A 215,988-nucleotide genomic window follows, 5' to 3' on the forward strand; every position below is an offset into this window, starting at 1 on the left:
TGTTACAGTTGCCATGATCTGCTTCCTCTCTATAGTGCATGCTTGATAGTTTTCTAAGCCCCTGTCCTAACTGGACCCAGTGTGGTACAGTAGTCAGAGTGCTGAACTAGGATCAGGGAGACCAAGGGCTGAATCTACTCTCTTCCATGGAAGCTTGCTGGGTGACCTTGGGCCAGTCACACACTCTTAGCCTAATCCACGTCACAGGGTGGTTGTGAGGATAAAATAGAGAAGAGGAGAATGATTCAAGTCTCTTGGGGTCCCCTTTGGGGAGAAAGGCAGGGGTATAAATAAAGTAAATAAAATAAATTGTCGAAGGCTTTCACGGCCGGAGAACGATGGTTGTTGTGGGTTTTCCGGGCTGTATTGCCGTGGTCTTGGCATTGTAGTTCCTGACGTTTCGCCAGCAGCTGTGGCTGGCATCTTCAGAGGTGTAGCACCAAAAGACAGAGATCTCTCAGTGTCACAGTGTGGAAAAGATGTAGGTCATTTGTATCTACTCAGGAGGGGTGGGGTTGAGCTGAGTCATCCTGTAAGAGTTTCCCAGGGTGTGGAATACTAATGGCGCAAAGCAAACTTTCAGTTAGGTCACAAGGTCTACAGGAAACCAACTCACACTGATCGGTACCTACACAAAAACTCCAATCACCATCCCCGACAGAAAAGAGGCATAATGAAAACATTAGTGGATCGTGCAAGACGGATATGTGAGCCGCACTTGCTAAATGAGGAAATTAATCATCTAAACCATGCACTTCAGGCAAATGGCTACTCCAGAAATGAAATCCGAAGAGCAATCAAACCCAGGATGAAGCAAACAACCAAAGAAAAACAGTCTCCCACAGGAAAAGTGTTTTTGCCATATATCAAAGGAATTACTGATCAGATGGGAAAGCTTATGAAAAAGCATAACCTTCAAGCAGTATTCAGACCCACCCGAAAAATACAACAGATGCTACGATCAGCAAAAGACAGTAGAGACCCCCTAACCTCTGCAGGAGTATACCGTATACCCTGCAGCTGTGGACAAGTTTACATCGGGACCACAAAGCGTAGCATCCAGACAAGAATAAAAGAACATGAAAGACACTGCAGACTTGGACAACCTGAAAAATCAGCAGTGGCTGAACATAGCCTAACTCAAACAGGGCACAGTATCTTATTCCAGGACACCAAAATACTGGACAACACTTCCAACTACTTTGTCAGACTGCACAGGGAAGCCATTGAAATTCACAAGCATAAGCAAAACTTCAACAGGAAAGAAGAAACCTTAAGAATGAACCGAGCATGGTTGCCAGTTCTGAAAAACACCAGGCTAACAAAACATTCTATCCTTGACAATAGCCCTGCAGAGAAGATTAGCACATCAAGTACCAATCCATATGCAAAAGAACCTCCTCAGGATACAGTGAAGCCTCCCGCCATTAGCATTCCACACCCTGGGAAACTCTTACAGGATGACTCAGCTCAACCCCACCCCTCCTGAGTAGATACAAATGACCTACATCTTTTCCACACTGTGACCCTGAGAGATCTCTGTCTTTTGGTGCTACACCTCTGAAGATGCCAGCCACAGCTGCTGGCGAAACGTCAGGAACTACAATGCCAAGACCACGGCAATACAGCCCGGAAAACCCACAACAACCATAAATAAAATAAACTTGTAGTACCGACATGAGGTTGCTTTCCAGCCAATAGGCCATTGGTGCGCAACAGTCGCTTTTCTCATTTTTTCAGCTTCAAACATTCTTGACAATTAATAACTATGTTGAATGGGTGACTTGGAAGTACCCGCTCTTCACTTTAGATTGCATGTGTGCTCTTGCCAGTTCCAGGCAGTCTCCTTTCCATGTGAGAAAGGGTCTCGTCGTCACAGTGAGAGCCTTTCATCTCAGACAAACAACTGTATAATCACATTTCACTCAACCTTTCCTGCGCCGTAGGTTAGGCTGCGAAACAAGAACAGGCCCAAGGTCACCTAGGCAGCTTTAGGGCAGAGTGGGGGTTTGAACTCAGCTCTTTCACTCCTTGCTTGAAATTGTAAACATTAGGCTGCAGCAAGTGAAAAAAGAGGAGGGATTTATATTTTTGTAGTATTGGCCCTAACCAGGATAACCTGGGCAAGCCCAGTATTGCCAGATCTCAGAAGCTAAGCAGGGTTCGCCTTGAGTAATAGTTGGATGGTGTTAGAGGATTTATTTTATCCAAACTTATAGTTCAAGGAGGTTTTCAAATCGGTTGTGTTCAGTCAGACTTTATTCTCCTGAAGCGTGCTGGGATGAGCCTTAGCTGCTTCCCTCCCTTACCCCTCACTTCACCTGCAAGTAACGATCTTGTTGAATTAGCAATTCAGCTGGAGATAGGGGGAGATGGAGATGTTCTGGAGTACTATGATTAAGAAAAGGAGATGGCCACGAGACTGAGTAGTTGTTGAGACTTCGTACTCCCCTTATTGTTTCTTGAATGTTCCCCCGTTTGTATGCAAAATGATAACAAGAGGTGCCACAAGACTGTCAAATGTTACACTTAGTAGAGCCTTGCTGTCTGTCAGTCTCTTAATTATTTTAAATAGATGTGTTTGCATTCTTGTAGAAGTAACTTGATAGTCCTATTTTCTGATTGTTTGTTTGTAAGAAGGTATATAAAATAGTGACTGGACTTGCCCCGCATGGCATGCACTATCAGAGGCATCTGTGGCGCATCAGTTTATTTGGGCCCTCTACTCTAATAAACTCTATATAGTTTGCCAACATTTCTTGCTTTGGTTTGATATTGGGGTGCTGATTCCTTCTAACAGGGCAGCCCAATATTGGCATTTGGGCGAGTCCCCTCCAAGGAAGACCAGGGATAGACCTCCAAGGAAGACCAGGGTCCTATGCAGAGGTAGGCAACGACAAACCACCTTTGTCAGTCTCTTACCTTGAAAATCCCGGCATGGGTCATCATAAATCAGCTATGAGTTGACAGCACTTTCCACCACCACCATTACTTGAGCAACTTGTTTAAATGACAAAGCCTGAAAAACATTACATCCTCTGCTTTATACACAAGCCAACTGAGAACGTGCTCTATAGAGAGTGGAATACAATAATATTGTTACAAGTAAGATCTCAGTGTTGTCCAAAAATCAGAGCAGAGTGATCTTTAAGGCATGAGATTTTTATTTTTTAATCGTTTTAGCTTTGTGGAAAGTGGTTCAATGGCGCCACCTGGAGTGAAAACATTTTATATGATTCCCTGCTGCTTGTTATAACCTAACTAAATGTTATGAGGATGAACTAGCAGGGATTTAATATATACCTGCTAAAAAACATTAACCACCAGTGACATAAATTTAGATGCATTCTCCCACTTTGTTTTTGTAAGACATGCAAAAGAAATACAAGAATGTTTCATTGAACTGCTTATAATGACGATACTGGATTACTAAATCTGCAACCCAATATCGCAATCCAAATCTGCAATCTGCAGTCCAACATTAGAAAGCAGTGAAGAAAATGTTATTTGCTACTGAGAATGACATTTGAGAATAAAAACCCAGAATTAAGCATAGGAGAATCTATCATACTAGCCACCATAGGAGAAACACGCATAGGAGATTTCTCACAGACAGAAAATAATACATAGATGAGGATGAGGAGCAACTACATAAAATACTGTATAAACATACTGTGCAATCTTTTCCTCGGAGTAAGCCACATTGAAGAAAATGACATTTATTTCTGAGTAGACTTCCTTAGGCTTGATCTTATACTAGCCAAAAAGAATTAAGCACGTTAAAAGTAATTACAATAATCAATTACAATAATAAAGATACTTATCAAAAATTGTTTGCTTTGTTGAGTAGTTGATTGTATAGCTATAAATGGGATCTTTGAAAAAGGCCTGGCAACTGATTCTTGGATGTATAACTATTACTAATCTGTACTGAATCTAGTTACAGAATGGTATAATGCAGATAAAGTGTGGTCTTGAAGTTGTGTTTTTAAATCTGCCAAGGAACAAGCGTTGATTCATTTATTGCAAATGTGAGGGATAGATTTTTGTAAATCACATGTATAGTTCACACATGCAGCTTTTCAACTGACAATGATGCTCAAATGTAATTCATCTTTTTATTCTTACAATGTAGCTTTTTTTTGTAGATTACACGCCTGTTTCAAACAGTACACATGAGTTTCACAGCAATCAAACACTTCATAAAACTTCATTAAGCACTTCTGTATAAGGATCTATAAAGCAGCTCTTCAGAGGACCTGTTCTGATCAATACAAAACATATATATGCATATGCCCATTGTAAGATGGATGAAAAAACATTAGGGAGAGAATGATGCTTAATTTGGATATCAGCTAAACTGGCCAGATTTATTTTACAAACCACATGATTACAAGAAATAGAAATGAAGAATAACCAAGATTGTGTGTATCATGAAGTTTCATAGGAATGCAGAAAAACCATAGAATGTGGTTTCGGGCCCAGAATTCATCTTCCTCAGAATCCCTGATGTCATTAAAAAAAATAATAGCTTCACTTCCGGTTTGGGATTCATGGAGGTCTAACGCAGCTCCATTTGCGGAGCTGACCGGATTGCCGTTTTAATCGGCCGGAGGGGTGAAAATAACCCGCGGCCGACTGCTCTTAGGCGGGGAGCAGGCAAAGAACGCTCAAGACCCTAGGGTGAGCTAGATCTCGGACGAGGGGGGGCTCTACACAAGGAGTCTCCCCCCCGATCCTTGAGGTCCCACCTTGCGACGGGTCGGCTATAATCTCTGCGGCAATTTTGGGGCCAATTCGGCTGGCATAAGACCTACATACCCAAGCTTCGATCGGGGAGGGAAGTCGAGAGGAGAATTTAAGATCGAAACAGCGATTACAACCCGAGAAAGTTGAAGAGAAGGTAAAGATCGCTATCTCTTGAAACGGGACAGATTGACAAAAACAGAGAGGAAAGAAAGTAGATTTTTAAACTGCAACAGACTAGTGAAAAGGAGGCGAAGACTCGGCAGGAGTTGTATTTTAAAAGAGATTAAGTTTAAAGAAGTTATTACAAAAATCGGACTATTGTTTTGAATACCTGTGGTTTTGGAGCTGTGGGAAAAAGACACCATCGCGAGACCTGCTGTGGGAAGACGGGAGACAGGAAGTGCGTAACAACAATAGAGTGGCTGGAGGGAAGCGGCCCTTGCCAAGGGACAGGAAGTGGGGAATCGCCATTTTTGAAAGTGGAAGGGTCGTGGCTTCAGCGGAAGAGGAAGTAGGCCATCTTGGATTATAATAACATAGAGAAACCATAGAGAAAAGACGCCCGACATTTTGGATATAAAAAATTAATTTTGGCAAAGATTGGGACACTTGAAAAAAAAGGAAAACGTTTAATTATACGCCACGGAGCTGAGGAAGAGAGCAGATTCGTGGGAGCGAGCTAAAGCAAGCCCCACGATGTCGAAAAAAGAGTGGCAATCGGCAATAGAAAATTTGGACAAAAAACTTATAGACATGATGAAAGAACTTAAGGACACGAAATTGGAGCTTATTAAAGAGGTCAAAGAAGTTACACAGACAGTAAAGTCGGAGCTGTCAGAAGTGAAAAAAGGCGTGGAAACGATTAGCAGTGAATTACAAGGAACGAAACAGAGAGTCAAAACAGTAGAAGACGCGATGGAGAATTTAATAGAAACGCAACAAACAGAGATGAGATTGGTAAAGGGGAGGATGTCAGTTGCAGAAACTAAACACATGGAGAAGCAGCTTCGTTTTCGTGGTCTGCCAGAAGTTGAAGGGAAGTCAGCGCAAGAACAGATGACTGAGGTGTTGGCTGAATACCTGGGGAAGGAGGAGGAGGAAATTGTGGCTATCCTAGATGTGGCGTATCGTGTGAACTCGAGAATTGCAACCCAGAGGAAACTACCAAGGGATGTGATTGTGCAGTTTACAACTAGAAATATGAAAGAGAGGATTGTGACAAAACAATTTCAAGATCCATTGGAGATTGATGGCAAGACGATTATCATAATGAAGGAATTGCCCAGATCAGTGCTACTGGACAGGAAAAAATATAGAGTGCTAATTCAGACTTTGAAGGACATGAACATTAGGTACAGATGGGAGTTACCGGAAGGAGTGTCCTTTGAGTTTGGAGGGGCAAAAAAGCGTATCAGATCTGAGCGGGAGATGGAGAGATTTATTAAGGACAATGAAAAAGACTTACCAACAAAATCATGAATATGGAGTGTAAAGTATTATCTTGGAATGTAAATGGACTAAACTCACCGAATAAGAGGAAAAATATTTTTCATTGGCTACTAAAACAAAAATGTGATATTGTTTGTTTGCAGGAGACCCATATTAGAAAACAGGATGTAAAATATTTAAAATCTGGAAAATTGGGCAAAGAATTTGTAGCGGCTTCCAACAAGAAAAAAAGAGGAGTGGTGTTGTATATAAAAGAGGAGCTGCAGCCAAAATTTGTTATGAGAGATGTGGAAGCTAGATTTGTAGCAGTGGAATGTAATTGGAATTTAAAGAGAGTGTTGGTAGTCGGACTTTATGCACCTAACGGTGCAAAGGAAAGCTTCTTTGAGGACTTAAGGAAGCACCTGGACGATCTTGTATATGACCAGATAATTCTTGCTGGAGATTTCAATGGAGTGACAGATTTGGAACTAGACAAAAAGACTACAAAAGCACAAAAGAAAAGAGGACTATTGCCAAAGCTTTTTTTTGAGTTGATTCAACAAGAGACTCTCGAAGACGTATGGAGGAGAGAATATCCTAAAACCAGACAGTTTACTTTTTATTCTGCAAGGCATCTTACATTATCAAGAATTGATATGATCTGGGCCTCAAAGGACTTAGCGTTATGGACTAAGGAGGTAGAAATAATGCCGATGGTAGGCTCAGATCACAACCCAATTATGTGGAAATTTGGTAAAAGGAGAAAAAGGAAAGCCTGGAGAATAAATGAGGACTTGTTACAGGAAAGTGAGAATATGGAAATATTGAGAAGAGAGACTAAGTTTTTTATACAATACAACGTGAATAAAGAAGTACCAACCAGTAAAGTTTGGGACGCGTATAAGGCGGTTGTAAGGGGCATACTAATGGACTTAAATGGTAGAGCAAGGAAAAAGAAAGAGGAGAAAAGACAAGAGATTGAGGAGAAAATAAAGGCCAAAGAAGTACAGTTAAAAAAGAGACCAGGGAAAAAGAAAATACATCAGGAAATCAAAATTCTTCAAGAACAGTTAATAGCAATGAGTAATAAAGAATTGGAGTGGAACCTTAAAAGACTGAATCAAAAAGCTTTTGAGGGTGCTAATAAACCTGGGAAATATTTGGCATGGCAATTAAAGAAGAAAAGGGAAAAGAAAATAATAAATAAAATTTGTGAAGAAAACAAAACGTATTTGGAGCAGACTACCATTAGCAGAGCCTTTTATAAATTTTACGCTAAGCTGTATAATAAAAAAGAAGTAAACAAAGAATCAATAGCATCATATCTGGAGAAAACCAAACTTCCAGAGATCTCGGAAGCTTGGAGAAATAAGTTGAACAGTGAAGTAACTGACGAGGAAATAAATATGGCAATACAATCCGCAAATCTAGGAAAGGCGCCAGGGCCAGATGGACTTACGGCTAAATTTTATAAGACAATGGCCAACGAACTGGCACCATTCCTAAAAGAGGTGATGAACGGAGTTTTTAGGGATCAAAGAATTCCAGACACTTGGAGTGAAGCGAATATATCACTGATCCCAAAAGAGGGCCAAGATCTGACTAGCGTGAAAAATTACAGGCCTATATCATTACTTAACAATGATTATAAAATTTTTGCAAAGATATTGGCGGAGAGACTGAAGGGGTGGCTCTCGGAAGTTATAGAGGAAGAACAAGCAGGTTTTTTGCCGGACAGACAAATAAGAGACAATTTAAGGACAGTGATCAATGCTATTGAATACTATGACAAGCGTTGTGATAAAGAGGTTGGTTTCTTCTTTGTAGACGCTGAAAAAGCGTTTGACAACTTAAACTGGGATTTTTTGTTTGCCACTATGGAAAAGCTACAATTGGGAGAAAGATTCATCAGAGCAATTAAAGAAATATATAGGGACCAGACTGCAGCAATTGTAGTGAATGATGAACTGACCAAGAAATTGATGATTAGTAAAGGAACAAGACAAGGTTGCCCGTTATCTCCATTGTTGTTCATATTAGTATTGGAGATTCTGATGATACAAATACGACAAGACGAGGAAATACGAGGAATAAAAATAAAGGACTATTCATATAAGGTTAGAGCATTTGCAGATGACATAATGTTAATTGTAGAAGATCCATTGGAGAACATGCCAAAAGTGATAGATAAGATCAAGGAGTTTGGTGACTTGGCAGGTTTCTTCATTAATAAAAAGAAGTCAAAGATACTATGTAAAAACATGACTAAGCAGAAACAACAATTGTTAATGGAAACAACGGACTGTGAAGTAACAAGTAAGGTGAAATATTTGGGAGTTGAGCTGACTGCAAAAAACATAGATTTGTTCAAGAATAATTATGAAAAATTATGGACTCAGATAGAGAGAGACTTGATCAAATGGAATAGACTGAATTTGTCATGGTTGGGCAGGATTGCAGCAGTTAAGATGAATGTGTTACCAAGAGTAATGTTCTTGTTACAGACAATACCAATCATCAGAGACTCTAAACAATTTGAAAAATGGCAGAGGAAAATATCAGATTTTGTTTGGGCAGGCAAGAAGCCTCGAGTGAAAGTAAAAGTTCTACAAGATGCAAAGGAGAGAGGCGGAATGCAACTGCCCAATCTGAGACTTTACCATGATGCAATCTGCCTAGTTTGGCTAAAAGAGTGGATGACATTAAAGAATAAGAAACTATTAGCCCTAGAGGGATATAAAAAAATTTTTGGATGGCATGCATACCTATGGCATGACAAAGTAAAGGTCAACTCGATGTTCCTGCATCATTTTGTAAGGAGAAGTCTATATACAATCTGGAAGAAGTACAGAACTTACCTACAAGAAGGAACCCCCTTGTGGGTGGTTCCATATGAGGTGATAGATCCGAGAGCTGTGGATAATGAACAACAATGTTTAACGTACAAAGAAATAACTAAGATTGAAGTATCTAAACTTAGAATAAAGACGCAAGAGGAACTATCACCTAACTATGATTGGTTCCAGTATAGACAGATTAGAGACTTATATAACTTGGACTTTGCAAAAGGGGGCATACGAACAGAGAACTCGGAACTAGAGCAGACCCTTCTTAAAGAAGACAAGAAAAGAATATCCAAGGTATACCAAGTACTGTTGAAATGGTATACTGAGGATGAGATAGTTAAAACACAGATGGTGAAATGGGCTATAAATTTCAATAAAGAAATAACAATGGAGGCATGGGAATACTTGTGGAAAACTACAATGAAGACAACGACATGCATTAATATTAAAGAGAACATTTTCAAAATGATCTATCGTTGGTACATGACACCAAAGAAGATTGCGCTAGGGAACTTGAATACTTCTAATAAATGCTGGAAATGTAAGAAACATGAGGGCTCCCTCTATCATATGTGGTGGTCGTGTGAGGTAGCTAGGCAGTTCTGGGGGGAAATAATAAGAGAAATGAGTGAAATTTTACAGTTTCAAATAAATAAGAACCCAGAACTCCTGCTGCTAAACTTGGGAATGGAGGGAATTCCAGCCCATCATAGGACGTTGATTTTTTATATGACTGCAGCAGCTAGACTTTTGTATGCGCAGAAATGGAAAGTACAAGAAGTGCCAACTATTGAAGATTGGATCTACAAATTGCTGTATATGGCTGAAATGGACAAGATGACAAGAAAACTGAGAGATCTGGACTCAGGGCAGTTTAACACAGACTGGGAGAAGCTGAAACAATATCTGGAGAAGAAATGGGAGGTGGGAGGAAAACTGTGGCAGTTTGAGAACTACTGAAGTATAATAAAAGTATAAAAGAGAGGGGTGACTTTACCGGGGGAGGAAGAGAAATGTGAATTTATAAGCAGTTAGATTAATTGATTGAGATATATATAGATATGTATAGGTTAACTGATAGAACATTGATAGAGAATAATTAATGATAAGGTTTAAACATGAGGATTGAGTAAATAACAATATTTTCTTTCTTTGATAAGATTTATATGCACCAAACTGAATGTACAGAAGAGTTAAATTGATTGATTATGCGAGGAGTTATATAGAATTACCATAAAAAGTTGAAATGAGTAATATATAGAGAACAAATCAAATTGTTTGATTTAAATGTGGGAAATTTTTATGGTTTATGATATATAGGTTTATATAGAAATATTCAAAACTGGAAAATGGGATAAATTGTTTATCTAAAGATGTATAGTTTGGGTGTATAATAAGTAAAGGAGTTAAAGATGTACTGCTTAATATAATGGAGAATGTATATCTGTTTTAGACAGAGGAATTTAATAGAAGTAAGGGAAAAGGGACAGAGGGTGGGAAAGCTGTTGGAAGTCAACAAAAGGGGGGGAAAGGGAGGGGGTTAGAAACGAAAAATTAGGGGAAAATTGATTGTAATGTAAAAATAAAAATGTTCTAACTCAATAAAAAATTTTTCAAAAAAAAAAAAATAATAGCTTCTAAACTATGAGTGTGGGCCCTGCCTGCCGAAATTTCAGAAACCAGAAGGGTCACTAAATAAGATTTCCAGTGGTGAAGAGGTAGACCTTCAGTGTCCTGTATAGCTAGCTCCTTGACCCACCCCATGAGAAACTATCTTGGAGGATGTATTTCCTTAAATTGCTTAATGTCCATGGCCTGTATCCAACCATGTACACAGAGAGTGCACAGAGTGTTTCCACTTTCTTTTCCATTCTGGCAGCTCCTCCTGAACTTAGGAAATGTGAAATATCTTTCTGAAACATATTTACAGTACAGTCTTATCATTTATGTAGAATGGCACCCATTCTGTGGTTGGCTCCACCTCCTATGGCAGCCATGTTGTGGTTGCAACCTCTTGTGTCAGAATTCCAAAGGTGCCCTCAGGCTGAAAAAGGTTGGGGACCCCTGGATTAGAGTGTTGGATTATGATGTGGGAGAGTCAGATTTGAATCCCTACTCTGCCATGGAAACTTGCTGGGAGATCTTAGGCCAGTCACATACCTAACCTACCACAGAGGTTTGTTGTGATGATAAAATGGAAAAGTGGAAAATGTTGTAAGCCACTTTGGGTTCCCATCAAAGAGAAAAGTGGGGCATAAAGGGAGCAAATAAATAAATGAATCGTGTATACTAATAGCCAAATGGCTATGATCTGAGGATACTTAAATCTGGATATCGGACCCATGAATGGACAAGACAGATTTATTTATTTATTTATTACATTTCTAGACCGCCCTCCCCATCAGACGGGCTCAGGACAGTGTAACAACATACAATTTATAACATACAGTTTAAAACAATAAAAACATTATAAATAAACATTTTAAAACATCCATGTGCAATAAAATTTCTCAGATGGCGGATATAAGTATGCGTCACACTTTATGAGCTCCTGCATGGGTGGTGGACGGTCTTCAGTGGTATGGCTGGCAAGAGGACAGCCTAGCCCCTACCAAATGCCTGGCAGAACATCTCCATCTTGCAGGCCTGGAGGAAAGATAACAAATCCCACCGGGCCCTAGTCTCCTCAGACAGAGAGTTCCACCAGGTCGGAGCCAGGACTGAAAAGGCCCTGGCTCAGGTAGAGGCCAGACAGACCTCCCTGGGGCCAGGGACCATCAGCAACTGCTTATTAACTGATCAGAGCAACCTCCAGGGAACATATGGGGAGAGGCGATCTCAAAGGTATGCTGGACCCAGTTCGCATAGGGCTTTATAGGTCAACACCAAAACTCGATCAAGAGCAGGGAGCCGGAGTCCCGCACCCATGGACCCCAGACCAACATGCAGGACCTCCATCTTCATGGGATTCAATCTCAGCCGGCTCTGCTTCAACCATCCAGTCACAGCTTCAAAAGCACATTCCAGGACATCTGAGGCAGAGTCAGGCCAGCCGTCCATCATCAGATACATCATATCTTTCTGCACACCTGAAAACTGCCCCAGATTTGCAGAAAAATCCAAAATCCAAACAAAAAATATATCGGGGTGAAAAAAAATGATAATAGGAGCACCCATAGCTTTAACCAGATGTCCTCAGTGTCTGTTGCTAGGCAACTATAACAGTTTAACCAGTTTTCCAAGCTTGGTTCCTGTCAAGAAAAGGGAAGGGGGCAGGGCCCTTTCCAGGGCTGTTTTGGCCTTTGAGGGGGGACTCATTGGGGCCAGGCCAGGGCTGTCAGCCCCCTGGTGGGGGCAGGGATCCCCCACTCCCAACCTCTGACCCCCCACCACCACTCACCTGACCAGCGGGGGGGAAAGGCACAGGGAATGGATCTTGGAGGCAAAATACCTCCAGGGCAAGCTAGCCACAGGTGCATTCCTGGTGGGGCATTACAATGTCATTTCCAGGAGTGATATCATTGCACTGGCCATGGGAATGCACCCACGCTTCACTTTGGGCAGATTAAGAATAGGCTCTGCGAAAAGCATGGGAGCATTCCCAAGGCCAGTGCAATGATATCACTCCTGGAAGTGATGTCATCACACTGGCATGCTTGAAGAAGATCTTCCATGTAAGTGCCAGGTCCCCCCTTCCCACTGGGAAGGTAAGGGGACCTGGCAACCCTAGGCCAGGCACAACAGCAACTACCAGTCGACTTGATACCACGTGACTGGCAAGACTCACCAAGGCCTGGCCGCTTGCTAATGTTCAAAAGCAGTCCTCCCTCCCAAAGAATATGTAGCATAGTAGTTAGTGTTCTACAGTAGGATCTGAGAGACCCAGGTTTAAATCACCACTGTGCTGTGGAAGCTCACTGGATGACTTTGATCCAATCACACACACTCAGTCTAACATACCTCTTACGGTTGTTGTAAGGATAATATGGAAGCAAGGAGAAGATGTAAGCTGCTTTGGGTCCCCATTGTGGAGAAAGGCATTATATACATGAAGTAAATTAAGAAATATAGATGAAGATGGGGGACAGACAAAAGGTAAATTGTTTAATGGGTTTGAAGGAGAGAAGGATGTAGGGAAAGATGAGTATATGGAGGCTGCCAGGAAGAGGTAAAGAAGAAATAGTGTGAGGAAGGAGATACAGGGAAAAATGAAATACCTCCCCAGCATGTCCTTGTTGGTTTCCCACCATGAAGCGGGGCCCAGTTCGGCCAGCACCATGCGGCTGGACCATAGGGGAGAGACTGCTGGGAGGGAGGGGAACAGGTGAAGACAGGAGGACAGACAGAGGGAGATGGGAAGAAGATAAGGAAACAGGAAAAGGAGGAGAGGCTATGGGGCAGGGAAGGGAAAGAAGACATCGTGTGGGAGATGACCCCCGCATAGGGTTGACAGGTTCCTATACCCTCCCAGTGGGAGGTGGGGACCCGGTACTTACCTCATGCTGACAGTGTGGTGTGTCCTTGCATGTGCACTTCTCACGCATGCAGTCTAGTGCCTGCACAATGACATCACTCCCAGAAGTGATGTCGTTGCACCAGCCATGAGAGTGCTCCTGCGCTTCATGCAAGGTCCCAAATGAAGCATGGGAGTGCTCCTGTGGCTGGTGCAACAATGTCACTTCGGGGAGTGACATCATTGCACCCCCTGGGAGGGCACATGCTGCGCATGTTCCTGGAGCGCCTGCCGGTGGTAGATTGGCAGGCAAAGGTGCAAATCGAATTATATATATAAAAATCCTTGGAAGTTTGCCTGTCACCAGTGGGCACCTGGAAACCCTAACCCCACAAATCCTTGTGGGTCTCCCACTTGTAATAAATAATAACTGCATGAGTCAGGGTGCTACAGTGATAAAGGGAGGGAAATCATTCCATTTTCTCTTTTTTGTCAGCAGAGTTGCACTTATGGAAGATATGGAAGGAGCAATTTCACTTCCTTCTTTCTCCTTCCCACAGCCCCTAAAATGGTCTTTCTGGTTCTCAGAATGTAGGAAAATTAGCATTCTTTATACATATGGCTAAACATATGCCATAGAATCCAACTTTTCTTGAGGCAGACTATATCTTAATAAAAATTTAGTGTGCACAATATAATTTATTTATTCATTCTAATAGTCACACCTGTTTTTCTTAAAGATTTAGGACAACTAACAAGATGCATCCCCAAAATGGCAAAAAATAGCGACAACGCACTTAGTGTAAAGCACAACAACAAATAACAAATAAAGCACAACAACAAATAAATATCATTGTGTTTATTTCAGTCTAAATCTTAGTAACAGATTAATTACAGTTAAAATTTTGGAAGAACCTCAACTAACCATCAGGCAGGCTCAACAAAGCACTCTTAAAAAGAGTGGCTTTGTAGAAGGGGTGGGGTTGCCAGGTGTCCGGTTTTTATCCAGACAATCTGCTACATTCTTGGACTGTCTGGGGAAAATGTAGTGAAAATACTGGACATATAAAGTAAGCAAAGCAAAGCAATCGATGTCCACAGTGGCACCAGGCTAGCTGCTGCTGTGCTTGGATGTGCACAAACTGGTGGCAGCACCAGCAGGCCCTTGCTGAGGAGAGTAGAACTCAGATTTCTGCTCCACCTTCCCCTTGTTTCCTTCCCCCTTGCTTCCAGGCAGCATAGTCAGTCAATCAGTGCTGCTGCTGCTAGAGAAAGTCCGGGCACAGGGCTAGGGTTGCCAGATCCAGGATGGGCAATTCCTGGAGATTTTGGGAGGGGAGCCTGGAGAGGGCAGGGTTTGGGTAGATAAGGGACATCACCAGGGTATAATGCCATATAGTCCTTATTCCAAAGTGGCCATCTTCTCTCTCTTTTTTTTTTTAATAAAAATTTTTATTGTTGAGCCCAAATTAAAAAATGTATACATACATTCAATCCCCTAATTAATTAGTTCTGACCCCCACCCTTTCCTCCCCCCTCCCTTATCGACTTCCAGCAGCTTTCCAACCCCTAAACCCTCTTATTACTCAACTTAATTTCATTAATATTCTTCTCTAATATATATCATAACTCTTATTCTAAGCATATTCAAATTATAATATATACTGTATTATACTGTATTCTATAAAAATCCATTACAATATTTATTATACTTCTCATTGATTAACTACATATTCTAAATAAAATTTCCTTACACATAATACTGACTTATATATATCCCTTTAACTCATATTTAATTATTCTATCTAGAATTTTCTTTAACATAAAGCTAGCTTAGATTCTAATAGTTAAATTCTCCCTTAATGGTAAAGTCACTTCTCTCTTTCATTTACAATATCACATTTTAGTAATTCTCAAACTGCCACAGTTCTCCTTTCACATCCCATTTTTTTCTAAGTACTGTTTCAGCTTCCCCCAGTCTGCAGTGTATTGTCCTGGATCAAGGTCTTTCAGCTTTCTTGTCATTTTATCCATCTCTGCCATGTACAGCAATTTGTAAATCCAATCTTCTATAGTTGGTACTTCTTGCACTTTCCATTTCTGCGCGTACAAAAGTCTTGCTGCTGTTGTCATATAAAATAGCAATGTCCTGTGCTGCGTTGGAACACTTTCCATTCCCAAGTTCAGTAGCAACAGTTCTGGGTTCTTGTTCATTTGAATTTGTAGAATCTCATTTATTACTTCAATTATATCTCCCCAGTATTGCTTAGCTACCTCACAAGTCCACCACATATGATATAGCGATCCTTCGTGCTTTTTACATTTCCAACATTTATCTGACATATTTGTATTTCCAAGCGCAATTTTCTTTGGCGTTAAGTACCATCTATATATCATTTTGTAGACATTCTCTTTAATATTAGAACATGTTGAAATTTTCAGTGTATTCTTCCACAAATGCTCCCATGCTTCCATTGTTATTTCTTTATGAAAATTTATTGCCCATTTCACCATCTGGACTTTTACAGTCTCATCTTCGGTATGCCATTTTAAAAGTATTTTATAAATCTTAGAAATTTCTTTCTTACCTTCTTGTAAAATTACTTCCTCTAGTTCCGAGTTTTCCATCCTTATTCCTCCCCTTAGGCAGTCCGAATTATAAAGATCTCTGATCTGTCTATATTGAAACCATCCATAACTAGGAGACAATTCTTCTTCTGTTTTTATTTTAAGTACTGAGTGTTGTATCTGTATTATCTCCTTGTAGGTTAGACATTGCTGTTCACTGTCAACAGTTCTCGGATCTATTACTTCATACGGAACTACCCATGAAGGAATTCCATCTTTCATGTGAATCTTATACTTCTTCCAAATGGTAAAAAGGCTTCTCCTAATATAATGATGCAAAAACATGGAGTCCGCTTTTATTTTATCATACCACAAATACGCGTGCCACCCAAATATTTTTTTATGTCCTTCCAAGGCCAGCAACTTACGATTTTTCAACTTTATCCAATCCTTTAACCATGTCAAACATATTGCTTCATAATATAGTCTTATGTTGGGCAGTTGTAAACCACCTCTCTCCTTTGCATCCTGCAACACTTTCATTTTTACACGTGTTTTTTTACCTGCCCACACAAAGTCAGAAATTTTCCTTTGCCATTTGTCAAATTGTTTGGAGTCTCGAAAGATTGGAATTGTTTGCAACAGGAACATCACTCATGGTAAAACATTCATCTTTACTGCCGCTATTCTTCCCAACCATGATAAGTTCAATTTATTCCATTTTATCAAATCTCTCTCTATTTGTATCCACAGTTTCTCATAGTTATTCTTGAATAAGTCTATGTTTTTGGCAGTTAATTCAATACCAAGATATTTTATTTTGTTTGTTACCTCACAGTCTGTAATCTCCATCAGCTCTTGTTGCTTCTGTTTAGTCATGTTTTTACATAATATCTTCGATTTCTTTTTATTTACATAGAAACCAGCCAGATCTCCAAATTCTTTTATTTTCTTTATTACTTTTGGCATATTATCAATTGGATCCTCTATTATTAACATTATATCATCCGCAAATGCCCTGACCTTGTTGGCAAATTCCTTTATTTTTATACCTCGAATTGCATCGTCCTCCCGTATCTGAATCATCAACATTTCCAAAATTAAAATAAACAACAATGGAGATAGAGGGCAACCTTGTCTCGTACCTTTACTTATTTTCAGTCTTTTTGTCAAGTCATCATTCACTACAATCGCTGCACATTGGTCTTTATAGATTTCTTTAACCGCTTGTATGAACTTTTCTCCCATTTGCAGCTTTTCCATAGTGGCAAACATAAAGTCCCACCAAAGTGGCCATCTTCTCCAGGGGAACTGATCTCTAGGGCCTGGAGATCAGTTGTAAATCCAGATCTCCAGCCACCACCTGGAGGCTGGCAACTCTACTCAGGGCTAGAGATGGGCATAAACAGCAATACAAACTTTAAAAAGCCACGAACCGCCCAATCAGCTGTTTGCAAACAAGCTGTTTTTGAGGACCCATTCTAAACGAACTCTAAACGAACAGCTGGTCATTGCAAGCCTTGTTGCTGTTCATCGAGCCAGACAGTCTGGCACCTGCAATCAATTCCCTTGGCAACCAGAGGCAGAGACTGCCTGAACTCTGTCTAAACTCCTGCTGTTGCCCCGAAAACACCAATCGAAGCCCAATTCAGCTTGATAGGCAGGTCTTCCTTTCAAGTGTGGAGCTCCAAATTTGTTACAAGGAATCAAAGAGCAGGGGGGAGGGGGGCTCCCAGCTCTGGTTCTGCAGACAGTGGAGAGGGAGAGACGTTTGTTGTTGGCATTTTGAGAGAGAGACAGGGAGAGTGCATTGGAGCTTGGATTTTCTTTGTGTGTGGTGGGATAGAGTTAGGATCTACCTCTTCAAGTTCCAGGGCTGCTGCCAGGCTCTGGGCCAAGCTATTATTTATTACTGGTACCCTTCCTGCTGCCTGCTCAGGTAAGGTTTCTGGGAGTGGTGCAGTAGGGATCTTGATGGCTGGAGGAGAGCCTGCTGACCCTCACGAACAGCGAACATGTTCATGAACAGGTCATGTTCGTCAATGTTTGTTGTTTGTGGATGGCAACGAACACCATGTCCGGGTTTTTTTCTGTTCGTGCCCATGTCTACTCAGGGCCCTGCTTTGATCAATAGCATCAAAGTGATGTCATTGTGCAGTCCTGAGTTCCACCACGGAGTTCCACCACTTCTTTTCCCAGAAAAAAAGCCCTGGAAAAGACACAGTGTGAAAGCCAACTATATGCTGCGTAAGAGGCAGGCGCTGGTTGGTGGGCCAGAGCACTACCTGACCAGCGATGCACCCACCTGCTGGAATTTCACCTATGCTATGCTCTATCATCTTGTGAAGCAAAAAGCAACCTGCATGAAGTGGCCTTGGTGACCAGTCTCAAGAAAGGGTAGAGATTGATCAGCCACAGTCTCGCCGATGGTACTTTTCCTGAGGGCCTTTAAGGACTTCACTGAAGTATTCTGGTGCAACACAGTGAGCCTAGGTCAGGTAATTCCCTTGATCTCACTCAAGGAGTTGACCTCTGTTTGTGACCCAGGTTAGGCTGGCACCCAGCTCCTTCCAGCAGGGCTAGTCCTGGTAAAGAGGTATCAGAGAGGCACTGAGGCCCGGCTACTACCTCTTACACAAAACAGGGCCTACATGTTGGTGACCATGTGTGTCTCTTGGCTTAAACAGTAGAATCCTCCTGTATGAAAATGCTCTCACTAGCTGGAGAGATGAGCTCTTCCAGTATGAAGTAGGCTATGAGGGGCATGCTGGCACCTGCTTTAGAGGAGGAGGAGAAATGTAGCTGCACTCCCCCCCCCCCAAGACCCTTCTTCTGGACACTGTTGGCATGGCCATGTGGTTGCAGACCATCAGGCAGGCAGCTAGCACCAGTGGGAAAATGAGACACAGGACCAAATGACACCATTTTGCAGGAGCAAGTTTCCACTAGAAAACATGTTTTAACAGCACCACAGGGGTTCAATTCTGGTTGTGACCAGCATGGTACAGGGGAGAAGTGGGGCTCCTGCCTTCCTTCATGCTCCATTTTTCGAACCTGAAATGGTGCCAGTGTGTGTACAAGTCAGTCCATCCTTGATGTCTATAAAGAATGTTAATGGATTCAGTTGCCAAAATATTAACACTTCATTGCAAGCTCTTTGCCTGTTCTCTGACCTTCAAGTTTCCACTGTCAATCAATCAAATTTATTATACGGTCAAAGACCAGCATAAAAGAAATACTACAAAATTACAGAGTTAAAATTATTAGTAAAAATAACACAAAGTTAAAATAATTAGAGACTAAGCCCTACGAGGAAAGGCTGAGGGCCTTGGGAATGTTTAGTTTGGAGAAGAGGAGGTTGAGGGGGGACATGATTGCTCTCTTTAAATATTTGAAAGGCTGTCATTTGGAGGAGGGCAAGGAGCTGTTCCAGTTGGCAGCAGTGGGTAGGACGCGAAGCAATGGGCTAAAACTACATGCACAAAGGTACCGGCTGGATATTAGGAAAAAAATTTTCACGGTCAGAGTAGTTCAAAAGTGGAATCAGCTGCCTAGGGAGGTGGTGAGCTCCCCCTCACTGGCAGTTTTCAAGAAGAGGCTGGATGAATACTTGTCAGAGATGCTTTAGGCTGATCCTGCACTGGGCAGGGGGTTGGACTAGATGGTCTGTATGGCCCCTTCCAACTCTATGATTCTATGATTCTATAATTAAAACAGTAATATCAAAGGGTGATATTTACATAAACTCCAGTAATGAGAGCATTTGATGGATTTTATAGGCTATTGCACAAAATTTTGCGACTGAGGCTGTAGTTGTCGGATTTCCATCTTCTAGAAATAGCCTAGCATATTCCAAGCTCATTCTTCCAGGTACGCTATTGATCAAAGGAGTAATGAGCTTGAGACGAGCATCTTGATAGAAGGGACAACGTAGAAGAACGTGATCTATAGTCTCAATTTCTCCTTCATTGCAGGGCCAAAGCCTTTTCTCATAGGGAATTCTGTTAAACCACCCATCTGAAACAGCAGAGGGGAGTGCTGCACACCTTGCAAGTGTAAAGGCCCTCCTGTGACTATGCACCTCCAAGTGGGACAGATAGGCTGCCGGCTTAACTATATATCTGGTGTTCATAGGGGACAAGAAAGTAGGGACCCTCCCTAAATCAAAAGTTTCCACTGTATTTTATAACTCGTGAATTTCAAGAAACAAACTATCACATCACTTGGATGCTTTTAACATCTCAAAGGTAATTGTCTTAATTTCAAACTACTTTGGTTGTAACATCATTTAGAACAGACTTGAATATTCAAAAATCTATATTATTTCATTCATATCACACTTCTTCCTCCTAAAACTATGTTCTGTGAACTGCGACACTCTTCTAAGATCCAGCAGAAAGCACTGTTGGTGTATCAAAAGATGTCCAATTATGAGGTCCCTAACCATATACCTGTATACAGAAATTCCAGTTCCAGGTAATATTTGCATCAGTAGTTGTGACAGGTAGAACTAAAACATGCCCCAGAGATATTGATTAGCCTAATTATTTGTATACAAAATATTAATATTTAAAACGTTCAGAGTCAATCAGAGGAGTTCTACCCCAATGTTAAAATTTTTTTTTTAAAAAATTCAGACTTTGATCACCTGCAGAAAAAAAATTCATAATGACACTAGAGGGCAGCACGTATCACCTAACTTCATAATTTCTAGCATCTGTCTGTTTTCTTAGTGGTGTAAAGCAGCTAGCATCTGGAGTCCAATCATATTCTTCCCACTAATTTTGTTTGTGCTGCAAAAGCTTTAAAAAGTGTGGCACATAAGGATCATTTTACTTGTGGCTGTGCAAACAAGTTTTGTACAAACTTCCTGCTCCAAGCTAAAAAATCTATTCAGTGTGCTAAGTTCTTATGTTGCCACCTTATATTTGTTTTGCCCCTTGATCCCCAGAGAATATTTTTAAAGTATACTGGCTAAATGATTCAAGCCTGTTGGAGTTAATGTAAGAATGGTTTTTAAAACTCATAAACCTAAGTTTTAAAAAATTGTTGGGAAACTCTGTTGATGATAAGAGATTATTACAGTCAAATGGAGACCCAGATAGAGATTTTTTCCCCTTACATATACAGCAGAAACAGTTCCCAAATATAAGGGAGTTAATCCACCAGAAAATTTTCATAGCAGCTTTGGAAATCAGCATCTGCTATAAGTACTAAGAAATGTCTTTACATGCAATGCCTTCTCCTCCTCCTTTCATCCTAAAATATGGGCTGGGCTTAAATTAAAAGAGTATATGTACTGTAACCACAGCTTAGAAAGCCTCTGTATCTGTGTAGTCAGAACTATGTGTTGTCCCTTTAACAATTGGTACTCATGGGAATCTTAGTTCCCTCTCCAGCATTAGGACAGCGGGACATTTGAGAAGTTTATTGTAGATCTTCCTGTTAGAGTGTTCGTTTTATTGTCCTCTTCCCCTCTTTGTTTGGCAACTTACTCCCTCAAGCAAGGATGAAAAAGCCATCATGAATTCATCGCTTGTCTATGAATAAATCTAGAGCAATAAAGATGTACCTAGCTTCTGGTTGAACCATGTCTTGTTTACTGGCTCCAACTGTCAGTAAGGATTCCTTTAAAATCTGAGTTTAAAGAGACAGCGCATTGAAGCTACCTGGGAGTCAGCCCCTCCTTTCAGCTGCTCCCAGAATAGTATGGATATGTGGATAAAGTCATCTAGATAGCCCAGGCAAGCCTGATCTTGTGATGCTAAGCAGAGTTAGCCTTGGTTAGTAATTGGATGAGAGATCTTGAACAAAGACCAGGGGTGCAGAGGCAGGCAATAGCAAACCACCTCTATTAGTCTCTTGCCATGAAAACCCCATCAGGGGCTGCTATGACTTGACTGCTCTCTCTACCACATGGATATGTGGATAAAGTTTGGAAAAAATGAACATAATTTATATGGAATGAGGCCAAACCTTGTACTGATCCTCTTTATAACAGAAATTTAAATGGCATATGTAGCTTTGCTGAAGAGAAAGAAAAACTTTATTGTGAATTTTGCTTGCTAGTTTTTCATCAGTGCAACTCCAATTATGTGATGCAACTGGGCAGTGGCGGGATTCAAAGACCCAAGGTATGGTTTGAAGACATGAGAGCCATTGTGGTGTGGTGGCTAGAGTGACAGGCTGAGACCTGAGAGACCTGGGAGCATGCTGGGTGACCTTGGGCCAGTGACACACACTCAGCCTAACCTACCTCACAGGCTTGTTGCGAGAATTAATTGGAGGAGTGTGATATAAGCTTCTTTGGGTTCCCACAGGGGAGAAAGATAGGGTATAAATAAAGTAAGATAAATAAAAATGCAAGGAGAACTATTACTGAATTTATACTTCCATCGTAGGAGTATTGAAGGACTAGCACATAGTAATACTTCAACAAAAAACATAAAAAGATTCCTTTAATGTGCTAGAATTTACTTGACACAGAATCTTATCTCTTCTGCATTTGGAAACATGTTCTTTCTCCCTTCTATATACAACCAGAAGAATGGAATAAGCTGTAACTGTTTTAAGTGGTTGCTCTTTTAAGTGATTACTTTTCAACCCTTGTTACTTGTACATTTAAAATATTATTTTAGATAGAAAATCAAATAGTCTTTTTATAATATTATGGGAAGTAAACGGTTATAGTGATGTATTATGTTACATACTCCCTGGATGAAGTTTTATTGCACCATTTGCTTTTTGCCTGTTTTCTTATCTCTGAAGACACGCAGCAGCTCTGGTTCTGGTTTGCTTGTGTAGGGGAAACCTAGGAATCTGCTGCTTTAAGTGGCACAGGGAGGGTTGGGCTCTGCTTTCCCACATGCTCTAAAAATTTGGATCGCACTCACCCATTCTTCTCCTGTAGATGAATAGGGACAGAGCCAAGTTTGCCTCCACCAGGACTAGCTTTGGTTCTTCAAACACATTCTGTACAGTCCTTCAGTTGTTTTTATACCAAATATTTCAACTTGTTTCTTTAGTCTTGACTAATACCCAACTGGATTTCACCAGAGATTCCACATGAAGAATTTCTCCCTTTATAGCCACCATTATAGTCACCTGATTTGTACACTTTTCCCCATTTCTACAAAACATCATCCTCAGGGCAATGCCATGGCGCAGTTACTAGAGAACCGCATTATAAAACCAAAAAGATTGGGGGGGGGGGTTGACACCAGGTGTCTTAGTCAGCACTACAACTGCGCAAATGCACAGGTCTTTTTTAAAGGGGGGCTAGAATTGCACTATTCTTGTGCAATGATACAAGTGCCAGAAAAATTTAAAGGATTGGTGGAAAACGACAACAGCAGGGGGAGGGGGGTGCAACCTGTATCTGGTATGAAAAGGAAACTACATCTCATAATGCGGGGTGTGGGGGGGGACAGATATCCTTGCACTGGCAACATAGTTACCATGGGGGGGGGGAATCCTTGTGTGGAATTAGTCCCAAACTATATATTCCTCAACGAAGTAAAGCTATAAGTTCAAGATTTTTTAAACAGATTTATTTCTAACCAATTCTGCTATTTATGAGTGGTTTTCATTCATAAACGTATACATTCAATTCAGTCCAGTGCATGAATTCAGATTAAAAACTAGACAAAACAACATATTGGTCAGTTAGAGAGCTCTCATCTCAACACTGCATTACAGCACACTGCCACCACAACAGAGGCCACACATAATACTTAGCTGGATTTTCTAGATAAGTTAATGAATCTATTTTCGGAAAGAAAATAAAGGGCTTCATGTGGCAATTTTAGATTTTTGCTTGTGTTTCTGCCACTGGTGATTTAATCCTATTAATTTCTCTCAAAACGTCAAGAAGCCGTCAATTTCTTTTTTTTTTTTGCGCTATCATATCTAATAAATATTAAATCTTTGGCACTTCACGAAGCACACGCGCAACGGAACTGCTCGCCAGCGTGGATGGAGAACCGGGTCGGCGTCGCCTTGCCCCCCAGAGCTGCCGCTCGCCAGTGGGGCAGCCAAGCGGGCTCTTCGGCTGCGCTGACCCCTGCGCCGCAGGAGCGAAGGGCGCTCGCGTGTTCTGCAGCTGGCGGGCAGAAGGACTCGGCACCGGGGGAGCAGCGGGGTCTAGAAAGCGGCGGCAGCTGCGCCCGCCACCGAGACCAGCGCAGCGGGAGAGCGGCCGGGGGCGCCCAGCCAGGTCGTCGCGGCTGCGGTGGGGAAGAGGCGCGGCGGGCGCGAGAACCAGGCCGGGCAGCCGCTCCACGTGGCGGCCAGCGGGGGCGGGATCAGCGTGCTCGGCTGGGCGGCGGCGGGAGGAGGCGCGGCAGCTGCCTTGGAGCCCCGCAGCAGGCTCTCCACGCTGAAGCGGCCGGGCTCGGGACGCGCAGGCGCCTCCGGCTTCTGTCCCGCCTGCCAGGCGCGCGGCTGCCCCTCCGTCTCCGGCAGCGGCAGGGAGGCCGCGGCGGGGCTGAGCGGGGGGCCGGGCGGCGGTGGCCGGAGGGGCGGGAAGAGCAGGATGCCGGCGGGGGCGGGCGGCGGCGGCCGCTTGAAGCGCTTCCTGCGCCGGAGGAAACTGCCGTTGTGGAACATGCCCTGCGCGGCCGGGTGCAGGCGCCAGTCGTTGCCCTTGCCCGGGCTGCCCGGCTCGCGGGGCACCTTGACGAAGCAGTCGTTGAGCGAGAGGTTGTGGCGGATGGAGTTCTGCCAGGCCGGGAAGCGCGCGCGGTAGTAGGGGAAGCGGCCGCGGATGAAGGCGCAGATCTCGCTCAGCGGCAGCTTCTGCTGCGGGCTCTGCAGGATGGCCATGGTGATGAGCGCGATGTAGGAGTAGGGCGGCTTGCACAGCCCCGCCGGCGCCGCCTCTGGCGTCTCGCCGGCCCCGGCAGAGCGGCTTTCGGGCTCCTCCTGCCGGCGGAGGAATCCGCGGCGGCTCTGGCCCACGACGTCGACCTCTTCCTCCTCGTCGTCGTCCTCCCCATCGGAGCCCCGCGCTCGGAGCTGGAGCTGCTCGAAAGCGGCCTCCGCGCCGGGCGGGCTCATAAATCGAGGCGGCCGGAGAGGGACGAGGGGACGGAGCGGCTCGTCCGCCGTTGGCCTCTCTGGCTCTGCTGGAGAAGCGCCAGGGCTTTTATTGCCTGCCGTGGCCCCTGTGGGAGGCCAGCCCCTCGCCCAGCCCATTGGCTGCAGCCTTGGCGGACGAGCCACCCTCATGACGGAAGGGGGGGGCGGGGTGGCAAGTGGCGACGCCGCCTGCAAACCTATTGGCCGCTTGGGACCGACTGGGCGAACCGCAGCGAATCCCTCGATGAAATACGTGCTCTTAAACAGGGCCCTTTTCCTGAAAGGGCAGGCGCTAGGAAGGGGCTGGGACCCGGGCATCGCACGCTGCCAGGTCCCGAGTCAAAAGCTTCCTTTGTCTGACGCTCCGTCTGAGCTTTGACTCTCGGCACCTTTCACCCTGGAAGTCCTGGTGGCCTTCGAGGTGCTACTGGACTCGAACCTTGCTCTTCTACTGCAGACCATCTCGGCCGAAGCCTGAAACTATGCTTGTTAACAGTGAAGCAGGCACAGCCAGCAAGTCCTTCCCCCAAACGAAACGGACACCCCAAAGAGGGACCCTGGCGCAGCTGTGATGCCGGGCAACGGGCGACACCTTCGCCCCTCTCTTTGCACCAGCCAGTCCAGTCGAAGCGGGGCGCGCGGCTATAGCAGGGACTCGGGCCTGGCTTAACTCCGCGGCTCTCTCTGGCCAGATCGGGGCGTCAGGTTTTTTCAAGGAACGGTGAGGAAGAGTTGCTGTGATAAGAGGTGACGTCTGAAAGTATTTCGAGATGGGTCGTTTAAATCCTGCACTTCCCAAGCATCAGGGGAGCGAAATGTATTGGTGGAGTTCTCACGACTTGAATCCCAAACAAAAATTTGAAGCGAGCCCGTGCACCCACCCGCATCGCCCTTCCAAAAAATAAAAGCAGAATTACACAAATAGTTGTGCATGAGGAAACGAGTCTTCACAACTGCTTAACACTAGCACCGGCAAAGATCCGTTGTTGCTAGACAGCAAGCCAAGCCGGGCATCCATCCATCAAGCAAATGTTAAATAAAGTGCGTCCTTGACACAAACTTGTTTTTACAAATACAATTTCACAGCCCTATAAAGAAGAAGAAAACAATGGAAATTTGCGCTTCCACGGGAAAATTTACATACTTATAAGCCTTTAGGAATAATACGTGATGAGCCTTGTACAAGTATGATGGAATAATCATAGTTGGCGGCAGTGGGGAGAAAGCGAAAACAATTTAGGATGCAGAAAAATTGGGAAAAGAATTCCTTCTAAAGCAAACAAAACCAAATCCCCCTTCCATTTCCATTTCTTCTGTTAACAGCATTTTACAAAAACGTTGCCAAGTCATAATTGCTATGAATACAGAGATCAGAGCCAGAACGCCCAGCGCTTTCCATCCTAACCTAGGACCTGAATTTAGCAAAGAAAGCTGAAAGGAAGCCACTTCGAAACTCTATGTCTGTGGGCTTGAAACCCCGAGGTATGAATAACAGAGGGTAACCCTTGTCCAGTTTTCTGCTGGAGTCAACGTATTTCACTCCCAGGCACCTTAATACGCCCGAGTCTTACTCTTGGTAAGACTGCACACCTGGAAGGCATGTTTCTTTTTAATGGAACTTAGAAGTTATCTTATGAGCGGCTATCAATTGAGTAGTATATGCTATAGAAATATGTTAACTTTTAACTTCTTGATGTGGTACTTAAGAAAACAGCACACTGAGCAGGAGTGTGTATAAAAAGTAATAGTAAATGTTAATGGGGGACCCTTTTGCTTTTTGTACAAGGAATGAATCTTCAGGAAAAGGCACAAAGAAGGATCCGAATCTGTTCAATATATTTGTGTAAGATTGGTCTCTGCAGTCGAAGGGCAAGAGCCGGGTCCAATAGCACCTTAAAGACCAACGAGATTTCCAAGGTGTGAGCTTTGGAAAGTCAACGCTCCTCCCTTTTTCAGATACATGGGCGCTTTGACTTTGGAAAGCTCACGCCTTGGAAATCTCGTTGGCCTTTAAGGTGCTATTGGACCTGGATCTTGTTCTTCAATATATTTGTGTGTAACCTATACCAATTATTTACTCCCCACCCCCCACCCCTCAATAACAATACGATTCTTTGAGCAGGCACACATTTCTCGTTTTGAAATTGTTCCAGTCTCTTTACATTTCCTAATCAAAAGGCTAGGGAACAATGCTGTGTGCATGTTACAGGTAGCCATATAGTATTTGCCACGTTGCCTACAATTTCCATATGACAGCAAAGCATCACTCGCGGACCGCGATCCAGCCCTGTAACTGGAATATAAAAGCGAACGGGCGAAGCATCTCAAACGCCCGCAGGTGTCCCGGGGAAATCCTGGTTTACGTCTGAGCTCGGCAACGGGCAGCGTTGGCAGGAAGTAGCCGGCCATGCTCGGAGGAGAAAGGCTCGCTCAAAGTGCCGCACAGGCGGGATCCGCAATCCGGTGCCCAAGCCCCACCAAGTCTTTGCAGTTCTGCGTTTCTCTGGCGCTGAGCATGATTGCCCAAGCCCCACCAAGTCTCTCCACACCGGCCAGGCATTAAAACTTCCCCCAAATCTTCCTCCTGCATTATAAGTGTAGGTCGGTGACCTCCCCCCCCCCCCGCCCGCCCCCCGAATAGCACTAGGACAAGCACTTCAGGACCAGCTAAAGCATCATAAAGCAGCGATATTCCAAGTGCTGGGCGGTGATTTGCAGTGTTGGTGGGTAGGATAGGATCGGAAACCCCCAATCAGAGTAAACGTCAGGTTGTAGCAGGGCTGCACGGAAGAAAAACCGAGCGCTTCCCTTTCGAAGACGCGCGAAGCCGATCTTCGACCAGGTCTCCCCTCGGCGCGGACACACACGGTCTTCGCAGGGAACGTAAAGGTGGGCTTGAGTTCCGGTTCTGCGCTAGGGGCAGCGCGACTACGGGCAGCGTTATCATTTAAAGTCCGCCTTTCGCACTGAGACTCAAGACGAATTACAAGTATGACAAAAACTTTCAGTCGATCGGGAAGAGGATTACAAGATATAATAAAATATGATCAGGCGGCAAGACAGTCAGTGGAGGAAAACGTGTGTCCTTAACAGTCCCATTTAAGATTATTGGGCACGGTCCAGTGGAACTCAAGCGCTTCTAAATCCCCGAACTTTCAAGGGCAAATGCTCGAATACCAGTGGAATAGTTTACGCTTGCAGTCAAGCACATGCTGCACAAGCGTTTAACTTGGACGGGATCTTTCCCAGTTGTAGGACAGTTTCTTGGTGGATATGGCTGTTTTAAGTAAAGGTGGGGAGAAACGAGAGTCGAGCCTGGCGCTAGGCAGCTCAAAGTCGCTTGCGCCCGCGCTTTCTTACTTGGAGTGAACCACATTACGACTCGACATTATTTCATAGACGCCCTCGGCTCCAACGCAGCGCATCAGTACAGCCGCTCTCGGCTCCGGCGAATTTCCTCTGCGCTTTGGCGCCAAACATTACAAAGGCGTAACTTGCCCGGCTCCGGACGGTGGCAGCCGTCTCTCCCCCAAGGAGGAGCCGGGGCCGTCCCTCAGCTGGCGGGCTGCATCCCTTGTGCCTGACAGACATCAGGAGGTGCAGCCCTCGCCCTGAAAAAAGCCAGGGAAAGGGCCCTCTCAGGGGGATGCCTTCTCTCTCTGATCCTGAGGTGGAAAGCTTTAGCGAAGCGCTTGTCACGCATCTGCGACTTTACAACTACGGACTCATTAACTATTTTCGGGAGATTAAAAAGACGTTGAAAATTATAGACATTTTCTATACTAACATAAACATATTCAGATATTTATGACCTGCTTTTCTTCCAGTCCAATAGGGACCTAAAGCAGCTTTACAACACATCATTTTCTTACCTATTTTATCCTAACTGGCACCCTGTGAGGTAGGTTGGGCTGAGAGTGGCCCAAAGTCACTCAGCAAACTTCAGTGGTAGTGATGATTCTAACATAAATCTCACCAATCCTAGTCCAATACTCTTAACCTGTACTCCACAGCGGCTTTAAAAACAAGACAAAGCCATATTTTTGATACATTTATGATTATTTTTATTATACTGCCTCACCCCATGCTCAGGAAGGTGTCCAGTCACATCCTGTCACAGCCTAATGCCCGGGTATTTGTGCATTAGGGCCCCTAGGACATAAATAGGGTTGCCAACCGCCAGGTAGTGGCTGGAGATCTCCTGGAATTACAACTGGTCTCCAGGCCACAGAGATCAGTTCACCTGGAGAAAATGGCTACTTTGGGGGGGGGGGTGGACTCTATGGAATTATGCCATGCCAAGGTCCTTTCCCTCCCCAACCCCCCCTTTCTCCAGGTTACACTCGCCAGATATCCAGGAATTTCCCAACTTGGAGCTGGGAACCCTAGACATAAATGAATCTAACCATGGCAGAGATTCTCACCCTTGACCATCATAGGAAAAATCTATTAAGACAACTTCCACTTGTAGAGACCTCTTTCAAATAAGGACCATGCTTCTTGAGAAAATAGTAATAGCTCCCTCCCCTGAAACTGTTCTTTTCCCCATCCTCAAGACAGCAGGAGGACCAATCTTCTCCTGGACTAAAAAAAGTGCATCTCCCCACAGTATTTCAGATGTCAGCACATTTCCCTCCCCCATCTTATACCCTCCATATCAGTCTTATAGCAGAGGAAGAGCGGTAAGAGAGGAGGGGTTACTTCTTTTCTTTCCTCCCTGGTCTGTTGCCAATCACCCCCCAGCTGCTTTTCAGTCTCTGTGGAGAAAAATAGTCATCCCTGTATTGAAAGATTGCTGGGAAAACAGCAGCTGGGACAGCCGAGTTTGAATGGGCAAGTAGCAGGGAAGGGTTAAGAAGACCCTCTCGTCACTGTCCTGTCCCATACCCACCCCCCCCGACTCCCCCAAAAAGATCTGGGGAAAGGAATGTACCATTGTGCATAATTTGGCCTTTAAAGTTGACTTTGCTGTTCCACAGCAACATTTCACACTATTCCATACCTGCCAAGCTTTTCTGAGCTGCTCAGAGGGTTTATTTCCTCTTTGCCTCTGGAAGGCTCTGTCAGTTTTTCCCTTTTAGGAGCCAAATAAAAATAAACAAACCCTCTGAGCAGCTATCTCGCTGGCTCTGTAGAGAGGGGAAATTGACAAAGCCTTGGATCTCTTTTAAAACTCAGCTACCAGGCTAATATTGCGACTCCCTTCACGTGCTCCTCCTCGTGTAATTCATCTTTAAGTGGTCACTAGATTTGTGTTTGGGAAAAAAACTTCCGGTCGGTTACATTGGTTAGTGACTCTGTACCCTTTCTCCTCAGCGTGACTATCATATCTACTCCTTTAATGAGGTGAGCACAATTGTAAATTAATTTTCCTGGCTCTTTTCCTTCTAGTATACTATAATTAGGAAATAGTTTCATGTGGGTAGCTGTGTGAGTTTCAGGTAAGTAGCTGCATTGGGCTGTAGTAGAAGAGCAGGATTCGGGTCCACTTGCACCTTAGAGACCAACTAGATTTCCAGGGTATGAACTTTCAAGCTGTGACCCAAATTTTGGTCTTCTATAATTAGGAGAGTGTTAAGCTGTAACAGGTCTTTATAGTTCAGACAGGAGGGGGCTGTGATGCTAAAACACTTGGCTCAGCTTCTTCCTGGCCAGTAGAGGCCTTTACCATGGCAGTGGTCCACCAGAACTTTTGATTTAAGTTAAGCTGTCAGTCTTTTCCTGAGAAGGGATGGGTTTAGTGAGAAGGAGGATGCTGCTTTAATACAGGAACTCCAGTTAATCTGAGTTCCTTCTAGCTTTATGATACTAGGACAATCCATTGTGACAACCAGTATTGTATAATTTTATTTTTACTATTAGGAATAGTAGAAGTGATCTCTTTTTAATTACTAACCTTTCCACAAAAGATTCAATTCAAAGAAGCACAAGTTTCTGGTGACTTGGAAAAACAAGAGGGAATTATAGTGAAGTGTTCCTCCCTCCCCGCCATTTGCAAATTAATCATTACATTACTTAAAACAAATCCTGGTGACTAAAAAATCCCCAAAGATTTACTATTTTTATTTTAATAAGTAAAAGGAAATATGATGAACTGTAGAGAACTCCAACGTGCCACCCATGAAAAACATGGCACAGTCCAAGATTCTTCATTTTAAAATTACGTAGCATTGAAAATCTACTCTTTGGAAGGTGACATCAACCATTTTCCTCTCTCTTTGTCATAGTAGCTATAAAGGCATCCTGAAGGGTATCTTTATCCAAGTTCCTACCTGTGGAGAGGTCAACATAAAAAGAAAAAAATTATTAATGCATATTAAAGCAGAAACTCCTGATGCTTCTGGAAGAAGACAAGAGCTTAGAATCGACTAATCAGGTGCCCCTCCAATTTCATACAGGGGGGTAGGGCTGCATGGTAATTAGCTCAGCAGGAGGGCTGCCTACTCCTTACTCCCTCCCCAACTTTTTCAAAGTCACCCTCCTCCCACCACAATGCAAGAAGCAAAACTACTGCAGGGAGTGACACACACGTACAACAAGAAAAAGTAAACACCAAACACTAAATCTCACTAAAAACTGGAAATGTCTCAGAAACTGCCTCAATTTATATATTTTATGGTATGTGCCCCCAACATCAACGAACTGCTTATAAAACAAACAGATGAAATGCATATGTATCCCATTTCCCATACCTATTAAAACCAATCTATTTGTTCGTTCATCCTCCTTCCACCTTACAGTGGTGTCTTCTAGATCATACAGCTCATGAACACCTTGGACTATCACTTGATGAGGTTTATCTTTGATAGACACCAGCCCCTAATGACAAAGAATATATAAAAATTAGTAGCTGTATGTTTAATTGGGCTATGATAGAACTCTGTTTTTATTTGTACATTTAATTCTTTAACAGTAATATTTTGGTTGTTTAGCAATCCTAATATTCTTGAAGTATACTGCTCCACATTAGCAGTGATCGATTTATAATATATTTCAGGTGGGCAGAGGCAAATGTGCCTGTTAATCCTCCACAGCTTTCTTTGCTACTTAACTATCCTCGGGTAAAGAAGGGCCCAGTCTGAGGTGTAGGAGCCACTGCCTCTTTCCTGGGCTGCTAGGCTAACCTTAGGAGTTCTGAACCATATGGGAGAGAATCCATGGTGTGGCTCCTTCTCCCATGCTAACTGTTCTAGTTTTAGGAGGGCTACTATGGCTTGGGATGCAGCCGCATCATGGAATCCTCGTAAGGAGGCTGGGGGCTTGATACTCCCCAAGCAGCATCTCAAGTGTTGCCCATGCAATGAAGATAATCGTAACTGGCTCTATGTCATTAATTCAATTTTATGCTCCAAATGAATTCTGGTGGATTAGGCTTATATTTGAATTGCCACGTATGTCTTGTTCACTTGTTATGCCCAAGCAAAATGCCTCTGAAAACAAATCTCGGCAAAAACTGAACCTTGAGTCTTATGACTTCCATGGGATTACCCCTCTTGTCTTTCATAGTTTTCTCCCACAGCAAGTTCTGCAAACAGAACAGAGATGGATTTTAAGAAAGAAGTATACAGAATAATACATTTCTCTTAATAAAAAAGTCAAAGCTCCACTCCTTACTTCCCAAGGAGAAATTTCAATCTACCAAGAGCCATGGGCATACAAAATCTCTTTTCTGTCCCCTCACCATATAGAGAAAAGGATGAGTGAATCAGGTCTTCATGCAGAGTATGAAGCACTTACTTGAACAAACTCATTTAGATCTTCTTCAGTTGTGCTTCCTTGTACTTCAAATGTAGATGTGACAATGCTCTAAAATAGATATATAAAGGATTATCATCAGCTCTCCAACTGGAGCAAATATATCTTCCTTTAAAAAAAAATCAAAAAATAACAAAGCTATGCCATAACATATGCAGAAAAAAAGAGAATATTATAAAATGGAAAAATAGTAACTTTGGTTGTGTTTTCTCCTGGCATCTTGAATATTCCATATTGTATTGGCAACAATCTGAACACCCATTTACAGCCCCAAAATTATATCACTTGTATCACTTCAAATCACAAAGATACAAGCAAAATAGAAAATGTGCTACTAGTGCGTGACTTGATACAGCAGATCCATTGCGCTGAGCTTTTGTATTAACTTGAATCCCATTCTAACACATTTCTGTTAAGAGGACCATTTGATGGTGGTTATTCCAATTGTGGTATTGCTGAGAAACAAAGCTCTGTTGATGGAACACCGGATGCCATGAAATTATCAATGCTGTCAACTACTAAATCTGCTCAGTTTCATAATAATATTTTAAAATATAGTTTTTCATGAAATACAATCCCCTAGGCTGCAGCAATTCAACACATACACACACACACGTTTTGATAATGGACATCTAATAAAGCCTAACTATCCTTGAAAATAACTCTTACCCAGTTTATTTCTACTTTGTTGCCCAGTATGAACTAAAGGAAGAAACTGTTAAGTATTATTAGGCACTATTGCCTACAGACTAGTATACAGGGCTGACAAATAGCTTCCTAAATCCAGGTGCAGACAGCATCTCTCCAACATTTTTTACTACCCTTATTTGCAATTACTAATATACAATATATGTTACTGGAATTTCTTTATAAAAAACAACACTAAAGTTCTATTATTAGCCTAAATGACCCCAACAAGTAAAATCTAGCAACCTGTTTGCTAGCACACAAGTTTGGAATTCATGTTAATCAACGAGAAAATCAACATGATGAATAAATAGTTACCTTATCTAAGTGCGGTTGTGGTGCCTCTTGAATCTGCAGCTTCTGTTGCAAGCTTAGAACAAGTACAATAAATGTAGCAAAACACTAAGGGACCTTTCACATTTCCTTTTTAACTTAGTTATCAATTGTTCCCCCAACTTCCTGTAAAATGATGTGGAGGCAGCTGTTTCAAACAGTATTTAAATGTGTTTATGAATTGTATGTTCATAAACATACCATTTCAATGACCATTTCAAACAGTACCATTTTTACTAGCACAGGAAGTGGCTCTTCCCTGTCCCCAGGGCCATGATGATGCTCACAATTTTTTTAAAAATTAGCATAAAAATATCACTATAGTGTTGTAACGGTAACTGAAGGAAGTTCTCTGAAGATTGGATTACTGGTACCCAAGAGCATCTTGTTTTAATCATATTCGTTTTACTCATACTTGTTTTACTCATACTGGGGGTATCAACAAGTGAACTTTAAAATGGGCTTTCTGCGTATTCAACTCATGAGGACTAGATCTACTTTATTCATTGGTTCTAACCCCATATTACGTTGATTCTTTAATTCTACACTCTCACAAGGGAGTCAAACTGAAGCAGTGTCTGTTTTTTATTTCTGCACTAGAAAAATGCCCTGTTTCTGCTGTAGGCTTTGAGGACACCTCAGTTTCCTTAGCTGATTGGCTGAGATCACCTCAGTTTCATTAACGGATGGGCTGAGTACTAGAGGTGTGCGCTTTGGGTTTCCGATTTGAGTTTTTAACTCAAATTGGGCCCTATTGAGAAAGATTTGGGATTCCCGAATTGGCCCCAGCATTGCTGGGCTGATTCGGGAATCCTGAAGCAAAGCTTCCTGAAGCGATTCGTATCGCTTTGGGAAATGTTGGGCAAAGCAGCAGCCGCCGCAGCACTTTTCTAGCTGTTTGCATTTGCAACCAGCAAGAAAAGTTTCAAACTCTGTCCTGCTGCTTTTTTCACCTGATGGGAGGGGGAGGAGGGAACTTCCCCTCCCATAGAGTGAAAAAAGCGGTGGGCATTTAAAAGTAACACTTTTCTTGCCACGCACGAAAAGTGTTGCTGCTTTCAAACACCCACTGTTTTTTCACCTGATGGGAGGGGGTTCCTCCTCCCCCTCCCATCGGGTGAAAAAGGCGGGGTGGGAAGCTTGAAAGCAACACTTTTCTCGCTGTTTGCAAACAGCAAGAAAAGTGCTGCTTTGAAACATTTAAACACTTGAATCCCAAAGTGGCTTGCTGCTTCGTGATTTTGGTTATCCCGAATTGTTTTCCCGCTTTGGGTTTACTGAGGACTTCTCAGTTTCCTCAGTTGATTGGCTGAGGAAATTTACAAGGGATGTGTGTGTCTTTTTTAACACCCCCAAGGTAGCAACGTTGCTGTTTAATTTTTTTAATGTCAAAAAAGAATAGATTTATAAATACAGGGAGCATAGAAAACTTTAAAATATCAAGTGGGATTCAGGGGTCTCTGCAGAGTTTTTGTGTTAGCCGTATTGCAGCATCCCCCCCCCCCCCCCGGCCATTGCAATGGTAGTCTGTATCACTCATCATGGACAAAGAAAATGGATAAGCAGATGGCTACTTTTTAGAGTATCTTGAAAGGGAAACATGTGTGCTGCTTTTTAAAAAAGTACCATTCATAGTCAGAACATGTAGGTTTATGATACCAATTAAATTACAATATTAGATAAATGTATGACGAAAATTTCTAGAGGTATAAACAGAATAAAAATAGATTGGAAAGTGTAGGATTAAGAGAATAGCACACACAAATGCTATGGCTCTGTACATACGTTCTTCTAAAAGTACTGTTCTGTTGCAGAGGATATATCCATCCTAACTGCATCCACAATGCAGCCCACAATTTCAACTCTCTTTTCAGCCTCCTCTGCTATTAAGATTATTACATATAGAATGGTTACTGAACTATCATTTACTGGTTAGCACCTGTGACTTGACTTATAAAATGTGATATAGTCCATGGGTATGTGTTTTTCACGGAATCATTTGCCCTGGAGAGTTTTTCTGCCTTGCACAGCTATTTATCTAGGTTTTCTGTCCATTCAGTGTTAGGAAATAATGATTGGAACACAGATAATTATGACAGTGACTGTTACCTGAAAAAAGGAGCTCTGACTTTTGAAAGCTTATTCCCAGAAAATCTTGCTGGTCTATAAGGTGCCTCTGGACTCAAATCCAGTTGTAACTAGCCATGTGTAGAGCTTTGAGAACATAGGCTGCTGTGTGGAGCACAGCAACTACTTAATTTGCATGTTCACTGTAAACTTGGTGGGTTGTGGACCATGAAGGCTGTTTGTTTTGAACTGAGAAAGGAGAGCAGAGGAAGCTTTTTGGAAGCCTTTGTGCTTGCTCCAAGCAACTGTCATGTTGCTGGAAAGGCCTCGATTGAAGAAACTGCAGGCAGGAGATACGACAAAGCAAGTTCTACTGGACTCTCCTTCAGGACTTTGCTGTTGAGCGCATTTATTCTGGTACAAGGCTTTGCTGAACTCACTTCCTGGACAGGTCAGCCACTAGATTGTCTTTTTGGACTGGAGGTAATCGCTTCTAGTATGGGCCCTCCTAGTCTGCTGGCTGAATTCATTCCCTGAGAAGAAACTGGCCCTGAGATCTGCTCTTCAGATTGGCAGAGCCTTCAGGAAGTGAAAAAGAAATTCAGCTTCCTGGCTAACATTGTGAGTTTGCGACTCCCTTCATGCGGCGTCCTCATGTAATTCATCTCTTGTAGTTTAACTCTGAGAACTGCACTCTTAGGGGACTGTGAGTAAAGGCCCTGGGCTTGGTAGGCCATCTTTCATCCTGGGACTCTGGGCTGAGGGAGGGGCAATTTCCATATCCAGCATTACAGGTTTTATCTGTTACAATAAATAGAGTTTTCCTTATTTATTTTTCCTTGGTTTTCCTTACCAAGGTGTGTGAGTAGAAAGTGGGGGACTTTAAGAAAGGAGACCCTAGATCAGGTTGCAGACAGTGATGCAAGAATAGTTAAAAAATGACAGCATTTACCTAGGCCTTCTGAAAAACTATACGATACTAATTGTTACATAGAATGTAAAACTGATTGTTACCTTTTTCCTGAGACACTGTCAAAAGCATGCAGGTCTAAAACGTCAGATAGGTCAACTCTATGAAAAAGCAGATTTTTTTTTAATTCATGCAATCCATAGAATCAATGGGTCACAAAGAGGCAATCTGTATTTTGTGGAGCTTAAAATCTACGTCCATTCAACAGTTCTGAAAATCAAAACCAGGAACTGTGTGCCTTTGTACTTTTAATTCTTGCTGTGGTTTTTCTGCTTTTATAAGCATTTCCTATTGCTTCAACATTAATTTTAAAACTACGTTTCTATATGTCTAGGTTATGAAAAAAATGAATTGAAGATTGGCCGAACAGATGCAGCTTTTTCTTAAACTGGACTGACACTTCAGAACAAATGCTGACCTGCACACTAACTCTATTCCAACTAGCTTATTAAAAAAAGCTGTCTGCACCAGCTGCACTAGGTGTCTCAATTACAAAATCTAAAAAGCATCTAGAAAACAAAATGGTGTAAGAAAGAAATCAGAAAGCGCAGAAATTTGGTTCTAACTTTAATCCCTGTATCAATCATTAAACTCAAAGTCCAAAGATGATTTAAACAGTGCATGATACGCACCTGGAATCAGGGATCTCTATAACAACAAAGTAAAGAAGTGGAACATGTCCAGAATTTAGTCTAGCCCTCGTCCTCAATAATGAGAATTTAGTCTAGCCCTAGTCTTCAGTATACACTGGTTAAAAGTAATAAGAGGTAATCTGACAGAAAAAGCTATTTTTCTCCCCACTGGACAAAATGAGGTGAATGAGCAGCAGCATGTTTCTTGCACTTACTAAAGGTCAATTCACATGCTACAAAACCCCTGTGTTTTCCACGTGTCCTGGAGACAGACATCTTTTGGGAATTCCATGCTCTGACCTTAATTCCCAGGCATGTGTGGGTTCAATTTGGATTGGGATTGTATCTCATGAGGAAAGAGGAACTTAAGTCTCCCCCTGAACACCTGCTATTTGTCCCATTGGGGAAATTTATTTGCAACCTTTCAGTACGTATAAAACTTTCCCCAATGGGGCAAAAAGCAGATGTTGGGAGAAGGGATTAAGCCCCCCCCCCCGCTATGGTCCTGCTCCATGTGAGGCCTACATACCTGGGAATTAAATTCTGAGAAGAGAATCCCCTGAGCATGTCTGGTCAACGGGACCTGTGAGAGAAACAAGGACTTTGTAACATGCAAATCAGTTCTAATTCCTTCATGAACTGCCAAATTAAAGGAAAGGTTTTAGGCTACATATTTTTCAACACCCCTTAAAGTATGCCCTGGCTGGATGTCTTGAATAATCTAGTTTTTAAACTTTTTTCTTGTTTTGCAGGCACATCCAGATGCAGCATATTTTTCTTGATTTTTGCTTGTAGATTATGTGAATTACTTTATTAGAAATTTGGAGAACACTGCAAAATTATGCCTTACCATCCAGATGTATTTATTTAGAAGAAGATTTTGAACAGGTTTTCTGTTATCGATATCTAAAGAAAATTGATCAACAATGTATTTTATTGTTTTGGTTCTGCTATCTAAATGATGAGAAATCAAGAATAATGGCTACCTGGAAATATATATCATAGCTGTTCCCACTTACTTATGTGAAGTGCAATCTTATGCATGGTTGTTGTGGGTTTTCCGGGCTGTATTGCCATGGTCTTGGCATTGTAGTTCCTGACGTTTCACCAGCAGCTGTGGCTGGCATCTTCAGAGGTGTAGCACCAAAGGACAGAGATCTCTCAGTGTCACAGTGTGGAAAAGATGTTGGCAGGTCATTTGTATCTACTCAGGAGGGATGGGGTCGAGCTGAGTCATCCTGTAAGAGTTTCCCAGGGTGTGGAATGCTAATGGCGGGAGGCTTCACTGTATCCTGAGGAGGTTCTTTTGCATATGGATTGGTGCTTGATGTGCTAATCTTCTCTGCAGGGCTATTGTCGAGTATAGAGTGTTTTGTTAGCCTGGTGTTTTTCAGAACTGGAAACCATGCTCTGTTCATTCTTAAGGTTTCTTCTTTCCTGTTGAAGTTTTGCTTATGCTTGTGAATTTCAATGGCTTCCCTGTGCAGTCTGACAAAGTAGTTGGAAGTGTTGTCCAGTATTTTGGTGTCCTGGAATAAGAAACTGTGCCCTGTTTGAGTTAGGCTATGTTCAGCCACTGCTGATTTTCAGGTTGTCCAAGTCTGCAGTGTCTTTCATGTTCTTTTATTTTTGTCTGGATGCTATGCTTTGTGGTCCCGATGTAAACTTGTCCACAGCTGCAGGGTATACGGTATACTCCTGCAGAGGTGAGGGGGTCTCTACTGTCTTTTGCTGATCGTAGTATCTGTTGTATTTTTCGGGTGGGTCTGAATACTGCTTGAAGGTTATGCTTTTTCATAAGCTTTCCCATCTGATCAGTAATTCCTTTGATATATGGCAAAAACACTTTTCCTGTAGGAGACGGTTTTTCCTTGGTTGTTTGATTCATCCTGGGTTTGATTGCTCTTCGGATTTCATTTCTGGAGTAGCCATTTGCCTGAAGTGCGTGGTTTAGATGATTAATTTCCTCATTGAGAAAGTGCGGCTCACATATCCGTCTTGCACGATCCACTAATGTTTTCATTATGCCTCTTTTCTGTCGGGGGTGGTGATTGGAGTTTTTGTGTAAGTACCGATCAGTGTGAGTTGGTTTCCTGTAGACCTTGTGACCTAACTGAAAGTTTGCTTTGCGCATGACCAAGGTATCCAGAAATGGAAGTTTTCCCTCGATTTCTTTCTCCATTGTGAATTGTATGTTCCAGTGGATGTTGTTGAGATGATTAAAAAACCCCATCAATTCTTCCTCCCCATGGCTCCAAATGATAAATGTATCATCCACAAACCGGAACCATACACTAGGTTTGTGGGGTGCTGATTCTAGAGCTGTTTTTTCAAAATGTTCCATGTAGAAGTTTGCTATAACTGGGCTGAGAGGGCTCCCCATGGCCACCCCATCCATCTGTTCATAGAATGAACAGATTGTTACCTAACTTTCAGTTAGGTCACAAGGTCTACAGGAAACCAACTCACACTGATCGGTACTTACACAAAAACTCCAACCACCACCCCCGACAGAAAAGAGGCATAATGAAAACATTAGTGGATCGTGCAAGACGGATATGTGAGCCGCACTTTCTCAATGAGGAAATTAATCATCTAAACCACGCACTTCAGGCAAATGGCTACTCCAGAAATGAAATCCGAAGAGCAATCAAACCCAGGATGAATCAAACAACCAAGGAAAAACAGTCTCCTACAGGAAAAGTGTTTTTGCCATATATCAAAGGAATTATTGATCAGATGGGAAAGCTTATGAAAAAGTATAACCTTCAAGCAGTATTCAGACCCACCCGAAAAATACAACAGATGCTACGATCAGCAAAAGACAGTAGAGACCCCCTCACCTCTGTAGGAGTATACCGTATACCCTGCAGCTGTGGACAAGTTTACATCGGGACCACAAAATATAGCATCCATACAAGAATAAAAGAACATGAAAGACACTGCAGACTTGGACAACCTGAAAAATCAGCAGTGGCTGAACATAGCCTAACTCAAACAGGGCACAGTATCTTATTCCAGGACACCAAAATACTGGACAACACTTCCAACTACTTTGTCAGACTGCACAGGGAAGCCATTGAAATTCACAAGCATAAGCAAAACTTCAACAGGAAAGAAGAAACTTTAAGAATGAACAGAGCATGGTTTCCAGTTCTGAAAAACACCAGGCTAACAAAACACTCTATACTCGACAATAGCCCTGCAGAGAAGATTAGCACATCAAGCACCAATCCATATGCAAAAGAACCTCCTCAGGATACAGTGAAACCTCCCGCCATTAGCATTCCACACCCTGGGAAACTCTTACAGGATGACTCAGCTCGACCCCACCCCTCTCGAGTAGATACAAATGACCTGCCAACATCTTTTCCACACTGTGACACTGAGATCTCTGTCTTTTGGTGCTACACCTCTGAAGATGCCAGCCACAGCTGCTGGCGAAACGTCAGGAACTACAATGCCAAGACCACGGCAATACAGCCCGGAAAACCCACAACAACCATCGTTTTCCAGCCGTGAAAGCCTTCGACAATACAATCTTATGCATATTTATCCATAAGAAAGTCCCTCTTCATTCAATAGAGTTTATTTGCCAGTTAAGTATGCACAGGACCACAGCCTTGGATGCTTGTGTTGTTTTCAGTCAAACCCCTTTCCCCCTGTTTATTCAAAATATGTGGTAAGAGTTCAGACTTCAAGTGTGGGTGCTGATGTCATTAATGAATTTGTTTGGTTATTAAAGTTAAGTGGTAAAGAGTGCACATATACATTGGTATTTTTTAAAAAAACAAGAGTGCTGCAAAAAACAGGGAGAAAAGTCCTGTGGCTCTACCTCTTTTACATTCTTAAGTAAGTTTGCCAAAGCTTTGTTTCCAAGAGAAAACATGAATGCTCAAGATGGTGTGACTAGCTGGATTCAAACTGTCACCTCTCTGCAGTACTCCAGAAACAAATGGCAATAGAATATAGGAGCTATAAAAGCACATCGCTGCTTTGAAGCGACATGGAACTTTAGAACACCTATGAGGAGTAAGTTGCAGTTCCCCACTCCTGCTCCCTTCACCAGCACTGCACTAGTTGCCTGTCTCAGCTTTTCAAAGCTAAGATGACTGTAGGGAAAACAGCATCTTAGTCACCACAATGCTACTCAGAGAGATTCTTGCTGCCTCTTGGCTTTTAAAGGCAAAATGTTGAAAACAATTCCTCAAGTGAGTTTTGCATCTGTATACACATGAAAATTATACCATGGACCAGATTTTTAAAAATTAATTCAACACATGTAATTTCAAATTGGTCTCTGCAAATGTGAAGATTTATGGACACTTGAATGACATAGACAGATCTTGGGCTATCAACTCTATCAATTTCAATTGTTGCTGAATATTGAGTCCCTTTATTAAGTGTGAATAAGTATGTTGCTATAGCAAGTATATTAGCAATATTTTTTCAGGGTTACATGCTGTAGAAGAGCTCAAATAAATCAAAAGGCAATTAGTGGGTAATACAAGATACAACCTAGCAGAGTGCTTAAGAAGAACAAATCAGAGCACTTCATGTTGTCAACTCTTTTTAATAGAATTCAAAAGCTAGGTTGTAAAATTGTTGAAGCTATTTTAACACATTCAGCCTTCCTACCTGAACAAAAGAAATCAGAGAGAGAGTAATCTGTATTATCTAACATGACAGTCACTACAGAGAAGAATTTTCATAGTGCAACTGTTCAGCAGCAGGGCAGAAAGCCTCCAGCATAGAGCAGACTGCAAGCAGAATTTCTAATAAGTTATATCAATGGACTTGCTAATAGGATTAACTTTTTTAAAAAAGGAAAGTATTTAGCTGGTGACCTTTTTATATTTGATATAGCTGAGAAGTTCCTTAAAGCCTGACATGCTAATATGAAAGTTTGCTTTATTAAATTAGTGTGTTGCTGGTAAAATATAAACATGTTGCACATCAAAGGAAGATTCTCCTCTGCCCTTCTCTATCAAACAAAAGCCATAAAGTATATCTCCTGGCTCCATTTCATTACCAGTGATGGATGTAAGATTGTATTAGCCACATTTCTAGCATGTGGGGAACACAAGGCAGTAATAATGGACTTATATAGGATAGTAAGGGAAATACTTCTTGGAGCAAATAAGAGGGCAGATATGAAAAATGTCTCTGTTCATGCACATGAGTGATTGAGATATGCAGGAGGTATCAAGTGTTTTAGGGTCCCCACTGGCACTTCTGAACTGATCATAAGCAACAGGATAACTGTTCCAGTGTACTGTGTGAATAAGCCTGGCTGTGTTTTGCTTAAGTCCTTGCTGCTTTATATCCATTAACTTTACAGAGACAAAAGGTATGCAAACCAAAAGATTTAGCCATAAGATCCTTTATACCAATATAGCTATTTATTCAAACTAGTTCCAAAACTTAATACTTGAAAGAATATCATTAAAAAATATACCAAATGTTTTATATTTCAGGGATTTATATTTCAGGACAGCCACAAAAATTGGGATTTGGCTATAGAGAAGTACATTTCCTTGTATTTGTTTGAATCCATGAATCCCTCCATCTACTCAATTACATGCTTGTAACAGAGTAGTAAGCATGAAGATGTTTTAGGACTGCACTGATAGTACCACACTTTCCTGGGAATAAGCCCCATTGAATAGGCCTGAGGAGGATGGCACTAGCGGGGTGCAATTTGGGTTTCAGATTCGGGTAAAATACCCAAATCTGCCCTGAATCGGAAAGATCCGGGATTTCCGAATCAGGTCCAGCATGCTGGGCCTGATTCAGAAATCCCAAAGCAAAACTTTCTGAAGCTATTTGGATTGCTTTGGAAAGCTTCGGGAACAGCCAGCAGCACTTTGCAGGCTGTTTACATTTACATTTACAAACAGCCTGCAGCAAAGTGCTTCTGATTTCAAGCTTCCCACTTTTTTTTACCAGAGGGGAAGGGGAGGAGGAGTGACTCACTACCTCCTCCTTCCCTCCCCCCTCTGGTAAAAAAAGGCAGGAAGCTTGAAAGCAGAAGTTGCTGCTTTCAGAGATTCCTGCCTCATTTACTTGATGGGAGGGAGAAGGAGGGGTGAAGAGTACAAGAGGGAGGAGGGAGGGGGATCAAAGAAGGGAGAGGAGAGTTAGGATTGTCCAATCCCTGCAGCTTCTCTCCTTCCAGCCAATGGGGATTCTTTGGAAGGAGAGTGCCTTTTTTGAAATGCTGCAGGGGGCTTGGCATTTGGTCAGCTTCCATTTTCCCCTGGCCTAGAGACATTGAGACTTCCTGCTGGATTCTCTGTCTCTATGGTGGTCTGGGGCTTGGCTGGCCTTCTGGACTCATTTGGATTTACTGCCTGTGTGGATTGGTGACTCACTGCTGGACATGTGCTTCTGGATCTGTAGCTGGAGGCCCAGCTGGGCTAGTCATGGCTCTCTGGAGCTCTCTCAGCCCCACCCACCTCACAGGGTGTTTTATTGTGGGGATAATAATGACATACTTTTTAAACTGCTCTGAGTGGGCATTAAGTTGTCCTGAAGGGTGGTATATAAATCGAATGTTGTTGTTATTATTCATGTGTGCATTTGGTTGAAAACTGGTGTTTTTTGGTATAAAATGGCCCCCAAAAGTCTAATCTCCCTGAAACTTTGGGGGGGGGGGGCGTGGGAGGACAGGTAGAAGCAGGTCCCCTGAAAATTTGGTGCATTTTGCTTGCAATTAGTCACCCCAAGCCACCTAGAAAGACCCCTTGTTTTTCCCCATAGGGAACAATGGAGAGTGGAGGCAGATAGTGGCACCTGCTTGGGGGGGCATAACTTGGCCCCCAGAAGTCCAATTGTTTGAAACTTGGACGAGTTGTTAGAGGACAATTAGGAGAAGGTTCCCACCAAGTTTTGTATGATTCAGAAGGAAAATGGCTTCCCCAGGCCCCCAGAAATCCAGGAGCAGCATCCCCGTTGAAAATAATGCCCAAATCTTTCCAAATCATTTCGAAGCGGTTTAACAGGTGATTTCTGAAGCAGCTTGCTGCTTCAGAAATCACTTGTTTCTGCATCTTTCTGGCACTGCATACCCTAGATGGCACTGCAAGAATCCCAGATTCCTAAGCGGTCCTGTTTCCAGTGTTCCATTCTTTTTAGAATACGGCTTCTCTCTCTCTCTCTTCTTGCTTCATTTCAGATACCAAACCTTAATATGCTTTATTCAAATTGTTGTAAAGATTATTCACAAATGGAACCGAAATCCAGCTAAAGTGGAAAAAACCCAAGTATTTCACAGTGTTTGAGATATATCTTATGTTTAAGAGACAAAGACTGTAGGAGGCCATGTGGGTCTATGCTCCGCTCTCCAAATAGTTGTATAATCTTTCTTTTTTAAATCTGGACCAACAAAACATCACAGAACAGTGACCAAATTTTCAAGTTCCTCAGAACTCTTTATCAGTTTGGATTTTCAGTACTGCTGACATTTAATAGGATCCCCTGTTAGTAGTAAATTCTATGGGTTAACCAATAGTCTTCAAATGGAACATACAGAGTGGATGAAAGAGCAGGCTACATATATCCAATAAGCAGCAATGGCTCTGCTTACATTATTGCTAAAGAATTGCAGACTCTATTGGTCCCCCCAACCCCTATTTTCCAAGCCGTAGGAGAGGAAAGGCTGAAAGAATCCAAAACAAAACAAACTAACCAGATATTGTCTGTGGGCCATATATAGCATTCCTTAGTAAAACATTACAGTATTTAAGAACACTATATAGCAGTTGCAATAATTAATTTTGCCTTACACTACTATTACCTTGATCTTTGAGTTTCTATAATTCTGACAATTCCATTTATTGACCTAGAATCAGAGAAGAGGGGAAAAAATGAAAAAGTTAGGATGTGGAAAAATCATTTGTACTCAGTCACACATATATTTGAACCTGTCTCTCATATTTGATTAACAAAACTATAAGTGAGAAATCTAAATGACTGCTCTTCTCAAAAACCTTAAATTAATTATGAATCTTGTCAAAATGGTTTTGGATGACTCTGGTATGGCCCGATTCAGATATAAGGCATGCACTTAAGAAGTTCTAGGTGTCTAGTTAGCTTTCCCATACCAGATCATTTAATTCCTGGCAAAAGGTACATCTCAACAACTGTTTAGATTTGTTGTGGGTCTAATATACAAGTAATACAATTAAAATCTTGGCTTCCATTTTATTCTTCATTACAGTGCAACTATTTTGCATGTTTAACACTGACTAGCTCAACAGAAAATTAGACTATCCATTGCTGTTTCTCTGAAGATTAAAGGAAAGCAATTATGTGAGTCCATAAAAATTTCTCACCCAAAGATAAGAAGGAAGCTACAAGCAAGGAACTCCTTCTGAGAAGAAGCTCCCAATCATTTCAGCTTCCCATATTCATAAGTTTTTAAAATTATCTCCCAACAAAAGCTAGCTGTCCCACTTTCTTAGCTAACTAATGATCTTATAACTTCAAAGACCATACAAAGTTATCTATACTTGAAATATATAGACATTGTTAGTTTATTCTTGCTACTTTTTATCTTAAATAAAGTCTATTTAAAAACAGTGATTACAAATTTCTCATACATATTAATATATTTTGGCCCTTACATATTCTTGCGATTCTCAGACACTTCTGCATCTGTGCCTCAACACATAATACCTACTGATATGAGTTAGATGGCTTCTAATCTACAAAAGGCCATATAATTGTGTTACCCCTTTGTTTCTGCCCTTCTCCAAGGCTATTCTATTCTAAGTCTCTAATTTCCCTTTGTTGCATGCCTAGTTGAGAGGCTAGATCAGTTGTGTTTCTGTGTGAAGAAACAGATCATGGAGGATGTTTCTTCACACAGAAACACAACTAGACTTTGTTCAAGTCCAGTGACTGTTCCTCTATATGCCTAGCTATATCTGTGACAGTATGCACTTTAAAAAAAAGTAGCTACAGCTTGCAGGGAACGTAAAACATAAATGGATTTACTGTTCCATCTCTTTTGATCTCTCAGTGAAATTGCAGTTCTCCAAATCATAGGTCCAAGTGAGGGATATATCAAGAAAATGCACTCTTGAAGAGCTACAAGGATCTCTGCTGTAAGATGTGTCACTGAGAGGTTAAAAATTTGTCCTGTGTGGCCGCAGAGGTCCTGTTAAGCTTTAGGGATATCCTTCCATTCACTGCTTCATTTCTTGTACAAATGAAGCTTGCATAAAGTTACACATTGCTGAGGAACTAAAGGAAGGCTTTATCTGACTGATGTGGCCAGAATGCCAACATGTGGCTTTGCTGCTCACACAAACCATTTAATCTTGGTGTAGCTGCCAGCCCCTTCCCCACATTTCTTCTCAGCAATCCTACTCAGGGGCTGCAACCAACATGCCTGCCAAACATTCTCAACAGAGAGCATATCCTCGTCCGAATTCTGGAGAAAAAATACTGGATGTTGGACCCAGAAAGCCAGGTCCAAGGAGCAGCCTCTTCTCTCAGGAGAGGATGAAACAGTTATGCCAGATACTGTGGGAACTACTCAGATACCTCTGAGTTTACCGTTTACTGGCTGAACCCAAGACAGGCAACTTTGCTTTGTATTGCCTAGATTAGCTAGCAAGAGCCACACCACGGCCCTTCAGGTAATTCCAGAAGCTAAGCCAAGATTATAGGCAAGGAGAAACAGCCCCAGTCAGACTTAGTTGTGGCTCATGGTATATTGTAGAGCAATGGTTTGCACTTCTTAAATATGCCCCATAGTAAAATCCTATTTTTTTTTTACATTCCTAAAAAAAGTTACACCTTTCTAAGCCCACTGAAGTCTAAGCCCTTCAGAGTCCACCCAATGGGCTCAAAAGGGCATAACTGCTTAGGACTACACTGTCAATCTGCTTCTACAAGAGTGTCTTTACACTTTTATCATTAAGCCACAAACTGCTTACTCTTCATACTAAATGTCTCAGAGTAAATTGAGATCTGATAATTTCTCCTTGAAATAGTGACACTACAAAACCATAAGAATTTAGAAGGGAACAGCTACTACAAAGACTTGTCACCAGCCAAATATCAAGCGTGACACAACAGCCAACCACCACCCAAAATGAATGGAAATTCTCTATTTTGAATCCTATCACACTGTGTCACAGTAATCAAGCAATCTGCAATTCCAGCAGCTAACAGCTGTAGGAAGGAAACAGTAAATATTCAAACAAACCCACCAGATCCTATAATTTATTTATGCTTACCTGACAACCGTTCTCAATTTCATCACTGCTTCTTGTGGAACCAAATCAGTCTTATTGATTATAATAAGATCTGCTAGTGCAATCTGCCTACACAATGCATGAATGAAAAGACAAATAAATGGATTTAACTCTATTGTCTATTAGTTCAGGTTTGATTTTATGCCAGCTTTCTGACAGAAGTTCTGTTTAAGTATGAAGACAAGGGATGTATTTCTCCCCCCGTATTCATTGTTTATACTAAGCTAGAAAAAATTAGTGAGTTCAAATATTTATCATTTATATAATTATCTTACAAATCAGGGACTTAAAAAAAGAGTTTACAAAACTATGTTCAGAGTTCACAGAACAACAAATTACCATAAAAAGTAAAGCTTAGTCATGGATCCAGAGTAAAACTATGTACTTAATTAGGAAATGTACAAATAACAGGGCAAAACAAATCCCACAATACCTGTACTCTGGGTTCTAAAATTACACCAAATAAGACATCTAAAGAGCTGTTCTTGCATTCGAATGAGATCCCCCCTTCCTTTTAAATGGCAGGCTGTTACATTCAAACCCAATAGACCACCACAAGAAAAAAAGTTATATGAAAGCAGTCCACAAAACTGAACTGGACAGAACCAGCAAGATGGGTTTATGGCTGAAATTCAAATGAGCAGTGTTGTTTTTGGGGTGAGGCTTTCTTAATATGCTTTGTACTGTTCTTTCCGATAAACGAGCACAGAGAAAGCCATTCTTTGTAGTGATACCTTGCAGCTTCATTGATAAGGCCAGTGGGCTTTTCTTCTCTCATATGCTGAAAAAACAGTTAAAAAGAGAGAGGACAGCAGTTTAAATTAAATCAGTAATGCAAATATTGAAGGCATTTTATACAGCAAGTACCCAGGAGACCATTTAGCTGTTTTAAAATGTTCCAACTTCAAAGCCCATAAAATGGATTAAACAATAAAACTTGAGCTGCAACAACATACTTCCACTTAAAAGAACTTACATAAAACAAAGCTGCTTCAATGTGTATAAATAAGTTTACAGTACAACATGCGGGTTAAGATAATTTGGGGCTCTAGCTGTCCAGCTCCCTAATGCTTATAAACACTCACTAAAATTGCGACACTAATAACATCTTGACAGTGTAGTCTGTGGACAATATTTATATGGAAGACAAAATCTATGGATTGGTGTCCATGGAAAAAATCTAAGCATACACAATTTTAAAAATATTTCATAGTTTAGTAATGTTGTTACATGTACATAATTATCAATAGTCTGTAACAATGCAAGTAGCTTGGGACTCTATACCAACCTTACACAGCACAGCTCTTACTCAGTGCTGGCAGTTTAGCTGCCCCAATGGCATTCTGTCTGCCCGCCAATAGTTGCAATTGCCTAATAAAGCAAATTCAACCCAGCAACTGTTCGCTATTTCTATCTCAGAACTAAAAAAAAAAAAAGACTCAGGTGCAAAAGACCTGCAGGTTGTAATTGGTCCTGAAGGAACATATTTCTCTCTTCAGGTAAGACACAAAACATTTGTCAACTGCTTTATTTTAATACTGGGCTTGGGTACACATAATGGTTTAGTGTGTCTCTCTTCAGGTAAGACATAAATCATTTATCAACGGCTTTATTTTGGGTATACATCATGTTTTAATGTAGATAGGGATTCTTCAGCATTGTGAAATGTAAAGCAGTAAAACTCTTTTGACTAATACCAACGGTTAATGTTTCTACTGCTACAGGTCTGGGGGGGGAGGGGGAGGGGGGATATTTCATTGCATAATGTCTATTTATTTTCTGGACTTCTTGAGTCAAAAATTCTTTTCTGACTAAATGGTTTGAAGAGCTTGTATAATAACAGGAGGCCATGAAAGAGACCTCTCTTTTGACCTTTTCTCTGTAACGCTGCATTCATCAATTCTGTTGCATCAGATGCTGTCAAGCTTTGTGGATTTGCAAAGAAAGGTGACAGTGGCCCCAGTTTAGATCCACAGACTTGTGACCTGTCATTGCAGGTTGTCTAATCGTTTGCCTTTTGATTAAAACATGAATATTTCAGATTGCCGGGTGACAATCCCATTAGAGTGATAGCCCATGATATCAATTACCACATCAGTTTCAATTTGGCTTGCTAGCCACAGGGTACATTCTCTCAACTTTCCATGGACTAGGTAGGATCCCTGAAGTGTGACACCCATAAATTGCTGCCTATTATCCCAGTGTCATAGCTTGTATTGCCTCTAGAATTCTTTAATTCACAAGCCGAGGAGGAGGTCAAGGTTTGAAAGCCAGGGAATTGGACAAGTTCACAAATTCTTTATACGACACAAAAGTTATTTATCCGGCATATGACTGAGAACACTTAAAAGCTTCTATTGTACTGACACTGTGTCAAGTTTTGTACATGTTTACTGATTTAATAACACAAGAGATTGCTTTGAATTCCAAAGACACTGAACATTATATATTTATTACTTCAAAAAGTTATGGCAGGTTTTTGTTGGTAATCTCTTGGATGACTGCAAAACTACATGCTAATGTACTCATAACTCCATTCTGAAGGTTTGCATTAACTTCTCTTCACATAGTGGCTTACAAAAATTAAGATGGGATATGTGCTTCAAAGTTAACCTATTGAAGTAATCCAAAGAAGTGAAGTAGGACAAACTAAGGTGCAAATATAAATTAGTTATAAAGATATGGGCAAACTATTGTCCTCTGATTATATGGTTAACAGTGCTATCCTAGCCAGAGTTAATCTTTCTGTCCGTTGAATTAATGTGATTTATCCATAAAGTATATTGTGTGGGGCAGGTGGGGGTGGCATAGCTGTGAAAATGAGGGGATTTAATCTTGGTTTTAAAAAAAAGGTAGTATGATGGGGGGTGGTGATGGTTCAACAGGTCTTCAAATGTGACTCTCCCTGTGATGAAATTCATTGCATGGTAATAATACATTATAATTTTCTGTGAACACCCAGCGCCCTTAACAATTGGTTGCCTACTAGAAGGTAGACTGTTAACCACAATATATACCAAAATATGTCACCCTTAAGTAAGATTTCTGTTTTAAAATTCTGCTGTAAGTTCAGCATATGGCCAAGAAACGGAAATAAGCAGCAGTTGGGGGCTCTGTGCTCTAAACTCCAGCTTCTTGACCCCACTGCCTTGGACCAGCCAAGAAGAGATAACATCTGTACATATTGTTGTGCATTCCAGTGCTGAAGAAAACAGCTTTCCCATATGTAATCTCTACGTATAAAGGCCAGTTCCCAGCATCGCAAGCACTCTCTCAAGGTTCTGCCACAACTTGTAGTGATCAAGAAACAGAAGACCCAAGGATGCAGATAGGAAGGAGTTCAATTCCCTATGCCTTGCCACCAGGAAGCAGGTTTGGTCTTATTTCAAAGGTGCACCCTATTTCCATTTTCCTATATATATGAAAGATTTACTTTTCCTTCTTGGAAAATGACAAACACTGCACTTGCAACAACACTGTGGTGAGAACAGATGACACTGAGTGGGTGGCCTGTCACTCTGTGAGTCCCACAAGGATCTGCAAACCCATCGCCCACAGGGACTCTGCCTCCAAACATTCCTTGCTATGCATAAATTGAGGTTCAAACTCAAACAACAATACTTATTACTGGATGAGGTAATATGGGTGAGGCAGTTGCACTAACCTAAGAACTAAGGATCATATTCATATTTTAAATTCCTCTGTCATTTGAAAAATAAATCAAACCAGGAATTACAAGTTGAAAGTTCCATGATGAAAGACAGGAGCAAATACCAAGACAAAGTGAACATGGAAGATTATGTTACAAGACAATTAGAGTTACACCTAACTAAGCATAACAGAGCAATCCCGAAAACACTTTCCTGGGAGTATGCCCTACTGAATCTCCGCTACAGTAGGATTCTGAGTAGTACTGCTCTCTAAATAAGGATTAAATATAGTACGTTACTATGTTGTTTAACAGCCACAGCCATATTATTTTACCTCTAGTCCATACTTTGCATCAACAACAGAGATTATACCTGGAAAAAAAAGATACACAGATGAACAAGTTTTGACTGATGTATGCTAAAAAACACAGGCCAATTGCTCTGCAGATTACATTAATCCTACATGGAGACTGGAAAAGCCATTATCACTCTTTAAACTACAGCAATTGGCACAGTTACCTACATTCATGACTACAGATTGAATTCCATAGCTGCCATTACCCGTGTTACTTTATTAAGCCTTTAGTGTTCACACAAGCTAAATAAACATCTGAACATCAGGAATTATTGTTCTTACCATCCAGATAAATGTCACTTCCTAATTCAGCATCAACCCAGAACATGGAGGCAACAGCGCCTAGCAAATAAAATATAGGATACTTAAAAGTCAATCCAAGCAGATTTTTAAAACTTCCAATTACAATGTTTCAATATTCTATGTCCTTAAAAGTTTGAACAAAGCAAAACCAGAAATCCTACACATCTATTTAGGACTAATCATACAGTTTACTATGAGATAATTTGAAAAATTCTCAACTTGCACGGTCTATACTGAACACTTCTGGCAAATGGAGTTGGCACAGTGTTAGTGCACTGAAAACAGCACTAACGGGGCGAAATTTTTTGGTTGGATCCCATCAATCCTCCCAACAGTATGAAAAGAAAATTCATTTGCTAACATTTTGTAGCAACATAAACACTATTCTACTTATCATAATTACAATACTTGAAGATCCAAGGATGCAGATAGGAAGGAGTTCAATTCCCTATGCCTTGCCACCAATTCCCTATGCCTTGCTACTATACTGGAGTACCTCTTCAGGGAAACAATCATGAAAAAAAAATTCTGTAGGAAAATCACAATATTTTATTTGCTTTCTGGCTGTAGCCTTTACCCCTACATGGTGCTGAAAATATTAACATTAACATTTATCACTGAAAAGTAATGAAAATAGTCACGCTTCTGCAGGCTGTTACATTTTGAAAAATAAGACATCAAAATTAGTTTTGACATGAGCTGATTTAACATGCGCATATGCCACAACAAGGATGTGAGAAACTGACAGGTATTAAAGTATTTTATTTTTCAAATGCTCACAAATCTAGTTGATGTCCAGGCTGTCCAAAAGAATGACACACACAGGCAAAAACAATGATAGCTGAAGGCAGTCCAATGTCTGAAACTGTCTACCTGAACGGACAAGATGTGGTCTCCCAAGCACTGCTGGGTGTCAGCACAGAAATACCTGTCAGCTGTTTATAGGGATTACTCATGCAAGATATAGAAAGGGCCACAAAATCTAATGGTTTCAAGGTATTTATTGATCCTCCCCCATCATGCCTTAATAGTTTTTCAAGCTAACTGAAATAGGACTGGTGTGTAACAGTGCTGAATCAATGTCCTTTCTTTTAAAGAAAATTACTTTACCATGTCAATAATTTAGCTTCAAACTGCAGAGTGTCGGTCTCCTTAACAGGAAACAACTGAATTGCCAAACAGAGTATTCCTCACTGCTTGGCCAACAGAAATATAATTTAAAAGATCTAGGAAATATCTTTTATTCATTTAACTCTATTATTATTTTTATTATTAGCAACAAAGCCCGTTGTGGGAAAAAAATACAATGGGCTCCAGAAAGGGGAGGACAGGCAGGCAGGCATTCCCTTATCCTCTGTTACTGATTCAGCTGGTGAAGGAAGGAGGGTGGGCATTGTCATCTGCTCTATGCCTGATCTTCTAGATCTTGGCCATGTGAAGTGGTGGTGGGCTTTGCTACCTGTTCCATGCCTGATACATGCTGGGTAAAGGGGGGGGGCATTGCCTCCTGTTCTGCGCCTGACTATGGCTGGGGGAAGGGGGGAAGGCATTGCCGCCTGCTCCAAGCCTGATCCCAACTGGGTGAAAGGGGGTGGGCATTGCCACCTGCTCCCCGCTGGGTGAAGAGAGGAACAGGCATTGCCTCCTGCTCCGCGCCTGATCCTGACAGGTGAAGGTGGGTGGCGGGCCTTACTGCCTGCCCTGCTCCTGGTCCCAGCTGGGTGAAGAGGGTGTGGGCACTGCCCCCTGCTATGCTCCCGATTCCAGCAGGTTGAAGGGGGGGGCAGGCATTTCTGCATGCTTGGCTCCTGACTCCAGCAGGGTGAAGACAGGGTGGGCATTGCCACCTGCTCTGCTCCTTATCCCAGCTGAGTGAAGGGAAGAAGGTCATTGCCTCCTGCTCTGTGCCTGATCCCAGCCAGGTGAAGGCACGAGGTGGGCATTGCCACCTGCTCCACTTCTGATCCCAAATGGGTGATGGTGAGGAGTTGGCATTGCCACCTGCTCCACCACTAATACCAGCTGGGTTAAGGCAGGGGAGGTCATTACCACCTGCTCCACTCCTAATACCAGCTGGATTAAGGTGCGGGATGGGCAATTGCCACCTGCTCCACTCCCAATACCAGCTGGGTTAAAGCAAGGGGGGCATTGTCACCTGCTCCAGTCCTGATCCCAGTCGGGTGAAGGAGGGTGGGCATTGCCATCTGATCTGCTCCTGATCCCAGCTGGGTGAAGGGGGGGTAGGTATCATCACCTGCTCTGCTCCTGATCCCAGCTTGGTTAAGGTGCGGGGGCAGCCCCGGCGCCAGGGTTTTGCAGTGCCGCTGGTGGGTGGCTGCGGTGGAGCGAGGAGGCTGCACGCACGCTGCACGCCGCCCCGGCCACCTGTCGTCCCTAGCCCATGGCTGCTGCGCCTGCCCACGGGCAGGCAGCGCAGGACGCATGCCTCTGCCCCCGGCACCACCTCTGGCGCCCCCTCCGGCCCCCGCCTCACCGGTGGTGGTGGCCCTGTGTGTGTGTGGGGGGTGGGTGGGCATGGCCACCTGCTCCGCTCCTAATACCTGCTGGATTAAGGCAGTGGGTGGGCAAAGCTCTGCATCTTATCCCAGCTGGGTGAAAGGGAAGTGGGCATTGCCAAGTGCCCTGCTATTAATACCAGCTGAGTTAAGGTTGGGGATGGGCATTGCCACCTGCTCTGCTCCTAATAACAGCTGTGTTAAGGTGGAAGGGGAAATTCCACCTGCTCCGCTCCTAATACCAGTTGGGTTAAGGTGGGGGGAGGGCATGCCACCTGCTCCACTCCTAATACCAGCTAGATTAAGGGGGGGATGCGCATTGCCATGTGCTCCGCTCCTAATAACAGCTGTGTTAAGGTAGAAGGGGAAATTCCACCTGCTCCGCTCCTAATACCAGCTGGGTTAAGGCAGGGGGCAGGCATTGCCACTTGCTCTGCTCCTGATCCCAGCTGGCTGAAGTGAGGGTGGGCATTGCCACCTGCTCCACTCCTAATACCAGCTAGGTTAAGGCAGGCAGAAGGCATTGCCACCTTCTCCGCTCCTAATACCAACTGGGTTAAGGTGGAGGTAGGCATTGCCCCCTGTTCTGCTCCTAATACCAGCTGGGTTAAGGCGGGGAGAGGGCATTGCCACCTGCTCCACTCCTAATACCAGCTAGGTTAAAGTGGGGTGGGTAGGCATTGCCACCTGATCCGCTCCTACTACCAGCTGAGTGAAGGTGGGAGGTGGGCATTGCCACCTGCTCCCATCCTGCTCCCGGCCTGGGCTTCCCACCATGGCATGTTTTCTGGAGGGACATGGTGTCTTGCCTAGGCTTCCTTCCATGGCAGCGCCCTCTGGTGGTGAACCAGTATATAAAGTGAGTTGTCTGAAATACGCTTACTCAATTCTATTGTAAGATTATAAGCAATTAATGTATTTACTGACATGCTAGAAAAATAAATCATCATATCCAATGGCAAGTATCTTTTTTTCCTAACAATTTAACTATATTATAATAGGTTTTATTTCATTGCATTCAAGTAAAGATAAATTTTGTTGGAATCTTGGACCCCCCTCATCAGAAAATTAAAGTTTTTGAAAAAATTAAAATATATGCAAAACTTTCTTAACAAACCTAAGCTCATTTTTCCTGTTTTAATAACATAAAATGCATCGTTATAACGTAGCTGCATATGAAATAGTACTACTTGGCATATTTATGAAATTGTAAGTATAAATGCCAAACTGTGCAATCCTAAGAAGCGATACACTGTTTTAAGTCCATTAAAGTAAATGTGTTTAGCAGCTGCAAAATGCAGCATTTTATGTTACCTTAGCACATGTATCTTAGTTTTTTCAATTGAGAGAGAGAGAAAAATAAAGAGTTGAAAATAGAAAACTTAAAATTTTGTAGCAAACAGTTTCATACAGTCACAACAGAACTAGCAGCGTATCTGGGTATTAAGACATTTTATAACATGGAAAATGATGAAGTCTTCAATAGTATACTATACACATTATAGCACTTTATTGTGGGAAAAAGTAATCACATCTATACAACAAATGTACCCTTGAAAACACTGTGCATGTCTACAGTATATACGGGAAATATTCTGAAATCACACTATAGATTGTCTTACACAAAAATTTTCAAACTACACATATGAGTGACTGCATTAAAAACATTTAAATCATCACAAGTGAAATATTTCAAAAGAGTTTTCTTCCATTCAAATATCCAAGAAAGTGGTCAAGAAAACTTTTCTCCCCTGAAAGTTTTGCAGGCCTTTACATCTCTATACTCAAGCTCCCAAGACACAGAATTAAATTCCAAACAGTTAAGATACAATGTGTGGCTGAGCTACATAGACCTAGCATCCCTCTATGAGAGAGCAGATATATTCACATTACAATCCAGTTCTATTACAAAAGTATATTCAACTGTATGCTAGGGTTGCCAGGACCCAGCCTGGCCTAGCAACCAGTGGGAAACCAGGAGCGAGGATATGGAGGGGCAGCTGTCAGTGATGGCGTGACATCACTTCTGGAAAAACCTGGAAATGAGATCCCTCTTCTGTAGGAATTGCCAGAGACCCTATAGTTTTACAGAATAGTTCTACTTTGCCATCCCAGATTCTCATCACAGCACTCCTAATTAAGGAAAGGAATTAAGCCTACCTGGATCTGCCAACCCAGTCGTCTCTAAAAGAATATAGTCAAACTTTCCTTTCTTCTGCATTAGATTCTCAATAGCCTTCAAGCCATTGTCCCTGTGTGAAAGAGAAACATGCTTTAAAAATACAAACATGGTTCAAAGGACCTGCATGGAGTGATAGTGATGTGATTTGATGGGCTGCACTTAGGAGAGGGAAGGTATCATTTCCCCTCCTCCTCTTCAGCAGAGGTCTGCTGATGGAAGAGGCAGGAAGGATGATTTTGTCCCTTTTCTCTCCCTACTGCAGCCTCTCAACTCACTTGATCATTAATCTATATGACTGCCACAACTCTGGGAATAACCTTGCCTGGAGTCAGGAAGGGGAGGGCAGGGAGCAGCCAGGATGGGACCTTGCACAGACAGATCACTGGATCCAGCCTACTTGTTTTTATTTTAAAGCTGGCAATATTTCTAAACAAATTTAATCACATCTTAAACTTCCTTAAGCCTTAAATTAAAAAGTTACATGGCAATATGTGTGTATTTGGGTTTTTCACTTATTTCATGTCTTGCTTTGAATTGCAAACCTTTTTGAACAGCAGAGATCAATTTTAAGATTTTGCTCCCGTATGACCAACACAGCCTAAGCTTTTTTGTATCTTCTCCAGAACGTTTGTTTCAAAAAGAAATCATCAAAAGAAAGGTCATCTTTCAATGGGAATCCTAATTAAGACAATGCAACGTAGGACTCCAAATGGCCTGACTTCATCCAACATATTATGTCAAGTTTTTACTAAGTCAGCCAACCAGCCATTTTTTCAAAATAAACTACAGCCGCTGCCACCATCACCACATTCAAAGTAAATATTTTGGGTTTTCTTTTTCTACATTTATTGTGAAATACTTATTGGCCCCTGCCAGGATGATCATGCAAAATGCAAACCATGATAACTTTAAGGTCAATTTTACATTTTTAAAAATTCCTTACTTTACTGAGCAGCACAGGCAACCATTTCTGAGCTCCAGCCATTCTTCATAGAGTTCTCCACCTTGACTTACAGCCAAAGACTTTTCCAATGCACTTCCTGAAAATACAAGAATAGAACAGTAATACTAAGTCTTACTCTAAAGATTTCACTGTTTGGGAATGTTTAGATTAAACTGTTCATTCTCTACAGCCATGAGATAGTCAAAAGAGCTTGTCAACTGATCTTCAAGAGAATGAGACCCTTTTTTGATTCAGGATCATGCCTTCAGCTGAATTACAAGGGAAGGCTGAAGTCCAAACTGCATGTGAGGCAACTAACTCTTATGTTTCAGTTATTGAAAGTTGCCGATGAGAAAACAATTGAAAGCAAGAAAGGAAAGACACATCTTTATTTCATTTATACCCCACGTTTCTTCCCAAAAGAGACTCAAAGCAGCTTACTATGTCATCTTCTCCATTTTATCCTCACAACAACCCTATGAGGTGGGTTAAGTTGAAAGTGTGTGACTGGCCTATGGTTTCCCAACAAGTTTCTATGGCAGAGTGGGCATTCAATCCTGGATCTCCCAGACTGGAGCCCAACACTCTTAAGAAGTCCTCAGTTTTGCTTCTCATCTTGTAGAACAAAAAGCACTTGATCAGGGTGTCCTACCGAAATGCAAACCCTAACACAGCTAACAGAAAAATGCTGTGGTGAGAGCACTCTTAAGAGTACAGCAATCCTTTGCAAAAAGTTTCTCCCAGGTGAGGCCTGAGATGTAACCCAAGTCTCTACCAAAGAGAGCCAAATCTGTCCTGCATCAAAGAACACAGAGTTGTTTTCCTGACGTCCTCCAGCAGGCATTTCGTGAAAGGACTTACTGATGTGTGATACTTCTAGGATCTGGGAGACCCAGACTCAAATCCCCACTGTGCCGTAGAAGCTTGTTGAGCCAGTCACACCTACCGCACACAGTTGTTGAGAGGATGAAATGGAGGACATGAGGATGACGTAAATTCCTTTGAGTCTCCATTGGGTAGAAAGGCGGGATATAAAAGAAGATAATAATAAAGAATTATTTAAACTTGTAGAAATTTTCTCTGGCAATTCAAAATCTCAGAAAGGTACGCCAGAGCTGTGCTTGCTGTACATCATTAATCTACCCAAGAGAAATTCTCCCCGAAGGAGGAAAACCAAGAAGACATCTTGTTCTTGAGGATAAAAGATGCCCATTTTCTCCAAAGTCCAGACTTTCCAAACATAATGTTAAAGTACATTTAATATCTAATCTTAATTACTCCTTCCCCCTTAGGGTGAGAAGGAAGATCTAAAATCTTCCTTCTTACAAAGAGAGAAGAATAAACCGACTGAGTGCTTTCCTTTCTTCAGGAAGAAGATACAACTTATTCAGCTGACATGAACTGACCAGAGGTATTCAACTCATGCACTGAGGCCTTCGGAGGGTTCACAAGCCACTACAGATCTGTTATTTTTGGCTACCTTTTGGAAAAACTATCGTTATTACATAGAGAGCATGGATGACATTCCTCTTGCTGCTCTTTGTATGCATCCTGAGAAGAGCATCAGGCAAAGGTCACTCCGAGAGGGGATTCTTCCATGGCTCTGCCCCTGTGCTTGTTCCTCTCTACAGTACCTCTCTGAGTATTTGGCTACGGTTGCCAGGTCCCCTTACCCTCCTGGTGGGAGTGGGGGAGACCTAGCTCTTGCCTTCTTCTTCCTCTTTTCAAGAACTACTTGTGCGCACTTCCACAGCTGCACGATGATGTCATTTTCAGCGAGGGCACTTCTGGTAACATCACTGCACAGGCACAGGAGTGCATGTGCACTTTACAGTAGACTGATTGGGGCCTCAAATGAGCCCAATTTGGCCCATTTAGGGCCCAGATCAGCCTGCAGCAAAGCATGGGAGTGCTCTCGGGGCAGCACAATGACATCATTCCTAGGAGTGACATCATCACGCCACAGCAGGAGTGTGCCTGGGATGCCTGTTCTTGTTCCTCCCCCGCCAGCCAGGTAAGTGGAGACAGGAGGCAGAGGGCAAAAGCAGGGGATCCCCTGCCCCCACCGGGGGAATGGGATCCCTATATTTGGCTGATGTTTCCCTTCCCCTGCTCTCTTAGACTGCTAGCCTTAACACTGGGGAGGTAACAATGCTGTTCTTCTCTTCCTATCACATGACTCTGATATCACATGACTTCCAGTCAGCTGGTTGCACTGCAGCTCAGTGGGCTCAGGACTTGCAAACACTGAAGATCACTAAGTTAGAATAAATGCCAAAAATAAGTTCTCAACACATAGTAGGAGCTCTAGGATTTTGTTTTGCAAGTTATGGACTTGTATCAAAAAATGTATTTCAAAATACTTTTATCTTTGCATATTTTGGCTTTTTTTAGTTTTGCTTTTTTACATGTTTTTGTTTTTTACATACCTTCACCAAACTCATTCAGGATAACAGCTATTCTCTTGTTGTGTTGTTCCGTTAGAATATAGTTAAGAAGAGTAGTTTTTCCAGCACCTGAAAAAAAGGGAACAAATAATTTTTAGAAATAAAAACACTTCCAAGTTGTATTTTTAGGATTTTTTAAAACATACTGGACCATTTTAAATGATTGTATTTTATATTGCAATGTATTCTGTGTTACTCCTCAAAGTTTTGGGATGCACCACATTTCTCAGTGATAAAGAAATTGTTTATGAAATACTTATGTGTCTGGTTTATTTATTGTATAATTTTAACATCCACTGCTTTTAGTTATTATTCTATCATATATCTATCAGCATCTATAAGTTATAAATTTTTGAAACTGCTTTGGATAGCAATACCACAGAAAAGAATGTAAAAGGGCTTCATGTTAGCCTAACAGTCTTACACAAAATCTGATCAGGTCCACATCTGGTATGCAACAGAGATAACGTATGAATGCTTGATGCTAGAGTATTTATAACATTTTCCCATATAAATAATTTATATTTTATTTTTGCCAGTTAATGTGGGGTTTTGAATATACCTTACTTCAGGACTCTGATGTAAGAAGGAGGAGGACTGGATAGGTAACTGCAGTGACTAGAGGGAATTTGTACTGTGGGTGGAGTGAACTGCAGTTTTGAGACAATGCAGAGATGAAGGTTTTAATCAGTCTATGTGTATCTCAGAGAGAGATTATTCTGTCTCGTTTAGTCAATCTGTGTAGAAGTCTGAGTGTTCTACTTTGTGGATGAACATAGCCTAAGTGGCAACAGAGGGAAAGTCTAGTTCAGTCTGTGTGGAAGAGAGTCTGTGTGCATGAGAGAATTATTCTATGAGTGGAGAACTGTGTGGAAAACTAATCTATGTGCCTGGATCTGTGAATATGCATTTATGAATCTAGAACTATTTTGAAACCACCAAGCTTATGATTCTGAAACCAATACGCTTATCAATACTCAGCACCTGTCATGAATATATAAATTACATATGTTTATATAATAAGTTTATAAATAAATTCTCTTCTGGTTAAGCAAAACATCTGGAATCCCTTTTTTACCTTACAGCCCCGCCCCCCCCAGCACTGTAGGTCATCTATAACTAAGCCTTCCAATAACACCAGTTAAACTGAGGAGATTTAAGGAGAAAGCCTTTGGTGGCACCAAAAACTTTTTAACAACACTGAGGGAGTTAGGGAGAAAACAATATATAGTTCACATAAACATGGCAAATGTCACAGGGGGATTCAATCACCAAAGGGAAGGTGTTCTCTGAGTATACACCTGAGTAAGGAGAGAACAACTGAAACTTTGTGGGTATGGAGAGAAAAAAGGAGTGTTGGTTGTGACCAGGGCCCTCTTGAGGTAAAAGTTTAAGGCAACATAAGGAGGAGCTGTAATAGAAATCCAAGGCAGGCTGCACAGAAATGCTGCAGTACTCTAAAACAAAGCACCAGTCCATATAACAACAGAATAGGGTTACTTTGATGCTTACAGTGACCATTTATGATTACAACATTACCTAAGTATCCAGTGATAATAGTGACAGGAATCTTGGCAGTCTCAGTGGGTTGAACATCTCTCCTTGCACTGTCCTTAACCTCTTGCTCCTTTATGGGAACCAATTCTGGGCAATCCTCTTCTTCATCCATAGAAGGGCCTTCTGTTTGTGAGCCACCTGCCAACTCAGAGCTAATAGTTAAGAAATATTTGGGGGGGGGGGGAGAACTTAAGACTTAAAGAGAAAAGTTATAAACAGAGTATGAATTGGAAACTCTGAAAATCTAACTCAAATACACATATATGGCAGTGCCAAATACCCATCTGACAAAAAGAGCTGTAGTTCTCAAAAGCTTATGCTACAAAAAACTTGGTTAGTCTTAATGGTGCTACACGACTCTTTACTATTTTGCAACTACAGACTAACATGGCTAACTCCTCTGGATCCAAATACCTGGGTCTTAGAAACAGAACCCTGGATGAGGTGCAACATTCAGAATATTTAGTTCTCAAGGGCATCTTTCAATTGCTGGAATCATTAGAAGCACTGGGATCCCACTCACACTCCACCACCAGTGACACTTCATTAGTCATTCACCGTAGTCTGACCAATGCCACATTGAACAAAATCTGCTTTCCTAACAAGAAAATCTTGACAGAGGTAAAGGTTAAAATATGCTTATCATCAGGGTTGATTCACTAGGAGTTCTTGCCATTAACAGCAGCACAAGAGAGCTATGCAGGTCCATCTATACCTAAAGGAAAAATACAGGCTCATCTATACCTAAAGGAAAAATACTGGAAAGGTGGAAATTTAGATCAAGGCACAACAGGTCCAACTAGAAGGGGGCTTTAGCTAAATCACTATCTATTGGTTTTCAGTTTCTTAATCCACATTAAAGATGTGCCAGAAATACAAAGTACCGAGACGATAGGAAGTGAGGGGTTTCCTCCCGCCCCATTTCATGAGAATGCTACTGTGACCAAGTGACCCAAAGAATCCTTGCGTAGAAAAAGGGAGAAAGATTTGGAAGTACTTTGCTGATTTCGAGGTACCATTCTCAGGGCTACAACCCTATGCATATTTATTTCTTACTCTATTCCAGGGTCGAGCTGCCACTGGCTAACTCCTGCATTAAGGAGTTGGGAGAAATTAGGCTATGTAAGAGAGAAATTCACAGCACGATTTACTACCCGGAAACACCTACTTGCTCAGCAGCGACGAATCCCACTTCCTCCTGGTCTCCTCATACAACACTCCCAAGCGCACGCGCACTTCAGCTTCTGAAGTAGAACACAGCCCTCCGATGCTGTAGTATTTCTAGCTCTTCCAGTTTCTCTCTCTCGGGATCTACCTCCCCACCTCAAGGGCGCGATTCTACTGACGTCAGACTGACGTGATTGAAAGGTGATACCAATGAAGTAGCTTTTAAATAAACTCGCAGTCTCAGTTGGGAAGCCAGTGCGCAGGCGCTGACTCTTCGTGCTGGTTGGCATATAGAGTTAAGGTGCGCGTGCGCATGATTCTCTTCGTTTCGCGGTTCATGTCCATGATTGACAGTAACTTAAAAAAGGAACAAGCGGACTAAGGGGAAGCCGACCCATTAGTCAGAGCACACACAGAAAGAAGCGTCTGCTCTATAAATAGACTGCATCCATATAAACATGCTTCAGATTTATATCTAGAGGTTCTGATCCAGCAGGTGCTTTGTGTTCAGAAGACTGCTTTCGCGTGTGTCAGTCTCTTTGGATGGGAATGAGGAAGGGGGAAGGAGCAAGGGGTTAGAGCGGTGGGTGAAGCCGAAGTAGAGTTGTCACCTAGCTCCCTGTTTGTTGGAACAGAAAGAAGATCAGCAGTCCTAGGAGAAGGGGGTAAAAGGCACACTGGCCACCGCATAGACCATCCAGTTGCTGGAAGTCAGGGGAGTGAGACTGAATAAAAAGGGATGAGAACAAGGAGGGAGAGCCTAATGGAGACTGGGATTAGAGTGGGATGCCGGCCCACAGCATTGCTGTGTGAGGAGAGACAGAAACTTGCCTCTTGAGTCTTGCAGATAAAATAAACAAGGAGCTTCAGATAACTTCCTACCAGCTGACTTGTCTGGCAAAGCACTCAGCTCATCCCACACAGGAACATCACAGCCCTGCTGCAGTCTTGGTCGGGCCTTACACTCATCAGACTTCCTTATGTGTCTGGATTCCCCGCGGCCAAGCATGGAGCAAATCCTTCCATTTCTTTGAAAACTGGAACCAAACAGCGTCCCTTCCCTAAAGCAAATAGCTACCCCAAGCCTGCCTTCATCTCCTTCAAGCAGGCCATGCTTCTGAGGCTCCCAAGAGGCATTATCTTAGTGTCCTCACTGAGCACCCATATGGGGAAGCAGCTGCCTTGGCTGTAGAAAGATGCTTTCCTTGGAACCTCTGAACATTTTCTGATTGGGCCTGCCCACTATGGCAGACAGTATATGGTACCTACTACTCTTTCTCTAAATTTCAAAAGTGTCTAAAGGCTCAGGAAGTTTGGGGACCCATGCTAAACCATAGTTACCACACAGATACCTCCCACACGAAGATGCCACTTCCTCCAAACAGTTCCTCTTTGTGAGCACTGCCAGACAAGATGATACCAGTCCCATTTACTCCTGAACGCATCTGAAGCAGCCTCAGCCTGACATAAAATTATCAGATCCAGTTTCTCTTTAAAAATCAAGCTAGAAACATTACTATTTTTTCATTAGCACGAACTTAACAACCACATGCAATTTGTTTTCTTCCTTTCTTCCATTTTCTTAAGAAAATTTTCTTATTGTTAGTGTCATCTGTAAAGTTCACATACAAAAAGAGAAGGAAGCCAGAGAGTTACACAATTAGCTTAGTTCCTCTTTTTTCTATAGTTTGGAAATGCTGTTAGAACACATGGAAAATGTTGCGCTTCACATTTTAAAATGTCCAAGCAAACTCATTACTATGAACTATGAGCTACATGGATTTTGTTAGAGTTTCTTAATACAAAGTTAATTGAGCCAGAAACCATAGCAGGATCTTTACTGTATTATTTCTACTAGTTTGTCCAGTTAGTGGGACTGCTTTTCGAATTAGTTGCTCAGAGGCTTTATTGTTTGAATACTGCATAATGATTCTAGAAAACAGTATGAAAAAATACAGGGGCTAGAATCCATTTTAATTCATTTCTCCCAGTGTCAGGATTTTATTTGTGTCTAATATTTTAATCTTGCTTTTCAATCACAATGACTCTCATGGTAGTTGATAATAATAGAACAAAAATACAATTATAGTTAACAGGCAGGAAAGAAAGCACAGTAACAAATACCAGATAAAATAATGCATAGTCAAAGTCACACAATTATCAGATAAGATCAAACAGAAAAGGAACTATGAAACAGATAGGTCATATTTTTGAAAGATGCCAGAGTGTAATAATCACAATCTAAACTGCCACATTGATGGCCCATGCAGCAAAGGTGGATGTTGTCTTAAGCTCTTTCTGCACTGGCAACAGTTTCCTTGAAGTCAAGCCGAAAGGTATGGAATTATGTGGCTTATATGTGGCCATTCACACCTTTCATCAGAGCTGTGAAGAATCACTGGCAAAGCTCCATTCCTGCCTCCTCTATTGCCCCCAAGCATCTGTTTCTCCACCATGGGATAAAAAGAGAATCTAAAACGCGATTATTTCTGATACTAGTCTCTTCTACAATATTCCCACCAATGCCAAAACAAAAAGAATAAAAAGAGAACTTTCCCCTGTCTGCTTTCAAACCAGCTATTCATTGATCTTGCACTGGAATTAAAAAAAATTAGAAGAGGAAAGAGGGGAGGGGGGAAGAATGGAGAAGAGGGGAGAGGGTGTGGCTGGCTAGACGAGAGTAGCCAATCGCAATGCAGTGAGCTGGCAGGGGCAGGAGAGGGAGGGAACAGGGTGAACATCAAAAAAGGAATAAAGAGTATGCATAGGGAAACAGCTGACTGCAAAGCAGAGTTGGCTTACTTCAGCATGCTGAAGTAGGCCAATTTCGGCCTGAAATGGGCCTGAATCTGGCCACTGTGCGGTGCAGGAGCACTCCAAGGCCTGTTGCGCTGTCCTGGCAGCATTCCGCAGCATCCCAATTCAAGCCAAATTGGGCCTGATTTGAGCCAAATGGGACCCAATTTGGCCTGCTTTGGAGTGTGGGAACGCTCCTGGGGCAGCACATGGCCTGCATAATGACATCAGTTTCCGGAAGTGATGTCTTCTCACAGGCCGGGAGTGCACGTGTGTACTTTGCTCGAGCACAAGGGCAACACTAAGGTAAGTGCCAGTTCTCCCACCTCCAACCCAGAGGGTAAGGGGACCTGGCAACTCTTGCAGGCGGTCATGGAAAAAATGCTTCAGTACCGGAACTGAACTGGCAAAACAGATCTGTGCAGACTCAGCTTTAGTGTCTGGGTAGGAGATGGAATGCATACAAAAGAAGATGTTCCCTGAGCAGTGGTGAAAGCAAGGTGGTAATGGCTGAAAAGTGGCAAAAGTGGTACCTACTATCTTCTTTGTCAAATCTTCTGCTATGAAATGTTAAATTATTTTCACCCTGTCCCTGAAATATTAAGTACCCAGACCATAAAGATTTTTTAAAAACATGTTACCAGACACATCTAAACATAACTGTTTAAATGTAACTGGGAGAAGAAACTGATGGCTGCTGTATTGTGCATGTAGACATTAGCATCTCCTAAGGAACACCAAAAGATGTAAATGGAACATGTGATTCTGTAATGTAGTGAGGACATGTACCAGGTTCACTAAGGAGCCATAACTGCCCTTTGTAATATTGGTCCCTAAAATAAAACCAGATTTGTGTAATTGTCCAAGAAACCACTAGATGGCACTTCAGACTGATGCTTTTATTTTAGGTTTGAGGTCCGTCTTTGCACTTAAGATTCACTCACTGTTGTGTTGCTGGTAAAAATCACAGCACTCGGTGCTATGTAGTTTTGGATTAGAGAGTAGTAAAGAGTTACTTATTGCAGCCAATTTAAAATGAAACCACTAGCACAGAGAAATGGGCACTCCAATCTTAAACCCAGGTATGTTTGTTTACCCTATCGACAAAGTACGACGCTGGAATAAATTGTGTAATGATGACAACTACAAGTACCTCTTAATAAGAAATTCTGTCCACGGCGCAAAAAACATCGTTGGGTGCGAGTTTTAATTCCCTTTAAATAATTTAAAAATATCTATCAGAGTAGTTATGCAGGTGAGTAACCTGTTTGAATGCCTTGCTCCACCACTCCATCGGATCCAAGGCAGAAAGTGATGCAGGGGGGGATCTTTGAGGGGAAACAGGATGGGGGGGGGCAGACAACCATGTTGGTTTCTGTGACAGGTTGTGCAAATATCGGTGCAAGCACAATTCCACCGTTTGTTTTTATGTTCGGCCTTTCGCTTATCTGGAGTAAAAGCCACCACAAGCAAATCACCCAGCTGCTCTGGATATCTTCTTTTCCATACCCCCCCTCCCAGTACCATGCTAAATTGCCTGCAATAATTTGCTCATAACATGCCCAGATTTGTTTTCATGCTCCAGATTTAATTAGTCTCCATTTGTCTGTCATCTCTCCCCTCTGCAGCTGCTTCTGGTTGCCCCCCCGAGGCACAGAAACCAACAGGCAGGCTTTGCAAAGCACGTGCAATCTCTGCCGATCCGTCCGCTGCTTGCATGTGTGGTGGAACTGCCTCATCGCGGCCAACTATCCGTCGCGTACTATTAATACCCCGCTGATTCTCCCTCCAGCCAAGAAGCTGGACGGATTTCTTTGCCTGAAATCAGGTTCTCCGAGAGATGTCATGAAACTCTCTTCCTCGTCTGCTGTCGCTCGGCCGATCAGTTCCCAGGAATGGGTTTTGCTGCAGGCGCCAAGACTTGCTGCCGCTTGCTTGTTTCCACTGCAACGAGAGCGACACCGATCGGGGCTTGCAAACATTCAGCTTGTACAGAAAACGGGCGTGTTATCAGACCTTTCCAAACAGCCTGGGAATGGGGGTTTCTACAGCTCAGGTTACGAGAGACGATCTCATTATCTCTCCTTGCAAATGTTTGAAGAAGGCGTAGCCCCCAAAAGAGGCAAGAGCATTTTTCAGAGAGCTAAAAAAAATGAGACGAGGCCAGTGAGGGCGGAGGCCTGGATCGCTCGAGCGCCTTCTTCATGCGAGCGCGGCTTGTACCGAGCACCACACGTGGCTCGACAGGGAACAAACACAGACGGGACGCGAGCCTGCGGCGGAGTGTGGCGGCAAGTGTCCCTGGAACTGTGCTTGGCTGTACTGCTTCGGCGAGAGAGGGCATTTGTTAAACGACCTGCAACAAAAACTCCCTTAAAGTAGAAATGTCGTATTCCAGGAAGGAAGAGCGTCGTTTTCTGCTAGTTTTCAGCATGTAGGGGTATATTATTAACGAGTCCCTTTTTAAAAAAGAACGATTTCCCTTTGCAAGGTACCGCCCGCCTTTCTGTCTCAGGGCCGGACCACCTCGCCCGAGTGCACGCCTGGATGCCGCCGAGGCTCCGGGTGGCTTCCCGCACGGGCGGCGCTCGTCGCGTCGCCTCCAGCGGGGAAGGCGACTGTCAGTAACTCGCAGCTGCTGCTGGTTCCTCCCTTTTGAACTAGTTGATTTCAACAAGGAAGGTGAAAAAAAATGCGGAAGTTTCTACCCCGAAGTGGCAGCGCCGCCTCGCTCCTTTGGGCCAGATTCAGTGTATAGCCGCCCACCTTAGTGGAAAGCCACCGGCCTTTCCCCCGCTGCACCTCCGCACCGACGGGGCCGCATGCATGGCCACTTTGCCCAGCACGGACCGGAGGGCTTTTGCTCTGAAGCTCAACAGGTAAGAAGGGGCTTTTAGTCGGAGGAGGGCTTCTTTCCCCTCCGGCCGTGTAGCGACAGCCTGGTGGTTGAGCGACGGGGTGGGGTGGGGGCTTAAAGGCTGGAAACCGCTCCTAAGTCAACGAACCCAACGGCCTCCTCCTACTTAAGGACATGCAGGTTTTTCGAAGCGTAGAATTTTTCAGGGATTTACTTCAAAACAGGCACGGAGTGGGAATTAACCTGCCAGATCTCACTCGCTGTGTCACTGACACGAGATACTTGGTTGTGGGTGGGTGTGTTTAAAAGTCCTGGAAGAGTTGGTGTTAGAGACACATTGTTTGTATAGGAAGGTATTCACTCAGTGGCAGTTGGGTGTTTTTTAATAGCTCTGGCCAGTGCTTAGCCAGAACTTGTTCTGAGTGCTTTTCTAAAGGCAACAAATGTCAGGCAATTTATGATTAACCGGCAGCTGTAAAATCCCCGCTCCCTCCTTTATAAGTGTTTGTGGATGCAAATAAATTACTCTGGAGGAGCCCAGGAGATTTCATGGAGCGCTGTTGAGCCTGCTGCCTTGGTGGTTCTGAATTGCACCGTAATCGGCAAAACTGACAAACTTCCTCTTTCTGAAGTCCCTTTGAAGAGAATGGGATGAAACCAATGCAAGAGCCGCTAAGACTGGAAATGGTTTATGGTGGCAGTTTGACTGTATCACTTTGACTCTCAAAAGCTTATACCTTGGCAGTCTTGTTGGTGTTTGAGGTGCTATTGGACCAGGATCTTACTCTTGGACTGTAGTGCAGACCAACACCGCTACCTCCCTGTAACTTTTTTTTACTCTGTATGTCCTTAAGAGATGCAGGTCAGCCCTAAATTCAACATCACAGTTTTTTCATGGCATGATGATGGAGTGATGAATAAAAAGTCACCTGCTGTATATCTGGTTGTCTCATAGTTAAGGCTTAAGGCCACAGTTAAGGTACAGGAACAAAATGTTACTAAAACATTGTGCTTGGGTTAGCTCTTGTTTATTATCTGATATAACAGTCCTAAGCAAATTTACTTGGAAGCCCTGTTAATTTCAGTGGAACATACTCATGATGGATAAATTTTTCCTAAGAAGGAGAAGGTATGGATTTATATTTTTGCACACTTTTTCATTTCATCCATCTTTTTATTTTACATTATTTTTTATTGTTGTCCATGTCAACAATGTTGATGAAGGACTGGTTTAATATTTGAATTCATCCCTTACCTTGTTTTAACTTTCAACTCTGTGATTCTAATTCTTGTATCGTTTTGCTATTCAAATATTACTGCCAACATACTGTAGTTTGCCTAACAGAATGGAAAATATTTGTTTAGCATTGCTGTTTTTAGAAATCATGGTTTGAGTTCTCTGGAGTGGTTTCTTTGAAGCCCATCCATTCTATTTTAATTTCACCCTTCCTCCCCTGAGCTCAGAGGTACATGATTCCCTTGTCCATATTTTTAATCTTATAACAACACTGTGAGAAAAGTTGGGGTGAAAAGAGAATGGGAGTTTCACAGCTGAGTGGGTTTTGAACCCAAGTTTCCACAATCCTAATCCATCACTCTAACTGCTACACTACGCTGGCTTTGGACTGGAGACGCAACCAGAGGAATATTCTAATCTATTCTCGTATAAAAACATGTAACCAAGGTTTCAGTCTCCAAGAACTGGTGCTACTCTTAATGTGTTTATATAAAATTGAACAAGAGTGGAGAAGGAAACCATGAGCTGGCAGTCTAGCAAGAGAATGTTCTGAGACAGCTCTTGAGTATATGTATTCAGACTCTCTTAAAACTTTTTAGTAAACCTAATGAAATCAAATTTATTGAAAGGATGGCTTTCCCTTCCCTTTCAGTTCTTAATGTATCGAGTAATAATTCTAATCTATTATAGTGTTTGACTGCTGAACCAGAGGGTGTTATTTATTAATGCATCTAAAACATAAGTCTGTTGATAAAGGTATGCAATATAAAAATCATCAATATATCTAATTCTCAACATAGCCAGGTCTGTGGATATTTAAAATCCAGAAATTGGAGCCACGAACAGACATATCTTTCTATAAATCTGAAAATAGCTCCAGGTTTGTAGAAAAACCTGAAATCTTAATAGAACAAAATGGGGAGGTAAAAACCCCAAAGGACAAAAGCAGTGCTTGAAGCTTTAAGAAATGAATGCTGTCAGTGGCTGTTGCTAGGAAACCACTACAATATGGCCAACCTTAAGGCTTAGTTTCTGTCAGTAAAAGGCAGGGCCCTTTCCAGAGGTGTTCTAGCCTTGAAGGAGCACTCATTGGGGACAGGCCCTGCAGCAGTCCCTGGGGAAATTTTTACCGCACAACTTGCATGACTCACCTAAGACTGGCTGCTTGCTACTGAACAACTGTAGCCTCCATAAAAGCCAGTGTAGTACAGTGATTAGATGCTCAGACTAGGATCTGGGAGACTCGGGTTCAAATTCCACTCTGCTGTGGTAGCTGGCTGGATGCTCTTGGACCAGTCACACATTCTCAGTATATTCTAAATTTTTTAGCCATCTTGGTGGCTCTGTGAGAACACACACACAAAAAATTAACAAATGACCTACCTACCTCGCCAGGAGTATAAAATGGAAAATAAAATGGAGTGTTGTAAGCGGCAAGCTGCTTTGGGTCTCCCATTGTGGAGAAAGGTGGGATATAAATGAAGTAAATAAATAATAAATATAGCTGAAGATAGGGAGAGGGAAGAAAGACAGATTGGTGCATGGACAGAAACCAAGGATTGGCAACACTGTTGTGGTAGCCTAGGGACAACCACTGAGGTCACATGTTTCTTAAATCTATATGGGCTCTTTTTATCAGTTTGGGAGGTTTTAACCCCCTCCACATGTTTTTTTTATTTTAAATTTTTATACAAACCTGGGGCTTTTCTAGGGTTTGTAGAACTGTCATGCCTGTCTATGGCCCCAGTCACCAGATTTAAATATCCACAGATGGGGAGATGCTTTGAGAATTAGAGAAATTAATTTCTGCAGAATAATTGAAAGTATTAGTGACACAATTGCTGGGCGATCAGTGGATGAGGGGGCAAATCCCTGGGAGTTTTCCCACCACTGGCAGGCACCTGAGAACCCTAGGTAAAGATAGACTAGCTAGGCCCAGCCTGGCAACCAGCTGGAAACAGGGGGGGGCATAGGGGGCAGCCGTTGGTAACAGTGTGAAGTCACTTCTTGGAAAGCCCTGTAAGTGACTCTTTACTAGGCATTAGGAATGCAAGGTTTCCTTACCCTTCTAGCAGAGGGGGGCACCCAGCACTTACCTCTTGGATACTCTCATGCATGCATGTTTCTATTGTAGTACAATGATGTCACTTTCAGGACTTCCTGGGGTTTGGCTGGGACGATTTGAGCTCATAAATGGGCTGAATCGGCCCAGTGTGAAACCTAAGAGCACTCCCTGGGCCTGCACTATAACATCACCAGAACTGTGTCCCAGGAGGCCCATTCCCACGCCTTTTCTCCCACCAGCCAGGTGAGTGATGGTGGGGAGAAGGCTGGGAGCAGGTAATCCCCCCTCCCCCCCAGGGACTGGCAACCTTACTAGGAATCGCCAGAAACTTTATGATAAAATTAGGGTTGCTGGATGGTTGCAACCCAAACACTGAACACACCCCATGTTTCTTGTGCATGCACACCCAGAAATGACATCATTGCACCTTACCAGGAGCATGTTGCAGGAGGCCCATTCCCGTGCCTTTCCCCCCTCTGGTCAGGTGAGTGGTGGTGAGGCGAGGAGGCTGGGAGCGGGAGATTCTGCGGGACTGGTACCCTAGTCACCAGAAACTTTATGGTAAACTTAGGGTTGTCGGATGGTTTCAGCCCAAGTACTGGACACACTGAATGTTTCTCGTATGTATGCTTTACAGAGTAGGGCTGCCAGTCTTCCTCTGCTCCCAGCCTCTGCCCTCTGCTGCCACTCAACTGGCCAGTGAGGGTGGGGCAAAAGGCCCTTGGGAACAGGCCTGGGAGGCAAAAAACCTCCTGGACCAGTGTGCAACAGGCATGCCCCCAACAAACTTGATAGTGTCACATCTGGGAGTGATGTCATTGTGCCCAACAGGCATGCTCCTGTGAAGGGTGGGAGTATGCCCATCACTGGATGCAATGATGTCACAAGTCCTGCTTCACATTGTTTCTTTAAATGTAGGGCTGAGCTAAAAACAAAACATGGGGTGGCATGAACCCTCTAAGCACTTCTGTCAGTAAGGAAGTGTGCTCATTTAAGCAGTTTTTCAGGATCCTCTTGAAAGGGTGAAAAAATATTTGGTCTTAAGATGTACCAGCAATCATTGATCCAATTGGCTGAGCTCATCAGACATGGAAACATTGTGCTGACTTGCTATTGGCTTTGTTCGCCCTCAATGACATTGTCACATAGCAAATCTGATTGGCTACAAAGGGAAGGTGATGCTGTCATGTGGTCAGTTTGTGGGTGATACCATATTATTTAGGGTGGTTAAAACAAAAATGGATTGTGAAGAGCTCCAAAGGAATCTCTCCATATTGGGACAATGGGCACTAAAATGGCAAATGAGATTTAATATGAGTAAGTGATGCATATTGGGGCAAAAAAGCTCAATTTCATATATACACTGACGAGATCTGAACTGACTGTGACTGTCCAAGAAAGGGATCTTGGGGGATAGTCGTTAGATTGATGAAAATGTCAACCCAGTGTGTGGCTGCTGTGAAAAAGGCAAATTCCATGCTGGGCATAATTAGAAAAGGAAAAGAGAATAAAATTGCTGCTGTCATACTGCCCTTATACAAATCTATGGTGAGACCACACTTGGCATATTGTGTACAGTTCTGGTCACCTGAAAAGGATATTGTAGAAATTGAAAGGCTGTGGAAAAGAGCAACCAAAATTATCAAGGGACTAGAGCAACTGCCCTATGAGGATTGATTAAAATGCTTAGGGGCTGTTTAGGGTAGAAAAAAGGAAAGCAAGGGGAGTTGTGATGGAGATCTATAAAATTATGCATGATGTGGGGACAGTGGGCAGGGAGAAGTTTTTCTCCCTCTCTCATAATACTAGAACTGCAGGGCCATCCAAAGAAGCTGAGGGGCAGGAGATTCAGCATCAACAAAAGGCAGTACTTCTTCGCATAGTGTATAGTAAAATAGTAGACTTCTCTGCCATAGCATGTGGTGATGGCTGCCAACTAGGAAGGCTCTAAAGAACACTGGACAAATTCAGTCTCTCCCGTTTCTGGGTAAGGTGATTGAGCGGGCTGTGGTGGAGCAGCTACAGGGTTTCCTGAATGATTCCTCATCCCTAGATCCCTTCCAGTCTGGCTTCTGCCCGGGACATGGGGTGGAGACATTGCTGGTTGCCCTCATAAATGATCTCCTCAGGCAGCTGGATCGCGGCGGATCAACACTGCTGATACTACTGGATCTGTCAGCAGCATTCGATACGGTTGATTATGATCTACTGACCCACCGCCTTGCCGATGTGGGGATATGAGGGACTGCCTTACAGTGGCTTGTCTCTTTTCTCCACAGTCTGGGACAGAGGGTGGCACTTGGGGAAAAATTGTCATCCCGCCACCCATCGGTGTGCGGTGTCCCTCAGGGGACGATACTCTCCCCATTACTGTTTAATGTTTATATGTGCCCCCTCACCCAGCTGGTGCAGAGTTTTGGACTTGGGTGTCATCAATATGCTGATGACACCCAACTATATCTGATGATGGATGGCCGGCCCGACTCTGCCCCAGATGTCTTGGAGCGTGCCTTCGAAGCTGTGACTGGATGGTTGAAGCAGAGTTGGTTGAAATTAAATCCCACAAAGACTGAGGTCCTGCATGTGGGTCTGGGGGCCATGGGCACGGGACTCTGGCTCCCCGCTCTTGATGGAGCGCTACTTGCGCCGGTTTCGAGAGTTAGGAGCCTGGGGGTGATCCTGGATGCCTCCCTGACTATGGAGGAACAGGTCGCAGCAGTTGCCCAGTCTTCATTTTTCTATCTAAGACAGACCCGGCAGCTTGTCCCCTACCTATCAACCCATGACTTAACTGCAGTGATCCAAGCAATGGTCACCTCTAGATTAGACTATTGCAACTCACTATATGCAGGGCTTCCCCTGGGCCTGATCCGGAGGCTACAGCTGGTCCAAAATGCAGCTGCTCGAGTAATTGCAAATGTCCCAATTAGGGAACATATAACACCTATACTATGCCAGCTGCACTGGTTACCAGTTGAGTACTGGGTCCGGTTCAAGGTTTTGGTGTTGACCTATAAAGCCCTATGCGGACTGGGCCCAGCATATCTGCAGGACTGCCTCTCTCCATATGTACCCCAAAGGATGCTTCGTTCAACAAATCAACAACTGTTGGTGGTCACTGGCCCAAGGGAGGCCCGCCTGGCCTCGACCAGAGCCAGGGCCTTTTCGGTCCTGGCACTGACCTGGTGGAACTCTCTGTCTGAGGAAACCAGGGCCTGGTGGGATTTATTATCTTTCCGCTGGGCCTGTAAGACAGAGATGTTTCTCCAGGCATATGATGGAGGCTAGATTGGGCCCCCACTGGCCACACTAAAGATCTGTCCACCACCCTACATATGAGCCAGGGCTTGAAAAGCAGTATTTTATCATCGCCATCTGAAGAGAAGCTGTATTGTATAAAGTTGTTTTAATGTTATTTGTATACTGTTTTATATCTGTTTTTAACTGTATTTATGTAATTTGAAATGTTGTACTCCGCCCTGAGCCTGCCTGGCGAGGAGGGTGGACTAAAAATCTAGTATAATAAATAAATAAATAAATAAATAAATGGAGAATGAGTCTGTCAGAGGTTACTAGTCACAATGTATATCTACTCCCTCCAGTACAGAGACAGCATGCCTTAGTACATCAACTGCTGAGGAACATGGGCAGGAGCATGCTGTTGCAGTTATCCTGCTTACAGGCATCCTAGAGGCAGCTGGTCAGCCACTTTGTGAAGAGAGTGCTGAACTGGATGGGCCATTGGCCTGATTCAGCATGGCTCTTCTTATGTTTTTAAGTAGACAAAATGATCCCTGGTCAGTTTGGATCATTGGATGAGGAAGCCTGAAGGGGAGAAAGGAACTACTAATCAATAGCAGACCAGAAGAAAAATGCTTTTTTTGAAATATTTTAGACACCCCCCCAAATCGGCCTGCAGCACAGTGCTGACCTCACTTGGGCAGTGCAGTGGCATCAGTGGTGTCGTCACGTCGGCTCTGGGAGTGTGCCCAGGAGGCCTGTTCTCCACATTTCTCCCCTGCTGGCCGAGTAAGCAATGGCGAGGGGAGAGAGATGGGAGCGGGGAATCCCCCGCCCCCACCATTGGAATAGGATCCCTATCCAGTAGAGTGGTGCAAGCCACCAGGACAGACCCTGTTGCATGGTGAGGAACCCACAATTACGTGCTGGGGGTGGGTGGGGAGGGGCACCTCAATTTCCGTCCTATTGCCCTCTCCACACTATTTTCTGTTTCCGTCCTCCTGGCAGTCCCACATCCTCACCTTTTACCTGCTCCTCTAACTTTAGCTATTTTTATCATTTCATATATATCCTACCTTTATCCACAATGGGGACCCAAAGCCTTTCCTCCATTTTATCCTCACAATAATAACCCTAAGAGATACGTTAGGGTAAGAGGGTGTGGCTTGCCCAAGGTTCCATGGCAGAATGAGGATTTGAGCCTGGGTCTCCTAGATCCTAATCTGACACTCTGACCACTACACCACAGTTTTGTGCAGTGGCTGCTGTTGAATAGTAGTGAGCAGCCAGGCTCCGCCCCATGAGTCTTCCTTGAAAAGCCAAAATATCCCTGGAAGGAGCCCAGACCATCCCCCTACCCTTTACAGATGGAAGGAAGGTTTGAAAACTAGCAATACCACAGTGGTTGCCTAGCAACTTCAATGATGGCCACTGCAGAGGGCATTCCTAACTTAAAGCTACTGGCTTTGCTTCTGTTATTTGGGGTGGATGGGTTTAAACCCCTCCCCCAAAACCTGGTGCTTTCCTCAGGTTTATAGAAAGATATGGCTTATCTGTTCATGTTTCCAGTCTCTTGCTTTAAGTATGCACAGATGGGGCCCAGGTGAGAATTAAATATATTGGTATTTGATTTAAAGAATGTAATATACAATAAGCAAAAGGAAATATTTTTTTATCCAAAACTATTTGATTGTTAGCTTCATGCAGTGTTCTATTTACAGAAACAGAGACCCAGTCAAAGCTGTTATCCTACATGACAGATTCTTTCTATTGTGTTTCTGTGAACATGTATATTGGAGGGTTGTTTTGTTTTCCTAGTTTCTTACTTTTGTTTTTCTTTATTGATGTATACAGTTCTTTCAGGCACCTGTTTTCTTAATATAATACAAGGAAGACAGCCTGCATGATAGAAGCTCTTCTAAAGAACGTTCTCATTCTTCTTGGATGATCTCTCTGTAGCTAAAACGTGTTTGTCCTCAATCCAGTACAGCTGTGCGTGTCAAAATACTGAAGGGTGTTTGGTTGCTACCCTCTCATTAATGAATGACTTTTCCTTTTTGTTGTTAAGGCATTCCTCTGCAGAAATAAGGAGGCAGTTTGTGCATACAATTGGACAGTTCCCTCAGCGAAGTGTCAGTACCCCCGGCTTCTCTTCTAGTTCTCTGGTAAGTATAGAGATGAGTGTGAATCTTGTTTACAGGGGATAGGGCTCACTCATATTTGATGTGGATATGAAAGATCTGGAATGAAGAAATAGTGGATGGGCAAAGGGTTAATCACCCCCTTCAGTTTCTTCTCCATCCTAAAATCTATTCTCTAGAAGCTGCTTCTTTTAAAAAACTGTTCTGGAGTCCTGTTAAGGCACTTTGCATGTAATCTGTAGTTAGCATCTAACATATGTAGCTGGTTTAAACATATGTAGCTGGGCAGATGGCTGCAGATGTATTCTAAAGAACAAATGGCTAAAAATCTTAGAACCAATTCTTTTTTCCATATGTAGCATATCTGTAAAATATTACCCAAATGTAATATTAGTATATTCTGAAGTAATCAATACTGATATTAGCAGATCTAAAATATCAACCAAAATGCCATATTAAAGCTTACTGACTGTAGTATAGTAAAGCCATGTGTGAAATAAAGTGCAGGTGCCATAGATAGATATATTTTGCGAGAATTATAAAATCAGGAGACAACAAACATTTCAGATTTTCAATTAGGATTCTGGTTAAATGCACAATTTCGTTTGCAGATTGTATTTTAAGCAATTGGGATGGGAATCAGGGATGTAGGTTTCAGTACAGTATTTAATGATAAGACATGCTAGAATAGTTTTAGCCCAATCCTGTTTTCAGTCTTGCAGTATGATGTCGTCTTGCACCAGATGCCTTCTTTTTACAACCATTCTGTTTCTAGAACTGTTTTATCCAAGTGAAGACAAGTTAAAGTTATACTGTGGCTGCCGCCCTCTTGATACTGTTTAAATTATTTATTATGTAAACGGTGATTTTAATGTGGATATGGTTTTATGAAATTGAAAATTGATATTGTATTGTGATTGTGTTTTTAATTGATGTAATCTGCCCTAAGCCCATTCGCGGGGAGGGCGGAATAGAAATATAATGAAATAAATAAATACATTTGTTCTATGGAGTCACATAGGGGTACTATTGTTCCGAATAATGTCATGGAGCTTTGCTTTTGCTGGTTTGAAAGAAGGCAGTCTTTCAGACTAACTGCAGTCTTAAATTTTAGTAGAATAACATGGCAACTCTTACTGTTCAAAGATATTTTCTTGCTTTTGGTGCTTGTTAAATGTAAGAAAAATGTTGTGTCTGCAGAATTATGTTAAATAAATCAAGAAGACCTTTAGTGCTTCAAGTCAATGTTCATAAGAACGAGCAGGTACTTGGAAAGCTACCGTTTTGGAAACTGGAAAACTAAAATAGTGTTCACTTCCTGTCAAAGCTAACCATCATGTTTTACTCATTTCCTCAATCTGAGCAGTTGTGGTGTTTAACTTGTCCCTTGTGGGTTAGTTCATTGGAGTGGGAGGGGACGTTCGCGTTCTTTAAAAAAATGCTCTTCTTCAACTTGCAAAAGTTGTATCTTAATTCCGGTATCCGCCATTTTGCTTGCTGCCAAAATGTACCCGTGCTGCTGACTGTACTGTATTGAAAAGGTATGTTTGGTGTTTCTGTGGCTGTTTCCGCATGATGCTTAATTTGCTTTTAACTGGAGAAAACCCACTTCTTGTTTAGCAGTTTTTTGCCTTCATGATAAACGGTCTGATCTACATTGAGTGTTTACATTGTTAAACTTTTCACACATTTATTATACTTCTCTTGGAGGCTTGTGAAACTGTAAAAGGGAAAACTGCAAACTATTAAAGTCCTTTATTAAAGTCCAAGGTTTGCACAGTTCATTTAAATGGCCAGAATGCTTGAAAATTCCATAACTGATCCTAAAGTGATTTTTTGTTTTTTAAAAAGGGAAACAAATGTGGCATAGCTCTTGTTTATCCATCCACATGCATATTTACACTATATGTAATAATCTTTAAAAATCTTTTGCAAACCAAAGTGACTTATCACACAATGCTGCAGTGAATTCCATATGGTCTGACCAAGTGCTGTTAAGGTCTATTGTGCAAATGTTTATGTTTAGTATGTGGTGCTTTACTAATGAAGATGGGCTTAGACTGAAGTCTAGATTTCAGTGGGCTTAGACTGAAGTAACTCTGCATAGGATTGCACTGTAAGTATAGGGTTACAGTTGAAATTTTCAAAATAAACACGGTATCCTCCTATAGGATAAATCTTGTTTCAATAATGATAGTAGTAGCTAAGATGGCGATAGCTCAAAAGTGGAAAACTGACCATATACCCACTATCAAACAATGGCTATCAAAGAATCTTTTAATCTCTGACAAAGTAACTGACCAAATAGCTTTTTCTGAGAACCCCAACTATCAGTCATTCTTTATGGAGACATGGCTTCCCTTTTTAAATTATATTACAGAGTACCCCATTGAGGATTATAGTGTACCTTCGAAATATATAGATATTTGTCTTTATTGATCAATAATGACCTGTAAATATGCTCCTTGTTAGATTTATATGTTTAGTTAAGAATGTTTGGAATCTGGTTACCTTTATGTTACTGTTATTGATATGTTATTTTTATTGTTCTCTTGAAAATTCAAAAATAAAAAGTTATTAAAAAATTTTCAAAATAAGGACATCTTAGATTTCTCCCTGTGATTATAGCAAAAACAGTTACAACATCAGTGTGACAATCTGTGTTCTTGAGAGAGATTCTGTCTGAACAGTGTTATACAGTAGTGTAACATGTAGGGTTGCCAGCCTTCTTGTGGGTGTGATATCGAGCCTACAGGGATCGGTTTACCTGGAGAAAATGGTAGTTTTGGAGAGTGGAGTCTATGGCATCACATCCCTGCTGATCTTCCACCCTCTTCAGGGTCTGCTGTCAGATGGTCAGCAATTTCCCAACCCGGAATTGGCAACCCATGATCTTTTACACTGTAGTCTTACTCATCGATGGGAGTTAAGCAGCCTAGTTGTCTACAGGATTGTTGTCTCAGTAATCTGAAGTTGTATAAAACCCTCAGATGGGGTTGTGCTTCCTTTAGAAGAAAGTTTATGATCATACAATGTTTGACAAGCAGTGACAGAGAGTTCAAGAACTTTTTCTTTGCACATCTTTCCTCTTGGTCATATCTCATGAGAGACATTAAGGAAAACACATGCAGGATGAGGTAAATATATTTCAGTCTCTGACCTTTTTCACATGCATTTTTGGCTTGGTTTTAATGCTGTTGAAAAGTAGGACCCCCCCCTCTTCCTAGGCTTGCCACCCCACCCTCCCTATACAGAGAGGGGGATACCCTGCCCTTACTTTGGTGCCCTTCAGCCCTGCTTACCTGGCTGGTGTGTGTGTGGGGAAACATTGGGGGCAGATTGCATGCCTGCACTCCCCCATTGTACTGGAAAATGTTATAATTTTCTGGCACACACACAAAAAAATCATTTTCTGGCACAACAGAGGAGCTGCACGTCACACTTAAGCCAGATTCCTTAAACATTGCCTGTTTGAATGAAATTTTTAAGAAATCTGGCTTCAGTGCAACCTGCAGCTCCTCCATCATGCTGAACAATAACATTACTTTAGTTATTACTAAAGATATTTTGTGTGCTTTTACAAATACAGCTTGGTAAACCATGAAAACACCTCATGTAAGAAAAGTGCCTCTGCCTTAGATGGTTCTTATTTAGGGTACTTGGTTGGAAGTTGCTGGTGTACACATACCATCTGGATGTCGAACTCAAATGCATTTTAGGAACCTGAAAGCTGGGAGTATTCCCCCTCCAAGCATTACTATGGAATATTGAATATTCTCATCTTATTATAGATACATATCTTGTGCAACCTCTAGACAGTTCAGTATTTGCAGTCTTCCAGGCCACATGTTCCTTCTCCATCTGTTTCCTTATCTGGTCCTTCAATTTTATGTAACAGCAGAAGCCACATATGGAACTCTGGGCCCATATTAGCTAGGTTTTTCAAGATTTCCCTTATTTCAAGGGTCTTCCTTATTGCAGAGCAATGGTTTTCGAATATTATACCTGTAAAGGCCTCTTTCCCCCTGCATGTGTTCCATGAACCCACTGTACATTCTAATGAAATCTCGAGCGTGTTTTGAATCTGGGGTTCATATGAAGCAGTGAATTATCTTAGTTCATTTGAAGCACAGACTTTTTGGGCTTCTCCATTGCTCTGCATGAACTCTAGAATGCCTCTAACATGCTCAGCTGGACATTATGGAAGAAAGTCAATAACCATAAGTGTCTGTTAGGGAAACTAGTCTACTATTACGGATCTTTTTGTTGGAGGAAGCCCTGATAAGCCCTGATTTCATGTCATAGCCCTACTATGACATGAAATACAAGGTTCAACCACTTTTCCAGAGCATCATAGCAAATTCAGCTGATGGTCTCATTTGAAAACTCAAGAGCCCTGTAGATTTACACAGAACAAATACTACAACTTTGAAATGCTCTTTGTTTAGGGATCTAAGGTATAATTGAAACTGTTTCAATGTCTGATACAAATCAGGATAATTCGGGCTGGATTATGATTTCCTAATTTGGTGTCATGTTGAAGAAATTCTGTGTTTGATTCATTTTTCTCTTTTACTTGGCTTTTAAAAAAACTTTTTATTAATAGTTTTATTTATTTTGTTGGTCCCACAGAAAGAGAGGGGAAGAGAGATTTTTGTTCTGGATTAGTAGAGGTATTTAACGTGATTTACTGTGCACGAATGTGGTTATACATTAGAATGCATGTTGAAATGTGCATCCAATTCAAGCAAATGCAGTGCAGATTCTATCTGACTGTGCATCTGATTTATGCCCAGGCTTTCCAGACCATCATGTGATGTCCTTATATAGCAGGAGTAATATCATCTAGTAATAATTGTGTGTATTATGTGCCATTGATTAGCTTCAGACCTATGGTGACCGTATGAATGAATGCCCTCCAAAACGTCCTATCACTGATAGTCTGCTCAGCTCTTGCAAACTGAAGGTTGTGGGCTTACTTTATTGAGTCAATCATCTCATGTTGGGTCGTCCTCCTTTCCTACTGCCTTCCACTTTTCCTAGCTTTATTGACTTTTCAAGAGAGTCTTGTCTTCTCATGATGTAACCAAAGTATGATAGCCTCAGTTTTGTCTCTAGCTTCTAGGGAGAGTTCAGGCTTGATTTGATTTAGAACCCAATTATTTGTCTTTCGAGCCCCCCCCCCCCCTCTCATGGTAGCCTCCAGCACCACATTTTCAGTGAATCAATTTTCTTCCTATCAGGGTTCTTCATTGTCCAACTTTTACATAGTAATAAGTAGTAACAAACAAATATGCCTGTAAAATAGTTATTTTTTTTTGGATAAAATTTTATTGGATGGGTTAACATACAATCAAATTAAAAGCAACTACATTTCTTTTCAGTTCCCATAAGTATATGTTCCCCACCCCCTCCCCTCCCCCTTTTCAATGTTGACTTCCAACAGCACTCCAACCCCCCGTTTTCTGATCATATTTCTACGCTATAATTATTAGTCTGTTACTATTGGTAAAGATCGAAAATATATCTTATCTTATTTAATATACTTCAAAAGACCACAATTGTCCCTTGACATCCCATTTTCTTTCTAAGTACTTTCTCATTTTCTTCCAGTCTTCGAAAAATGCCTTTGGATCTTGATCTCTCAGTTTTCTCGCCTGTAAAATAGTTATTAACCACTTATTTTATTTTTGTGATTCAGCCTCAGTTCTATGATGCGGTAGAACCCGTGGATTTTGAAGGTTTCCTAATGATGCAGCTGAATAATTTAGATTTGGATCTCCTACAAGAACTTGGTGATTTTCCTGAAGATGACTTGGATGTCGCTTTTACTCCAAAGGAGCACAGGACCTTACAGCCCTCATTGCCTGAGGAAGGGTAAGGGGTGAATTGCTTTAAAAACAGCAACAGGTTAATGCCTAATAGATAATATACTATCTGACCAAAAAGCTTCTCCCCTTAGTTCCCAGATTTGTAGAGGGGCTGTAGTTATTTGGTGACCCAAATAACGCACAGTACACATGCATGCACGCTCCATTGATATGTCAAATGTACTTTTAAATACCACTGTGTGAGTTAAGAATGGGTGTGGGCCTATAAGACTTCTGCTGTGGAAATTTCAGGCTCTTACTCTTCAGCTAGACAGCTGATGCTCAGAAAAGCTGTGCAAAACACTGGCTGGCTACTGCCTTTAGTTGTTACGTGTCTCTAATTTTCTCTTTTCTATCACCTTGATAAATATTCAATAGCTGTGTTAGGCTACAGGCACAAGGTGAATGAGAAGCTTCAGCAAATGTGACTCTGCTTGGCCTGCAGCCTTTATTAAGTCCCTGAGCAAGATGATATTTGACTTTTTAATCTGCCTTCTTGACAATTACATCAATTATTCCATATTGAAAATATGATACAACTTTAGTATTTAGTTTAATAATTGTTCATTTATTATATTGAATGCCCATTTGCACCTCCTTTCTGGTTGAACCCAAGACAGATTAATTCATTTTCCCACCTTAATTATGTGCAGTTGTGCCTATTCTTAAATGACAAACTCTCAGTATTACACCATACCATGCGGTATTGCAGATTATGATTTGAAGTACACAAATGGCTTATCTGCATTATTTGGTCCTTTTTATGAAATTATTGTTGTTACTCAGTTAATCGCCTTGCATTGCTATATAATTTCTTTTGATTTGTGAAGTATTTGGCTACCTTTACTGGAGGCATAAAGTTGCCATTCTGGCCAATCCTGATCACAGCTGGTTGTTTACCTACAGCCCTTCCGACTCTGCTCAGGATGCCAGATCAGCCTCTATCACTGAAATCCTCCTGTAGGTAAATCAGCTCTTGGCTTGAGCAGAGCAAACAGCTCACTTGGTGCTTGGCACCACAGCATGTTTGCATGAAACATGCTCAGAACAAGAAGGGAGCTGAGAGACAAGCTGGATCACCAAGCTCTTCACCAAGTATCACTTACTAAACTCTTCCCAGACTTCCCTTCTTGTTTACTATGATATGCAGTGCCAAAACCCAAGGACCTGCACAGAACTCAGATATGAGGCTCTTACCATCCAGTTTTATCAAGCAGAGAACTTACATTACAGAACAGTCTTACTGGAAACTGTTCCGTCACATTCCTTTTAAATTGTGGGAGTTCCATAATTATACCACCTAACCCTAAATTAAGAAGTATGGCTCCTGAAAATGTTGAACCTGAGAGTCTCATAGTTGCTGGGAGATAAAACGAGTGGACTAGACCTCCAAATCAGAGGATGAGGATGATAGCTAGACCTTGTCCATTCCAGGTACTGTAGGAATAGTCCCCTTAACTCTTGACTCAAGGAGATAGTAAGATAGCAACCATAGGTCAAACTCAGACATTTTAATATCATTTCTAATGGAAAATGTAACTCTGTGCTGACATCTTGTGGTCTTTTTTTGCCAGTATGCTCTTACTAACTTACCATCTAAAACTTCCTAATATTACACTGAATAGGATGTGGTTGTCTGTGTGTAATTTAGTTGTAATATACTGCAGGATAAGGGGAAATAATGTATTGGACTGTGCCCTTGATCATAACCAAATGAAGCTTGTCTTGTCCTTTTGCAATTGATTTGTGGGGGGGGGGGCAGTTGGGCAGTAATTGTTTTTCTCTCTCTCTTTTTAAAATGTTCTTTGATGATTATTTAATATTATTCTCACTGAGCATTCAGTGTTTAATAATATTATTTGTCCCTTATCCCTTAATACTCATCCCTTAGTAAAGATCACCTAGATGTTCAACTCCCAGAAGAACTCAAGATGATCTTGCTACTTTTTCTTTCATGACCTTGAAGGCAGCAGACACCAGTATAGGGAATATGTTGGGCTGGGTGTTTTAATTAAAATGATGAGATACATCAATATTACTGATACAATTTTAGAATCTAGACAAGTTGGTTCTGAGAAAGATCATACAGTCTCCATTACGGGGTTTGTCTGGTGGATCCTTGGCACATAAAGATATTAGAATCCAAGCATGGTTAGAGAGGAATATCATATGAATTCAATAAGCCCCTGGCCCCAGAACTCATCAGGCCCTAAAGTTTGTAGGCCATGTGGTGAGGGGGTGAGGGCATGGCTGTCATCTGCCGCTCCAGCCGGCCCTTGTGGGTGGCTCCCACGTCCAGCACAGCGAGCTGCTAAATTCAAATCCCAGCTGGCGAATCAGCACCAGGCTGGCTGGGGATGGGGTGAGTGGGTCACTGGCCACTGGACCTGAGAGGCGTAGTTTCCTCTAAGGTCCTCTGGCCAGTTACTTAAAGCAGGACCAGCGAGGCTGGGCAGCAGTTGAGCTCTGACTGGCATCCCTCCTGACCCACCCTCTTCTGGAAAGGGGATAACATGGACTTTCAAGACATGGGCTTTCGTGAAACTTAGTGTGGGATCTGTATAAGGGGACGTTTTATTTTCTGTATCTTATGTTTTTCTTTGCTGTCGTCACAACTTCGGGAGTGGTGGTTTTGGCATTGGACATGGATCCTTTGGAGGGAAACAGGGCCTGTGTGACGCTATAGATTATAGAGATTTAAATAACTATTGATGATTCATTGTCTATTGATTCCTTTTTTCCTTGTTTACTCATTTTTAAATACTGGTCATGGGAGGGTCAGAGACTCTTTGTTATAGCCTTTGTTATACTCATGGATGCTTCAGCGCAACGTTTTCCTCCATAGTTGGGGAATCCCCATAAGGGATCTTGGACCAGGCATGGCATGGAAAAGTCCGGCTCAGGGTCTGTCAGGGCATACCTGCTTCCAGGTAACAAGGAACCACTCAGAGGTTTGTGCCCATGTCATCCCGCAGTTCCTCCCTTCAGCAGGCAGGCTGAAGGGGTGAGGGGTTCATCGGCTGGCAGGAGGGTTAGCTGATGCTGGGATTCGTGCCTTATGCTGAGCCAATGCTCCAATCACTGTATTCAGTAAAGTTGTGGCCTTTTCTCTTCCAGCTGCTGCATCCTGTCCATTTTGTTAGCTTGCTCCTGCACCCCCAGTCCTTCAGCCAGCCCCACAATAACATTTCTGAATATTGGAGCTAGATTCTAGAAAGCTCCTAGTTTGTCCACTAAAGAACAAGTGGTTAGATAGTATGTGAGATGAAGTGATAATGTATAAACTGATGCTCAGTTGCACTTATTCTGGCAGTTACACCCTTCTAAATCCATTGCAGCCAATGGGCTTAGAAGAACGTAACTCTGCTTACGATGGCAATGCCAGCCAGCAACTCTTCCCCAGTGGAAAATGCTATACTCACCTGATTTCTCTTCAGTTCATAAAGAATCCCAGCTGCTTGAAGTGAGTGTTTCTCTAATATGAGCTGAGCCAATATGTGTTTGCCCTCTGCTTCCTGCCTTTTCCCTAAAGTAATGTTTAAAATTCTTTCCCTATTTTTTGTGTTTATTAGACACTATATGAACTTCTTTGAGAGTGTAGTGAATACTCTTCATAGTTTAACAATCACCAAATATAAAATTTATTTTATATTTGGTGATTGTTCTTATTGCCTTTGATATTGTCTTGTTGATTTCTAATAAAATCAGTTTAAAAAAAGATGTCCTAGAAAACAGGTTTGGACATAATAAGAATCGCAAGTTTGAACAAATTACATAGAGATGTTTTGTGAAGCAGCAGCAATTTTTGATAACCTGCCATTTTGCTGTTATTTTCTAGATTAGATTTATATATTGCCATTGGATGCTTATTATTATTTTAATTTTTATTAGTGCAAAACAAAAAAGGGGGGGGGGGAGAAAACAGAAATAAAAGGAAACAGTGCTGGCTACAAAATCACTAATAGCAAATCTATACTTAGGCATCTATAAAAGGTTTCCAGATATCTAAAAATAAGTCCATGTGCAATTGCCTTCTATATGCAATACTTTCAAATATTGATCATAAGGTCCTCTATCCAGTGAATTACAGGAAGTGGGCCTTTGTCTTACGTTGTAGCATAAGTCTTTTAGCAGCTGTAAGGACATGGATAGTCCATTTCCATTGACCATCAGTTAGATTCCAAGAGACAAGTAAATAGCTTAACAATATATTGACATCCTAAAAAATAAAAACGTTTTCTAATATAAAATTAATATTGAGTAATGACTTCCACCCAGAAAGGCTGAATGACTGAGCATGTACAAAACATATGCATGAGATACATCTTGTGAATTACACCACCAACAATTAGACACTGTGCATAAACCTTTAGTAAAAAGGTGCTGTTGTGGCCATCATTTTTTGCTGAGTAAGTCGACTCGCAACTTAAGAGCCACAGCAGCAACAGATATATGGCTTAAAGCCTTATCCCATTGCTTTAGCAAAATTGGACACCCCACCTCATTACACCATTCATCTCTAAGACTTTGTATATCATATTTATTGATTGACCTGAAATATTTATATACAAATATTATAGGTTTTGTTTTTTGTATTGTTTCAAAAGAGTCCCCAAAAGCGGGGGATATTCTGAAGCACTCAAAGCTGCTGTGCTATATTTGAATACCAACAAATGTTACAATTGTAAATATTGCCATTCTACAGAAGCTGACAAATCGAATTTAGACCTCAGTTGATAAAATGGCAAGAACTCATCATCATAACCTATCAATTGATCTAAAGTAAAAATTCCCTTATCTGTCCAAGCCTTCCATAAGAAAGATTTCTTCCCAATTTTTAAATCTGGATTTGACCATAAAGTTAGTTTAGCATGTGAAAACGGGCCAAATTGATATTTTCATGATATTATGTGCCATACTTCTCTAGCTGCAGAGCTTGTAGGAGGAACAAAATCCGTTTAACATAAGGCATTCCACTTAAAAAGCAGTTCCAAAAGAGACGCCTCCAAGAGAGCCCAAGATGGATACTCCAACTGAGAGGAGTGATCCCAATAATGTGGCTGCTTATTATTAATATTTTTGTTCCCTTCCCAGTGCTGAGTTGGATCCACATGTCCGGGATTGTGTACAGACCTATGTCCGTGACTGGCTGGTTGTGAATCGAAAGTAAGTTTGAGATTTGTAATAAAAGAGCTAATCCATGATTTTATATTTTTTACAGTGGAATATTAAAATATTACTTTGACTAGTCCTGCAAATTGTATCTAATCAATAGGTTGGGTGCTTATATTGCTGTCCTAAGCAAAGTTGCTCCCTTCTGAGCCCATTGACTTTAATGGACTTAGAACAGTGTAACTCTACTTAGGATTGCACTATTACTAGGTATACTCACTGGGCTCAGTCTATAGAATGCTACATGCAACTAGTACAATATTCCATATATTTAGATTGCGTTTTGCTTTTCAGTATCATTGTGTAATGCTTTGAGTATTTGTTTCTGGTGGCAAAGTGATGGTTATTGTATTTTAAAATAAGTTTTATCTGGATGCAAACATGTGAATTTTTTTTTGAAAGAACATATTTGGCTTGCTGTCCAGTCCTGGCTGGGGTCCTTCAGGGAAGGATCATGCTCATGCATGAATCCTAAATGGCGAGATCTCCTTTTGTTAGAACTAACTAAAATAACATAAAACATTGTACAACCTTTCAACCTTACCAGAACCCTTCATCAGGCTAGATCAGGGTTCCCCAACGTAGTTCCCATGGGTGCCATAGTGCCCGTCAGTTCTTCCCTTAGCACTTGCTGAGCTTTTCAGAAAAGGGGTGGGGCCATTGTAAGGCAGGGCTTGTTTTTTTTTAATTTAAAAAAAAATTTTTTTATTGGATTAGAAATTATGTAAATATTCAATACAATCATTTCCCTTTAAATAATTTCAATTCTAACCCCCCCTTCCCCCCCTTTTGTTGACTTCCAACAGTTTTCCAACCCCTTATCTATCTTTTTTCTTACTCATTTCAAACTTACTCTATACTATTAAACCTACACTTTCATTCTCTTCTAAGCTTATATATTGTATTATAACACAGTGCTACCTTTATTCCCTTCCCCTTTTACCTTATAAGGCTAGCTATTACATTCCTAGCATATATTCTTTAATAATATAACATTTTATCCATTTACTATTCTCTTACTTAATCACTCTATTCTCATCAATATGGGTCAACCAATTTGACCCATACTCCACATACTTCTAAATACTTCTATAACACTGTATACATTCAATATAAATCAATCAATTTAACTTATATTCTATATGTTACTATATACTTCTTTCCCTTTTCCACGTTTCTTATATTAAATCTATTTAAAATATAATTTATCTATTATACAGTTATCTGCCAGAAATATATTTGGTTAACTTATATCCTTATAATTCTTATAATAACACCTCTATTGTTTAATACTATATATAGTAATCAAATAAAATAATTGCTTAGAACTTCTTGTTTAAATTCCCTCCCCCCGGTAAAGTCACTTCTCTCTCCTTTTATTGTATTTCAGTAATTTTCAAACTGCCACAGTTCTCCTCCCACCTCCCATTTTCCCCCCAGATATTGTTTCAGCTTCTCCCAATCCATGTTAAACTGTCCTGGATCGAGATCTCTCAGTTTCCTTGTCATTTTGTCCATTTCCGCCATGTACAGCAATTTATAAATCCAGTCCTCAATAGTTGGCACTTCTTGTACTTTCCATTTTTGTGCATATAAAAGTCTGGCCGCTGTTGTCATGTAAAATAACAATGTCCTACATTGTGCTGGAATATCTTCCATTCCCAAGTTCAGTAGCAGCAGTTCTGGGTTCTTGTTAACTTGAAATTGTAGAATCTCACTTATTACTTCTATTATTTCCCCCCAGTACTGCTTAGATACCTCACAAGTCCACCACATGTGATACAAAGATCCTTCATGCTTTTTACATTTCCAGCATTTATTAGACATATTCGAATTCCCTAGCGCAATTTTCTTTGGTGTCAAATACCAACGATAGATCATTTTGTAGACATTCTCTTTAATATTGGTGCATGTTGTAATCTTCAACATATTTTCCACAGGTATTCCCACGCCTCCATTGTTATCTCTTTATTAAAGTTTATTGCCCGTAAGGCAGGGCTTGTTATTGGCTTTCCTCATTCAAATGAAAGAGTTTTCCATTGGAGAATCAGGATTGGTGAGCACCTGGGCTTTTCTTAGTCAGTATGTGATTCCCTTCCCCCTTCAGGCTTCTCTTTTTCCCAGGAGGTGTGAGGGGAGAGGTATTCTATTTGGCTCCACCTCAAAAAAAAATTAGGTTTGACTCTACCTCCTTTGAGGCTGTTTTTTGGGGTGGTGCTCAATTTCCTCAAAATTCCAAATGTAGCCCCAGGCTTTAAAAGGTTGGGAACCCTTGGACTAGATGTTACAAAATTTTAAAAAATGAGGGGGTGGGGAAGTAGACTTTTCAGGACATGGTCTTTAGACCTGCCCTTGCTCACGTTCTTTATGAAATGCTGAGCAGGCATGTCCCTTTAAATTGCTGCTGCTGTCAGGTTGCAGCCCTTGTATCCTGGAAGAAGAAGTAAATAATGGAGAGTGATCTCATTAGAAAAATAAAGGCAACAAATGTCTCAATAGTCAGAAGCACAGTTCTCTTTGAAGACTGAGAGCAGAAGAAAGCAGATGGTAGTCTTTATGTTAATAATAAAGCTAAAGGTCACCTGTGCAAGCACCGAGTCATTACTGATCCACGGAGGGAACGTCACATGCAGCGTTTTCTTGGCAGACTTTTTACGGGGTGGTTTGCCATTGCCTTCCCCAGTCATCTACACTTTACCCCCAGGAAACTGGGTACTCATTTTACCAACCTCAGAAGGATGGAAGGCTGAGTCTACCTTGTTAATAATGTCTGGGATAAATTTAAGATAGTATAGCTAATTGAAGCCAAATTGAGTAGTTTTGCCTTGTGTAAGCAGTCTTTTCCTGGGCTTACTCTTATCCTGTTGACAAATCCCTCTTTTCTCAGCTGAAATTGGGTGTTCTTGAAGTAGAGAAAAGTTGTAACCAGCCATATTTGGTCCATGTAAAATCCCTCCCAGTCCCACAAAAATTCATGTGATTCCTTTTATTACATGGTTAATACAAAACATTGTGCAAGCTTTTGAGTTCACCAGAACTCTCTATCAGGTGAGATGGGACAAAAAACACATTTAAAGGGAGAAGCAAAGCAGATTTTTCAGGTCATGATCTTTAGACTTGATCTTGCAAGGAATCGGGTTTGGCTGAAGGCGGGCTGCAGAACCTTGGATAGCTCCAAGGCTGACAACTTATTCCTGTGGCTTCTAATGTGGATTGAGGTCTTAATACTGGAACTGACTCAGCTATATCTAGCAAGGCTCCAGTGTCTGGGAGTTCTTCTGACTGCTTACTTGGGAGGACTGGACTATTGGCACTGGCATTAAGTCCAGAAGTGCTGCTTCCACTACAGCTGTTTTTCTCTGGATAGGGTTAACTGGCTTGGGAATTGGGTGTGGTGGTCAGAGTATTGTACTAGGCCCCTGTGAGACCCCAGTTTGAATCCCCCATACCCATGGAAGTTTGCTGAGTGATCTTGAGCCAGGCACACGCTGTCTAACCTACCTCACAGGGTTGTTGTTAGGATAAAATTGAGAGGCAGAGAACCATGTAAGTTGCTTTGGATTTCCATTGGAGAGAAAGTAAATTTGTTATTTATTTAAAGTATCTCATGATGGAGCCCCCCCCTTAACTCTCCCCACTGTTAGGCATATTTTCCTGCCAAAAATCAATTTCCTTGCTTTGATTGAGCAGCCCCAAGTAGCATGTTATTATTTGTGGCTTTGAAAGTCAGTTTGTCCCACCCTGATATGCAGATATAATTTTGGCTTTTTAGCCCAGCCAAAGAACTTGATGGAGAAAAGCAGGAGTGCTCTTCCTTTTTGTTGGAAATGGCACTAGAGAGAGACTGTATAACATTAAAAAATAAATAATTTTATTTAACAGATAGGAATTGAGTAAGTGTAGACAGGGGATGGAAATACAGAGGTAAAATGTTGTTGGTATTACAGAATACACTTTTTGTTAACTGGCAAAATAGTATCCTTGAAGGTTATTTTCATATATTCGTAGTTACTTAGTAATTTAGTAACAGCAACAATGTTTCTTCAGAAGGTTTCTTATGACAGATCAGGGTTCCTGGAGTTAGTCTAAAAGCATTTTCTCTTCTCAACAGATACAGGATCCTCCTCAAAGCCAACCCCGTCCCCTAGAAACTGGGCAGGACTTAATCTTCTCCTCAGAAGATATAACCCTTCTTCTTTTGGCTTGAAAGGGAATCTCAACCCACTACCCAATCACTCTCACCAAAATACACTCCCAGTTCTCTCGTGTCTGTGTAAAGCATGCTTCAGCTTATGCTGACACTTATATTTTGAATTCTTAGATAGAATTCTTCCTCAGAACAGTAATACTACAGTTAAGGCAAAAGAATCTTCTTCTTTCACTCTAAAGGGGACCCTATCTAACTTTTCTTGTTAGACTCACTCACTCCAAAATCCTATCAGAAACTGACTGACTTCAGACTGGTTCTAACTGACAGAAACTCTGGTATGGAATAAAATACCCCACCCACACTCCTCAGCAGTTGATAATATAGTTTTTTTTCCAGCTGGCACTGACCAGTCAGAGAAGAGGGAGCTGCCTGTCACTCAAGCTCTCAATTCTAGGGACTAGTTAACCCTTCCTCTGCCAGCTCTCTGATTTTGCTGCACTTTGAAACCTGCTGTTAAGTGCAGTTTGTCACTTCTGCCTTTCCACCCAACTTAGGGTGCCTCAGGTGGTGAACAATAAAAACTTTAAGCTTAAAAAAATTATATGGGTTGCCTCCCATCTAGTTTCAAATGGTGGGGGCACCTGAAACAGGGCCTCTGAAGATTATCATAGTTCTAAGGTAGGTTCAATGAAATGGCTGATCTGTTTTGACTACATATTCTGTGGGATTTGGTTGCTTTTAAAACCATGAGGTTTCTTTCGGGATTGGTTTGCTTTGGGCAAAGGCTTTTGGTACTGCTCTGCTCATGTGTAGGAGACATTTGGGTAGGGTCCATGTTTGTGTGAATTGCTGTTTCCAAATGGGCATTGTCTATATGACCATTGTGATTTCCATGAGAGTGGTGGCTCTTTTTTAAACTGCAACAGCCACACAAATTGCAGTATCCCTCTCAATAGTTCTGATGTGGAGGCAAGAGTTCACAGATATAAAACTCTTATAAGTCATTAGATACTTTAAAAAGAGGACATGTCTAGGGCATCTCCAAGTGAATGCTTCTGAGTCAGGGTGCTGCACATTCTGTGGAGGCCATTGGGTTTCAGTCAATTCATATATTCTGGTATAGTTTGAAACTTGCAAGTTTCAAAATGTTTACCGTTTTCAAAGCTGTCGTTTTATTCCAGTAACAGAAAAACTCCTCTTGGATTTTATACCTTCATAATAAAAAACCATCCAGAGCTCTTGTCTTTTAGCCAGTGTAATTGAGACAGTTTCCAGTGCAAGGTCATACTCAAGGAGAGCAGGGATGTCAAGGAAGGTGCATTCTGCTTTATGACTTGGTTGTTCATTCTCAGTCAACTGGCAAACAATTAAAATCCAAACAATTAAAGTGCAAACACATCATTGCATATAATTTATGTACTCCAAAAAATGTAATAAAAAGTGTCTGCAGGATCAATAATGGTTTGTTGGAGCATATTTGTTATGCAAGACAACAAAGCATTTGGGTGACTAGCCTTAGAAATATCATGACAAAGAAATCAGAAACAATGTTAATGGTGTAACTGATTGGGTCTGCCTGTAAAATGTGTGTTCCTACTGTGACAAGATTTAGGCAGCCCTGCTCTAGTGAGAGCTGTAGGTTCGTTTGTGGTAGACTTTGGACTTCAGCGATATCTAACCCCCTGTTTGGAAATTTTGTTCAGTGGCTAAACCTTTCATGTTTAATGATGTAAAAATGGGGACTTAATGTAGCTGGGAGGATCAGACTATAAATAGCGCAGAAGATCCTACCCGTAGTCTTGTAGAGCCCAGCAAAGAAGCTTTTTGAAAGGCTAAGCAGTTGAAGACGGTAGCTAGGCAAAAAGTAGGATTAGATACAACCAAAGCGGCAAAAGTAGCCTCCTGGTGACTCTTGTCAGTGTACCCGTGACTTCAAGAAAATTGTGTAGAATATATCCAGCTGAGTTGGAGACTCGTCCAGTCAGACTAATGTAATGATAACTGCGGAGTTGTGTCACGTTACAGCACTTACAGTGCAGGCGCCTGGCCACTCTGAGGGGTCATTTCCAAAAACTGACTATACTCTCTAGGCCATTTTAATCTCATCCTTCATCCAATGAAATCAGAGCAGAATGCAGGGCTATGTGATTAGGCCAAAGTCACGTTCAGTTTTGATACTGTGTAGATTTGAACCAGAATCTCCCTGGCCCAGTGTTCTAACCACTGCAACATACTGGCTGTAAGCACAACTTCCCTGTGCATCTTTTTCGTAGGTGATTTTGAGTGCAGATTTGGGGAAGAATTTCTTTGGGTAAAAAAATATAAACAAGCAGATGCCTCTTTCCCTGTATCAGACTTCAGGTATGAGCAAAATAGCAAGCATATAGTAATTCAATTTAGTATATTCCCATAAACTTGTTTTCTGTTTAAGCACATCTTATTTTAATTACTTAAGATGATACCATCATAAGTATATTATAACATGACAGTTAAACGCATTTATTTAGTGGTGATGCTTCTTTCATTTTCTCCTCATGTTTTTTTACTGAAATCTATCTACTTTTTTTTTAATCCAAGAAACCAGGGAAATAATGAGACATTCACCTTTAAGAAGAAGGGGTCCAGGAGAGATTTCCACAAGACTCTTCAAAAGCAAACATTTGAATCAGAAATTTCAGATTACAGTGATTTAAACTGTCAGGTATTTTCCTTAGGAATATTGAAGAAGCTGAACAAGAGAAAGATGGGATTAGCTGCATTTGAGTGTCCTCTGCATAGCTGCCTCACGGTGCAGCCACCCAGCAGTTGTGATGCAAGAAGCCTTCCACTTGCACATATAATGATACCCTCATGCATGTATTCAAGATCATTTAACCAGGGAGAGGGAAACAGAAGGATAGAGAGGCTGGAGCATTAAATGAGGATGAAATATATATATGATAAATTGTACTAAAATGATTTTGTTGATTGACATGAAGTACAGTAGAATGTAGAAGAATTTCTTGACATAAATTAATTACCCTTGAACCTTCTTTCAGTATAGATTGTAGTAAGAGAGGTAAAAGGTATTCCCTTCAGCGACTGCATATGAGCAAAATGGGAATTCACGTTTGAAGTAGTAATTGCGACTGGAGAATAAGAAACTGATGCTATTATAAATATGATGGGCTTTCTTCTAGATTACTCCTCTAAGGTATTATCATTTTTTCTTTCTCAAGAAGTTCTTTGTCCCCCAGCCCAGTTGGTCCAGTTACATATCTGCCAAGAAAGAACCCTTTCTGGTCATAAAACGTCTCTGCTTAGTCCCAGGGAAATTTTTCATTAGCGTTATTGTTGTAGTGAGTTAGTTAATAGAGAGAACGTCTTTAGCGTCTGTAAATTAAAGTGATTCATTCTGTCCCTCTTCACCTCTTCTCAAGCGGGCAGGCCCCAGACACTTAAAGATCATCTGTGATGAATCCGGTAGAACCTCGTTGACATCCAGTGACTTTGACTTGCGCAGCTTGCAACCTGATCCTCGTCTAGCAAATCTACTGCAGCATGTTAGTGTGGAAGACTTTGAAAGGCAAAATGAGGAGGCACGTCGAAGCAACAGGCCAGGAGAGATGTTTGCTCTGTCCCCGGGTATAGATGAGGTGAATTGTAAATGTTAAAGTTGTTTGTTTATAAAGAAATAGCTCTGTTAGAACTAAGATGGTAACAAAAGGCAGCCCTAGAAGGAGATTACCTTCATGCTTTCCCCTGAGGTGTAATCCTCTCCCACAGGCCAGCTCATCGCTTTGCTCCCCTTGGGCTTGTGTTCTTCTTGTTGAGCTCTTAGTTATAGGGCAAATTAATCTTAGACTGTGTCCACACTGTTGGTGCAGTCATATTTCTATTTCAGTTGAATTGGAATTCTTCTGTAAGGGGATGCCCGTATTATTGGCTGGGATCCAAACTTGATGCACTGCTTATGTGCAGAGACTTTTATGCTTCTCTTCCCCCTTGTAGTAGCAGCCCCTGCTTCCAAAATTGGGGGGTCTCACTGGAGTCCCGACCTGTAAGGAACAGTTGGCTACTGCTGGAATAAAATTTTGCCCCTCCCTTGAAAAGAAACAGAAGAATTTAGAACCAGCTCTACCTGTTCCTATAGCACTGACATTGCATCAGATCATGATGACTAGATGGTACAAGTGCATGGCACAGTATGGATCCCACAGGTTGGAAGTGTGCCATCTAATGAATTCTCTGTGGAATACTGAAAGCCTAGCAGTATGCTGAACTGGGTGAATTTTTATTTTGTTTTTTTGTCTATGGAATCCCAAATCAGCAGCTAGGTTTTGATGGAGCTTGGATGATCATATGACCAAATATAATCCACATTCAATAAGTAATGGAAGATTACATCCCAGACTAAAAATGAAGCTAGCTGTGGTCATGTGGGGTCATCCTTTATGTGGCTGTATTCAGCACATTGTATTTTGTGTGTGTGTCTCTCATCCTATCTTTCAGGTGAGTGGGTGGGGGGAATATGGGTTAGAAAAGCATGTAAAAATTTCCACTGAGGACCATGGTTAGTTAAAGAAAATGCAGCATCTTGTTTAACATGTCTAAGTAGCAAGTGCTGGTAAAAAAAAGGCCCTGCTCTGCCTAAAATTCTGGAAGGCTGCTTTCAGTCAGAGTAGACAATATGGACTATCTGAACCTAAGTTCTGATTGGTATGAGGCAGTTTCATACCTTCACATGAGTGATACATTTAATGCTCAATAATAATTAATAAGGTTTTCCTCTATACATACTAGTTCAGAGCAGATCTGTTTGAATGGCCTGAAAGACACAGTTTGGGAGGGATGGTATATGAATTTTTTGCGTTTTTTGTGGTATAGCGCTGCCCAGTTTATATTTATGTGTTGTTCCTGATAACATGGAAGCATCCTGAATGTTGCAACAAAATAATAACTGCTTAATAATATGTTTAATAATAGGAAGATGCAGTGGAAATACGACCAGTGCCTGAATGTCCCAAGGAACATCTGGGCAACAGGATATTGGTGAAAGTACAGACCTTGAAGTAAGTGTCATTGTGACTTCCCCCACGGTTCCAACTAGAGACATGTACAGTTCCATCAAGCTGTGTTGTTATCAGAAAATAATCCTCTTATTATCAGCGAACCACCTACCATACTCATTGAAATGTTTCCTTTTGCATTTTATAATGTCTGTCTGTCTGTCATTAAATTATGAATAATGCAATCTTGTGCAGAGTTACTCCACTGTAAGCTAATCAAAGAGCTTAGAATGGGGTAGCTTTGCATAGAATTGCACTGTGAAAAATACGTTCTTCCAACTTCAGTTTTGGCTAGAGACCCCACCCGCTGTATGAGGAGGTTTACTAAAAATGCTGCAAAGGCCACAATAAGGACATGATATGCCTTGAATGAAGATATCAATTGATGGTGCAAGTCTGTAAATGAGAAGATGCCCTGATCCCATACCATGTAGGGATATAAAGTAAAGTCCAGTGCATGGAATTTTGCTTTGAAGCATACTGAAAGTTAGTGAAATTCTTTAGAAGTGATTTATGTTCTCTATCACTTGTTCTTGCTAGTAGTCTAGGTATCATATTTTAACTAGTTAGAGCTTCTGAACAGACTTCAAAGGTAGCCCCACATAGACACATTTCCATAGTCCAGCCTGGATGTAACGAGAACCTAGGCAACTATGGCCAAATTACGGCTTTCAGGGAAGGGTTACAGCTGGCAAACCAGTCAAATTTGGTAAAAGTACTATGTAACCAAAAGAGGGCTGAGTCTCCATCTGTACACTCAGACTGAAAAGCACCATAAGCTGCAAACCGGCTCCTCGAGGGAACACAACTCACCTGGAATAGGCTGACTTTCCAGTCCTCTGTTTGCCTTACAATCAACAAAGCGCACTGTAGTCATATCTGGGCTGTATTTCAGTTTATCATCCAGCCCATTACAATCTTTAGACTTCATGCCAATAGGTCCATCCTTCACCTGACACAGTTGAAAAGTAGAATCGGATGTCATCGAAATATTGATGACACCTCAGTCTGCCTTTTGGGACTACTCAGCCAGTCTCAGGACCAGAACCAATGGAGGACAGTGCCTCCAAGACTTACCTGAGTTGTTTCAGTATGATACTCTGGTTCAGTGGCATAGAAAGCTGATGAGACTCAACAGGGTTGCACTCTCCCTTTCCTTTCCTGGGCATTGCTGTCAGCCAGGGTGACTGAGACAGTTTCAGTCCCCAAATCAGGCCTGAAAATGGATTGTGTCCAGACAATCTGTTTCATCACAGAGAGCCTGGTGTGGTGCAGCCACCCCTTACTTGAGAACCTGCCTAAAAATGAATATTTTCAATTGGACAATAGCTCTTTAAATCTTTAATGTCTAAGGCAAAGTCCCTCTCATTCATCTTCATGACATCATCAAGACTAATAATCATTTTGTTCAATTGTGACAAATTCTTTCTGACAGAATCAGTGTGAAGGTGGTCTCTTATGCCCACAAATAAAATAAATATATCTTAGATATATATTTTAGGTAGAATTACTGTAGTCAATGCAGATATTTGTTTCCTTTTGTTTATATGTCAAAGTAATTTAATATTAAGCAGTTTCCTGTCATCTTCTTTACAGATTTGAGATAGAAATAGAACCATTATTTGTAAGCTTAGCCCTCTATGATATAAAAGAAAGGAAAAAGGTAAGAGCTCTCATTAATGTCAGTAATAAAACTATGAAGATAATGCATTGGCTGATAACTGTAGTTGCATTTACTACTCACCTTTAATTGTTAGGACTTTAGACTCTGTATTATGAGTATATATGATCTCAGGAAACACACAGAGATATATAAAAACAAGGCCAGGCAATGGGGCAAAAAAGGGAAAAATGTTTTATTACTCAATATAAAATAATTCCCAAATTCTCGACATGTTTTGCCAACCATGCTTCTTTAGAGGAATATTAGTGTTTCCCTGTTTGTACTCCTGTTGAAGAACACTGAAAGACTAACCCATTCCCCTGAAGAAGCCTGGTTAGTGAAATGTGTAGGGAATTTTTAAACTGAGGAATAAAATACATTTTTTCCTTTTTTGCACCATTGCACTGGCCTTGGTTTTACCTCTCTCTGTGATTGTGCTACCTTTTATTTTCTCTTATTTTATTTTCTCTTATTTTTCTCTTATTTTCTCTTATTTATCTTTTATTTTCTCTTATTTTACATGCAACCATGTAGAGAGCTGGCCATCTTAAATTCTGACCATGCGGTTAACTAAATTTCACTCTGTCTTTGCATTTGGAAAACCAGAACAGTAGAAGCTTCATACAGTTTGCCTCACTATGTAGCCAGCTCTTACAGCTGCACATTTAGTAGTTTAATTCATCCTGTAGTACATTTACAGATGGCTACCACATAGTAAATGGTTATCTTTAGCCACTTTGAATGGCATCCAGCCAGGTTTTTTGCTCCATCTTACCCAGTTCTCCTTGCTACAGCCCCCATCCCATTTAGCTTTTGCCCATGCAAGTGCCATTACCCCCTAAATAGCCTTTTTGAGTTGTCAGAAGGGACTCACAACACTATTTTTCACTAAAAGAAAAGATTATTAGCTCTAACTCTTCATTTTTAATGTGTCTTTCCATTTTCATAATGATCTACTATTTGTTAATAATAAAGTGTTTATTTTACTAGACATAAATTAAGGTAAAGGCAAAGATAGTCCCCTGTGCAAGCACCGAGTCATTACTGACCCATTGGGGGACGTCGTATCACGATGTTTTCTTGGCAGACTTTTTGTTACTGTGTGGTTTGCTGTTGCCTTCCCCAGTCATCTACACTTTACCCCAGGAAACTGGGTATTCATTTTATCGATCTTAGAAGGATGGAAGGCTGAGTCAACCTTGAGCTGGCTCTCTGAACCCAGCTTCTGCCAGGATCGAACTCAGGTTGTGAGCAGAGCTTGGGCTGCAGACATAAATTAGCTGACATGTAATTATTACAGGATTTTCTAAATGTTCCCTTTTTAGTCACTTCATGTGCCATAAATTAAACATGAGGGATATAAATTAGTGGGAAGTAATTCTTGCTTTATTCCTTAGCCATAATGAAGCTAGGCTCTATACCATCTCAATTATAAACCCACAAATTCTGTTTTTGTACTTTAATTAATGTGAACATACATGCAAGTATCATCACAGATGTGAGAATCTATATATAGGTTGCATGCCATTTCATACATAGATTATAAAATCTTATTTTTTAATTTCTTTAAGATATCAGAAAATTTTCATTGTGACCTGAACTCTGAGCAGTTCAAAGGATTCTTGAGATTGCATACACCATGCATTGACTCCTCTAGTCAAGCAAGATCTGCAATATTTTCCATAACGTATCCCTCTCCAGATATCTACCTAGTTCTGAAGGTATGTCATGCTAACAATGGCTTGTTTCTTATTTATATTTTTAACCAGGATTGGTTGTAATGGTGGTTAAGCAACATAGTGTACATCAGCATAATGGAAGGATGGGTACCCACCAGATTCTCTCAATTCTGCTGAATGTATCTAAGGCAGGAGTAGGCAGAGTCCTGTGCCTTTTGACCAACTGCCCCTGCTTCCCTGAGTATATTTCCCCCACAAAATGATACATCTCACAGAAAAAAATTCACAGAATGACTACAGGGGTTACATTAACTAGGAGGTGCAATCTTTGGGCCTTATGATGACTATGTCTGATCCAAAATACAACAGAATTTTAATCAAAGGTGGAAATACTTCAGAAAAAGAGAGCAAAATGCCACTTTTGGGGGGGGTGTCAATATTATTTTATTTTTATTTTCATTATTTATTGATTGCCTTTCTCACTGAGACTCAAGACAGATTACACAGTGTATGTCAATGTGATCAAACATTCAAAAACACTGCAATGGGTATGGATTGCAGAAATTTGAATACAAGCAGAAGCTGATAACAGAGGTGAAGTCAGTGCTGAAACAAAGCATAAGCAATTTAACTTGACATATTGATTCAGAAACTATGCAATAGGTATACAGTACTATAGTCAGCAGCCCCTGTCTCTTTACCAGCATATCTCTACACCATTTCATCACAGTACAGCCCTCTTACTTGTGCAAAGCTCTCCTGAATAATTCAGTTTTTCATGGTTTCATAGGGTAGATCTCCTTATTACTTATATGTACACTGGTACACAATACTTCCATTTCTAATTAATTAGAATTATGTCTGTGACTGGAAGAGTCTCTTTCAATTTTCATAGCGGACAGTAGAGTTGTATATAGTAGCTTAGATCCAGCCTGAGCAGGAGGAAATATAAATGGACTTAGTGCAATTCTGCTTGCTCAAGACTGTGCAACACTTAGCACAGGGGTCCTCAACTTTTTTGTTCCTGTGGGCAGCTTTGGAATTCTGACATTTGATGGAGGATGCAACCACCAAATGGTTGCATCAAGAGATGGAGCCAACCACAAATCTCTGTGAGGTCATGCGTACCCAACAGCAACTCTTCAACATTTCAGGCAGAAACTCTCTTTCACACTGCTTGTCTTCAGTGATACAGTAAAGATCGTTGTGTTGTGGTGGCAGCTGTTACTGAACTTTTTCAAAAATCTGGATAGCCAATTGTGGCATCGCTGGGCAATGCTCAGACAGTCTGGAGTTCTGGGCCCTTATTATATGAGGCAAGGGTTCAGATTAGGGATGTGCTATTCGAGTTTCGCTTCGGGTAAAGATACCCGAAGCGGATCCGATTTGGAAAGCTTCAGTATTCCATGCTCGCCCCGCTTCGGAATACCAAAGCAAAGCTTTCCGAAGCATTCGGAAATGCTTCAGAAAGCTTCGGGGCTTGTTTAATGGGCCCCGCTGCTTCTTGCAAGCAGCGGCGGGGGCCTTTAAACATCAACCCCCCACCTTCCCCCCACCTACCTTGCGGTGGCTCTGGGCTGGCTCTTCTGCCGCTGCAAGGGCCGAAGGAGGCGGAGAAAGCCCTTCCTGCCCCTCAAATGGCTGCCAGCCACCAGCACGCCGTGGCCATTTGAGGGGCAGGAAGAGCCAGAGGAGGCGGCTCCGGCCTTCCCCACCACCCCGCAGGCTCGGGGGGCGGTGGGGGGCGGCAGAGAGCCGGCTGGCTCCAGGCCACGCTGCCTTGTGCCGCTGCCCAGCTGATGACCCTCCCGCTGCCAGGTAAGTCGGTGGGGGTTGGAGGAGTCTCCCCAGGGTTGGGTGGGGGGTGGAATGGTCTCCCCAGGGGGGTGGGGGTAGAGGGGTTGCCCCAGGGAGGGTGGGTGGTGGTGGTGGTGGTGGTGAGTTCCCCCCCTCACTTCAGTATGCTCTGAATCTTTACAGAGCATACCGAAGCGACTCCTGAACCCCAAATCCGAAGCGGCTTGCCGCTTCAGATTTGGGGATATTCCGAATCGGTTTCCCTCTTCGGGTAAACCCGAAGCGGGAATACCAAATATCCCCACCCATGCACAGCCCTAGTTCAGATGCCAGGGCCTCTTTTCTCCCCCAAGTACATGCCAGTGTCACTGCTCAGTTTGAGGGCAAACATTTACTCAGAGATTTGTACAGTCAAGGCAAGGAAGTGGTGTTGTCAAGGGTTTCTTGCCTAACATATCCTTTTTTAAAACAGTGTTTCAATTAGTACGATTTAAAATATTTACATCAATGTGTGTGAGGGTACTTTTGTCCTTTGCATGTTTGGCTGAAATTCAGAGTGAGTGAGTGAAATTTTAAATGAAGTTATATCTGCTTCCAGAATTTGTCTGGACTAGGTAGATTGCCTACTTAGGGTAAACACAATTAAAAGTGCAAAGCCTGTTGCTCTTTTCCCTTCATATACCAAATAGATTCTCCAGTTTATGCGGGGAAATTCTATAAACTGAATATTTTGCCAATTTTACCTACTCATAATTTGAAGTCACTGGTATTTCAGTTTAATTCTTGCAGTTTTGAGATGTTCTGATATGCTAAATGCTCTTAATGCATAGTGTTGGAAATGATTTGACAATTAGATATTAAAGCAAGAATACAAGTGTGACATTACAGTGGATAAACACACATCTAAGGAGGAGAATTACAATACTACCCTAAGCTGTTACAACCTTTCTAAGCCCATTGACAATGGACTCCAACTGTTACGATGGCACTATTATTCCCACGTTCAGATTTTTAAAACTTTCCCAAATTTAAAAAGGAGCTTGCTGTGCTGTGAGGAGAATACTTTCAAATTTTGCTGCAGGCATGGAGCTTGTGTGCTCTGAGCACGCTCAGTTTGGTGTAGTGGTTAAGAGTGGCAGGACTCTAATTTGGAGAACCGGGTTTGATCCTCACTCCTCCACTTGAAGCCAGCTGGGTGACCTTGGGTCAGTCACAGCATCTAGGAGCTCTCGCAGCCCCACCCACCTCACAAAGTTATATTGCTGTGGGGATAATAATGACATACTTTGTAAACCACTCTGAGTGGGCATTAAGTTGTCCTGAATGGTGGTATAGAAATCGAAAATCAAATGTTATTATTATTCTCATAGTTTCATAATGGGGCAGTTATATTATCAGAGCCTCTGTATATGTATCAAATTGCTAGAAAAGGCACGTGTTGAGGATCATACTGTTAGAATGGCAAACAATATTTCTTCCAATGTATTTCCTCTGCTCAGTTACCTTTTAAAACTCTGATATGTTTACTGTATATATGTTTCTTTTTTCTAAGTTTAAGGTGTTTATCAGTTTTCCCTTATATACAGAGTTTTGTATAAAATCAATACCAGATTGAAATATTTGTACAAGATGTGAATCTCTTAGGTTCAGAATTTTGACCTATAATTTTTATTTATTCTTTCATCTACAGAGATAACCAAGACAGTTCTTGTAGGTGAAATATTCCTGTTTTTTATTGTGTATGTTAAATATACTATTAGTCACTAGATTACTGTGTTGAGTCTGAAGTTCTACCAAAAATATATATTATCTGATGTTATTTGTATTGTGATTTTTTGGGGTAGGTTGAAAAGGTCCTTCAACAAGGAGAAATAGGAGACTGTGCAGAACCCTACATGATTCTAAAAGAAAGTGAAGGTGGGAAGGTATGTATGATACAATGAGAGGTCTTATACACTTATACACCATGCATTGGGAAAAAAAGATTTATGCCAAAATAAGTCTCATCTGATTTTCAATTGATCCAGAATTCTGGGGTTTTTCCTCAAACAAAACACACTGACTTGTAAGTCCCATTTAATTCCATAGCATTTCCTATGTGTAAACACACTTAAGATCTGGCTGTAAGAAAGAGATGGTAGAATCTGCAGATGAATTTGGTATGTAACTTTTGAACGGCTTTCTCAAACTCTGCAGACTGTGTTTAATTGTGCACATTCCTGCCAAAGGGGTCTGCTGTAGGAATAGTAGCTTCTCATATAGGCCACCATCCAGCATCTTTTTAAGCAGGCTTAAGGTCCCCATCTTGCATGGGCTTCTGTACCCTTAAGTCTGTGTGGGATTGTGGCATTACATTGTTGCCTCAATTCATGCATAATGTAAAACTATGGCCCCTTTCGCACTCACATTTAAAAGCGAGGGATCTGAGCAGATGCCCCTATAGCCCTCGCAGCGGCTTTGAACCTCCCCCTTTTACACTCTCTGCTCCCATTTCATTCTCACGTTCTTTGCTACATTTTATATTCACTTGTTCTACTGCGAGGTTTGTGGGCTACTGAATACATGTCACTTTTTTTTAAGTTTGAGCATGCGTGGTAAGAGTGAATCTCCGCTCTCTCTGTGCTGCCGTTTCGAACCCAAACTGTTAAAGTTGGAGCCTTTTTACTTAGAAGACAACACAAAAGCGGCTGCACTGAGATTAACACCAATCCATGCTTTCACCCCCCACTGCCTACTGTTCACGGGATGATCTTCCTTCCCCCCTCTCCCGCCTTTTTTACTGTTCTCTGCAACCAGAGAAGAGCAATAAAAGAAAGCTGGTTCCACGCAGGAAAGGCTGCAGGATGGAAACGTGGGGCGGGGGGAGGAACCACTCCATTTAGCCAGGTCCCAACTGAATGCTTTAAAGAAAGTAATCTTCTTAGGTTTGTGTTGGAAAAAGCTTCCTTCTCCATGAAGCTGTTGTTCTTGTTTTGTACTAGCTCAACAACTCATCAGAAGGGACTGTTAAATGCCCACAATTCTGTTTTGAAGTGCTTGATGCCGCGATGATACTGCCCTTCAGAAGCAGTAAAAAAAATCACATGGGGAGATGAGAAGGGAAGGGGGCAGAGCCCGCACCACCTCTGCTCACCTGGGAAGGAAGCAGAGGAGGTGAGCGATGGGCACAACTGAGCTACAGCTTGGTGCAACGTTGCTGCCCTTTAGAAACAGTAAAAAAAATTCAGATGGGGAGATGAGAAGGGAAGGGGGCAGAGCCTGCACCACCTCTGCTCGCCTTGGAAGGAAGCAGAGGAGGCGAGCGATGGACACAGCTGAGCTGCTGCTTGGTGCAACAGTTGCTGCCCAATGGCAAAAGAAGCATTAGGGGAGCTGACGAGGGTGGGTGTGGTTAAATCTGCTCTGGCCGATCAACTTGTGATAGGAAAGGAAAAGGGGAGGGGGTAGAGATGCAAATATTTTACACTTACTTTCACTGGCCCAAGCACGAGTCAGCATCTGAGGCAAAAAAACAATTGCGTTATGTCTGTAGTCAGATACCCCGGGGAAAACCTAACATAGCCTGGAGCTGTGTCACATGACTAGCTCAGAAGTGTAAAAGGCAGAAAAACATGGGATGCAAAATGGTAATGAACACGCTGTAAAGACCGATTGCGAAATCTTTCTGTCTTATTTTAATTATGGCTAGTTTGTGAAATCACAGTTTGGCTCACAGAAGATCTCTTAAAATTCTGGTTTGCTTCAGCAAATGCTGGTTGCATTGCCATTGCTGTTGCCAGGCATCTCTGAAGCTGGAGCAGACGTTGCACTGAGGAAACAACCAAGAAGAAGCCAGGATGTCCACATTCATATGTCACACAAAACCATAGTTAAGATGGCCTGAAGTTGTTAAACCAACTTCAGGCCGTGGTTTCAGATCCTAGGTTGATGGACCCTGATTTACCACGGTAAATGGAGTGGCCCATGTTCATGTGAGCCGTAGTTAGATTACTTAAACCACAGCTTTTTGTTATTTCTGAACTGAGCCACAGACTCAGCCATTTTTTTAGCCATTTCTTTTTTCTTACAAGGCCATAGGAGAAGTCAAACTCAGCTGTGAGACAACAATCAGCTGTGAGAACAGACCCTTCTGTCTCTTCAGTATAGGCTGCTTGGTTCTGTTGTATGTTTTGACAACAGTTTGTGGTTTCAGGTCTGTTGACTTGCATTCCTCACATTAGTTATAGCACCATTGTGACAAGGCTGTAAAGCTTGGGATAACAACAACAACAACATTTGATTTATATACTGCCCTTCAGGACAACTTAATGCCCACTCAGAACAGTTTAGAGCATTAACAAAAGAATTAACCAATATACTTGTCGAATATATATTGAAAACTGATATTCAGGGGATTAAAAAAAATATTTTTATCCATTCCTTAAAATATTGTGACTAACCATCTCATCTGTATTTTATAGAACAAAGACAAAGTTGAGAAATTAAAGGTACAAGCTGAATCCTTTTGTCAACGTTTGGGAAAATACCGTATGCCTTTTGCTTGGGTCCCAATAAACTTAGCAAATTTCTTCAGTACTCCCACGCTGGAAAGAGATGTTGCAGAATCAGAAGTTTTAAATGGTAAGCTTCAATAATTCTAGCAGTTGTGTGTTTTGATAGATTATGTAATCAAGAAATCAAGCCTCAGCTTCCAGATTTTGAGCTAAAGCAATGTATATACTATATCCATTTTGATCTCTCCATCATTGTAGAACAGTAGAGCTTAAGTGAGTAAACAAAAATTCTCTTACATCTTTTGGAATGAAAACAGAATGATGTCCTCTTGATTTTTACAGTAAGTAAGAGGCCCTGTTGAACAGCTGTCAGTATTCAGAGGAGTTAGCCGTGTTAGTCTGTAGTAGCAAAATTAAAAAGAGTCCAGTAGCACCTTTAAGACTAACCAATTTTATTGTAGCATAAGCTTTCGAGAATCAAGTTCTCTTCGTCAGATGCATGATACAAACTGGGCAAATACAGAAGAGGAGGAGGGAGAGGGGAGAGAAGAGGACATATATCAGAAGGGGACAAGATGCAATTAGAAATGCCAACTTCCAAAAACCAGTGGGAGAACACTTCAATCTACCAGGACATTCCATCAAAGACTTAAAGGTCGCTGTGGTTCAACAGAAACCTGTTCAACAGAAACCTGTTCAACCTGTTCAACAGAAACAGAAAATCCAACGGGAGGCTGCTGAATTGGAATTCATATGCAAATTTGACTCTGTCAAGCTGGGACTGAATAGAGACTATGAATGGTTATCACATTATCACAGGTAACAGATTTCCTTTACAGCGGCGTGGTCTGGGGGAGCCCAGTGGCGCCTGGTATGGGCTTTTGGGGACCACAGTTCTCTTTGTCAGATGCATCTGGCAGGGAGAGCTGTGGTTATCGAAGGCTTATACTACATAGGAATTGGATGCTTATACTGCTACAAACTAAGACGGCAAACTGACTCTACACCAAAAGGAGATGTTTACATTTACTAGCAAAGGAATGTTTTGGTTGCCTCCCCGCTAATTGCATCTTGTCCCCTTCTGATATATGTCCTCTTCTCTCCCCTCTCCCTCCTCCTCTTCTGTATTTGCCCAGTTTGTATCATGCATCTGACGAAGAGCACTTGATTCTCGAAAGCTTATGCTACAATAAAATTGGTTAGTCTTAAAGGTGCTACTGGACTCTTTTTGATTTAGCTGTCAGTATTGTATTTTGCATATAAGAGCTAGTGAGACCTAATATGTAGCGTGTTGGGCAGGGGCCAATCAGCAGGTTACATTTAATATGTTACTTTGAGGTGGATCCATTCCTAACCCTATCCTACCCCATTGAGCAAAGTTTATTTAGTTATTCATTTATTAAACAAATTATTAACTTACTAGCAACAAAGCCCGTTGTGGGGAAAAAATACAACGGGCTCTAGAAAGGGGAGGACAGGCAGGCAGGCATTCCCTGATCCTCTGTCACTGATTCAGCTGGTGAAGGAAGAAAGGTGGGCATTGTCATCTGCTCCACGCCTGATCTGCCAGATCTCGGCCATGTGAAGGGGTGGTGGGCTTTGCTACCTGCTCCATGCTTGATACATGCTGGGTAAAGAGGGGGGGTATTGCCTCCTGTTCTGTGCCTGGCTACTGCTGGGTGAAGGGGGGCAGGCATTGCTGCCTGCTCAGAGCCTGATCCCAACTGGGTGAAAGGGGGTGGGCATTGCCACCTGCTCCCCGCTGGGTGAAGAGAGGAACAGGCATTGCCTCCTGCTCCGTGCCTGATCACGACAGGTGAAGGTGGGTCCTAATACCAGCTGGGTTAAGGCAGAGGGTGGGCATTGCCAACTGCTCCACTCCTGATCCCAAGTGGTTCAGAGGGGGGGCAGGCATTGCCACCTGTTCCGCTGCTGATACCAGCTGGGTTATGGCGGGAAGAGGGCATTGCCACCTGCTTCGCTCCTAATACCAACTGGGTTAAGGTGGGGAGTGTGCATTGCCCCCTGCTCCGCTCCTAATACCAGCTGGGTTAAGGCGGGGAGAGGCCATTGCCACCTGCTCTGCTCCTAATACCAACTGGGTTAAGGTGGCGGGGTGGGCATTGCCACCTGATCTGCTCCTAATACCAGCCGGGTGAAGGTGGGAGGCGGGCATTGCCACCTGCTCCCATCCTGGGCTTCCCACCTTGGCATGTTTTCTGGAGGGACATGGTGCCTTGCCTAGGCTTCCCTCCATGGCAGCTCCCTCTGGTGGTGAACCAGGGTATAAAGTGTGTTGTCTGAAATATGCTTACTCAGTTATATAGTATGATGATTCATTACATTTATATAAATGTAATGTATTATATGAATTTGTTAAATAAATAAGTAACTGGAGCCCTTGGGCTCCAATTTGTAATCTTCTAGTCTAAATATCCTTCCTTCATATCAAGTGGCTCTTCTGTTGGAGGAGAGCTACTTAGAGGATGGCTGGATCTACCCAACTTCCTAGAAATGCTGCCATCTCATGACTTCTCTCCGTCACCATTGTAATGTGCAGTACTGTTCAATGCTTTCTATTTCTTGATCACATGGGGTGTCTCCATAATTGTACCAGACCACTCCAGGAACACATGGCACTTGTGTTTACTTGCCCTGTGTTTTGCAGTAGCAGTGGAAACAAATCATTCCAGTAATGTGTTTCTCTGTTGTACTGTGACCTGCCTTCATCGTTTACTTGTTTGCCGGAATTTCAGTGCTGGAATCTAACACCTACAGCAGTTGAACAAATCTATGAGTCTGTCAGCATTTAACACCACCAGAGCTGGCATAAGAGACTACCTTTTTTGCCTGAACTTTTTATTGTTGCAGCATTGGCTTGATTAAGGGTTTTGATGAACTCAAAAGCTTGCTCTTTATATCTGTGTCAGGCGAGTTGTCTTTTCATAGCCCGCCCCATTTTGCCCTGTGTGAAATGTGTCCGTATCTTGTAGGGATGCTATGAAAGTGAATGAGACAACGTTGATACAGACTGTAAAACCAAACAGGAAATAGCATTTACAATCTTACATCATGTTAAAACGAGAGATGCAGAATTCCTTTTCAGTCCAGAATTCAGTATCTCAGTTTTGTCAAGATGATGGACAGTGTAAACAAAAGGTCAGACTTTCAGTAACTCGGTTCCCGAAACTGTGCAGTATAGCAGCCATGAGTTTCATTCCACCTGACAGACTTGGCTTAAATACAGAAGTCAGATGCATCTGCAATTTTCACACCTAAAGGCCGAGGTTCCACTGGTGACAGAAGAACAATGATGATGCAAGCAAGGAGACTTTCTGAAAGAAGTTTTGGCTCAGAAGATACTCCTGCCACACCCACCTTCAAAACTACCACTCTAACAGTCAACACATTTTTTAAACAGGTACGGTATAGTACACTGACTGCAGTACACTGACACAGAAAATTCTTAGGGTTTTGCCTGTTGTCTCTAACAAGCCCTCTCTACAGGATGCAGGATAGCACTAAGATGATAACAGGAGAAGTGAACTGAAATGAAATCCTGCCCTCAAATCATAGTTGACTTATGGTGACCCCTAATGGGGTTTTCATGGCAAGAGACTAACAGAGGCGGTTTACCGTTAGTTGCCTCTGCGACCCTGGTCTTTGTTGGAGGTCTCCCATCCAATTACTAACCAAGGCTTACCCCACTTAGCTTCTGAGATCTGATGAGATCTGGCTCTCCTGGGCTATCCAGGTCAGGTAATAGGAGAGGTATTTTGATTTTAACATTATGTACAGGACAGGGAATCTCTCTGAACAATAAAGAGAGCCCATTTGTCTAATAATGAAGAAATAAAAGCCTAGCCAACCACATTAATACAGCTGTAGCATTCTCAATTTTTATTCCTTCAAATGTACCCTGACCTGTATTTCATCATAAAACCCAACTTGGCATTTACAGAGGTCCCAGGAGGACTCTCAAGCAGGCATGGATCCAACCCATACAGCTTCAGCAAGTGCCCTTTGCTCAGTGTGCCTTCCAACCATTCCCTGTTCAGATGTGAGGATAGAGTGTGCATGTGCAATCCTCTGCATGCTTGCTCAGCAGTCAGTCCTGCTGTGTTCATTGGTGCTTTTGCCTAGGAAGGTGTGTTCAAGATTGCAGCCTTAATTGATATTAGAAACACTTTTCAAATCCTATCCCTTTAAAATGAATTATAATTTTCTTTAATTGTACTGCTGACTTTTTGCACGTTCTTTTTTGTAAAATTGGAGGAATATTTTCTTTTGTTGGTGAACACAAGACATAAACTGGATTGCATTTAAAAATGCTGCATACAACAAAAACATGAGCATGGAATGCTTGTGCCTGCCAAACATAAGTAACCAGATTTAATCTGGCAGATTACTTCAACAGTCTTTAATGTATAGTTAATTGTAACAGATACCATTAGAACATTAAAGTTATTTCTCCCCTTTATAGGAAGGAGATAGACTTAGTGATGAAGACTTACTTAAGTTTCTAGCTGACTACAAAAGATCTTCCTCCTTGCAGAGAAGAGTGAAGTCTATACCAGGTATGGCCAATAGATCCAGCTTTTGGGGGACCGATACTGCAGCAGGCAAAACCTTCACCTGTTGTCAGAGTCATGCATTTCCTTGGGATGATCTTTCAGGGGCTTCTTTCTCCTCCTCTTGGGTTGAAGCTTTTGCTTTAGCCCTTTCCTCCCAAGCCCATGTTGCTTCATTCCAGCTGTCATTTCCCCTTGCTAGCGTTTTACTTGTTTGCCTTCTTCTCACCTTCATCAGGCAGGAAGGGCCTGTTTCAAACTGTAGCAAGGAACAGTTTTGCACTTTCTACAGATTGTGTGTGCGCTGGAGCCCCTCCTGCCTCTTTACTTGTATTTGGGATTTCTTTCAACTGGTTTCTTTTTGAAATAATATTCAGCTTTCATTATATTTTGTTTTAAAGGATTGCTTAAATTGGAGATCTTACCTGCTCCGGAAGCTCTCACTTATTGTCTCAGCACAGAGTTATTACAAGTGAAGCCTTTCCCTGAAAACCGTAGCCGTCCTCATAAAGAGATTCTGGAATTTCCAGTTCGAGAAGTCTATGTACCCCATACTGTATATAGGTAAGTAAAACATTTTACCACTATATTTCTCTCTGGATTAGGGCCAGAAATCCAATGTGCATCTTATTGGGGATCCTTTACAGCCTGTTGCTGTTGCTGGGATGCACATCCTCGTCCCCATGCATTGTAACTAGTCATGCGCCAAGGCCATTTTTGTTTGACTAAAGGTCAATGGAGTATTTAGAGGGGTGGCAGGAGTCATTTTTAATGTATCACTTAAAATAGAAAAGAGGTTGACATAGTAGTTATTTATTTCATTTAGTTGGGTTAACAAGTTTAGTTACTGTAGTGTAGACTAATGTCACTCTGATTCAGCAACAGGTGAAAGCCAGATGCATGCTCACCCACATCTTGGTGGTCCTCCGTCCTGGGGAGAGTGGGAGGCAAGATGTGGGGCACAGGTGAGGATGGGGCCCCAGCCCCAGTGCCCAACACTGTTATTATGAATAATATTCACAGTAGTAATATAATAGCTTGAAACCAGCAATGCATGAGCAGAAAAAGGTACCTATTGCAATTTCATTTACACAAACAGTAAAACAAGTACTGCATCATCACATGACACTTTGATATAATTTTTAACAAGATAATGTGCATATGGAGCAACAGATGTTTGCATAATTTTATTTAATTTTATTTTGAAACGGAATCAGAAGAAATAATGTGCGGTATGTCTTGTACATGTGGAAAAGATAATTGTGATATAATTGCTTTCACTTAGTGATAGCATATAATGAGAAAATAATTTAGTGCTCATGCAAGAACAGTTGTGCATGTGTAAATCTGTGGGATCCAACTCCATGTATAGATAGTAAGTTGATTGCATGGATGTGTGGTTAGAAACAGAGGAGCACCTTTTACTAGCTTCTTTTAGAAAGTTTCACAAGGTAGATCTTTAGGAGAGCTGATCACCTGTAGGCTCTGATTAGAGTTTCCAGGTGCATGCCAATGGGGGGCAAACTTCCAGCCATTTGTGCCTCTGCAAGCTGATTGCCTGCTGAGTGGTAGGAAAAGGCAGGCTGGGAGATAGGCCGGTGAAGTGGGCATGAATGCGCCTATGTTGCCAGCTAATAATGTCACTTCCAGGATGACCCAGAAGTAATAGCATCACACTATTATTTTCTAAAATTTGGCCCAAAACACAATTTTAGAGAATTGGCCCTGGCACAACACCATCACTTCCAGGTCGTACTGGAAGTGACATCATCACACGGCACCACAAAGCTATACAAGTAGTAAGTTACTGGCACCCCTCCCCAACACCCACCAGGTGCTGGGGAGGGGACCTGTCAACCTTAGTCTGGCATAAAAAAGGGTCTCTTGACAATGAGAAAGATAATGAAAATTCTCCTCTGAATGGCAACAGTGGCAACAGTGCTAAGATGAGACTCATGCACTGCTATCCAGAGCATTACATTAGTGACTTGTACATGCACAACCTTTTTTAAAGGGCATGAGAAATCGTCACACACAGCAGAGAAATGTTGGAAGTGATAGGTGGGGAGAGAGAATAACACTGGACAGAGCACTTTTGAAGAGGAACTGCAAATGAATTCCACCATCTGCTTATGCATCAAGAAAAAGTACTTCTTTAGACCATCCTGAATTTTCTATTATATCATTTCCAGTACAGGGAATGCAATAAATATTTTAAATGTTTCACCACTTAGGACAGAATCTTGGGTATGCAGTCAGGGTCATCTTTGATTCTTATGTTTGTGTATTCCTGTCCAGAGAAAGACTGACCTGTTACTATTCTTTGTTTTAATTAAAAAGAAACCCAATACATTCTATCAAACCCTGCTTAGCATAATGTGAACCATAGAAAATAAAACTCCCACTTCAGAACTGCTTGTTTATTGCAGCATTTTTAGCTGATGCACCACATCTGACATGCCATAATAATATAATAAAGAATTGTTGAGAATTATAGTAGATGGTGATAGCTGCAGAAGCAACCAGCTGGAAAACTGACTACATTAAGAGGTGTTTCCCATTATCAAAGGAAATGTTTACATATATTCAACATTTGGGCTGTCACCCATTTTAAAAAATCTTAGCTGATGAATCATATGGTTGTATTGGATGGATTTAATTTGCTCAAGCTGACACATGAATAAACCAATGTAACTGAAGTTTAATGCAAAGTTTTTATATTTTGGTCATTTTATTTTTATTTATTTATTTATTTCACATTTGTATTCTGCCCTCCACGTGCGCGGGCTCAGGACAGATAACAACCTAGAGAAAATATGAAGGAATGCCTTATCTAAGATAGTACCTCCCCCTCAAGTTATTTTTTATAACTATTAATTGTAATTTATAATTAACATTTTTTAAAAAATGAATTTGCTGCTCAATTAATCAGGGTCACTTTAGTTGTTTGCCAGAGATTTGCAGTGAAATCCTAAGCAAAGTTACTCCAGTCGAAGCCCATTGAAATCAACTTAAAATTGCACTGTTTGTTGTTCATCCTTGCTAGGTGACAAAATGTTGCTAAGTTTTTTTTAAATTAAATAAATAATTTAGCTTAAAAGCATTCGGTTCTATAAAATTACTTTTTGGTTTTAATCCTATCTTACTGTCTTGTGACAGTAGTGCAACATACTCAGTAAACAGACAAAGCTATTATTTAGCAGAGCTCTTGTGCAGAAAGCCATTCATGCTTAAGTCTACCATTGAAATCCTTGGGTTGTTAAAATTGTTAACCCACTGATTTCAATTATGCTGTTTTCTCGGAGATAGATATATGGTGCAGACAGCATGACCGTAGATATTCTGCTTGTAGATTTTTTAAAATTCATACACTTTAAAAGACTTCCCAGTAATAAATTATTTTATTTAGCCAAGTGTGACTATTACCTGTGCTGAATATCCTAAAATTTTAACATTACATAACTAAATCAGATGATTGGTTGAAGATAGGACAATTTGTTGAGAAAATTAAGTCGATTGACATCCATTGCAAACGCCTGGTTAGGTCATTTTTTGAATGAACTTGTGTAGCAAGGAGAGAATAAGAAACAATGACTTGTTATAAAAAATGAAAAGGTCCATCAGCATTGTTGGCAGGAATCATTGGTATGTTTGGTATAACACCTAGGACATTACATAAATGTCAAATTATAGTAATGAATGCAAGTTAATTCTAATGATTTCCAACTCCTCCTGACTAGGATTCTCCTTAGCAACTACTACTTGTGCCTGACTGTCTCTGTGTGCCTCTTTAGTTTTTTGTTTAATGCCATTTTTGACAGGAATTTTATTGTAATTCCTCACAAAATAATAAAATGTTGTATTTTTGTGGTGGGACCAACTAGTTGTGGGTTTTCTTTTTGAATCACAGTGTTGCCACCAATTATGACAGACCCTCCTTTCACTTTCCTGCTGTGAGGCAGATTTTCCTGCCAAAATTCAGTTTGCCTGCTTTGACTGAGCAGCCCCAAGTAGTGTGTTAATATTTATAGTTTGAAAATCTGTTTGTCCCACCCTGACAGGCAGATATAATTTTGGCTTTTTAGCCCAGCCCAGGAACTTGACGGGGAGAGGCAGGAGCACTCTTCCTTTTTGTTAGAAATAGCACTGGAGACTGTATAATGTTGGGAAAAAACTTTATTTAACAGGCTGAGATTGCATAAGTATAGTCAGGGAATGAAAGTGCTGAGGTAAAATGTTGCTGGTAGTACAGGATACACTTTGAGTAACAGGCATAATAGCTTCCTTAAAGCTTAGTTTCTTATATTCTTGTAACAGTGAGAGGTGTTTTACTTAATATTTTAATTACAGCTACAGCGTTTCTTCACAGAGTTTCCTATGTCAACTCAGGTTTCCTGGTGTTAGTTTAAAACTGTTTTCCCTTCACAATAGACACGGGGTCCTTCTCAGAGCCAAACCCTCTTTAGAAACTGGGCAAGAATTAATCTTCTTCTCCTAAGAAGATATAACCCTTCTTCTTTTGGCTTGAGTCTAACCTACTACCCAATCAATCCTGCCAGAACACACTCCCAGTTCTATGGTGTCTGTGTCAAGTGGGCTTCAGCTTCTGCTGACACTTCTATTAAGAATTTTCAAATAGAATTTTTCTTCAGGACAGTGATGTTATAATTAAAAAAAAGTTTCCTCTGCCCTTGCTCGAGAGGGGAACCTGTCTGACCTTCCCTGTCAGACTCACTCAAAAACTCTCTTTCAGCAATCCTGTCAGAAAACCAAATGTCAGCTTTTCAAACAGGTTCTAACTGACCAATCAGAGAGAAGGGAGCAGGCTGTCTCTCAAGCTCTCTATTCCAGGCAAGAGTTAACGCTTTCCCTACCAGCTTTCTGATTGCTGGACTTAAGAAACCTGTTTTCAAGTGCAGTTCATCATACCCTTAGCTGATACCTGACTGCACGAGCATGTTAAAATTGTGCATGTCTGTGCAGAAACGTAGCATCCAGAGAGACTTTAAATATAAAAAGAACCCACCTTTTGCAGTAGCTTTTGAATTTGTAGGTCCTTGAAATCAATTTGCTTCTACTGCTGTTTCAGTTCAGTGCGCTAATCTTCTTGCTTTGATTTTTAAAGTGTAACTAAATAATGGAGGGGGGAAAGGAGTTTGGAAAAATCCCAAAATGCATTGGATTGGGTTGGTAGCTAATTCCTTGGAAAGGATCCTATCCCTTTTAATATAGGGAGTGACACCCATGAATAGGAAAACCATCAATTCCCAACCTCCAAAAGTTATTACCTTCAAAGAGATTTCATCTTTAAGCAATAAGCAGATTTCTTTCTTCCAGTATTTGCAGATTAAAAGTTTTATAAAGTTAAGAAAAAGAGAAATAAGAAAACAAAGGGCAGATTTTGGAAAATTAATAATAGATGGAGAAAATAATATTTTTTCTAAGATATATCTCATTTTCTAAGATATATCTTGTTAGATATATCTTGTTGGATTTAGACAGCAATCAGGAGAAAAGAATTATAAAGCTATGTTCTAAGAATTTGGAATCTGTAATTGAGCCTGAGTTCTGGATATCAACTTTAAGTGGCTTAAATCTTTCAGTAAATCTTACAGCTAAAGAGAATATGATCAAAATATTTTATCAGTGGCATCAAACCTCTAATAAATTAGCTAAAATTAATCAATGGGGTACAAGTGAATGTTAGATTTGTGGAGTTGCTGACACAAACTTTATGCATATGAGGCGGAAATGCAGTAGAGCCAAAGAATATTGGAAAATTATTTCTAGAGCTTTTTCTCAAGGAGTAAGTAAAATGTTATCTTTCTTTCTTAAATATTTCTTTGAACTATGTAGACTTCCTTCCCAACGATACTCGAGAATTTGTTATAAATGCCATAACCTCTACAAGATTAGTCTTTGATAGATATTGTAAAACAAACATGATCCCAAATCAAGTGGAGTAGTTGGAGAAACTAAAGGAATGTGTACAGTTGAATAATCTAACCTATATGTTGAATGGTAAAAAGGTAGATAAGTGTGATAAGTTGAATGCTATTTTGACTAGGCTGGTAAATTGAATTTAATAACACTTATATGACTTGCATATAAAATGGTAGATGAATTTGTAAAGCTCTGTGTCCAACTTCCATTTTAACTGAATAAGTTTAAATTTTAAAAAGTTAGTGGGTGATATCCAGAGGTTCTCACGGTTTAGCTCATACACATGGAACTCCATGTTCCAAAAAGCTTCACTTGTGGCATTTTTGCCTTTCATGCTGTTAAAGGAGCAGGAGCTTTGCCAGAAAAGATGTGGTAACCCTGCTTTTAATAAGAAAAGTAGTGATGCTCCCTTTGATGTAGTTTAAATAAGCATGCTGGCCCCGATTCGGAAATACTGAATCAAAGCTTCCTGAAGCATTCACAATGCTTTGGGAAGCTTCAGGGACCCCGTGGGTTAAGTTTAAAGGGCCTTTTCGCAAGAGGAAGGGCCCTTTAAACTTTTCCATTCCCCACCCTTACCTCCCCACCTCCACTTACCTGGCACCAGCTGGAGGAGAAGGAGGCCCTCCCACTTCCCCGCTGGCCTCCGGTGGCAGCGGCAGCCCTCTCTGCTGGCCAGCCGCGCCGGCTGTGGCTGTGCCGCAGTGGCAGGGAAGGTCCTCATTGCTGGCTGGCTGCGCCGGCCATGCAGGCCGCAGCTGTGTAGCAATGGCAGCAGGGAAGGCCCTCTCCGCCAGCCGCGACTGCACAGCTGCGGCAGGGGAGGCCTTCTCCACCGGCTGGCCACAGCTGCGCGGTGGCAGCAGGGGAGGCATTCTCCACCAGCCAGCCACTCTGGCCACAGCTGCGCAGCAGCAACAGGAGAGGCCAGCTGGCCAGCGTGGCATTCATGGCTGGAGCCTGACCAGGTAAGTGGGGCGGGGGACGGGGTTACAGGGTGGGGTGGGAGTTTAAGGGTGGAGGTGGGCCTCCCCCCTCCCCCTCCCCCTGTCACTTCAGTATGGTCTGAATCTTTGCGGAGCATACCGTAGTGACTTAGAAACCCGAATCCGAAGCGGCATGCTGCTTCAGATTTCGGGTTTTTTTCCAAAACCTTTTCCCGCTTCGGGTAAACCTGAAGCGGGAAACCCAAATATTTTTCAGGTGCAGACCCCTACTCATGAGTAGAGCACATAACCCATGACAGAATTGTCATATTGACAGCCTAGAGTTCCCTTAAAGCTATGGATGTGGTAGGGAGGTACAGAGCCAGAGGCAATAAACAGCTGCTGTAACTGAGCATCAGCTAAGGGGAAGATGGAAAATAGTAGCTGAAGCAGGGGTGGCAACAGTAACATTTGTGGCTGCATGTAGCTGGTGAATGACCCCCATACCTGCACAGGCCACTCCTGGTTAGCCAGCAGTCATCACTTTATTTATTGACATCGGCTTTGGCTGCTGACTTGGGTCTATGGAAGATCCTTCCACAGTTTCAGCTCAGTAACACCTTAGGGCCATTGTGGCGAGACTATGATGGATTGCATCCCTGGAAACCTTATTTGTGATGACAATTAAGCCCAAATTGAATCCTCAGCATTTTGGCATGTCAAAAAAAGTAACTGACTGCAAATGCTTACCAGCAGTCAGGGTTAGCCTGGCTTCCCCCCCCCCCCCCCGGCACCTTAGGTGACTGTAGCCATTTCAAGCTACAGAAATTGATTCTTAGGATGACACCATCCTAAGTAAGGTGTTCAAGTAGAACAAATGTGATTATTTGTTTTTCATTTCCTTTTCTTTCAGAAATCTTCTCTATGTGTACCCACAGCGGCTAAATTTTGCGAACCGCCTGACCTCGGCACGAAACATTACCATTAAGATACAATTTATGTGTGGAGAAGACCCTACATGTGCAATGCCAGTAAGATTACTTGCATGTAATAATTCATATATAAGTATGCAGAACAGTTTCCCTACTTGAAGTTATTTCCAGAGTAAAACCAGGCCAGCATTTATTTGTGTAGAAAATTTCTATGCTGCGGCTTACAAAATAAAACACAATAACTTCTATGGTACTTATGTGATTATTAATTAAAACCCAGCAATAAAAACTCATCCAGAGGATAAAAATATAAACAGTTGAGCAGCTTAAAATGAGTCTTGCACAGTTCTCAGGTGGAAAGCAGGCTATAGTTGTGATCATTGAGGCATTGCCTGGTCCTGTCTTGGTTTTGAGACTTCTTGTTTTCAAGGGAAAAAAATTCATTTCAGGCCATGTGCTAGTCAGGATGGAATTCAGCAGCATTCTTAATTTTTTAAAGAAGTTCAGTATTTAATATTCAGACTGAGGTTGAGTTTTAAAAGTCTATATTGAAATATACCAAATTAAAACTGAGCAAGGGCAACACTTATCCAACCTGCTGAAGGATGATCAGAGAGCAGAAATTAACTATGGTTTCTAATTTCACTCACCTAAGAAATCTTTTATCATATAGTTTAAAAACGTTTCCTGATCTGTGTAGAGTGCATTATAGTAGTCTAGTCTTGGTGTTACCATGTCATGAATCCAGGTGGTCAAATTAGCCACGTCAAGGTCAGTCATTGTTGGGAGAAAGCGTTTTTTACAGCTGCATTTACTTGTTCTCTAGCAGCGATGGATCTAGTATAACTCCCAGGCTCTTAACTGGGTCAGCCAGGATCAACTGAACCCCATCAAAGTTGGGAAGTCCTTCAAGATCTGTGTTTTACCAACCAGCATCACCTCTGTCCTGACTGGGTTCAGTTTCAGTGTGCTTTCTTTCAGCCATTTGACCACAGCTGTCAAGCAGCGACTCAGGACCTCTACTGTATCACTTGGGGATTTGGATAATGATATATAGAGCTGGGTGTCCTCTGCATATTGATGGCATCCAATACCATAGCTACAAATGATTTATCCTAAAGGCTTTACATAGAAGTTGAATAACATGGGGGATAAGATTGCTCCTTGTGAAACACACAAGATAATTCCCACACTGATGATAGCTGGTCTCCAAGAGCAACTCTTTGAGTCTATTCCATGTGGCCAGAATTCTTCACCAGGGAAAGTAGAATAGTAGCTGATTCTCATGTTGTGTACCAGCAGCTTTCCTTTCTGCCCAATGGAGAGCTCTGTGTAACTTGGAAACTTGCAGGCTCCTATAGCAACTTCTCCTACGTCACCAATTAAAGACAGTCCTTTACATTTTTAATTTTCTTTTATTTTATGAGACTAGTGCTTTGAATTTTTATTTATTTTAAAATGGTAGTTATGTATGGGAGTCTGATCACAAATAAAATACAAATTTCTAGTGGTAACACTGAATAAGCTTTAAATCACTGTCACTTTTAAAATACTGTTTTGTTTAAATTATTGTGTTTTTTCATGTAGATAATATTTGGAAAATCAAGTGGCCCAGAATTTGTTCAAGAGGTTTACACATCTGTTACATATCATAACAAGTAAGCTTAAGACTGTCTGTCAGGGCTGTTGTGCTCATGGCTTTTTCTAAGAATTTCCTGTACTCTTCTACATATCTGGCATGTGGATTTTGTTGCCATGACGATCAGCAGCTCACAAACTGAGAGAGCCATGGATATAGCAGTCCTCAAGGGTGACCTCTACAGTATATTTGTTCCACCCTTTTTATTTTCATATTTTGCAGTATCAAACTGTCTGTGAAGAAGGGTTTGGGACACAGAACTATGTGGAAAAGAAACAATATCCGGACAGTAGTGCTTATTTGGGAAAGGCTATAGAATGGTATTGAAAAGCTGTATGAGTAGAAAATGGACAATGCTTGCAACAGTGGTTGTGATGAAGAACTCACAACTACCACCTTTCCTGAGGTCCACAGTGTTTACACTGGGGTGGCCATATAATACACTTTGTTGGTCAAATAAATGACACTCGAATGACTTGTGCAAACATAACAGGTGTGGGGATAAGCCTACTGGCCCAGCTCTGTTAGAGGAGAGAGATGAAATTGCTTAATAGTTGCTGAACAATTGACTGCAGGCTGCAGAATGGCAGGCTGCCACCTCCCAACCCTTGTGGTGTGAGAATTCTCCTGCTGGATCTCCAGAAAGGGAGGGGAACTGCATCATCCTTCACCTACTTCTAATCACATGGTCTTCTGGTCCCTGATTGGTCTGTACAAATCCCAGAAGACTGTCAGGAATCAGGTTTTGGCATCAGTTGTATATTTTGAATAGAAAGATGCTGGTTTCATTCCCAGAGAGAGAACAGAAATTTCCAGTGTCTTGAGAGAGAGCCTTTTGGTTTTCTGTAGCAGGCGCAGTCCACAAAACACTGACATTTTCTCTGTAGAGATTATTTCCCTTTTCTTATTTATGGGCGTTACATAAGGATGAGGCTTAGGTATGGCAAGTTGCACTTCCATTTCTTGTCTTAATAGGTGTGTTTGTTTCTCAAACAAAACAGGTCTCCCGACTTCTATGAAGAAGTTAAGATTAAGTTGCCAGCTAAACTCACAGAAAAACACCACCTGCTCTTCACATTCTACCACATCAGCTGCCAGCCAAAACAAGAGGCATGTGTAGAAACTCTCCTGGGGTATTCAGTAAGTCACTTCTAGTTCACTCTGGCTTCTTGGAGAAATCAATAAATAGCATTTTCCTCACAGCATTCTCTGTGAAAGTAGCAAAGCTATCAGATATAGAAATTTTATTTACTAAAACATGCAGTCAATTGTAATTTGTGTATACACACAAACACAAATACATACCTAATATCTTGTGCTTGGATGCAAGATTTCAGTGGAACATGAGAGAAATAAAATTAACCCTTCCTGTGTTCTTGAACATCATATGTCTCACATTATATGTATCTTTTGCATGGTATAGTGTAAATATTTATTGCTTGTTTTAAAGTGCATCGTTTACATCTGTTCAGTGTATTGTGTATGTCTTTTGAATGTGTAAGCTTGTGTTGTGGTTATGTATATGTCACAGATCTAAAAATCTTTATGATATGCTGATTCAGAGAGAGAAAAAGGTTTTTACAGAAGGCAAGAAAGTCTGTCAGTGATCCAGGAAGATATGTCTACAAAGTAGCTACAAGTGACATTAGACTGCAAAGGTCTTTAAAGTAATTGCTTTAGGGGGAATAACACAACTGATATTTAATCTGTTTATTATGGGATATAACTAACCAGATCAATATCCAGTATTGTATGCAAGTAATGATATAAGATTCTGTTTTGCCCATTATCTGTTTCAGTGGCTGCCAATTCTGTTAAATGATCGTCTCCAAACGGGTCATTATTGCCTTCCTGTTGCCTTGGATAAACTGCCTGCCAACTATTCAATGCACTCAGCAGAGGTAATAGGGAAAAGAATTAGAAAAAATAGTTAGGCCAGCTAAAGTGATGTAGCAGAATCTTTCTTTTTCAGTATTCTGTTATTTGCTATTTGGCATGTGCCACCCAGCTGGTGCCCCCCCCCCACCCTCAGAGGGGCTTTTGTTCCTTCTCTCTTATACCCACTGCCACCACTTGGCCTTTGTATGAATTGCCCATGGGGAGGACGAAGACTCTCCACTCCCCTGTGCATGCTTGCCACTCTGAGCCCTGCCTTGTGCCCAGTCTCCTGCTACGCAGCACCTGGTTACTGCAGGGACTGCTTACTGGACTTGGGCACCATAGGAGATCAGAAATTGCCAACAGACCATCGCCTTTCTGAGGCACCTGTTTAAAATAGTGGGGTTGAGCAGTGAAAGTCTGTGGAACAGAGAACAGCTAAGAATTTAAAAAAGCATTAAAATAAAGAATTTATTTTTAAAAAGGGAAAAATATTTACGCTCAGACTTTTAAGCACAGCACAATTCCTCAGTCCCTCCCTTTGTGTATGCCTAACTTATATCTTCTGTTAAGGCAGGCTTTCTATCTGAGAAGCCTTCATACCTTGTAGTCCACTCCCAACAGGCCTCTCTGTCCTACACATGGCCAGTGATTGCTGCCTGCAAAAGAGCCAGGCCTCAGCTCCTTCAGCTTCCAGTTCAAATCAGCCATGAGATTTTATTCTCTCCCTTTGCCCATCCCCCTGGGCAGGTCAGAGTGGCAGGCCAGAGAGGCTTTTTCTGGAGGTTCCAGGAAGAATTCACTCTAGTATTTGATTTTTTCAAGTACTTTAGTCTTTCAAGTTTCTGTTCCCCCCACCATCTCCACAACTTTTAGCAGAAAGTCTTATGCCCACTCTTTTGTCTTCAGCCAGGTGGGGCATCTGCATGACCTAAACATTCTGGGTACACTTAGAAAAAAATTGGCTCTCCCACCCACCCCCATCAGCTAAGACGGAGGAAACACTTTTTTAAAGACTTACAAATGACAGCGTTTCTCGACACCAATGGAACTTGTTTCAGTGCATCTATGATATTTTTGGTCATAGAAGTGGTCCCATCAGTCTCCAAATGTATATTTGTATGAATGATTGTTATATATGAATTAATTACGATTACTGGCCAGGAACAGTCTGCTCAAAGATACTCTCTTATATGCTATTCGGCTATTCAAACATTTTCCAAGGCTTCAGTTATTTTCTCGTTTCCTGTTGGCCATGGAATATGGTGTGCCTTTATTATACCAGCTGGACACGGTAGAAATGTTTTGGTATGGATTGTGCATGTAAAATATGAATTGGTATAACTTAGTGTGTGTGTGTGTACTAAATAGAAACATATGAGTTATTATTAACATTATAAAATTTGATGATCATCAAGTTCTCTATCTTCAATACAGAAAGTTCCTCCACAGTCTCCTCCAATTAAGTGGGCTGAAGGACACAAAGGGGTGTTTAATGTTGAAGTGCAAGCTGTCTCATCTGTTCACACACAGGTAAGGGATTTATGCATCCTGGCATCCCAATCGCCCATGGGAATAGGGATGCTGGGTTTGTGGAGAAATCTCCCTTCAAACTCAGCAACTGATTGTGATGGCTACTTACAAAACTTCAAAATTAGAAAATGGAGGTCACCCATTTGTATGGGCAAGGAGGCTTAATAATACGTCTACAGTATAAAGGTTTACAGAGTTTCACCTTCTAAGTCTACTGACGTCTTACGTTTAGAATACTTAGAAGAATGTAACTTGGTTTAGAATAGTCATTTCAGAGGTGTAAAACAAAACCTATTAAGTGGTCAAATTTTTAATAAAGATCGAAGCACAGTGAAGTCAGTGGATTTGGAAAGATATAACCCGGTTTAGGACCACACTGCAATCATAAGAATACATTTGTCGGAATAAATAACATTGAACACTGAGTAGACCCGCTTAGGATTGCTTTCTAAAGGACAGATTTAGAAACAAACTAAAATCTGCAATATCATGTTATATCATCAGGTTACATGCAAATATATATAATGTAGCCCTTAAAGTAAATGAAAAGCCACTGTAGGAAGCAATGATTTTTATCAGACCAGACTTTACAATTTTGTATCCTTCCTCACAGTTTTGTATCCTTCCTCACATTAAACTTCTAATTTTATGTAGAAAATGAAGTTTGGGGATTTTGTTTTACCATCTAACATGTTGAGTTTTAACGCCTGAAGAAATAAATTTTATACTCACCTTCTTTCCTGAATATGGCAATCAAGATAGCACTAGCTTAGTGGTTTGAGAGGTCACCCCCCTCTATCAGTCACTGTGTGGATGGTATTTGATATGGACTGGAGGAACATGGATTTGATTCTCTGTTCAATCCATTAAGCTCATTGGCTGACCTTGGACTAGTTATTCTCTCACAGGTTAACTTACCTCAGACCCATATTTAAAGATCTGGGTCTGCAGCTACCATGTGTAGTTTGTGCCTCAGTTGCTGCTTCAGGAAGAGCAGCTCACGTACTCAAGATGTAAGATTGTAAACCTGCAGAGTTGTATGCATTTATATCCCATTGACTGTAATAAGATTTAACTTGCATATTGGAGGATAGGTTTGAAGTTAAAGGGGGGAAAGAATCCTGTTGTTGGAGAGGAAAAAAAGTTCAGTTAAGAAATGTAATAGTCTACAAATTTCCTCTTAGTTTTATGGATTTGCTAGTTTGTTAAGATAGAGCTTTAAAAACTATAATCCTGCATAAAATTCTATCATCTTTTCCTGTCCATTTCATGGGCTACTGAACAGAATCTATTCATTTTTTATTGTTAATTATAAGTTACTAAATCTTGGACTGGTGGTGGTGGAGAGTGCCCTCAAGTCAGAGTTGATTTATAGCAACCCGTGGTGGGGTTTTCATGGCAAAAGACTAACAGAGGTGGTTTGCCAAGACTAACCAGGATTGCCATTGCCTGCGCCTCCCATCCAATTACTAACCAAGGCCAACCCTGCATAGTTTCTGAGATCTGATGAGATCAGGCCCACCTGGGCTATCCAGGTCAGGGTAAATCTTGGAGTAAATACATAAACAACATTTTAGTGTGACTATGCTAAAATGTGATTTATACAGTGTAATATTTTCAGTGTTCGTACTGTTATAATAATTTATTCTGTATTTTTCTTTCCTCCTTTCTATTCCTTTTTCTCCTTATAATTAGCAAACATTTAATAAATATTTCTCTAAAAAGTCTACTTAGAGCTTAATGCAAGATAGAGCTGATATGAAATAAGAACATCTCTTAGCGTGTGCAGAATATTATACCTTCAGTAGTGATGTCAATTTGGGAGCATACTATAATCTAGGGCACAGTTTCAGGTACATATTATACCTGAAACCCCTTGTTTTCTGGAAATTAGTCACTAAGCAGATCCCATCATTTATGTTCTTTCCAACCAATGTTCACGTTGTATTTTGGGGTTTCAGAAGTCGACACGAATATCAGTGACTTCAAAACTACTGTTTGGACAGAAATTAAATTTAAACTTAAGAACAAAAACAGTTTAGTAGCTGAACCATAAATATTTCATTTCATGAAAATTTGAAATGTACCTTATTTATGCCGCACCATCCATGTACGTGATACTACAGTAGTATCATGTACTGAGAGCCAGTTTGCTGTAGTGGTTAAGAGTGCAGGACTCTAATCCGGAGAGCCAGGTTTGATTCCCCACTCCTCCACTTGAAGCCAGCTGGGTGACCTTGGGCTTGTCACGGCTCTCTGGAGCTCTCTCAGCCCCACTCACCTCACAGGGTGTTTGTTGTGGGGATAATAATGGCATACTTTGTAAACCACTGAGTGGGTGTAAAGTTGTCCTTTTTTTTTTTTTATAATTTTTTTTATTTTTCATAACTACAAAACACTACACCAGACTATCACAAGGAAAGGGAAGAGGGAAGGGACAAAGGGGAGTGGAAAAAGAAAAAGGGGGGGGAATGAACTACAAACACTAAACACTACACTTCAATGTTTCCCTTCATACTGTCATAATACAAAAATAGCTCCATAGAATAATGATGGAGTGGTTAATCATACAGAGAATAAACATTTCAAATTCTGATTAAACTTTCCTCCCCCTTCTGGGTCCCGGACGCAATTCTCTCTGTGCAACTGCTGTTGCAATGCTCTCCTCTTCCCCCCCCCTCCGGCTCCTCCTTTTCTTCGTTCTTGGTGCAGCAGAATTCTGGGTTTTTATTCTCAAAATCCTTTAGTTGATCTTCTGATAATATCTTATAGGCCTGATCTTTATATCTGAACCATATTCCTTCCGGGAATAACCATTTGTACTTTATTCCATGGTCCCTCAGAAGAGCTGCAAACTTTTTATATTTAAAACGCCGTTTCCGGACTAGAAATGGAACGTCCTTCAAAATCTTGACTTTCAAACCCATAAAGTCCAAATCCGCATTGTATGAGTTATATAGGATGGTGTCCCGAATCTTTTTAGTTGAAAAGTCAATAATGATCTCACGAGGCAACTGTCGCTTTGTTGCTTATTTTGAAGAAGCCCGACGGACCTCCAAAATGTCGCTTTTAACCTCTTCTTTAGTCGTCCTCGCGGGTGTCGCCAGTAGTTCCGAGACCAAATCCCACAGATCCTCATTTTCCTCCTCTTTCACGTTTTGGAGACGCAAAATTGTCTGCGTTCGTTCCACTTGTAGCCCGATCAGTTGGTTCTCCACCAACTTCAACTCCTTTTTTGTAGCCTTCACAAGTGACGCACTTTCCAGAGCAGACTTTTCTGCCCCCCCCGCTGCTACCTTAATGGTTTTCACCTCGCTTTCAATTAAGCCCACCCTTTGATCAGTTTCGTTCAGCTTGTCAACAAAGGGTTTTATAGCTTCCACCACCGCCCTGCACACCAATTCTTCGAGCGACTCCCCTTTCTGCAAGGTGGCCGAGATTGACTTACCGAGAGCGGGACTTTGCTTCTTTGCTGCCATTTTGGGGGGGGGGGCGCCAACAAAATTCTGGAACTCCACGAAGGGGAAGAGCGAGTCTTCTTCAGATCAACCTCTCCTTCACAAACGCTTGTAGAACAGAAGGGATTCGCTTGTTTACAGGCTTCCGCCTGTTTCTTTTACTTGCCGTTTCTCGTTGCCCGGCGGCACTCGAGGCGCCGCGCACATCTGCCGGCCTCCATAGGGACAAACGGGCAATTCCCTCCCCGCATTGATTTCGGGGAGTTCTTCCCGCCGCGTCCCGGACCCTGGCTCCCTCCCTGGGAGTCCTGGGGGCTAATCCTTGCAGATCAGCCGCCCGGTCAGGGTGCCCGGTCGTTTCCTCCCGGACCAGCCGAGAGGAGCGTCCGGCATGGCTGAGAAAACGAAACCGACTCCGGTGTAAAGTTGTCCTGAAGGGTGGTATATAAATCTAATGTTATTGTTATTGTTACTATGTGTAATAAATGTCCCGTATCTCATATGTCAAACTGCCTTGCATTTACAGGACAATCATCTAGAGAAATTCTTCACTCTATGCCATGCACTAGAAAGCCAAGTTGCCTTCCCTATAAGAGTGATGAATGAGAAGATCACAGAAGCCATGCTGGAACATGAGCTGAAACTCAGCATTATTTGCTTGAATTCTTCTCGACTTGAGCCCCTGGTGTTGTTTTTACACTTGGTGTTGGATAAGCTCTTCCAGCTGGCTGTCCAGCCCATGGTTATAGCAGGCCAAACAGGTACCAACTATTACAAGGCTGCAGTAAATTTTTCTATAGATTAGAGATGGGCACGAATAGAATTACGACCCCAAAAAATGCATGAACGAGGCTGGTTCGTGGTTCACGAACCAGTGGTTCATGGAAGCTCGTTTCCACGAACTTCCACAAACTGGTCTACTGGTTTGTTTGGGTCATAAAGGGGCAGTTTAAATGGCCATTTCCACAGGGAAATGGCCATATAAACTTTTCCTGTGGCTTGCAAGCGGCAGGTCCCTTTAAACTATCAGCTGGCAGGTGGCGGGGGGAGATCCCCCCAGCCACCTGCCAGCTGATAGTTTAAAGGGACCTGCCACTTGCAAGGCAGGAAAGGGCCCTTAAAACTGTCTAATGCCTTTTTCCCTGCTGCTGCTAAGCAGCTGGAAAGGGGCATTTAAATCCCTCGAACTGGTTTGTAAACTTGCCCCAGTTCATGCCAGTTCGTGGTTCCTGGTTCGTGAAAACCCACAAACCACGAACCTCATGGTTTGGTTTTTTTTGTGGTTCATGCCCATCTCTACTGTAGATGCCAAATAGTTAGAGATACGCTGGCCTAACTGTAGTTAGTTGGTTTTTTAAAACAATGTGCAGGATTTCAGCAAGAAGCAAAGTGCCTGACTTTCCCACTGAAAACAAATTCCAAAACTTTTCACCTAATGTTCCTAGGATCAATGTCCAGTTCACTGTGCCTGCTGCACTGTCTATTCTAGTGGCTGGCTCATGTCAGGTCTTATTTCTGCACTCTGCCAAAGCAATCTTGCTTCATTTGAACCATCTGTTCCTCTCACCTTCTCAAATAGAAATGGGAAGGATTGTGTTAGGAACAGACTAGAAGCATTCACTTTCCCCAGTTGTTTTCTGTTAGCTTATTATCACTGCCATGTCATGTCGGTACAGCTGTGTTTAATCTTGCTGCAAAACCAAAAAAGAGTCCTGTGGCCCACTAGACTAACAAGTTTATTGTGACATAAGGTTTTGTATGTATCCAATTAATAATGAAATAAATGCTTTTCTTTTGACTTTCCAGCCAACTTCTCCCAATTTGCCTTTGAATCTGTGGTTGCAATAGTGAATAGCCTCCACAACAGCCAAGATCTGAGCAAGGACCATCATGGGAGAAATTGCCTCTTAGCATCTTATGTCTACTATGTTTTCCGTCTTCCAGAAGTTCAAAGAGATATTGTCAAACTAGGTATTTTCCCTGGGGTTCCTGCAAAAATAAGTTGCTGTTCTTTATGTACTGAATCGTCTGGCTGTGGGTAGAAAGTAAAGATCCTTGATTTCCTTCTTATTCATTTACTGAAGAAGAACAAGTTCAGTTGAGGAGAGGGGTATAGTAGAATCTGTATGCCTTGAGTGGCAACTAAAAACCAAAACATTATCAGGATTATTTAAGATGGCAGCATGGATAGCGGATGGATCTCTAAGGGATTATTTCACCTTCTTACCAAGGACTAGTAGTATACCTATCAGCATGCCAGTGATTAAATATGAAATCTGATGGAAAGCTTGAAGGGTCCACATTGTCCACATAGGCAGTAACATAAATTACTGCCTTACTACTAGTGAAACATGTAGCATAGGTGGATGATGATAACTTAGTAAAAATCTAACAGAAATTTGAACATCTCCCTACTATCTGAGTGCCACATGTTGTTCATTGATTTTCTGAATACATCAGGCGTATTGCCCCTAAATATTTAAGTTGGGAATACGAAGAGCAATGCATGCACGCAGTGGAGAGTTACATGTGCAGGCAGAATTTTGGCATGGTAGTTCTCCCACTCAGACAAGCTATTTAAATGCAGTTTATTTCTTCAGCCAATGAAGCTTCATTTGTGTACATTGAGTGTGTGTGTTTGTGTCTTACCATCCATATAACTTCTTTGGATCATGTGTTGCTTTTTGCTAGCAACATAGTCTCTCAACATATACAGGGCACTTCAAATGTCTTGAGATTAGCAAAATAATTGAACAGAGAATATTTTTCAGAAGCATCAAATTATTTATTTCTAGATCAGGGTTTCCTAAATAAGATGGCAAGTAGAGATGGGCACGAACCAAAATACGAACCAAAATTCATGACAAACCATGTTGGTTCATGGTTTGCAAACCAGCGGTTTGTCAGATCCCATTTCTGATGAACCACCACGAACTTTAGGCTGGTTCATTTGGTTCGTCACTGTAGACAGTCTGGTGCCGATCAGTCAGTTTCCTAGGCAACAGGGGATGGACTTCCTGCAGACCTTTTGCTGACCCGGAAGTGACCTTCTGCTGACCTGGAAGTTACGATTTTCTGACCTGAATGTGATGCTTTCACGAACCAAATGAACCGGTTCGTGAACTGGGGGCAGGTTTGTGATTCGTGAAATTTGACGAACCACGAACTACATGGTTCGTTTTTTTCCAGTTAGTGCCCATCTCTAGTGGCAAGCATCACAAACAGGCTTACAGAGTCTGAGTACAAAATTGGGAAAACCAACTTTTCCTGGACAGCCTACTCTAGAGCCTGGGTGCAAGCATGGGAATAGGCAGGTCTTTAAGGTGCTACTGGACCCATATCTTGCTGTACTGTAAGTGTATACTAATTCTAAGTTTTAAACTATCTGGCCCCCTTTCAGAGGGTTGCTTATGAATGGCAATGAAAAATTCACCTTGGTTTGGGAAGAGAGTCATGTAGATGGGGAAAATGCTGTGTAAGATAGTAGCTGGCTTTCTCTGGAAGTAGAAAATGAGCCTACCTTGGGGCCAAGGCATCAATAGGGCTACCATGCAGCAAAAGGATGAGCAAAAGGTTTGTTGTAGCTATTTTGTAGTCCAGCTGGTGCTTGGGTGATATGTAATGCCCAGTTGTGAAAATAATATTTCATCTTGGCAGGTGGAGCAAGTGGTGCTAATTTTTCCGAATCTCGTTATTATACATATGGACGCACCTCAGCCGTCTCAGTGGCTCCAGACTCTTACAAAGCCGGGCGACCAGCTGCAGTAATCCAGATAATGCTGGGATCCAGTCTGCTACTGATGAGGAGGTCAGAAGCATCATGTCCTCAAGGGTAAGAGGAGATAATATAACCTTGGAGAGCTAAAAGGAAAATCTAGGGTCCAAGTTTAATTTTGTCATACATGCAGTTCCAGCTCCCAGAAGCATTTATGCCTGCCTGCACAGGGTACCTCGAAATCTGGTGTTATATTGTGAATAAAAATAGTAATTGTTTAGCAGTGCTGGTAATAAATCATGTAGAAGATAACAAATTATACTATAAAAAGAATCCCTGTTCCAAATGAAATTTTTTAAAAAAAAATCTTTGCCCCTTTTCAGAAACAAAAAGGACGTATAGATAAACTAGAAATAAATCCTCAATTACCGCTACCTTACATATTCCAAGGTGAAATTTGTATCTGACTTCCCTATAATGTGCTTCCAACACCTTTTATGGCATTGTTTGGCATCCCACAGGGGCAGATGTCCATCACACGATGTTCCAAGAAAGAATGTTCCTTCTAAGTGTTTACTGTACTGTCTAAGTGTTTTACTGTACTGTGTTGCATTTTCAGATGGGGAGGGAGTGTCTTCCATAAGGGATGCAATTTTGTGGTTGCTGCTGTGGCTGCAGTTAAAGTGCAGCAGCAATGGGGTTTTCATATGGCAGATTTCTCTGCATTTTCCCTGCCCTAGTCCCCCCGTGGCAGTCGCCACCCCCTCCTTCCTCTGGGCTACCAAGGCTTTTGCAATTCACTAGTATATCATTATATCTATATACCATTGTATGAACAGGCGTAGCACGTTCTCTGAATTCCAGCTTTCATTTTAAAAGATTAAGCCTCTAGCCTCTACCCATGTGAAGATATGTCTTTTCTTTGCATCTCAACAAGGAAAGGGACTAGCAATTTACTTTTTAAAAAATAAAAGCTCAGAATTTAGAGAACTCTGTTGGTACAGTGGTATATTGATATAACAATATTCTAGTGTTGATTTTTTAAAAAAGCTCCTATGTTGAGGCAGGGGGGGAGGAAATGGCTGCTGTGGGGATAGGGTCAGGGAAAATGTGGGTCAGAAAATCTGAATTTACTTACCCACACAGCAGCAATCTTTCCCAAAACTTTGGAGCAAAGCAAGTATGGGAAAGATTGGAGAAAAGTCAGAGAAACTCTGGAAGTGCACGAATACACCACAGTGCTCTTGAGAAGCAAGAAAAAGCTGACTTCCCAAAAGATTGAACCTGGGACAGATAACTCATGTGGAAGACGAGGAGTTTGTGGAGGGGGGGAAATAAACTGTAAAGTGCAGTACTAAATTAGAACACGTGATGGCAGTCCTGTGTTTAAATTGTTAAATGTAATGTGACCAGCTATTTCTTCTGTCTTCCTCCATACTGCTAATATGTATATTTTTATATGTGATTTCTGGCCATTTTCTCTAGATTGCTGATCGATGCTCCAGTCGGATGTCATACTATAGTGAACCTAGCAATGATACGTCAAGTGCCTGCATAAGCCCACGGCCATCCACTAAAAAGTATACTGCCACAGAACACAACAGCACGCTTTAAAAAGTCTCAGCAAGTTAACAAATACTGTAAGCAGGCCACTTTGAACACCAGACTTTCCCAAGGGGGAAAACAGAAGAGCAATCTCAGAAAAGATAAAAATTTAATGAGAGAAGAGTGAACTTTTCAGTGGAAACTCAGGGGCTCAGTTGCTGAACATCTGGATTGGTCATCTTCCTGCCATATGTTGCTCTGAAGGCCCATTGGAATCAGGATGGAGGGTATCTAAAGTTAAAAAAACAAATAAATCATCATTCCTAACCTGATTCTGAGTGAGCTACACTGTATAACAGAATGCCTTAAATGACCTTTTTTAGAGATTGATTGTTTTGCCTACTAAAAACATAGGTCCATTGACTTTTTCCCGTGTGCCAGAAAAAGGAGTGAAAGGCAAATATTAAAAGGGCCAGACTCAAGTTAATCCTCAGCAGATCCCCAGGAAAGTACTTTTTAATAGTGCAGAACTTTTACATGTTTCTGAGGGCTTAGTAACAACAGGAAAGAAAGCCCAGTATTTCAGGGAGGAAAGAACAGCCAGTTTGGGCAATAGATGAACAAAACTGGGTGCTTTAAGATTTTAGTATTTTTTATACCAAGGTGTATAAAGCCAGCCCAGTATTATGCAATCCAATTAACCCTTAAACCATATTTGAAATGTTCTTCAAATATGATGCTTGTCTAATTCATTCTTTGCTTTAACTACAGCGAAAGCCTCCTGTGTTGTTTTGTGCGATAGTGTCCTTTTGTGCATGTGTCAATTGCAGAATCAGTAATTAAACCCATGATGCCTGGATTCCATAGGCCAGTTTTCTGAACTGGTATAAACAGTTCAAGCCTGGTCTGCAATAGACCTTTGTCAATATCAGTTTAAACAATCTGAAGAAGGGAGCTTGACTCACAAAAGCTCATACCCTACCACAGGTCTTGTTAGTCTTATAGGTGCTACTGGACTCTTGCTCTTTCCTATAGTTTAAACAATGTGCTATATCAACAATGACTTATAATTAATTAGTTAAGCCTTTAAAGAAACAAAGTTTCATATTTATTTGAAATTCTTGTTTTGCAGATTTTATTAATTCATTTTGCTAGGGCTGGTTTTTATATGTGTTATTGTGGGCTGTTAACATATGTAGCAAATGATTGCCTGTCCCTGATGATTCTGCCTGCTGTTCTTAATTGCTGCTGTTGTTTTTGCCTTTACTTGTCCTCCTTATTCAGCTTAATTGTGTGTTTGCCCATGCGCATGAATGTGTGCATGCTTGTGCTAACTTAAGAGCTGCCATTTTAAATTTACCCCTCTCTGAGCTTTGATTTTAATTCCAATGTTGAAAGCCAGCTTGTATTTTCATACACAGTGTTTCTATATAGCATTTCCATGAAGAGTTGGCACTTCAGATGGTCGTGAGCACTGGCATGGTGAGAGAATCAGTCTTCAAGTATGCTTGGTTCTTCTTTGAGCTGCTGGTGAGTTTTCATAAAGGCATTTCGTTTTTAACAACGGGGGGAATTAAGTGCAATGAAAATGAAGAGATGTGAAAGCATTAATCCCAGCCCTTTCATATGAACTGGCCCTGCATAACTGTGAATTGTTCACAAAAAATAGACAACAGATTTGTGACAAAATCCAGTTTTGAAGAATCAGTAGCAGTTCTCCAAGGGAAAATGGAGTCTTTGACATCTTGCTTAGTCTCAGGGTGATTTGATAAGCCTGTATCAGTCAGTGGTCTTAGAAAGGAAAACGGATTCAAATCAGTTAATTGCTTGTTTATGGAGGTAATCAAGGTAGAAAAAAGCAAGGATTTTCCTTAAAAGGAAGCAGGCCAGATTAAACGTGATACCAGGTGTATATATAAAAAATGTGGGATGGTGACTTGCCTGCAATGGAAACATACACACAGCTATCCCAATTGCGCTGCCTCTCACCGTGCATTTGCTGCCGAGCAAGGCTCTGAGGTGAACTCCATGCCTGGGACCAGCAGTGGCACCTTGGATGTGGACCACAACGGTGCAGTACTTGTGCTGACAATGGCTAATCCTCCTCGAAGAAAGCACTGTGCATTGGATGGGCTCAGCCTGTCAGGGAGTAAGGCTCACGAAAGAGATCTCTCTGGGCTCGGGGGGCACAGCCACACTCCTCTGGCCAGCCACCTGCCCAACCTGGCCACTCCCCGCCTCCTGGGATCCGACCCCGCGGCCCCTGTAGTCTACATCTACATGGCTGGTGTCCATGTTTTAAAACGAGGTCTGTAGTGCAATGTGCATTACATTACCACATCAAGTATCTGTGGCTAATGAATTTGCCACACTGCTGTACCCATAGGTAAGTACTGACCACTTAAATAAAAATCACACAGGTTAGGATTTTTTGTAAACTAACACCAGCAGCAATGTTTAAATTGAGCCACAGAACCTATGTGCTTATTTATTTAAAATATTAATATCCCACCTTTCTCACCCCCAAAGTAGGACCCAAGAAGTTAAACAAGAGTGCACTAAATTCAAACCTACAGCACTTTAACGTTACAATAAAGAAGGAAGCGAAAAATAGATAGTGCTCACCAACCCTTCTTCATAGATATTTGGATATTTTTCAGGCTGGCTCGGAACTCAGCTTATAGGTGGCAAGTGGTCATGGCTAGGGGTGTGCACATAAAACAGGTATATTTTGAATTTGGGTATCAGGAAGGCTAAAAATATCAGTATCCCCTGATACTCAGGTTCTCTTATACAGGTTTTATATTGGGATCTGGGTTTCTTTCAGGATTCCAAAATTTAACTGTCCATTATTCCATAGGGGGGAATCCTTCCAGGGAGCTGGAGGGGCTGTATTTGAAAAAAATTAATCCAAAAATTGCAGCAGAGTAGGCTCCCTGTCCACCAAAGACCTCCCCCCCTTGTTTCAAAAAGATTAGGTCAAGAGGTTCAATTCTACAGGCCCCTGAAGAAGGTGCTCCTATCTACTCTCTATTGTTTCGTATTGGGGAAAATCCAGTGCTTTTCTCCAGGGCAAAGAAATAGCCAAACACATGAGAGCAACCACTGACAAAAAGGAAAAAATACTGACCAAAAATAGACAAATTAAGCCCTAACAGAACCAATGCCAAACCAGAGAATTCTAACAGAAGCAACCAGGCAGCAGAAGGTACACACTCCCCCACCCCCTCCAATCACCCTTAAGCTGTAGAACCGGTTGTAGCAGCTCGTTTTTTTCCCTCTTTACAGGTTTCCCCAGGCAAAAAAGGGAGGAAGATGAGACAGTTTTCACAAGCAAATGGCATTGCTCATTAGGGGGAGATCTGTCCAGTCATGGTTGATTTTATTATAGACCACATGAGATAATAATTGTGATTGGACAGACAGTTGAGCTTCCCCTAATGAGCAATGTCATTCACATTGTGAGAATTACTGCCTCCCTCCCTCCCTTTTTTTTGCCTGGGAAAATAAGGAAAAACAAACTACTGCAAACCTTTGAAATGGTAGAATCAGTTGATCTTCAATACTTCTGGGATTAATTGGGACCACCAGTGTAGTGTATCTGTGAATCTTGGATATAATCAGAATTCCCAAATATTCTCCCAAATACTGATATTTTTGGGTATATTTTCCGACCAGATATACAAATCACACGACCCCTAGCCATGGCCTGCTCCAGATGCCCACAGCAATATTTTATTCTGCTTCCTTGGTCAAAGTGGTCTGGTAATCAGGGCAGCCAAAGATCCTTGGTGAAAAGATGCCTTTTTCCTGCTGTCATAATACATCAGTTCATTGTTTACATACCTGTAACAAGAGTTACAAGTATGTACAACCCTCATTTTCTGCTAATGTAGCTCAAACTGGGCCACAGGCAGTGAGTTACAGGCGAAGAGTCAAAGGTCAATCGTCCCTTGGCTCTTGTCCAACTTATGCTAAAAACTCACACTTCTGGTAAGCTCTGATCTCGTATGAACTTAAAAATCGCAGGTTCTATGAAAATGCATTCATTCACTTGTTGCTTAGTTCATTTTATTTGCACAGTGTTTGATAAATTTAAGACTAAGCATTGGGAGAATCTCCTAGATGTGTTATCCCTATCAAGTTCCCCATTTCCCTCCTCTGCATTTAAGCGTCACTCTTAATACATAACATCTATTTTTTAAAGGTCAAAAGCATGGCTCAGTATGTTCACAGTGTGGACAAACAGGATATTCCCCGCAGATGTCGATTTTCTGATCGTTTCAAGGATGATATCACCACTATAGTCAATGTGGTCACATCAGAAGTTGCAGCACTTTTAGTCAAGCCACAAAAGGTAATTTCCCAGTCTAGAGTAAACAGTTATCACCTAATTCATGGCATTTTGTTCTGGACATATTGCCAGTATTGGTCATTATTTTCTAGCATTGGATCCAAACTAATCCAATGGCAGAAGGGAAACTTCCTGCTTCCCTCCTGCCATCACATTCCTGGTCACCATAACATGATGCTCCTGGAGACAGGGGGACTCCGAAGGGTGTCTGAGAGCCAAGCTACAAGTGACGCCTGACACAGGTATGGACACTTGTCAGCTTCCCCTCAAGTTTTGATGGGAAATGTAGGCATCCTGGTCTTGCAGCTGTAATGGAGAGCCAAGCTGTAAAACCAGGATGCCTACATTTCCCATCAAAACTTGAGGGAAGCTGACAAGTGTCAACCTGTGTAAGGCATCACTTGTAGCTTGGCTCTGACTGCAATGGGAAGGGGGAATTGCTGGAAATTGCCAATTTAGTCTGGATCTAACCCTTAATCTGCTGAAATATTTCTGTTAAATTTCCAAATCATTTTGTGTTGCTTCATGCATGAAAAACCAGAGTGAAGATGGACTGACATTTCTAAGTGTGGTGGAAGTAGTTTGACTATATATTCTCTGCTTTTGCACAACACTGGTTTTCAGGGCAGAGGACGTGGGCTCAGGACTATTTCCACTGTATTTTAATATGTGTCTGTTTTCCTCCTCCAATGTTCTTCAGCTGTATTCTGATGACACCAATAAACCACAGCAGTTCATGATAAATCAATACAGGAAGTCTTTGGGCTCATATGTACCCTTCCACCTGTCCTTACATACAGAATTGAAATAGAAAACTTTGTAGTTTAGAACTAACCTCAATTTGTTGTGACATATGAATTGGGCAGTTTAACAAATTATATCTGGATTTCTTCCTACAAACTGGAATTCTAAACCACAGTTCAATCCTGGTTTAGGAATTTGGGTCTATGGAGAAGAAATAAACTGCAACTCGTTAAGGCCCCTAACTCAGACATCACCAAAAGTTGTGGTTAGTTCTAAAAATGGAAGTCTTAAATCCTGGTGCAGAATGAAGGAGGGTGGGGGAAGCTAACAATATATGAATGTAGTCTTCCACTAAAATTTATGTGTTATTTCATTTTATTCTATGAACAGTCTAACAAAAGTACCTAAAAATAAGTGAATATTTTTCCTATGCGTCTGTGCAGTACTTCCACAAGTCTTTTCAAAATCCAAAGTGAAATATTAAAGTTATATCTAGGTTCAGCAGCCATTCAGCTGGCGTCTTTATACTTTGACTTTAACCACGGTTTACGGTGCAGAGATTAGCAGGTGGTTAATTTTTAACTCTCTTTTGTAAAGTTTTACTTGCTGAATTGTAAACTGCCATTGGAGGCCAAAACCAGGACAGGCTATTTTGTCTGCTCAGTTGGCAACTTAAATGGGATTCATTAGATTTTATCCTCCCTGCACGGAATCTTGCAATTCCTGGGTTTCCTTTATCCACCCTGCTTTCATCACCATCCATTTCCCATTTTATAAATTTTTCATCAAACAGAAAAAAGTGCAGCTGATTTTGTGTATTAACATATTTTTGTTTCATTTGAAAGGAAAGTGAACAAGCAGAAAAAATCAATATTAGCTTGGCATTTTTCTTGTATGATCTTCTTTCTCTAATGGATCGTGGATTTGTGTTTAACCTCATCAAACACTACTGCAATCAAGTAAGCTGCATTTAAGACAACACTTGAACTTAGTCTCAGTTCACTTCTCAATATGACTGAGTATTGCTTTCATTGTTGAACTGATGTGGAAAAGGCAATGTAGAGGGATACCAGTAGGGCAGCCAATGGAAATGGACATGCTTCAGCTACTCTAGCCCAATGATGTATATAGAATGTCAGGTCAATTTTCCTGACAATATTGGTAATGTATCAAATCCAGGTCTTTTTTTCAGGGGGAACGTGGGGGAACGGAGTTCCGGAACCTCTTGAAAATGGTCACATGGCTGGTGGCCCCGCCCCCTGATCTCCGGACAGAGGGGAGTTTAGATTGCCCTCAGTGGCGCGGAGGACAATCTCAACTCCCCCTCTGTCCGGAGATCAGGGGGCGGGGCCACCAGCCATGTGACCATTTTCTCCGAGGGCAACCCGCTGAGTTCCACCACCTCTTTTTCCAGAAAAAAAGCCCTGATCAAATCCATATCCATTCTATGGAATTGATAGTGTAATCCTAAACAAAGTTGCATGCTTTCTAAGCCAATTGCAGTCAGTTGGATTAGAAGGGTGTAACTGTGCTCAGGATTGCATTTGTCAGTTTACTTTAGTCTCCCCCCCCCCCCGCCCCCCGGGTCCCAATCAGCCTTCTGTATCTAAAATCAAACTGATGGTAAACAACTTTTATTTTGGTAGAACTTCTGGATGTAATGGAGTATGGCAAAGAAAAGTAATTCATTACCAGTTACCAAATCCTGTATACGTGTACATATATTTTCTTTGTTAAAAATTACAATTACTAGAGTTATTTTGAATATGACATCCTAGAAAATATACTATTTAAATTATTTCCTGCATAAATCTGCTGAAGTGTTTGGTTGGTCCTTTCCTGAAAGGTCAGCCAAGTGTGATTAAATGTTACCAATAGCAGACAGTGGCTGATTAATGCAATTTACCAGATAAAAGAATTACAAAGAACAATTTATGATATTTGATATTTTTCAGTTATTTTCATTAAACAAAATGAAAGTTTATTTCTGGAGACAGGGATATTTTCCATAAAATTATGTGTTCTTCTTACACACCTTTTTGCCTGTTTATTTTTTTAGTTGTCAAATAAACTGAATACTCTTCCAACACTGATTTCTATGAGGCTGGAGTTTCTGCGAATTCTCTGCAGTCATGAACATTACCTGAATCTGAATCTCTTCTTTTTGCCATCAGGATCTGCTCCAACATCTCCCTCCCCTTCTCTGTCATCTCAGGTGATTTTTTTCTTTCCAGTGCTACAAAAAGAATTCAATTATGAAGGGGAAGAATTTGCATAGGATTCAAAGTATCTCTGTCTTATACTGGTAGCATCCCATATGAACAACTGATAGATGTTAATTTTATCATGCATCAGGTTACATGGTCTTTGTTATTTTTGTGTACAAAAAGTGCATAAGTGGGTAGCCATGTTGGTCTGCAGTTGAAGAGCAAGATTGGGGTCCAGTAGCACGGTAAAAGATCAACTAGATTTCCACAGTATGAGAGTTGTCATGAACTGGTATTTTGGGGATATTTCAGGATTGGGGAAGTGACTGGAAAGTGAATTCAGGGTAGTGATCTCTTGCCTACTAGACATTTAGATATAGTAAGGGGGACAGTGTCCATTCCATTCAAAGCTAATCCTGTGAATTAGTTGGCTCAACATACAGTGTGGAGGCAGGGCTGTCATCAGACCTAAACACCCACAGTAGCTTAAAGCCCGTTGCAACAGGTAGTACTTCTTTAATGATCTGCTGTCTTTGTTACACACCTTCCTGTTATCATGACTCCTACAAGTAATATTAGGAAATGTCTTTCAATAGCTGGTCTGTGATAGCAGCTTTGAACACAACCAAGTCATCATAGGTCTCCTTTAGTTAACTGGTGTGAAAAGAACATGCCAATGCTGAAGCTATGTTCATTGTTGTGTCTTCTGTGCAGTTCCATAGCTCAAAGTCCTAACATGCGAACTGCGCATGCGAAGGCCAGCTGTGAATGTTCCAAAGATCTTAAAGTTGTGAGATGCTCATTTAGCTTTTTTACATGCTTTTCCCCTAGGCACAGTTATAAAAGGCAAGGCAAGCGGCTCCCTCCTTCAGTTCTGTAAGCCGCTGGTGTAGAAGGAAGGTGATGAAAAAGAGCATCCCTTCTGGAGTCTGTCAGTGGCATAATGCCTGATAAATGTGGATGGCATAGACCAGGTGGCTGCCTTACACAAGTCCACTAGACAGATACTCAAGCTGAAGGCTGGCGACATGGATTGAGCTCTTGTCAAATGTGCACTCTGATGTGCAATGGGCAGGATTGTTTAGAATGAATGTAACACTGTTTAATAAGTCCAGTTTGAAATGGTCTGTGCAGACCATTTTTGGGTCCTTGAAATGGTATGAAGAGATTGGGATCCTTCCAGAAGAGAGCTGTTCTGTCCAAGTAAAAACACAAAGCATGTTTAACATCAAGCATGTGCAAAAGTCTCTCCGTGTCAGTTGTAGGAGTAAGGAAAAATACCAGTAAGACAATGTCTTGGTTTAAATGAAAAGTGGAGATGACCTCTGGCAGAAAAAGAAGGCTCAGACGGAGGACCACTTTGCTATGCAAACACCCGGAGAGGGCTATTGTCTTCATGGCTTACTTGCAGACTTATGGTCAGCTTGCTAGCCACTGTTGGGAACATGATGTTCCAATCATACAGTCTTTCTTTGGGGGGAGGGAAATTTTAAAGAACAACCATCTTGTCACATTAGCCATTTTTGCAGTACATACGTGGTGCACTGCACCTCATGTCCTATTATAGACGTCATATCTTGTTTGGCTGGACAGATTCTACTTAGATTGTGCTGGACTCTTATTTGACAGACTAGTTAGATTAATTTTTATTACTAATTTACTACTATTAATTAGCCTTCCTCTGTCCTCTTCCCCTGGCAAGGTGTAGTAAGGGGAAGAGACACTTCGTCACTAGGGTAGGGCAGTTTTGGAGAGGTATTATTTTCATTGTTTTGGGTTCTGTATGGATTAATCTCTGGTTTGTTTTTATATTCTCCCTTTTATGTACTACTTAGGAGTTTGTTTCTTCTTTTTTATTGTGGTTCATTTTTCTTGGTTAGTTGGTGTTGATGGAGAGCCAGTTTGGTGTAGTGGTTAAGAGCATGGGACTCTCATCTGGAGAACCAGGTTTGATTCCCCACTCCTCCACTTGAAGCCAGCTGGGTGACCTTGGTTCAGTCACAGCTTCTGGGAGTTCTCTCAGGGTGATTATTGTTGTGAAGATAATAATGACATACTTTGTAATCCGCTCTGTATGAGTGTTAAGTTGTCCTGAAGGGCAGCAAGCATATAAATTGAATGTTATGTTGTTGTTGTTGTTGTTATGTTGTTGTTGATGATGATGACGATGATGCTGATGATGACGATGACGATTGGCCTCAGTTAAAGGGGTTACCTGTTTTCCACCTTTTTGTAGATTAGTGATTTGGGGTAAGATCACATTTTCATTGTTTAGGTTTGTATAGGTAAGGTGCCCTTTCCTTTTCTTAGGTTACTCTGCAAAGTGAGACCTTGCAGGCTGCTCCCCAGCCAATCAACCAATTGCAATGCAATGAGTTTGCCTCAGTTTAAAAAATGCTCCTATTTCTCTGCAACATGATTGCTGGGGCGGGGCGGGGGGAGGGGTTCATTACTAGATAGATGCTCTGGAAGGACTATTTTTCCTCGTAGTTACTAAGTTGGGGGGGGGATGCCATTCCAGCAACCCAGCTGCCATCTTTACACTTTTCCCATTATGCAGAGAGGATGGGGGCACCTTATTCAAGGGGCTATAAAATCAGATCCTGTAGTCCAATGCACTTGAAACTTGGGGGGTCCTTAGAGGAGAGGGTCCACTCAGGATAATCTGCCATTTCCCCCACATGGAAAACAATGGGCAGACATCCAATCTTAATGAAAACAGAAATGGAACCTGACAAATCTTCACAATGTGTCAACTTTTCTGAGAATTCTTAAACCCGATATACCCTCCCTTTCTTAAATTCAATACAGAATTAAAAAGATATTTTTTTCAGTGAATACCCCTAGTAATAGGGGATGCAAAAGACTATTGCTTCAGAAACCTGCGGAGCTGCTGCCAGACATAGTAGAAAATACTGCCTGTGATAGACGAAATGTCTGACTTAGTATAAGGCAGCTTCATGTATTCATGACTTCAGTTACAGCCAGGATTCCTTTCTTCACTCATTTGATAAGACATCTGGCTTGCAGTTAACTCATGGTTACTGTCTTGTACATAATACTTACAATTATCACATGCAAAACAGTTCATACCAGTTTATTCTAATGAATTGGAATCAGCCAAACATCACCATACAAATAGAAATCTGTTGCATTTTTTCAGAAATGGGGGATTAGGTCCTTTTGAGCACTGGAATCACATTGATTGTTCACTAGAGTCCATCAATCCATTCAGTCATTTGAAGAATGTTTATTGCAATAGCCAATAGGCCTTCCTAGTAATTCCAACAAAAATGTTATTTATCTTTACATATAGGATACTGTGCTGGAATGATAAGAATTTGGAAGTTCATCGCAAACAAAATAAGCCACAGATTTTCTGAGTTCTTTGCTTATATGGAAGAGCTGAAAAGTGTACATCCCAAGGCTAGGACAGTGTGGCTGGAGCTTTTATATTCTGTCAACTTAAGGTTTGGGCAGGATGTCTGCTGAGGGAGAGAAATTCTATACAATGTTCCCTTGGCAAGCTGTCTTTATAAGTATTTGGACTGAGCACACAGATTGCTTTATTTTTCAAGTGAGTCATATTTTGAAGGTATTCACCATAGAGGATGCAACAGGATTGGAATCCAGTGGCACTTTAGAGATCAAAAAGATTTTCAGGGCATAAGCTTTCAAGAGTTAAAGCTTCCTTCTTCACATACAAAGAGGAGTGGAGTTCCCTGAGCCTTTACATCCCAGTCAGAAGATGGGAGGAATGAAGCAAAAATGGGAGTCAGGATATAAAGGCACAATATGACCCTGCAGCTTGATCAGAGCAGGAATTAGCATCCATAGTGAGATAAGAATCCTATGTCTCTATTCAGCCCTGAGGGGTTCCATTGATCTGAACTTGTGAATCAAGTTCACCAATCTCACATTGGAATCTGCCCTTGAAGCTTCTTTTGTTTGAAGACAACCATTTTTAGGTTAGCAGTGGAATGTCCTGGAAGACTAAACTGTTTTCCCACTAGTTTTTGAGTATTGTGATATTTAATGTCAGATTTATGTCCATTTATTCTTTTGTGTAGGGACTGACCTGTTTTTCCAGTGTAGAGAGCATTGCTGACACCTAGCACATATAACATTGGAAGATGAACAAGTGAATGAACTTGAGATGGTATGACTGGTGTTGTTAGGTCTAATGATTGCGTTGTCAGAGTGAATATGGATACAGAGTTGGCATCTTGGTTTATTGTAGGCCCTGGTCCCAGAGTCCATGTCTGGAAGCACATTATTGTGAGTGAGAAATAGTTTAAGGTTAGGAGCTATGTGGGCAAGATAACATTTGCTTCTCCATGCTTATAAGAAAGCAGTATCATTGTCCAGCATAGGTTACAAGTCCTTAATGGTGTGTTGAACTGGTTTGAGCTGAGAGCTGTATGTGACCACCAGTGGCTTTCTATTGTTGTTTACCTTTCATTTGTGCCTATCTGCAAGTGAATTATCCCTTTGTATAATTCTAGCTTTGATCTGTTTCCTTACTACACCAGGTGGGAACTGTAATTCCAAAATGTCTATTGTGGATCCTGCAGGTGAGAAGCTCTGTCAGAGGGATTCAAAAAGACATTTTTGGAATTACAAAAATTGTAATTGCTTTTGGGGAGTGGGCTGTGGCTCAGTGGTAGAACATCTGGTGGACATGTGAAAGGTCCCAAGTCCGATATCTGGCATCTCCAGCTGAAAGGATTAGGTAAGTAGGTGGTGTGAAAGACTTTTACCTGAGATCCTAGAGAGCCGCTGCCAGTCTGAGTAGACAATACTGACCTCGATGGACCAATAGTCTGATTCAGTATAAGGCAGCTTCATAAATGTGTATACATGTAACACAAATAATGAGAGAGCTGTTAAAAAAGGTTCATTTAAGTGTCTTCAGTGCCCTCAAACGACTACAAAATTTCGTTGTCGGTATTGTATGGAAGAGAGCCAGAGTTGTCCTGAGATGCTTTTATGCTAGAGGCAGAAAATGCATGCAGTGTCCACCTAATCATCCCAACAATTATTAAATAATAAATAATTTTACAATTTTTAGCCATTTAATGAACACCCCCCCACACACACTTCTGTCCCCAAAGAATGCTTGACTCACACTGCCTAATGGTAGGTCCAGTCCTGAAGTTGTCAGCAAGAATTGTAAAGGTTGCTCTTGAGGGCTGCAAACCACCATATCTATACAGAGAGCCGTTTTGAAGGCTTGTCCTGAGACTGTCTTTCTACTACTTGAAATATGTATTGAAGCTTTTTCTAAAAGTGCTTGCGCCCTGCTGATTCTTGGCACAAGGATTTGGTAACTAGATCCCAACCGTTAAAAACAACTTAGCATCTCCATTGGGATACAACCCAGTAGCTTAGAGCTAAGAAGAGGGTACTCAGGAGGAACCTTCTGCTGCTATGTAAGAGTATCATCTCTTTTTGCATCCAAGGATAATCTGCAAAAGGAGCCTTGGTGAAGCCAGCAACGTGTTTTGCTTCTGTTGCATGATTTAATAGTGCCCCTGGCTACTAAAGCGCTCTTCTGATATCCTTGCAGAACTTCTGCTAACTAAAAGTGGGGCATGGAGTAAAGTAATTCTTCAGTGGTGCAGTGTTGGCTGTTCATCTTCGTTCTTCTGTGCCTCCACACATGGGGACTGCGCAGGCGCAGGCCAGCCGCCGGAGAATTTTCCATAGCTTCTATAGCTCCGAAGGGGCCGTTCGTCGCGCGCCTCAGCGACCGTTTTCCCGCCCAAACGGTCACGTGCTCCTCCAGCGACCAACGGCCCCTTCCCTCAGTTCTCTTCTTGCCGCCGCTGGGAGAGAACGTTAGCTTCGTTGCTCTGCGCTTATTACTTGTGATTGATCTTCTGGTTATTTGAACATCGGTTTGGACTTCGGACTTCGCTTTTGGATACTGATTTGGACGGTAATTAACGGACGGTTTCTGACTCGGACTGGTTGACCTCTCTTATTTGCGCGCCCCTGAAGATGGCCTCAAAGGCGCTCTTCAAGCGTTGCCTGAAGTGCCATACTAAAATGGCACAGACCGATGGCCACGACCAGTGCCTTTTTTGTCTGGGGGAGACCCACAATGTGACCGCCTGTAAGATCTGTCAGGGGTTCACGCATAAGGCCCGTCAGGATCGGCAGGCCCGGCTGAATTCCTCCCTCTGGAAAGCGGTCATGTCAACAGCAACACCGCTGCCCTCCCCCAAGGCTGGCCCAAGCCCCTCTGTCGGAGGGCGCTCGAGGGCGGGTTCTGTGTCCTCCGCTCGGTCTGCACGCCCCGCAAGTGCCGCAGCGTCGAAGACAACCTCTCCAGCGCAGGGTTCGGCGAGGCCGCCCCGAAGCGCTTCTTCCACCGCGTCGGATCCGAGAGCTGCCGCCTCGGGACCGAAGATCGTGGTTCCGAGCCCTCGGTCGGAACCGACGACTGGGTCGATTCCGGTGGCTAAGCCGCGCTCGTCATCATCCAGGGCTGCGTCGGTACCGAGATCTTCTTCAGAGCCACCTGCAAAGAAGAAGAAGACCAAACACCGTCATCGCTCTCCACGCTCGGTTCCGACGGAGGAGGTCATCCTGATTCCACGCACCCCATCTCCTCACCTGGGCTCTCCGGTTCCGGAGGATGTGCCGGACCCGGGCGCGTTCGAGGTTGTACCATCGGCACCTTCCCCAGTAGCTGATCCAGGCCCGCCTCCGAGTCGGCGGGATCGGTCGTCTTCTGGTCACCGCTCACCAGCAGCTGCTTCCAGTCGTGAGCGACGTCGGTCCGAGGAGGGGAGTGTCGGTTCCGGGCGATCGTTGGCCTCCCGTCATCGTCAAGCTTCGGATCTGCCTCCCGCTTTCCATTGCCAATGGGAAGGGGCTCCTGGTTTCGCGTACTCGGAACCGAGGCCCTCGACCTCTAGGCAGGCATGGTTCCCTCCGCCGGCCCGGGGAGAGGAATCGCACAGTTCCGAAGGGGAGGACGTCGGCAGCGTCGGAGAGTACGGTTCCGAGTCCTGTTCCGAACCTTCGCCAGACGACAACGTGGCGCCGAGCAGTAGTTCTCCATATGAGGATTTGAGAATCTACGCAGATCAGATGGCTCGGATGGCTCAAGCTTTGGAAATGGATATCTCCTCAGCTGTTCCCCAAACCAAGGACAAGCTGCTCAGGAGGGTCTATGCTGACAATCCTGCAACCGTTGGCTTCCCTATGCTTGAGGGGATAGAGGAAATTGTCGAGAAGGTGTGGAAGGTGCCCTGTGACCAACCTGCCACCTCGAGGAGGATTGAGCAGCTTTATAAGATTAAACAGGGCACCTGGCCATCATTGTTGAAGCACCCTCCGCCTTCATCGCTCGTCACGGAGGAGTTCCAGTCTCGCCGCTCTGGAGCACCCTCAGCGCCACCTGACAAGGAGGGGAGGAAGCTAGATGCCCTAGGTAGACGGCAGTATTCCATCGCGTCCCTAGGGTTGAGGATTGCCAACTACCAGACGATTATGGCTGGGTACCAACTCTACCTTTGGGAAAAGTTGGCATCCTATGTTGGCCTCCTCCCCCCTGAACAGAAGGCAGTGGTGTCGCTCCTGCAGACAGAAGCTGTCCGCCTGTCAAAACAACAGCTGAATGCAGGGAGCCATGCGGCTGACACAGCAGCTCGTGGGATGACTTCCGCCATCGTCCTCCGACGCCACTCATGGCTGCGGTCTACGGCCCTTTCCCAGGAAGTGAGGTCCCGGGTGGAAGGCTTACCTTTCGAAGGGGAATCACTGTTCTCCGCGTCCACCGATGAGGCCTTAAAGAAAAAGAAGGAGGACAGGCAGACGGCACGGTCCTTGGGCCTAGCTCCCACTGACAAACCCGCCTACAAGCCACGATACACTCCCAGGTACGGCCCTTACCACTACCAGGGCAGATACCAGCAGCAGCGGCCGGGTTACCAACCGTTCCCGGCTTATCAACAGCGGCACTACCCTCCTCAGCAGCAGCCCAAGAGGCGTAGGCCGTTCAAACCTCGTTCCTCGCAGCCTCCGTCCCAACAGAAAGAGCAGCAGGGCCCGGGGAGGCAGTACTGACGGGTCAACCCAGCCGTACCACCGAACTTCTCGGACAGACTGAGGCCATTCCTCTCGGAGTGGGAGTCAATAACATCTGACTCATGGGTCTTAACTATTGTTGAGAAGGGGTACGGGCTGGAATTCATTGAACTGCCGAGATGCTGTTCACCGCTGACCGCTGTCGATAACACTATGGCCGAGCTGGACACTGAGATAACATCGCTCTTGGCCAAGGGAGCTATAGAGGAGGTGCCCTATGAAGGCTCTGTAAAGGGGTTCTTCTCCAGGTTCTTCCTAGTCCCCAAAAAGGACGGGGGGTTGCGTCCCATTCTGGACTTGCGAGGCCTTAATGCCTATTTGAGGGTGACTAAATTTAAAATGGTAACGTTGGCAACTGTGCTTGCCCTGCTCAGGAAGGGGGACTGGTTTGCGGTCCTGGATTTGAAGGACGCATATTTTCATGTGGGGATACGTGAGGAACATAGGAAATACCTGAGTTTTGTCTACCGGCAAAGGGTTTTTCGATACAAGGTGCTCCCCTTTGGCCTGTCCACTGCCCCACGGGTGTTCACTAAGTGTGTTGCTCCTGTGGTCTCCTTCCTTCGGGAGCAGGGTTGTTCAATTTTTCCGTACCTTGATGACTGGCTCATCGTGGCTGAGTCTGAGCCCAGATTAGCCCAGGACCTTGATCTGGTGCTTACCACATGCGACCGATTGGGCCTCGTGGTTAATCTAGAAAAATCTAAATTGGTTCCCAGTCGTACGGTCTCCTACATTGGTGCACTTCTGGACTCTTTGAAGGGTAAGGCTCTGCTCCCCCAGGAGAGGGCTAGGTCCCTAAAGGGTCTTGTGTCCATGTTTAAGAGGAACCGTTTTCAACCGGTACGCACTATCCAGTGCTTGCTGGGCCATATGGCTGCTGCTACTTCTGTAATCCCCCTCGCCAGGCTGCATTTGCGGCCTCTCCAGAACTGGTTTGTACGAAGGTATGATGCTTTTCAGCACCCTCCGTCCCTCAAGCTCTCCGTTCCTAGGAGCATACTGTCCTCGTTGGATTGGTGGCTGTCTGAGGGCAATTTATTTGGAGGATTCCCTTTCGGTTATCAACATCCTGACATCACGGTGACCACTGATGCCTCTCTAATGGGATGGGGGGCTTACTGTGGGGATGTCTGTGTCCAGGACGTCTGGACTGAAGGTGAAAGGGCGCTCCATATCAATGTTTTGGAACTAAGAGCCATTCGTTTTGCGCTTGTGTCCCTTACAGCTCTGCTGCGAAATCGTCACGTGTTGGTACAGACAGACAACACCACTGCCATGTACTACGTGAACCGGCAAGGGGGCACAGCGTCCATGACTCTCTGCCGGGAAGCCACGCTCACCTGGCAGTGGGCGGTCAAGAATGGCGTCACTCTGCGAGCCATACATGTGGCTGGGTCAGACAACGCTCGGGCGGACGCCCTGAGCAGGGTTATGTTGTTAGACCACGAATGGGAGCTCAACGACGGGTGCAGTGGGCTGATCTTCCAGATGTGGGGACACCCGGTTATAGATGTGTTCGCTACGGCGGCGAACGCCAAAGCCCAGACGTTCTGTTCCCGAGCAGGGAGCGATCCGCTCTCTATTGGGGATGCCTTCCTGTTTACGTGGAACCAGGGATTGCATTACATGTTTCCGCCCTTCCCCTTGATAGCCAAGGTCCTGTGCAAAATAGAGGAGGACAGGACAGACTGCATCTTAGTGGCTCCTTTTTGGCCAAGGCAAGTCTGGTTCCCAAGGCTCCTGCAGCTATCTCAGCGGACCTATGTGAGGCTGCCCCCTTGGCAGGATCTTTTGAGGAATGGGGACATTCTTCACCACGACCCCGGGAAGCTGCATCTGACAGCTTGGCGGATCGTCCCTCCTCATTGAGTTTTTCTACGCAGGTGGAACGGGTCCTCTTGAATGCCCACAAGCCATCTACCCGGCGCTCTTACGAGGCCAAGTGGCGGAGGTTTGAGACCTGGGCACGTGAGAAAGGGGTGGTTCCTACGGATAGCTCCCTAGGGCTGATTTTTGACTATTTGTGCCTCCTGAGGGACCAGGGATTAAGGGTTACCTCCCTCAAGGTTCACCTGGCAGCTATCTCTGCTACCCACTCTCGTGTTGATGGTAGCACGGTTTTTTCCCACCCAAAGTCCCGTCAGTTCCTTAAGGGAATGTTCAACCTCTACCCACCAGTGTCGCCTCCTGTACCACAATGGTCACTGTCTTTGGTGCTGGCACGGCTAATGTTGCCTCCCTTCGAGCCTTTGGCGACCTGCCCCTTGGACCTGCTGTCGTACAAGGTGGCATTCTTAGTGGCTATAACCTCTGCCAGGAGGGTCAGTGAGCTCTCTGCGCTACGGTCTGACCCCCCCTTCCTTTTATTCCATCCCAATAGGGTGGTATTGCGTCCCTGCCTGGGCTTCCTACCTAAGGTAGTGTCCACTTTTCATCTGTCGCAGGAGATATCGCTTCCTGCATTCTTTCCTCACCCCTCTTCCAAGGGGGAAAAGGCGCTGCACACTCTGGATTTGAAGAGGGCGCTAGCTTTCTATCTGGACAGGACAAAGGGCTTCAGAAAGTGTCCTCACCTGTTCGTGTGTTTTGGGGCCAAGGACAAGGGCAATAGGGCTTCCTCGCAGACTCTGTCCAGGTGGATTGTGACGGCCATTAGTAAGGCCTATTCCCTGGCTGGGGCGAGCTGCCCGCTGCAGGTTAGGGCCCATTCCACGCGGTCCCAGGCTGCCTCTTCGGCTCTCCTCCGGGGGGTTCCGTTGGCTAGCATCTGTAGGGCAGCCACCTGGTCCACGGCTGACACCTTTGTCAGGCATTATGCTGTGGATGTGGATACAGGGCGAGATGTGGCTGTGGCCAGGGCTGTATTGCATTCCCTTTTTTCCTGAGGGGTTCTGGGATGCTACGCTATCATGCTACAATTTTGTAGTTGTATGTTTTATATGTATATATGCTTATATATATATAATTATTGAATATGTCCTTATACAAGTGTGTATATATGGGAGTACGTTGTATATATGTATAGTTGTATATAGTTATAGGTTGTTTACACTTGTTGATGGTTCTTGTGTGATACAATAAAATTGTGTTGGACTTCACCCCACCTTCCTTATTGTGTGAAGCTTGGTACACTCCCATGTGTGGAGGCACAGAAGAACGAAGATGAAAACAGGGTTGACATACCTGTAACTTATGTTCATCGAGTTCTTCTGTGCTGACACACAACCCTCCCTCCTACCCCGCTGTGAATTCCAATGCACAATGCTGTGTGGGCTATAACAAATATTGGTGTCTATGCAGGTTGTGGTTATGTGTATTGGTTCAGCGGCGGCAAGGAGAACTGAGGGAAGGGGCCGTTGGTCGCTGGAGGAGCACGTGACCGTTTGGGCGGGAAAACGGTCGCTGAGGCGCGCGACGAACGGCCCCTTCGGAGCTATAGAAGCTATGGAAAATTCTCCGGCGGCTGGCCTGCGCCTGCGCAGTCCCCATGTGTGTCAGCACAGAAGAACTCGATGAACATAAGTTACAGGTATGTCAACCCTGTTTTGTGGGTATTTAAGTAATGATCCAGTCATTACTTGTAGAGTTCAACACAATCAGGGCTCAGTTCATATATATTTTGTATTCCATGAACCTGAGAAGCTGTCATAATATGAAAGGTACTTCTGAGCACGTGCAGAGGGCTCTTCCCTTCTTGAGTAACCACAGCTGCTCCTGTATCTCAGGAAAGAGAGAACAAGCTTTAGCCCCAAATACTGCTTTAAAAAAAACAACACAAAAACCTTTCCACATTTGCAGTTGCGCAATTCCTTTCTCTTCCAGGTAAATGTGCTTTTTCTTAATCAGTATCATGTGGCAAGCAGCACTTGCATACCATGTTCACATTTGTTTATGCCCAAAACAGTTGTATCATTTACTGGGGCTATGTAAGCTAAATATTTCTAAAAATTCAGATCCTGTATGTCAGACTTGCCTTGGAATATGAAATGGTCCACAGAAAACCCTACTGTGGTCTGAAGTTTCCAGTGTGGACTAGAATTTCTCTAGACTTCATATAAAGAGTTAGCGTCAAATCCTGAGAAGGATATAGCCAACACAACTATCCTTTGTCTATTCTTTTGGGCCAAGAAGCAGGAAAGAGAGACCCTCCTGAATGAAACCATAGTGAGGAAGGGTCATGGTCTACGGAATATTCTTCACTATGACATGATTGACATGTAAGAGCAAACTATGATTTGTTGTTACCAAAACCAACCTTTGAAATTCTTGGGCCCATTTCTCCTTCTTTTGAGAAATGAAAATAGCCCAAAGTTTGTGGTGATATATGAATCATGTTGTTACAGGTAACAGGGCACCGCCGCCTCAACCTAGCTAAGGGGAAGAGCCGCACGCTGCCCTATAGCCGGTTTCACACAAGTTACAAAATTGCCAATGAGGGAGAGCCTCACAATTGCCTAGGTAGACTGCCACCAGGCAAAGGAGTAAAGGGACAAAGCCTATTAGGGAATTAAACAGAACGGAAGTCTACCTTGCAAGGCTGGCTTGCAAGTAAAATTCCTCAAAACAGAATGTTATTATGGTAGGTGGTTCTCCAGCTTCACAAAGTGAGTTCAACGGAGTGACTTGTAGCTTTGAGGTTTCAAAGTTAATAAACCTACACAAAGCAAAATATAATTATTTATTAATAAGGTACAAGGTTATCTAAAAACACAAGACAGAATGTGAGGGATAAAACAACAAAGTCTAGAGCATGTAAGCACTTGCTAATACATACCACAGTAATTCACAAGGAGGCAAAAGAAGATGTTGTCAAAGGTTTCTGGTCAAGAGGCACATCCATGAGGCATCACAGCAAAGGAGAAAGATGATTGCCTTGGTGTCCATCACAGAGTCCTTGAGCCAGAAGTGAAGCCATAGCTAGGCTACAGTCAGAGTCACTACCGAAAGCTTAAGGGCTCCATGTTGAGTAACTTCTTCTATGGCATTTGGAAACCAGAGTGGCCCATGCCTGTTAGCCAATCAGGTGCCATATGCTGATGTCACCTGAAAGGAGGTGTGTACGTGCAGAGGGAGGAGTGAAACCAAGTCTGCAATTCTTGGCACACTCAGTCTTGCAGGTGCAAATGGTTTATAATTAGCTCAAGGAGAACTCAGCTATGGAGCCTTGACTGCTAACAAGTGTTATCTCAAGGACACTAGGAGCTGAGAGTGTGAAAGCAGCTTGTTTCTCCGAGAGGCCTCTTAGCAAGAAAAGCAGGGAGTGTGGAGGAAAGGAATTTTTCTAGCCAGAGCCTTGTCTGGACAGGAGGCCTCTGAAACAAAGTTTCAAGAAAGATGGCTTCTGTATAAATTAGAACATGGCATTTTTCTTAACGCAAGTGTCTGTTCCTTATTTTTGTACCAGTGTTAGCAAAATGCAACAGCAAAGAAGAGGGCCATCTGAAGCTGCCTAGTCAGATTATTGTTGAATACAGTCTAGTATCTGACTTGCAGTGCTTCTCCAGGGTCTTGGAAAGGTCTTTCCCAATTCCTGCTAACTAAAGGTCACAGTACATCATACATGATTTTGGAATGGAATCACTTTTCCTGCAGCCACAGAGCAGCTTCAGGAAGCATAGCTTTTAAAGCTTGTTGGGGCTCATTTCAGCTCGGGACCACAGCATGGAGGGAGGAGAGCTTGCCCACCCACCCCCACTATTTTCCTGAAGCTAAACTGACTTTGGGGGAGTTGTTTGCATAACTTTGGAGCTGCACAGGGAGGGAGTATTCCATGCACTTGCAGCTTCAGAATGGGGCAAATAACTCTCTCCTAGGGCCATTCTGGCTCAGAAAAACAGCGCAGGGGAGAAGGCAGGAACCCTTCCTCCCCCCACACTGTGGTCTGAGCCAAACTGAGCCTGTACAGATTTTAAAAATGCAGTTAGTTGTGGGGAAGGTGAGTCAGGTCTCAGGAATCTGGACCAGATTTTTAAAAAATGTATCGTGTAGTTTTGGCTCTTAAGATACTGTAAGTGGAGATGCCAGAAATTAAACCTAGGTGTAATGTTTTGTGTGAAGCATCAAAATAAACAAAAAATGGTACAGGGCTAATACAGTGGATGTAGCCATAGGTCATTTGTATAGCAATTTACAATATGTAGACAAGTCTACTTAAATAATTTTTTCATTAAAAGATAGCAATGTTTTCACCAATTATATTATGTCCTGATAAAATATGCATCTGCCTAATAACGACACAGCTAAATCCAGGCATTACAGTAATAATAGTGACTCCCATCACTGTTCCTTGTACGTTTTGCAGAACTCAAGCTCCTGTTCAAGTTTTCAGGATCAAAAAATTGCCAGCATGTTCGACCTAACAGCAGATTATCGACAGCAGCACTTCCTAACTGGCCTTCTCTTCACTGAACTGGCAGCTGCTCTGGACACAGAAGCAGAAGGGTAGGATTCACATTTTCCTAAAGGACTTGCTGTATGCTAAGTGCTGATGAGTTATGGGAAGGACGAGCACTGAATTTCAGTCAAGCTTTTTGAAATATCTGCTGTTCTCTTGGGCTGTTGATGGCTGTACTCAAAACCGTACCTGGATGGTGCATTGTCTAATGCAGGCAGGGGTGCTGAGATCCACCATGGGCTCCCAGACAAAAATTCCATCTTCCTGCATATGGTCCTGATCTAGGCTTGCCAGCCTCCAGTTGATAGCTGGAGATCTTCTGGAATTATGGCTGATCTCCAGGCAAAAGAGATTAGTTCCCCTGGAGAAAATGGCTACTTTGAGGGGTGAACTTTATGGAACTATATCCCACTGAGGCCCCTCCCCTCCCCAAACCCCACCCTCTTCAGGCTCCACCCACCCCAAATCTCCAGGGATTTCTCAACCTGGACCTGGCAACCCTATACTGATCCAAAACAAATATCATAACAAGAGAAATCACTTGGCTTTCTGTTATTGTGAATATAATAGTAATTGTTCATTACCTAGGAAATATTCAAGGAAAATGGATAGGATTACTAAATAATAGATTTTACGTAATTCATGAATTATACAGTGCACATTGCCATGAGATATGGTGCAAAACTAACCCCCCAAAAAACAAGAGTAAACAGAATCAGGAAGACTTCCCAGCCAAGGGACTTTACCAGAGCACAGCACTATCAATTAAATATAGGTGAGACAGAAGTTACCTGGGGTCCCCAGATCCAACTTGGGTTTCTGCAGCCATACAGCTGCTTAAAAAAATAAAGGAGAGCCCAAACGGCCTCAGAATTCCTCCACGGGGAAAGGAAGGGGTCCTCCCACCCCCTGTCAAGCCGTTTCACCATGTTAAAATAGCAGGGGAAGGAAGTTTCCCCCCTGTTTTTTCCATTCCATGTGGAGCAGCTGGGATAAGGATCTTAGCTGAGGTAGAGGGAGGTGGCAGAAGGATGAAAAAGTACAGCAAAAAGAGGCTAATCAAAAGCTAATCCAAAGCACACGAGGTCATCATTAGGTGATCAGTCCATTCAGGAAAGTGCAACAGCAGAATCCAGAACACAAGCCAGGATCATCTAGCCTGGGATTTGGCCCACAAATAAGAATCAGGAACAAAATATAGCAAAATATGATCTAATAAGCCTGACTTTCAGTGACGTTGTTCAGTTCTTATGTATTCTCCCAATCCATGGCTTCTTGTGAGTAGTCATTGGATTTACTTATATTCATTCTGGTGTACATTCATCTGTGCATTTGTACATGTTTTCTAAATAGATTTTTCATTCATTTTCATTTTTATTTATTTGTGGTTGCTAGGTTTCCCCCCATTTATGTAGTTGCAATTTTTTAAAGGTTGTTTGATGGCTGACTTTTCCTTTCTTCTTATACTGAGTCCGAACATTGTCCATTTCACCCAGCATTGTCTGCCCTGAATAGCAGCATCTTTCTAGGACTTAATGCAGGCAAAACGCTTCCCTATACCAATTACCTGATGTCCTTTATTGGGCAGTGTCAAGAAGCAGTCCTGGAACTTTTTGCAAGCAAAGTATGTGCTGTGTCCCACTGAGAACGCATTACACTGTTTCTGGGTCCACCCCGTTTCTGTCAAATCAGACATGCCCCAGGAGTTCTGTATTCAGAATTCAATTCTCAGACATGGGCGGGGAGGCTGATTTGGAGCGTGACCACAGCAGGAAGGGAGAGGGGGCTTAAGCCCCTCCATGCCATTTTCCTGACCCAAAAAGGGATTTAGTGAGCTGCTGTTTGCCTCATTTGGGAAACATCTATGTACTTATGGGCTATACGTAAGTATCCTCAACAAGGCAAAAGTGGCTCCTCGTGGCCATTTTATCTCCTCTGCCCTTTTGCCACAGCCTCAATCAGAATGGGTCCACCAAGACCCTGAGAACCCTGAACATAGACGCTTCCTCAGATGTCTAGTTTGACAGGTCCTGAGGCCAACCTGGAAACAGTGCGCATGTGGATAGAGCCTGATCCGTAGCCTCATCCATGTCTTAATAATACTTTCTTTGTGCCAACAGAATAAGTAGGGTGCAGAGGAAAGCTGTCAGTGCTATCCATAGTCTACTGAGTTCACATGATTTGGACAAATCCTGCATGAAACCAGAAGTGAAAATGAAAGTTGCTGCCCTTTACCTGCCATTGATTGGAATCATTTTGGATGCACTTCCACAGCTACATGATTTTACAGGCAAGATATGTTGTGTTTTCTTGGTATCATGACCTGAATGGTAATGAAAAGATAAAAGGGGTGAGGGTAGCCTGGATGCAACGGAGTGATTTTCTTTTAAATGCATGTATCAGGTAGGAGCTGAGGTTCCAAATCCTTACCCTCTGGCCCTGCTTTCTCCCAGCAGTAGAGGCATATACTATAGCAGGAGGAGGAGGAGAATGGACCAGAGGAGTGAGCAGCAGGAGCTGGAGCTATCGTATCTCTTGCTTGATTCATGCATTAAAAGACAAGCAGACATTCTTTAGGTTGCAGCTGGCATGAAATCTTGTATCCCGTGATATGGGAGTGCCTTACTTTCTGGAAGGACCTTCTTTCCTCTCCGAAGCCTGGTTGGGCATGTTCGCAGCCCATTGCAAGGCCACAAGACAGATGTCTCCGGAGCCTATAGAGATGATGAAACTCCCCTCAGTTCTCCTTAAACTGAATTTTGAACAATCTGAGGTCTTTTATCAAACCAGAAAGCTATCATACTGATTAACGTGTGCTTGGATGGCATGATGGAAATATAAGCACTAATTCAATTGCCTTTCCTCCTGTCCTCCACCCCTAAGTAGCCTGAATGTGTTTTCAGAAGTCCCATTGTATTATCCATGAGACTGCAGTTACTGTCTTTCACATGATTGAAGAATCTATCTGATTGTATTACTGAAAGCCAGATTTCTTGGAAGAAAGATAAGCCCCAGTTTGAATGCCTTTCCTTCTGTTATGTTCCCCCCTCCCCTAACTCTATGCTTGTTGTTTATAACTTTTGCTGCCAGGAAGACTGCACAGATGTGAAAACTGATCAGATAACGGTCATTCTAAATTTATAAGCAGAAGAGCTCTTTTTGGTCCAGGCGGTTGAACAGCTTGATTTCAAACTGTAAATTAGTAATGTTCAGCAGCAACTCTGTGAGCCACATTCTTTGGAAGATGAGCAGTCAGTTGTTCCTCTAATCTAACTATATGCCACTTTCGTGGAAGTTCCACAGAGACAGAGAGAGATGTTTGTGTATTGCTAATCTTCCCTGTTAATGTACCCACTATGCAACAGGGAGACAGCCTCACCTCAACCAAGGTCATCCTTTCCCATTTCATTTCAACTTGCTTCCTAGATTAGTTTTATAGAGATGGAATTCTATCCTGAATCCTGCTCAAAGTTTTGTCTGCTCATTCATTGCTGTTCTTTGATGGGTAGAGGGTATGCTGTCAAGCCATGGCTCTGGTTGGTGACAGCAATCCCTCAAATGGTCAATGCCAAGACCACGGCCATACAGCCCAGAAAATCTACAACAGCTAACGTTCTCCGGCCGTGAAAGCCTTCAACAATAAATCCCTCAAGTGTTTCTTTTCCAAATCTACTTTGTGTAGCTTCTTACTGTGTTTTTGTATTTAATGCTATTTAAATAGCTGATTAGTATGTAGATATATCCTGTCCCCTTTTGAAATGTTTCCATACATTCTTTTTCCAAAAACTTAGCTGAAATTAACCTCCATCTACAGGTGGTATGTAGAACTAAGTTGTTCATCATCATTCTATGTAGTCCCACTGCACATGCACAAGCCGGCTGACCGGAGAAGTTTCTATCACTTTCTTAAAGCTCTATTAGGAACCTCTTCTCCTGTCACGTAGCAGCCTGCTTTCCCACCTAAGCAGTCAAGTGATATATGAGAGAAGCAATCCCCTTCCTCGGTTCTGTCTTAGCCACCATGAGAAGAACTTTGCTTGTGATCTCTGTTCATTCCAACTGATTTTTGGTGGGTTTTGACAATGGATTTTCCCTTCAACTACACTTTTGTATACCGATCTCTGCCTCATTCCTTTGTTGAGCTTTCAAGGGCTTAAAATGTCTCAGAAAACTCTATTCAAAAAGTGTGCCCAGTGCAGCACAAAGATGACTCAAACAGATGAACACAATCTTTGTCTGCTGTGTTTGGGTGAGGACCACAACATTTCAGCCTGTAAATTCTGCCAGCAAATTATCCCCAAAACTAGAAACAAGAGGGCTCTCCATTTAAAAGCTCCTTTGTGGGAAAGGGTTCTCACTGGCTCCAAATCTGTGGCAGCTAGGTCACCTGCCATGAAGGAGCGCTCATCCATGGCTGGATCGATGACTTCATCAAGGTCAGTGTTGAGGTCAGATCCAATGGGCTGAAAATCCCACTCTTTGAGACCTCCATCAGATCTGAAGGACAAGTTGGCACCACCTGCTAAAAAGTCCAAGAGGAGCAAGCATTTTACTAAGTTCCATTCAAAGTTATCATCTCATAGGAGCTGTTCATCAGCAATGGAGACAAAGGGTGAGGAAGTTGTGCTGGTTCCACCTAGGACCTCATCTCCTCGCTTGGACTCCCCTGAACTCTCATTGTCGGGAGGAGAAATGGAAATCCCTAGATTGGAGTATGGGGATACATCTAGAAGGTCTGGTTCTATGTCTACATCTGACCGACATCGCAGCATAAGACTCAGGTGTCAATCTGAGATAAACTACATCAGATCCAAGAGACGTCTCCCTCACCCATCCTTCCCCGGATCTGAGAGAAATCATTCACCAGCATTCATTGTTAGATCTGAATGCTCTGTCAGATTCAAGATCCTACTTGCTTTGTGTTACACACAAGCAGCGTTAGTCCTGCTCTGTTCACCTTTCTATCGCCAATGGCCTGAGGGATCAGGGCAGCACAGATCCCTTTCAGATATATCCTCAGCCTCATTGGGGAGACAATGGCTGCTTCTGCCCTATCCTTCTTAACTACAGCTCCAGCAATATCCTGACTCTGAAGGGGAGGAAGATGTCTCATCTGCACAAACAGAACTTGAATCCAAGACAGCTTCATATCTGTCCTCAGATGACACAGTGATTCCCAGATCGGGTTTACTTTGTGAGAACCTGTGCCTGTTCTCTGAACAGATGTCCAGGATGGCTAAAGCACTGGAGTTGGATTTATCTTTTATGAATCCTAAGGCCAAGGATAAAATACTGAGTCAATTATACACAGACTCACCTTCAGCAGTGGCATTTCCTGTATTAGAGGGCCTGGGAGAGCTGATTAATGACATATGGGAGAAGCCTGCAGCCCTCCCGGCATCATCTAAGAAGATCGACCTTGTGTACACTTGGACATCTCTGGTCCAAGTGTGCCCAGTGTAGCACACTTGGACATCTTTGGTCAAGCATCCTCTGCCTTCCTCATTAGTCACAGAGGAATTTCAGCAAAGGTGCTGCTCAAGATCTCATTCTGTGCCTGCCGACGGAGAGGGCAGGAAAATCAATGGCATGGGCAGGAGACAGTACTCTGTGCTTGCATTCAATTTGCGCATAGGTAATTACCAAACCATCATTGTGTTCTTCTGTGCAGGCACACATTTCCTCCCTCGCATCTTACTGTGAACTCTCTGGTGTTAGATATCAAGTGTGAGCTTGCAGCATCTTAGTGAACCAAGGGAAGGGGTTGCTTCTCCTGTATAGCCCGTGACTACTTAGGTGGAAAAGCAGACTACTACATGACTAAGAGAAGTAGCCCCAAATGGGGCTTTAAGAAAGTAATAGAAACTTCTACAGTCAGCCAACCTGAGCATACGCAGTCCCACTGTATGCCTACACAGAAGAACTCAGTGAGCAAAGGTTACAGGTAGGTACAACCATGTTTTTCCATTGTAGTTTCAGATGGTCGTGGTGGGAAAGGACGCACTGGAACGCCAGATGAAGAACAAGAGGCTGCAAGCCCAATTAACCACAACATTGCTCTTGCTATTGCTGGGAACCAATTTAATGCCCTTCGGATTTCTGCCCCATCTGCATCCATTGTGGTAGGTCTTCTTGCAGTGCATTTTTGCACAGACATCTCTTTTATGTTTCTCTGTTAATGGTGTCGCCTACAAGAGCCATCTTTTAAGATTCATCTTGGTTGGCCTGAAATGAAGGCTGTGTGCATACCTGAAAGATTTTTTCTAAGAGGAGAAGGAACCAGAAATTTCTCTCTTCTTCCTGAATGTTATGCTGCTACTTTATCCAAAGCAAAGAGCAGCAAAACTGCTCATAAACAATAGTCTATACTGTTGTGAAGCAGCAGGCCATGAGCAGATCTGCTCAGAACAGAGCTCTCTCCAACCAACAGGTCTGTTGTTGGTAGCCACGTTGAATGGCAGGCTAGGATCTTCCCTGCCCAAACAGGAAATGTATCTAAGAGCCAAGCTAGAGGTGACGAATTACACTTGAATGGCAAGTGAACAGACTCACATATACTCCTCCCTGTTCACTTGCGCTCCATTTGCGCTCCACACAGTCGCTACATGGCAGTTGCGTGGAGCGCAAGTGAACAGGGAGGAATGCATGTGAGTCTGTTCACTTGCCATTCAAGTGTAATTCATCACTTCTGGCTTGGCCCTAAGAGAGTTAAAGCCTCCTGCTTAAACAGAGCCCTCTACTGCAGCCCTTCATCATTTGGGAATGGTTCCATTTCATACAAGAAGCTGAAGTCCTCTCTGCTAGCAGGGGTGCTCATAAGTAAGTACCCTACTCTACAGATAGGGCTGTAGCTTGCCCCTTAATATGGACCCTTCCCAGCTTAAAGATCAACAGGGCTGCTGCAGAGCTGGCAACTGGAAAGGGTGCTCCAAGCAACAATCAGCTACCCCCCCCCACCAGTAAATCTCAGTTTGAATCCTATGACTCCACCAACTGTTCTTCCAATGGAGAAAGACTTCGATAGAGAATGGGATCCTTTCTGCATCAGTAGAAACTTTTCTCCATTGGAAGAATCTTTTCTTCCTCAAAGGAAGACTTAGCAGGAGGAGGTTGTAGAGAAGATCCTGTGCTGTTCTCTGCGGTATTTGATGACATTGTTAATATTTATTCTCTTCACTATTGATAGAGCTTATTAAATACACTTATCTCTGTAGTTTTCTTCCTTCCTAATTTATTTCTTCCTAGCCATACAAACAATCCAACATTTTAAGTCCAGAAACTACCCGCTGCCTGTTGATCTGTTTCTTATGGATCATGAAAAATGCTGATCAGAATCTTATTAAGAAGTGGATCTCAGATCTGCCATCTATGCAGTTGAACCGGATTTTAGACCTTCTGTTCATCTGCGTCTCAGCCTTTGAGTACAAGGTAAGCAGATGTCATCTAATCCAGGCTTTTTGTTTGTGTTAAATTTCATTGCCTGGTACTGAATTTCTGTCATGAAAATGTATTCTACAAGTGTGTTTCTCCTGTCTTTCTTTCTGCAAAATTCTAGCTCCAAATAATTGGGTTTAAATTTGTGATTGTGTGTGTTTTAAAAGGTATATATAATCTAGATGCATAAATTAGAGATTTAAGCTACTTACTTTACTTCCTTATGTCAATTCAGGGCAAGCAGAGTTCTGACAAAGTCAGCACTCAAGTCCTCCAGAAGTCAAGAGATGTAAAAGCCCGCCTGGAAGAGGCTTTACTAAGAGGAGAGGGAGCCAGGGGCGAAATGATGAGGCGTTGCAGGATGCCAGTTGGTACGCTGTTTGTCCATTTTTATCAATGACCTTTAGATATAAATATGAATTGTAGTTATAAACATTTTCAACGCCAACTAAAATAGCCTTTGGAAAGCAAGCAGCGTGGAAAGAGTATCTAATTTTTCAGGCCAGGATTGTATATTGTCTAAAAGAACCTCTGATTAGTGCATTTGAGAGCCAAGCTACAAGTGACGCCTGACACAGGTTGGACACTTGTCAGCTTCCCTCAAGTTTTGATGGGAAATGTAGGCGTCCTGGTTTTACAGCTTGGCTCTCTCCATTACAGCTGCAAGACCAGGATGCCTACATTTCCCATCAAAACTTGAGGGAAGCCGACAAGTGGCCAACCTGTGTCAGGCGTCACTTGTAGCTTGGCTCTTAGTCTCTCATAATAACTTTGTAAATTGCTAATGCGTTAGAAACGAGATATATGCAGGCAGCTTCTGTTAGCGGTAATAGTTAGCATTTATATAGTGCTTTCATTATTCAAAGCATCCCACTCACATGATCTTGTTGTGATCCTTATAGCAGCCTGTAAAGTAGGCCAGTATTATTATTCAGTTGGAAGCTGAGTCTCAGAGAGTGGGTTGCCTAAGCTAGCTAGTGAGTTTGTCAGAGATGCACAGTTTGAACCAGGAACCTTCTTAGTCCCTATGCTTCACTGTTCTTAAAATGACTGTTTAATGTTCATTTAATGCCAGTATTATGTTAAAATGCAGACCACAATCATACAATTCTAGAAGCAATCATTGCTGAAAGAGCTTATCATCTGAGGGCCTCTTCCATAGTTAACTTTAATGGTACAGGAATTGTGCCAGCACGGCTACTTTCCATCTCTCTTAGGAGCCCAAGGACATACGGGAGTTCACCATGCGCCTCCTTCCTCTGCATACGGGAGTAGAGTAATGTGTGCTTGGGAAGAAATAGCATCATAGACTTCTCCTGTATGGGAAAGCACTTTTATCATAGGGTCCTGCTGTACGATCTCAGACCACTCCGAAGCTGATTCCACATCAGAAGTAAATTCAGAAGAGCTCTTGACACAAACCAACTGTATCAGAGAAGAAGGACAGAGTTTATGAAAGGAACAATGAGGAGTAGAAAATGGTTATCAGAGCAGAAAAAAGCCAAAAGGAAGAGTTAGCCTGCTTCTGAATAGTGCCAACCTTAGCCAACAACCACCTCCTTTGAGGATAAGATGATTCTGGGGCTGATCACCAGCATCTGTACTTCTTATTGCAAGAAGAAGCAGGATGTTAGTATGCAACATATGGAAAGCATTGAAGAACATGCATTTTTCCCCCTGTTCCATTTTTGCCCCCTTAAATGTGATGCCTAGGATCACGGGACCCCACATGGACAAAAAGCTACTCCTGTCAGGGGGCTGTAATGAGGGAAAGAATTGGGGCCCATGACACCCAAATGACTTCTCCGCATGGCAGACCACGCCCCCATCCCACATTGCTTTTTGGCCAGGTAGTTCCTCCTTCTCCAGTGGCCATATTTCCAGGGGTCAAAAGGGAATATTGGAGGAAGGGGAATATGGGGGAAATGCATGTTATCTAGGGCCTTCTGCTGGTGGCTGGCTACTGTGTCCCATGGTGTATCTAACTCACCCAGTTCTGGAATTTGCAGCTTTGTTCCTGTCCTCTTTACGATTCTAGGCTGGCTTAGTCCCTGGCCCCCATCTGTGCCTTGCTGATCTTGGGGGCATATTATTCCCATATCTGTGGTATTTCAGTGATTCCATATCAAACATAGTTGTTGTCCGCCATGCATAAAAAGTTACAGTTTCCCTTGTTAATATCACAAGGGATGCAGCTTCTTGCAGAAACAAATATCCCTCGGAAATGCAACTATTAAAGTTTCAGTCTGACTAATGTACATTGCCCTTGTAGGGAATGACCGGTTCCCAGGGCTGAATGAGAACCTACGATGGAAGAGAGAGCAGACACACTGGCGGCAAGCAAATGAGCGGCTAGATAAGTGAGTTATTTAATGAATTTCTGTTGCCTTCACCTGAATAGCTAGCTGTTGGGGGCCACCTCCTTCCCCTCCTTATGCCAAGAAACTCTCTCTCTAAAGCATCTCAGGTGTCACTTTCTAGATTCCTGTATACCAAGGCTACTGAAATCTGTTTACTCTCATTAGCAGGTAAATCATCAGCATTTATGAGAGGCTAGCTTTAAATAAATTGATTGTTCAGACCTGTAAATATTTTTTATCCATGAAGCACACAAGAAAAATATGAATGCATTATTTTATCCAGTAAAATATTATCTGGGTTTCTATTCCTCATCATCATGATGGTTTTAAGAAAACTGACAACAAAACTGAGTGGAAAAAAGTAGTGAACTTTCTCTACATTATCAATACCAGCTTGGTTGAAGCTGGAGAGATAGACAAACTGCATTCCTACGAAGGCCTATACTCTTGCTAACGGATAAAAGAGAAAACTTCCGCCTGTGCCTAGGAACACAGGGAACGGCTTGCCTCCCCCTTTGCTTTTGCAGCAAGAAGCTGCAAGATGGAGGTTGATACATGCGCAGCAACAGCAAGAGGACTTCACTGTCCAATTTAAAGCTAGTTTCAGGCAGGACAACTTCCCTAGGGATGGCAGCTTTAACTTGCTCTGCATACCAAGCCTTGCTCATGGCATAGTGGTTGTGTTATGTCGTAGGCCTCAAGGATAAAATCAGAGTTTATGTGACATGAGCGTGGTGTGTGTAACTATTGATTTTAGTTACACAGTGCAATGTGAGGCAGATGTCTGCATTTGTAAATGTGCAGTGAAGAGTGTAGAGGCTTTCCAGTGACTTCACTGCATGTTTGCAATTATCTCTCTACTTCTTGCTTTATGGTGTGTATATCATCATGATAGATACCAGGGCCGATTCCAGACGGGCACAAATAGAGCGCGTGCTTTCACTTTTTCAGCAACTTCACTTGTAAAAACCCGCAATTTCCCGTCCCGGCTCACCTGCGGTCCATGGCGCTCAGTTGCGCTCTATAAGCGGACGGTGTGAACGCGGTATTGCGGGTTTGCACACTTCTGGACGCTTCAACGCCGCGGAGAGGCCCTCCCCTTTCCCTCCTTCCTTTGCTGGCCAGCTGGCAACAATATTCCCTTAATTTTTTTTTTAAAACCAGGCGCCATTTGCGCAGTCGCACATTTGCGCACATCGAACTGCGCAAATGTGCACAAATGCACAAACGCACAAAAACGCACAAAAGTCAATGCTGCATATTCGCATACTTGCACATTTGCGCATTTGCGCAAAACACGTAAAAAAAAATTTAAAAAAACAAACCGAAATGCGAACCAATGAAGGCCCCCGACGTCAACTGTGATGGGGAGGAAACAACCAATCCCGGGTGCCTCAGTTGGCCGTGCGAACATCCGGAAGCGGGACGGCACAGCACACTGCGAGACAAAGCGGATGGAGACGAAAGTGAATGCATGGCCGGTGAGCGATTATTTCCACAGAAAAACCGCAATTTCTGGCCATCTGGAATCGGCCCAGTAAATGTGTCATTGTTTATGTATTTCCTTGTTTAGCTCAGTTCAGCTTTGGGGGTTTTGTTTTGTTTTTTGCTTAAATGCATAAACCATCACAAAACAATATTTCTTACGCACCATCTTACAGGCAGTTCTGCAGGAGTGATACTACTTTCAGAATTTTTAAAATATCTTTTTTAATACTAATGGTACTAATGGATCCATTTCAAATGTGTGTTTGAGTGAAGGAATGAACATATTCAAAGATACAATGGCTAGGCAAGGTGGCAACTCCTGAGCCAACTGTGTTAGTCATTTTAAAATTAATATTTTAGAAAGCAGTAAACCATATCAGAAACCTGAAATAGCTGCAACCGATTTGGTAATTTCAGTGCTACAGTAGCTGTTCTGGTAGAAAAGGGGAGCGTTTGCAGAACCAGATTGCCTGCCCTTATCAGGACTCTCCCTTTCCCTGTTCGCACACACCCTGCCACATAGATGTGAGTTTTAATCGGTGTTGTCCATGTGAAAAATGGAAGGAAAACCCCTTCAACCTGATGAGCTAGCATGTACTTAAAAAATGTTGTTGTGATTACTAAACAAGTCTCAAAAGAGTGAGTGTGGGGGTAATTTTTTTTTGCTGTGTGTTGTATACATGCTTCCTGAGTTATGCACATTTGCCTACCTAAAGAATGTATTTATTTAGCTTATTGATAGCCTACCTTTTTCACTGGGATACAAGGCAGATTACAGAGAAACGAAAGAAATATCCAGTGAACAATGCAGTAAGGCCAGGAATACAAAATTCAGTGAGAACAGCAAACTGCCTAATGCAAGGTAGTGTGTGAACAATGCAGAATGTGAGGTTACAAGGTATAAGACAATGCAGTAAAAGCCAGATGATACCTATAATAATAGATGATGCCATCGCAGAATGTGCCTTATATATTTGTAGGCATTCATTAAAAGACACATTAGTGACAAGGGACAATTTTTCCTCTTTATGGTGATTTTTGCTATGGTGCTAATGAGATCTGATTGGAACTATAGCAGAATTCATCACGTGACTGGGAAATTCAGAGTTTTGCGGGCCATCACAAGGACGATAGCCATGAAGTTGTTGCAAGGCAATATCCGGAATTACTGGATTAAGGACTCCTCCCAATTTGTCATTTGCGAGTAGAAGATAGCTGCTGGTGGAGTTGTTACTGAGTTGATCTAATGTATCTCTTATGCCTTGGTCTCATTTGGTATGTCATAAACCAGAACCAGCTCATAGTCTAACCTAGAATCAGTCATAGCAGGAGAAACATCACTATTTCCTTTTTTGCTTGTGTTAAAGGAAAGGGACAGAGACAAAGAGAAGAATATACTAAAGCGAGACTTGTGTTAACCATAGTTTAGAACACAAACAAGCGCTAGAAATTCCTAACACACAGGTAATACATAGATTAGAGCTGCTGGTATGCTTCAGTGTTCCATCTGTGCGGCTCTCCCATTTCTGTGGTTCAGGGGTCTCTGGAAATGGAATAGTGAGGCTTATTGCACGAACCATAGTTTGAAAACACTGCATGCCATATTTTTTGATTCACAAACCATGGTTTCTCAAGTGAGATGTCATCTCAAGCTACCAGGTGTGTTCAGTTCTAAAGGCTGCTCTACTCTGCTCTGTAAGAAAAAAACTCTGTAAGAGTTTGATTAACTAATGTATGAGTGCTTGATGATTTCGTAGGTCAAAAGCTGAGATTGATCAAGAAGCTCTACTCAGTGGGAACCTGGCTACAGAAACTAATCTGATTATCCTAGATATGCAAGAGAACATCATCCAGGTGAGAAATTGCTCATCTATCTACATGGCAGTTCCTCCAACCATAAAAATGAACAAAAGTTGTATTAGTCTGTGTGTTTTTGGTTGCATTGCAAGATGTTTAAGGGGAAAAAAGTTAAGTTATCCTCCTCCAAATATATGCTTCTCACATCTGTATCCTATTTCCTTCAAGGAGCTCAGGGCAGTGGAACATGGTACTTACTTATCCCCTTTTAATCTTACAACAACCCTATGAGACTATGATAATATGATTGGCTCAAAGTCATTATTTATTTTTATTTTTTTCATTCCTTTATACCCCACTTTTCTTCCCAAAGCAGTTTACATCATTCTCTTTACTTCCATTTTATTTTCACAGCAATCCTGTTATGTAGGTTAAGCCAAGAGCATGCGACTGGCCCAAGGTCACTCAGCAAGCTTCCATGACAGAGTGGAGATATGAATCTGGGTCTCCCAGATCCTAGTCTGACACTGTAACCACTACACCACACTGCCTGGTATCCAATGAGATCCATTTGAAATTACAAAGGAATCCATCACATTATCCTCTGAAAGTCCTCCAATGAGCTTCTTGATTGTGATTTGAATCCTTGCTGACCCTAGCCACTAGCTTCCAAGCTAAGAGTTAACATATTCGGAGAACAAGTGTAAATTTTTCCCTTGTTCTACACTTACTGTTATCCTCTTAGTCCAATATTTTATATTGATTATATAACAGAAGAAAATAAGAGCCTTTTCCTTTCAGTTTGCTGTTTAGAGTCTCTGTGTGTTACGTGCCGTCAAGTTGTCTCAGACCTATGGCGACCCTATGAATGAAAGACCTCCAAAACCTTCTCTCTCAAACAGACCTACTCAGATCCTGCAAACTGGAGGACGTGGCTTCTTTTATTGAGTCAAGCCATCTTGTTTTAGGTCTTCCTCTTTTCCTGCTGCCTTCCACTTTTCCTAGCATTATTGACTTTTCCTGAGAATCTTGTCTTCTCATAATGTGACCAAAGTACAATAGCCTCAGTTTTGTCATTTTAGCTTCTAAGGAGAATTCAGGCTTGATTTGGTCTAGTACCCATTTATTTGTCTTTTTGGCTGTCCATAGTATCCACAAAAATCTCCTCCAGCACCACATTTCAAATGAATCAATTTTTTTCCTGTCAGCTTTCTTTACCGTCCAACTTTCACATCCATACATGGCAATGGGGAATACCATAGTTTGGATTATCTTGATCTTGATTCCCAGAGAGACATCTTTATCTTTAAGGATCTTATCTAGCTCCCTCACAGCTGCTCTTCCAAGTGCCAATCTTCTGATTTCTTCATTGCAGTCTCCCTGTTGGTTGATGATTGAGCCAAGGAATAAAAAATCTTGAACAACTTCAATTTCCTCATTGTCAACTTTAAAATTGAGTAATTCCTCAGTAGTCATTACTTTTGTCTTTTTGATGTTCAGTTGTAATCCTGCTTTGGCGCTTTCTCCTTTAACCTTCATCAGTAGTCGTTTCAAGACTTCACTATTTTCTGCTAGTAATGTGGTGTCATCTGAATATCTCAAATTGTTAATGTTCCTCCCACCAATTTTCACTCCACTTTCTTCTAGATCTAATCCAGCTTTCCATATGATATACTCTGCTTAAAGGTTGAACAGGTAGGGAGATAATATGCATCCTTGCCTGACACCCTTGCCAATTGGAAACCATTCTGTTTCCCCATATTCTGTCCTGACGGTAGCCTCTTGTCCAGAGTGCATCAAAACAATCAGATGTTGTGGAACCCCCATTTCTTTTAAGACTCTCCATAGCTTTTCATGATCTACACAGTCAAAAGCTTTGCTGTAATCTATAAAACACAGGCTGATTTTCTTCTGAAATTCCATATTATGTTCCATTAGCCATCGTAAATTTGCAATGTGATCTCTGGTGCCTCTTCCTTTTCTGAATCCAGCTTGAACATCTGACATTTCTTGTTCCATATATGGTAGGAGTCTTTGCTGTATAATTTTGAGCATCACATTGCTTGCATGGGAGATTAACGCAATTGTCCGATAGTTACTGCACTCCTTGGCATCCCCTTTTTGGGGGGTTGGAATGTAGACTGAGTGTTTCCAGTCGGTGGGCCATTGTTTTGTTTTCCATATTTGTTGGCATATTTTTGTTAAGATTCTGATGGACTCCATTTCTGTGGCTTGAAACATCTCTATTGGTATTCCATCTACTCCAGGTGCTTTGTTTCTCTCAATGCTGTTTACGATAATGAATCCCAAACTATTATATTAATAAAAATCTTATTTACTGCTCTTGAAAACCAGGCTGTGCTTGAGTTGTCATCTTTCAAATCTAGTATTGTTATTTTCAGTGTAGTTCTGTGGTGTGGGCAGAGGAACAGCACTACACAGTTAAATTAGCTGAAAAGGGTTCTTCCTGATGCAACTCTGTAATTTTGTGAGGAATCAAGGAATACATAACAGAATTCGTCATAAAGCTGCACTTCGTCATGCTTTTGAGAAGCTATGCAGCCAGTTTAAAATGGTTTTAGTTTACATGTGATGTTCCATATTTTGCTTTCAGCAGCAACACTAACAACAAATAGAAATGTGGTTATTTCCAGTATTGAACTATTAAGTAGTGTGGTGAATTGGAGAAGCCAGCATGCTTTGAGGACAACAGTTGCTATGCCACATGCTGTCCCTGCTCGAATATCTGGACTAGCAGAAATCAACATGGGGATTGCAGACCTTTGGCATGCTGATGGACAGCACATTGATCACGTACAGAACTATTCATCTGAAAGCAATGCCCTAAGACTATCCCAAATCTAATCCACTTTGGTTGTTGGTTGTTGTGGGTTTTCCGGGCTGTATTGCCGTGGTCTTGGCATTGTAGTTCCTGACATTTCGCCAGCAGCTGTGGCTGGCATCTTCAGAGGTGTAGCACCAAAAGACAGAGATCTCTCAGTGTCACAGTTTGGACAGACAGTAGCCTGCTGAATTGGAAGGCTTGGTTCTATCAGTTGGCCTAATTCTCATTGAGATATGTCTTTGCTGTACCATCTTAGACTCCAGGTGGGGACTTACATGACTACATCATCTCCACATAGGTTTTCCACAGTGTTCAGGCCTGTAACCTCAAGTGGCATGGTGCAAACAGAGGTTAACCTCCTTCAGTGAGAGCTCAACATTTGGTCTGTACTCTGAATCAGAGCTTGGATTATCTATTGAGTGTCTTCACAGATAGTCAATTTTAAGTGTAATAAATGCACAGTTGCTTATTGTGCTGAGTCCAAATATTTTCCCGACATGTTTCACTTTTTTGTTGTAGGAATATCACATTTTCAGGCACAGTGTTCTATGGTTCTGTTTTTTCTCTCTATGCTATGTTTCTTCCTCCTAATTATCTATTGTTTGTGATTGCTGCATGGAATATGGCTGCATACGTCACAGGCACACTGAGTATTGTAGGTAATAACCATTTTTGATTGTGACACACTTTTTTTTCTCCATGCCTGCATCAGTTTATACGTTTTATTTTTGCTTCAGTGGTCTGTGATCCTGCAGTGCCAAGCATTCAATCAGTGCTAGGATATCACTTCATGGATTTTTAAAAATTTCAATAGAAGAATTCAGTTCCATCTGCTGTTTACAACTTCCCACCATTTTTGGAACATTTACTTGATTTTCTTTTTAAACTTTGCCTTCTGGCTATATGCCCTTACTCCTCCCGCACACAAAGCAACAAGGCTATTTCCTCCTATTATATGAAGTTGTGACATTGAATCAAGGTTATTGATAGTGGGGTATTTATGGATAAAATCTGGTTTTTAAAGTCATCGACAAAGGCCTTAACAATGTTTCTGTTCTCTGATATAGGCAAGTTCAGCTCTGGACTGCAGAGATAACCTCTTGGGAGGTGTGTTGAAGGTCCTAGTAAATTCTCTGAGCTGTGATCAGAGTACAACATTCTTGACTCATTGCTTTGCTTTTCTCCGAACATTAATTGTCAAGGTAACTATTTCCTTAGTTAACAAATTATTTTGCTTGTCCAGTGGAGCCTCTGGAGGTGGATAGAGGGGACCCTGTGACGATTTGGGTCCGGGCTCTCTGCCTGTTAAATTGGAGGCTACACAAGTGGAGTGTGGTGATGACTACCCTGGGAGGCCCCAAACATGTGAAGAGAGGTTTAAGGTGGGTGGCAGGGTGTGTAAAAGGCTGGGTCCATCACAGGTTACTAGAATGAAAGATGATGGGTGGAGGGAGAAGCATTTTTATCCATATGCCATGTTGCTGTTGTTTTAGAGCCAAATAACGTGTCTGGAGTTCTGATCTCGGAACTCCAGAATCATGTGTAGTTTGACCCTTAGGGTCAACCACACAGGACAAAATGCACTTGAATCACACTCGAATTACATTCAAATAAACTCAAATTACAAAATACACTCGAATTACCCGTGTAGTTCGGGTGTATTTTGTCTCGTGTCAGTGTGGTGAGACCCTTGACCCTTAGTATCTTTTTCTGTTTTCATTTAGTTTGGAGACCTGTTGTTTGAAGAGGAAGTGGAGCAGTGTGCTGACATCTGCCAAAGAGTCCTGCAGCACTGCAGTAGTAGCATAGATACCACTCGGATCCAAGCTTGTGCCACCCTTTACCTCCTCATGAGATACAGTTTCAGCTCCACCAGTGTAAGATATCTCCATTGGTATCAGGCTGCAGAGTCTGTGCTTGTGTTTACCTTGTTTTCCTCTCACTTGTAGATCTCCTCCTGCAGGTCTCCTTTGAGTTTGATGTAACTGCTCCATGCTTCCAGCAGTTCTTTCCTTCCATCTGGAAATGGCCTTGCTAGACTCCCTTACATTATTTAAAAGAATTTAAAGAGCTCCAGACCAAGTATACTAAGAGATACTTATTTTTGCTCTGGATATACAAAATTTGTCAGTCTTAGTTCCAGATCATAGAGCCATGACATTAATTTAAATAATCTGGTATGCAAAACATCAAGGGTTAGGTAATTTGAAATTGATAATTAGAATAAAGCAGTGAGAATAACTGCATTTCTAACAGACTTTGTTTGAGAGGATGTCACATTGAAATAAAGTAATTTCATTTTAAAGTTATTAGGTATAAGTGTATGCATTGTTCATACTCTGTTTCTTTGGAAAACTCAGGCTTACTTGGGATTTCAAGAGCCTATAATAGTGTGTAAGTTATTTTACAAAAGGGAAATAAATTTTTGCAGTCCAATTCCATCCATGGTTACCCTCTTATTTTAACAAGATTTACTCACAAGTAAGTATATATGGGATTTCAAACTCTGGATTCCAAATTCTATATTGGGCATTTAGAAAAATGTGGACGTTTAAATCCCATGGATGCAGAGGCTGTTGCTAACAGAAAATCAGTGTTGTTGACTTGTATAATACGAGTATCATTTTTTCTGTTTCATCAAAGAACTTTGCAAGAGTGAAAATGCAAGTGACAATGTCACTGGCTTCTCTGGTTGGTAAAGCATCAGATTTCAATGAGGAGTATCTCAGAAAATCTTTGCGAACCATTTTGGCATATGCAGAGGAAGATGCAGACATGCAGCCAACTTTGTTCCCTGCACAGGTAAGATATTTTGTTACTGGTGGTTTAGGGTCTGTTCACACATTTTTATATTTAAGAAGCTTATCAGGCATTATAGAGTCACCATTCCAAAACATTCCTAATTATTACACACTCTGCAGAAACTATATTGCAATACAGCCACATCTGTAAATTGAGAAATATGTAAATCAAGCAACTGCTTGCATAATCCCTCAACAGACATAATTTGTAAATTGAACACAGAATTCTGTCCTGAATAGCACTGCTGAGTCTCCTCCATAACAATTTAGATTATTTTCCTTTGCCCTTCAGTAATTGTCTGTTCATTTTAGTGGATCGAAGAACAGTACATATGACAAAGTTTATTTATTTATGTCATTTATAGCCTGCCTTTCTAATTGAGACTTAAGGTGGATTACACAGTGTGAGATTAGTACAGTCAATATCAAGGACATTTCAATAAACAATGCCATAGGATAAATAAATGCAAGTTTACAAAGATATACCATTAACAAAAATCCGATACAGAGTTGAAGAAACAGAGCATAAGTAATTCTAGCAACATGGAGTTGCTAGAACATAAGTAATTTGGCAACACAGAACTACCCAGTAACATCATACTTAAAGCAACAGATAGGACATAAGGCATCATAGAGGTGAAGTCTATAGTCCTAACTCATTAGTGAAGCATGTTTTTGAGACTATCTCCCTATCTCCTAGCCCTCCTATCTGAGTAAAAAAGCCCTTTTGAATACTTCAGTTTTGCATTGTTTGCAGAAAGCCAGGAGAGTGGGGGCTCTCCTGACCTCCTCAAGCAGACTTTTCCATAGGGTGGGGGCCACCACAGAAAATGCACATGTATGGGCAGCTGTTGATCTCACCCATGTGCAAGGTGACACCTGCAGGAGCCCCTGTTCAGATATGCGAAGCTGTCGTAGAGGAACATAGGGAGAGAGACACTCCCGTAGGTATACTAGACCAAGGCTGTGAAGAGCTCTGTATATGATAGCTAGTGCCTTGAACTGAACACGGCAACTGGTAGATAGCCAATAGAATGACTGCAGGATGGGAGTGATATTCATGCTCCTGCCAAGCCACAGCATTTTGCACCAAATGGAGTCTCCTAGTGAATTTAGATGGGAGACCTATGTATAGTGCATTCAGTAGTCAAGTCTTGATGTTACTGTAGCATGGATCCAGGTGCCAAATCAGCCATATCGAGGTAGGAAGCCATCTTCCATGATTGAGTGAGGTCCAAGAAAGCATTTTTTGTGGCTGCCTTAACTGCCTTTCCTTGTAGTAGCGCTGAATCCAGTATAACCCTAGGTTTTTAACTGAGTCTGGAAGGGCCAGACAAACTCCATTGCAAGCGAGGAGTACAACGTTGATCAAGATTTTGGCCTTCCCAACAAGCATCACTTCCATTTTGTCTGGATTCAATTTCTGTTTGTTTGTTTTCAGCCATTTGACCACAGCTTTCAGGCAGTGGCTCATGATTTCTACTGCATCCTGTGGGGACTTGGATAGTGAAACATAGAGTTGGGTGTTTTTTGCATATGACATCCCACTCCCTAGCTGCAAATGAGTTCTCCGAAAGGCTTTACATGAGAGACAAGATTGCACCCTGTGGAACCCTGCAAGATAATTCTCATTCTGGAGATAGCTGATATCTAATGGCAGCTTTTTGAGTCTGTTCCATGAGAAATGATTTAAACCAGTCCAAGGCACATCCTTTGATGCCTACATCTGTCTCTAAACTCCTGAACAGGATGGCTTGGTCTACTGTGTCAAAGACTGCAGACAGATCCAGGAGGAGCAATAAGGAGGCATGGCCTTTGTATTCAGACAGATCATCCACTAAGAGTTCAATCCTAAGGAGAGTTACTCCTTAGACTGGGCTTAGCCTGGAGCAACTCTCCTTAGGATTGTACTGTAAAGCTACCAGCCGTCTCTGTCCCATGATCTGATCTGAATCCAGACTGAATTTTTTTGTTACTTTTATTTAGGTGGAAGAACTGCTGTGTAATTTGAACAGCATATTGTCAGACACAGTGAAAATGCGAGAGTTCCGGGAAGATCCAGAGATGCTTATGGATCTTATGTACAGGTAGAAGTCTCTAATATTTCTTTTGGCAACTTTGACGGAAAGTACCTTGAGCACGGAGATTTAAATCTTATGTTTTCTATAAATTGCCAATTTAGATCCGTTCTCTACAAATGTAAACATTACATTTTCCCCACAAAGGATCCTGGAATTTATAATTCGAGCATGCTGAAAGTGCTTGATTAGTGAGGCCTAGTCTCTCTCCCAGAACAGTCATTCCCAACAGATGTCTATTAAACATCTGTGATGTAAGTGGGCTCTCCTGGCCTGACTAGGCATTATTTTGCTAGTAAGAAAGTTTGGATGCTAACAATGGGAGTAAATTGCAAGCTTCTATGTGCGTACTTCTGGCCTCTTTACAGCATTTATCTATATCCAGGGATCCCCTTGATTTAATGAGCTCTCCCCTTTCTCCACCCCCTTTCAATCTGGATACAGAATCATAGGGTCAGAGAAATCCTGCATATAGATACAGTAAAACGTGGGGTGGCTGTGATATTACATGGTCCCTGCTGTAAAGGAGCCAGAAGGTGGACCTGAGACTTGCTACCATTGTTGAATTGATTTCCTCATTAGCAGACAGGCCTTCATTTGCCAAATAAGCCTTTTTATATGTGAATGGTGGGGCGGGGCACAACGAGCAGCAAAGAATAATATCAATTAGTACCATTGCTTTGGATTAATTATCTTCTCTAATTAATTTCTGGTGTTTGTCTAGGAGCACTGTCTAAACTCAAAAAATTGTTCCTGGTATGTAGCAAGCAAACAAAAGTCTTAACTGCTGGGAAAAGACTTTCAGAATACTTTTTAAATCCAGTGTTGGGTAGAAGGGGCTAAAAGAGAAATGCCTATTTTGATAGTCACATTTGAATACAGTTAAACAAATTGATGGACCAACTAAGGCAAATTCTTGTGGCAAGCTTATGGAAAAGGAATTCTTTATTTAACCTAAAGGAAATGTAATATATATGTCGTCATGTTCTGTTATTAGAATTGCCAAAGGATATCAGACATCACCAGATTTAAGGCTGACCTGGCTCCAGAACATGGCAGAAAAGCATGCCAAGAAAAAGTGTTATACAGAGGCTGCCATGTGTCTCGTTCATGCTGCTGCGCTAGTTGCAGAATATCTGAGCATGCTGGAGGATCACAGCTACCTGCCAGTGGGTAGTGTCAGCTTTCAGGTAAGTCTCATATTTGAGAACTGGCCCTGATAACTACCAGCTCCTTAGCAGAAAAGGGACAGAGTTTAAAGGAACCATGATGTGCCCTGGCACCTTCTGTTCCTCTGGAATTCTATAGTCTCTTAACTGGGCTGGTGGTACCTCAGGAGAGGAGTTATGAAAAAGTGCAGAATTCTTGATAGTTGTTATGTGGATGGACTCCTCAGAAGCCTACTGTTGCTTGTTTAGACAGTTTGCAGGATGAGAAGGCACTCTCCTGGGTGAAAGGGGGTGGGCATTGCCACCTGCTCCCCTCTGGGTGAAGAGAGGAACAGGCATTGCCTCCTGCTCTGCGCCTGATCCTGACAGGTGAAGGTGGGTGGCAGGCTTGACTGCCTGCTCTGCTCCTGATCCCAGCTGGGTGAAGAGGGTGCGGGCATTGCCCCCTACTCTGCCCCTAATACCAGCTGGGTTAAGGTGGGGAGAGGGCATTGCCACCTGCTCCGATCCTAGTACCAACTGGGTTAAGGTGGGGGGGTTGAGCATTGCCACCTGATCTGCTCCTAATACCAGCTGGGTGAAGGTGGGAGGCAGGCAGGCATTGCCACCTGCTTCCATCCTGCTTCCATCCTGGGCTTCCCATCATGGCATGTTTTCTGGAGGGACATGGTGCCTTGCCTAGGCTTCCCTCCATGGCAGCGCCCTCTGGTGGTGAACCAGGTTATAAAGTGAGTTGTCTGAAATACTCTTTCTCAATTATATAGTAAGGTTCCCTTTATTGCCAAGCTGGAAAAGAGCAGATACTTTCTTCTGAAGCTTTTACAAGGTGAGAAAAATGCCTTATCTCTTTGGTATTTATATAGATCCTTGTGAGGAGGAAAGTATTCTTAGGGGCAGGTGGAGGGGAAAAAGAGAATGGCAAGTATAATGCCATTGAGAAAACCAGCTGACAATTAGGGGGAAAATACCTGAATCGGACCTGAATCATAAAGATTTGGGATTTCCAAATGGGCCCCAGTGTGTGGGATCTGTTTTGGAAACCCCAAATCAAAGATTCCCAAAGCAATTTGATCACTTCAGGAAGCTTCGGGTCAAGGGGTTTAAATGCCCCTTTCTGTAGCATTGCATAGTGGCATGGAAAGTGGCATTTTAACCCCCAAATCAGCTGCTTGGTGGGGAATTCCCCACCAGGCAGCCAAGTCTAGCTGGCGGGGTTAAAATGCCCCTTTCCATGGTGCTGGGCCAAGTGAGCACTCCACGGCAGGGCTGCACGCTGATGCCTACAGCCCCATCGCGTCCTTCGCTTGCTGCGGAAGGGGTCAGGCAATTCTCTGGCCCCTTGTGCAGTAGGCCAAGTGAGCGCTCTGCAGCAGGGCTGTAAGCTGATGCCTACAACCCCATCGCGTTCTTCACCCGCTGCAGAAGGGTTCGGGCAATTCCCTGGTACACAACTCCACAAAGCATTATCTAGAACAGAGCATGGTTTCCAGTTCTGAAAAACACCAGGCTAACAAAACATTCTATCCCCGACAATAGCCCTGCAGAGAAGATTAGCACATCAAGTACCAATCCATATGCAAAAGAACCTCCTCAGGATACAGTGAAGCCTCCCGCCATTAGCATTCCACACCCTGGGAAACTCTTACAGGATGACTCAGCTCAACCCCACCCCTCCTGAGTAGATACAAATGACCTACATCTTTTCCACACTGTGACACTGAGAGATCTCTGTCTTTTGGTGCTACACCTCTGAAGATGCCAGCCACAGCTGCTGGCGAAACGTCAGGAACTACAATGCCAAGACCACGGCAATACAGCCCGGAAAACCCACAACAACCATTATCTAGAACTGTTCCAAAGTATTGTACTTCAATGTGTTTAAGTTAAAATCTTCTGAAAGAGAGTGAAACATCTCCAGTGATTTTTCTTTTACCTTTTCCCATGAATGTTTGAAACTGCAGCCTCTCGTCACTATTGTGAAACTATTGTTTCAGTACTGCTTTTTCTCTCCTTTTGTCTGCCTTATGTGATCAAAGATAATCAGAGATCATGTAGTGGATATGATTATATCACAGTGAAATATAGCCAGTCAGATGTGGTTACATGGCAATTTATATTAAAGATAAACAAAGCTTCATTGCCCTTGATCTAAATGAGTACTGGAGGGAGGGAAGAAATAGAGGATACAACTGGGCCAACTTTCTTGGTTTTATTGTTGCAGTGTGAAACAGCAAAACAAGAATTGTTAGTAGGGGTGTGCAAGAAAAATCCCCTCCTCCCCCTCACCAGAATGGGGGGGGAAGAGGAGGGAACTCCCTTCTCCCTCCCCCCCCCCAAATCGGGTGAAGTAAATGGCCGGGCTGGACGTTTAAAAGCTTTTCGTTGTGCTCCAAATCTTTATGGAGCATACCAAGACCAGTCAGTAAGCAATTTCCGAAGCGGCTTGCCACTTCAGAAATGGCTTATATCTGACTCCCCCCCCTCGCTTCAGAAATTATTAGTAGGGGTGTGCAATTGTTAGTAGGGGTGTGCAAGGAAAAAAAATTCAGATTTCCCTCTTCAGAATTTCCGAAGTGGGAAATCCGAATTTTTTTTCTTTCACATCCCTACTAACAATTCTTGTTTTGCTGTTCTTCTTTCACTGCTGTTGAGAGAGGTTCTTCCTTAGCTCTTTCTTTCTTCCCAATCTTCATTCTTTTCTCAAACATATCTCAAAAATCATTGTTTAAAAAGTGCTCCCAGTGTGAAACAAAGATGCCTGACTCTGATGAGCATGTTCTCTGCCTGCTCTGTTTGGGCAAATCTCATAATGTCTCCGGCTGCCAGCCCTGCCAGCATTTTACTCCTAAGGCTGGGAGTGATGGGGCCTCTTGCCTAAAAACAGCATTATGGGAAAAGGTGCTTTCAGGCTTGGATAAACCTCCAGCAAAGAAATCTGCCATGAAAGAGCCCGCGCCCCAATCTGAACCACCGTTATCAGTTCTGGGGACCAAACTCCAGGTCCAACCAGACCTTTCCAGTTCTGACTAGATCTTCATCGGATCCTCAAATTGTGACCTGCATCTATGAATGGCATTTATAGAATTCCAACAGTCAGGAACAGAAGGAATGGTCCACTGGAGCTTAGGGATCTTTTTGGCGTGCCAAAGCACATAATTTGGTATGAGAAGTTGTCTCAGCTTAGCCATTGTTTCCTTTCAGAATATTTCTTCCAATGTGTTGGAGGAGTCTGCCGTTTCTGATGATGTCCTCTCTCCAGATGAAGAGGGAGTGTGCTCTGGAAGGTATTTCTCAGAGAATGGTTTGGTGGGATTGCTAGAACAAGCTGCAGAGCTTTTCAACACGGTGAGTAAAATTAGAGGGTCAGTTCATGCTTGCACTAATTTTTTTAAAATACATTTTTATTCTAACTCTTCACATTGTTTGAGGTGACTTATATGACTATAACACTTAGGCCGTTTTCACACTGCTTACCAGCCATGGAATATTGCGCCGAGCTCCCGGAATGGCAGTGTCTTCCTGGCGCTGTCGTTCCGGGAGCTCAGTGCGATGTTCCGTGGCTGGTAAGCAGTGTGAAAACGGCCTTGGTCCCTGAGTCACTCTGTGCCATTTCTGATCTTAGTACACTAGAGGATGATTGTGAAAGGTGATGGGAGAATCCACTAGGAAAAGCAAGTTTAGAGCCAAATTACACATTCCATCCAATTGTGTACAACCCTACCTTTTCCCCCAGCTTCTTCGCTGGCAAGAGTAAACATACATCTAGAAGCCTTGAGGGGTGAACAATGCGAACAGAAGAACTATAGCAGGAAAAATCGAGGTGGAATAAAGGTTAGGCATTCCCACCCTGCCACTTCTGAGCTGAACTTTGCCCTCTCCCAGCACTCCTTTCAGCGCAGAAATAGGCCATCTGGGTTTTCTTACCCTTAATTTACATGCAATGCGTAGTTTTGACCTAATTAGAACTCAGTTAAATAGAAATAGAAAAGGTGGCTCTCTTGTATCAAGGCGTTCCCACTAGTCAACACCATGCCATTGGCTAAAGCAAAATAGTAAAGAGTCCAGTAACACCTTTAAGACTAACCAACTTATTTGTAGCATAAGCTTTCAAGAACCACAGCTCTCTTCATCTGATGTATGGAGAGTATAAAGAAACTGGCCAGAGATATATAGTTGGTGAGGGCAGGGGGGAGAGGGTGCAAGGAGTGAGGGTCATGTCAGTGTAAATCAGTGCTACTGGACTCTTTACTATTTTGCAACTACAGACTAACAGGGCTAACTCCTCTGAATACTTGGCTAAAGCAGATTCTTTGCAAAGTGCAGATCGGCTTTGCTGTGCACGATGAGCACTGAGCTTGTCCTAAGAAACCACTGTGTTTCAAACACTGAAGCACACATGGTCTGCCTGTCTGATTAATGATAATGGAATTGACACTTTGGTTTTTGATTTGATTCTTCTTTCTTTGCAAGGGAGGACTGTGTGAAACTGTAAATGAAGTCTACAAGATTATCATTCCTATCTTAGAAGCACATCGAGATTTCAGGAGGCTTTCTTCCACTCACAGTAAACTTCAGAAGGCCTTTGAGAGCATCATAAATAAGGTACACTGCCGTAGCTTCAGTTGCAAGTCTACAGTAGTTGTTTATGGATCATGACTATTTATTGATGAGCACATCTGCAAATGTCAACATTCCCTCATTTATTTTCTCTATTTGAAATTTCCATTTGGAATTTATGGTGAAACTTAGAAACCGGCTGTAAGGCAGAGTCCTGCGCAAGAGTGGAACTTCCTTCCAGATGGCAATTCAGTGGCACGAAGGGCACTTTTCCTTACTGATAATGAGAGCCATAGTTGTCTACACAGGGCGTGGTTCTCAGGAATCACTAGACTCCCAACATTTATGTGGTGCTGTGTGCATCCTTAGCTGTTGTCAGGTAATGCTCCACACTACAATGCTCAAATCACTTCCTTTCATAGAAGAGAACTGGAAGCTTTTGCACACGTGAGGCTTTGGGTCTTGCTGTTGAATATGTATGGAGAGGCTGTAATCACATGGAGAGCTGGATATCCATTCATAGCAACCACACAGTGAGCTGAGTGTTAATCAATGTCTGCCACTTCTCTGCATTTCCAAACTGTTAACAGGAGAGTGTTGGCTCACTGTATTGCTTGGGTATACAGATCATTTGCAATGCAGTCCTAAGGAGAGTTACACCCTGCTAAATCCTGTTTAGGATTGCACTGTTACCATTGTGCTATATCAGCTCTCAGTTTAAAATTCATAGCACTTATCTGGGCCATACAAATGTGCTGAGTGCTATATGCATGCAAATGTTGTTTCAAAGACACTGTAGGTTTCTAAAAACAAATGTGTTGTCATTAATAATGCCATTTTTGGCTTCATTGTGACAAGCAGTGAAACCAGATTGTTCCATTTTACATTGATTTCAGCAGGTTTTACTTTCAGTCTTATATGCATTAGTCAGAGCAAATTCTTAAAAATGCAGTATAACATAGCATCTGTTCCATAGTGGGAATAAAACTGAAATATGCTGAAATGGACAACTCACACAGTTAAAGCAATCTAGTATAATTACTGGGAAGTTCTTTGAAAATATCATATACTATTATTTAATTAACAGTGCAATTATGTGCAGTTATTCTACTCTAACAGCACAATCCTAACCCCCAAGACAGCATTGGCACTTGTGCATCGGTGTAAATGGCTCCCTATGGACTTTTTCAGGAGAGTCCCGCTGGTGCCTGAGCGTGAGAAAGCGAGGTGCGGCCACTGCTAGGAGCACCCACCCGCCTGACAACACCACTCACCCCAGCCAATGGCCACACCCCTCCCCTGACATTCAGGCGAGGAGCAAGCAGTGGCGCAGCCAATGGGGAGACTGCAATCCCCACTGCCACCAATAGGCACCCCCCCCATCAGAGAGCAGGCATCCCTGCCAGGGAGGGGGGCAGAGGTGACAGTGAAGGTCCAGATTGAACACCCATCCTCTCGCCTGTCCAGCCCCCGTTTCTGATGAAGGCCAGGCCAGTGGCTGCAGCTTGGTTGGTGCACCTGCAAATACCCACAGCCGCCGCCACCATCACAAGAAATAGGTTCCCTCTCCCTGAAAAGTAGGACCAGATAGTAGGGAGCTGATCTATGTTGCCTGGAGAATAGCTTGTTCTATTAATAATGTAAATAACCACGCTGATTTTCTAATTTGATCACTGCACATGAGTACGTTTTAAAGGGAAGACAAATTAAATAATTTTATACTTATCAATCAGGGTCAGAAGAGAATGTTTGGCACTTACTTCCGTGTTGGCTTTTATGGAGCCAAATTTGGAGATTTAGATGAACAGGAATTTGTATACAAAGAGCCTGCTATTACTAAACTTCCTGAGATTTCTCACAGACTGGAGGTAACATTTTAAATGTTATTTTAATGTTTTTCATGTTTTAGTATTTGTTGTTCACCAACTTGGGGACCCTATTTTGGGTGGAAAGGTGGGATATAATTTTTTAAAATAAATAAATGATTACATTTCCGGTATAAACACTGATAAACAAAGGAGTATTTTCAATGGAAGAGTTTGATCAATGAGAGATCCAACTTGCATTTGACCATATGACACTCGTATATCTGGTGGGAGGACAGTATTGTGGTTGTCAGACCAAATATAGTTCTGAAAGGATCAGCAAACCACCTGACAGAATTCCTGCCACAGAGAGAATGTCACAGAGAGTTTTCACTATTATATCCCTCCTTTCTTCTTTTATGGAACTGAAGACAGTATATGTGTAGTATTTCCCAGGAGGTTTTCCAGCCAGGCACTACCAAGACCATGTTGCTTGGATGATGTGACCTCCAACCATATTGTGGCCCCGCTACAATCTTACAGATATGAAGTCTGTAGTTCTGTACTCGTGGAGATTAGGGTAGGCCTTGCTGAAATCAGCAGGACCTACTTCTGAGTAAATGTGCATAGAACTGGGCTGGGAAGACTGAAATTTATCTAGAAAGTATCCTTCATCTCGTGGCCATATCTTTATCACAGTTTTATAGGTGACTAAGATTGTTTTTTTTATTGTAAATCTCTTCTATGTAATCTTGTTTTCTTTTCAGGGTTTTTATGGTCAGTGCTTTGGGGAGGATTGCATTGCAGTAATTAAAGACTCTACTCCTGTAGACAAGAGCAAACTAGATCCCAATAAGGTATGGTAGATATGTTTTCATTTACTACTATGGATGGACTTTGGGATGCTGTAATCAAATCTCTAGTTCTACCATCAAAATAGAGAAGAATTTTCCTGTTTAACCTTCTAATTTAAACTAATCAAATGAAACTTCACTCAAACCTGAACCTGCGACAAGTTTTACACATTTGACAAAACCATATGATGATGTTTATGTAGATTTAATTTGACTAGTTGAAATCAGAGGGTTAAACAGGAGGGTAAACCAGACGGTTAAAAATTCTTCACTCCTACATATGTACCTTGAATGGATTCAGTAATATTTTTACCACAAACTTATAACTGACAGACCATTAGTTTTCTTCCCACTCAATGTAAGTCAATTCAAGTCTAATTTTGCCACAGTTGAGAGAAGGCAACATGCTGAAGTCTTATTCTCCCAGCTCCATTCAAGGAAACCATGAGAAGTTGCCACCACATACTGAGGCCAGCTTGAGTTTGACTTTTGGTACAGTGCGATTAATTCATGAGTAGAATTGGACTTCACGTGGCTGGCTAATCACTGGCTGCTGTAGATGGAAGATATTAATGGGCTAAGTGAAACCCATGGGTACCTCAGCTGAGGAAGTAGAAAATAAAAAAGCCAAAACTTATCTTTGTTGGACCAAGACTTTTAACCAGTGGGAGTAAGAAGGTTGTGGTGGAGACTGCCGTCAAGTTGCAGCTTAGTTATGGTGACCCGTTAAGGTGTCACGGTCAGACAGAGGTGGTTTGCCATTGCCTGCCTCTCTGTAGCAGCCCTGGATTTCCTTGGTGGTCTCCCATCCAAGTACTAACTAGGGCTTATCTTGCTTAGCTACCGTGATAAGATCAGGCTAGCCTGGGATATCCAGATCATGGCCAATTATAAATCAGAAGGTAAGAGCTAGAAAAATAAAATGAAGATAAGAAATGAAATCATATTCTGTAAAGGCATTATCATTAACACCTTGGTGGGATTTTGCAGTACGAGTTATACAGCCTGCCTGAACTAATCATAAAGGTGCATATATAGGGGCTAGCTGTACATTTTGCTGCTGATGTGGCAAACAGCTCTGCTCTGTTTGAACAGAAAAAAGAAAACTCCCCTTTCCCTTGGCTGTCCCAGTAAGCAAAGGCAGTTCTTTTGTTGCTTTTGGCAGGGTTCCACCCCCATCCCTTTCTAGTATTTATCCCAAGCAGCTAATCTTCCCTATATCTCTCCTGATAAATGCCCGATATTTTAAAACTAGGACAGGAATTGCTTCTGTGAATTTAAGTTTCCTGTTTAATTGGCAAGAAGAGGGGAGGGGTAAGCAGCACCTCAAGTCCCTTCCATGCCTGCAGGAATAGTTTGTGGAAGGAGCCTGTAGAGCCCAGCAGCTTGTCACATAAGCAATGTAACATGTAGCCAGGCTCTCAGGCTCAAGTCCTGTGTCACACTTAACTGTTTACTGCTTGCCATTGGGATGTCACTTACTATTGCCCATTTTCCTTCCTCCACAGGCCTATATACAGATTACCTTTGTGGAACCCTACTTTGATGAATATGAGATGAAAGACAGAGTGACTCACTTTGAGAAGAACTTCAACCTTCGGCGATTCATGTATACGACTCCATTCACACTGGATGGACGCCCACGAGGAGAACTGAGTGAGCAGTACAAGAGGAAGACCATTTTGACTACAATGCATGCTTTTCCCTACATCAAAACTAGAATCAATGTCATTCAAAAGGAAGAGGTAATAATAATAATAACTGTGCTTATATACTGCTCTTCTAGATAGATCAGTGCATCATCCAGAGTGGTGAACAAGTTAAGTGTTATTATTATCCCCACAATACAGCTAGGGAGCTGGGGCTGAGAGGCTTACCCAAGGCCACCTACTGAGCTCATGGCAGTAGTGAGATTCAAACCAGCAGAGTACTGATTTGCAGCCAAACCACTTAACCACTGTGCTACAGCAGCTCTCTGTTTTTAAAGGGATACTTTTAAAGGAGTGGCACTAAATAGAAGTATGTGGTTATTATGCACTAGTTAAGAGGATCACCACTGAAGTTATTAGATGGGCTCAAACTTATTAATAATAATAATAACATTCAATTTATATACTCCCCTTCAGGACAACTTAATGCCCACTCAGAGCGGTTTACAAAGTATGTTATTATTATCCCCATAACAAAACACCCTGTGAGGTGAGTGGGGCCGAGAGAGCTCCAGAGAACCGGGACTAGCCCATGTTCACCCAGCTGGCTTCAAGAGGAGGAGTGGGGAATCAAACCTGGCTCTCCAGATTAGAGTCCCGCGCTCTTAACCACAACACCAAACTGGCACCGTTTAAGATAAATAAATGGGAGCCTAGCACTCTTTCAGTTGGTATATCAGAAATCCCTAATCCTAATTGTCTGTGTGTACTGAATTGGTTGTCCTTCCTGGTAGACACTCACTTCCCCTCCTTCTCGCCTCCACTTTCCTTTTTGTTACTTTTGTGAGGTATGATAAATTACATCATACATAAATTACGTAATTCTGAGGGTACAGGACTGAAGAATCCATAGTCTTCTCTTGGTTCTGAGACCAAACAGCTTATTGTCCCTGTGCCAGCTCCTCTTTGTGTTTTCATCGTGAAGGGGTTAGGACAGACCTCTTGCCTTCTGTTGTTTCAGTTTGTTCTGATGCCAATTGAAGTAGCTATCGAAGACATGCAAAAGAAAACCCAGGAGCTAGCTGTGGCCACCAGCCAGGTGCCTCCAGATGCCAAAATGCTCCAGATGGTGCTTCAAGGTTCTGTTGGAGCAACAGTAAATCAGGTATTCAGGGAGGGTGAAGTGACAAAAGTATTGTCTCTGTAGGGCATTGAGCTATTTCCTCTCTCTAAGCTTTCTTATACTCAGTCATGTTAACACCCTGAGCAAAATAGCAAATTGGTGCATGCACTCACTCACACACACAGTCACAGAGGAGCATCCTCTCACTCTTCTCTTCCCAGTACCCTCTAGATCCCAAAATATTATCAGAGTCTCCTCAGCCCACTGTTCTATGTCACACAGCATCCTTTCCCATTTTGGTGACCCTTGGCCTAAAGGTCTCAAAAAGCTCCTGCTGTTTGTCCACTAATGTCTGTCTCTGAGTATAGCTATATTGATTTTCTTGCTTGCTTTTTCCTATTGCAGCTGGAATACTCTGGTGAGATTCTGCATTTTCTCTCTGTTTGACAAGAGTAATTGTATTTCATTTGTTGAAATTTACTTGCTATTCTAGTTGTTAAGCTATAGACAGTGGCTTAGTGTGGGGGGAGGGCAGAAGGGCAGTTGCCCCGGGCGCAAAATTCGTAGGGGTGCAAGAAACTGCGCCATGCCCATGTAGAGGCTGTCTGCGCCGCCTGCATGCTGATGGGGCGGCCAGCTTGCTGGGTGCCGAGCCGGCCTTCCTGCAGTGGGCCGAGCTGGCTGCAACGGCACAGGCGGCTGTGGTGGAGCAGAGACTACGCTGCGCCCTTGGAGAGGCCACTCACACCGCCTGCATGCTGACAGGGCAGCTGGCTTGCTGGGCGCAGAGCCAGCCTTCCTGCAGCAGCTCGGCTGGCTGCAGCAGGGTAGGCAGCTGCTGTGGAGGAGGGGGCAGAGTGATGATTTCACAGGAAGTGATGTCATTGCACGGGCCTGGGAGCACACGCATGCTTTGCGCGCATGTGAGGGAGGGAGATCAAAAAAGAAAAGGCAGGATACTTGTCTTGCCCGGGGCACTCTTAACCTACACTATGCCACTGGCTATAGAAAATGCTGAATCATATCATTATGCCTTCCTCACCTCTCTAAGTGGTGAGTTTAGGGTTGAGACCACAAGAGACTTGGTTTTGTAATTTTGCTTTATTTACAAGCAGAGCATGAGTGAAGGTCAAGATTTTTTCATACAGCAAAGCAAATCTATTAGCCATGTCTCAGAAAAAGAGATCTTATACTCCCAGCATGCTTCAGGAAACTTACAACAATCTCTGTCTGCTTCTCTCCAGAATCTAAACTGCTGCTTCTTCATACACAAATGTAAATACACCTGCTCCTTCCCTTCACCTGGAGTGTTGTGTGTGTTATGTGCTGTCAAGTCGCCTCCAACCTATGGTGATCCTATGAAATGTCCTCTAAAACATCCTATCATTAACAGACTTGCTCAAATCCTGCAAACCGAAGGATGTGGATTCTTTTATTGACTCAAGCCATCTCATTTTGAGTCTTCCTCTTTTCTTGCACTTTTCCTAGCATTGTCGACTTTTCTAGAGAATTTTTTCTTCTCATGATGTGACCAAAGTTTGATAGTTTCCGTTTTGTCATTTTAGCTTCTAGGGAGAATTTAGGCTTGGATCTAGTACCCACTTACTTATCTTTTTGGCTGTCCATGGTACCCACAGAACTCAACTCCAGCACTTCATTTCAAATGAATCAATTTTCTCCCTGTCAGCTTTCTTCACTGTCCAACTTTCACACCCATACATAGTAATGGGGAATACCATAGTTTGGATTATCTTGATGTTGGTTCTTAGAGTGACATCATTGTCTTTAAGGATCTTTTCTAGCTCTCACACTTCTTCCAATCCCTGGTGGATGCTTGGACGACGCCATTTCCTAAGGCCCATTAGATATCTGTAGTTATCATGAAACATTACCATTATTTTGCACAAACTCTGGCTCCCCACTGCATGCCCATTTAGGCCAAACCTGTAGGATCAATTCATAATAACCAAAGCTAAGCTTGCCTCATCATTCATCGGTCTTCACTGTTCCTTTATACTTTGTATAATTCCGTATTCTGTTGTTCTCATAAGGGGCCACTAGAGGTAGCTCAAGTGTTCTTGGCTGAAATTCCAGCAGATCCAAAACTTTATCGACATCACAACAAGCTGAGGTTGTGCTTCAAAGAGTTCATAATGAGGTAAGCAGAAGGAAAAACACACAACACTGTTGAAATTCACTGTGTTCCCTTGGACACTGGTCTGCACTGGCACTCTTTTATAGGCTGGCCAAACCAAAAGAAACTGGCATGCACCTAAGTGTTTTGTTTTGGTTTTAAATGGCTGGTGGGATCCAAATTTAGATTTAGATTGTGTGCAGGGAGAAGGGGGGATTAGGCCTTACCGTGCCAGTTTCCTGACCTGAAGCAGCCTTATGGAGCTGCTATTTGCTATGTTCAGGTAAACTTGCAGGTCCCAATAACAGCTCCAGAAGGCTGTTTCAGGTAGGGAAAATGGCATGTAGGGAAGATGTAAACCTTTTACCCTTACTCCATAATGCCATTCTGAATGTGGATCCCTTGTGTCAGCTTTTTTTAAAAAAAAAAATCACCATACATGGAACTCCTAGAGTCTCATCTGGTTTGGCCCTAAGCTGGTTTAATAGCAGATGTGCAAGGGTGGCTGGCTCTACAAAAAGACAAGTTGCTTCAGGTGGCAGATTTGGGGGTGCAGCCTTCACACTTGCCACCAACATCCACTCATAAGACAGAAGGGAATTCCAAGCTCTTGCCAAGCTGGGGAACCAAGAGGGAAAGCTCATTAGCGGTTCTGGCTCCTGGTCTACAGTGGTGATGGGAAACGGAGGAGCAGCATGAAAGCGGGAAGGTGGTGAAAGGAAATTAGAGGTGGTGTGGAGCTGATGGCCCCCTTTTTGAATTGCTGCTGTATGGAACTCTGTTCCCAAGTAACATCAGCAAAAAGGGCCAAACTACAAATTACATTTTTGATGAGTTAGGTCCAGGATCCTCAATTTGCTTTCCTTGTAGTCATGCAGCAGCTGTGGGGAAAGGCATTTTTAATGTCCCCAGGTACCTGACTGGGCTTGGAATGATGGTAAGAGTAGAGGAGGAGGGGCTCCTGCCTTTTCCCCTATACCATTTTCCTGAGCCAAAACAGCAGGGAGAAAGAGTAAGTTGCCCATCTTTGAAGCTGCACATGGAGTATGTGAAGCTGCACATGGAGCTGCACATGCCTTTTTACACAACCTTCCACTTTCTTATACTTCAGAATGGTTCTTTTAAAAACTGTAGGCTTACAAATTGAAGTCAATGCAACATATAGCAATAGTAAGATATTTCTTTGCCCTCTAGGTGACATGTTCACACATGTGCTGTATCCTTACATGTATGCACAGCAGTCTGGCAGATTTTATAAGTTTGCATTATTTTGAGAACAGGTGTGGAGAAGCTGTTGAGAAAAACAAGCGTCTGATTACTGCTGACCAACGAGAATATCAGCTTGAACTGAAAAAGAACTATAATAAGTTGAAGGAGAACCTCAGACCAATGATTGAGAGGAAAATCCCAGAACTATATAAACCCATTGTGAAAGTGAACAATATGACAAGGTATTACAAGGTTCCATTTTCCTGTAATCTTGGAAGCCCCACCAATATGTTGCAGGATAACTTTTAAACCAGATTATGTAAGTGACTCCTAATGCAATTGTTACCCGATGGTGGGTCTTTTTGCAAGCTGGGGGAATTAGTGTGGAGAGGCAGCAAGAAGTGGGTAACTTAGCGAGATCTCCACCTACGTATACGAGGATTGTCCCTTTTAGAAAAGTCTTTTAATAACAAAGCAGATGTTCAATCAAAAGGGTTTTTTATTGAAATAATGAAGATCAATTGCACACACAACACACACAGAGCTAACTGGAAAGCAGTGAGGAAAATTGGATAGAGTTTGGGGTGATAGTACCATCCAAAAGAGGGCATCTTGGAGAGAGAGCACTGAGCAACCAGCGCGTCAATGCAGATGGGAGTCTGAGGATGGATGCCGCTGGATCAAAGGACATGCACACAACTATGGTGGAGGGGCAGTCCACTTATTCTGTGGAATGTACCCTGAGGGAAGATTATGTCTTGAGCCCCCAAAACAAAAATTTAATATTTGTCTCTGGGGTGAGACCAAGGACTAGAAGGCTGTCTCTGGGGCGAAACAATAAAACTGGGAAGGTTTGATAAAGTTTTCCTAGGCAAAATTATCAATGATGACTGACAACCTGCATTGGATGACTGATGGAGGCTATCAGAGCCCTGAATTGCTTGAAAATGGGAGGGTGGATATTGATAGGTTGAGTTAAAGTGATTAAATCAAGAAGAACCTATTGTCTTAGGATCTTTGCTCATTTCTGGAGTGTGGGGCTGAAAGCTGGTCTCGCCTGGCATCTCACATGCTAGTAATTTCCCATCTCCTGGCCGGGATCTGGCTTCCATTTTTCTGCCTGGCCCATTGAATTCAATAGAATTAGAAGGGTAAAACTGTATTGAGGATTGTAGCGTCAGACATTTAAAGAGCTGAGTACTCAGTTATGTCAACTCTGGTTTAAAATCAAGTCATTTGTACAAGGAATGCATGGGGTCTGTATCTGAGATTGTTATAAAACTCTAGTACAGTCACTGTATGAAAAAAAAATCCAAGGAAGCATGGATACTACACTGTTCTTGATTGAAAGGTAGAAGTGGTAGATCTTTCATTTCTCCTGCTTCCTCCAGAACCAGAACTTACAGTTGTAACAGAGGAGATACGCCCAAGCTGCTATACTGTAAATGAGATGAAATCACTTCTGTTATTTTTTAATTGAACAAAGCTCTTTACTGTTTCAAGTTAGGAACAGATAAGTGCCTTGAGCTTTGAGATTCTTCCGGGGAAAATACAGAAAGGCAAACTCCAGCTCACAAGTTCTGCACATACTCCATTACACCAATGAGCAGGCTTTCCTGTTGACTTCAGCAATGACAACAGCACTTAGATTTCTTATCACTGGTGACACTTCAGATCAATCTAGATAATTAAAACAACCAAATATAATCTGAATTACAAAATTTCTCTTGAATTGAGAGTACAATTGGAGAAGCCCATTTACTTCTTGGGAAGTTGAACGAGACAAGAACTCTTCTCATTTTTAAACTTTTCTCCCAAATTCTGGTCCAATCCTTTTTAGTATTAAATTAGAAGACCCTGTGACTGTGCATATGCATAATGCAGCCCCCATTATGTGTATTGACATTCAATATACTTTGATTATCCAGACATCTACCAGGCATCCAATTTTCAGTCCTACCATACTACATTGAATGTTTAATATTTAAAAGTTGATATGCTCTGGATATAACCTAGGATGCTGTTTGTATAAAAGAAAATGGACATTCATATTCAATAGAGATTATATACGAAGAGGTATAGAAAATAATACATAGTGATAATATGTAAACTGTATTGAAGAATTAGCCAAGCTTAAAATACCACAAGTTTTTCCTCTATTCATCTTCCATGTTGTTTCAGGGAAGAACAGCCAATTCTTTTTTTCTTTTTTAACTGTTGCAGTAACACAAAGACTGAACACTTTAAATTAGATTCTGTTCTTCTGAAGCTAATTCAGTCCTTGCCATTCTCATGTTTTTCATTTTTCATTTCAGGGATTCTTTCCGTAACTCTAGTTTCAGGAAATGTGAAAATCTGCCTCCACAGAATAGTTAAGTGGCCCCATAAGAGTCAACTATACCGTTGCAGTACATCCAACGCAAATGTTGCATCAACAAGAAACTTTCCCCACAATTCCATGTGACCATATACTGTACAAGACTCAAGAAAAAAAGTTTAGGCTTCAAGAAACGCATCCTCCAAGAAAGTGGATCTGAAAAATGATTCTGGAAGTTTGCATATATACAGAAAATACTTTGCATATTTAAATGTTTGTTTACTCATGAAACCTCTGCCATCAAACTCTGGTCATATACATTTCATAGAAATGTTCCTGAATTAAGCTGAAGACCTGTCTGCCCAACAACGGATTTGTATCAATGCTACATGAGCACATTCTCCAAGCCACAGATACAAAAATTTTCTAGACTTCAAAACAAAAAATACAATCCAGCCAAAGTTCAGCATATCTATGGAACACTTAAGAACATACGTAACTCTGTCTTAAATAAGATAGCTTGAGTGTTTAGAGAGGCATAATCTTATCTCTTGATGAGAACCATTACAGTGGACCTGAAAAGGGTTTTTCTCATGGAAGCTGATGAAGACATGCTCAGACACAGAGGATCAGTTTACATAAGGATAAAAAAGCAATGCATAGTATTTATGCAGGCTTGGGTAGATATAAGCATCTAAGCAAAATGGAGGGTACACAACTGAGACATTCAAACAGCAACTAGCCTTTGACCACTGAAGCTATTATTTCTTCTTACAAACAACAGGGATTCATTCTAGTTGGAATGTTTTTATTCTAAACATTTAAATATTTTCCTAACTTTTTCTTCTTGAAATAGGAGGTTACTTCCTGAAAGCTTGACTTACATTTTTGCCACTTGATTGGTTCCATTCAGCTAGATCCTGTTGATAAGCAATGATAATAGTATTCAGTATGCATCCTTGTAAATATGACCATACATAGTAATGGGAAATGTCTAAGTTGGGTGGGGGGAGGGGGGTCTTAAGGGGCCAGTGGAAATGTAAGCACTTGTTGGGCAGCTTTTTTTATACTCAAGAACAAAAATAATTCTATGACAATTTTTAAATGCAAAATAAAAATGCTATATTAATAGAAGAGACTCATTTTATTTTCCATATTAAAATATATTATACAAATATATTTTATACAAAATATATTATACAAAAACAGAAAAAATGGTAACTAAGGACAAAAAAGAAGAAAACTAAATGATCAATACTACCTTGTTCAATTTCCTTTGACATACTCAACCATACTGTGATTTGTCTATTTCCACTCATCTAATTGCTGCACATACTTTTTAATATAAAATGTTAATTTGATCATACTGATCAACTCTCTTAATATCTCAGTTTTTCCTGAAGTATTGATTGAACACTAAATTAGCAGTCATGAATGCATTTAATACAAATTAGTGAAATTATTAAGGTATTGTTGCCACATAATTTGACAAGTCATTCAGGAATGCAAGGGACTTCTGCTTTTATCCTAAAAGAAACAGCTTTAATAAACTTTTTCCAGTACTTGCAAACACAATTACAGATCCACTACATATGAAAAAAAAAATATTCTTCTCACTGCAACACGAATAATTACTATTAATCTTACATATGGTTGTTGTGGGTTTTCCGGGCTGTATTGCCGTGGTCTTGGCATTGTAGTTCCTGACGTTTCGCCAGCAGCTGTGGCTGGCATCTTCAGAGGTGTAGCACCAAAAGACAGAGATCTCTCAGTGTCACAGTGTGGAAAAGATGTTGGCAGGTCATTTATATCTACTCAGGAGGGGTGGGGTTGAGCTGCATCCTTGATGATTAATTTCCTCATTGAGAAAGTGCGGCTCACATATCCGTCTTGCACGATCCACTAATGTTTTCATTATGCCTCTTTTCTGTCAGGGGTGGTGATTGGGGTTTCTGTGTAAGTACCGATCAGTGTGAGTTGGTTTCCTGTAGACCTTGTGACCTAACTGAAAGTTTGCTTTGCGGATGACCAAGGTATCCAGAAATGGGAGTTTTCCCTCGATTTCTTTCTCCATTGTGAATTGTATGTTCAGGTGGATGCTGTTGAGATGATTCAAAAACCCCATCAATTCTTCCTCCCCATGGTTCCAAATGATAAATATATCATCCACAACCGGAACCATACACTAGGTTTGTGGGGTGCTGATTCTAGAGCTGTTTTTTCAATAAAAGAATAAAAGAACATGAAAGTCACTGCAGACTTGGACAACCTGAAAAATCAGCAGTGGCTGAACATAGCCTAACTCAAACAGGGCACAGTATCTTATTCCAGGACACCAAAATACTGGACAACACTTCCAACTACTTTGTCAGACTACACAGGGAAGCCATTGAAATTCACAAACATAAGCAAAACTTCAACAGGAAAGAAGAAACCTTAAGAATGAACAGAGCATGGTTTCCAGTTCTGAAAAACACCAGGCTAACAAAACACTCTATACCCGACAATAGCCCTGCAGAGAAGATTAGCACATCAAGCACCAATCCATATGCAAAAGAACCTCCTCAGGATACAGTGAAGCCTCCCGCCATTAGCATTCCACACCCTGGGAAACTCTTACAGGATGACTCAGCTCAACCCCACCCCTTCTGAGTAGATATAAATGACCTGCCAACATCTTTTCCACACTGTGACACTGAGAGATCTCTGTCTTTTGGTGCTACACCTCTGAAGATGCCAGCCACAGCTGCTGGCGAAACGTCAGGAACTACAATGCCAAGACCACGGCAATACAGCCCGGAAAACCCACAACAACCATCGTTCTCTGGCCGTGAAAGCCTTCGACAATACAATCTTACATATTTTTGCAAGCCTGCCAGGGAATGGTGTCACTGATTAATCCTTTTAATTATGTTTTCTCTGAGTGATTGAGAGAGTTGTTCATCTGGTAAACACAAAATGCCATACTGTAGTGTCAGTCTAACAATTTGTCCTTAGACCATCTTATCATAAAACTGTTCTCTAATTCTACATGATAAATCTAGCAAAATGTAATAAATACAAAAAAAACTTTAAATGTCCCATTAATATTTTTTTAAATATCAGATATTTTGGTATATCAGATCTTATTGTATACTGTAAAGAACATATTTTATTTTCAGTTAAAAACTGCTCTGTCTTTCTCTGTTCGTTTTCAATCTTCTGTGCAGCCCCACATGGGACTGCGCATGCGCAGGCCTGCCAAATTGGAAGGTTTTTAGCTTAAATTTCCACCAGGGGCTCCCCCACCTCCCACAGTGCATGCGTTCCTGCTTCCTGCTGAAAACAGCCCCTTGGGAAGCAGGGCACCGCCTGCTACCATAAGTTCCTCTTTTGCCACCGTTAGAAAAGGTTCTAGCTGATCACATTCAAGATAAGTAGTTGTATTGCTATTCTTACCTTTGGAATAGATCAGGCTCAATATGTCGGAAAAGGCCCTTATCAAACGTTGCATGATGTGCAATGCTAAAATGACAAAGACCAACGGACATTCCTTTTATCTAATTTGCCTGGGAGAAGGGCACAATATCCACCCCTGTAAACATTGCCTGAGTTTTGCCCCAAAAGTCTGGACGGCTGAAGGCATCGTTGTGGGGAAAAGCCCTGGTGGTTGTGAGCCCCAGGCTGGTGGCACCGACCCATCGGATCTGAAATCTCCCATAGTTCCGAGACTATCCTAGGCTCCACGACCCAGTCCATTGGGGTCAAAAATGCCTTGAAGTCGAGTCCCATCCATTTCACTCAAGGTGTCGAGCCTTTCAGATCCAACGCGAACCCGACCAACTACTTCAAAGTTGGGATCTCCTGAACAGTCGGATCTGACTACTAGAATTCGACGTTCGCAGTCAAAGGAGTTGATTATGATCCCAACTCCTAACGTTACTCAGTCGAATCCGAGGGGCAAGGAGACATCAGAAGGACACAAGAGGAACTATCACCTAACTACGATTGGTTCCAGTATAGACAGATCAGAGACTTATATAATTCGGACTCTGTAAAGGGAGGTATACGAATAGAGAATTCGGAACTAGAGCAGACCCTTCTTAAAGAAGATAAGAAAAGAATATCCAAGGTATACCAAGTACTGTTGAAGTGGTATACCGAGGATGAGATAGTTAAAACACAAATGGTGAAATGGGCTATAAACTTTAATAAAGAAATAACAATGGAGGCATGGGAATACTTGTGGAAAACTACAATGAAGACAACGACATGTATTAATATCAAAGAGAACATTTATAAAATGATCTATCGTTGGTACATGACACCAAAGAAGATTGCGCTAGGGAATTTGAATACTTCTAATAAATGCTGGAAATGTAAGAAGCATGAGGGCTCCCTCTATCATATGTGGTGGTCGTGTGAGGTAGCCAGGCAGTACTGGGGTGAAATAATAAGAGAAATGAGTGAAATTTTACAATTTCAAATTAATAAGAACCCAGAACTCCTGCTACTGAACTTGGGAATGGAGGGAATTCCAGCCCAACACAGGACGTTGATATTTTATATGACAGCAGCAGCTAGACTTTTGTATGCACAAAAATGGAAAGTACAAGAAGTGCCAACTATTGAAGATTGGACTTACAAATTGCTGTATATGGCTGAAATGGACAAGATGACAAGAAAATTGAGAGATCTGGACTCAGGGCAGTTCAACACAGACTGGGAGAAGCTGAAACAATACCTGGAGAAGAAATGGGAGGTGGGAGGAAAACTGTGGCAGTTTGAGAACTACTGAAGTATTGAAGTAGAGGGGGGAGACTTTACCGGGGGGAGAAGAGATAAATGTGAATTAATAAGCAGTCAGATTAATAGATTGACATATATATAGATATATATAGGTTAACAAACAGAACATAGAGAAAATAATTAATTATAAGGACTAAATATAAGGAGCGATTAACTAACAATATTTTCTTTTTTTTCTGACAAGTTTTGTACCAAACTGAATGTCTGAAGATATAGATGGGTCAAATTGATTGACTACGTGAGGAGAGATATATAGAACTATTATAAAAAGATAGAATGAGTAATATATATAGAGAATAAGTCAAATTGTTTGATATAAACGAATGTATGATCTATATGGTTTATGATATATAGAAATACCTGAAATTGAAAAATTGGGATAAATTGTTTATCTAAGATGGAAACAAAGGCTTACAGTTTGGGCATATAATGTTAAAAATAGTTAAGGATGTACTGCTTAGAATAATGGAAAATATATATTTGTTTTAGATAGAGGAAGCTAATAAAAGTAAGGGAAAGGGGACAAAGGGTTGGAAAGCTGTTGGAAGTCAACAAAAAGGGGGGGGAAAGGGAGGGGGTTAGAGATGAAAAAATTGGGGAAAATTGAATGTAAATGTGGAAATAATGGATTCTAACCCAATAAAAATTTTTCAAAAAAAAAAAAACAGAAGGAGAGCTGCTGAAGAAGAGAACAAAGACAATGAAGCATCTATCTAAAAGAGAGCCTCCCAGAGCATCTCCAGGAGGGGACTGGATTGGGCAAGAGGTGCTGGTAATTGAAGCACCCTCTACTCCATCGCTTCATTCAACGTTTCCGTCAGTATGCTCCAGGTCGTTGTCCATTCTTCAAAGGAAGAAGAAGAAATTCCTCACAGAAAACAGCTGTCATGTTGCTCCCCACAGGAATAACATTAATATTATTATTAACATTATGCATAGTACCATCAAGACCACCCTCACTATGAAGTGGATATGGGGAGGACATATTACACTGATATAATGTCCAGAGAACCATCACCTGTACCCAAGAGAAGGCAACACTCCTTCTCAAACTCAAGGATGGCTTTCCAACTCTCCGAACCTGACTTTGAGACAGACCTGTATCAAGACAGGGGTAGTCCCAGCATTCTGTCGGATCCATCTCCAGATGAAGCGGTGGGGGAGTCGGAAGAGACATCGCCCACAGACGATTTATGAGCATATACAGAGCAATTGTTATCCAGAGCGCTGGAGTCTGGGAAGAGAGGTGGTGGAACTCTCAAGAGGGAAATGAGGGGAACTGATCTCTGTCTGGAGATCAGGGGGCGGGGCCACCAGGCACGTGAGTATTTTCAAGAGGTGCTGGAACTTGGTTTCACTGAGTCCCTGCTGAAAAAAAGCCCTGGCTGGAGATAGATATGTCATTGACAGAGCCCAAACCAAAAGACAAAATACTGCAACATCTATATTTGGGCTCCACTTCCAACATAGCATTCCCTATGATTGAAGATTTCGTGGACATGATGGGTACATTGTACCAAAAACCGGAATCTGCCACAGCTACTACCAAGAAGGCCTTTATAAGACCAAGGATGAGTCATGCCCATATCTGTCAACACACCCTCCCCTTCCTCATTCATCACAGAAGAAATGCAATCCAGGCAGAGACAGGGCCACACTCAACACCCTCCGATAAAGAAAGAAAGAAGCTAGACGCACTGGGGAGAAAAATTTATCAGCTGCACTGAATATTAAAATAGCAAATTACGCCGGAGTGATGGGAGCATACCAGTTGTTCATGTGGAACAAGGCTACAGCCTTTTACGACAAATTGCCTGAAGACCAAAAGATCAGATAAATGCAAGCAGGAACACCTCTGTGAGAATGATGGCTTCTGTGGTGGTGTTGAGATGACACATAGCTGAGAGCTACAGCACTGCCTACGGAGACAAGAAATAAAGTGGAAGACCTGCCCTTCGAAGGGAAGACTTTATTCTCCGAAAAGAAGGATGAATATCTGTCCCAAAAACTAAAAAGATTAATGGCTCGCTCATATGGCATCATACCACCAACCCAACACAGACAACATGGACAACCCAAACCTGAACAAGTTTATTATCACCTGCAAATTCCATATGACCACATTGCATACAGTCATGTCATTGATAAAACCAAATTGTTAGTTTGCTGTACTAGATTTAAAGGACACGTACTTCCACATTTCTATCCATAAGACACACAGGAAATCCTTAATATTTACCTATGAAAGGAAAGTATATCAATATCATATCCTACCCTTTGAGTTATCCATGGAGCCCCATGTTTTCACTAAGTGTGTGGCAGTGGTCATTGCCCATTTGGGGACACAAAATTATTGTATCTATCCTTACATTGATGACTGGCTGATCACAGGCCAGTTAGAGGAGGATGTATGCAGACAGGTTCAATTAATTCTATGTATCTGCTTGCAATTGAGATTGTTCGTTAATCAGAAGAAATCCAAATTAACCCCAGTGAGGAGGGTACAATTTATAGGAGCAGTCCTGGATGGTGTCACAAACAAGGCCTTCTTGCCTGTAGAAAGGATACAAAAGATAAAGGGTTTGGTTAGGATTTTTCAAAGGTGTTGTTTTCATCCAGCAAGAAAGATTAAAACCCTTCTGGGTTTCATGGCATCGACCACTGCCGTGGTTCCTTTTGCTAGACTAAGAATGGGAGAATTGCAACTGTGTTTCATTTCAGTGTGTCCATTACCACGAATGCTTCCAACTCAGGTTGGGGGGCACATTGCACAGACCTTTACACCCATGGGACATGGGATAGACATGAGAGGGAATTGCACATTAATCTACTCAAATTAAAAGCAATCCATTATGCCTTAATGTCATTCTCAGATGTGGTGAGAAACAGATCTGTACTGATCCTCTCAGACAATTCTACTTCTATGTTTTATATCAACAAGCAGGGGGGCACCACATACAAGACTCTGTGCAAAGAAGCCATATCAATTTGGAATTGGGCAGTGGATCATGGAGTGCACCTAATCGCAGTGCACATACCAGGGGTAGACAATACCATTGCAGATTGCCTCAGCAGATTAGGACACAATCCTTACGAGTGGTCTTTTAAAGATGCTTACATTAACCTAGTTTTTCAAAGGTAGGGATTTCTAGCCATAGATTTATTCGCAACGGGAAAATTGATAGGCCGACCTGTTTTGCTTAAGGAGATGCTTTCCAGCTACATTGGTCAGGTCATTTCCACTATACATCGTTGCCAATACTGTTACTAACCAGGGTAATAAGCAAACTTCAGTCAGACGGTATGAAAGCAATTGTAATAGCCCCTTACTAGCCCAGAAAACCCTGGTTTCACGGACTACTGAGACTAGCAAACCAGTGCTTTCGCTTACCCAACAAACCGGATCTCCTATCTTGGAGGAGAATTCTTCATCATGACATACTGAAACTCAGACTGACAGCATGGTTGATAATGAGAGAGGAACATTCACTGAGAGTGTAGCACAGGTCATCCTAAATGCTAGAGGATTATCCACTAGGCAATCGTATGGACTAAAATAGGAAAAATTCAGAACATGGATAGGGGGGAGAAAGTTAAGCACCACTGACTGTGCTCTAGCTACCATCTTAGAATTCTTACTAGAGCTCAAACAAAAGGATTGTCAAATCCATCAGTTCAAGTGTATTTAGCAGCAATCTCTGCGTTTCATGCCCCAATTGATAATAAGACAGTCTTCTCAGCCTTATGAAAGGGCTGAACAACGTTTCCATCTGCAAAAATGGTAGTACCACAATGGTCTCTACAGCTGGTGTTGTCAAAACTACTGGCAAAGCCCTTTGAGCCATTGGCAACGAGCCATGTATGACTGTTGTCAATGAAAGTTGCATTACTGGTGGCCATCACATCAGCAAGAAGGGTAAGCGAGTTAGCAGCCCTAAGTATCAAACCACCTTTTCTGAAGATTCACTCAGAAAAGGTGTTGTTGAGAACGAAATTGGATTTTTTACCAAAAATAGCTTCGAAATTTCACATATCTCTGGAAATAGTGTTGCCTATCTTTTTTCAAAAACAGTCAAATGAGGCAGAGAGGGCCTTGCACACCTTGGATGTCAGGAAAGCGATCCTGTTTTATATGGATTGCACCAAATCATTTAGGATAGACTCATAACTCTTTATTTGTTTTTCTGGACCTAATAAAGGAAAGAAAGTGAGCACACAGACCATCGCAAGGTGGGTAGTGCAGGCGATAAGACTATGTTACAGGAATGCTAATTTACCTTGCCCTCTAGAAGGGCACGCACACTCTACCAAGTCACAGGCATCGTTGGCAGTTCTGCTCAGAGGGATACCAATCCAAGACATCTGTAGGGCAGCAACTTGGTCATCGGCTGACACCTTCATCAAGCACTACGCCTTGGACATCCTTAATAGAAAGGAAGCAGCAGTGGGTACAGCAGTGCTTCAGTCGATCTTTCTGTGAAAAAAAGCAAGCTCCACCACCCAGGTAAATAGCTTGTTTAATATCCCATGTGGGACTGCACAGAAGACTGAAAATGAAAAACAGGGTTACACTTACCTGTAACTGTTGTTCATTGAGGTCTTCTGTGCAGGCACACATACCCTCCCTCCTTCCCCGCTAAGGCTCTTCTACTTACCTGGAGAGTACGGCAGCGAAAGAGGACTGAGGGTAGCAGGAGGTGCCCCACCTCGCAAGGGGCTGTTTTCAGCAGGGAGCAGTCGTGCATGCGTTGTGAGAGGTGAGGGCACCCCCTGGTGGAAATTTAAGCTAAAAAACCTCCTAATTGGCAGGCCTGCATATGAGCAGTCCCATGTGTGCTTGCACAGAAGATCTCAATGAACAACAGTTACAGATAAGTGCAACCCTGTCTTTTCTTCTAAATCTCATGCTTGAAAAAGAATATTTATATAAGCATGAGTTTTAGAAGAAATAGAGAACGATAGAGCAGGTTTTAACTGGAAAAAAATGAAACGAGAAGACTTGTAAGCAATTGTTAGTGTAGATTGTGGCAATTACTTTGAACTACACTGCAGTGCTAATGGTGTGTGGCATTGTAATGCTTGTCTGTTTTATGCTGCCATTCTCTCCCAGCTCTGTTGTGTACTAATGTTGTTAATGAGTGATGCCACCATATTTCAGTGCCAGGCAAAGAAGCCTTCTATAAGATGCTATTATGCCTTACAGATGGATCTCATCTTAGTACTGGGAAGGGGTTTCTGTATAAATAACTGCTCCGCATATGTAGCTTAAATCTCTACCAATTCTAAGGAATACCTCATTTTTATGTAGATTGGCTAAGTAGTTTCCATAAGATCAAATATTTAATTCTTCATTGCACCTTTCCAGATCCTCTCCTGGCAGACATTCCAGACATCATGAATGTGCATGGACTGGTGTCCCTACACCTCAAAGTGGTCACTAGGAGATGTGTGTGCTGGGAAAGTGTGAAGTAGGGATGTGCATCCACATATTAACTACTCAAAACCCAAGCAAAAATATCTTAGTTAATGTGGTTACTACAGTACCAGTGAGGAAAGGGTGATTCAGCATATTGGTAATTGATGGGGACTTGGCTTTTTCTCCAATAAACGGGGGGGGGGGGGTCTTTTATTTTCAGATTTTTCTGCAAAACTTGGGTTTTCTCAGAAAAAAGAAAGATGTCTGTTCATGGATCCGATGTCTGGATTGAAATATCCACAGGTTAGGCCATGTTGAGAATAGATATATTGATGCTGTCGTTGTCACTTCCCTTTATGACAGGCAGCACTGCCACTGAGGCACACATTTTACTTACCACCCTCGAATCAAAGCTCTGTATGCCTCACCACCAGGCTCCAGAGGCAACATCTGATGTCTGTTGTCAATAGTGTGTGTGCGCTGCAGCACTCTGTTTACAAATTACAGTGAACACATACATGGTCAAAGTGCAAAGTGCTCTTGATTTTTCTTTACAAATATGTTGAGTAATTCTCATGTTACATTCAAACATGTACAGCCGAATGCATAACTGAAACTGCAAATTTATCCAGGTAGTGGTCTCTACTTTCATTTGTAAGGTGAATATGTTTTGGTTCCTACTTAAAAGCAGATGAGTGAACGTACTTGCAGGATACACGAACGCTCACTGTAACACAAGAACTAGTCTAGAGAGAGAGAGAGCTCTGCTCAATTTTAAAAAACACTTTGGTTAGGCCATACAACATATAGTTGTATGCTAAGGTAAAGCATACACACACCAATGGCACAGAGCTTCACAGAGGTGTTAGGTGATGGTTCTGCATCTCACATGATCCCATTCCCTACATGCCAGGTATAGAGAGGGCCTCACATTCCTACATTCCTTTTATAGGTACTATTTTGTGCCTTCTCTACCAATCTGCTTTCTTAGGTTGTCTTGCTAAATACCTCCCTCTGCCAATAAATCAAGGGATGTTTTCTCTTCCCTGCCTGAAACTAGATGGAGCAGGAGCCTTGGGCAAAAGTTACAATCTCTCAAAACCCCATCCCAGTTGAATGGGATAGGAAATTTAGAGCCCAAAATTTATTCCCCGTTGTATCTAATAGAAACGACCAACAAATTAACTGAATTAACAGCTTAGATATGAGTCTGTGTGCCTCGTAGCAGTTGGTTGGGCATCAGCATTCAGCCAATGTTTAGCTAGCTCATGCTTTTGTTCTGATACAGGCACAATTGTAGCATTCAAGAGTGGCTATACTGGACCAACTGCATGCAAACTAAAAGTACCAGAGCAAATAATTAAGTTAAAAACTAACAGAAGCCTCTTCCAAGTGGCATTCCTTTCAATAAAGACCCTGACAAACCAAACAGGCATTATTCCCTGCAGCCTAATACTTCAGTGGAGCCTTAGCATGCCTCAGCATTGTCCTTCTTTATGGTCTGAAAGATTATTGGAGCATCTTAATGCTCCAATAATCCACCAGAATTCTGCATCCTCTGTTTGGCTTTGCAGTTTGCACAATATATTTATTTTTTGCAGCCAGCAACAGTAAATCTCAAGCTGGTGACAAAAGAAAACCAACTGCCTAACTGGCTGAACAGCATGTGCCATATTCAAAAATTCATACTGAGTAATGGGGTGATGTAAAAATTTTGCATGCAATCTAATAATCAACATAAACCAGACTAACTTCTTACTTTCTGTTGCTAAGCAGCTGTTTACCTGGGAGCACCAATCATAGCCAATGTATTTAAAACATCCAATGCAACTTATCCACTCACCTTAGGGTCTGTAAGTGCAGTGGTTAAAAAAAGGGCTGGTACTTACATGTAAGACAGCCTATATCCATCAATTCCCCCCTCCCTCTGCAGATCCCCACTAGACTGACCTGAGGGTCCACTTTCTTTCTCTGGTTAAGTGGGCAGGCTGGCTCACAAGGATCAGGAGGACTTAGGAGAGCCCTCCGCAAAAAAGATTCCAGTACTCAGCGCTGGTGAGTACCATCACAAAAAAAGCCCTGCCTAAATGCAAACTCTACAACCCATCATGGAGAGAGACAATTCAAGGGAATGCTAGAAGAGAACTAAAATCTAGAAAGCAATTATTTGAGATCAGCAAGAGAAAATATAGGCTAATATATGTCTGACTTAAAAGTGTTACTGCAAACATGTGACTTTAGTGAGCCATGTGAATCATTTATTAAAGATCCCACAGTGTATGTAGATGAATAATTGTAGGAGCACAGCAGTGTGGTCACAAAAAAACAACTCCCCCACTAGCTGTAATTTGCAAGCAAAAAATAAGTGGGTGTCTAAAATCCCAAGTGTTCCCTATTCACCACCCTAAGCTCTGAATGCCCCCAAGATTTATAGATCGCCAGAAGTAAGTGACACCATACAATGAGGTCTACTCCCATGTAAGTGCGCATAGGAATGCAGCTGGAAGCACTTAGGAGAAGCACTGTGAAAGGGAACATTCTGTCGATAAGAATCTCTCCAGAAATCTTCACAACTCTTGCACAGAGCACAAAAAGCTGTAAGCCAATATTTGAGGACCTTTTCCTTCTTTGTAAGTTTCACATCTGAGATGGTGATAAGCTGTAGCTTGCCGCAGACACTAGAACAAGAACCTGTTCAACATATTCAAAGTACTTCAGGCAACAGGTGATCGTGGGAATAAAAACAGGTGATTGTTCATTGTAGATCCTTCTTGTCATTTACTTCAGCACACTCTGGGGTTCTTAGAGGGAACAAATGTTTGAAAAGGGGAGCAGTTGGCCCTCTAAGAGCTCTTTTGGATAACTGAGCCTCAAAGCATAACAGCTGCTTCCTGCATTCTGTGCTGGATATTCTACAGCGATCTTGAGAAGTATGATCCCTGGATGCAGAAAATCCCTTTTTTCCTTGGATATTTTTTCCAGATGCTAGGAAATCAGGCATACAATGCACAACCTGCTCATATTATACAGTGCTCCTGGTTAGCCTTGGAGACCACTGTGGAATGGAATAAATTGCCATTGAAGTTGGCTATACATTGGCACTGCATGATTGATTGACTGATTGATTAAATTTATAGCCCGGCCTCTCTGCTAGCGGGCTCAGGGCAGGTTACAGCAATTAGTAAATTACAGCAAATAAAACAATAAAATCACATCTCGACACAGTCGCATAAATTTCAGTATCCCAGATGGGGCCCCCTTTTCCCTGCACACCATTCACAAGGGAAGAAAAGGGTGGAGGTGTGAGTTGGTAACTCTAACTCCCTAAACATGGGGGGCAGATGGGCCATCTGCCCCCCCCCCCCGTTGGTAGGAGACTGGCAGGGAGGCTAATTCGATGGATCCAGTGCTGACCTCAACCATATGCCTGGTGGAACATCTCTGTCTTACAGGCCCGCCGAACCGCATGGAAGTTCCTTATTTATTTACCTCGTTTGTACCCCACTTTTCTTCCCAGTAGGGGACCAGAGGCTTCCATTGTTCTCCTCCATTTTAGCCTCATAACAAGCCTTGGGATGAGTGTGTGTGACTAGCCCAAGATCATCCTGGAAGCTTTCATGGCAGAGTGGGGATTTGAACCCAGGTCTCCCAGAACCTAGCTCAACATTGCAATCACTGCATCATACTAGCTGTCATGCACTCATTGTTATTATTAGACACTGGATGATAGCATTGGTTTGAACACAAATGCACATTTTTAAAAAACCTTCAACTAGGCTGCGAATGAGAGTGGTGCAGTGGCAATTAATACGTAGCAATGCAGGCCTCAGCCAAAAGCCTTGTTCCTCTATGAAGATCACTGGGTAGTCTTTGTTAAGGTGCTGTCTTAGCCTAACCTACCATACGGGGTGTGGTGAGGATTACTCTAATTATTCCTTGGTGGAGAAGCAGGACACAAATGAAACTATGTATAAGTATAGACATTTGAAGCAGCATGTTTTAGCTTGTAAATACTCGGGCAACACCAAGCATAGTCCCTGGAGCAACTCAAATAGACACAGGATAAGAATACATTGTATGCTTATTAATTCAGTGCTGATCAATATTTCAGTAAATATGTCCTTAGAGTGGCATCAGACTCATCATTGTAGATGCCAAAAATGTTTTGTTAAAGCAAACGTTTTATTAACGGTTTGAACTCCAGGTCTTCTGAGTTTACGGAAATGGAGGTTTCCCTTTTTCATCTCCCGCTATCCTTCCCCAGCCAGGGGTTGGGGCTTAGGTCAATATTTGACTGATGTTGTGTGGGGAACTGAAAAACTTTTAATAATGTGAAAATCTGAACATTTTATTCTGACAGTTTAGCAGGGTCTGGTTTATCTCAATGACATCTCCCATGTCTTAAAATTCCCAGCTGTACTAAGGTTAGAAGACTACATTAAAGCAAATACATACTTTCAATCTTGCAAAAACGGTAATAGTAATACAAAGCAAAATTTCTTTTTTCTTTGGAGGAAATTTTCTCAAAACTAAAGAACCTTCCATCAGGTGATGTCTGGAAATTTTCCCTGCACATGAACATAGCATTTCTTGGTTTAGCACATATAATCCTCCATTTGAAAATAAGGTGGCATTTCCCCCCAGAAAAGTGTACAAGGAGACTGGGAGGAATTGGCAGGGTGAGCAGCCCTACAATCTTTAGAAGCTGATGTTGCTTCTTTCAAAGGTTGCAGAACTTTCAGCAGTTTGGAGCTAGGCCATCTCTAAGTTAACTGCTCACTGCTGCCTCTGAAACGTCTGCAGAGCTTAATGTCTTGCAAAAATGCCAGTGAGTGCAATGATCTTAAACGATATATGAAATTAGCCAGAAAGAAATTGTCACCATCCATTGTAGTTTGAGGAAAAGAAAGCCTTATTACTGCTGAGACTGAGAAACTACCACTCTGATGTTAAGAATTTTTGCCAGTCTATCTAACCACAATCTATATTGCATTTTGCTTGGCAGAGATAGTTTGTTGGATTGGAATGTTCATGAACACTTTTCACTGCTCAGGAAACAGATGTCAGCAAGTCTACAATCCAGTAATCTGAGAATTAAATGCAAATTGTCAGTTTATTTGGGATTAAAACCCCACACAGGCCCTAGAGCTAGGAATCGTTTTGTGAGACAGGACTGGGAAAAGGCCCCAGGAGATATGGATACTAAAGTACAAGGAACTCAGAGACCGATGGCTAAAGGAAAGGTGCAATATTGTTTAAAGACTTGCAGTCACATGGGTGGAGCTGATCACATGGGTCTTTCCCACACCATTAACAACTTTATGGGACAAGGCCCACTGGGTTTTGAGGGAAAGACCCTTCTGACTGGGCATCTTCTCAATGCAATTGGTGCTGCCATGGGGATTAAGGGCCTTCAATGTTACAGCTATATCCTGTGATGAACCCATAGAAAAGAACCTCCAAAGAACTGTTGCAACTTTTTAAAGACTTTCCCTACCCCTTTTTAAAAGCAAACTGGGAACTCTGTCCTAGATCTTATAGAAGTGAATTCCATACATGTTGTGTAAAATTCTACTATCCTTTCATCTCTTCTGAACCTACTGCTAATCAGTTTCACTGGGTAGTTGTGAATTTTGATATTATGGGTCCACGCTATCCATTCATTCACAGTTGTATACATGTACAGGTCTGGCCCAGAGGCCAGCAAATCAGGCATTTGCCAGGGGGCCAAGGCCAGAAAAAGGACAGCCATCTCAACAGTTTTACCATGATCACTTTGTACAGAAAAGCTAAGAAAGTCAGAAACCGTGTGAGAGAATGCTTAGTCTGCATGCTCTGCCTCTTCCAGGTGAAAGAGAACCGCTAAAGTTGTTTTGCTCAGTGACTTCTAAACCACTGGAACCCGCACTGGAGGAGGAACCACACTTGATTTGCGATCTAATTCAGTACCAAATTATACGATGTAGGGGAAATCTCCCAGCTGGCACCTTGCAACCCTGGAGCCTGCAATAGCAGCAGGGAGATTTAAAACAAAATCAAATGTGAACAACAGGAAATGGAAAACGATGGCCAATAAAGATAGAAACATCCCCCATTTGGGCTGGGTGTGTTCTTGGTCATATTTCAGTTTTGCTGGAAAAATTCCTTTGCAGTCAATCATAGTATGAATCTAAATAAAATTATGTCAATAGCCCAGAGTACCCTCGCTGATCTAAAGCCAAAGAAAAGGCAGGCAAAGAGAGCAAACCTGGCGAATTCTGGGGTAGAAAGATGAATGGCAATACTTTTGATGAGTCTGGTGAATTGACAGTTCCCTGTTGCAGCTCAGCTTTTACTGCAGTTAGTTAAAATCGATTGACGTTCTTGGCCATTGTGGAGATCCCAGCAGTCTGAAGAACGGTCTTTGTTTTCCGAATTAAATTTTTAATACAATCACTGGAAAGATGGAGCTAATGTGCTTTCAGCTCATTTGCTGAAAGCAGAAAGCATCCAATCCACAGGAACACAGGACTCAAAGCAGGTTACAAACATTACAGTCAAACACAATCAAAAACAGGAGTACAGTGACTCCCAATCCAAGACATCAATTATTCACACACCCATATTGTTACAGTACTCAAACTGGCACCCAGTTGCCTATTGATGTTGCTCAAGCATGGCCTGGAGCAAGCAAGCTCTTGGCCAGCACTAGATCTTGGGGAAAATACACTTTTTTTTTTGGTTTTATATTTTTTATTGAAGTCAAAACAACTATTTACATGAAATACATAAGATATTTCACAAATATAGTCATGGCAATGATCCTTATGTGGGACTCCAAATACATAGACATATAGTAATAAAGAAGATGAGTCACTTGCTTACCATAAGGAATTCTCTAAAGATGATATATAAATGGAACATAACACTGTACATTCTGTTCCATAAGCTTTTATGAGTTGGATATTTTGCATACAGAATTTTAGCCAAAATGTACTTGCAATGCCATAGTCTAAATTGGTACATTTCCTGGCAGCTGTATAATGTTTTTAGATATATGTTGAAGGATTGGATCCCATTTTGTTAAAAAATCTGTTTCACTTGGTAACTGCTCCGCTCTAAAGATGTTGACATAAATTTTTTCTTGTATGTAACAATCCCAAATCCTAGCCATCCAATTATCAATTGATGGAATTCTTGGTGACTTCCGGTTTCTAGCAATTAGTGATTTCGCCACCACTAACAGAGTACTGACTAACTCTTTTCTAATTTTAGGAATTTCAATGGAATTCCATTGATCTAAAAATAATATTTCTGGATTTAGAGGAACCATGTATCCAGTTATGATCTTGATATGCTCTAATATTTTTATCCAAAAATTTTGTATTTGGGGACATTCCCACCAGCAATGGGCAAAAGTGCCCAGATTGCCACAGCCTTTCCAACATTGTGGCAACTTGTTTGAAGAGATCAAAGATAACCTTTTAGGCATTAAAGGGGAAAATACACTTGTGAAAAAAATTAGAAAAGCTGGCAATCTGCAAGCCAATGTGATAGCAACCTCTCCCTTCACAAGCCCAGATTGCCTTTCTTTAGACCTTCTCTGGGCAGGGGTGCAGCTCTGTAGATGGCATTAGGAGCTGGCAATCTGCAGGACAAGGTGGCAGCAGACTCCCAAGTAGGTTGCTAGATCAAGATAGGAAATTCCTGGAGATTTGGGAGGTGGAGCCTAGAGAGGGTGTGGTTTCTGAAGGGGAGGGACCTAAGGAGGGTATAATGCCATAGAGTCCAACCTCCAAAGCAGCCATTTTCTCTATTTTGACCATTTTGATGTGCGCTGAATAAGAATGCACGAGAGATTGTTTGCAATGATTCTTTAAAAAGTGTTCCTTTGGAGGAGAAATATCTGGTCCCTGAGGAAGTGGATAGAACACGAAACAAGCCGACTTGTCGGGTGGGGGGACCCCTTCGGGGGACCCTTTACATCTTCATAGTTCCACCAACCTGCAAAGAAAGAGAAAATACAATTCAAAAAGGACCATTTGAGGGTCACTATTCAACGTACTTACCTTGACTGTTGATTTTTTCTGGTCAGTGGAGGACAGCTTGTGACACATTGTTTCCATTTCTGGACATAGAGGGTCAATTCCAGAAGTGGTTATTTGTCAATATCTTCAGTGTCTAAGTGAAATTAACACGGAAATTAGAGACTCTACCTTTAAGAACGCTGTGGACTGAGCTGTTTCTTCTATTATGTGTAATGAGCACCTATCTTAATGTTTTTTCATCTTTAATTATATGAAAATATTTATAAAAGAATTGCATTTGAACTTACTAATTTTTTAGGTGACTGTTGTTTTTTTCCCCTGTGTATAGTTTGTGTATTGGAACGGTTATTACTGGGGAAAGCCTTTTGTGTTTTGTTATTTTCTCCAGGGGAACTGATCTCTATGGCCTGGAGATCAGTTGTAATTCCAGGAGATCTCCAGCCACCACCTGGAGACTGGCAACAATCCCAAGCAACATGTTAAGAATGGGCCCTACTCTGCACCGTGGTGTCTAAGGGTGCAATCCTTAAACAAATCCAAAGCAGAGGTCTTTTGAATCACCCACTACCTCCTCCTTTTAACTGGAGCTGCTGGGGATTGAACCTGGGAGCTTCTTCATGACAAACAGATGCTGTATCACTGAGCCACATTCCCTCCTGTATTTCCTCAAAGACCAGGCATCATGATAAGCCTGCCGCCCATTCGTCACCCTCCAAAGGTGCTTCCCTAGTCACAAGCAGTATCGTACTACCAATGATGTTAAAGGCGCTACTCTCATCCTTACTGTTCTCCCAATGTGCCTCAAGGTCAAAACAAACGGGAGGTCAAGTCCAAGAGGAAGCAGGCTCCGGCCTTGCCGAAGGACCAGACTTCTAGGACTAAGTCATTTTGGTGACTTTTCCACACTCCTGCCAGTTACAGAGTCTTCTCTAATCGCTTGTCTGATTATTTGGAAAGGTGGTAATCCATCATGTCTGATTCTATAGTAACAGCAGATTATTTCCTGCGGCTAAAATGCGGTCTATGTTTTGCAGCGTCTAGTTTTCAAGTTGTTCAGTCCCCTCCAGAGTTAGAATTGGAGGTGACAAACTCACTGAATAAAGGTGCTATTCAACCTCTTTCACTGTCAGAACAAAGTTCTGGTTTCTCGGTAGATAAGAAAGGGGCAGGAAAAAGGCTTACTTTGGAACTGAGACAGAGGGGAAGGAGGAAGTTACTGCAAGGAAGTGGGGGATGTGGAGCGACATCTTTGGATCTCCTCCTCCTCCAGGAGGATGGACCACACTCCATTTTGCTGTTTGTGGATGCAGGGATGGACTTGTGAAATCTGGCACGGGGAGGGGCTGAATGGCGGCCCCCAGAGCAGTTTCTCTGCTCCTGCGGGCTGTCAGTCCATGGGGGGCGGGGATCACCCCTGGACTGGGGTAAGGCTCTCAAGGTCCAACCCGCATTCTCGCATCGTTGTGATGCAGTGATGGTTCAAATGGCACTGCTGCAAGTCTGTGGGTGCTTTGCACTCCCTTCTGGCCTCTCGCGTGGTTTCCAATGAGCATTCCTGTCACTCGTTGTAGAACCTGCCCCCCCTGCCTCTCTGGATCCTGGGGGCTGCTCCCAAGTGCTGTATGCTTTCTGGTCCCACTTTTCAGGGAGCGGGAACCTGTTTCTTGTGGTAGCGGTGGCAGCAGCAGGGATTTGCAGGTGCACCAAGCTGCAGCCACCGGCCTGGCCCTCATTGGAAATGGGGACTGGATGGCCGAAAGAGTGGGTGTTCGATCCAGACCTCACTGTCACCTTTGCTCCCCTTCCTGGCAGGGATGTCTGCTCTCTGAGGGGGGGGGCCTTTTGGCAGCAGCAAGGATTGCAGACTCCCCATTGGCTGCACCACTGCTTGCCCCTTGCCTGCCTGTCAGATTGAGCAGTGTGCCCATTGGCTGGTGTGAGCAGGGTTGTCAGGGGAACAGCGGGCTGGTGCTCCTGGCAGTGGCCACACCTTACCTTGCTGCGCTTGGGTGCTGGCATGACTCTCTCGCAAAAGTTCATAGGGTGCCGTGGAGTGGCACCCCATTTATGTCGATGCATGAGTGATTACTTTTTCTCATGCTTAGGATTGAGCTGCCCGATGACCCATTGTTCTGTTGTCAATGTATTACCACAATCTCTATGCCATTTTATTTGAAAACTTAAACATTTAGGTTTGATAAACTGTAATAAGATATTGTAGATTTTGGATTTTCCCAATACTGGTTTTAACCACTTGGTTAGTGCTTCTGATATGAGAATAAAATCAATTCTAGTATAAATATTGTGTCTTGGTGAGAAATAAGTAAAGTCTTTTTCAAATCCATTGCACAGTCTGCCTTTTGGATGATTTCATTAACATCCGGTTTTATTTCTGCTATTTGTTCCGTTAGAACAAATTTGTCCAAAATATTATGTTCCATGGATTGTATTAATGCAGAGATATCAATATTGAAAGGGGAGTTACCTACGTGGTTTCTCTCCACCGCCATTTTGCCTGCATCTTTTCTGACTTTGCTCTGAGTAGCTGGTAACAGCATCGACGGAAAGAAGTCTTGAAGTCTCTTAGTCACTTTATTGTTTGCTTTCTTTTTTTCTGCAGTTTGTTTGCCTATAGCATTCGTTGTTAAAATTTTCCAGTAGTTATAAGGCTCAATGTGGGGTGGGGGGGTCGGAGCTGAATTGTATGTGTCCATCTTCCTCCACTGCAACGCCATGCCCCCATGAAGCATTAGTTGATGGAGGTCAGGTCTTGTCAAGATGCAGCTGTGGAGAGAGCAGTGTTGCACAGCCTGAGACCCCACACCCACCTCCTGTTGTGTAAGCTTGCTAGTCTCCTGATGTGGGACTGCACAGAAGCCGTGAAGATGAAAACAGGGTTTGCATCTACCTGTAACTGTTGTTCTCTGCAGGCACATGTCACATTCCATGTTCTGAACTCTTTTTTGAGTTTTTGGCTTTCTGTGAGACTCCATGGCAACAAAGGGAAAAAGGAAACAAACAGTAGTCCCCTACCCCACTTACATCTTTGTTTTTGTGGAAAATGCTGGCCTAAGGTAGGGGAGGGACAAGTCATGTTCTAGCTATCAAAAACGCTAGAAAGCTATAGAAGTAGTCTCAGTGACCAGCCTGCACATACATAGTTCCAATGTGTGACTGCACAGAAGCCCACATGATGAACAACAGTTACAGGTAAGTGCAAAACTGTTTTAGAATTGACCGATGTTTCAACCCCAGCCCCTGACAACATTTCGAACTACCCCTCTCCAAAATATTTTTTAAAATGGATTATTGACTAGAAACAGCTCTCAAAAGCATATAACAGTTGCAAAAAACAGGGGAAGAGATACTGGAAAATAATAAATATTTTTGCATTTGTAACTGTTCATTTATTCTGGATGGAACTTTAAGGGGGGAAAACAGTATTTTAGTTTCTCTTCCCACATAAGTGGAAATCCAACAGCTGGACTCTCCTATCTAGATTGACACGTGCACACACCCACTGTAACCCACCAGATTCTGTGAAGCAGAAGAAAAACATTTATATAACTATCAAATTATAGCCTTTGAAAATAATATAGATCATGTTCCCTTGCAGGGCATTCTCCCTATTCTATGACTTTTTATAGCTCAGGAATTATAGCCACTTCTATGTGTTCCTACAGCTATGTTTGAGTTGCAACCATGAGTCAGGACTGTAATAACTCATTATAACCATTATTAAAAGCCAAAAATGAGGGTACCAGAAGTCTTGACAAGGTTTCATTAAATTTCATAAGGAAGGAGTTACATTCTGTCTAGTAAATCATTTCTGGAATGGCATTCTTGTTCATTCATGCAAAAATTAACCATATTGCTGAGGCATGGATCTGTCTTGGACGAATGGTGGGATCTCAGATAAGATCAAACATGCAAGCTCCCTAGAAAGCTAGCCACCTTGTAGGCAATTTCTCATAAATTTAGCTCATGACATATGTAGCCCTTTCACTTTAGTCACAGATGCAAATGCTGAAAGGGTGCAGCAGGAATGAACTGCCATCTTTTGTTCTTCTGAAATCTAGCCCATTAAGTTCTTACTTGGGAACATAAACTTTGCAGTGTAATTTACTAGCAAAGTGCTGCATTGTGGCTAGAACAAAAAGAACATATTATGTCCATTTAGAAGTTGCCCATTGACTGCAAAGCAAGGAGGAAAATAATGATTTAAAACTGAGGAGTGTCTCTTCAGAATTTCCATTTGTAAAAATACAGCTAGCCATTTTAAAATTTCCCTGTTGGTCTTAGAGCACCCTGTGCAATAACTCATAACTGTATCAGTACTATTGGGATATTTTATCTTCTTGTCCACAGGTAGAAGCTGGCAGACAACAGACAGGATCATAGAAAACTAAAAAGTCCCTAGAGATCAGACCTGGAATCTACAAGGACAGCAGTTCTTGCCAGCTGGTGGCTGACACAGGGTAGAGTTGGGCCATCTTAGAGCCAAACTACACAAGTTGAATTACACACATACAGCATGTGAATGCACTTGCATGTGTTTCCCCATTGTGTTCCTGTTTACTCGCACATTGTAGTCACACTGCATTCGATCTTGCACTCGATCCCATGTTCAGACTGGCACGTGTTTTTTCCCCATTCCTCCCAGATGAGAGATGGTATCCCATGATGCACCTTCTCTTTGTGCATGCTCAAGCCTTCCTCTGAGAGGGAGAATTGTTTACTCAATTGGATGTATCAAGGAAAAAACCCCACCAGGTTTCTCGAGTGGGGGGCTTAAAATCAGGGGTTCCACACCTCTGCTGAGATCTGGCAGCCTGGCCCACCAGGAAGGTGTGGCATCTTTGCAAAGAGGCGGCGGGGAATTCCCACTTTCCAACCACCCCCTTCCTCCCAGGACTGACTCTCCCCCCCCTCTATATGTAAGACCAATCTATCTATAGATCAGAGGGCCTAGCCCTTCAAGGCTGTCAGATGGTGCCAGGTATAGGCACAGCGCACAGCGCACTGCACAG

The 215,988-nt window shown here is 42.2% G+C and overlaps 3 protein-coding genes across 5 annotated transcripts; 1 reads left to right on the plus strand and 2 right to left on the minus strand.

The window, feature by feature from the left end:
* Window positions 1-24,189: 24,189 nt before the first annotated feature.
* On the minus strand, window positions 24,190-25,104 carry LOC129335145 (forkhead box protein D1-like). Its single transcript, XM_054987596.1, has one exon. It carries the CDS (start codon window positions 25,102-25,104, stop codon window positions 24,190-24,192), a length of 915 nt encoding a protein of 304 aa, XP_054843571.1.
* Window positions 25,105-30,986: 5,882 nt separating this feature from the next.
* On the minus strand, window positions 30,987-63,085 carry LOC129334552 (zinc-regulated GTPase metalloprotein activator 1A-like). Of its 3 annotated transcripts, none has more exons than XM_054986720.1 (16): window positions 62,959-63,085; window positions 61,773-61,942; window positions 60,216-60,302; window positions 57,787-57,883; window positions 56,822-56,913; window positions 52,125-52,184; window positions 51,822-51,859; window positions 48,572-48,618; window positions 47,820-47,906; window positions 45,368-45,412; window positions 36,982-37,038; window positions 33,886-33,937; window positions 32,863-32,931; window positions 32,585-32,650; window positions 31,818-31,944; window positions 30,988-31,397 (listed from the first exon to the last, which is right to left on the minus strand). In XM_054986720.1, the coding sequence occupies exons 2-16, from the start codon at window positions 61,900-61,902 to the stop codon at window positions 31,324-31,326; spliced, it is 1,128 nt and encodes a 375-aa protein (XP_054842695.1). In that variant the 5' UTR covers window positions 61,903-61,942; window positions 62,959-63,085; the 3' UTR covers window positions 30,988-31,323. The 3 variants fall into 3 exon arrangements, with proteins under 3 accessions (XP_054842696.1, XP_054842695.1, XP_054842694.1); XM_054986719.1 differs by having other exon boundaries at window positions 61,773-61,928; window positions 62,959-63,053; XM_054986721.1 differs by lacking the exons at window positions 56,822-56,913; window positions 57,787-57,883; window positions 60,216-60,302; window positions 61,773-61,942; window positions 62,959-63,085 and adding an exon at window positions 53,019-53,026 and having other exon boundaries at window positions 30,987-31,397.
* Window positions 63,086-68,276: 5,191 nt separating this feature from the next.
* DOCK8 (dedicator of cytokinesis 8) lies at window positions 68,277-193,832 on the plus strand. Its single transcript, XM_054986167.1, is given in 49 exon segments — window positions 68,277-68,632; window positions 77,221-77,317; window positions 82,995-83,170; window positions 88,258-88,329; window positions 95,063-95,186; window positions 95,905-96,120; window positions 97,451-97,536; window positions 99,130-99,196; window positions 100,768-100,917; window positions 104,517-104,597; window positions 107,133-107,292; window positions 110,447-110,586; window positions 111,649-111,742; window positions 112,138-112,300; window positions 119,519-119,636; window positions 121,125-121,195; window positions 122,178-122,316; window positions 122,976-123,077; window positions 124,492-124,587; window positions 128,572-128,806; window positions 129,852-130,016; window positions 131,703-131,771; window positions 131,774-131,877; window positions 133,246-133,339; window positions 134,738-134,835; window positions 137,513-137,662; window positions 139,249-139,362; window positions 140,463-140,618; window positions 155,015-155,154; window positions 157,228-157,397; window positions 161,081-161,229; window positions 162,353-162,535; window positions 162,777-162,912; window positions 164,814-164,901; window positions 168,147-168,243; window positions 172,099-172,233; window positions 172,756-172,908; window positions 173,675-173,833; window positions 175,819-175,919; window positions 176,908-177,100; window positions 180,281-180,424; window positions 181,550-181,681; window positions 183,370-183,504; window positions 184,209-184,298; window positions 185,804-186,040; window positions 186,966-187,109; window positions 189,119-189,225; window positions 190,482-190,652; window positions 192,726-193,832. Coding segments are annotated over 49 exon segments (6,315 nt in total). The 5' UTR covers window positions 68,277-68,579; the 3' UTR covers window positions 192,787-193,832.
* The last annotated feature ends 22,156 nt before the right edge of the window (window positions 193,833-215,988 follow it).

Source organism: Eublepharis macularius, chromosome 8 (assembly GCF_028583425.1).
Source record: "Eublepharis macularius isolate TG4126 chromosome 8, MPM_Emac_v1.0, whole genome shotgun sequence".
Classification (NCBI taxonomy): Eukaryota; Metazoa; Chordata; class Lepidosauria; order Squamata; family Eublepharidae; genus Eublepharis; species Eublepharis macularius.

Excerpts from the sequence above, each read along its gene's own strand:
- LOC129334552 (XM_054986720.1), bottom strand. The coding sequence starts at position 61,902 with ATGGATGAAGAAGAGGATTGCCCAGAATTGGTTCCCATAAAGGAGCAA. Across the intron at positions 37,039-45,367 it reads ATAGAAACTCAAAGATCAAG|AGTTGACCTATCTGACGTTT; the intron begins GTAATAGTAGTG and ends GCTTTTTCATAG. Across the intron at positions 31,398-31,817 it reads AAATAGATTGGTTTTAATAG|GTAGGAACTTGGATAAAGAT; the intron begins GTATGGGAAATG and ends ACCTCTCCACAG.
- LOC129335145 (XM_054987596.1), bottom strand. The coding sequence starts at position 25,104 with ATGAGCCCGCCCGGCGCGGAGGCCGCTTTCGAGCAGCTCCAGCTCCGA.